Source organism: Falco rusticolus, chromosome 6, assembly GCF_015220075.1.
Source record: "Falco rusticolus isolate bFalRus1 chromosome 6, bFalRus1.pri, whole genome shotgun sequence".
Taxonomy (NCBI): Eukaryota; Metazoa; Chordata; class Aves; order Falconiformes; family Falconidae; genus Falco; species Falco rusticolus.
In genome coordinates, this window is record NC_051192.1 from 61,694,832 (window position 1) to 61,983,189 (window position 288,358).

General features: G+C 40.5%; 4 protein-coding genes across 11 annotated transcripts; 2 read left to right on the forward strand and 2 right to left on the reverse strand.

The window, feature by feature from the left end:
• The first annotated feature begins 3,475 nt into the window (after window positions 1-3,475).
• Window positions 3,476-14,329, forward strand: E2F6 (E2F transcription factor 6). Of its 6 annotated transcripts, none has more exons than XM_037392147.1 (7): window positions 3,476-3,845; window positions 6,893-6,941; window positions 8,358-8,568; window positions 8,886-9,044; window positions 10,068-10,182; window positions 11,735-11,882; window positions 12,625-14,329. In XM_037392147.1, exons 1-7 carry the CDS (start codon window positions 3,780-3,782, stop codon window positions 12,669-12,671), a joined length of 795 nt encoding a protein of 264 aa, XP_037248044.1. In that variant the 5' UTR covers window positions 3,476-3,779; the 3' UTR covers window positions 12,672-14,329. The 6 variants fall into 6 exon arrangements, with proteins under 6 accessions (XP_037248044.1, XP_037248046.1, XP_037248042.1 ...); XM_037392149.1 differs by having other exon boundaries at window positions 3,477-3,836; window positions 8,358-8,574; XM_037392145.1 differs by having other exon boundaries at window positions 3,478-3,845; window positions 8,358-8,574.
• A 13,555-nt stretch (window positions 14,330-27,884) lies between these two features.
• On the forward strand, window positions 27,885-128,792 carry ROCK2 (Rho associated coiled-coil containing protein kinase 2). 3 transcript variants are annotated; one of them, XM_037391422.1, is made up of 33 exons: window positions 27,885-28,574; window positions 70,760-70,841; window positions 81,401-81,501; window positions 88,061-88,198; window positions 90,665-90,925; window positions 96,599-96,743; window positions 98,689-98,827; window positions 100,499-100,590; window positions 101,414-101,573; window positions 102,172-102,235; window positions 102,392-102,403; window positions 104,020-104,099; window positions 104,448-104,496; window positions 105,217-105,352; window positions 105,482-105,573; window positions 105,823-106,069; window positions 106,387-106,493; window positions 107,163-107,322; window positions 108,395-108,555; window positions 108,972-109,156; window positions 111,041-111,110; window positions 112,458-112,561; window positions 112,681-112,867; window positions 113,210-113,303; window positions 113,419-113,513; window positions 114,184-114,363; window positions 114,599-114,767; window positions 117,825-117,895; window positions 118,861-118,949; window positions 119,686-119,764; window positions 119,968-120,229; window positions 120,708-120,921; window positions 125,403-126,266. In XM_037391422.1, exons 1-33 carry the CDS (start codon window positions 28,425-28,427, stop codon window positions 125,494-125,496), a joined length of 4,269 nt encoding a protein of 1,422 aa, XP_037247319.1. In that variant the 5' UTR covers window positions 27,885-28,424; the 3' UTR covers window positions 125,497-126,266. The 3 variants fall into 3 exon arrangements, with proteins under 3 accessions (XP_037247319.1, XP_037247316.1, XP_037247318.1); XM_037391419.1 differs by lacking the exon at window positions 125,403-126,266 and adding an exon at window positions 126,765-128,792 and having other exon boundaries at window positions 27,886-28,574; XM_037391421.1 differs by lacking the exons at window positions 102,392-102,403; window positions 125,403-126,266 and adding an exon at window positions 126,765-128,792 and having other exon boundaries at window positions 27,886-28,574.
• Window positions 128,793-136,065: 7,273 nt separating this feature from the next.
• On the reverse strand, window positions 136,066-146,144 carry SLC66A3 (solute carrier family 66 member 3). Its single transcript, XM_037392408.1, has 7 exons — window positions 145,979-146,144; window positions 143,544-143,626; window positions 142,994-143,071; window positions 142,341-142,393; window positions 140,974-141,094; window positions 139,750-139,791; window positions 136,066-137,840 (listed from the first exon to the last, which is right to left on the reverse strand). Exons 1-7 carry the CDS (start codon window positions 146,119-146,121, stop codon window positions 137,752-137,754), a joined length of 609 nt encoding a protein of 202 aa, XP_037248305.1. The 5' UTR covers window positions 146,122-146,144; the 3' UTR covers window positions 136,066-137,751.
• An 8,504-nt stretch (window positions 146,145-154,648) lies between these two features.
• On the reverse strand, window positions 154,649-170,073 carry C6H2orf50 (chromosome 6 C2orf50 homolog). Its single transcript, XM_037392962.1, has 4 exons — window positions 170,015-170,073; window positions 160,452-160,802; window positions 158,127-158,166; window positions 154,649-157,520 (listed from the first exon to the last, which is right to left on the reverse strand). The coding sequence occupies exons 1-4, from the start codon at window positions 170,071-170,073 to the stop codon at window positions 157,329-157,331; spliced, it is 642 nt and encodes a 213-aa protein (XP_037248859.1). The 3' UTR covers window positions 154,649-157,328.
• Window positions 170,074-288,358: the final 118,285 nt, after the last annotated feature.

The window sequence follows — 288,358 nt, forward strand, 5'->3', positions numbered from 1 at the left end:
ATTAACTGACTTGATCTTCCCCATACTCATACAACAAAGTAAAAAAATCATGGATTTTCCTTCTTAAATTAAAGGATGACTATTCACCATGTATGCAGGAACAAATTTTTTCAGTCCTATTAAGCTGAGCACATCAAGAAAGACTGTACTGTTACCAGAAACAAATTTCAATCATTACATTTTGCAGCATAAAAAATTATATAGTAATATTCCACAACCTTTATACCTAATTGTTAGGCAGTGGTGAGGACCTTAGTAGGACCTTAGGGAGGCTAGGAAGTTTATACAGACAGACATCAATATACAAATATATGCATGATTTTATGTAGCTTAAACAGATACTTACTCATTTTTCTGTCTTTCATGATTTCACCTTTGCAGGAAGATACTTCCTCTGGCTCATCTTTTCAGCAATACATACACACCTAATGGAAGATCCAGTTACAAGATTAAAGAGAATCATTAAAGAGAAGATTGCATTTCATACAATTTGTACAGATTTTTACATCTGTAAGGTGGCCTTGGCTTTAACTGCAGGATGTTACAACTACTATGTACATAAATAAAATAAATGGATATTATAAAAGAATATAAAGTTACCTGTCAGGTGATATAATTCCCAAATTTAGGATTACATATACATAGACTAATAAATATTAATAGGCTATTAGCATAACATAAAAATAAAAGAATAGGAAAGTAATGACATTTCGTTAAAAACAAGTTTTTCATTATTACAATGGCAATGTAAAAAACACAAAAATTCCTATTTTGCATGAAATCCAAACCTTACACCATTACAGTGCTGCACGAGGTTCACCAGTAAAAACTTTTACATAGCAGTCTAACTCACGCTGCTCAAAGTAAAACCTACATGCCTAAGTAGTGCAGAGTAAAATATTAAATTACACAACCGAAGCATTTTTAAGAAAATTATGTTTTGACTTTCACACACAGTCCCTCAAAAATGCTAAGGAAACCACTGTTCTAGGATGTATTGTTAAAAGATCAGATTTAGAAAATGGAATTATTGCCCCCTTGTGGCAGATTAATAACCAATGCAATAGAAGAAAACTGGCTAAATGAGCAAATCCTTCATTTTAAGAATCATGTCTTGTACAATTACCACGCAGAGATATTAAAAAGAGTCCACAACCATTTTCATATGTATTAAGACAACAGTAAATAGGGTATAATTTACATTTTAATCTACAAGAGTAATAAAAAATGTGGGATAAATTTAATTACCAGCTTTATAAAATGCAAATAATAAACACTACAATCAAACTCTTAGATCCACAGCATGTCGCAGCCAAAACTCCTGATAGTCCAAAATCTAGTTTTCATTTAAAAGAATAATTAGGCTTCATAATTTTTGTGTAAATATAGAAAAATCTTCCTGAAACTGAATCCATGGGGACTTTTCTTCACTCAGTCAGAAGCAAAGGACAGAGAAGCACAAGAACAACAGAACTTGATCTTATGACCAGCTAGGACAACAGCATAATTACATCTTCATGCAATGTTTTCCATATGAGTTAATATATTCACACATCCTTGATCCTCAAATTATGAGCTGATAGCCTGCCTCCTAATATCTGACTACCCAACAATCATCAAAATCCTATTCAATGGCTTTTATGCTGCATAGCACAGTACCCCAAACTAAAGCAGCCCAAGACATCTATTCCAAAGCATTTTGCAGTTCCAGTTGGAAAAAACCTGCTTTATCACAGTGGGTTTATACAATCTGTGATTACAACGCTGATATGTCTTCCAGTTAAGAGTATAACAAAGGGGAAGAAACATTCATTCCTTATGGGACTACATTTATCACCACAGAATAGTTAGCAAGGATCATATTGCCCACACAGAAATGAGTGTTTTCACATTTCGGTGATGAAGCTGCTTTCACATTTCAGTGATGAGCTGCTTTCATGATAGGAAAACCTTTTGCACCTGCAGCAGTCTAAGCTCTCCCTAGAATACTGACAAGCAACATTTGCCCGAGGTCTTTAAATGAACAACTCAAGGCTTCATCTCTCCTGAAACAGACACCATGCCTTTGAGGAGCTGTAACATATTTCCCCCACTTTTTTTCTGATAAATTGATTAGACCATGAGAACAACCCCCCTTAGTTCTACACATGACTACAAGGACAATTACTACCGTGCAAGTAATTGATTGAAAATTGGTTACTATGAAGAAAACTGCATCCTCCTTCAAGGCATCTGATGTCTCAGTGGTGACATAAGCTACTCCAAAGGAATGTCTAACCTGAAGGGATATGAAACAGCTAATTTGGTAATTTTTAAAGAAAATAGACTATTAGAGCTGTGCAGCCTGGCATATTAGAAAAGGGATTAAGTTCTTCAAGGCTTTGAATTCCTTATACTAGACCGGCAGTTTTACACAACGTCCAATGAAATTCACTTTTCTCCAGAGCACCTGCCCTGAGGATGAGAAAGTGACAGGAAATTTCACCAACGGTTTAGGTGGGGGAAGCAAAAAAGTTCACACATTCTTTAGGAAAAAGAATTCCACCACAGACTTCTTTGTCATACGATACAGTAAAGGACAGTTAATTACCATGAAGAGCAATCATTCAACAGGTCAGCTATCTAACAAGGAGCTGTGTTTTAAGCAAGTGGGTTTTTTTCCTGACAAACAGAAGTTTCCTACCAAATCAAAAATTTTGAGGTTACTGCTGATGCTGACAAACGAGCAAGGCAACAGTCAGTGCTTGTAAAAGGATATCAGAAGTGTGAAAGAAAGGGTAGGAGCAATGGAGTTGGGATTTGGGAAAGGATCTGGGACCCCTTGCTGGGAGGTAAATGGACAGGCCTAGCTCAGCCAGGCCACATTGGCTGGCTGCTCTGGCCCTACAGGCACCTACCCAGCCCTTTACAAACAACCCCCTCATAATTAATTTATTCATGACACGGGCATGCCATCCTTCTCTCCCCAGTAAGTGACACACACAGCTTCGGCCCTCTTCTACTAGCAAGTCGTGACAGAAGGAAGCAATACTAATTATTCTCACACCTATTTACACGACGGTGCTTAGGCAGGGCGCTCTCTCCTTGCCGATGCTGTACACGGAGGGAAGAAAAGCCTCCCTCCTCGGTCACCGAAGGGATGAGAACTTCCCCGGTTTAACCCACTTTCGCGCTTAAGGCGCTCCCCACGCCGGCTGCACCCCGCCAGGAAGACAAGGACGAAGGGGGCGAGCAAATCCTTTCTTCCTCTGCTCTGGGAGGGTGCTGAGGGGAGGAAACGCCAGCCTGGGCGATAAGCGGGGGTCTCCTTCCCCCCGGCGCTCAGAAGAGAGGACTCCCCCGAGCAGCCGCCCGCCCGCCGCGCTGAGGGGACGGCAGGGACCCGGCGGCGGGAGGAGCCACCTCCGCTCGCGCCCCGGCTCTGGCGGGAAGGAGGCGCGCGCCTGCGCACGGGGCGGGGGTTCCGCTTTCCCGCCCGCCCGTCCGGTTTGCGGGGGGGCCGGGGAGGAGAGAGGCGGCCATAACGGAGCTGCGGCGAGGGCGGGAGGGCCCCCTGCCGCCCCCTCCTCCCGGAGGTGGGGTGGGGATGGCGGCGCCTTCTTTCGACACAGACTCGCAGGCTCGTCGTGAAGGCCTCTGAGCGCCCGGCCTCCGCCGCCTCGCCTCAGGGCGGAGAGTCCTCCCGGCGCGCCAAGTCTACGGCCGGCCGGAGGGGGGGGGGGAGGAGGAGGAGGAGGAGGAGGAGGAGGAGGAGGAGGAGGGGCCAGGGCCGGGCGAACATGGCCAGCCCTGCCAAGTGGGAGCGTCTGAGACCGCTGCGGCCGGACACGCTGCGTGTGAGTGAGGTAACGGAGGGCGGGGAAGGGGGGTGGACGGGGAGAGGGCGGGGCGGCACTGCAGCGCTTCGCTCCCGCCGCGGGAGGTTCTGAGGAGATCCCCCAGAGTCCTTCCTCTCGCCTGTCCGGCCCGAGGTCCGCGGGCTGGAGAGATGTGGTAGGCCTAGCAGGATTGGTGCGCGAAAGGGGTGTTGTGGTGCTTCCCTCCCTGCTTGCGTGTGTAGCAGGCTACCCGGGAAGAAGAGCGTAGTGGGTGGTGTAGCGCAAAGGGATCATACTGGTTTAGCTGTGTTACCCTAGCCTCGTAATCGAGTTAGATACGTTGTAGCTATGTTCGAGAAAAACGAATCCAGCTATGCATTCCGTTCTTCTTCGATCATCTGTGATGTTCAGGTAATCTTAGGTGCAACTTCCACTGCTACTTTTTAGTGATGTTATGAGGTAGCTAGCAAAAAACCAGGCCTACTTTCAATTCTGTGGAACTTCTTAAAAATGCTTATTTTTGTTAACCTTGACTGTTGGGTTCAATGTTACTTGGTAGTAGTATCTTAGAGCCATGAAAAAGTTTACATGAGTTTTTACAGTGGTAACTGAAAATTTCTTATTATTGGAGGTCACGATTGTAAGACACAGAGGGTGTTCGGCACAGCTTCTTTATGTAGGTCTTTAGATGCGTCAGCCAGGGGTGATGCTTTCCTGAATCTGCTTCTCATAAACAAGGAAGTCAAGGGTATGGTAATCATTAGCAGCTTCGGCTGTAATGACCATGGAATAGTGGAGTTCAAGACCCTGAGCGTAGTGAGGAAGGCTAGTAGCAGAGTACAGAACCTGGATTCTAGCTTATTCAGGTAACAGGTAGTTGAGATTTTAGGGGAGACAACTTTGAAAGTTGGAGAAGCGGCCTGTAAGGACAGGGGTGTTCCATCCTGATACTCATGAAAACAAGTAAATGTGTGGAGGAATGGGCATAGCTATGCCTGCACTCTGGGGAGGTCAAGAGGAACATATACAGCAGGTGGGAGCAAGGACAGGCGGTAAAGAAGGATAAAAAGCATTGTGTGGGCATGTAAGTATGATGCTAGGAAAGCCAAAGTCTAAAAATTTAAGACTAGCAAGGAATGTCAAGGGTGACAACGTTTTACTGTTACATTAGCAGTAAAGGGGCAGGGGGAGAATGCGAACCTGTTGCTAGATGGGGCATCTGATTCAGGAAAAGCAGAGACAGGTAAGGCTAAAGTTAATCAGCCTTGTTGCAGTGGGTCTTCAGAACTGATGTCCCCTAGGCTTTGCGTCTAAGAGATGGGATTCAAGGAGAAGAATAGCAAGCAATGGAAAAGTGTCAAATTAGGAATGTCCTGAGAAATCCCAGCCCAGACAAGACTATAGGACCCACTTGGGGTACATCCTGAGAGAGTTGTCTGATTTCATTGTGAGGTTGCTGTCATGGTCTTTGAGGTGTTGTGGAGGTCAGCTACAGCTTAGTCAGCCTCACTTCAGTCTCTTGGAAAATCATGAAGCAAGCGGTCTTGGAAGCTGTTTCTAGGCACATGGCAGAGGAGGCAAATGGGAATAGCCAACAAGACTATGCTTCCAATTTGATTACCTTTGGTGATGGAATTATTAGATCTGTAGATCCAAAGCCTGGAATGTCATCTGCATTTGCTTTAGCAGGACTTCTGAAATAGTCTCTTGCAGCAGCATCCTTTTTGAGTTGGGATGTCACAGATTGTAAGCTACTAGATGAGTAAAAAAAGCCTGGCTGGATTGTCAGGCTCAAAGAGGACTGGCTAGTGGTTCACACTTTATGCAGAAGTGGATTACAAGTGGCATTCCTCAGGGGTCTTTTCCTGGGACCTGTCCTGTTAGGATGAGGATGTGAGGTGCACCCTCATGTTTGAGTGGGGAAGCTGCCTCAGCTGGAGGAATAGGTCATCAGACACCTCATAAACTTAAATCAAGGAAGCTGAAAATTCAAGTGTGAAGTCCTGTACCTGGGCCTGTACGCTGAAGCAGTACAGGCTGGGGGAGTACCTTGCTGAAAGGACCTGGGGGTCCTGATGGACTGTGGGTTAAACATGCACCAGTGCTGTGCCCTGGCATTGAGGCCTATGAGGCTGTATTAGCAGAAGCATAGCCAGCAAATCGAGGGAAATGATTCTCCTTCTTTACTTGGCATGTACTGGGCTACTGCTGGAATGCTGTGTCCATTTTAGACCCACCAGTACAGGAAGGCTGTTGATAAACTGCTGTGGGAGCCTGTTAAGCCACAGCAGCCCTTCAGTACTTGCAAGAAAGTTAACAAGAAGTGGGTGCCAGCACTTCATAGCCATGCATGATGGCAGCTGAAAGGAAATCGCCATGAATTGAATAGAAGAAGCAAGAGGAGTTGCAACTTGATGTAAGGTGAAACTTTTTTTCACTGCAAGGACATGCAAGCAGTGGAATGGGATGCCCAGAGAGGTGTATCCTCCATCCCTTGATATTTTCCCAGTTGGATAAAGCCTTGAGTAAACAGCTGTGATCTAATGGCTGTTCCTATTTGGACCTGGAGGTTGGACCAGAGACCTTCTTGGGTCTCTCCTAAGTGGAATGAGTCTGAATTTGAAAATACAGCTTTTAAATTGGGGTGAGGGGTGGAAAGAAGTTCCTACTTGGGTTCATCATACCAGTTTCTTGACCAGAGCAGACTGCTGCCAGTCTTGTAATATATAATTGTAATGCTCTGTAATAGCAGTGTATCTTCTGTATGTGGACTAGCTGAAGCTTGTATTTGTAGAGTTTATACAGGTATCTGTGTTGTGACTGTTGCCTGAGCATTAGGGAGTTCAGTGGTTTCCAAGACAAGCTGAGACTAAGGGCTGAAAATTCTGATGGGAATTAATGAGCATATATCCCTTCTATCCTCTGATGTTCCTTCACAGTAGTATCTGTTGAATTGTCAGCACTCTGCTGGCTGTAGCATGTAGAGTTGATCTGGTGATTTCTTATGGAGAAGCTTCCTTTGTAGACAGCGTTTTATGTCAGTCAGTTTCTTTCTTTGTTTGCTTTTTCCCCAGCCACCAATGATCAACCTGAATGTGGACAATGACGTACAGTTTGTGAGAAGTAAGTTGCAGTCTTCCATGTGTGACAATTATTCCTTTAAGTATTTCATGCTTTTTTCATGTTAAATGAAGTAACGGCTATGAAGCAATACATTCTTCATAGTTTTCCTCTTTAAATTTGCTGCAAGTATACTTTCCCACTGCTATAAAGAAAATAATGTACAGGAAAAATGAGTTAGAGAGAACTTGAACATCATGCTGGCAAACATTGGTTTTCAACTGGTATTAACAAATGTAAGTACAAGCTTAAGTGAATTTGCATTGTGGTTTTTGTGTTTTTTTCCTCACCAATTGAATAGTGTCACAAATCTCACTGTAACACAATCCAAAACAGTTGTTGAACCTGTCACCGTTAAGAGTGCACAATCTTGCAGCCATGGAATGGGTGTAATATACTGTGAGTAAAAGTGGATGTCTCATTCATCCTGGGAAAAATAATGAAGTTTGAAGCGCGCGCACACACACCACATTCCCTTGAAACATTAGACTGGAATATTACTCAGTGGCACAGTTTGGTCAGAGATGAAATACCTGGTTTGCTTTCCAGGAGAAAAGACAAGTAACAGCAAAATTTGAGAGTCTTTCATTGACTCTAGCATCAGATGAGTGCATGTGTACCACATCTTTTTTTTTTTTTGTGCCTCAAAAATAGATGCTTTTTTATGTTTTATGCATCTGAAGTTAAACAAGCTATTCATCAGTACCTTTCCTGCTGTTTCTGTGAATATGCTGGTAATGGATACATATAGCACAAGGATCTCTCTTACACCTGTAGTATCTTGGTATCTGCAGATCTTTGTTGCATTAGTATATCAAACAATGGCAGGACAAATTCTTTTGCCCTGAGGCCAAACAGTACAACCAGAGTTTGTCCATATACTAAGTTTTTGTACTGCAGAACAGTTTGGTCATGTCCAGGCTGAAACAGTCCCTGAAAGCGTGCCTGAATGTTATTTGGGAGGTCTGCAGGTTAATCTGGGCCAAAGATTGTGAAGGAAAAAAGTAATAAATTTTTAACAGTGTCATGGAGCAGATGATAGAGCTGCTGTTCTCTGGCAGTGCCTTGACACTATCTATAGTTAACCAAAGGTTTCATTGGTATTCATTCAGTAGTCTGACCTCATGTCCTACAGAACATAGTTACACAACTATTAATTTCCATGCTAGCAGTCTGAAGTCATGAATGTTGAAAGTGTGAAGATGCATGCTTGCTATTTAGATACAATCATTGCAAACAAATGAAAGTATATGTAGCTAATAGACTTTATATGATGCCATTGCAATGTCAGCATTAATAATTGCTGTGCTTCCAGACTTTTATCTTCATTGTTACTTCATCACTATTGTTTGGGTTTTTTAAGGAACACTTCATACTTGCATGGTAATTTACCCTAAATATTCTATCAAAACTTTACAGAAACTCTGAAAGTCAAAAAGCCTCGATTTGATGCATCCTTGGTTTATTTGACCCGAAAATTCATGGATCTTGTCAAAACAGCTCCAGATGGTGTCCTTGATTTAAATGAAGTAGCAACAACACTTGGAGTACGAAAACGAAGGGTGTATGACATCACGAATGTGTTGGATGGAATCCACTTAATTCAGAAAAGATCTAAGAATCTTATCCAGTGGGTGTGAGTTGACTTTAAAACTTCTAATTTCTGAAACAATAAAACCCAACAATGTCAAGTAATGTTTATAACTTTTGAGAGTATTTTTAAGCATATTGATTTACCTTTAATAGATACAAATATTTAAGTTCTGTATCCTTGTGCTGTCTGAATTACTTGATACATTAACAAGTATCGAGTGCAAAAGCATAATAAAGTGTGTTACAGCAGAGTAAAGGATTTCAGAGTTCCTGGTTGTCTGTTAGTATACTTTGTGCTCAATAAACAGGCTCTTATTTATACAAGCATACTAGACAACTTTTATATCCTTGTAGAGGTTCTAATCTTGACCAAGTTGTTGGAAAAGCACCAGAACAGCAAAACCTTAAAGATGAACTCTCTGACTTGTCAGCAATGGAAGAAGCTCTGGATGAATTAATCAAGGATTGTGCTCATCAGTTATTTGAACTAACAGATGACAAAGAAAATGCAAAATATCCTTTTAACTCTTGCATTACTTTAACGTGTGGTTTTGGTTGCAAGTACTCGGGTATCTCATAGTAAGTGTAGGCTGATACAACAGGTATGCAGTAATACTTGATAATGAGTTGTAGAATAGGAAACATTGATTTCATATTCGTGTGTACTAGTCATGTGCCCTGCTTTGCAGTAGCATGTACAATCTAGCATGTTCTCAGGGGAGCACTAGTTGTGTGACCTTCCCACTGCAGAAGAATGGAAGTAGGGCAATAGTCTTGGTACTCTGACCATCACCTTGTTCTCTCCATTATAAAGTTAACTCAGAGGCAAGTCTTGACCTACCAGTGAGACCGAGTTGCTTAGTGAGATGAGAAAGGGAACCCAAAACAGAGCCCCAGTGGCCTGTTGCCAAGAAGATATGATGGTACGTTTCTTGTGTCCTTAATACTGTTATGTCTCTTGAGAGAGGTTCCAATTCAATCTTGTCTTTCAATGGGTTTTGATAATAGAAAAGAGGTTTATTTTAATATGACATAAACATGTGATTTTGGCTTTGGGTTACAATGAAATATTCCTTAGCTCCCTTGCGTGGCAGAATGTTAAGGTTCGTGCTCAATGAAATGTGCCCATTTTCTGTATGATAACAGCAAAACTTTTCATTACACCTGACATGTTCTGTTCTGGTTAAGAAAAGAATTCTGTAGTTTTCCAGGAGATTATTTATGTGTGTCGTAGTAGTTTCTCAGGGGCAGTATTCCCTTTGCTTTGTAGACTTAGGACAGCATCTGTGGAAATGGTTCGTCAGTTGTGTGTGTTTTCTTAATACTGAGTACCTCTGTTTTATAAAAAACTCTCTTTCCTAGCAATAAAGTCTTTCCACTTGTTAACTTATACTTACTTTAATACTAGCTTTGTAAAATTAACCTCATATGAACTATTTACCACTTAAGTTGGTGTTCTGCTTCAACGTATCTGTACATCATACTTGCTTCTGCTTGTTACCAAATTGCTTTACAGAATCCTTGACCAATGTATACACTAGCTTATGTGACGTATCAAGACATCCGTAGCATTCAGGCGTTTCAAGAACAGATTGTGATTGCAATCAAAGCTCCAGAGGAAACCAAATTGGAAATACCAGTTCCTAAAGAAGTAAGATTTATACATTTCTCTCTTAAGGGAGCAGAATTTCTCAAATTTTATATTTGCAGCAGCAATCAGTAATTGATTTCTAGTTTTGTTATCATGTATAGCAAATATTGGTACTTCATTGTTCTTTTATTTTGTATTCTTGTATCCTTACAGCACTAAACAATGCTGCAGGAATAATAGTGTAATAAACTTACTTTCAGTATTTTTCTGTTTACCTAAATTATTAAACAATAAACAGGTCTGAGCTTTAGTTATTTGCTAGACAGAATGGAACAACTGTAGTAAGTGTTACTTATTCCCACTATCAGTTTGTTCAAGAATTACTAGGATAATGAAACTTTCAAAGAGCTGTTAATGTTTGAATACTAAAATCTACAAAAATTGTAAATCTAACCAAACAGCCATTGGCATGATTTTATAATGTTCTTAACAGCATGTAAATGCTGTCTTACTGCTTAATGAGTAGACAGTTTTGTTACTGTAATATTAAAGTGTGAAATGCAGTGTGGTTGACAAAAGAAAACATTTTGGCACTCTAGTAGATCATGTCAGGATGGATTTTTTGCATGGAGGTGGGGAGGTTCTGTCCTGTCCTCACCTTGTGGCACAACACACATCCTCATCCTTCTGTTTGTGTCATACAGAGGAGCTGTAACGGCTTTGCCCTCTGCACCCAGTCATGCTGCAGCTGCGTCAGGGCCTCTATACTGGGAATCCAGTGTTTAAAGTAGTACTGTGAAAGAGGGGAAATAATGGAAGTAAGCTTAAGATAAACAAATGGAACTTTAATTTGTTTTCCTTCTGTATGTGTGTTTTGTTTATAAGGCTTTTAATTGTATAATCATCAAATTTGTCTTGCTGTGTGCACAGATGGGGAGGTGATACAATAGGAAAAGGAGATATATGAATCAGTAGAACCAGAAGATTTAGATCCTCTGCATTGATCTCCAGTGGTTTCACTGGTAGAAGGAGCTGGCTCTCATGCAGTGGAGATGAAAAAGATAAGATTTCAGAGGCTTCCTGAAGCAAAAGAAGGCAGGATTTAAAAAGATGTATTTTAGACAGAACAGAATTTTCTCTCTGTTGTCCGTTAAATTTGATTTGCTCTGTGCCTTGCAGTGTGATGTCTGCTGAAGGAAAGCAGTAAAAGTAATGTAGTTTAGTTGTTTTGTGATATTATTAAAGTTGCTACATGCTCTGATTTATTTTCTGATCCATGGCATTGACTTGTCAAGTTTTAAATTGTTACTCTTCCTAAATGTATAGTAAATCCTGGTCATACATCTAAAGGTCAGTAAAAAAGACTAAACAAAGATTTAAGTGCACATTCATCAAAATTGAAACCTTTTTAGCTTAGTGGTGCTTAATAATTGCCCTACAAATCTATGTAATAGTTATAATTCCTGTAGAACTAATAACACAATTTTAAATAGTTATGCTATTTCTGTATTTGTTCTGTTCTTCATCTACTGGCTGTAAAATATGTGCAAAAATAGATAACCTGATGTGAAAGATTTGTGCTTTGGTTTATATGCAAGTCACTGTTTTATAGGATTGCATAGAAGTACATGTGAAGAGCACAAAAGGACCCATTGATGTGTATCTGTGTGAGGTGGAAAAAGAGAAGCCAGGTGCTAAAACTTTTGAAGATACAGTTACTGTCACTTCTGAAACTGAGCCATCAGTTCCTCCTGATGAAGGTGGTGTCTTCCATTTACATTTTATCCCCATGTAATGTTTTTTTCAAGAGGGTCATACCATTCTGATACAGTTGAAAACTATATTGTGCAAGTATAATTTTTCTGGGCATAGTTTGTGGGCCAAGATGTGTGGGAGTATAGGAAACGCCCGAAAGAGGAGCTTGTGCTGTTGTGCTACCTGACAGCAGCAGGAGGTCAGTCAGGCACGTGCACATGTAGCAAGGCACTCTTGTTCCCTGACCCTTTCCTTCCTTTGCTCTCACTGGTTTCCTGTCAGAGCTGCACTCTGCAGGTGGAACAATGTGTGTTAGTTCTCGGCTGCCTCATTGCAGAGCCCAGCAGCTCACCTGAAATGAGAGTTATGATGCTCTTTCAAATGACAGTATGCTGCCCTTGTTCATTACTGCCCAGTCTAAGGGAGGGCAGACAGGAGAGGGGATGTAGTGTTTTCACTCCTAAAACAAGATTGGCTGATAACAAGATTTGGCTGGCTCAAAATCCCCAGTGCTACAGGATGTTGTGGTTTAGAAATAAGTGTGGCAGGAATTGCAGTAGTTCAGGACACAAAAGATAATTTATTTTTAGCAGTGCTCCTTTATAGTTGAGGGGAAGGGATGACTTCTTAATCTTAGGTAGTTTTTAACTTTATTTTGCTTGCAAAATGACTCAGAATTGTATTTCCTACAATGACAGTAATTGTATTCTTTTTCTTTTTTTTTTTTTACTTTCCTTTAAAAGCGAGATCTCCAGGCGAAGGAAAAAACCAAACCACCTGAGATGCCAGATTAATTACAACTCAAAAATCTAACAGCGAATGTAAATATATGTGTTACAGAGCTTTTCCAAAGCCACTTGGATCTGCAACCTTACTAACCTGAAACGTTCCAAAGTGTTTTAAATTTAAAACAGCAGTGGGTTGTTTGAGTGCTTTCACAGGATTGCTTATCTTCCCAAGATGAAAGATGACAGTTATTGCTTTTAGGACCTTTGTACTACAGAACTTTGGGAAAATGGTATTTTTAGCTGATGAAATAATTGTAATTGACAGAAAACACAATTACTTCTAAAAATGAAGATTTGAAAACTATCTCTGGGATGATCCACAATCCTTACTCTGGGATGATCCACAATCCTTACTCTGGGATGATCCACAATCCTTACTCTGGGATGATCCACAATCCTTATGGGAATGTATATAATAAAGAAATGCACTTTTCAGTTCTGAGGCTGCACTACTACTAAGCAGGATTGGCAAGTACAAGTGTAACAAAGAACTGGTTTATCAGAAGCCTTCACTATAAGGAACAAGATGTAGATATCCTGAGAGTTATGCCTTACGCTGTGTAGGTGCTGTTTGCATCATTTGCATCCAGCTCTGTATGAACTATGGTATCAACACTGAAGTTAAATAATTGGGCTTTTTGTATATATCTGTATCATGTCTAGGTAGTTACTGATGTAGATTTTTTGAGATGGTTTGCACTTCTGCCTTTGTACAGCAAAGAAATAAAATAAGCTTATAAAAATATTAAGTAGCCTAATCAGTCAGTCTAACGGAACACTTTGAGTTATCTTTGTCAGATTGCTTGGGTAAGCACAGACATTAAAACGGATATGAAAATTTTAAATCTGTTATATGTGATGCTGGCAACTAGCAGTTAGAGCTGATTCTTGTGATGCCACAATACAGTAGCAATTTTCAGAATAAACTTCATGATCAGTAACTACTTAAAATTGGTCCCTTCAGTTTCTGGAGTTTGCATACAGCATAGCTTTAGCCTAGTACCATGATCTCTTTGTGGCTTTAGCTTGCAAAAATATGTAAAATAGTTTAGGACTACTTCTGGTTGTCCCTCTGTGGTATCTGTAAAATGAAGCTTTAGTACTTGGGTGCTGGGTTTCTAAGTGAATTAACTGTCACCGTACAAATGCCTTGCTTAGGCTCATTCTACTCCAGTAGTGAAAAGCATACTTCTGTGTGGGGTGGGTGGGTTGGTTTGTTTTTAAATTGGAGCTCCAGGTCTTTGTTTTCCCAGTCACGCAGTATCAACAACTATCCATCCACTCACAAGTGAGAACAACAAAGCAAATAAACTTTTCAGTGTTTTAACCAGCAACTCTACAGCTGTTTTAGATGCTGTGAAATTAAATTCCCTATATTCTGCCGTACAAATAAAGTAGAAAAAGAGCTTAAATAAATATATCTAAATGCATATGTTAATGCAGTTTTCTACAAGGTTAACAACTTCTGCAAAATCTGTAGTATTACCCTATGCAAACTGAAATACACAAAGTGCAAGCTTGTATCAGAAAGTAATCTTGACTTCTTGTGTGTGTGCGCTTCCAGAATATAGGACTTGTGTTTGATACTATTTTTCTGCATCTATACATCAACACAAACTATAGGCTGAGCTGTTACAGTAATTAATAAAAGCAAAGTGAAAGCATGTTTTGTATGTAGATGCAGTAAAAATGGGGAAGGTGCTCCTCTAGTAAAGCTGGGGGCTGGAGTTAAAATTAAGAAATCATCTTTCTGAACAAGAAGGGTCCTTTTCCTTCGGTGGCTTGCATCTTTCCATATGGCAAACTTGCTATTTGATTTCTTTTTTTTTTTTTTTTTTTTTTACATCACTCTTCTGTTTTTGTGGGGAGAGAGATCTGTGCCCAAGTATTGATTCCCCCTACACTGGTTCAGCAACTTGGGATAATCTTTGCTGTGAAACATAAAAATTTCCAGCACCACCAACTGATCCTGAGTGCTGTGCATCAGGGTGGGACTTTCTTACATGATGATACTGTGTTTTGAACTGTAGAGTAAGGAAGCATACTTCTACAAAATAACCAGCTTCTAAACGTTAAGGAACTCTGTCTTCAAAAGCAGAACATACTTTATTTAATTGAAACATTAGGATTTTTTTTTTATTTTGAAATCTCTGATTATTCTCTTTTTTTCCTTTGCGCGGGTTTTTCTAGCTGTAGAAATCATTTTTTAACTTTAAGCTACACTATTATCACAGTGAAATGGGAGAAGCTGTAATATGGCAGCTATGCTATAATTGTTTTCTTAAATACGTTGATTGTTTTAATATTGCATCTTTAGTGGAACAAACAAACTTTTGAAGATTAAACCACTTCGTTGTTGCTACTAGAATACTTACAGTATTATCCACTTGTGATAATGGAGAACAACGTACTGCATTAGCTCAGTAAGCCAGCTAGCTGGAAAGATTAGACTTGGACTTGAGGAGAGGTTCCTGAGTAAATATGAACTTATGTGCAAGTTACAAGCTCACTTAAAAAGTAAATCTGATAGGACCTTATTCTGAACTTTATAATAATGTTTGATTTCTTCTGAAAGGTTGTTAAGATTAAATTATTTTGGTTGAGTCCATATCTGTCCATTGCAAACGTATTTATATGTGTAAGCACTTCTCTCGGCTATTTGAGGACTCTGCCTGTAATAAAGTAAAAAGCTCTAATAATATTTTTGTCTTTCCTTCAATAAGAATGGCTGAACATCTAAATGCATTAATCAGCAATAGCAACAGACAGAATCTGTAATTATAGAACGACCTGGTTTTGCTGACTCTGTAACAGGAACAAATGCTACAAGTTGCCAGTTCAGCCCTTATTTGTTATGGGAAATCACTCATCAGTTTTCAGTGATTCGCAGTTTTTAAATAATGTGATCTGTAAAGAAGAGAGGCTTGCTTTAAATTACTGTATTTTGGAAAGCACTTAAAAGACAACAAATTCCTTCATTTTGAATAATCCTTTGTTGTGTGTGAAAAGCCTCATTTAGAAGTATAATTAATTTCAGATTAATTATATACATTGATTTCAGAAGTCACTTCAGCTCTTGTAATTTTCGGTGATGAGGTGAGCCTGGTTGCTAGACAATGGGCTGCTCCTGAGTAGCTGGAGTTCGCTGCAAGCTTTACACCCTTGTGTGTGCCGCGATCTTAGTGAACAGGCTGGCTCTGGCACTGTGCTGGCGCGTAAGTAACTGCTGAAGTGTTTATCCAGAGCAGGAATCTGCTATTTTTGGTTCCACTTCTGATCTGTCAACAGTCATTTGTGAGAAGTGTGTTGAAGCTAACATCACATGAACTATACTTGGTTGTGTGTGGTTTATAGAAATCTACATGAGGCTTCTCTCATAGATGTTTACTGAAGTGTTCAGATACTCATTTGTAAAAAACCATGGTATATGATTGGAAGGAAATCTTAATGATGCTCGGAGAGAAAGAGAAGCCTGGCTCCCTCCGTGCATCTCATATGGTTCCTTCCCTTCGTTTCATCCCGCTGCAGCCTGGCAGTGGGCTATCAGGGTCTGCAGCTGTGCTGCCTGGGCACCCACCGCATCCGTGTGCGCTTACAGTAGCTTCTCACAGTGTGAACTGTGAATGAGGTAGTGTGTGTAATCGTCCCTGCGTTAAGTGGTGGGGCTATAGGAGACGATCCTAGAAGTTGTAACAGCAAATTCAAAAGACACAAGCTCAGGACATCATTAGCCTTTTGTTGACTTTTATTAGGCCTCTAATATTTCATAGCATCCTTCTTCAAAAGGAAAACTTAGCACTTCAAATGAAAACTTCAGGAATCTAAAAATTTTCAAGAAGACAGTTTTGCTTTCAGTCTTTTGTAGATTATAATTCAAGTCCTGCACAGAACTGCTTTTAGGTAATGCAATATTCTTTGCCAGACAGACAAGCAATTTTGGTATTTCAGCTGTCATTTTCTAAGGAACTCTTTCTCTCTTTCTGTTCGTTTCTTTTTTGTTTGGGTTTTTTTTGTTTGTTTGTTTTCTTTTCTTTTTTTCCCCATCTATAACCACAGAAATGTCACAAGCAGGTTATGGCAGTAGTTGTTGCTTCTCTAACTTGCAGCCAAAGCCCATGTCATGAAAAATGACACAAAAATTCATCAAAGTTTTTCTAGCACATTAGGAAGGTGTTGAATCAGATATAAAGTTTCAGCAAGTGCAGAAAGGGAAAACCTGTTTTTTTATATATTTTATTCACAAGGCACACAATTTCTTAAGAGACTTGCTGGCTCCTAAATCTAGGATAACATTTGTGTTCACTGACTGTGACCTCAGCATTAAGAGTTCACTTCCAAATGTGAAAATAAAAGTTATTTGTCAGACAAAATTTTTTGAAGTCCAGTAAAAACATTTCAGAACTTATTTGGATAATAAAGTTTTAAAGGGGATTGTAAATTAGAGATGAGCCTGACCTTTAAGCACAACCTAAGAGCAAATACCTGCGAACCTGAAGAGTAAAACAAGGTCAATAGACCCCATGTTTATTATACCAGTCATTAATGTTGAAAGTTGAAGCTAGATACCTACTTCTCTAAAGACTGAGATTTCTGGCTGAGATTTAGCATGATTGAAATATTTGAGAGACAGCTGGGATTCCAACAGAAATGTTCTGGATCTAGAAACGTCAGCAAAGAGGGAAATTACCCTCTCCGTTATTTGCGGCAGTAGCTGTTAGTAGGGAGTTACCCACTTTATTTTTTTTACAAGCACACAAAAAGTAGTTCCTGAACATGAGTACCTGTAGGAAATATATCCTACTAAATATTGCAGTGGCAACATTTGAGCATGGCCTCTGGAACAAGGGAAGGCATTAATGCAATTTTGAAAAGGAGGACACACAGTATCTCATGCTCTGATTGGTGTGATCCATCTTTCTGCAAACTGTGATGAGACTGCCTTCTGGCATTCTCATCTGCTAGGTTGCACTCTGCCTGTGCTCCTGTTCAGAAGCGTCCAGAAAATAAATTGTATGTACAATACTGTTCCTTTATACATGGAGAAAATATAGACTGCTATAATCTGGACAGAAGGGGTTGGAAGGCTGTCCAGATACTGTCTGTATGCTATGTATGCATCTCTGAGGATCTGTTGCCTAGAAATGAAAACAAGACAACAATAATTGTTTACATAGATGTTGCCTGAAAACTTCTCAGGCATTTATGCTCTCTCTGCCGGCTTTATGCCAATGGACCATTTCTTATATTGACAAGTGGGAGCTATTTTTGGGGAGTAAGGAGGGAAGTCTGCAAAATGGCGTTTATGGTTTGGAGAGAAAATAATACAGCTGTAAAGGGAAAATAAATCCTCCCGATGCCACATAAAAAGTTTTTTATCACCTTTGAAATCAAAACCTGATCAGGACAGGGTCTGTTCGTTCAATTGAATCACTTCTGATGAGTTTAACAAAATCGAGGTTTGACTAGAAACAGTCATTCAGCCATGTGCCTTATTGACAGCAAACGGTGGCTCTGAAATGGGCTTGAGTAAGCTGAATAAATTATACTTGCAGCTGAATTGTTCTGTATTTTGTATTGGTAATTCTGTTTAAAAGTGATAATGGATTCACAGTGGTAATAATGGTAGTACCGAGGAATTACTGAGATATAGAACTATGATTATCAGAAGGATGAGATTTGGGATTTCTGTCTCCATACAGTGAGAATCTTAGTGTGGGCTGTCCTCTAAGGAGTTTTAACATATAAACCCATAGATGCTTTCAACAACACATCACACTGTTATCAGGGAGCTTGCTGCCTCTGGACAAATCATTCCTCTGTTCTGTGCCTATTTGCAAAAAGGGGGGCACTGCCTTGATCTCCTTTGCAAACTCCTGTCAGTTCTGCTCCGCAGTGACTCCTATGAGCATACCAGCTCCCCCAGCACTTCCATAGTCCGGCCCTGGACTTGCTGTTCTTCATGAAGCAATCACGGTGGCTGCCAGGACCTCCCAGGTGCCCTAGAAGAGCATCCTCTCTGAAGACAGAACCAGAACACTCTCTGCTATCTTGAAAGATGTTGCCCCCAGGGCTTCCTGACGCTCTCAGTCATTACTGCATGTCCTTTAACAAATTAAATGGCAAAATAAATGTTCCAGGCACATAATCAAAATAAGCATTTTATTGTGAATTACAGTTGAGAAGCCAAAGTGTACAAATGTACAAATAAATGTTCCTTATGCTTATTTTACATATACTGGGATTTTTCTTTTCCTTTGGGATCTTCCCAGTCCTGTATTATGAGACAGGAAAATCTGAAACATCTGATTAAACTTCAGTATAACTTGCCTTTTTTTTTTTTATAACGATAACAGAATTGTTGCCTCTCTAGGTTAAATAATCTGACATTTAAAAAAGCTTAGAGATAGGATTAACCCTTTCCTCACCCCTTTTCCATCTGCCAGTACATCTTTTTTACAGTGGCCAGAGAGGAACTGAAATGGGTACCGCCTTCCAGCATCGACACTTGCATGAAATAAACACTCTAAACAGCCTGATGTGGAGTTTCAAGGGGAACTTTGGTGAAAGGGAAATAAGGGAGAAATTACCCGCCAGTTCTTACCCATTTACCCCAGACAAGCCCCGAGCCCCACGCTGACTGCAAAGAGCTCGTCGAGGGCCGGAGCTGCTCGCTGGCTTCCGGAGGCTGCGGGGCCACTAGAGGGATGTCTACAACCATCCTTCCATCGGGTCCGACTCGCCAACCACCACTCCACATTTCTGGCCAGCTGCAAATCACACTCAGCATCGAACTACCTGAAAATGCTGTAAAGACTATATCAGAGGGCTGCTCACCGTGGCCTACAGAAAGTGTTTGGAAACCCCCAGTCCGGAAAGATGCGGTGCGCTAGTCTGCCACAAGGTCCGAGTGAGCTGGTCAGAAATTTTCTGGTCGAACAGTTTTCTACCATCAAATTCCAATTCAGTGGAAAGCAAACTGCTTCCCTCCAGATCCCTAGCTGCTGCTTTCCTTCCAGCACATCAGATGTGGTCCACCCAAGTCTTTTTGACAGCCCAAGTTCAAGGGCTTGGAAGACCAGGAGGGCTGGGCTGTGGTGCTACCAGCCAACTGGCTCTGTGGGCTATGCAGCTGCCTGCCTGTCCGCGATACGGGTTGTGGGGGAATCTGAGAAATGCTGAGAAAACTCTGAAAAACCCGAATTCCGTTCTCTTCTGTAATGAAATCTCTCTTCATGCTGCCATTCTGTAGGCAGCATCACATCCAGCACTTGGTTTGGAGCTTTTCTACACTTTTAACAACTGCAGCTACACATATCCTTTTTTTCTTTGTTTGTTTCCTATGATTTAGCTTGTATTTTGTGGCACGGCATAATCTATTTAAACTATCAACAAGCTAGCAGTATGCTTAGTGACAAAAGTACTTCTATTTTGTTATTCATTTTAAATTAGTTGACTAGAAAAGGATGAAAACTTAATAGTGAAGAGTCCCCCTCCTACAGGGACTGACTGTTGGAACTGATGGGGTGAAAGGGGCTGCAAAGAAAGTATCGATAAGCTGAGGAAATAAGCACTAGATGTGTTATAAAAGGTCTCGTGCACCCCAGGACAGCATCATTAATGAGCCCTAATTTATTACTATGTCTGGGTAGATGGGTCAAACTCTTATACTTAAAAAAAGATTAAAATGTGTTGTAATGTAGGTGGAAAAGAAGCAGCATAGATTTTATAAGTGGTAATAGTTAGAGTTGGGTGATTTATTTATTTATTTATTTTCATAGTTAATTCCCCGGAAAATGTGGTTTCAGTCATGTCTAAACTATTTGCTTCAAATTTGCTGAATAGTTTTGGCTGGAAAAAAAACAAAGGAGGGGATAAACTCTGTTGGAGGAAAGTCCCCAGTTACCCAGCAGCTCGATGATCAGAGCATTTCCTTAGGTAGCAGAGACCCCTGAGCAGAGGCTGTTTTGAGGGAGGCTATGCTCAATCCTTCCCATTACCACTTTGATTTTGTCCAGATGGAGAGGCATGGGGACACACCTCCCACGGGAGCACAGTGGTTCCCAGGGTGGGAAGCCATGATTCTCATGCTCCTCCTCACTGACCCAATGAACTTGGTGCCTTTGTGCAGGCAACAGCTTCAACACAAGGAAGAATCTCCCCTTTCTCCCACTTCAGGGATGCCCAATACTTTGACAGCTTCCTAGGAAGCAGAATTCTGCTTCAAACTCCCTTGGACAAAAATAAGATTCCCTTATCCTAAGTATATCCATGCTATGAAACTAAAAAAGAGACCCCTCTCTGTTCTTTCAAGTATCCAGAGCAAATACTCCACATTGGATCAGTGCAAAGAAATACCGTCAGGTTATTTTCTTTCAGCAAGGAAAAACAGCCAGTTTGGTTACGTCCGAACTGTGCTGGTTTTTATTATAAGTTCCCTTAGTAATTCCCATTAACACCACCCTTACCGTATCAAATTACTTAATGAAGACAAGGTAAATGAGATCGACTTTGTTTTGCCATTATTTTATAACTGTGGTTAGTCCAGTATGATGTACATGTAGACTGTTTTCTATTTTCTTCCATATCTTTGTTATATGCTAGAAATGTGCTTTTAAACATTGTATGCTACTCAGGTCACAGAAGGAGATTGACAACTGTCATGTTTGTCTCCTTTGAAGATACAGATCTATACTTACTGTTTTCAATCATATAGCATCACCCTGGCAATAGTAATTCATTTGAGAATCACTTGTTATAGAAATTAAGATGTAGTTTTAGTAATTTCAGAATTCTGATGCTTATCTGAAACCAAACTTACTAAAATCATCTAAGTTTTTCTTGCAATTTGCTTGTAATTACCACTTCTATGGCAATTTTCATTTTCATACCTTATTTCTGCTTATCCATATACTGTTTTGTTTTAACATCATCAGCCATCACCAAAGCCTAGATGAAATATTCGTTTGGACTGGGGCAAAACTGAGATCATCTCTACGCTAATTTCTTCATAGAGCTGTCCCATTTACTACTTGAGAGTCAAATCTAGTAATAACAGTTGTTTAAACAAGACTGTCCTTCTTGCTGGACAAAATGAGAAATAGGAAAATCATACTTTTTCCAAACAGGAAGAAAAAAAAAAAGTTGCGTTCCTGGTTATTCTTTCTTTCTCTCTCTCTTTCTTTTGTTCTTTCTTTTTTTTTCTCTTTCCTTCCTTCCTTTCATCTCCTTCTTTCTTTCCCTACCTCTCTGTGATGTGTTCATGTTGCTGCTCAACTCTGATATTGTTTACATACAAAATGATGTAATTTCACCAAGATTGTAAACCCTTATCTGCAAAGCTATGTCTTCACTAGTGCACTCACGATTGTTCTTATTCCTATGTAGAGTCTCTGCAAGTTCCCCAAGAGTAGGCACAGCAACTGCAGTTGTTTATACTCCAGTATCAGCTAGACTGGCTTGTTTTCCCCACAATTAACAGTAGCTAAGTCTTGATGAGAAGCAGATCACAGGAATGACAGTGCTAATATGGAGACACATAATGTGGGTATTCAGAGATGCACACAGAACTCCAGCACCAGTCATCTTTATTTAGCCTTTCTATACAAGCCATCTTCTACTGGCATTTCCCCCTAACTGCAGGGAGTGTTTGGTGCTCAGGGTTTTACCATCATTTTCCAAGCCAGTTCCTGCATACTTATGGCTAAAAGCCAAATCAAAAGAAGGATTTATTAGTTGCCTACTATGACTGTCATACCAAAATCCAAGATTGCAATCCAGAAATACTCTTCTCAATACCTGTCTAAATGTGAAGGTCACTAAGTTTGCTATCTACCTCTCAGCCTCCATCCTGCTGAGCACTCTCATTGACAGGCTAGAAAGCTTTTCTTCCTGGCCTCTTATTAATGCGTTTTTACTGCATAAAGACTGCTTCAGCAGAATGTGTCCTTAAAGAGGCACACCCACACACCTGCAAGATAGTGGCTAGGAATTTTATTTGGAGGTGGAATATGCAGCATGAATTGCCACAGGGTGGGGAAAAAGAGAATATTTATGGGGGTTCTCACTCTCCTAAAGAATTCTGGATCAGATCAGGATGGCCATGCTGGTTGATACTACATACCATCTGGGAAAATGACGGGCTTTGGGCACATTTCTTGTAACAAGTTCTGTTCAGTACGCAGCTGGGCCCTCCTTTCTAATGTGTCTGATTCTCCTCAGGTTTTCTGTTAAGGAGCCTGTTTGCCCAGTTCTGGACTTTGGGTTCCATTTTGGGAAGCAGTTGCTTAAATGTTTGTTCTTAAATCCAGAATAAATTATCACAAATGCTTGTGTTCACATGGGTACGTGTTCACTGGAAGAGGTATTACAGACACACGAGTGCTGGGACTGGATCAATCCTTATTCCCCTTGTCAGAATTAAAAGGGGGCAGAAACAGCTTTGAGAAGCTATGGCCAGCACTTCCACAGGACCAACAACTTTGTACCCTGCACACTTCCAATTTTGCAACTTTTACCACGTGTCATGGAAAGGAAGTGCTGGAGATACTGCTCACAGCAGAAGGAAGAATGGCAAAACCCCTCCAACATCCTGTGAGGTATAAGCAGTCTACTGACAACACGATGGGGAGGATTTCATAGATCAGCCCCTTGAACTGCTGTAACTTATGCCTATGGGCCACAGAACTTGGCCTAAATGCAGAAAGCAGCAAAGGAAAACTTGAGGTCACTTCGTCCTTACTCTCCAAGCTATGCTTACTGCACATTTCCTCCTGAGACTTACAGAAGAGAATCTGGCACATCAACATCACGTAAGCATTTCAATTAACCTAGATTCACAGTTTCACTTCTGTCTTCCCAATGCATCCAAGAAACTACAAAACTACCTTATTAACAAAAGCAATGTTACGTTAGCTGGGGAGAATTATGTAACCCATCAAAAGCCAGGCAGAGTCTGTCTTTTGTCACAGTCCTGCCTTATCACGACACACCCCAGCATTGTGCAGCCACCTCTGTTTCACACCTCCTTTTCTTGACCCTCTGGTATTTGTATTTAAGATAGGGAATTCAGCACAGCACAGACAGTACCAACTAGTATTTCTGCATTTATCAGCTGTAAATGCTATTTGAAAGGGTGGGAAGCAATGATACCTGGCATACCTACTGGGGACGAAGATATATTCCTTTCTGAGTAGAAAAAGCAGATGTAGGCTTTTACCTATGAAGTCTACCATATGAAGATATTTTCTTTAACATTTCCATGATTACTTTGGTTTGCATTTAATTACACAGATGGCTGAGTGGTTTTGTAATTTTATAGCTGGCCTGTGCTAGTGATTGATGTGGTAGTGTCATTCTCACTGAGGACTAGTTTGGAAATACATGGGGTTTGAAAAGCTGCTTGTATTTAAAGCCGCTAGTTGCAATGCAACAGATGCTGTGCTATGAATTAAATGAAGGAATGTTAAACAATGTTTTTTTGTGGACTTTACTTAACTATAGTATTTGCACCAAGACAACGCTGGAATCGGACAATCAACAATGATGATGATTGTGGCTGACTTTGCAACTCCTTTAAAAAACATGTGCTTTTGTGTCTCCTGCATACAGAAGTCATGTACCTGTCTTCCCATCTCTTTCATTAACCTAAAATGAAGAAAAAGGGTTTTATTTTTAATCCAGAAAAAATAATTAACCCTTAGACTGAATAAACACTAGCATGTGAGAAAGGAAAATGAAGAAAAAAACCACAACAAAACCCCACCACAATAAACTTAAAATTCCCTTCCATCCCTATTTCATATTTATGCATCTAAAAATAAAGAAACCCTTATGCTAGTGAAGTAAATACAAATTATTTTCTGGAGGCAGAATGACAATCTTCAGCTACAACCTCCAAAATCGTGAGACCTCATTACCTAAAAACCACCTTTTGTCCTACTTCTATCACAACAACAACTGACTGTGACGTTCATACTGTCAGTCTGGTGGCCTGGACACCCCAGTGGTGAGGTATGATAGTTATGCACCTTTGCCCGTAACAGTCTGACATGTCTTAATTTTGGCAGCTTTCAAAGACTTGGACTATTATTTATTTTTTTTGCCCTTCTTACTCATCTATCAAAATTTGGTTCTCATTCAGATGACAGTCAATTCATGTCTCTAGGCAGAGATGAGATGACTGGCAACTCACTTAACTTTTCTGTGTCTGTTTTCCCATATGCAAAACGCAAAAATGGACTAGATCCACGTGAGATGCTAAAGCTAAATTTTAGGGACCCTCCCAATCAGTAGAATCAACTCCACCATCAGTAGTGCTCTTATGCTTTCTGTACAATATCTGCAGAGACTAATAAAAGGATTTGCAAAAGCCGTAACAGGCCAGCAGCAAGTGCTAAAACCATAGCAGCCCCTTTCCTGAAACAGATGCACAGATGGGTAGTTTGTCATCTTTTTCTTCCTTTGCAACAGATAGTTGTGAAAGCATGCCTGAGGTCCAGGGCCAAATCCCTCTTCTCCCTGAGAAGGCTGGATCCCTACGGAATATCCTAACGGAATGACCTGAAGCTGATGACTTTTAACCAATAAATCCAGTTTACCAACTTCTTACAAATCTGCTCATAAAAATGTAGCCAGTTCTGAAAATGGTCAACAGCAAATTCCCAGCTGCCTTGGGACACCTAAGACCTATTTGGGCTGTAGACACTTAAAGAGTTAAATAGCATTTCAGGGGGAAGAGAGAGAGGTGTAGGATCCAACTGTGGACTCAGGTTTAAAGCTGCAGCATGCACACTGGAAGGTTTGGACTTTGCCTTTCAAATTGTGGTAAATAACATTTGAGAACTCACTGCATTGGGCTTCACAACTACCGTACACGGACCAAGCAAAACCAGTTCTTCCTTAGATGGTCACTGTTACGGGTAGGTGGTATCCTAAGAGATATATGCCACTATAGGCAGAAAAGGTAGAACTGTAAAAAGACCGCAGAAGGTGGTGTTACTTTCCCTTTAGGACATGTTAAAACAGCATTTTTTGCAAATACCGAGGGAAGGATCTGACTCTCTGGGTACTTGTTTTGCCACCTAATTACTTATAACCAGCAATAAAGCTTCTGCTGGTAATTTTGTTGAGGATTTGTGTCATACAAAGGAATTCAGCTGATTGCCGTTGTCAATTTGTCCCTGGAACAAAGCAAAACTTGTTTCGTCAGTAAACAGATATGTCCTGAAGGCTGGAGGAACAGATCTATTGGGCAAGAATTTCAAGAAGGTACTGTTTCTACACACTTGCTTTTGAAGTCACAATCACACTTTTCTTGTACACAAAATCAGCTGTTATGCTCATTTAAGAATTTGTTACCTTTGTTTAAATAGTGCCCTGAACAATGTCACTAAATCATATAACCTAGATAAAGATTAGTTTTTACAAAGCTTATTTTATAGATAAGAAAAATGAGGAAAAGCGAAGCAGCTCACCTATAGCCAAGGGGAAACTGAAAGCTTAGATCTTCACATCACCTGCTACCCCACTCAAAGCTCATTGAAATCACCCCCAAAACTGCTGTGGATATTAGCAAAACCCAGCACAGGCTCATTATTGGTTACTGGAGACACATTTGGTCGCTTGTCCAAACCTATTTTAAACCCATTCTTAAAACAAACATTTCTGCTGTGCCACTTGGAAGAAATTAGCCAGTGAGTAGGCTGCACGTGAAGAAACCATGTTTCTTTTGGGTAATTTAGAGCTTTTAACGGTTGACGTGCTAGGCCATGTGCCCATGCCCTCATCTGAGTAGCAACCCTACTAATTGTTGTACCTACTTCTGTTAGCCTGTAAAGTAAACTGCTGGGGCAAATTATGTGATCTTTTTGGTGGCATTGCAGTAAAGCTGATCCTAATCTGTTTTGGGGGTGAAGTACTCCTGTGATATAAATAAACACTGCCTCTCCCAATACAGATTTTTACCAATTCCTTCAGAAAGCTCATGAACTCAATGTGGTTCACTGGAAGAAGCACGAGTCACAACGCCCAATCTGACTTTTCAAAATGTTTACGTGTGTGTGTGTTTCTGTCAGGTTCGGGGATTTTGATTCAGCTGACTTGTTAAGCAGAGTTCAGTTATGGGGTTTGGGTTGATACTCACACCTCACCTTCCCTGGAGTTGGGGGCTGTTCAGCGCCAGGGCCCTGACTCAGAATATCACCGAGTGATCTCACCCAAAACCATGCAAGTGACTCATTTACTTCTGACTCCCCCTCCTCTTCAAGTTAAAATATTGGCCCATTTTTCTGACATCAGCTCACTGACATCCAGCTATCAGCTGCAAGTCAACACAATAAAACTGCTAACCTTTTCTCCCTGAGGTCCCTCCACCTCTGTGGGTGGCACTGCTGTCGTCTCTGTCATCCTGCCCAGTAAGGCCAGCCACGTCTCCAGGCTGCTGGAACCACACCTCGGCCAGAGCTCACCACGCATCCCACCGAGCATCCCCGGATCCAGCTCGCCTCCACCATCCCCACAGCCACTACTCAGACCACCAACAGCACCCTCCCCGCTGCAGCCTGTTCTTGCCTGGGTCTCATAAATAGCATCCAGCCTCCTCACGACGCCCACCGACTGTGCCAAGGTGGCCGTAACCACGGCTGGCGGGCGCTGTGTGGGGGTTCATCCTCCTCAGGGTGAACGGGGGATGTCTGCATCGCCCCTGGCACAGCTCCTCACTTTCCAGCCTCCCTCCTGTACGTGCCCCGAGCACCGCTGCTCTCCCTGAAACGCTGCTCACCCACTTTCTCAACCCTTTATTTCTGTTTCGTGCGCGTCCTTCATGCTAGGCGGGCAGGATGAGGTCCCGGCCCCAACCCACCCAGCCACAAGCACGCTGCCCTTCCTCTCTGCGGCTGCTGCGCCCAGGCCGGGCCCCTCCGCTGGGCCTCGCCCGCAGCGGCTGTCTCGGGGGCCGACAAGGCGAGAGGTCACCTTGGTGCCGCGGCCGGGCTGAACACGGTGGCCACCGCGTCCCCGGCCGCTGGCCTCCCGTCCAGGCCGCGGGGCGCTGAGCTCAGGGTTATAGATAGGCGGTGACTGAGCGCCGAGCTATGCGCCGCCGCTCGCAGCGGGGCCTGCTGGGTAAGGGAGGCCGCCTCCGCGGCGCGGGGCCGGAGGAGGCCGGGCCGGGGGCGGGCGCAGCGGCGGCAGCAGCCGCACCATGCAGTGAGCGGCGAGGGAGGGCCGGCGGGGGAGCCGGCGAGGCGAGGCCGGCGGGGATCGAGCTCCCGCCTGAGCAGCAGACGAGAGGAGAGCCGGCGTTTGGAGCCCGACTCCGCGGCGGCCGCTTCCCCTTTCCCTCCCCGCCTCCCTCCGCCCTCGGAGCGGACGCTCGGCCGGTGCGATGGCCCGGCCGGCGGCGGGGAGTGGGCGGTGAGCCGGCGCCCGCCGAGGGACGCCCCGAGCAAGGGGAGAGGCGGGGGCACGGCGGGAAGCGCTCCCTCCCTCCCACCTCTCCCCTCCCTCTGCCCGCTCCCGGGCGGAGCTGCGGCCGCTTCCCCGCGCCCTTCATGTCCGGGCGGCCGCGAGGCGGCCAACGGCGGCGCGCTGCCCTCTGCTCCCGCCTCGCTGCCCAGGCCCGGCCCGCCGCGGCCCCCGCGCTTCCCCCGGCCTCTCCGCCGCGCTAGGCCCCGAGCCGGCCCGCCGGCCGACCCCGCTCAGTCCCCTCCTCCCCGGCAGCGGGGGACGGTCTCCCGCCGCCGCTAGGCGGGCCAGAGGATGAGCCAGCAGCCGGCGGTGAAGATGTCGGCGGCTCCCCTCACGGCGGAGGCGCTGGAGTCGGCGGCGGGGATGCTCGAGGGCCGTCAGAGGAAGCTGGAGTCCATGATCCGCGACCCGCGCTCCCCGGTCAACGTGGAGAGCCTGCTGGTGAGGGGGACGGCCGCGCCGCGCCGCGCGGGGAAGCGCTTGGCGGGGTAACAAAGGGAGCGCTGCCCTCGCCTCGGGCGGGCGGGGGAAGGAAGGGAGGAAGGAAGGAAAGGGCTCCCGCGTCCTGGAGGAGCTTTCCTGGGGGAGGACGGAGGCTCCTTGCCCGGGGGTGGTGGGGCGGCGCTTCTCCACGCCCCCGGTCGGGCCGCCGGCGAGGGGAGCGAGCGGCGCCGGGCCACCTGAGGGGAGGGCCGGGCCCGGTGGGGAGCGGGCCCGCGGCCCCCGGGGGCGCTTGTGGGGGAACGGGCAGGCAGGGCGCGGGGAGCCGAGAGCGAGCGCTTCCCCTTCAGGGACAGCGTGTGTTGGGGAAAGTGGGAAGCGTCTCTGGGAAGCTCGGACCTGGGGAGGAAAGCGCCTTTTTTTGCCTCTCCCGGCATCGTTTACAGCGTTTACTTTCGCGCCTCGTAGTCGCAGCGTGCCCGTTCCCAAAGTACCTGCCTTTGTGCGCGCTGCGCCCGCTGCCCATCCTCGCACCCCTCTGCAAAACCGGCCTCCGGTACAGTGGAGGTTTGTTGTGCGATGTGGAAATAAATCAGGAAAAGGACACGCCTAAGGGAGAAATGTAACTGGGGGGTCCTGTGGGGTCACGTTTGTTTTCCATTGGGGCAAATTGATTCGTCTGTCTCCTATTTCAAATAGCATTTTTCTGTGTGAGTGTATGAAATATAATTTCCTTTAGTAGGAAATCCATGCCCTCAGGAAGGAGTGGGAAGGGAGTTATATTTCCCCATTTAAAACATCTAAACTCTGGAAAGGCAGTGAGAGGCAGTCTTGATTATGATTATTTTTATTATTACTGAACTTCAGGGTCTTTAAATCTTATATTTCCAGTCTGTCCCAAGATTTCCAGTGTGGCCCAGTTATGAGGAACAGAAAAAGAGGGAAAAAAAAATCCCAGTCCTTCCAAGGGTTGCTCAAGGCACTTATACCGAGTCTTTTTTTTTTTTTTTTTTTTCTTTCTGCTTTCAAATGACTCAGTTCTGTTTGGCCAAAATACAGGAACTGACTGAGCAGTATGTATGCCTGTGCTGTGTGGAGAATATAAGCATTTCCTATAACATCTGAAAAACGCTCTTCTCGAGGCTTCAGTACTGTATTAACTCCTCTCATAGATGTTCAGAGGCATAATGACAGCCATAGTAGTCAATGGAGGGGAATGGGAAACAGTGTTACATACCTAACTGGATTCAGATAAGTTTTCGCCTAGGCCAAAGCAGAGCTGCCTCTGGGCTTTGCTCCCAGCATTTTCACTTTGGTATTTTGCTAGGAAAACTTTGACCTGTGGCCAAAAAAAAGCAGTTAAAAATAGTACAGTCGTTCTGAAAAATGCATCAGGTTAATACTTAACCCCAGTAGACTTTTTCACACTCTCTCCCTTTATACTCAACAGTGTGTTTCTTTTATTCTCTCACCTCCCCTGCCTTGGATGTAGATTAGATACACTAAAAACTGTTTATGTTTCTGAAGAGCGGTTCTAATTGCAAAATTGAGACTGGGCTTCTTAGCACTTGATTTTTGTTTTGTTTCTTATGCTTACAATGTAGACTGCTTCATGTAATACATTGGACAAATTAGCAGACCATAGGAGGGCATTAGCTAGATTGTAAATGCATATTTTCCATGGTAAAAGACATCACTTTGCTCTCTGCACTTGCTCTGTATGTACTGTTTAAAAAATCAGCAGCATGTAAAATATAATGCTAATCAATCAACTTTCCTAGCTTATGCACTCTGTATGTCTGTGTACAAAATAATGAACGACTTCAGGTTTATTTATTATTCTCACATAGGAAATTTGCAACATAATCCTTGAAAAGTTTTTTTTTCTTTTGGTCTTTGGTATTGTTGCTTTATGCTATTTGACATTAATTTTGTATTGGCATTCTGCTAGGCAGTTGAAAATACCATATGAGTATGAAAATATCATTCAAATTGCAAAATTTACTTGTTTACTAACCAGCTCACTTTCAGTGTAAATTCTCATAAGTTGAAATGTGTTTTCAGTTAAAAGTAGAAATACAGCAACAGAAACTAATAGTCAGGGAAAACATCTTAAAAAGACTAGCTGGAATGCCACTATTTCATCCTCCAAAAATAACATAACCAAAACTAAAAATGTGGAATGGAATTCAAAATGGAATTCATTTCCTTACACCGTAAAAAGTCATAAACAGCTGCTATTCTGCATTTTGTGTGCATGCTTTATTTTTGGGAAGCCGTAAAAAGCAAAAAAGTAACTGTTAATCTGCAACACATGGTGCAAATTTGAAAGATGTGAAAAGCTGAGGTAATCTGTCTTTCTCTATATACCAATTCCACTGCCTATCAAGAGATATTTTATTCATTTAGATGTGAAGAGACTTTTTTTGTGTACCTTCCCGACTACAGGATGGTTGACCACATCCATCTGTTTATTCAGCAAGAGAATCTATGAAGGAAATATATTGATTATTTTCCTTCCACCCCCCTTTGGGGCTCAAGAGAGAGTGCTAGACTTTTCTGATGTGATTTTTGCTATATTGCGTGTCTTAACACTTGTTTGTTTATGCCTGTGTTGAGCATAATCATTTGCGTTTGATTAAAATATCTTTGGAAAACACATGCAGTCTCAATTCAGAGGCATTAAGAGATAGAGAACTTGCTATTTAGTTTCTCCTGGTAGTTAGTTATGAAGGCAAAATTTAAAAAAATGCAGTTGAAATGTGACATGGTTATCACTGTCTTCTTTTTTTTCTGCTAAATTAAAAAAAATCATAGAGAACTTGCTACTCATTAGCATGGGTCAAATGCATATCCTGCATTTGGTGGGTTTCTTCTCCTTTTGGTCTGATAAAGAGATGAAAGTGCGAATGCTAGAACTGTATACAGTGTTCTACGATAGGTTTCAGCAAAAACATCTACAAAGAGAAGTGGTTTTTGCAACCTCCTTTAGACATCTACTGAGTGCGCTTCTTCTCATTGTATCATGTCAAAAGCCTGTGTTAGCTTGCCAATGCTAAGAAAAACAACTTTCTTATTGTTGCAGCTTTCTATGATATGGTCTCTTGCTCTTTTTGGTCATGTAACATTGCAGTAGTGGTTATGAAAACCTGTTTTGTGTATTAAGTTTTGATTGTGCAGATCACTTCGTAAAATTACTGCATTCTTATTATTTGTTCTTCTGCCAATTTGTATTATCCACTAATCTAATGAAGTGACATTTTTATGTGTACTGCATGTACACATTGATGATAGCACTTAATGGTATTTGACCTTGGGTGATCTATAAGAAACCCTTCTATAAATACATTCCTACCGAATAGTTCCTAGTTGACAGCTACATTTTAAGAAGAGCTTAATGGTTCTCAAATATATTTGTGGGCTTATGCTTTTGCATATATGCTCTATCTACAGTATTGACTGAGTTATTGTATTAAATACACATTATTTAGGGGGGTGTTGGTAAGCATTAGCTCAATACTTACTGTGTTCTAAAACTAGAGCAGATAGGTCAGTGTAGGCTGTGTAAAACTAATCCAGACCTTCACTTCCTTGCCATGGGTAATTGTATCACTTCAGCACATGCTGAACTCAACTTTAGAGTTTTATGGTGGTGACGAACTGCTTTGATAAATCTTACCCTCCTCCCTGCAGTTGTCTGCCTGGTCTTTTTGCTGGAGCCACAGCTGCATGCAGTTGCCTAGAGAAAGGAACTGGTGTCTGCCCTTGGTTTTGTTCAGTGCAAGCCTTAGGGTTTTATCATTAAGCTTAAAACTTGACATTACACTAAAGATGTAGAGTGATGAGTATCTTCTGCCTGTACTGCTATGGTTGTGTCAGCCTTTGAAAGAAGGAGTTCTGAAAGCTGTTAAGTAGGCAGTGCAGCAGTGAAATCATTAGCACGGTGCTGGGCTACGCTGGGAATGCATTCATGGTGGACTAAGAAATGGAGAGATGATTAGCAGGAGAGTGATTAAGTTTCTCAGAATATCAGTGCCTTAAAACTGAAAAAAAACCCCACACCAAACCACCAAACCCAAAACAAACCAGAAATTAACTAATTTGCTATTTATTTCTCTGTTAAAATAAAGCTGACAGGTAAACCGTGTATTTATGCTAGTTTGAACATGAATAGATGTTCATCTAAGTTGATCCTTGCCATTGAGACCCTAGAATTTTACTCCTAATAAAAAGTGGGTTGCAGATACAGCTGTGACTCTAATCCTTTCAATAGGTGCATCTGTCCATAGCAATCTCATCAACTGGATAGATACCAGCTTTATACGAGTGTTAATCACTAGACTGAGCTCTGTTAATACAGTGTCTGTAGATCATCATGGCTGACATGCATGTATCCCTTTGCAGGAGTTTGGCCTTAAGATCTTTCAAAGTGTATCATATTTAATATGAAAGTTGTCTTAGTTTCCTGAATTTATTGCCACATAATTTGGAAGCAGTAAAAGCAATCTGTGCGTTAATTTCAGCCAGCAAACACAGGGAAGAGCTGAAAATGCAGCAGTTAGCAGGATCTGATCTGAAATTCATTGTCCAGTAAGTAGTCAAAAGGCCAAATAATTCTCTGTTCTTGGATAAATCTTTTTTTTCTTCTTGTTTGTTACAGTTCTCATGGTGTTATTTCTCTTAGTTTCTGACTCTACAAATTTTCTATTTTTGGTCTGTAATTTCAGAACATCTACTGCAGAGTTGTGAAAGATGAGCTTTAAAGAAGCAGAATTGTCTTTTGTTCATTGTTCATGTGTGATGGATTTATATATAGCAATGTAGTTAGCTAGAAAAGGACAGTTCTATTTTCTGACAGTTTTACGTGTTCTTATATTCTGTTGTATTCTTTGCTAGGATTAAGGACTTTCCCTTTTAGTTTAAGAGAGCAAAAAAGCCAGTTTGCTCAGCTTTGATACTTTTAATTCCATATGAGATGTGTGCAGGTTTTGCGTGTGCATTCACAAGAGGAATGTTCACTCCCAGTATTACACCTGTATTGATCAGATTGCAGAGTGGGTCATTAATATCCTTTAGTTGTTCAGCCTCTGTAACAGTTTAAGGGGAGGGGGGAAAAAAAAAACCAAAACAGCCATGTCATCAGATTAGCAGAGTTCTCTTCTGCTTTGTATGTGATGGAATAAAAATTCAGGAACTCTTTGCTTTTCCAGATATTAGTCTCAGTATCAGCTGAGTAGTCTGTGCGAAAGCTGATTAAAACTATTTTTTTAAGTACATTTTCAGTTTTCAATTAATGGCAGAGCCATGCCAAAGCATTTGGCTGTTTGTCTAGTAATGCAATCCATAACAAAAGCTGCCTGATTTAAAAAGAAAAAAAGCTACTGCAGTAACCAGTCTCCACAGCTATCAGTTGATGATTTCTTGCCAATGTTTGATCTACAGAAGTATGACTGGAATTGTATCACTGCCACAGAGGAACTGACATTGGATTTTAAAGATGAAGATGTTTGAAACTTGGTAGTAGAGTTTTACATAATGAAATAATATATTTTAAAAAAAATATTTATGTTTTTATAGCCCGTAATAATGGAGTTTTTTTGGGGGTGCATGCTGTAGTGTGTCCAAGGTTGTTCTAAACTGTTATACTAAAAAGCACCAACTGTTTCTGGTAACAAATTTATTTAAAATACTTCTTGGTACATCCCATTGGTTAAGAGCAAGAATACTATGTTTATATTGGCAGCCTTTGCTAGTAATAAACTTATTTTAATGAGTCTTTCGCTATGTAAACAGAACATTGAATGTAATGCTCAGTTCCGAAGCCATACCCACTGTGTGTGAAGCTTTTGCTGCTACAGTAGTGAAATGTCAGAACACTCCCTGTATTGCCAGCGGCAGTGCATCTGCACAGCCAGTGACATTTAAGCTTCTTTAGTGCAGGTGAAGCATCACTTCTGTCCTTATTTTGAAACATTATATTAATTACCTGCTAACAAATTTTAAAGACCCTATTCTTAAAACCATGATTGGCCACCTGCTAATGTGCAGAGGCACTCTCTGTATTTGGAAGATTGTGATTCTGTGACTGTTGTCCAAATTTCACTAGGTTGGATAGTCTCTGTCAGTAACAGCTCCTTATGTGGTGTAGACTTAGCTTTTTGGGTTTTTTTCTGTATACATCTGCTACAGTTACAGCTATTGAGAGAGGGGCCTTTTTTTTCTTTTATGAAATGTCATGGAGTTCAGTTGTTTTGTTTCACAAGGAGGGATGGACGCAAATTTCTTGATTGGCTTGTGAAGCATCCCTCCTGTTCAGTCTCTGCTTCAGTTGTTGTAGGATCTGGAAGGTGATAGACATGAGAAGAAAAACAGTCTGGGTGCCACATACAAGTGATTTTTCATTATGCCTGTCTTTCATTAATTTTATTTTCTGTAGAATTGCTTACATAAGTCAAATCTTTTGCAAAAATGGTAACCAGTCACATATTCTTTGTTTTTTATGTGCCCAGATGGAGACTACTGGGTTTTGATGTTAGTGTGCAGCATTGCTACTTTAATGCCATAGTCAAATTATCATTCGTTTTTTTTAGAAGGAAGGTGTTGTTCAGATGATACAGGCAGAGGGATTAAAAAAAAGGATGTCATGCGGGAGGGTCTGAAACCTAATGTAGTGCTTTATTCGGTTCCAACTATATGAAATAGAGATGATGAAGCTTTTTTTTAAAAAACTGTACTGGAGAAGAATTTAATTATTAGAATGAATTTATGTGATCACAAGGCAACCTTATGTGAAAGTGTTTAATTCTGAATCTTGAGGATTCAGATAACTGAGTGGTTGCTTTATTGCCTCTTGATTGTCCTAAATCATGGGTACTGATTTTAGTGGTCTGTATATAAAGTACAGAATAACAGGATCCTGCATAAAGCAGGATGAAGTTTGGGTGACTCATCGAAACACAAGAATTTTTTTATACTCCAGGAGGATATAAAGAGGAGGTCACATACAGATGTGAAAGAATGTTTGAACCACGATGAAAGAAGAAAAGCTAATCTTTACCAAACATTCTTTTTATTCTTTTTTTTTTTTTTTGATCTCAGAACAAATAATGTTGACTGTTACTATTACCAAGTAAATAAATAACTAGAAGGAAGACAAATGCTAAAGTTCCACACTTTCTTTCGAGTGGTATTTAAAGTTTAACAAAAATCTTGATTACTATGTAAAGACTGTAATACATCATTGTTCTTTGACCGTGTCTGTCACTGCTGTTACAGGTAGTTGTCCAAACTCCGTAGGTAGTAGTTGATTAAATATCAAACATTGCTCTCTTAAGAACATAATTTACCCTACTGTGGTGTAGATATATATGGGGAAATAAATACCTCTGGGTGTTGCTTGGAAGTTACTTTTTATTGAATGAGCTGTGAATTTGGAAAAATTAGTGTACTCGTGTTTGTTCTTGCTGTACAACTTGATTGAGACCCTCTTTTTTTTTTCTTGTTCAAAATGGAGTGCTGCATCAATAAATTCACTGTAGTGTGTATGTGCACATCTTCAAAGAGACTATGCTCTAAAAATTGTAAAGCACTGGTTTTGGTAGAGGGGTATACAGTCATTTGGCTTGCTTATGCTGTGAAAATCTATTTCATATGGAAAATAGTTTTAAACTGGTTTTCCCTGTGGTTTCTGAAACTGGTTTGTTCTGGTGTCAATTTTCAGTTTAGTGACGATTATTTTGAGTGCAAGATTAGGGAGACAAGCCTTGTCGTTTGTTGCTTGTATAGGACACAGGTTTTTATTTGTAAATGACTTTTAGCACCATCTGGTATACAGGGAAGTGCATGTTGTGGTAGACTTCTAACATGTGCAGCTAAAGTCACAGAAGATGTTATGGGGTTACTTAATATTGCTTCCACCCCATCTAACACAATTTTATAACCATGCTTGACTTCTGAATGCTCTTTTTTGTGGATTTTTTAAACTTTTGTGATAGAATAATCATGAAGTCTCTCACTATAGGAACAGAATTATTCCTTCTAATAGTGCAAGAAAGTAGAGGAGAGCAGGAAATAATACCATGTTGGAAACTGTTGGTTTAGTGAATAATGAAAACCCTTCTAATGCCAGCTGTACACGTGCATGATCTGGTTTCATTAGTGAACATTTCAGGACCTCTTCCACCAACAGTAAAAGTCAGCCCACTTAGGCATTAAGCCATACTTTTTATTTCTTGGCCTATGCAATTTAATGACCTCTTTGGGGTGTATAAGCCTGGACTGTAAAGTACACCTCCCACACCCCACATCTTTATTTTATTCTTTCATATCAAAAGTGACTTAAAACAACTACTTGAATTACTCATGTGGCAAGGAGGTAGTGACAGTTTATGACTGTACTGCAGCTACTGCTATTAATTTAAACATTATTCTATGTTTATTTTTTTCCCTGTGAGTACAAAGTAGTTAGTAATTGTGTTAAACTTAAGAGTAAGCACCTGAACTAAGCTACAGATCTGATAGGGAAAGCTTAAAAATAACTGTGATTTCAAAATAAAAGTGTTCCTATTACTAAATCATGAAGTTTTGTATTGCCTTGGGTTTTTTAATTGCTGTCAAGTTCACTGTTCAGTATTACTATGAATGAATTAATTCAATTATATGGCATGTGCCTCTTTTATTTTATTTTTTATTTATTTTTCTTAATCCTCATCCCTATGGGTTTCCTCACTGTTCATCTCCCCAGAACTGAAGGACTTGTCTTGACTCTGGAAATGGTGGCATTTATGTCAGTGAAAGTGGAGAGCAGCAGAACTCTGGTTGTCAAAATTCTGGTGGCAAAATCTGAATGCAGCAGCAAATAAGGTAGCAGAAACACTGCTTTGTATGTGCATAGTGTTTCTTCTGTTTCAGGAATATTTTAAGCTTGAATTAAAAGATAAATATATAAGAAATAATAAATACACTAACACAAGCTGCATCTCCTGATAAATGCTATCCTGGCAAATTGTTTTAATTTTAGCTATCCAGCTAGTTCTCTGTTTTGAAAATAATTTGTTAGGATTATGAAGAAAACTTCTAAATATGGACAGTATGATGAAGAACGGTTGGTACATGTAGAAGCTTGAAACAGTAGCACCATGAGGTGTGAATCACTTCATTTATTTTAATGGTTGGCTGCCTCTGAAGAAAGGCAATTTAATTGTTAAAATAAACTGTTTCAGTGCTCTTCATTTTTTAAGAAGAAATACCAGTATTTTTTCTGATGTGTGCCCTGCAGTGTTTCCTAAGTGCCAGAAGTCCCCTCTTTACCTGTGAGAAAATCTTTGCCAAAATTCAGTAACATTGAAGGGTAACTTTAAAACCAATTCTGTAACATATGACACTGTTAAACCTCCTAGATCTTTTTTATATGAGACTACTTCAGGAGTGACTTCACTGAACCAGAAAGCTGGAGACAGCATTGAGCCTGACTGTAGAGTTTAAGTTGTCTATGCAGTATGGTATGGCTGAAAGGATGTGTGGTAATACAATATTCATGTTTTGAAATCACACTGTCTAAATTTATGAGGGAGGATGCACAGCATATCTTTCAGACTTAGATATAAATTGGTGAAGTTTCAGTATATTTGAAATCCAAGTATTTTTTAATTAAATGAAAACCAAGCAATATACAATGAAGTTATATCAGTTTATCAACATGTTACATCAAATGGATGCTGAATGTAAGGTGTGAGTGGAATGGCATTGTGTAAGCTGTTTTGAGGTTTTGTAGTATGTAGAAAACGGGATTGAGGAAAACTCTTATACACGTTTTAGTCCAAGGTAAAAAAAAATTAGTTATATTTTGATTTCAAGCTTTATTTGTAGTGCATAAACATCAGAAGAGCATAGCATGTGATTGGACTCCTTTCTTGGCATATGAGAATTGTTCTTGGTTTTATACACAAAGTAGTTTTCTGAATTGTTTTATTTTCTAATGTCTGAAAACTAACCCCTGTTGGGTTAGTTGTCCTCTAAAACAGAAGGAGGGGTAGGGGAAAGATGCAAACATGCTTAATGCTGTAGTATCTTACAGTCACTGATGCTGAAAGTACATATGGATCATGAGAGCATCATAACATTTTTGTCTTTGTTTTGATTGCATGCAAAATAATCATGAAAGTAAATAAAGCAGCATGGTAGTCTGTAAGTCTCTATAACAGTAAACCAGACAGCGTCAGGGTTCTGCCATGTTCTAGCTGGCATGGTATTGCTGTGTCCCTAGTGTTAAGTTCTTAGCCTGTGGCTATCCAAAATCATGCTGTGGTTGGCATGGGGAATGGAGGTCTCGCACAGGGGCTCAGGTGCTGCTGTTGTTTCACTTGCTACAGATGCAGTCTTGGAAACCGTCGTTCACCCTGAGCACTGTCAAAATTCATTTTAAGCATAAATTGCTGGTGGTTCTGCTGGTTTTGGACTTAATTGCTAGATTAGACACAGTGTGACAGAACAGGCTAAGAAATACTGTGGTGAAATGTGGTATTGCCATTCTTGCAGCACAGCAAGAGATAGTAAAGTAGAAACAGGAGATCTTTTAATCTAAAATAATACAACTCCAGTTATCTGGTCTTATTCCTATGTTCACTTTCTGAAAATGCTGCTGTGTGAGTAAAGGGATGTAGCCCTGTTCTTTAATAAATTGTTTTTATATGTTTGAACTCCCTTGGACAGTAAGCTGTGTATAGCTAGTTGTGTGCAGATTTTACATGAAGGGTAGTAAGGAATAAAAAAAGAAACCCAAGTCAGTTACAGACCAACTTTTGTCTGGAATGGCCTGAAACATTAGGGTCATGCTTTTACCTAAATGTTGTGAGGTGAAGCTGATAAACTGTTTTTTGTTTATGTAAGGACTTTGTTTCCCCAGATATAAGTGCTCCTTTAGTAGACAGCTAGTAATAGTCTCTACTTGCTGTAGGGTAGTGCTTCACTGGTGTGACTGTTTTGTTTCTATTTAGCTCATGGGTGTTGTGCTCTGTACTTGAGTGTGTATATATATAGGACGTGTGCTGCAATGCTGTTACTAAAGGTATAGGTAAATTTTCTTCTTCCCTGCAACATTTAGCTGAGTGCATACACCTCTTTTTACCCTAGTGATCTTGAAGGGAGTTTTTCCTTCAAGTGTAAAAAACGGGATTCCTTGAGAAAGCAACTGATTCAGATGACTCTTGTGGGAATTGTTCTGCTCAGGTCTAATGGAAAGGCAAGATAGTATTTGCCTATCGGAACTGCTTGTTGCCAAAGCTTAAGGAAATTTTAGGAAACAAGTTACTGTCTATGGGAAAACTATTTTCTGCTTATAAAACCATGATGAGCTTGAAATCTATTTTCTATTTCACTTTGTTTTCCCAAGTAATTTGGGATATTCACTTAGCCCTGGATTTTTGGCTGTATTTTTATTTCACAATCATGTTTTTTTGATTCTGTGCAGATTTGTCTCTGGAATACAAAGAATGGGGAAACTGATCATGTTGGAATAAACACGAGCTAAATAAACTGAAAAATATTCTTCCATTTAAAAATTTTTTAGCTACCAGGAGCACAGCAGGTATTTTTAATACCAGTATGTAAAACTCTGATAGAATTGTAATTTAACTGTCTCATTAAAGACAGACATGCATTGCATGTCTTCTGTTAAATGACATGGTGATTAAGGCAATGTTTCATTGCTCAAATGTATGAAGATAATGCCACTACCTTGTAAAGTTATTATCTATTGGAAGAAAATTCTTATACCTGGTTTAAATTTTACAGTGCCTAGGAATCTTTCCTTGTAGTAGCTTTATCTTGAAAAGGCTGTGAAATAGTCCCACAATTCTGAAGATACAAGGTACTTAATTTTCAGTTTGAGACCAACGGTTCCTGAGGATGTGGGTTCCTTTGTGAAGATCTCTATCAGTCATAGACAAAGACCTTTAGAATGTCTTTCTGTCTTTTCAGATAAGCTCTGTCGTCATCCGTTCAATAGCCATGAGTACTCAGGGGATTAGGGAAACCCTAAAATGCTGTAGGATGTAGTATCTGTCTCTGAAAGACTTATAGAAGCAGAAAGAGATGAGATTTTGCAGATGCAAGCTTACTAAATAGGCAGTTATGGTCCCTGGGTTACACAACTTTGGGCTGCAATGTGGAGGTAAATACAGCAGTAATTAAGACTAGTCTAGCTATTCTCAGGTAGTCTATAAGGCTTTGAAGGAAGGAAGAGACTACAGAGAAGGTGACCCTTTTACTCCTAAAAAAGTGGGTGCAGCCAAGGACAGTCATGTGATATGTATGTGCAAAAAATTATTAATGGAGCCAACTTAGCTTTTCTGTCATAGGAATAGCACATTTAGAAGAGGAATAGACATTATGGTCTTGATAATTGAAATAAGGTTTTCTGGATTTTTTTTTTTTTAATAGTCTAGATTTTTTTAAGTTGTGTATATTTTTGTATTTATTTAAGGGCTTTAGTCATTAAGAGTAGTAAAATTTTTTTGTGTATTTAACAAAAATATATTTATTTTCTGGGAGTTTGTAAATGAACCAATAAAATTGTATGCAGTTGGAGGGAGATACCAAGCAGCTTTTAATATTAGAAAAATAAATGTTCAGAAATCTGAAGAAGACAGGAGTTTTTTGGTTTGGGAAACTGAAGCTGAGTGATCTCAGAAACTTTTTAACCCGTGTCTTTCTCCCTTTGTTAGCCATTTGTTTTTAAATGGATCCATATAACTGAGTTCCACAAATAGTTTATCAGTTAAAGAAGTAGCTCCACCTGCTTTGATGGGGCACCTCCCTAATGATGACACAAATATTTGTGCCGATGTGTTGTGAATTGATTTGAGTTACTAATCTGGATTAAAACTAACCTGAATCATTTTTCCAGTTAATCCTGGCAGATTTGCAAAACACAGTGGTAACTACCACTGTGACATTTAAAAAAAACCTAACAACCCACAATCCTACACCTGTCCAAAACAAACTAAAAAATCCACAGTGTATCTCCTTTCCTCAAAGAACTAGGTTTCAAATGAATGGTGTGTTTATTAATTAAAATATGCAGCCTACTTTTTTTGAGTGCAGGCCATAAGCTTTGTGTCCTACCAGTGTCTGTAATGAAACTTTGAAGGGAGCACGGGGACAAGACCAAAGCTCTGTACACTGCTGTGCAAATACTGTAGCTACTTTCAAAATTGCAGAGAACTTAAATTAAGCTCAAATCTGCTAATACAAACTTAAGAAGAAAAGAGAAATAGAATAAAAGAGTGAAGTAAGTTTTGATATCGCATTCAGACCTATATAAGAAAGTAATGGGGTAATAGCACACCATCTTACTAGCCTATCTACAGAGAAAACTGTAGAAACTGGAAAGGTTTATTTTAGAAAAGAAACTTGTAAAAGGCCAGTTCCTATTAGTACTTTTCTACGTTTGCATTCAAGTAACATAAACTTATTTTTTGCACTGTATACTGTTGATTTAATCGGTTGTTTCTTCCCCTCTGTTTTAGGAAAAAAACAGGATTCTGTGTGTAAACAAGCTTGTTTTAAAAATTAGTAATGGCTCATGTTTTCTTCTGAAAAGAGCAGGCATTAATGGAATCCATCAACATACAAAATGCCAAAATGACTAATTTGAGGTCTTAGCTGTCAGTTGTTCTTAGTGCCATGTTACGATTGCTCCATCTCTGATATGTATGTTGTGTTACAGTGGCGCAAAGCAGGCTGAAACCAGTGCAGCCTGCTTTGATACCTGACTGGATTAAATTATACAAATACTAATTTGTCCTTACACTTACTCATTGTCTTCTGATTTCATATTCTCCCATCACAGAATGGTTGCGGTTGAAAGGGACTTCTGGAGATCATCATCACATCAGGGCAACATCAACTACATCAGTAGTGTTATATTGAGTCAAGATTGTTTAAGTGTAAAGGAAAAAATGCGTTACTTCTAGGTTGTTAATGGAGATATGGGTATGTTTATCACAGATAAAACTCTTCTGAAGGTTCCACAGAAAACAAATGCTTAATGTTACAGCTGGTAAAAGAAAAAGGTATTTTTAATGATGGATGACATTTACAAATTATTAAGAAAATAGCTGAGTATTGATGTAGACTGTCTTTTCCAGTACTGATGACAGAAGTCTTTCAGAATCGCAAAATGGTTTGGCTTAGAAGGGACCTTTAAAACCATATAGTCCAACCCCCCTCCCACAGGCGGTAGGACATTGTCCACTGGATCGTGTTGCTCAAAGGCCCACCTAACCTGGCCTTGAACTTTTCCAGGGATGGAGCATCCACAGTTTCTCTGGGCAGTCTGTTCCAGTGTCTTGCCACCCTCACTGTAAAAGATTTCCCCTTATGTCCAATCTAAACCTTCTGTCTCTCGGTTTAAAAATGTTGCCTCTTGTTGCTACAGGCAACAAGTTAAAAAAAAAGTCTGTTAAAAACTCTCTGTCTTTCTTGTAAGACTCCTTTAAATATTAAAAGCTTGCAGTAAGGTCTCCCCGCAGCCTTCTCTTCTCCAGGCCGAACAGCCCCAACTCCCTCAGCCTGTGCTCACAGGAGAGCTGCTCCAGCCCCCTGACCATGTCTGTGGCCTCCTCCGGACCCGCTCCGACAGGTCCATGTCTCCCCTGTGCCGAGGGCCCCAGAGCTGGACCCGGCGCTGCAGGGGGGTCTCGCCGGAGCGGAGTGGAGGGGCGGAATGCCCTCCCTCGCCCTGCTGCCCACGCTGCTTCTTGTGCAGCCCACAACAACTGGCTTCCTGGGCTGTGAGTGCACATTGCCAGGTCACGTCCAGCTTCTCATCCACCAGTACTCCCAAGTCCTTCTCAATCCATTCATCTCCCAGTCTGTTTTGATACTGGGGGACTGCCCTGACCCAGATGCAGGACCTTGGCTTTGTTGGACTTCACGAGGTTCACATAAGGAATAGACTCATAGTTTACTGGAGTTAAAACTGGAATTAGAATTCTTGATTCTTTGTCTGAAAATCTTACAAAACTGTCAAATAGGATTTGTGGAGGGAACAGACACTTACTGTGTCACCACAGTCAGTTTTATGTTCAGTTTATTTCCTGTTTGTAGCCTGATATTAAGCAATTCAGAGTCCTGTTTTGGTAACAAAACAGATTGTGGGTGGTACAAAAAATATTTTCTTTACCTTAGAGTGCAGGAACTGTGACAGGATCACTTTCTGTATATACTGAATCTCCTGATCAGACATGCTACAGGAAATTTTCTTTCAGAGAAGTATGTATACCAGGGGATAGTATTAGTTTTTTTCATAGAGTTCCTTTTTTGACAACACTAATGTGAAACATGAAGTACAGCGAATCCAAAATCTGTATTGTTATACTGTGCAGCTGTTCCCAAAATGTTAATTTATCATCTCTTTACAAAAGAGGTGAAATGAGTTTCTCTGTCACAGTGGAGAGTTTCTTTGGGTGTTTGTACATTCTATCATCTCTCCCTTTTATTATACATTCCTTTCCCCAAGATAAACAGATTAGATAGCTAGACTAAGATATTTTATTTTATTATTTAACAAATCATGAAAGTGAAATGGATCCTAGAGAGATGGATTCCTGAAAGTCTTTTGAAAGGCACTTTGGGGCAGGGGAAATGCTTTTCAGAAACATTATTATGGTGCAGTTTTACAAGCACTTACTATGCATGTTTAGCTTAAAACGTTTTAGTAAATACAAGTTAGTGGGTAGGACTACTTATGGGCCCAGAATTAGACATGAGGTTGTTCTAGTCCAGAGGACCATGGATTTGGTAATTGATGCCAGTGACTGTATTTTGTTTTTTATAATCTCTCTGATGTGCAAGATACTTGTTGTACCCACTTAATTTTAATCTTTCTTCTCATCTTAGAGCAACATGGAGCCATTTCAGTTAACAAATGAAGTCTGTTTCCTAATAAAAGTATGTTTCGTTTAAGTGGATTCCTGACATATTAGACCTAATGTTTGAATGTGTATTTTGTTAGCATAGTCATTACTGCTTTGAAGCTGAACAGTTTACCTTATGTGAAATTTAATAATAAATTCAGTAATCTAGTAATATATTCAACTTCTGTGGAATTCCACCCCTTCTTTCCCAGGTATTTCACTGTATTTTTGGAGTGAGTTTTGTATGCCTTATGAAGAAATAATTGGAGGAAGAGGAAAGGGCAGACATCCTGGGCTCACTGATGATTTTATTTTTTTCAGACTCCAGATGTTTTGTTCTGTTATCCATGTGAAACTTGAATTGGAATAGCTGGAATGTTTGTAACTGTGCCACTGTGATGAAAATCACAGGATTAAAATTACTGATTTATCACATCCTTAAATCGGAACAGTGATAAAACCTTTTTTTTTTTTTTTTTTTTTCCCCTTAAAAGATTGTATTCTAAAGACATTGAATGTTTTACATGGTACTGTCTGCTTTTCTCTGAGATCACTAATAAGGACTACCATGTGCCTTGGTATGCATATGTGTGTGTACCTGGAAGTTATTTTTTCTTTATGTTACTGAAAGTGAATTTTGACAAGAGATTTGTTTCATGTGCATGACTTGAGTAATTGCAAAAATGTGTTGCTCTTCATATCCCCTATGATTACTTAAGTAACTTTATTTTCTGAGTTATTAATCCCCTTTGACAAATATGAATACGTAACACTGGAAATAATAATGAAAACTGTTCTTCAATGTTTTGAGTGAGGAAATACGTACATTACCTGTGCTTTCTTTCCTCTGAGCTTTACAGTACATTTAATTGGGTCATATTGGCTGACAGGTGTTCTGTCCCCTTAATCTCCTTTTGCCAAGCATTTAGTGAAAAATACTTCAGTTTTATGTAGTTTGCTCTACCTTGGTGCTAGCTGCACTACTTTCATTATGCTAGTCTTTGAAAAGCATTTTCAACCCAAACTGTCAAATAAGAACCAGCTATTATCTCTTTTTCTCTCCTTTCTGTTTATGTGCACACAGTACATCTTTAAATATATTTCATAAATTTGAGATAAATTGTAGTATTTCCTAATCACTTGTTTTATAAGTAATTGTGGTAACTGCTAATCTCTATTGTACATAGAAGAAACTTTCTGCCACAAATTTAAAATGTTGTCGAAAGAACACACTTCAGGGTTATGAAATGCATTTTAAAAATGAGCTTGACATAAGTGAAGAAAGCTACAGTCTTGTCTCAGACTTGTAAGGCTGGCTGCCTTCAGAGCTCCTGTAAGCTTTCTTTGTCTTTAGAGTTTGGGAAATTGTATTCACTTTTCCATAATCTATTATGCTGTCTTCCTCAATGATGATATTTGGAGACAAATCCTGTAGCAAGTAAGCACCATCTGACTAGGAAACGGAGCTTGTACTGGAGAAGTTGATGAGCTTTTCTGTGATCCTTAATTTGTGTGGAATTTCATTCTCTGTTTTTGGACTGGTCTCTCAAACACTTAGGCTTCTAGATACAGATGATAAAACTCATCTCTGCTGCAGAAAGCCTCTTTGCTTGAGGAACGTAATTATAGACCAGGATCTTCAGGTGGGAGGTTCACACTGATGTCTTGATACTGCAAGGTGCAGTTCGTGAACACAGTGTTTCTCAAGGAGTGCGACAATCTTCAAAGTCTAAATCAACCACAGGAGCCAAATGTATTGAGACAGCTGCTCTGGCTGTGGAGGAATACTGCAGTGTTTTGTACAGCAGGACTAGGCTCCAGAAGTCTTCATGTCCATAAAATTGTATGGCAGTACTCCAGCCAAGATCTAAGATAAGCCTTAGTCATTCGCTTATCTGCAGAATGGGATAGGAAGTTGAGGAGGAAAAGTGTAGTTTGGATTTTTGCAGGGTGGATTTTTTTTGAAGGGTAGGGAGGGTGGAGGTTTTCAAGTTGACAGTGCAGATACATGAAACTCAGGATAAACATTCTTTCGAACTACTTAATATAAATCCAAACAACACTTTTATGAGAGGGGTTATGACCTTTATCTTAAATAGAATGAGAAGGAAAAGCTATTTGAAGAGGTGATGTAACCATTTGTCTACAGAGGATGGATCAATTTAAAATAGAATTATTTAAATGACAATAGTTTATGATTAATCCTTGCCCAAAAATATATACGTATTGATATAGCTGCATGTGTATTAATTTACAGCTGAATGTGACCCATGTAAATATGACTTTCCTACAAATTACCTTTCTCTTTTTCATTCTCTCTATATTTCCTGCTCTGTTTCCTAAGCAAAGGGAGGTACTATATTCATGTTTGAACAGTTTTATGTTTAGTTATATATTCACTATTTTCACATTTTGTTTTTTTGTTTTGTTTGTTTGTGAGGAAATAAATGATGAATTTGGTGGATGACTTAAAAATACGTAGGGAGTGTTTTGTTCTTGAGACAGCTATCTGTCCTGTTGTTTGTGAACCATAACTCAGCAAAATGCAGAATATTTTCTGTGGATAAACTAATAGCTATTGATAGTATGCTTAGCATATTTTTCTTACAGTTACGAAAATTCTCTGTTCTTAAAATAGACTGATTAGTGTGACCAGAAACACTCGATACATCTTCTTTTGAATTTAAGTTGCACTGGTAGAATAAAAGAAACAACTTCTTTACAGTTTTGTGGTCCAGTGTCTGTGTTGTTTCCCCTCCCCCGCTTCCACCCCCACCCCCACCCCATTTTTTTCAAGTTGGAATGACATGACATTTTCTCAGGAGTAATTTCCCATGTATCTAACTGATCTGTCTTGGTTGCTGTGTTCTTTCTGCTGGCTTTCATTTTACTTATCTGGCCCTGCAGTTAGCAGGTTTAGGAAGCTAAATGGCCAGAACTGAAAACTGCAAAAGACCTGGCCAGTTTAGCTCCCTAAGCTGGCTTGCTCAAGATGAGAAAGGCATCACTGCTGAGTCAAAGGAGGGGTGGGGATTTTTGTTTAGGGGTGGGGAGACTGGTTTAGACTGTCCTGGAACTTCATCCTCAGACCTTGAATAGATCATTGCTGTATGCAAACATATGCTGCTTGACTGGTAAATCTGCAGCCCTGAAAATTACTGTGGGTTGCTATAATTGATTTACTCATTGTTAGATGCCTGCAACATACACAGCTTTGGAAGCAAATGATAACGTTAACCGGCTTTCAAAGTTTGTTTTGAGAAGAGTGAGGTGGAGTAAGTTCTTGAGACATCCATCTTAACTGTTGTGTATATCACATTTCACTTAACTATAGCATAGGCTTGAGCTTCCAATTTCTCTGCAGTTTTTATTCAAATGCTTCTTGATAGCATCAACAATGTGATGGCTGTTTACTACAGTTTGGGGCAAATGGAAAAAAATTAGCTTCAATGGTTCTTTTACGCTGGTCCTTGATGCAACATGTATATTAGAATGCCCTATAATGGTCATTACTTCATGTGAAAATTATATGAATTGGTCAGTTTTAATAAAAAGTACAAGCTGTTCACTAAATTCCATGTCAGAAGCCCTCCTACAGAACTACTTTTGATCCTTTTTCCTCAGTGAATTTAAAAGAAGCAATTACCGACATATTTTACAATTTCAACATTTTCACGTTTGTTATTTGTGGAAGTCCTTCAGGCTTTGTTAAAAGATGCAGCAAATGGATTACTTCATCATGTATTCCAGGAGCCACTTACTACAACTTCTAGGCTTTTTTTTTATTTTACCTTTAGTGCAATCCTATTAAAATTATTTTAATAGACTATAATATGTTTAGACATAAGTTTCAAATTTATTAACTTTATTTTTTAAAACTTGCATTTTAAAATAACATTTTTACATTCTGTATGGCTAATGTGTGCAATACCTATTATGATTTCTTTTGTATAAGCCAGATAGTGAGATGCTGAGACCTGGAGATAGGAGATGTAGGAGGGATAGACTGCATAGATTTTATTTATAAGTCTCTTAGGTGCATTGTTGTTAATGTCATGTTAGGGAAGGAATGTATAAGAGGGGAGAGCTTGTATTAATGGTCTCATTAACATAACCTTTTTAATGAAGGGCTTAATTGGTCAAAAGCTGTGTCTAGGTAAAGAGGTGAAATGACATCACACAGCTAAAATCTAAATATTGGGAAAAATTCTGTGTTTAACTATGAACTGTGTTCCAAGAAATTATGGAAAATAAATACTATGAATGTAAAACTGCAGCTTCCTATGGCCACCCAGGCACTCAGTTGATGTTGGTGTTCTAAAATCCCAGTAGTTTATGCAGTGATATATCGCCTTAGGAGATGGTGCCAGGCTAGACCCTCTTTTGCTCCCCACTCAGGTTTTTGAAGTGCTACTAAATAACGTTTCTATCCAGCATTTGCTAATTTACTGGCAGCATTTTTCAGTTACATTAGGTACTTTTGTTGCATTTCACTGTGTAGTCTTGCTCGCTCAAAAATTTGCTTTGAAGCCTGTGGAAGTTAAAGTGCTTATAATAAAGCTACAGCTTAATTAAAAATGTGTGGTAAATGTAATATTTTATCAGAAAATGCTGAGTTAGTTATCGTTTCATGCAACAGACCACGAACCTCTTTCTAAATGGTTATTAACAGTAGTTATGTAGAATTTCTCTGCTTTTGTGAAGTTGGTGGAGTGCTATTATTTAGCTGTGAAGTAGGCTTGAGTATTGCTTTTCCCATCAACTAGACTGAAAAAATGGAAAACCTTCAGAGAGCATTCTAAAGAAAGGAACTAAGCTGATGGAAAAACTGGTGTCCTTCACAGGTCTGTGTGTGCATCTAGGGGAAGACAGAACAGCTGAACTGTTGTAATATAAAGAGAAGAATTCTGAAAGTTGTTGTTTAAAAGCTTTACTTCCTTAAAAAAATCTCCAGTCTTCAGAAGTTTGTGGTCTTCTCAAGCTGAAGATTTTGAAAGATCTTTTACTGCCTGGTCTGATGAGAAGAGCAGCATGCATTGTTAATACAGCAGACCTCTTCACATGCAATGAAGAAAAAAAAATAGTTCTAGGGAAAAAATGGCATGGCAACTTGGACTGTGTAGTTGAGTTTAAAAACCTGTAAATGTACTGACTAAGACATCGCAACTCTGAAGAAGACATAAGACCGTGGTGAAACATTTCATATTAAAATCAGTTAATGACATATTATGGACATAATGCAAGATCAGCTTTGAGAGAATTAAATCTTGTCTGGGAACTGAGCTGAGATGGAGCTATACAAGGAAAGAAACCCCAAGAAGAAAAAAGCAGGAAATGAGGAAGGAGGTGGGCCCGTGCAAACCTCATGAAGTTCAAGGCCAAGTGCAAGGTCTTGCACATGGGTCAGGGCAATCCCAAGCACAAATGCAGGCCAGCTGGAGAATGGATTGAGAGCAGCCCTGAAGAGAAGGATTTGGGGATTTTGGTTGATGAGAAGCTCAGCATGACTCAGCAATGTGTGCTCACAGCCCCAAAAGCCAACCATATCCTGGGTTGCATCAAAAGAAGCATCCCTCTTTGTGCTGGTGAGACCCCACCTGGACTTCTATGTTCAGATCTGGAGCTCCCAAAATAAGGAGGACATAAACCTGTTGGAGGGAGTCCAGAGGAGGGCCATTAAGGCGATCAGAGGGCTGGAGCACATCTCCTATGAAGACAGGCTGAGAGAGTTGGGGTTGCTCAGCCTGGAGAAGAGAAGGCTTCAGGGAGACCTTTCACTATTTAAAGGGGCTTATAAGAAAGACAGGCTTTTTAGTAGGGTCTATAGCAGCAGGACAAAGGGGTATGGCTTTAAACTGAAAGAGGGTAGATTTAGATTTGGTATTAGGAAGAAATTCTTCACTATGAGAGTGGTGAGACACGGGAACAGGTTGCCCAGAGAAGCTGTGGTTGCCCCATCCCTGGAAGTGCTTGGGGCCAGCTTGGATGTGGTTTTGAGCAACCTGGTTTAGTGGAAGGTGTCCGTGCCAAAGAACTAGATGATCTTTAAGGTCCTTCCGACCCAAACCATTCTATGATTCTATGATGATGAGCACAGGAACATGGCTTTGTTAAATAACTACTTCTGGTGTTGTATTACTGATACAGTTAAAGCACCACTTTTGAAAAAGCCTTACATATTAAACTTCTTCATGCTTCAGTAGAAATAAGGCAATTCAGTCAAGATTCACTTATTGTAGTGCAAAGTCATAAGAAACTTTTAGGTTTTCTTCACTTCTGTAGCATGAAGAGCTGGTGCAACTTGGTTTGCAAGTGGAAGTTGCAAAAGCAGTTACCTCATTTTCATGCCTGCTGCACAGAATAGCTTACATCTGCATTTGCAGGGACAGTACTTAGTGTTCCTCTGAGTTCCCAAGAAATCACAGCATAAATTTCCATTGATCTTCATGCTTCTGTCTTACTTTAATACGTGCATTCAGTCCATTTCTGTCCAAGGAAGGACTTGGATCTCTTAGTGAAACATGAGGTGTCAGCAGGAAGGTTGTGCAGCTGGGAGGTGACTGTGTCATCAGGCTTTCGGAGGGGTGCTTGGAAGTCTCTGAATACCTCCTTATTTTTGACTTGGTGAGAAAACTTAAAAGGAGGGAGTTGGTTTACTAAGATCATCACTACTTGGAAGAGTATGCTTAATTACAGTGTGCCATAATTATGTAGTCAGTCAGAAAGTGAGTTTGCATAGAGCGTTGTGATTCACACTGTCACAACTACATTGTAGCTTCATTTTTTTTCTGTTGCTAATGTCAGAGTTTAACAAATGTAAGATACCACACTTTGAGTTGCAAGTTTGACGTGCATAGTTTGGATAAATTACAAGTGTCTGTAATATTGTTAAAAATGCCTGCTTTTCACACAAACATTCGCACAGTAGCACATACAGATGGCTATGTGTTATGTAGCACCTGCTTAAATTTGAGGCTGATCAGAAAATTAAATAATTTTCCCATTTAATCATGTACTTACTAGAGGATAGTACTTGAGCAGCTGTTTGTAGGGCTGGGCAGGTGCCCTGTTCTGCTTTTGTTCAACTATTTCCTGTAGCGAGTGGAAGATTTTTAAAATGAGGCAAAGTATGGTTATAATTTCCTAAACATTTTAGAAGATTAAAGCATCATACTGTTAACTTTGCACATACAGTCTTAATTGCAACAACTGAGCGGGTAGGAATCGATACATAGCAAGGCACGGTTGTAGGTTTCCATGTATATTACAAAGTAAGATTGGATTGCAAATTTACCGGTAGCTTCAGAACTTGGGAGACTTGTAGAAATGTTGTCTTAATATGATTTCTGCATACTTATTGCTAATTTTCCCATGGTAGATTTTTTTCCTAGGGCTTTTTTTAATACAAAGAAATCTAAAATTGTGCTAGTAAGAGGCTTCATTATTAAAATGTTTCTTCAGGACAAAGGGAGTGAGTTAATGTCTTCATGAGCATTCTTGTTAATTGAATAGCGCAACTGTAAATGTAAAATTGATACGCAGAACAGCATGTCCTAGCAAACAATCCTGATTGCTGGTAAACTGTTCTGGTAAAGAAGGGTAGTGTTCATTCAGCTAGAATAGAATTTCATGTCAGAAATAAGGATAAGGCTTCTGCTCAGAGGGCAGCGTTGGCTTTCACATGTAGCTGAAGAACAGTCTCCTAGTTTTGAAAATACTTCTCTGTGGGAGGGATGGGCTTTTTTTCTTCCTCTTTGCAGTTTTCAGAGACAGGTGTTGCCATGAGGTAGAAGGGAAGAGCTGGCAAATTACAGGCAGGGAAGCAGCTCTGAAGGCTTCTTAGTACAGGGGGGAGTTCTGGTTCTTGTTCCTGAATACATAAAGGGACATAAAGCCTGTGCACCTGACCATGGGCAAATGGGACCAGAGTGACTGTCCCCTGTCTGTGGCCATGATTCCTGCTCGCCTCTCAGCAGTGCACCATGCAGTGCACAGCCCTGGATGGCTGCAGGGGAACAGGCAGCTATTTCTCAAGTGCTGCTGCTGCGAGATAGGCTTCTTCACAGCCTCAGCTGATGGACATAAGAATTGCTGTTGGTTTTGCTAGGAGTGCTCAATAACGGTAAAGCAGTTGAACCCTTTTAAGCATGTGTTTGGATGTAGTATATTTTGCAAACTTGTTTCGAGTTGTTTTGATGTTTTTAAGCCAAATGAAAACCTGTAAAAATTCAATAAGCAGATGAATTACTTAGTAAGAGGGTCAACTTTAATGCACAGTTCTGAATGATGGTGGTTCATGAAGATTTTTCCAACTTTAAAATGAATTCCAGCTCTTACTACTTTGAAAGAGCTCTTATTACTTTGAAAGATAGTTCATAAATACTTACATATACAGCACTTAATACTTTTAACAAATGCGGTTGTACAACTATAGACAGGAGATTTCAAGTAAGTACAAGGTTTCTAAGTGTTGTGTAACTCCTGAACTGTAGAATCTCATGCCGAAGTGGGAATAAGCAGGTGATGTAACAGAAGATGATGCTACTAAGCTGTTATAGTTGCTTTCATTGCATAGGTAGATGTTTTCTCACTAATGGATGCTATTGGTAAACATTTGCTTATTATAATTTATGGCACCTCACAATGATCTTGAGGCCATTTGCCTCATTTAGATTTTACATTCTCCTGTTTTTGACTAATAAAGGGGTGGAAATGCAGCATCTTGGTTAATCTGATCTTGTTTCCCAACAAAATAAGTTAGGTGCTGCCTGAGTGTTGAGTTTGCAGCATGGATGAGATATGAGCTGTGACATTGGTAGAGTGAAAATTGGTAAGAGGGGAGGAGAAAGGATGCGCATCAGCAATCTTGTGGGGTTGTGCACCTACTCCAGGCAGAAGTGTCTGTCTAGGAGTCTGCCTGTGTTTCAAGTCACAATGGGAAGTGCAAGTAACAGCTGTTGATATTGTTTACCTTTTCATTTGCAGAGCAGCAGTAAGGCTGTGCTGGACGCTGGACATAATATTTGCTGCTGCTGTTACTCTGAAACATAGTCATTGGCATAGAATACAGCTATACAATCTGCATGGGGACTGAGTCACTGCGTTGGGTATTTTCACTGGGGAAGACTTCATTGGATTGTTGTTAAGTACCTTTCTCTGGGAACTTGGGGCATTTGTGATTCTGACATCAGGGCTGTCTTCTTCGCAGAAGACAGGACCACTGAAGTTGGTTTTTTTTTATTTCACCTGTACCCTACACAGAGTGTGCGGTCTATCAGAAGGGCATCCCATTTGTCGTCTTCACCTGTCCTTTGTAGAAGGGGTACTATGTTGCTGCTAGTAGGCAAATACAGTTATATGTACTTTTCAAACAAGCACTCCATGGTCAGTTTATTAGTCGGATGTTTTTAAGCCACTGTAGGATCAGACAGAATGGCAGGGATTAGTTGTACATTAGTGAAGTCTCACGAATAGTTGCTATTGTAGTGAAAATAGTAACTGTAATTTAGTGTTTCTGAAAAGTATGCTTAAACATGGGTGATTTGAGCACATAAGGAAGTTAGGTATATGCTTTCGAAGAACCGAAGTTATATTTTCAGAGAAATGAGTCAGCATAAAGGATTACTGCTTCTAGGAGTTCTATTTTGGTATCTAACTGAAGTATTTCCACTGAGAGCGATGGCATTCTGAGTGAGAAGATGTCTTAAATATAGAATTGCATAGTGTGTAGTACAGGGTGATATAAAATTTGGAAATAAGTATTAGAAAGTAAGCTGCATTGTGGGTTATTGCACATTTGCTTTAAGTGATTAAAATCAACACACTTCATTTTTATAATGCCAGGTTTGTGCATTAGTATCAAAACGTTTTCTTGGACTTGAAAGTAAAAAGGGGATCCGTTTTATCTCTCACCCGCATACTTTCATCTTCCTAATTTGTGTACAGGAACTTAGGGACCAGGAACTCCATTAAAGAGTAACAGAAGGTAAAAATGCATGTACTTCAAAACGTAGTGGGTTTGGATGGGATTTTTTCTTGAGAGGTTGAAAACTTCTATGTCCATCTGAAAATCACATTACAGATCTCGTGACTAAAAGCATGAATGTGCATATGTGCAGCATGAACTTTTAATTTTACTTCATTTGTAATGAACAGAAGAGCTAGTGTACAGTAGCTCAGGAACATCTTCGTTACTGTGAAGAAAATATATTTACTCTAATACTTGTAATTTTAGAACAGTTTCACAGCACTGCTTGTGTTAGTCAAGATAAGTCTTCTTTTGAATTGGATTTTAAAGTAGTCATTTCCTAGGTTGGTGAAATTGTGCAACTAACACTAAATTGGAAAGTGAGATAGTCATTCTGTCTTAAAGACAGAGTTATCTAAGATAAAGCTAACATTTAAAATACTGCTACAACGTGAAACTATTTTCTCTCTTAGCAGTGAAAGACTAAGGAACTGCATTATGATTTGAGTCTCTTCTAAAAAGACGACAGTTTTCTTTGCTAATTTGGTATGATTCCTTTTCAGAAATGCAAACAAAAAGAGCTTGTATACATAAGCACACCCAACTGTTTGATTTGCACCTACGGCTGGAACATTGGGAAGACAAATGTTCTGGAAACTCGTTATGCAAATGCCAGACCAAGTGTCCCACTTTTTTTCAGAGTTACCATCTAGAGTATTATCACAACAAATAGCCTTTTTTAACTAGAATGAGGTTTAACCAGCTATAAATTGATGATCAGCCATGGTATTTCAGCAACTGCAGTGTGAGTGGTTTTTGCATTGTCTGTGGAGTAATGAAAATCAAGTTCCTAAAACACTGAATATTCCTAAAATGTTGTTTGTAAACTACATGAGAAAAATTTTATACCCTGAGTTCCATTGATTTTGTTTTCACTGAGCAAGAGATGAAGTTGCATCTGGGAAAGAAGACACAAAGCAGTGTTGCACAGCCACCATGCTGGATTATCGTGATGTGGAAGTGAAGTAAGATTGGGCGCTCAACCTTTATTATATTATATCCAAAGCTGTAATTTTTTTCCCTAATACAGCTGTGTGTATGTAGTTTTAATGCCACTCTCAAGATTTACAAGTTAGCTTAAAGTAGATGCAGTATATCTTTAAAACATCACTAAATGGTAAATAGCTTTCTTGTTCTGTGTTTTGTTAAGATTAGAAAACTTGGTTTATTCCACATAGGGCTGGTTTATTCCACATAGGGCTGGTACTAAATCCTTTCAAATGTTTTCTGCGCGCTCATTGCCTGCTTTATAGCAGTGTGCTTGGTTTGGCTGGTGCTAGTGCTGACCTTTGAATCTAGCCTCTATTTTCTCATGTTTGAGGCAAGATACAGTGTACTGCTGGTTTCAGAATAGTTTCTCTTAGTCTCTGTTGAAACTTTTCTTTTATTCCTTGTGTATTTTTGAGTTTGACACCAGATGTTCTCTGTTGTCCAGAGCATGTAATACTGAAGCTGAAAGAAAGTCTCTGTCTTAACTTCCTTGTAATTACTTATAGGGACTGAACCAACATGTGTAGGAATAAAGAGACAGTTGCCCAAAGTAATAACATGGAAGTGGATGACCAGGTTGAATCAGGAGTTTGTGTTGCCTAACTACCCTGTTTCCAGCAATAGCTAGTAGCTCAGAAGTGTGTGGGACAGAGTGCAGAAGGATTCTTCCTATTTCATTGCATTTTCCCAGCCTGTGGAGGCGAGACAGCTCAGGGACTCTACAAGGTAGATGTGGTGTTCTTTTGTCTTGTAGTTCTTGACAGCTTTATCTCCCTTGAATTCAATAGCCTTCAGCCCAAAGTAAACTTCTTGGCAGCAGAAACATCCCATGGCAATAAGTTCTAGTTTAACTCTATGATGTAAAAAACCCCTTTCCTTCTGTTTTGAGTCTCTTGCACGCTAGCTTCAGTTGCCTTCCATCTTTCTATTAATGGAGATCCAGCTAGCCAGTGAGTCTGAGTCACCACGTACATGGGAGACCAGGTTCCAGCTGATTGCCTGTGATACTGTCTGATGTTGTCTTTGCTCATTTCAATCTGTGTTTATCCATCAGGCATCTCTTATCTACAATAAACAAAGTCATGATCTTTGACAGACAGGCCACGGTCCGTGATCGATGACACTGTGATAACACAATACATGATGAAATACTGTTTCACAAAATATCCTGTCAGGTCTTCTAACAGCAGTGTCTAGCCATATTATTTTTGGTATTTCTGGAGATTTACACGGCACCCTGTGAGTAACTGAGCTCTGGTTGAAGCTATTTTCAGAATTGCATAATACCCATCATAGGGAAATTTAGGAAGCAGGGGACCTGTGGAGGTCTTCTGATCCAAGCTGCCGACGTACTCTTAAGCAGGTTCAATTAGATGATGTTTCATAATTAAGTTTTGAAAATCTCCAAGTACAGAGATGCCACATCCTTTCTGGGCAGCTTGTTCCAGTGTTTGACCACGGTAGCAAAAATGCTTCCCTATAGCCAATTGCAACTTACCAAGTAGCAACTTGTGTCTGTTGCCTCTTGTCATGTCCCTCTGCCACAGGGCCTATTGTTGATCCACAGGCAGCGTCTTGTTCACCAGGACCCTTGGATCTGTTTCTTCAAAGCCACTGTCTAGCCAGCAAGTGCCAGCCTCTCCTGGTGTGTGGTGGTATTCCATCCCACATGTGGGAGTCTGCATGTATCCTTGAACTGCATGAGGCTTATCTTAGCCCATCTTCTCAGCATTTCCAGGTCCCTCTGTATAGCAACTCTGCCCTCCAGCATATCAGCTACTGCCCCTGGTTGTTGTTGTCCATAAAGCTGCTGAAGGTACGCTGTGTCCTAGCTTTCTGGTCATTAGTAAAAACATTAAACAATATTGGTCCCATTATCAGTCCATAGGGAATGTCAGTGGTCACCAGCTGCCAAGTTGGACTTGATAGTCCTGATCATAGTGATTCTTTGAGTATGATGGTCCAGCCAGCTTTCCACCCAACTGATCATTCGCTTACCCAATTGGCCTGTAAGATTACTGTAGGAATCCATGTTGAATACCTTGCTGAAGTCCAGATAAACAACATACACTGCTCTCTCCTTGGGCACTGAAACAGTCATCTCATTATAGAAGACAGTGAGATTGCTTAGACACAATTTGCTTGTGTTCAGTTTGTTGTTGTCTTTTTCTTCATGTATTTGAAAACAGTGTCCAAGGACCTGAAGTTAACTGGAATTCTGCCTTTTTGTTCTGCAGATCCCCCTTGTTGCTTTTGTTGAAAATGGGCATGACACTTGCCCTTTTCCATTTAACAGGATCTTCCCCCAGTTGCCCTGACCTTTCAGAGGTGGTAGAGAGCAGCCTGGTAATGGTTTTGACTAGCCCCATCACCCCCCTCAGATGGATTCTGGCAGGTCCCTGGAATGGAGCTGTGTATGTCCCAGAGGACAGCAGCAAAAAAGGCATCGTGTCTGTCTTCTGTCCCTAGGTCTCCTACCCCACTGAGAAACTGTGCCCACATTTACTTTTTTTTGTTGATGACCTATTCATAGAAGCTTTCCTTCTTACCCTTCATACTCTTTCATTGCCAGGATTTGAACCTGTCTTTGTGCGAGGATGTGCATGTATGTGTATATATTCTGGTTTTCTAGGGGCAGTGTAACTCTAAATGCTTCCCAGTTTCAGAGAAAATGGTTTAATCACAGTCATTCAGATATTTAGCTGCTCTCTTATGCTTGTCACAGGATGTTTTACAGTAACTGAAGTGACATAATATGCTTATTTTATTATGGTCTTGTATGGCATTTGAATATCTCACAATGATAATGTAGTGGGTTTTGCCCGCTGAAGCAAAACTGAGGTGCTGTGTATTAACACAAAAAGCATTTTTTGATTATGGTTTGTCTGTTCAAGCTGCAGTAGTTTGGAGTTTTTTCTTGGGTGTCTAGTATTATGTAACATTTAGCTTATTTTTAAAAACAGTTCCTTCTGATATAACTTGCAATTAGCATTAAAAGCTTCTGCAAATTGATTCATAAAGCAGAGCATATAACAACATCCACTGACTGGAATTTGTGGCTAGATAAACAGATCAGAAGTCAAGAGCTGTTATTTTCCCCACTTTGTGGTCAACTGTGGTAGAAATGATAAATTTTGTAATTCTTCCGCTAGCAACTTCTAAAGCAAGGTTCTGCACTTACCTTGATGTCTTTTAAACCTTACCTGAAGTGGATTTTGGTGACTAAACGAGGTAACAGTTCTTCCATGATTAAATCTTCCATGACTTCAGACTAAATTTTCTGCTCTCTTCTGTGGCCCTTTGCATTCATCTTCTCTTCAAAGAAGGCCAAAGATCTTTATAAAGCCTACCGCAACTTTGGAGAGCCATTGTTTGAAATCTCAAAGCCCTGCCTATTCTTGTAGCTGAAATAGCTAATTAATATAGATTTGTGCACAGAACAAACTTGTTGCTTAGTGGGTTGAAAAATGAGTAATTCCAGCAGCAGATCGCAACAGGCACTCGTTTCCTCAGACTTTCTGAAGTCAATCTCTCAAAATCTGCAGAGAGGAAGTTCCTGTAAGCCACACTTCATTGCTACTGCTTTACTTCATACACTTTTATAGTAAAGAGATTCCTTATTTAAGGAATTTATTTTCTACTGGATGAGCATTTTTTGGACTCACTGATAGAAAAGCTGATTTTAATGGTGCTGACCTGCATATACGTAGGTCAAAGGTAACTGTAGCATCACAGAAAAATTCAGCTTTGAAGACCTCAGGAGGTCATCTAGGTTCAACTGCTTGAAGCAGCTGCTTAATGTCTGTCCCCAGTGTGAATCCAGTCTCTGCATAGCCAGTTGTGTGGGTCTGATAGGTGGGGAGGTTTGGGTTTTTCCTATTTATTTTGTCTTTTTCTTTTTTGGCATGTATGTCAGAAATGAGAAGTTTCTCCAAATTATTTCAGATGACAAAGACAATCTTACTATCTCAGTCACCCAGAAAAACATGGGAGATGAAACACTTCTAGTTGGATTTGTCAGAAAATTCAGCATGTTCCTTTCCAGTCCTAGAGGCTGAGGCTAATGACCTCTTAAATACCTTTTTATTATTGAAGTTGGTGAGAAGCCTCAATTCTTTGATAATACCTCATCATCATGGGGTTTATATGTGATGGAATTATTACTGTAGTCAGTCCCTAGAAGTATATGTACTGAGTTTCAGCAGAAATCAACCAGAAAAGTTCCTGTTCTGCTTTGAAACCTAGAATGTTGCATTGGTAGTCCTGACACAGGAATTGGGATGGAATTATTTCTGTTGTTTTACATATTTAAACATTTTTAATATTTACATATTTTAACATATTTACATGTAGGCTTATTTTATGGGAAGATGCATTACCTGTTTGAGAGACAGTAATAGTGAATTTGACTGCAGTCTGGTGTCATCAGAGAAGTTTGATTCTAGGGTGTTTGCTGGACTGTCAAACACTGTATTGCAATGTGTTTATTTGAAACTCCAAATGAATCTAATATTTCCATGAAATGGGAAATACATTATGTGAACACACTGTTCTACTAAAAAAAACAAACCAAAACAAAACCAAAACCTAAAAAGCATTTCTTCAAACGTATTCCATAAACACTTGGGTTTTTTTCCAAGTTGTATTCCCTTTTTATCAATAATAGGATCTGTATTAACCAAGATTGTGAACAGGTATAACTACTTTCAAGAATGTTAGTTGGAGTTAAAAATAAGGCACTCATATCAAGAAAATACTGTATATTTAGTAATTATTAATAACCATTGTAGTTTATTTAATTTCCTTTATTGTCAAATCCATTTCTGTGAGAAGGCCATTTTTTAGGGCTAAGTCCTTAGCTTTTTTTAAAAAAATTAAAAAATAATCTCCTTACCAATCAACAATGCATATATAATACTGCAAAAATTAAAACTTGTTTGCCCGATGTTGGTACTATTTGTCCCATATATTTCTGATACTGGTGATTGGTATAAATAGATACACATATTAATTTTGTTAAAATTCCATTCCTTCTCCTCCAGTGTTATTAGATAGCTACTCATGCAAAGATAATCTTAAAATAATTGTTTTATCCATATAACTAGACAATAGACCAAAAGTAGTTTAAGATTGAACATGGTCTTTTTGACTCATCATTATTTAAAATCCATTTTTACCCCTTTTGGTTTTTTTGCATGTCTATTTAATCTTTTCTACTGTCTCTTACCTGCAAGCTCCCTTTCTTCCAACAATCATTTTTGCAACTGCTGACATTTCCAGAAATCATCCACAAAACTTGTCCATGTGTTAATATGCTAACAGCAGCTCAATGGTAGGACTTCTCTCTGTTGTGACTATTTCTATTTGACTTGAGTGGTTTCTCCCCTGAAGTAGAAACAGTGCATTTTTCTGATAGCATATGGATCAGTGCATCCTGATGCCTGTTGGATTAGTCTTGATATCTTGACCTTAACAAAAAATAATCCATCTGCAGCAGTAAGTGTTCTGTGTTTCTCCATACTGCATACAAATTCTGTACTCCAAAGTCCAAAGCAGATGTGATTTTTGAATGCTTCAGTTTTATCTATGACTTTAACTGGAAGTCTGGGCTCATGGAATCATGGTGGAATACAGCACTTATATTTTAATAAATGTATGGTGCAGCTGGTTAGAATATACTGCTGACATAAAAGCTGAAGTGAGGCAGGAGATAGCATGATAAGCAGGTGGTTGCTTATATTTAGAAATGTTCTAAAGAGTGATTTGAAACAGTTGCTGATATTTTTAGTAAAGGGAAATTTTGTAATAATTTGTTCTGAATCAGTGATTAGGAAAAAAACAAGTCCTTTTATTACTTCTAGTCAATCATGCATTTAGGGGAAGAGGAAGCTAGGTGAGGAGGACCTTGATTTTCCTTTCAAGCCTTGTTGTTTGCAATTCCAGTTACTGTAAAACGGACTGATAAAATTTTTATTATTTACTCTCATAAGTATCTTTTTTAGTTGTTAGGTTATGTTCTTGCATCTTATTTATCCAAGACTCCTAAGCAGATTAGTAAAAATACACAAAATATACTGCAGCTATTTGCATTATATGAAGGAATATATAAGAAATGTATATACAAAAAAATAAGCTTACAGTGTAATCGCAGGGTAAATTATTTTGATGGTATAACGTACAATGACTAGTTGCTGAAACTAACTTCACAGACTGAACTGTTTGAGGGTACAAAAAGATAAATAGGATAATTTTCATGATGGAGAAGCAGCACTCTTCATTTAGTATGAACCAAGGATGGCCTTGTGGTCAAAACATGATTTTAAGAATAGACTGTACATCTGTTTCCCACCTCAACTGTAGATGAGCTCCATAGCCTTTTGTCTGTTTTGCTGGCATTACCTCTGATTCCTGCACCTGTAGTCTTTGAAAGCCCCGATTAGGAAAAGAGAAAGGAGTAAGCTTTGTTTTGCATTTGGATGCTTATGAAACAGGAGGTAATTCCACTTTTTCAGGATATCAGAGAAACAGTTGCAGGCATGGGTTTGTTTTCTGTGCATTTCATCTTTTTGCAGGTCTAGTGCTTGTACTATTCTGCTTGATTGCTTGAGAAATCTTCATCTGAACTGATGCAGAAATGGCTTGCTGCGGGACAGTAAAGTCAAAATTACCAGAATGCTTTTGCTCTCTTTTTTAAGAAGCTAAACTTGCTATTAAAGGCCTTGGAGATTTCCAATGAATAGGAAATTATCTCTAGTGTTATTTTAACGGGTTTGCAATTCTGAGCTTTGGTGCACATTGATTTTTTGAAAGCAGTACGAATTCAAATATCAAAGGTAACTAAAGAACTGGAAATGCACAGTGACTTCAGATGAAAGCACATGATGCTGAGCTATTGAATTTTCCATGGCTACAGTGATAAGCAGCAAGACATACAAGACCAGTTTTATTGTCTTACAGAGAAAATAAAATAACTGATTTAGAGGAGAATATATGCATTTTTGTAATGGTTAAGTGTTACTACATTGGGTTTTTTTAAGTGAGCAATATTTTAAGAGATCAAGTTGTATATTCACAGCTGCTGACTTACTCCTCTTTCTTAGTCCTCTCTCTTTGCGTTAATTTACTGGGTTTGCGTGTTTCTTCAACTAACTTCGTAAGAATTTCTATGTAGGCTTGGAAGGATCATTGGTAAAGTCCTTTTCACAGAGGTAGGTTCCACAGCTGGATCTATTATAATAAATATTTCTCTTACTTGTGAATCTCTTGTGAAGGCAATTTCTGAGCTTCATTGGGTAGGTATATTACATCAGTTCTTCACTAGTGCTATCGAGAATTTTTTTCCTAATCTGTAACCTAAATCTTCACTCCTAATTGAGCTAATTTTTTATGCTGTTTCTGGGGATGTGAGGAAATGTCCGTTGTCATAATCATCATTGCTTTTAACAGGTTTTTATGTTCTGAAAGGAGTTGTCCTGTCTTCTCTTAGGCAAACCTTTTTTAAGGCTGAAGTCTTTGGTCTCCACAGTCTTCCCAAACACATATTGCTTATCACTTCCTTGCTCTTGTTAACTTCCCTTCAGTTCTTTTCCATCTTATCTTTTGCAATCCTTTGTATAGGGATTCACAAAGCTGGACGCCATATTCTGAATTGGGCTGTAACAATACCAGCAAATTATTTCTGATCTGTATTTACAAAAGAATCTTAGTTCTCTGTGAGGTCTTATACAATGTACCTCCTGTTTATGCATCCTAGACTGGATTTCTAGTCTGCTGTAATACCCTGTGTGTTTTTCTGTTATCTTCCTGTTTATTTATTATTTGCATTTTCATGTTCTGTTCATTTAATTTCTTTCAAAAGCGTATGTTGGTGGGGATTTTTCTGCTCTTTTTGTGCTTATCCTTTGAATTGGATCTGACTATTTTTTCCAGATTTTTTCCTTCATTTTGAGATAATTTTAAATGCGATAAACAGCATGTGCTCAGAACTCTGAGCTTGGCGTTGTTTGCTGAGTTTTATTTGTTCTTAATAGATTAGTTTCGTATTCTGTTGCTTTATTGTAGTAATGAAAATATTCTGTAGGACTGGAACAGGACAAACCCAGGGGAATTTCTTTTTGACACGCTTTTGCAAATCCTGATAATTACCAAACTCCTGATAATTACCTTTTGGACGTTTTCTCTATGATTTTTTTTTCTCTATGTATTTTTTTTTATTTTGCTAGTGAGAAAGATGAGTCTTGTCTGTTATTCCGATGTTAAGATGTTTTGTTTTATTGATGAGATATATATATATATATATATATATTCTGATGGAATATCATGACACAATTTTATTCTTAGAGGAACACTTAAACCCTGGATCTTATGTTAACGTATAAGAACTTCTAGGTGTTTACAGATTAATTAATGTCTTATTCTAACTCCCTCTCCCCAAGTATTCTGATCTGTAGTTTGGGAAGCCCCGTGCCCTTTTAGCAGTAGTGCTTTGATTTGCCCTTTTCAGTCCTGTTCTGCTGAGTTCTCAAAGTAGTTTGATTAAGACAGTCTCCTTAAATATTTTAGAGTGAATTTGGGTTGATCTTACTGTCCTCAGCACATTTCTTCATGTATAGTGATTTTCTTTAGGATTTTTTCCCGTTCTTATCCCTTGTAAATGTGTCCAGATATGTAACAATAACAAACCACAGTTTAAGAAAGCATGGAAAACTTAAGCCTTCTGTGCATTCTTTGCCTTTCTTAACTCCTGATGGAGTTTTATTTAATCATTCTTATATAAAGTATCTTCCATTATTTCCGCTTGTTCCTTGTAAACTACAACGCATTATATACCTTTGTCTTTCTGATCTTTATTTACATGCTTTTGCTGTTCCACACTGTTGTTCCTTCCTTAACAATTTTGTGATTATTCTTTTTCTTAGTATTTAAGGATGAAGTTATTTTTGGTCTATTATCATCCTGTCATTCCAGTGGAACAGTTTGACACTGTGCCTTTCAAATAACAAGGTAAATTGTATAAATCATTAAAATATGCGTGTAGGATGTTGCGCATGAAATGATGGTCCTTGGGGAGTAGTGCTGGTACAATGAAGAAAAATTTGCATTATTCAACAGCAGGCAACATTAAAACCATTTCAGTCATTTAAATAATTTCAGTGTTTGTTTACCTTCATATACAGAAATCAGATTGTAAGTAAAACCTGTTATAAAGTATTTACATACTTATTTGAGGACAGCAGCCACTTTCAGGTTTCTAATCTGTACATACTCAATACTGTTAAAACTTAAATCTGTTAATGTAGAACTCTTAAAGAACTTTTAGAATAGCAAGACCTCCCAGTAGTAAATGTTGGCTGCATTATCGTGCCCTGAATTATTCCTTCACATACTAGTTATGCTTAAGAAAGAGAAAAATGAATTGCAACATATCCTAATCATCACTGAGTAGGATAAGCTTGGGAAAATGGTGTATTTGCCTTGCATATGACCTTTCAGTTGTTTTTCATATTATATGCTCCTACAGAGCTGTTATCGTTGTATCCAAAGGTAGATTCTATGATATGGAAAGAAGTAATCGCACAGGAAAGACCAGAATGATTTAAGGGTCCATTTGGCATATGGAAGAATATAGTGGGGGTTTAATCCTGGTGAAGAGTCATTAGGTGGACAATTCCTGTGTGCACAGATTTAGGAAGTTTGGCCTTAAAAAGCATGTAGGTCAAGTTAGAGAAAAGTAATCGGAAGTTACAGACTTTTTCTATCCTTTCTGCTGCAGCATATTTTATTAAATTTGATTTGAGGACTTGGAAGGGGGGAAAAGAATAGTGTTTTGGTTTTCTAACGTATTTTAACTAGCATGTTCAGTGAAGTTTTCATAGAATCACATGGGTTTGGGTTGGAAAGGACCTTTAAAGATTGTCTAGTCCAACCCCTCTGCCGTGGGCAGGGACATCTTTCACTAGGTTAGTCGTCTTCGGTTTTCTGGTTATTGCAGGATTATGAATCATATCCCCAAAGAACTTATCCCTCTTCTGTTCAGTCATCTTATTTCTGGGCTTGAGTTTTACTTTTTTTCTCATGATGAAATTGAGGAATAAATCCAAGAAGCGAAAGCTGTTGTAACACCCTGTGGAATTTACCTGTCTATATCAATGTTGGACAGGTTCAAATAGGTATTTCAGTTTCAGAAATTTTATCAGCACAGCATGGTATAATTTGGTGAGGGCTTCAGTGGGATTGCTGGAATTGAGTTTGTTATTTAGAAGCTACCATTATTTTTCCCTATTACTGCACCTTTTGTCAGAGAAAAACATGAACATTTTGTTCCTGTATCTCCTGAACTTTTCTTGCCTGTTTTTTCTTCAGTTCATTGATGTCTGTAACAGTTGCAAGCTGCTTGCTGGGAAAGCCAGGCTCCATGTTGTCCCTAGAGGTAGTGGCTGCTGACATAGTGGCCAGGAACCGTTCCTCTGGTGTAGGAGGATGTTGCAAAAATAGGAAGTTTGGACTTTTCTCTTGGAAAACAGTCTGTGGAGATCATTTTAGCCTGTTTGCCATGAGCGAAAGGCTTTTGATGGGAGCAGAGCTGTCTTTGCCAACAGTGCATTTGTTTGGAAGCTGCTATTTTTGGCCTGTTAGTTTCTGAGCCTTCTGTAATAGCAGAAAGAGGAAGCTAACAGTGAAATCCCTTTAATAACATATTTCCTGGTTGAAGTGACTTTATCTGTGAGGCCTAGACAGAGGAGATGTCATTTCCTGGATTACTTCTCTTCAGTCTGAACAGTCTGTTTTACTGTGTAATCTTTTGACCCAGCTTCTTAATTGCAGTGTAATTTTTGTCATGTAAACCATGTTTTTTAAATGAAAATTTAGGCTTTAAGGAAACACCTTTTGACGAAGTGCTAATGTGCAAGACAAGTCTTTCGTAAACTACACGTTGATATGAACTCGAAATCCCTTACCTTAAAATTATGTTCAAGAGCTTAAAATCCTGTCTGCAGAAGAGTATGATAATGAAGTTTGTTCATAGGGATAAAAAAAAAAGTCGCTCTTTCTGTTCCTCATGATGCTGATACTAATCACTTCTCTTTGATGCCAGCTGTAGCTGACTGTCCTCAAGAGTTAGGACACTTCCAAATAGTTAAGATAGGTGGTTGTGCTGTTCTGAAATTTCTGTTCATTAATAGCTACTTGTGAAAATTGTTACCAGAAGTCCATGAAAAGGAGGCTGAAAGACCTATTAGAACCATTTTTGCAGCTGATTTTTTGTTTTTATAGACCACAAAAAGGCTGTGGAGTCAGAATGACACAGGAGAAAAAAACAGTGACACCTGAAACGATAATATACAGCTCCATTTAAATTGGAAGTTATGGTTGTTCTGGACCTCTAATCAAACTTTCCTAAAATGTCTCTTGGGGATAGTAACTTCATTCTGTTCCCTGACTTTGTGCACAGGGTAGAAGAAAACACTATAAATATTTTGCTTGGTCAACCTCTGAAATATCTTTGTATAAAAAGCATTAAAATATTAGGTGACCTTGCTCCTTCCCCCCCCTCCCCCCCCAAATATGAAGAACAAAATATGCCTTATTGGTTTGTGTTAGCAGAGACTGCTTTTACACCTCTCTTAAAATGTCTACCCAGCTGTCAGTGATGGTTAAAGTATTGTTTCAGTAGTGATTAAAGATGAATGTAAAATGAGTGACAAAAAAGGTGTTAGGCTGTGAAGAGCAAAATAGATTAAGAAGGTGCTCAGAGATCTAGAAAACTAGTTTTTATGTTTGAGACTGTGCACTAGAAATGAGAAGTGTAATTCATCAGAAAAAATATGTTCAGGACCAATTGTGAAACTCTTAATTGCATAAAGGAATTCTAAAGAATAGGAAAAACTCTTTTAGTTTGATGCTGTAAACTGATACTGTAAACTACAGTAATATATTAATGCAGTTATATTGCAAATATGTTAATGAAAGCATGCCTTCAAGTCGTATTTGATGTTAAAAGTTAGGCATTGTGTGTAGACTACCAGCTAACTGGAACTGAGACTTCACTGTGCTAGGTAAAATATAAAAGTTGGCCCAGCTGTTCTCCATCAGAACATTCAGTACGGTCCTTTTCTACATGTTACAAGGTAAAGATCTGTATTCTATAGAATGAGATATCCTTTTTTTTTTACTTTTTGCTAAATAAAGAGTTTGGTATTACAGATTCTGTCACATTATTTTGCAGGAAGTCACCTCAAGGCAGTACTTTGTTGGATTTGTCCAGGTTATTGTGCAGTTCCCATGCAATTCATGCAGTGACTAATCCATAAGTATTTAACAGCTTTGTTACTTTGATTTGGTTTTATTGTCTCTTTTTGTAAAAATGTCATCAAATTTAAGAATAGGTAGTAAGTCATCTGTCCCTCAGAAAGACGAGTATGATGTTCTCATCCATCAGTCCTTTATCTATAATGGGTCTTGCAGGAACAGTTGCAGTCAAGGCTGAAATAACGCCTATAAATATTGTTCTTAATGTAACTAAGATTGATACTGTGTCTTCTTCACTGGCTTCCCTTTTTGCTCATTAACAGTTTTATGGTTTTTTTTGTAAGGAAATTCTAAACAGCGATGTGTAAGACACAGTTCATGTTACACAGATTCAAGAGTAAAATTCCACGTTTTCTCTGTGTAGCATTGGAAATACTGTATTACATCACAAAATGGTTGAGGTTGGCAAAGTCCTCTTGAGATCTAGTCCAACATCCCTGCTTGATGCAGGGTCAGCTGGAGTAGGTTGCTCAGGGTCACGTCCAGTCTGGTTTTGAGTATTTCCGTTGATGGAGATTCCACAACCTCTCTGGGAAACCTGTTCCAGTGGTTGACCACACTTGCAGGAAAAAAAGCGTTGTGTTCAGATAGAATTTCATGCGGTTTACCTTGTGCCCATTGTCTCTTGTCTTGTCAGTGAGCACTACCTTTTCTTCACTCCATCTCATCAGATACTTACACACATTGATGAGATCCTCTGCCTGGAGTCTTCTCCAGCTGAAGTGTCCCAGCTATCCAAGCCTTTCTTCTTACAAGAAGTGCTTTAGTACCTTAATCTTCATGGCCCTTTACTGGACTTACTCTAGTAAGTCCCTGCCTTGGTTTGAGGAGCCCAGGAGTGGATACTGTGCTCCAGGTGTGGCTTCACCAGTGCTGAGTAGAGCAGAAGAATCACCTACATTTACCTGTGGACAATGCTTTCCCTAATGCAGCCCAAATGTTGTTGGTCTTTTTACCCTGCGAGGGTGCATTGGTGGGTCATGGTCAGCTTGTGGTCCACCAGGACCCTCAGGTCATTCTTTGCAAAGCTGCTTGCCAGCTTGTCAGGCCCCAGCTGTACCTGGTGCCTAGAGTTATTCCTCCACAGATGCAGATCTTGGCATTTCTCCTTGTTGAACTTTGTAATATTCTCCTCTGTCCAGTTCTCCAGCCTTTCGAGGTCCGTTTGAATGGCAACATGATCCTCTAGTGGATCAACCACTCCCCCTGGTTTTGTATTGCCTGCAGGGTGCAGCAAGTGTAATGAGAGTACTGAAGATGTGAAATAGCCCCAGTGCTGAATGCTGGGGTGTGCTACTAGTGACTGGCCTTCAACTGCACTTTTGTGCCCCTGATCACAATCTTCTGGGCCTGATCTTTCAGCCAGTTTTTAATGCACTTCATTTTTCTAAGCCGTATTTTGTCAGCTTGTCTATGACACTTCCTAAGACATTTTCATTTGTTAGGAGGTTAAAATAAATAAGTTAATCACAATTTCATCTCCTTATTTTGAAAGCGTGCTTAATCGTTCAGGTTTTTTGTGGTGAGTAGTGACACCTCCACAGATGAGATAGTCTTATTCAGGGGTCCTCAAACTTTTTAACCAGGGGGCCGGCACGCGGATGCAGTGGCAGGCAGTCATCTGCGGCTGCTTGGTTTCCCCCCCAGCCCCTGGCAGAGGGGGGTCTGTAAATACCGGGGGCCGGATTGAGGACCCTGGGGGGGCGTATCCAGCCCGCAGGCCGTAGTTTGAGGACCCCTGGTCTTATTTATGCATGTGCATATTTAGGACAGTCTGGCATTCAAAATGTATTTTGTAATCTTGAGCCTTGCCTTTAAGTCTATCCAGGTGATACATTATTAGAATGAGTATAATTTTAGTGATGTTTACAACAAATGATCCCTTCCCAGATACATTAAGAAAAACAATATAAAATCAACAGGTTGTTAGCTATAGCCTCAGTTATGGAGAAGACTGAAAAGCTGCCTAGTTCTGTTGCCTGCCTGTTAATAAAAGTGATGTGGTCTCCGAATTGAATTGCTATGATGTCCTGTCAAGGCTCAAAAACCTGAAGAAACAGTCTTAGGATTTTGTTCTTAGAGCAACGAACAAAGTTCAGGAAGAACACTGGAGATGCTGAATATGAATGGACCCTCTTCTTACTTTCTGAAACTAATTTTTATTTGTCCCTGTGTTAACTGGAAAGGGCTTTGTGTTTTGAAGAGTAATTTTTTTAAGTCTTTCTAGGTTGCTGAAAAGTGGAATTGAGTTAAGTCTTCTAACAGGCGTTTCAAATACAATTTTTAGTTTAGATTTTGTTGATCTCATCCCTTGCCATTTTAAGAGGTCTCAGTTGTTTTCTGTGGAGGCATTGAGAATTGGTAGCAGAGCGACATGTAGAGTTCTGGCTTGTCTTCTGTTGAGTCACTTAAAAAAAGTAATCTAGCCTTGTGAACTTCAATTATGTAGTAAATTGTTGTCTTAAGTTAGGTTATGTCTTTCTTACAAGAAGAAAAATGTGCAGTTTTTTGAATATCCAGAATGAGAAGGTAAAGAGACTGTGGTCAAAGCAATAATGTGGACAATACAAACAAAGTTTTTCAATATGCAGGAAAAATGTAATGGAAATAATAAACCCAGATTGACTGAACTGGGTATCTTAAATCAGTGTTAAATGAGTAAGATTACTTACTGGTTAAGATTAAAACCACTACTGCAGTTTAAGTCTCAGTGCCACTAGTCAGTGGTAATGTATCTGTACTCTTCATAGACCAGCTTAGAGCCAGTCAGTGTGTGTTAGCTCCTTTGGTGATGTATAACCATACTTCAGAGATTGTTTGATTTGACTACTAGGAATGTAATGCATACTTGAATAATACACAGTCAGTCTCAGTGTAGTAGTTTTAATAAAGTTATTAATACTTAGAACTCAATTAACTTTTTTTTTTCCCCCCCTCCCCAGGATGGCTTGAATTCTTTGGTCCTTGATCTGGATTATCCAGCGCTGAGGAAGAACAAGAACATCGATAATTTCTTAAATAGATGTAAGTTGCAAGTGGCCCTTAAACAATGATGTTGTGATCTCAGTCATAGGAAGCTAAGTGGCCAGAAATGTGTTGCTGATTTTCATTTTACTAATTTTTATAACTCTGAGCTTCTATATTCAGAAGGCTTTGGAGGACCATGTATTACAGAGAAGTTTCATTTTGGGGAGTCTGAAAATACGTTGGAAAATACCAGCTGTAGATCGTATTTTTTCCAACTACAATTGGAAAAATCCTTTAAAGTTATATTTTATCTTAAGTACATGCAGCAACATAATTTGCAAAGCATATCCCAGTTATTATTCGTTAAGAATTAATTACTCAGAATGTCAAAATTGTATATACAGTCTTATTTAACCTAACAAAGAAGCTTTCTGTTGATTTTTAAAACTAAATTATTGTACCTTGAAGTCTGTTGGAGCATTTTTGAACCTTTCTGTAAATGTTTGTGATTCTCCCCAAAGTAATTGTAGACAGAATCTTGGAGTTTACCGAGCATGTAAAAATTGAAGACTGTTGTTACCTCAGAGTAGCTGTATATTGTCTTTTTTAAGTGTTTTCTAGCTATGTATGTAAACAATACGGTTTTTCTTGTAAATAGTGGATTATTTGCTTTAAAATGTAAGTTGCAGTGAGTAAGTCTTCTTGTAACAGCTATGTTTTGTAGTGAGCTAATTTTGAGATACTTTTTTTAAAAACAAAAACACCACCTTTTCTATTTCATATCTTGAGGTTACTACAGATGTAGTCTTATCAGCAGCTCCTCTTTTGATTCTTTACTGGTAAGAGCTATGTGTGTCTGCCCTCTGTGTTGTTCTGTGACTCCTTTGAATATCCACTCATGCTCCTCAGTTAAATGGTGGCTGGTGTAGTCATTTTGGTGAGTTTTTGTGTTTTATATTCAGTGCTTTTCCATGAGGTTTAGCAGAGCCCTGTAGCTAGACATACAGTTTTATAGTCACCAGTAAAGTCTCATTTGGAGAAGTCACTGGAAACAATATAAGCAAGAAACAGCAGACTAGGAAGGAGAGGAATGCCTTGGGATTTTTCTCAGTTTGAGTTCAAAGAAATTCAAGCAAATATTTATGAAAGAAAGGATCAGGAACAGCATTTTAATTTTGTTGCCTGCAACTGTGCATTGTGTGTGTGATGTGAGGGGCAAAGCCCTATCTACAGTAAATATGAAAATGATATAAACTACTGTAACTTTTATGAGCTGTTCAGATTTGTCTTTACATTACAGTACTATTTTTGCAGTAGGACAAAATTAGAAACCACCTTCTAATCAGAAGATCAGTATCTTCTGCCTGTTGAAAGTAGCAACTATAAGAAAACAATTTAACCTTGGCAACAGGTTTTTGTGTTGGGTGGTTTGGTGTGTTGTTTTTTTTTTTTTTTTTCTGCAGCCCCTGAGCATTCTTGCTGTTTGTCTTCTCTTTTCTGAAGGTTTGGTCCTTCTCCTACTCTAGATTCTCTTCTGTTGTCATAATAAATATTATCGAGCATCTGATGTGGCCTGCAGGCTACCAGCAATGGCAGAAACCCAAACAGACTTTCATTCACAATTTTTTTACTGCTTTTTTAAAATTGACCATCAGTTTACAGTTGAAATAGCTTGATACTAGTTAAAGAAAATTCTGAAATGTGTTACAAAAAAATTCACAGTAGATAATTAAGAGTTTTCAGTGGTGCATTTCATCATTACCTGTTGAACTTTAAGAAAAGCGTGTAAGAGCTAACTATTTTGGCTTACGTATTGTGATGCTGTACATCTCTCTTAGGAATCACCCATGTAACTTCTGTCCTGTTTCCGTACTGCCTGAGATAGAATGAAAAATAGTGCTGCATATCTTCTGTGATTTACACTATTTTAAAAACAAAAATTTCTGAAATGAGTAAATATTTGAGGCTGGTAATATTTTGGCATTGCAACTGAAAGAATCAGTCCTGGCACACCAATGTGTTTCAGAGGCCTTTCCAACACAAATGTTTGTGTGGTTTGTTACGAACCTGACTGGGGAACTGAGCAGAATTAATGCAAAGAGCTGGGTGGTTGATTTGTTTGGTTTTTTTTTTTTGTTGAAACTAGTCAGGCACAAGAAGAGCAAAGACCCGCTTATGATTTTCATTTCACTTCACTGATACTTGTGCTAGCACATAAGGAGCTGCTCGGGTGCAGGAAAAAAAAAACCACAGGAGAACTGAGCTCTTAGTGGCATTACCATTTTATGTAACTTAAAGTTGCTGAACCCATAGCTCATATCTTTTTGGAAACTCTTCTGAGGGTAGCAAGGATCAGTGGAAAGGAAGAGCATACATGTGCTTGCTGAAGCCTCTTGCTACCTTGGACTTGAAAGAAGAGTTGGGAATCGTATTAAGAATTTATGGAACACTAAGTTGTTGCTCTTAGGTTAGGGAACAGTGAGTTCTTGTCTCTTCTGATTTTTCTCAGCATCTGAAGAGCTGTAGCAAATGCCTAGCTGGGAATTATTGTCAAAAGGTTCTGACAGACTCTGGCGAGCTGTCTGTGCCAGGGACGTGGAGCCTGCATCCTTCCTCAAGGTTTTCTGAGGCAACTGCGGAGAGGTGGTGGGGCCATCTTGTGAGTTTGCAGTCTGTAGTGAGAAGTGAAACAGCTGAGGCGGAGTTATTGCTTATGATTGTTTTAATCCATATTACACAAATCTTCAAAAATTGTGGAGAACACTGCAATAATCATCACGCTTAGTCAATTTAATCACTTAATTCTTCCACAGTAACACTTTCAGAAGGAAATTTTTTTGTCTACCATATTCCCAGGGGTTTCAATATATCCTACTCCAGACCTGCTGCAGTCATTGCTAATCAGGTTAATGTTTTATTAATAGCTTATTTTAATTTAAAAATGAAGTCATTTGAATCTCAGCTGAAATATTAGTTGATTTTCAGCTCAGCTCATAGTTTCAAGCTGAAACTCAAAATGTTTTAACTTATTTTACAAAGCTACAATTTATTAATTGCCCATACTATAGAAGTTCAGTATATCCTGTTTCTGTGACCACTTTGCAGAAGCAGCCTCTTCACATGTTTAATATGCAAGAAACACTTTCATTGCCTGCTTTCCCTGACTATTCTGATTTCTTACCACTTCCTCTAAGGCACTGAACCAAAGTAGAGCATGTATTTATTATATGAGATACTTAGGTGCCTCTTAATAATACAACTATTCCCTATTAAACTGTTAGGTTTCTGGTTAATTTGTTGGTTTTTTTGGAGTATTCATAGTGCAGGAAAGCATAATGTAATACTCAATTCCTAAAACAATAAGAGGAATCTCATGGTCCTCTGAGAGCAAAAACTAGCTTGCTTATTTTAGAAAAGAAGCTTGAGCTTTCCAGCATGGGTTTAGTGTAACAAATCTTTCTGGTCTCTTCCTCTTCTGTCATCTAGGCTATGACAACAGGTTGAATAAATTCTTCCAAGTCACTTTTTCTGCCATCTGAGACTTGCCAAGTGTTGGATCATGTCTTAGTAGATTGTGCCTTTTTGGTGGTCTCCATGCAGGTATTATGTAGCCTGTTAGCTGCTTTAACTTCTGGGAGCAGAAAGTTAAATAATTAAGCAACAGTTTAAAATATTTAATAATTCATAATCTTATAATCAGAAATAGAAGGGCATGAAGAATGGATTTTGAGTAAGTCCAAACAGTAGCACAGGAGGTGGTGCCATCAACAGGCCTGGTATAATCCATAAGCCTCGGCTCCCAAAATGGATCAGTGACTTCCTATGCATTACCTAGCATCACTAAAAAATCGGAAACCTCCATTATTAAAATGATTTGCTTATATTGTGGAGGTTGGCAAACTTCTAGAGTGTAATGGTAGTGGTTGTATTTACAGTAGAAGGAACTTTCAGTGCAGGTGTGTTACTTGTGCAGCAGCTTTGCTAATCCCCTGAGTAAACTTCCTGGAAAGTTGCTCTTGCCATTATCCTCTTCAAGCAGACACTGCTTACTTAGAAGATTTGTCTGTTAAGATTAACTTCTTGCAGAAGTAACAGTTCTGGTTCCTTCCCTTACATTTTCTTATGTTGCTTGAAGTTGCTGAATCATATGCCAGCCATATGGTTACCAACAGAAATGTGTTATCTGGTATGATATTAATGCCTATCATGACTGTAATTCTCTGTGCTCTATACTTACTGTCAGTGACAGATGAAATGTCAGATGCCAAGAAGAATCTTAGAAGTTTAGTGCATTGTAGAACTTACACTGAGTTAAGGAGCTGACTGCCTCTCTGGTTTCTTTTTGGCTTCCTCAAGGCTACTCCTTCCTAGGTCTTTGCAGTTGCCTTGGCAGTTTGGGCTCTAGTTCCATTCTTAAATGATACTGTTCTGGTAAGAGTAGTGATAGGAGAGGTATCAAATAAGCAACTTTTCCCAAGCTCCCATGAATTAGAGCCACAGTGTTTAAGACAGACTGTCTTAGATATATAAACAAGTTATATGTCAGTGTTATTAACCAGTTTTCCATTTGGGTGCTTGGTAGATGCAGAGCATTTCAGTTCTGCCATCAGGCTTAGTTTCATTAAGTCAGGTATGTCCCCTCTGCAAGTCAGAGGACTGCTGTTTTCTGTTTTCCTATCTTGCGCTCCTTTCATCTATGTAAGACAAAATACTTCGTGTCCCCCTTTCTTCCCTCTGGAGGGGGAAACGCTAGCCTGTCCGAAGCTATGCCTTCTAGTTTCTGCTGCTCCTGCAAAGTCTCCAGTTTCTTGTTCCTCGGACACCTTTGACCAGATATTACGTATGCACCCCTAATTACTTTAGCCTTTCTGTTGTGCTTTTTGTTTGGTTTTGGGCGGGTGTGGGATTGCAGCACTTCCTGGCCATACTTCATTTTAACTCCTGGCTAGACTTTTGCCTAGGGCAGCAACTTTTGACTTAATGTACTCCATAGCAGCACTCATTGACTGACTGTGTCTGGTCTGTGGGGATAAAATTGCACTCCCTTGCATTTTTATTCCTCGTTTATACACACCCCAGAACTACCTAATACACTTCCCTTTTAACTTTTAAGAAAATAATCTGGTTGTGAACATTTTTTTTTCCCCCTTAAAGAGCAGAAAAGCTTGGTTTTCTGCACCCCACTTTTCTATTCAGGTATTTATTCCATTTTCACAAGCACTTGTAACCTTCAGCCACATTCTTGCTGCCAGCTGTCAGTGACTGATCCAAACACTCTGCCCTTTCAGAAAGTGAAGCTTCATTTGTTTAAAGGTTATAGTGCCATTTTCAAGCAGTAAATCAAAAACTGTCTTTAAATACTTGCTATCCAGCATTCCTGGTCCTTCCCATGTTAAAGAAGAAACTTGAGTCGTAGGTGACAACATCTTGCGTTTTAGGACTTTTACTCAAATGTCACAATATTTTTATAAGATTCCATTATATTCTGGGGCTGGGAAATCCACTCTAATGTCTTCCTTTAAATCTGACATTTTCCTTCTGCTGGGCTTTGTGCTGTTGCAAATTTATGAGGCTGTAAGATACAATCTGTGGTTTCTGTGCATGCAGATACCACAAATGTACAAACTCATCTGTGTGAAACCTTGTGAAAATTCAGTCCTCTGCTAAAAGGGTAGTGTGGAAATGTCTCCTGCACCTTGAATTAGATTGTTATGTGATACATGAACTAAACCGTATGATCCACCATGTTGCAATTACGGCATTGCTTAAGGATTTCTCTGAGCTTGCCACCTTGCAGCCTGTTTTTTGATTCAGGTTAGTTCCAATGCTTTGATTATTTGTTCCATATCTGTCTAAATGTTATGACAAAACAGAAAATCCATCTGTATAACTGATAGCTCCACAACACCTGCATTGCTAGATGATGATTATTATTTTTAACTGAGATTATTAAATGTTAGTTAAAGGAGTTAGGAGGTGTGACATCATGGCTCTCTACAGCTTCCTGAGGTGGGGAAGTGGAGAGGGAGGTGCTGATCTCTTTTCCCTGAAATCCAGTGAGAGGACATGTGGAATGGTTCAAAACTGCACCAGGGGAGGTTTAGACTGGATATTAAGAAACATTCTTTACCAAGAAGGTGGTCCAATGCTGGAATGGGCTTCCTAGAGAAGCGGTCAATGCTCCAAGCTTGTCAGTGTTTAAGAGGCATTTGGACAATGCCCTTAATAACTTGCTTTAACTTTTGGTCAGCCCTGAATTGGTCAGGCAGTTAACACCAGATAATTGTTGTAGGGCCCTTCCAGCAGAAATAGTCCATTCTCTCTTCTATTAATCTTTTACTAGAGCAAGTAGGATTTCTCTATCCTCAGCATTTCACGGGGATGATAAAACTGGTAACTCCTCTCAGTTGGTATCTCATTTGCTTACTTCACATATTGTTGGGTATTTCATTGCTTAACTGCAATGTTTAATGCTTAAACAGTTTCACTGGAGCTATATTAACATTGTTTATAATTTCGGTATTGTATTTCGAACACAGAAGTATTCCTGTGAGTTCCTGACCAATAATGGAGCTATGTAAAACTACACCCTGCTCTTACTTTCAGCATGTATAAATCCCTGCCATCTCATTTCACACATTTGAAACATCCCAGAAACATCTGAAATCAATGTGATTCCCCTCCCTCATGAGAATTAAAATTGTCTTCAAACACGTAATTGCGCATTCTCTCCGACTTGAAACTTGCTGATACTCCTGTACTGCTGCTTCCTGTGAATTTGCATTTGTCCTCCTCATCTTGTGCCAAAGCTTCTGACCTGCAATTAAGCTTCCAAGCACAGTCGTCCCTTCCCAAACTGCAAAATTAAGTTCACATCATGAACAAAATAATAAACTTGGTGTGGGTGAAGCACTGTTGCTGTTCTAAGCTTCCTGTCTAAGCTTTTGTGATTCAATATAGAAAACGGCCTCAGAATTATCATGACTCCTTTTCCTGTTCACACTCTGGATTATTTCAGTCTTATTGGTACACTGAATGTAGCAAATTTGTCTGCTTTTGAGGTTTTTTACTTGCCTCTGTCCTTACAACTTTACTAGCAGACTCTTTTTCCCTCATTAACTTTTTTTTTCATTAAATCTCTCCGCTTCCCCTTCACACCTAATCTTTTCCTCAGAAGAATAAATTTTCAGTTGCATTTTTGCATTCCACAGGTTAGGAAGGACTTCTGGAGATCCACTGGTGCAACTCTGCTCAAAGCTAAACCAGTTTTGGTGTTAATCAGGTTGTTCAGGTCCTTGTGCAGTTAAATTTTGAAAATTTCAAAAGAGGGAGGTTTTGTAGCTGCACTGGAAAGTCTGCTCTATTCCCCAGGTCTAAGGATTCTTTTCTTAAAAAATCGGATTTCTGATGTTTCAACTTGTCTGTTGCCTCTTGTCCTTTCACTTTTCACCTCTTAGAAGTAAAACCGCCTTTCAACTTCTGTTAAGGCCAGCCATTTAGACTTCCCTAAGCTGAACAATTCCTGTTCTTTTGGTTTCTCTATGAGCATCAAGCGGTCCCACTCCCTAAGCATCTTGGTGGCCATCCATTAAGCTAGGGGAAGTTTTGTTATTTTTCTTGCACAGAGGAGCCCAAGGCTTGACATAGCATTCCAGATGTGGACTCAAAGTGACAAACAAGAGGGGGAAAAATCACTTCCCTCAGCCTACTGGTTAAGTATTAACCAACACAGCCTCGTATGAAGTCAGAGCAAAGGCTTGCTGCTCTTTCCTCTTTGTTCATTTTGTCCACCAGGGCTCTCAGGTCCTTTCTCAAGGTGTCTTCTGGCTGGTACATGCCATCCTATACTGTTGTGTGGTGTTGTTTCATCCCAGCTACCAGACTTGCATTTGTCTTTGTTGGAACTTTGCGAGGATCCTGTCTGTGCATTGACCCATCCTGTCTGGGTGCCCTCCAGTGTAACTTTGAACCACTGACCATGACTCCATGACTGCAGCAAGTTTTCCACCCACCTTGTAATTTCTTTGTGCAATCCATCTCAGCCTGGTTTGGCTACAAAGATACTTTGAGATGCTGCATTGAAAGTTGTGCTACAGTCGAGGAAAGGAAATGTGTACTGCTCTCCCCTTGTCCACCAAGACAGACATCTCATCATGGAAGGCAATCAGGTTAATCAAACACAGTTTGTCCTTTTTAGATCCATATTGGCTGTTCCCATCCTTTCTTATCCATCAGGTGCTTGGAAGTGGATTCCAAAAGGATTTGCTCTATGGTCATCATGGGCAGTGAGGTTAGGCTGCTGTTTCAGCCTGTAGCTTTCTAGATCCTCCTTGTTGCCTTTCTAGAACACTGACATGACATTTGCCCTTCACCAGTCATCAGGAGCCTCCCTGAGTTGCCATGACCTTTTGTGATGACAGATAACAGCCTTGTAATGGTGTTAACTGGCTCCTTCAGCACACTTGGATGAATCTTGTGTCGTCTCAGAGTGTATGTCAAGTTTGCTTTACTGGTCCTTAACTCTGACTTCCTCTACTGCCATACTTCACCATCCCACCGACACTGCTAATAGTTTCAGGAAGCTGGGAGACCTGTGAGCAGAGTTCGCCAGTGAAGTATGAGGCAAAAAAGGCATAGAGTACCTTGATCCTTCTGCATGTCCTTCAGCACTAGATCGATCCCCTACCCCACTGAGAGCAGCAAGCCCGCATTTACCTTATTCTTTCTTTTATTGCCAGTGTATTTATAAAGGCTCTTGTTTTCCTTCATAACACTTGCTAGTTTCAATTCCAGCTGAACTTGGCTTTCCCAGTTTCATCCTTGCGTGCTTGGTTGATTCCTGCTGGGTAGCCCATCCCCGCTTCCATGTTACAAACCTTCACATTTTGTGCTTGAGTTGAGGCTGAGGTTGCCCATTCACCCAGACTGGCACTCTGCCATGCCTGCTCAATTTCTAGCAAACTTGAACAGACTGTTTTTGTGCCATGAACATGTCATCTTTGAAGATCAACCCACTCTTCTACCCTCTGCAGCAGCTTCCCACAGGATCCTGCCTGTGAGTTTCCTCAACAAACCATAGTCTGTTCTCCTGAAGTCCAAGTTCTACTATTTTTCTTCCTTAGCTCTCTCAGGGTCTTAATTTCCATGTTCACATGGTTGCTTCAGCCAAGGCTGCTACAAACTTTGTCATCCCTGGCTACTTCTTTCTTGTTTGTGAGTAACAGATCAGAGTGCCTCCCTGATTGGGCTTGTTGCTCACTTGGGTCAAAAGAAATGTTCTTGATGGTCAGGCATCTCCTGGATTGCTTGTGGCCTGCCAGATTGCTTTTCATGAATAGGCAGGAATGGTTAAACTATTTACTAGATGTTAGTTATTATTAACTCACTGCTGACAATGTAATCTTTAATGTCATACTGAATTAACCATACCTCTGATCCTTTTTTCCCTAAATTCAGATCTGAGATCCCCTTTAATGCCTTTCTTGGGATCGAATTCCACAGTCTTTGACCCTAAACAGGAATCTGGTGCAATATATACCTCTACTCCTCTCTGAATATGAGCATCCACAGTTTTTGATACAATTACGTGCTTTTCCCAGGTCTTGTTCCAGCCAGCCTGTTTTGCTTTTTTGTTCTTCCTCTTGAGTGTGTGTGTGGGCAGCATCAAAGCTTGTAACTCTTAAGAAAGATTACCTTGAGTATTATGGATTCCATTCATTGCTCCCATTATTTTTTGTCCTTGTAATAAGAATCAATTTTTAAAATGCATTTAGTCAGGAATGCATGCACTGGCATGCTACATTGACAAAATCAAAGAGTCTAGGACCTTGTATGTTTTTAGAATTTGTCAGAGGTCAGAATCTCACTGGTTTCCCTTACAGATTCCCACAGCTGCCAACAAGAAAAATGCTGAAAGACAGAGCTTATCTACAGAATATTGCACCAGAGGATACTTGAACAGCGCATTGTACACCTACTTTTAAAAAGTGTAGAACTACACATGCAGTGAACACTAAAAAGTACTTTGAGATGGTCAGCATTTACACAGATATATGTCAACTTGAATTAATATTTCATATGGATTGAATGAGTAGATCTGAAGTCATATCCTTGAATGATCTGAAGTTGTACATGAAGGTTACTGAGTTATATCCCGCCCTGTTTTACTGCTGTTGAACCCTCTGGGTGTGTAGGAACAGGTTGCACCTGCAGTGCTTTTGTGTGTACCAGGTACTTTACACTCCTGCATTATCAGTGGAGTGTCTGGATCCTGGCAGCACAGTGGGTGGCAACGAATAATTGTCTGAAAATTCAAGATAGGCATCTCTGGTTCTTTTCATTACCAGAGTCTCTCTGTAAGCTTGTGAATGGTTATTAAAGGTGTGAAATGAGAGTCAGCAAAATCTAATTTGGTTGTTACAGCTAAAGGTAGAGGGTTAATAGTTTCCAAACAGTAATGAAAGGGGACATTAATAGTGACTGCAGATTTCAAGAATTACCAAGGCAGCTCTAAACATTTAAATAAAACCATATTATTTTGACTATAAATGAAAAATGTTAGAGAAAAGTCTTGATTTTGTTAATACATGTATTATCAAAACTTTTATTTGTTTTAGATGAGAAGATTGTGGAAAAAATCCGAGCTTTACAAATGAAAGCTGAAGACTATGATGTTGTTAAGGTGATTGGAAGAGGGGCTTTTGGAGAAGTGCAGCTGGTAAGAATGCAGTGTTTTAATGATTAGACAGATTTACAGCTTTAGCCAAAACCTTCCCCAGTCTTGCATGCTTTATATCTAAAAATGCATTGTTATAAGGAATAAGTGTTACATTCATTTTATCGTGAGGTAATTTCTGTGCATAGTAAACAGTGCATCCACGTATAAAACATGATTGATTGGAAGGGAAGGATTTGGGAAACCATTTTTATCCTTTGGTCAAAATGAAAAAGGCAGTTCATGGCAATTCTAATTTATTTTTTTTTTTCGCCATAAGTATCACTGTATAACAATACCTGAAACCTTCCTCTCAAAGAGCAAGCAACAAAAAAATTTGTTTTGCTCTTATAATTGTGATGCTTGCATTGTGTTTAACTGATATACGACTCATTTGAGTTTGGTTTCTTTAAAGACACTTAACATTGTCTACTCAACATATTACCCTATATAATATCTAATATAAGAATGGGATTACTTTAGAATTTCTCTGCAATATAAATTTAAATTTTAAAGAAAAAAGCAATCAAAATACAAAAAGTAACTTAGTGTGTCATGCATAGCCTGCTTTTCATTTAATTTTGATTTTTCCTAGACTTCTATGTCATACATACTGTGTGATAAATAGCACAAAAATGTGAGCATATGTAAAAGATGGATTGACATGTCAGTTTTGAAATAAGCTGTGGATGTAAGCACCAAACAGAATCTGAGAATACAAACACCAGAGACAAGTTATAATGAGCTAACAGATAACTGCACCAGCAGATGCATGATAATTTTCTGTGTAAGCATTTTTAGAGGAAGAGAGATGTAAAACAACTCAATGGAAAGGGGAGCAACTGATCTGCAGCAATTGAAGCTTATTATCTTGTTGCCACAAAGTAACAAAAATTACCCTGTTGCTTGTGCCTTTTGACATGGAACTGCCATTTTAGTGTTCTGTGCTAATTTTGCACTAGGAAGGTGGGAAAGTCGTATTGTCTTGTAAAGCAGTTTTGGAAAATACAAAGATGTTCTGGAGTTCTGTTGAAGAATTTGGCGAGATCTTAGCTTTGAAGTGCTTGTAGGAGGTACACAGTATGTAATAGCAATAAATTCATTATCCATTTATAAAATTTTTTGTATTTTCCATCTTCGTATTGGTGAAATTTGTTGGAACTGGGAAGAAAGCCCTGCAAGTAGCCTAATGCTGTTTGCATGACTCATGAGTAATTTGCAAGTTTAGATGTTATTCATGTGACAGTTAACAATTTAATCAACAATTTTTATTCATTTAGGTTGTTTTTTAAAGCAACTTCATCCAAGCGTGGCAACATGTGAATGTAGCTTCCTCTTCTCTATTACATAAAAGCATGGCTCCCTCTTCCTTACACTGAGAAGGGGCTGCCGCAGGGAGCTTTGTAAGAAAGCACTCTACTCTCTGTCATTTCATTGACAGTCACGTCAAATGGTTTGTTTTAAAATCTTCTCTTAAACATTTTTATCATCATATATATCCACTTACAGTAGCTAACAGAGATACTCCTTTTTCATGAACTTGCATGGGAAGTCAGTGAAGAATCAAGTTGTAAAGAGCAGTGCCTTGTGCATTTGGGGGCGGGGGGGCGCAGAAGATGAAAAAGGAGATCCCAATAACAGAAGTCATGTGCGTTTTTTGGGTATCACACTGATATATTTGCTGGAAGCATCCAAGAGAACTGTATTTTTAATGTGCTTCAAAAATCAAAATACATTGGTTTTATGTGTATTTCTAAGAACTTAATAGTTTTTCAAAATATTGTTTTCTTTTTAACGTTCCATTTCAAAAATAATTTATTAATTTGTCCTGGCTTAGAATGGAGGTTTTTTTCTTAATTCACTGTGTCATGCACAATTTAAATTCTAAACTAGAGATGATTTTTGATGATTTTTCACAGTGTATGTGCTGCAGTTAGGTAGTTTGAGGGATATGAAGACAAACTTCTCATTTGTCTCAGCATTATAGTGTGATGGTAAAATGCATTGTCACTTGGTCATATAATGATGGGGTTTGGGGTTTTTTAATTCTTTAAATAAGCCCTTCAAGCCCCAAAATAATAAAAAAAAAATACAACTAAGAATACTTGGTACTGGAAGGGAGCTTCTGTATGTCATATGGACCTCTTCTGTACTTAATGCCAATTTAAAAGAACACTTTTTGTGGAATGCATAACATTAGGATTTCCACAGTCTTACAGCTGAAAAACAGTGGGTTAAAAAATACAGCTGTAAAACTGAACTAATATTAGCTGGTGATCAGGGCATACATACCTAGATTTTTTGCCTCACAAGGTATGATACAAGTTTAAACTATTGAGCTAAGCTATATCTATTTCTACTCCATTCAAAATGTTAACACCACAGTTGCAGGTGACGGATTTGTGGCAATCAAAATATTTTGCAATACATTCTGTGATCAAAATAGAAATTTGCTTCAGTGGGGGCTTAATGCAGAAAGAACCATAAATAAAACATGATTAAGTACATGAGTTAAATTTATGAATGTCGTGTTATCAGTGTATGCTGTTATGCATAAACACTTGTAGTACAAATATTTGTAATAGTTAAATGTAACAAGCCAAAAACGAGTATGTTAATATACAGCATAAAATAGTCTGCTATGATGTCCTTCATTTAATTTTGTTTCCCCCAAGCTTTCCGCCCCAGTAGAGCATATTCTTGTGAAGGAAGTGGTGTGGAGACATCAGCTTTCCAGACTCTAGCAAGAAGGAAAACACTCTACTGTTGTATCTTATAGCTAGATTTTTTAGAAAAGCCTCATTTCCCCACCCCCCCTTCTTCTCCCCAGAAAACTAAAAAATACTCTCCAGTAAAGAGAGATCAGATGCCTCTGATATGAGCATCTGGCTTGGGTGGAAAAACAATTTCCTTGTAGCTCCAGAAGTATTAAGCTTTACTCTTGAGTTCTGGCCTCTGGCTTTGCTGGGTCTGTGGTGGGAAAGCTAAGAAGGTAATTACCAGCTGCAGATCACTCCTTTTCTTATGCAGTGCCTTGAATAAAAGTGACTGGTGTCTAGGGCAGACAGAAAAATTGAATTATGGTGCTTAATATGTTATTTTTGGTTTATGCAGAAACAGTAATTTATGAAAGCACATCTTGAGTACCTGTTGTTTGTTTTCACTTGAGGAAAAATCTTCTTGATTTGAAATTGAAACATACCCTTAGATCCTTCTCCCAGTTCTAATCACAAAGTAAACATTGCAGTGATGTAGCGGACTGACTTATTTATGCACTGAAATAGAAAACTAAAGCAAGGCTAAGTCTTCCTTGTATTTGGGTAGTAAAGGATGGTCTGGCTGATTGTCTTTACTATATGATTTTTTAGCATTGCAAGCCAGTGGTTGTCATGGCCCATGTAAACAGGTGCTGGTTTAACTTTTTCCATTAAGTGCTTTATTAGGTTTAGTTCCACAGCCACTGCTGATGTACACTTCCTTAGTAATACAAAAAAAAAGCAGTCACGGTCTGCTACCTGAAAATTTGTCTGAACATGAATTTTGGTACCCTATCTGTAGTAATTTCTTATGGCTGTATTAAGTATTTTAGGATATTTGTGATTATTTCAAACCTTAGAGCTCATTTCAGAGCTCCACTCCAAGATCTTAATTTTCTTTTATGATAAAAGAGATGGTACCATTATCAATATTACATGCTCAAACTGATAACTTCAAGTGGATATGTTATTTTCTTTGCCTACAGACTGTCTTCCAACATGAAATTATGGATGCATTTTGTGTGCACTTGTTTCTTGAAAGTCTTAGACAGATGAAGCAGAGTAGAGGGAAATTCTTATTTCTTAATGCATTTTCCTAAGTTAAACGAGGCCGTGTTACTCAGTGCTGAAGGCACGAAGGGATTTTCCTGCCTATTTTGAGAGTTACTGTGGTGAGCTGCAGTTTAAATTTGGCAGTTCATTTAAATGGTTGGAAGAAATTGAAACATCGTGACAGTTTAATACATGAATAATCTGCTATATGAGTCTCTATATATATGTACAGATACAGCTCTGGGTAAAGAGCACAGTGGTTAACAGCTAAATAGGCTGTCTCCAGCGGCCCGGCCATGGTGGTGATAAAAGGGGCAATAGCACCAGTAGGTCTCTTCACCTGTAAGGTATGCCAAGACACACTCGGTCTTTGGATGTGCCAGTAAGCTAGTTGTTGCTTTATTTCCTTGATTTTTGTAAAGAGAATGAAGCTATCTTGAAATTTTTTCAAGAAATAATTTAGCCAACTAGTGACCTGTTGGCACTACCTCAGAAAGGTTCACAGACTATGATTTCCGGTCCCTCTGGTTTACTTCGCTTCTCCTATGCATGAGCTTGCTTCAGGCTGTGCTGACTTTCCGAGAATTTCCCCTCCCCCCACCCCCCCCACCCCCCCCCAAGTAGTGGGAGACAATTATTCTTGTAAATGAAGGTAGCTATGCAAACCACACCCGGGCAAGAGTACACAATGATTTTAGGAACTGTAAACGAATAAATACATCGCAGAGCTTTACACGAACTTTCACAGAAAATGCATCTTCAATTAAACAATATCTTTTTGAGGTTGCTGGTCTTTATGCATCTTCTAGTTTTAAGAACAATTACAAAAGCTCTACTTTTTGGAGTATACCATAAATATGGGTATATGGAGTGGTGTACCAAGTCTTTGTAAATAATCCCATGTGAGATTAGTAAATGGGAAGGAGATTAGTTTCCAGAATCCTTTCTTAGGACATCTTCACTAGCTGGTAGATTGTTAACATCTTAGAATATACATGCTTGGAGAATTGTTAATGCGTGTAGAGAACATGTTCTGATTTGGTGTTTGGTTGGAGGTTTTTTGATCTACCTATACAGAAGGTCGTTGGTTAGTGTTAAACTATCCAAGGTACTAATCCTAAAACTTTTGTACCTGTATCTTGAGAGCAAAAAGCCCCAATTTCAAGAACAGCAATTTCATAAATAATCCTGTTTATGTTCGTGTTCTCACCCTTTCCAAGATTTACACATGCACCTGATGCTTCATCTGTTTCTGGAGATCATTCCTGTTGCCTTCACCAACATTAATGTGTTCAGCTTCTCAGGAGCAGCAGGCTGATGCTCCCAGATTTATAGATCAAATAGGTGCCTCTGAGGCTTTGTACTGCAGATGTAATGGACCTGAAACATTTACAGGTATTCAGGAAAAGAGGCTATTAAACATTCTTTCAAGTAGCATAATTAAACGAGGTTGCGAGATACGGGTTTTTTACTAAATGCGAGGGTTTTAAATGCTCCAGAAAATTGTAACCATTTAGGTCTGATTTCACAAATTAGTCCACTGAATTTTTTATTTTAATGTGAAGAAAAAAATGCGGAAACTTAAGATGCAGTTAATTTCTTTTTTTCTGCTGATTCAGACATAGCTGAATACTTCTGACTTTGATTTCTGCAAGGAACACTCAAGAATGGTAAAAGCTGATCCTTTCGTAGTTGTTTCATAAAGTGTCATAAATCTAACATTTCATTAACAGAATAATGAATTTACAGTCTGTACTTTAAGGATTTTGTTTCGTGCCCATATTCAGATAAAGTTTTCAAAAATATTTCAAGATTTTGTCATAAAAGTTTTAAATTCAGTTTCTCAACAACTTTTATGTTATTAATTTTACACCATTTTTTTTTAAAGGGAGTTTAAGAACTACTTAAGAAATAGCAGTCTTTTTTTGTGACAAATAAAAATTGGTAGAAGCTGAAGTGAACTGCTTGCAGAATTTCTAATGTGAATGAATGCAACAGATAGATGGTGTTCAGAATAAAAAAATACAAGCAGAGTTGCATTTTATTTCTCCTTACACATCAGAACTTTTGAAGGGGGAATAGGCAAGCATTTCTTTTCTCTTCTGTAAACAGAATTATTTATTTATTTATTTAAAGTGTTCAGGGTGATTTGAAATAGATGCATTCACTCAGAAATTTTTAAGAGCAACACTCCAGTTCTGTAGAGAAGGATGGTACTTCTGTCATTCTGAGGTTTGGGTTTGGCTGGTTTTGTTCGGGGTTTTTTTGAGTTTGGTTTTTCATTTTTTTTTTAATCAGTTTCAATTTGAGTAATCAGACTACTCCACTCAGCTCTCAGTTTTATGCTCATAGCCATAGTTAGGAAGAACATAATGCTTTTATCCATGCTTCTTCAATAAAACAGCTACCTCCTAAGAGGTCCCACAGCCCTGAGGCATGGCCCCCTCTTGGCCCTGCAGCTCTTCATCTGGGGTTGTAGCAGCAGCTGCAGCAGTTGGCCAGTCTCTAGCATACCTTCCTTCATTTGGCATTCTTGTTGCACCCCTGCTATGTTTTTTTGGAGCAGCTGTTAGATTTTTCTTTCCAGGTTTGGAAGTTATCAAATCTTTACTGTGCAGAAAGCTTGGTAGGTGAAGACCTATAGGCATTGCATAACAGAAAGCAGTTAGTACAGGAGAAGTACACTATGCCAATATTCAATTTTTTTAGAAGGCATTTAAAAAAAGTTATTTTTCTTCTTTCTCAATCAATAGGTTCGCCATAAAATGACACAGAAGGTTTATGCAATGAAGCTACTTAGTAAATTTGAAATGATCAAGAGATCAGATTCAGCCTTTTTCTGGGAAGAAAGAGATATCATGGCCTTCGCCAACAGTCCATGGGTGGTTCAGGTAATGAAGATGTGTAAAATAATAATAATAAACCTGGTTTTGAATTTACATCTAAACTCAAATAATGGTTTACGTTCATATTTAATTTCTTAAAAATACATATTTGCAGTAATTTCACTGAGTTTTGTGGATTTGGCTGTATTAGAAAGTAGATTAATTTACATGTTAGTCACTACAAATGCATCATAAACCAGAATTAAACAGATATTTTTTTTAATAATAGGGAGGTTATTTTTCCAACTAAGAAAAATGCTGTATGGAAATACAAAAACAAATGTCAACATTATTTCCAGTCTTTCCTTTATGATATAGTCAGTTGATCAGTGCTTTAAGTAGTTACTGTCTTTTCAGCTGTGATTTGGTAGGTGGATGAGTGTATACTTCTGGTCTCCTGCAAGACAGGAGGTTGTAGCGGTCATTTGCTTGAAACCATCTTCTGTTTAGTGCTCAGTTATCACGTCACAGCTCAGAAGTAATATCCAAGTAATGCAGAGTTGCCTTCTTCAGCTGGTTGTGAACACAGTTGCTTGCAGCTGTCTCACAACATGTATTATCATCACATTTGTAATATGAATTATGCCTTTGGGAAAAATTAGTACTCAATATTTTAATTTGTTATAACTGGTAAATTACACGAATTAATGAGTAGTGAAAGCATATGCTTGGAGAAATAGTACTTGATTTTGTTTAATAATTAATACATTTAAATGCTTTCACGTATGTTGACATGCTTCTGTATATTTAAATAAGTAAAGACTGACCTTAAGCTTTCCATGTATTCTTCATAATGCTTTACCTCATACATGCAAAAAATGTTTTACAAGGGGTTTTTGTTTAATGTTTTGCTTTTCTGAACGTATTCTGTGTTCTTGCCTATATTCAGCAGAAACAACCAAATAGATGAATTTTTATTTAGTTCTTTGTTTTTGTTGTAATGACAGTAGTTGTCTGGAGTTATTTTTATTTTTCACATGCAGTTGGAAGTAATAAGAAATGTATGACACTCAATTTTTAAAGGAAAGTGTAGCAAGCATGATATAAACGTGTGTGTGCATTTGTAAATAGCAAATTAGTCAAAGTGTAGTTGCAATTGTGCCTTCTATGATGGAATGTATTAATGTGATGTATTTAGAGAATGTAGTCCAGTGGGATAGAATATTGAAGTGATTTTAAGAAAATGTATGTCCTGTTCTGAGCTAGAAACTGGGACAGATCGCACTGCTGCTCTGTGCCTTCTTTTTTATGTGGAAAAACAAGTGAAACCATAGCCCTAGATAATTTTTAAAAGAAAAATTAAATCCCTTGGAGGCAATAACAAAAGTAGTGTATAATGGCATAGTATTGTTATTTATTATGTTGCTGTATTAATAGCTTTACATGTAAGAATACAGAGACTATTTTGAATTTTAATTTAGATTTTAATGACTAAATGCATTATATTGTATACTGTATATACTACTATGCATTTGTGAAAAAAAAACATCAAAACAAACAAAAAAACAGTGCTATATATATGTATTAAAATCTGTATTTATAATACAGGTCTTCTGACACCAGTATACAATTAATTTTAGTCTAAAGTTCGTATCTCCTTAATAACATTCTGGTCTTTCATGGTTCCTCATCCTTCACAAACTCACTGTTTTTGATGTCTTCCCTTCACACATCCTTTTTCTCAGTTGCCTTTAAATTTTGTCTGGGTAGCTTAAAGATTTGAATCATTTTAGTGTTTAATGTAAAGGAGCAGTATTCCCAGAGCAGTAAGGTGTGAGACCTGAAAATACATTTTAAATGTATTTTAATGCATTCTGAAATACATTTTAAAGAAACTAAACTTAGTTTCACTATCATGCCTGTAGGAAACATACTAGCTGCAACCTATACCAGACTGTTACTTTATTGTAAAAAAAAAAAAAAAGTTCCTGAAGGCAACTATAATACAATACAAAGAAATTATTCTTTTCTTTCTTGTTTCAATATACGTGTTCATTTAGCACAAAATTAGTGGTGATAAGTGTTTTTGTAAATATGTGCAGAAATAGGGAGATTTATAATATACAAAATTAGGAACAGTCTAAGGTGCTCTTCACAATCAAGCTATTTTCAAATGAATGCATGATGCTCCCTTTCTCAGATTTGGAATGTTGCATTTTGACTCAGTGATACTTTTTAATGCCAAGAAACACGGGTACACAGAAGCTTATACAACTGAAGTAATCAGGAAATATTTTTTGCTTGCTTAATGGAAATGAGATTTTAAAGTTCAGTAAATTTCAAGGTACTGTCATAATCAATAGAAAATGTAGGTTATCTGAATATAAAAAATGAAGTTACTTTACATCAGTCTTGAAAACATGCTCAGGTCTCAAGTTTAATGAAGGTTCAAGATAAAGGGCTTTATTCTTTTTCCTAGTTGTCTCTGAAAAGTAATTGCACTTTTTCTTTTCCTTTCTTTTAATCTTGCAGCTATTTTGTGCCTTTCAAGATGACAAATACTTGTACATGGTAATGGAATACATGCCAGGTGGAGATCTTGTAAACCTTATGAGCAATTACGATGTGCCTGAGAAATGGGCCAAGTTCTATACAGCCGAAGTTGTTCTTGCACTTGATGCAATTCACTCCATGGGCTTGATACACAGAGATGTGAAGCCTGACAATATGCTTTTAGATAAATATGGGCATCTGAAGCTGGCAGATTTTGGCACTTGCATGAAAATGGATGAAGTAAGTATGCAGCTGAATAATTTATCATCTATGAAACTGTAATTCTAAGGTTATTTTCTTACGAATTATAATACCCAAAGGAATATTCATCAAATGGCCCACTTGGTTAGAAAGCTGTTCCTTGTTTCCTAATTTTAAATAAAAGGGCACTTGAAATAGAGTAACATTTTCTATAAGAAACTGTTCTAGCACACGGAAGAAGGTTGTAAACTTACTTTCTGTTATTTTTGAAAGCATACGTGTTTATGAATTTCTGAGATTCATCTTTTTGCCAAATGTCTGAAAAGCTTATGAGACAACTCCTAGTTTCAACATTAGTAACCTTGGAACAGTTCATAAACTGAAATTTTTCAGTAAATGAAATTATTTTGTAGGCAAGATACAGTCCCTTTATTTTTTTTATTTTTTTTTTTTCCACTGTGTCTAATCGTTCTCATAGCATCCTCTAGTGGTCGTTAAAATGAGGTCACAGTAACGCAGCGGTGGCATGTGATATATTGATTAAAATTTGTCAGGTATTTGTCAAGGTGTCACACATTTTAATTGTCCAGATTTTATGATGTACAGCCAAATATAGTTTTCTAATGAGATTGTATAAGAGTATTTTTAAGAGATGTAATACTTTATATTATTAAAGGAGACTTAAAAATGAAGCTACCATTTGTAGTATGCAGTTCTAAAATCTTTCATGACAAAGTTATGCTGTAATTTACACAATATATTCTTCCTGTAAAAAATTACAACAGGTTCTTAAAAAACTGTGTATGAATCTGTGTTATGATTTGCTTGGCCTTTGAAAGGTTTCTGTATTAACGTTGTCAAGGATGATCTTTCTAAGCTTATTTGCTTTAATGTGCAATTTTTTTTTTCCTCCCCTCTGTATTGTTTAGGCAGTGCTTGGTATGGTCTCGGCAGTCTACTTAATTTGCATTTGCATAATTAATTTAATGTCTCCTCAGCTGTATCTAGAAGTACTGTCTCTGGTTAGGGTTTGTTTGAGTTTTTTGGTTTTTTTCTTTCCTGTGACAATATATTAACTTCATTGAACAACTACTGCTGTTTACTGAGCTTCAGTAGTTTAGTATTGCTGAAAAAGTAGTTGTTCTAAAGGCAGTTTACCTTTACTTTGATTTACTTGCCTGTATTTTAGGGGACAGCATTTACTTTAACTGAAAAAATCAAAAGTATTAGTTGATCTTTTAATTTAGTCCTTAAAAAATTAACCTTGGTTTTACACAAATGGATTGTAGGCCTTAAAGGAGTCTGTTGTTCATCATAAAAGACAATAAAAAGGCATCAAAAAGTTCATAATACAAATCTACCAAAAAAGTGATCCTTTACCCTATTTTAGGGAACCCAGAAATGGTGAACCTAAGCCTTTTTTTTTCTTTTTCATTGTTGTTGTTAAAAGAATGGAATGCTAAGCAGTGATTGATCATATTATCAGTGTGAGAAGTGCATGCATGTTTCTTATGGAGAGTTACAGTGAGTTCCAGCTTGGACTGGGCATCATCAATGAACTAGTGATCTCCTGAAGAAGTTAATTTTTTAACAGATTACATGTTAGGTTCTTCATGTTCCTCAGACTCAGTGGAATGGCAAATATTTTTAATACAGGAAGCTTTAGAAGTTGAGAGGTTCTGGATTCTCTCCAAATCTCATGCTATTTCTTACAAAACATGAACACATCCCAGCTGTGTAAATATAATATTGGTGCTGGCAGGATGATTTCTAGAAAATATATGCTTGCCCAATACTTATTTATTTTTTCTGGTTTGAATTCTTGTAGCAGTTGTGCACATTAGCATCTTCCTTGTGTTTGTTGAGAGCCCAGGAAAAATTATGCTGCAATTTGCTGAGTGACTTTCTTGATCTTGCTATGAAGTTGAATTCAGTCTCCTCTTAAGCCTTGCAGGCCAGTCCAGACACTTGCAGCACAATTCCTCTTTACCAGTATGTGAAAAGAATTGTTAAGTGCTTGAGTGGTCTTTTCCAACGTAAAAGGAACTGACCTGTTTATATAACTCAGTTGTGATAGTTTTGGGGTTTGTGTTTGGTGTTTTTTATTATTATTATTTTTTGCTTTTTTTAAAAATCTGCAACAAGGTGAATATTTCTATAATTGAATAAAGAATGGAGCAGGCCTTAAAGGTTTGGTAGGAATTGTGGTTCCCATTTGGTATTTAGGTATGATAAGGTAGCCCAGGGCAGGTTTTACCAGACCGTAACCTTCAGGTTTGCTGCAAGAAGCTAGACTGTAGTTAGCTTCAGTAGATATTGTATCAGCAACTCCTAGTGTTGCCCGGCTGAGCACATAATGCTGTCTTGTGCTAACTGAGCCTTTAGAAGAGCACAGGTTTAGAGGTTACCTGTTGAAAAAAGACAGGACTAAAAGAAGAGGTGTTTACCATTTGGGATTATTACCTCAGCTCAGGCAGCTCAGCTGGGAGAAAGAGCGTGTTCCTCTTTTTAGAACTCAGCTTCTCATTGAAGCTTGTCCAAGACACTGCTGGATCCTTCTTGCATCAGTTCATTGTCTGCAGCATGCTGCGCAAGCCTGGGTGCAGTGTTGACACCTGTCTGAGCTATCGTGATGTTCCTACACAAGCAGTCTCCAGCTCTTGTTTACTGAAGAGAACTTAATGAGGGAGTGAAAGCCTGATTCTCAGCCTTGGTTCAAGACAGCAAGTGATTCAGGTCTGATGGAAATCCTGAGGATGAAAACTGAACTGTTTTGTGTTCAGCAATATAGTAATTCTCTAGGACACACTACAGCCTCACCACCAGGTTGTCATAAGCTGTAGAGAACATGCTGTGTCTCCTGCACAGCCTTTTTTAAAATTCTTCACTGCACATCTCTCACATAGATGCAGGAGATGAGTTCCAAGATCCACCTTGATCTTTTGAGGTGATGAGAAAATTCTCAGATAAAAAACACTGGCCTGAGATCCCCAAAAGGAGGCTTTGCCTGAGAACTGCTATAGTAAATATGCTACTCGGGCATAAAAGAGAGGCTTAGTGTTTGAAACACAGGAGCAACACTTTGTCCAAACAGCACCCTTTAGATCTCTTCAAATGCTGAAGTACAGAAGGCAGAAGTCATCGTGCAGAATGTAGGGACTGTCAAGATTCCACGTACTGCACCGAGAGGGCTTCCCTGGTTACTTGGTTTTCATGCCAGTGATCATGGAAGCTAGGTCCGCCTGTGGTATGAAGAGTATCCGGTGCTTAAAAAATATGTGCAGAGCAACGCCCAAGTTCTTTGAAAGAAAAAGGGTATGAATGAGAGGAACAGAAATCTGGGAATATTGTATTCAGGTGAAAATGAACCAACCTTCCCCAGGGACATGGTAGAATCCCTGCTACTGGAGGTTTTCAAGATGCAGTTGGACGGGGTGATAGTAGGCTACCTTTCCCGTGACCGGTTGGGCCAGATGATCTTTTATGGTCCCTTCCAACCCAGGCTGTTCTGTGAGTGCATTTTTGGTTTTGTTCCTGAGATGGAAGGTAGAGAGTTCTATGGGCAGTAATTACAACCAAATCCATGTGCTTCAGAGAGATACAGCCCATTGAAAACTGATGTTAGCATGCAGGGCCTTTTTAACTGTAGAAATATTTTTTTGTTTTACTGCTCAATTCTTTGACATCTTGTCTGAAAACTTAAGGTGTTGTTACCTGGAGTTCTTTAGCATCTGTAATGTCAATGGAAAGAACTTTTTTTGTTGCTACATACCAGCCATCAGACTTGGGTAGGGCTGGATTTTTTTTTGGCACAACCTCTGCTTTGTTTGCATAAGACTTCAGCAAATGTCAACATGTATAACCTATTAAAAAGTGTTCTTGTTTTGTTGTATTAATTATAGAGGAATGGGAGATGGAGTGCTATTAAGTGGTTAGGTGTCAAGGTGATGAGACTGTGACTGAAGCTGCAATCTTCAAAGAAATCCTTCAGAACTGTTTCAGTGACTTGTTTTTAAAGAAGCTTCTTTCCCAGGGAGGGATTCAGGTGCTTTCAGCCCGTCTTCACTGAGTGAAGAATTGGACTTTCCCTTGTTGTGATTTTGCATTTGGATAGGAAGAGATAGACATGCACCGGCGTTGGAGGCCACCAAGATGCCACAGTCCTATGAGATCAGCAGAATCACATGAGCCTAGAGCAATTCCTTCTGTGTTCAAAGTAAAGGAGAGGCTTAAGTTTCAGAGAAGACCTGTAGGTTTGTACACAGAGTGCTGTTACAAGCAGAATATTCAAATAATGATTCCTGCCATGTGCCAGATCCATTTTTGAACGTTCTCAGCTTCAGATTTCTGGAGCCTTTGGGTCTTAGTTTATTTCCCAGTGTTAAAATGTGTTCATCTGTATTCTTCTTTGTCCAAGGAATGCACTCTTCTGAAAAGAGTTAACTTCATTTTCTTATTCCAGGATGATAAAGCTGCGTACTGTCTGGTTAATAGTATAGAAAGCAGAAGTTAACCTCCTCTTCATTCTGGAACTGAGAAGTTAAATCTTCTTTTAGGTTTCAGCTTCAGCGTGGAGTTGTAGAAGATGATAGGCATTTGCCAGGAGGACGTTTGAAGTACTCCTTAGGTCTCTGCAGTATTTAGTCATCACTTTAGTTTTTGCTTGCCAGTTTCATGACTTTCCAGGATTCTGGTGTAATACATAAATAAAAGCTTTTGGCAGTTCATATTATGTGTGAAAAGAAATATTGTAATTTGGTGTCTAATTTTTACATGTCAATACAATTCCCAAAGCAGAATGTTTCTCTTCTTTTCTTTAAATATGAATTTTGACTTTAGTTATTTCTACTAATATTCTGTGTTAATACTCAGAATTGGTATCTATTGCCATTCATTCCGATGGCAAAATGCACAAAGAATTGTCAGATGACTTAAAGATTTCAGGTTGAGAGGCAGAATAAAGATGAGTGTATTTTTGGTACTTCTCTGACTTCATCCAGGATTTCATCTCATTCATCCATCTGGTCTCCCTGGAACAAATGCAGTGAATTTGATTAAAGGAAACAAGGCTTCTAAGTCTGAACCAGCATGCTGGCAGATCTGACGATGCTTCTGCGTCATTTAGCCCCTGCATTTTTAGTCTCTGTGTGAAGCAAAGAGGATGAAGCATTCTATTAATAAAACCGTGTTAATATGTTAATAAAAATTACTTTTTTTTAAAAAAAAGCTTTGCTATTCTTTTAAAAAAACCTTTTTTCCCCCCATATCTTCTAATAAAAACAAAGGTGTGACTATAAAAATTACCTATAACTTGATTTATTCTCTGAATTAAATTAAAAATGTTATGTATCTGCTATGTAGGGCCTAGAACCCATAGCTTATAAAAATTATTTGGAAGTTTGTCCCTGAATTCAGTGAGATAAGGAGCAGTCTGATATGGTGTGTAGCTTCATATTGAAACCACTACTGAAAATAATAAAATTGGTCAATTTTTGAAAGACGTGATCAAGAAAACCTGCGATAGAGTAGGCAGAGGGAGAGCACATTACCAGGAATTGTCATTTCAATCCATATTGCTTCTGGAGTGAAAATACAGTCTTTCAAACACCAAAGAATATTTTTGGCTATATTTTTTATGTTTTTCTGGTCTGCTAAGAGACAAATAATTTAAAGACTCAGAGGTATTTTAATTGAATTCTTACTGTTGCACAGACAGGTATGGTGCGCTGTGATACAGCTGTGGGAACCCCCGACTACATATCGCCCGAAGTTCTGAAATCTCAAGGGGGTGATGGTTATTATGGACGGGAATGTGACTGGTGGTCTGTAGGAGTTTTCCTTTTTGAGATGCTAGTTGGTAAGTAGCGATTTCTTCTGCTAATGAGATTATTGTTGAGTCTTTATTGTGCCTTTAGCTGTACTTTGCTGTAAGGGGACTGGTCGTACCTCACTATCTAACAGCTTCTGACTTTTGTCTGATGCTGTTGCTTCATTCTTGTTCTCTTTGCTCTCTGTCACTCTTACACCGCAACAGCTGTTTGCGTGCTTGTTCAGTGATTAGTTCCCTGACTCAGTTCAGCTTAAAACTAATTCTTAGAATAGTTTTAACCAGGGTCAGCTACCAGCTACCTCACCATCTCATGAACATTTGTGCCACCTCAGGAGCAGTACTGAGTTTTCACAGATGCAGAGATGGGAAAGGAATGGGAAGGGCAGGACTGGCCTTTTTCTTTTTCTCTTCCTTTTTTTCTTCTTTCTTCCTTTTGTGTGTCTGTCCGTCATCCTCCCCCCCCCCCCCCTTTTTTTTTTTTTTTATTTTCTGCCCAGCACTAGCAATGACTTCTGTTAGGTCAGAATGACTATGGAAGTATGGCCTGATTCTTTCTTTTATGTTTGAGTCAGGATTTTCCAGTAAAATATACTGGACTGCTATGGCAACGAACATAGAATATAATCTGTTAAGAAGATGAATCATCTGCGTCTTAAACTACAGTAAGGATCAGTGTTATAGTCTGGTAGAAGGATGGAATTGAGCATATAATTATTAAAAATCCAATTCAGCATGTTCTGGGAATACTGCAGATGTGATGTTTCTGGTATCCTGAGCCAGGAAAGATATTTGGATATATGATGATATTACAATCACTGTGTCTTTCAGAATTAAGGAATTTTGACTTAGAAAAAACATGGTTCATAATAAAGTCTCTCATAAACAAATTTAGCAGTAAATAAAATTCTTCAGTGACTAAAATATTGGACATCACTGTACAGAATGTTTTCTCTGAACCTCCTCCCCCTGCCCTCCTTGTATCTGGCGGAGGATTCTCCCCTTTTTATGCTTCTAATGAGAACATTTTTTAAAGTGAAATCTTATTTAGTTTCTCCACTTCCCACATGTTGGGAAAAAAACACACCGTATCTGTTTTTGTTTGTGTTTACATATCAGGTTCTGCCTGTTGTCCTCTAAAGCATTATACTTCAAAGAAAGCATGGAAAGCGTTCTGTTGTTCTGATTTCAGTAAAGATGCAGTGAAAACAATACTGCTTTTTGTTGTGTGCTAAACTAAAAGCTAAAATGTTTGTCACAGGATGAATCCTAACATTGGTTCAGTGACTTAGGTTAGTTTTGAGGTGGTGTCTAACTCAAAGCTATTTTTGAGACTGAAGACAATTGAGAAGGGGAAGGTGTGGAAGGAGAGAAGCAGCACCTAATATCAGTGCTCCCCCCCTCAAAGGTACCGGCATGGTAACCTAATGAATCTACTAAAATTCTAGAAGTTTTAATTCAAGCTTGTGTGTACTAATTTCTTATTTTGCCATGAAATGACAGAAAGAGGCTAAAGGTAGGATTGTTGCATTTATATTCTATTTGAAAGCTGAAAGGGTTTTGTCTGTTGTTCTGTTCATACATTTTTTCATGTACCGAGCTTTTCAAATTTTCAGTATCTTTTTGGAAGCATGCGATCAGCATGCTGACTGCCCTGCCAGTGATCCCCACCTGCATGCAGCACACCAGGATGGAGGAAAGAGCACCTTCTCTATTAAACCTGTGAATTAGTTGTGAGAAAAGATTTATGTAAAAGATGCACCATTCTGATTACTGAGCTGAACCATTTGTAACATGCATTATTTTGAACACTGCATTCCAATTTTACTGTTTGGGGGGGGGGTGGTGTGTGTTAAATAAAAGGCTACTTTAGGTAAAACTGCTTGTAGACTTTTCTTTATACCTTTTGTCTTTTTCAACTCACGTGACTTGAACATGACTCAAAATTACAGCTAATTTACTATTTTATTTTCAGGTGATACTCCTTTTTATGCAGACTCACTAGTAGGAACATACAGTAAAATTATGGATCATAAGAACTCATTACATTTCCCGGATGACGTGGAAATCTCTAAGCATGCAAAGAACCTTATCTGTGCCTTTTTAACTGATAGGTAAATGCATGTATTATTCTGGTACTGTTTTTATTTTGGGGTGGTATTAGCACATGCACATTGTAAAAATTAATTCCTTCCATTAGTTCTCTTAATCTCTGTTCAAATCTCTCCTGCAAAATGTCTTGCTCTCTAGTTTTTCTTTTGGGGTGTTTTTTCCAGGTATTGTATTTTATTTCTATGCGCAATTCTGACAGCTCTTGTTAACAACACAGTTTGTGCCAGACAGATCCTTCCAATTGCAGTATATAATACAGTAACAAATCTCTGAGACTGAAAGTAATTTGTAAGCTCTGAGGCAGGGACCGAATTGTGCTCAAGTGTCTAAACAGGTGTTACTTAAAACAATGAAAGCAAATACTTTTATGACAATAAACATGTATTTACTGAGTTTGTTTAAGCTTTCTTAGAATGTTAGAACTGTTTTTCATTTACTTTGTTGGATTAATTGACAAATACAGCTAACAAACCAGCAAGGATATTGTTTTGGCTATAAATAGATCCTAGAGGTCTCCCTTTGTGGAACTGAGCCTTAACCTAAACACATTTTCTTTAGTTCCCAAAAGCAGAGGCCATCCTCAATTGCTTTGATTTAAAAGAAGAATGCTGTAGGTGCATAGTTAACTCTAGATCGATGATGCCTTCTTAGCTTTCCTGTGGTCACCTGAATTTGGCTACAACAGAACATCTAGCTTTTATAGAATGAGGGATTAGGGGAAAAAAATTGCCTTATTATGGTTTTTGCATTCAAAGAGAGATTGTTTGCTCTGTTGCGCAAGATTGTGGTGACACAGGAAGGATGTGCTTTAACAGTGTTTTTCACTTATAGTAGCTGAAGGGTAGAGAGAAAATGTGAGTAGAATTTAATAATCTAAATGCAGTGAGGTGTACTTCCACTACGTGTGTCCGTCTTCCTGTTTATGTTTAATATAGTGCTCGAGCAATTCAATTGAAACAGATCCCTTCTTTCCATAGGCATCATCACTGCTGAAGCACTTAAAGAACAAGTATCGACCCTATGATTTATTAGTACTTTTACATGCATTGTTTTTATATCCTGTTCTTGTAGATAGTTTTAAAGAGAGATTTTTCTAGTCAAACTAAAGGTTTCTTGTTTCACTTAAGATGTACTTTACTGCAAATATCAGCAGAAGATGTGTCAGGGTTAGTTATGGGGCAGAGGATGGAATTCTTAAAATATTTGTTTCAGTCCAGCTTTGAATAGCTGTTCTGTGCAGTAAGTTAGACCTTCCTTCACTTGCGTCTTAAGGTTTGTCATGTGGTTTGGCAGACACGGAACTTTTGCAGGATTTTTTCCCCCAAGGATGTTGGGGTTTTGTTGTTTTGGTGGTTGGTTTTTTTTTTTTTAGTTTTTTATTAGTTTTTGCCTCAGTGCTCTCTTGCTTTACTCCCCACGTGGCAGACTCCAAATTCTGAACATTTTAGCAGTCGCAGAGAGAGTTTGTGCTAAGAAGCAGAGTACATTTTGCGTAAGAAACTAGAACAGAGGCTGGTGGGTTTTAATTTTTTTGTTGTTTGACCATTAATGTGGGTAACACAGACAATCTCTACTGAAAGTTTATTTGCTGCTTATGAGCAAGTCAGAATTTAAATAACAAAAAACAAGTGCTGTTTTACCTAATGTGAATTTGGCTTAATTGCTCTGTTTAGGGATGTGCGACTTGGGAGAAAAGGGGTAGAAGAAATAAAGCATCACCCTTTCTTCAAGAGTGATCAGTGGAACTGGGACAACATTCGAGAGAGTAAGTAAATTAGCTTGAAAGTTGTTTTTCCGAAAAAATCTATTCATTCATATTTGCAGTAGTGGTCATGAAAGAAACTTTAAGCTATATAAATGAAGCATTGTCTATCTGTCAAGAATTTTGCTCAAACTTCCATATTTATCACTTGTATTATAAAAACTGAATCGATAAGCGTTAGTAAATATACATTTCCTACTGGAATTACCCTTGCCTTTATTATGCTATTAATGTATCGATGTCCGTCTTGAACAACAGAACTGGGTCTTTCAGAATTCAAACTAAAAAGAATGCATGTTAGGTTCTGTTTCTCTGTGGCTTTTGTTGTTTTGTTTTGGTCTGGGGTGGGTTTTTTGTTGTTTGGTTGGTTGGGGTTTTTTTACATTCTGGTAGTTAAGACAGTGGTTTGACTGCGGTCTTGTAAGTTTTACTGCGTTTCATTTAAGGCATTGTGAACTTGATAGCTTTAGGTAAAAAGCTGAAGTATGTCAGTTCAGATCATGAGCTTGCTGGTAACTTCTAAAGTCATATATTTACTGAAGTTTCTTAAAATGATGATTGAATTTAGAGTTCTATTCTCAAATGTGGTTACCTTAGTAAATACGTTTTGCACGTTAGATACTCTATGCATTAGGCAACTAATGTAAAAATAGATTTCTCAAGGAAAAAAATGTTCACAGTAGTATTTACAGATCTGCTGCATGGTTGATACATGTTTAACTAGCAGGGCAGCTTATATTACAGTCTTTTAACACTATAGAGATACCAGTATATAGCAAGTGGCTGAATCTTGGAGTGAAGCTGATCTTTTTCCCCCTTTTTATAGCTGCTGCTCCTGTTGTTCCTGAGCTTAGCAGTGATATAGATAGCAGTAATTTTGATGACATTGAGGACGACAAGGGAGACGTGGAAACCTTTCCAATCCCCAAAGCCTTCGTGGGAAACCAGCTGCCTTTTATAGGATTTACCTACTATAGAGACAATTTGTATGTGATACTTTAATGTGCATTTTTAGAAAGATACCTGCAGATTTTTCTTTTATCCTATCCTTTTTTCACTCTAGGTACATAATTTATTCATTGCATTATATTCATGTATGTCTAATTGTGAAGATAAAACCACAAAGTTTAAGTAGAATTTATCATTTGCTGCTATTCTGGTTATTTCAATAACTGACTAAACAGTATTTTTATATGCACAAAATTACATAGCCTCTTAAATCTTTAAGGGTTAAAATACTGATAGATTTGTAATTTATTTCAAAACCAGCTTTTTATTAGTAGCCTTAGAAAAAAGTTTACACAAGATAATAGCTTGTTAGGACTCAGCTTGAATAGTTGAGAAGTAATTGTTTTAATTAAAAAATTATAAGCTGCCATGGATTTGAAAACATAGGTTATACTTAAGAAAAGATTCAAATCGGAAAGACGCACTCATACTGAAATAAAACAGGCTTCATTCTGAGACTAGTGTAAGACAAATTAAGACTTGAGAGAATTGATTAAAACAAGTTGATTGGCAAGGTTGCCAGAGTTTTTGAAAACTTGAATAAGAGCTGGAGGGATTTGTTTTTGTTTTTGACAGGTTGCTAAGTGACTCCTCACAGTCTTGCAGAGAAAATGAATCTGTGCAATCTAGTAAAAATGAGGTTAGTGTTTTTTTCGTAAGTATTAATGGTATGATTAACTAATTTTAAGTCTGTTAAGAAAAGGCAAAGTCTGAAGTAAGTTTGCAAGAAATTTGGGGGGGGGGGGCTTTTTGTCTTTTAATGATCCTCAATAAAAATGATATTTTCTATTTACAGGACAGTAAGGAGGTAAGTATGTTTTATTTGAATTATGAAAGGAATAAAAAAATTACTACGTAATTTATGTAAATGTGAAATATCCTAAATGTTTATTCACCAAATTGTTAACAGTAAACCAGTTGTATTTTGAAACAGTTGTACTCAGGCATTGTGGTACTGTAGTATAAAGATGAATGAATACAGAGTTTTCTTGAATTCTTTTGGCATCTAGAATTTGTTTGGAAAATGAATGTGTAAGGCTCTGTTTGCCACAAACAGCATCACTTTCTGGAAAGTTGTGAATTCTGGCTCCACACTTGTCTGATTTATTCAGAGTTCAGAAAACTAAATTGCCATCTGCAGTGCTAATGGAATGTTTAAATCATATTCTCAGTTGAATTGAGTGTATGGAGCATGTTTATCCAGTTTTGAAGATTGACAATTGAATGGAAATTTGCAGATGTCAGGAGAATGCTATGGAATTTTTATGTACTTACTTCATTATGTTACTTAAACATTTGTATTATTCAAGTGTGGATAGTATACTGCTAACATTTCTTAAAAACTTACAACTCCTTTTCAAAGTTTAAAAAAATAAGTAAAGGAAGTGCATTATGTAATGGCTAGCATAAATTTAAATGCAAATGTTTATAAGATTCTACTTCATTCCTTCCTGTCATTGCTGAGTAGATTCCTAGTTTTAGAGTTTCCTTTTAAAAAGAAATGCTACTGCTGTTTAAAACACAGTGTCACATTTGTGATACTTGCTTACTTGCTTTATGTTGTGATAGTAAATGTAGTTGGTAAAATTTTGCATTTCACTTCTGATAACTTTTTTTATTTGTATTTTCTTAAGCAATGAATCTCCAGTTTTGATGTCCTTTTCAGTGTCCCTGTTATGAGAATCTTCTAATTGTAACAATTATAAAGTGTTTTAGAAAACCACAGTTTTACATTTCATGTTTGCGGGGTAGAGGAAGAGGGGAAAGGGAGGAAAATAAATGTATTTGAAAGCTTGAAGACAGGACACAAATCCAAAATTTCTTATTTATAATTTATTTCATAACTATTTGGATCCTTGACTCACTCTCTTTTTAGTATTTTAGTAAGCAAAACAAAGCATTCCCAGACCTGGAGAGTGTTTGTTAGCTTCTGTATGATTTGGACTAAGAAATTCTTCTTTATTTGAGGTTATTGAACATGCTTAGTAATAGTCTCTGAATATTGTCCAATTTGGTCATGTCCTCGCCTTTTTATTTTTAAATTTCATTTAGAAAAGACTATTCAAAAAATTCTGCTACAGTGGAAAGTGTCTGCCTACAGAGAAAAGTACAGCAAAGGGCCAGTAAAAATATTCTGTGGCCATAGAAATGTTATGACTCACAATCTGTAGCACATAATTCTGTGATGGTTAGATTTGATATAGCATGCAGCTAATTTTGTTGCTATGCATTTGTATCTTTAAAATCATCAGGATTAATATTTTGTAAAGATGTAACCTTCTAGTGATAGTTTTAAAATAATACAGTGGATGATAGAATTAATTTCCCTCACTTTCCCTTTTCTTGTTATTTAATTGACTTGCACTTGTTTCATGTGATAGCATTTTTATATGTGGGCCATGCTTTTTTTGACATTTTACACAGTTTCAGAAAAAACTAAGCAAGCTAGAAGAACAGCTCAGTAACGAATTACAAGCCAAAGATGAATTAGAACAGAAGTACAGGTGAGACTGTTTTGACATGTTTGGTATGTTTATAAAGAAATTTTATTACACCTGGTTTTTTGAATGCTTAAAAGCATTTTAATACACTCTGGGGATTCCTGACCCTGCAAGCAGACCTCACTGTAAAGTGTTAGCTTAATTCTTGCTGCTCCTGTTTTTTTATTTCTTTTTTCTTATTTTGCCTTAACTCTCCATAAGAATCTCTGTATTGAGTGATTTCCCCAGTCCTTGAAGTTTCATGGGATTGTTGAAAATAGAGTACCTTACATAAAATCAGTGAGACACATTCAAACATTCTAATTTCTGTATAATAAGCAGGCTTTAAAAATGTTTTTCAAATTTCTTCAGGTCTACTAATACTCGTTTAGAGAAGATAGTGAAAGAGCTAGATGAAGAGGTATGTCCGTAGGTATTTGTTATTGGAATTAGAACTTTAATGTTTGTGTGTCTTTTTTCCTTAAGAAACAGCAAATTACTTTTGAGTAGCTGTGCATTTATAGCAAGTAATACCAGTTGATTTCTTGATATTCACAAGCATGAAATTGTTGTCACTGGTAAAATATTTTAATTATGATTTCCCTACTACAACTACACATTTGTTTACAGAATGTGTTTTTTACTGTGTTTTTGATTTGGAGGACAGCATGATATCAATATCCCATATGTGATTTTGAAAATCAAACACGTGAGAGTAATGTTACTAGAAGAGGAAGGCCATTCTTTGCATTGTTCAAACAGTGTCAGTAAAAGGACCTTATTTCTTGTCCAGCTTACACCTAAGTGCTACTACAAATTTGCCTTGTCTTTAGTGGATGTGTACAGCTTCAATGTATTGCTCATGCAGGAGCATGTCAAGACCTTACATTACATGTATATTTTTGTGCTTCCAGAGTGGCTGTTAGGCGGGTTTGCCTGGTTCATCAGATCAATTCAGTCTTTAAAATGTAAAAGCTCCTGGTGATAGTTGTCCGGGGCTGGATTTGACACTGTGTTTGTGGCAGGCAAACAGACTGGGTCTTTCTTCATTGCAAACTGAACTGAGGGTGCGAGCTGACCTTTTATTGTTTAAAGAATACCACACTTCTCTATGTAATTAGTGGTGTTTTTTGAAATCTAGATAAATTCGAGGAAGAATGTAGAGTCTGCAGTCAGACAGTTAGAAAGAGAGAAGGCTCTTCTTCAGCATAAGAATACAGAATACCAGAGAAAAGCAGAACATGAAGCGGATAAGAAACGCAATTTGGAAAATGAGGGTATGTTGAACCATGCTTGAAGGGTTCCATTTTGATGTGGGTTTTTAAAAGAGAAAATAAATGAATTAAAGTTCAAATTGAAGCATTTTCATGACAGTGATTAACAATGTTGAATTGTTTTTGTTACAGTTAACAGTTTGAAAGATCAACTTGAAGATTTAAAAAAGAGGAATCAGAACTCTCAAATATCCAATGAGAAAATCAATCAACTACAAAGACAGGCATGCCAACTTTATATATATATATATATTTTACAACAATAGCTGTTTGAAGTACTGATTTGATTTGTAGCAGGAAGATTGAAATGTGTAATAGAGTTCTAAAAAGCAGTTCTTGTGTGTTGGTGTGCAAAAGTAATCTTAAAGTGTACTCCTCCTTATGTCTTTAATCCATAAAATGTAGAATTCTGTAGTAGAAATGGTGATAGTTTTATTTTATTGTTCTGAAGTATGTTTTTTATCAATCTTCAGTTGGATGAAGCCAATTCTTTGCTGCGGTCAGAGTCTGATACTGCAGCCAGGTTAAGGAAGAACCAGACAGAAAGCACGAAGCAAATCCAGCAGCTGGAAACTAATAATAGAGAACTACAAGATAAGAACTGCCTGCTAGAGAATGCAAAACTTAAACTGGAGAAGGATTTTCTCAATCTTCAGTCAGCTCTAGAATCAGAAAGGAGAGATCGAAGTCATGGATCGGAGATTATCAGTGATTTACAAGGTATTCCTGCAAACCTTCTGAAGTTAAGCTTCCTTCTTGTTTCAGAAATAAAAATAGCTTTTAGTGATAGTTAAGCTTCAGATTGTGGCTAGATTAGTGTGCTGTTCTGTATGCAAGTGTGGACACACATTTAAGAGAAAATGTGTGATAACATTTACGAAATGTTATTAATAACTTTTAGAATCACCCCAAAGGGCGATGCTCTTAATAGTCAGAATTAGGAACTGTTACATTTGAAAAATTGTATCTCTAAGTAGATAAAATACAATCTTTTTTCATGCACTGCCCAACCTCATTGATGTTTTGGTCATTTTTAGGTCGAATATCTAGCCTTGAAGAAGAAGTGAAAAATGGAAAGAGTGCATTAGCCAAACTGGAAGTGGAGAAGAGACAATTGCAGGAAAAACTTACAGATTTAGAAAAGGTAACAGCACTTCTAAGTGAACGTTGGTGTTGAATTCTTAGGGAATTTTTAAATTTACCCTTTCATTACTTGAGGCGTGGAGACAAAATATATGCAAAAAATAAGCCTTGTTTTCAGTGTTTATTATTTTTTCTTAATTTTTCTTTATTGTTTTTGCAATTTGACAAGTGCGGAAACAAAGATACTGTTTCTTTTATGAACATAAAACATTATGCGTCTAAAGTACATAATAATATACTCCAGCGTGTAGCTTAACAGTGCAGTAGTAAGATTTCATTTCGTCTGGGTTTGTTGGGTTTTTTTTAAACGCAATATTGCCAAAAATCAAAAAGCTTCTGCTAATACTGTTTGACAGATCTGTCATTGAAACAAAAGTATTGAAAAAAAAATCAATAAACTTAATGTTTGAGCCACTTTTACTACGGAATGTTGGTTGTTAAGGCAGTGATTCTGTAATTGTTTGCAACTAGGGATGTCCTTGTATATTTTCAGAGCACTTTGCCATCCATAGAAAAACATTTGTAGAATTGAGCTCTCAGGTAGCTCCTTACAGTTTGAGCTCTTGTTTCCACTCTTAGCATACTTCCAAGCAGCATGTTACTGTTCAAAATTTTGTCTTTAACCTGATGTGTTTAATGTTTTATTTCAATGTAATTTTTTCTTTAACAGGAAAAAAGCAACATGGAAATAGATATGACATATAAATTCAAAGTTATGCAGCAGAACCTTGAACAAGAAGAAGCTGAGCATAAAGCCACAAAAGCACGATTAGCAGACAAAAATAAGATCTATGAATCTATAGAGGAAGCAAAATCTGAAGCGATGAAAGGTATGTATCTGACATCACAGTTGGACTTCATGTAAATTATACAAAGCAGATCGTATAATCTTTTGATGCTAGTGAAAGCCTTAGTGTAGGCTTTTTTCCTTGATTCCACTGCTCTTTTAAAACATAATTAGTGTCATAAAAATCAGTTGTAGTCTCTTTATTCTTGCTTTGCTAGCTTAAAGACACACTGGTTTAGTCTCAAAGTAGAACAGGTTCTCCATTGCACACAACACTAATTAATTTTCTGTGCTAATGTATTCTGAATTAATTTTACTTACATTTATGTTACTAAAACTGCTTGAAGCATTTTTGTTAAGAGCTTGTCTTGCGTTCTTACTCAGTGTACTGATACTTTTTTGTGTTGTCCTAGATAAAATATGTCAGCAGCTTAATGATTTAAATATGTAGACCAGGTAGAGTTAGAAATGGCAAAGCCCTTGCTACACTTCTGCAGTCACTGTGCATATTCTGGTGCATCTCATGACAATGGAAATCTCTTGGAGGGAGGGATAATTACCAAACAGTTCCAGAAGGTAGCTTTTACTTTTGAATTAAATGTTTTGTTTATTGCAGCTATTTAAAAAGCTACCTACAGATCCTGTGCTTCCAATTGCAGAGCATTCACAAAAATTTTGAGCATGCAGATGTTCAAAAGAAGCAGAAACAATTCAGTAATAATGGCTGAATCACTTGGCATATCAGGTTCCTGAACAGCTTCAACTCTTTAAACGATTTCTAGTTATCATAGTCAAAGTAACACTTCAGTAGATTTAGATGGATTGTTTTTTAAAATCCACCTTTTTTATCTGTTTCAGATGTGTTGCAGATAAACTGAAAGTTATCTTGAAACTGAAAAGTAGGAAATAGCTGTCAGTCAGGAATGCTTGCAAAAGCATCCTCTGGGTGTGGGTTTACTGTGAAAATTTTAATGAATCATTTGTCAGCAATCTTTCTCTTCAGTGTTAAAAGGATAAACATGTTACTTATTGTTAATATGGAATAGGTGTCTTCCCTTGCCCTCCAGAATCTCCTGGTTTACACAGACTGACATCTTAAATTTCTTACTTAACAGAAATGGAGAAGAAACTTTTGGAAGAGAGAGCTTTAAAGCAAAAAGTAGAAAATCGGCTGTTAGAAGCTGAAAAGCAGCGCTCCATGTTGGACTGTGATCTCAAGCAATCACAACAGAAAATCAATGAGCTCCTCAGGCAAAAGGATATACTGAATGAAGATGTAAGGAATACTGACAAAAGGAGTCTTGAGTGGAATTTTGGTTTTCAATGTCCAAATATTTTCCCTGTTATAGCTATATTTAGGAATGTTTGTGAATGAATATGGCAGCAACTTTTTCCTTCTCTGTATGTGGAGCTTTAAAAAGTCTACTTTAAAAAATGTAGTTTCATTTTTCTGAAATATTCCAGTGTTACTGATAATAAAAAGTTTTTCTTCTGAAATGTAAAATGCTGTGAGATTGACATGGAAAAGCTAGCTTATTTATTGTGTGCTGATGCCTTTTCAGGAGACAGCTTTGAGTCACCAAAAGATGTGAGCATGTACAGAAATGTAGAGGAAGTCAATAAGAGACACTGTTTAAATGTTGCTTTCCTGTGTAGGTCTGTAAAAATCACAGGTTTCTCTTTATTTTTTAGGTAAAAAACCTGACATTAAAAATAGAGCAAGAAACACAAAAGCGCTGTCTCACTCAAAATGACCTCAAGATGCAAACGCAGCAGGTCAACACCTTGAAAATGTCAGAGAAGCAGTTAAAACAGGAGAATAACCATCTTCAAGAAATCAAATTAAGTCTGGAGAAACAGAATAATGAACTCCGCAAGTACGCAGAATTGCTCTGTGTTTTTTAGTAACGTTACTGATTTGTAATTGGTTTTGGGCGAAAGCAGAGAGCAATATTAAATTTAAAAATTAGCTGTGCAGAATATGCTGTTCCACATTGGGGTTTTTTTTTGTATTGCAAAATGTAATTGTTGTTAAAAATAATTTCCAGTGACTCTAGTTGAGAATTGCCCTTCAGCAGTGTATAGTTTTGTACTAAAAGATGTTGTCCATTAAATCTTGGGCGGGGGGGGGGGAAGCCAGATTAAACATAAGCATGTGAGGACTTCAGATAAACACTTATTTAACAGACAGTCTAGATACTTTTGTTTTTTTAAATGAGATACGACTTCAGCGAAGAGGACAGTTACTGGCATTATTAGTCCAGGAGAGCTTATTGGAGTTGGAAATGAATACTAATACAGAGCTGTGAAGCGTAACCATTGGAAATATCTCGTGCTAAAGATGTTTAAACACATCTGTTGTACCTTCAAATAGGAGTTGTGTTAAATCCCAGCAGCTCTTCAAGGTCTTACAAGCAATATAATAACTGATTTTTTTTTTACATGAACATTCTGGTGAACGAAAATGCAATTTTAGCACATCTATCAGATTAATCTGATTTTTAGCTCTTTTATGACTTCTGAATGGTTTAGCTCCTTGTCTTTTTTCTGTCAGCAAGATGCAGTTACTCACATAGAAGGTGGAACATCTGATGGTTGCTGTAATGTAAAACACTGGCAGAATTTTTTTCTGTTACATTACTGCCTTTGTTATGGGACTGACTGTTTTAGTAACAGATGAATTCAAGAAATGTTGCATGTCAAAGAATACAGACACGTTTTCACAAACTGAGCTCTAGCAAACAAGAGACCCAAAACAATCTGTCAGATCCGTGATGTTTTACATGGAAATAAGATTCTTTTGCTTTATCAGTGTCTCTTACTGGTTAAACTATGTGACACTGTTGTTACAGATTTGCTAATAAGTTAAGATTGATAGACTTTATTTGATTTTATAAAATCATTTTTAATAGAAATATAGAGGGATAAGAAATATATTTTAATGAAACTTATAGTTGCACAGTAAAAGCTGTTATGAAATCCTTTGTACAGTCCCGTACCAAGGCCAGAAGAATGGGCTAGAATCATTGTTTAAAACTTAGGTAATAAATCTAGGGTTTGAAAGGTTTCTTTGTAGTTAACTAGTCTTCCGTATGTAGAAAGTGTATTGAAATGTCAGAATATGAGATTAACGGAAACTGGGGAGAGTCGACTGGAACAGCTTGTAGTTACCTGCCAAGAAACCGTGAACTTTAGTAAAAGGAAATTCCGGCAGGGGGAGATCGCGACCACCGACTCATATACCACCTACCCAAATCGTACCCCACACCCATTTCTGGACCCTTCTAACCTTTACTGTGCAGAATCGGATATGGGAGGAGAATATGTTAATGATTTTCGGAAAATATCATGATTATGCATGATACTTAATGAGTATGCATGAATAAGTTCTATATATATGGTGTCTGATTTTGAGACTTGGTGTGCGTTGGTTGTGAGAGGACTCGCTCACGCACCCGGCCGTTAATAAAGAAGTGTCTGCTTATCTACATCACACTGGTGTCGATAAGTTCTTCATCCGAGATTTCGGTAACACTGTTGCAGTTAGTTTGTTAACAGTATTAAACTGACTTCTTGTTAGTGGGTTGTTCTCGGCTGTGCAAGTGAAACTGAGAGCTGGTACCCAGAGGAAGCCTCAGGTTTAATTGCCAACCATACTTTGGTCAGGAAATGACTGAAGATCTTTAGAGTGTGAATGCTGTCTTTTCTATTTACTGGCTTGGAATGTCTTCATATCTTTTCTTTCTGTTATTTCTTTCTAGGGAACGTCAAGATGCAGATGGACAAATGAAAGAGCTTCAAGACCAGCTTGAAGCTGAACAGTATTTCTCGGTATGTTTTATGCTGCTTTATTTTTATACTAATCTGTTTACAAAGTACAATGTTAGCTTTCCTTCTTCCTCCTCAGCCATCGGGTGTTTCACATCTATAAGCTAAAGCTTATTCTTATGCCTGTCTTCAGTCTTGTCTGCAGCCTTGTCATCACTCCTTGTTCTTGATCACTGAGCAGTGTGAAGAACTCATGTTAAGAAATGTCCCAGCTTTGGAAGGGAGTCCCAAACACAGTTCAGAGGGGGCGAGGAATCAAACAGCTTATTTTTCCACAGTGTGAATAATTTTCTGCATGTCTTAAGCCTTTTGCATCTAGCACCTCTTCCATGCTACATGGAAGAGAACAACTCTATTCTCAGAATCATGAAGTGTAACAAAATTTGAGTTTAAGGCTTGCAAGGAAGTTTTTGCATTACAGCCAAACTTGGTGGAGATATGTTGGGAGTTTTTGCTTTATTGCAAAATAGGTAATGTACTTAAAAATCATCACTAGCATGTGGTTAATTTATATTAACAGTGCACAGGCAGTCACACTGCAGGTAGAGGCCAAAAGGCCTGTTTCAGAATTAGAGGAAACTCAAGATTTTACTGTGGTCTTTAGGTCAGGGAGGAGGACTACTGATGTTCTAGTAGATCAAAAAGTTGTACACACGAAAGGAGAGAAAGGGAGACTTGAGATCAGTTGGCTGCTGTGGATGGGCCAGAGAAAGACAGTCTATCCTGAAAACTCTGCAGAAAATCCACTTGCGGTTACCTGTCACTTTACCTGTATTCAGTCGTTTGAGTGTACAGAGCAATATGATTTCTCTTTCATTTTCTCTAGAACTCTAGATTACTATCGGATTCACAAAACTTTGAATTTTAAATGCTTTTCTAATCTTTTTTCCCTTCCTCCTATGCTGCTTTTTGCTCTTTAACTTTTGTGTTGATTTCATGGATTTGTATGGTTAAAGCCTAAATTCTACATACCTACCTACACCAAAGATTTAAAATAGTAGAGAAAAATAAATTATTTTCCTTGCTGCTGATACTTCTGATTTACCATCTAATTGTGTTCTTCGCATTTAGAGTCTCTTTAACAGTATGTTTACAGACATATAACATGTCTATTATGCACCTACCCGTTCACAAATATACAAGTAAAAAACAAAACAAAAAAAATTAAAATAATGAAAACACATCTGTGAATGATGGTGACGTTTAGTTGAATTTGGAGAAGTCATGCACAATTATATTCAAATTGTGTGATTAAAGAATTGCATACAATGTCATCTTGGATCATTTTTTGTGTATCTTCAAGCTAGTATATGCAAGTCACGTGCTTTTCTTTCCAACTTTAACTTCTAGACTCTCTATAAGACGCAAGTTCGAGAACTTAAAGAAGAATGTGAGGAAAAGACCAAACTTTGTAAAGAAATGCAGCAAAAGATACAAGAGTTACAGGATGAGAGGTAGGTTTTACTACTTGTAGTACTAATACATAAAAAATTAGGATGGATTTTTGCTGTTTCCTTCTCTCCCCCCAGCCCCCTCCATTTTTTGAGTTAATATATACATAAATAATTTGCAGAGATTCCTTGGCTGCTCAGCTAGAGATTACTTTGACAAAAGCGGATTCAGAACAACTTGCACGTTCCATTGCTGAAGAGCAGTACTCTGATTTGGAAAAAGAGAAGATTATGAAAGAGCTGGAAATTAAAGAGATGATGGCTAGGCATAAACAGGAACTTACTGAGAAAGATGCCACCATAGCCTCTGTGAGTAATATGAATAGTAATTTTGGTAGAAGTTTACAGGAGCTTGAGTTTCTATTTTCAGTTTGAGTTATCCATTGCTATTAGCATGCTTAGAGGTGAGTGATATACAAGTATATCTGACATTTTAAAAATATTTATTTTCTGTGAATGAAATTTCAAAAAATATCGTGTTTCTTCCATGCATCAATCTGATCATTCTTTCTTCTGTGCCCCTACTCCTCTTACAGCCAGTCCTCTTATCCTTATCCTGATTTCACTCTGAAGCATTTCCTTCTGTCCTGTAATGCTTTGGTAGGCCAAATGAGTTTTGTTACATGGTCACTTGTACTTTTTGTTTTGTAGTTGGAGGAAGCAAATAGGACGCTAACTAGTGATGTGGCTAACCTTGCTAATGAGAAAGAAGAACTAAACAATAAACTGAAGGAAGTACAAGAACGTAGGTATTCTCTAAACTAAATGTAATTTAATTTGAAACCATTTTTTTTTCTTTAATAGTACTATTTTCTTTTGTAATGAGCTTTCATAGATTATTTTTTTTTATCTTGCTACAGAAGTTACAAAGCTAAAAGAAGAAGAAGCAAACGTGGGAAATATTAAAGCACAATTTGAGAAACAGTTACTGAATGAAAGAACATTGAAAACCCAGGTAAGCAAATGCACCTAAATTAATGAAGAGAGAGCGTTCAGGAATCAAATAATTTTTAATAGAAAACTTTCCATGGTAAACTATCTATATATGTACCATTAATGCTTTTTTCTTTGTTGCCCCTGAAACAGAGTATATTGATCTTTTGTTTGTTTGTTTCTACTAAGTAGGCTTTCAGTGTAGTGAAACTGCATCCCCATGATTTATCATAGAGGAACTCCCAGTCCAGATGCAGTCCACCAGCAAAAACCTTCATATCAGTCAAATGGATTAATATTTTACTGTTTTCCATCTTGATTTATAGTCCTCTGTATGTTCCATAAAACAGTATATTTCTGATTTTAATCCAGATTGGTTTTTAGAACAAGCGGCATGTTAATCCAAAAATGTATTTTGGGGCTACCTCATGAAAATGGAAGGTTTTATTTATACGAGCAAAAGTGTTCATAGCTAATCTTGCTTAAAATGAAAATGGCATCATTACCTTCTTTTCATTTTTGAGTAGCACATTGAATTAAATCAACTTTATAGGACTGGATTGCAGAGGTTTTAGTTTACAGTTAGATTAAAAGTGTCTGGTTGTGGATAGGAGACAACACTTCATCTCTTCATGATATAACTCCGTATTTATTGGTGTGTTTTTTGTAATTTTTTTCTTTCCCATGGGAAGGCTGTGAATAAATTGGCTGAGATCATGAATCGGAAGGGTCCAGTCAAACGTGGCGCTGACACTGATGTACGGCGGAAAGAAAAGGAAAATAGGAAACTGCATATGGAACTGAAGTCTGAACGAGAAAAGTTAACCCAAATGATGATCAAGTACCAGAAGGAAATCAATGAAATGCAGGCAGTAAGATCCTTTTGCAAATACAAACATTGATAGCCTTTTCTGTAATTCTCATTGAATTGATACAGACTTTAAGGTAGTGTATAGAGTCTCTATTCCCGAATTTCCCATGACCAAAAGAAACACTCAGTGTGTATATATATATTGTAATGGGCTGCAAAGTCTGCATAATTTTCTACTTGTATTTTCTTTGACTGAGTTTTGTGATAATAGGAAATCTTCTAATTTATCCTAACAGCAAATAGCAGAAGAGAGTCAGATACGGATTGAACTCCAGATGACTCTGGACAGCAAAGACAGTGACATTGAACAGCTTCGTTCACAGCTGCAGTCATTGCACATCGGTCTAGACAACAGTAGCATAGGCAGTGGACCTGGAGATGCTGAGGCAGATGATGGATTCCCTGGTATGTTAATTTTACTAATATTTCTGTATTAATTGGGTTTATATCAATATTTTACCATAGAAGCTAAAGTATCGAATTAATGCTCTGATGATTCTGTGGCTTTTCATCTTCCTGTGTTTCTACCATTTTATCAATGCTTTGATAGTGGTCACTATCCACCTCCCAACTAAATCTGTCTGTAATAATACTTCATCTTACATGAATTTTAAAAAAATTATTTTAAAAATTCTATTTTACTACATTAAAATAAATAATTTTTTCCACTTTATTGTAGTGGTCACTTTGCAATGACTATGTTATGTGATGAAATGTAAAACTAATCCTCTCTTCTTAGAGATTCTATTTTGACTTCTTTTCTACCTTTTTCCTCCTTTATGCTTTATGTTTAGTCCATATCACTCAGTCTCACACTATGGAATCCATGTCCTTTACCTACCAGCACTCTTCTACCTCTGTCAGTATTGCCACTAAGCCTTCCAGTTCTCGCATGCTTCTCGACTCTGATTCTGACTCAGAGGAAGAACCTTTGTCTTGTTCCCACAGTCCTACAGAAGTTGATAGCACAGGTGACATCCCTGAGAACTGTTTGGTTTTGTTCTTACTGTGTCCTTTTCTCTATTTGAAAACTAACGCTATTAATACATGATTATAAAACCCCCAAAAACCAAGTCTGGCAGTAAACACACTGCGGTGGTAGTGAACATGACATGAAAAAATTTGCATGAAAAAGTAACCGGCCTGTTTTCTCTAAATGCTTGCTGTGATTTGTAAAACCACCATCTTTATTAAAGCATTGAATAGATGAGCCTGATGGATTTGTTTTCAAAGTAGCCTCTATCCAGTATCTGCAGTCTCTGTATGACCCTAGAGATACTAGATATCAAAAAGTCGAATCCTTGTGTTGAAGTGTGGAAACATCTAACTCCGCACTATCTGAATTTACATTATTTGCTTGTAGAAATTCAGTCTTCTGAGTATTACATTGTTTTGCCTTAATTTGAATCTATATATTTGATTCTTGTATGTTACGGCAAGCAAAATGTATTCATTTTTCCAGCTACATAAAGCATATAATGAAATTACATGGCCCTGGTAAAATAGGAGTTTGTTTTCCTAATTCTTTATTCATTTGATATGACTACACATACACCATACTGAACAAAACTTCTGTTCAGTGTTAATGTCAGAGGTGGGTGTTCTTTAATTACTTTCAAATTTCTGTATTTCACTTGAGGTTCCTTTAAAGTGTGAATACCTTTCCACTGAAGCCAAAACTTGTTTTGGGACATTGACATTACTTCATCAAACTAGAGTAAAGAACAATGCATTTCCTCTATTTTCCTCATTCTCTGGTGTTTGCTATGAGGCTTCTAATAAAGTAATTGTTAAGTACATACATAATTTTTTCCTTGTTAGCTGCTGTTGTTACCAGCATGGTTTTGTTTTGTTCTAAAGTAAAAATCGCATCCAAACTAGGACTTTTCGCTAACATAATTACAACAGATTTGAGGTATGATGGTTGTGATTTGTTGGTATTTTCCATCCTGGAGTTTATAAGCATGTACTGTGAAATTTTGGAATATTCTGCCTTTTCTATGACCTTTTAGTGTAGGACAGAGACCAGAAATGAAGAAGTGTAATCAGAAACTCTCATTTTGTCCAATTTCATGCAATAGCATTGAAGATTACAGAGAAAAACAGGAAAAATGTTAACGCGTAGGTTTTTTACGCCATTAACCAACTACACATGCTTACTGGACGTGGGGAAGGATTTTTTGCACCAGCATGCATTTGTATCAGGTGTAGTTGAAAGGAACAATGGAAAGTGGCAGGTATGAGGCAAAATATATGTTATAGAACTACTACAGGTACTTGGTATATACTTCAAAATGTGTCAACAGCAATGTTTATAGGCCAATAAACTTTGAAGTCAGTACATATCTGAATAAATAACCTGTTTCAAGTATCTCTAGACAAGATGAGACTCCTATGAATATTTAATAACTATTTGTTACGCTATGTTAAACATAGGCAGGCTGCAGATGCCCTCTAATGAGAAAGAAAACAGATTTTGCCATAGTGAAGCACGGTAGTGCTCTTTTCATAGTTTTGTGTTTGTTAATACTTAAGGCTTCAGTATTTTTGACTTGGAGGCTCCTCAGCATCAGTAGAGGTTATCTGCTAGTGGAACTCATTAGAAGAATATTAACTGCAGTTGAGTAGTTCTTCTTAATGAAACATAGGGAAAAGAAATGCTTGTATTAAGTGCAGCTATGGAAATAGGGTCAAAGGCTGTGTGATACTACGTATCACCCAGCACTAGGAAAGTGGAATCCGTGTGAGTTTTTGGTTATGACTGAAATGTGTATGTCAAACAACAGCTGAGCTGTTAATACTGTTGATAAATCCAATCTGACTAATGTGCCAGTGTAATATAAAATACTGCAAGTGTGCGAAAGGGCAGTTGAATTTAGGCAAAGCCTAAGGATTAGCCAGAAGTTACTTTGGATTAGAAAGCCTAGGAGATACAGGCAGAATCAGGAAAAAAAGAAAAACTGAAAGAGTAAAAAATATGAATTGGAATACTAAACTTCTGAAATTTGACCTGGTGTGTAGAAAATACAGGTTATTTGTGGTGGCAGTTTGCCTTTTTTTTGTCTTGAACTGGATGTTGTGTGGTCTCTACTAATACCTTCAGATGCTGTGTTTAAAAGGTAAAGGCTGATAGACATAAGGATTTTAAGTCTTGAAAAAATTACTAAAGGGAATGTGTGTGCTGTAATTGCAAGTTCGCTCTTCCTCTTCTTCCTCATGCCTACTGCTTTTTTGTAATTGCATTGTTGGTTATTGGCTGTGTTCAGGAATACACAATTTAATATTCCTGAACGTTTACTGTGATAAACTTTGCAAGACCTTACGGTTTTAAATAATCCATGTTCTCATGTTTGCTCTGTTGCTTTATTATTGATCTTCGATAACTGTTCCAGAATTCACAGTAATCTCAAAAATAATGTTTTGTGAATATTTATGTTCTTTAATGTATATGGTTTTTTTCAGAATCAAGATTGGAAGGCTGGCTATCGCTGCCTGTTAGAAATAACACTAAAAAATTTGGATGGGTTAAAAAGGTAAGAAAACCAGATTTATGATCTTGTTTCATGTGTAGTCTGTATATTAAACTTATGCAGGTTTTTACCGCTTTAATTTTTCTTCGATACATTTTTCCATCACTTAAAAGTATAAAATATGTTAGCTGGTATAGCTACCTTTAAGAGGAGCAGGTTAAGACAATTGTAATAGGCTAAGACACTTCTTTGTCCAGTCAGAGGTGAGAACAGCCATTCATGATCTTTAAATGTGTGTGCATTCAGCTGTAAGCATTCCCAGCAGTATTATATAGCTGAAATTCAGCACAGTCTGGAAGCAGATGCCCTTGACAGATTCTTTATTTAGGAGATAAAACTAACAACTACTCATCTGCCTTGTGTAGCCTTCACTCATTTACACTTTTTCAGTGACCTTTGTGATGTGTCTTTGCCCAAAGAGTAACATACGTATTTTCATACCAGTTCACTTACTGCTCAGTCAAACTGTTCATTCTGGATAAAATTCTGGAAATAGGAGGTCTTCTAGGTAACTAGCTTTTTAATGAAAATTGCTAGCAGTGCTGGTAAGTATAACAGTGATCTCAGTGAGTATGATCCCTATTAGTTGTGAACTGCAGTTGTAGAATAGGCATCATAAGATGACAATTACTCTCACTACCAGTCTAAGTGAAAATTAAATCATTAAATTGGAAAAGCGTTTATCTTACTTTCTTCCAGACTTTCATTTTTATTTCTTTATAGATACTTAAATCTGTTTAAATATCAATTAATCTGGTAATATAAATTGATTTATCCAGAATTTTGTTTGTTGTGCAGTGAATGTATTAGCAAATCATGGATTTAGCATGCTGTACTACTATTGTCCATTTAGCTACCATTTAACAAAATTGTAGAAAAATATTGCTGTGACATCTGTGGTAATTGCTGTGACATCTTTGATGAGCTGGATTAAAATGTGTATTTTACTCTTATCTGTATCCCAACAGTATGTAATTGTAAGCAGTAAGAAGATCCTGTTCTATGACAGCGAACAAGATAAAGAGCAATCTAATCCCTATATGGTATTAGACATAGAGTAAGTATTATCATGTGAGATTCCGTCTTCAGATTTGTCGGTGAACTTTGGTGGAAAGACTTTGATAAAAGGCCTTTTGAGGTCCAGTCTGGAAGCACAATGTCAAATGGGGTCTGCTTTTGTAATTTGAACTACAGAGCTGGGACCTTGTGATGAAGAATTGGGTTTTCTGTAAGCAGTAGTGTGGTGCTCAGTCTGAAACAGTGTGTCCCATCGAGCTGTGATGTAACTGAACTGCTTCTGCTAACTCAGCCAGACCTACCTCACATGCACATTGTGGCAAAAAACATTAAGAAAACTGTAGCAAAGAGGCTATAATTTTCAGTGTTTGTACATTTTCATTTACAACATGTCCTTACAAGTGGGTTGTATAGTTAATTGATTTACTTTCTTAATAAATGCAGAATGTGGATATTCAGAGGCTGGAGCATGGGGAGAGGACTGTGTAGAAAGCTACTGGCAATGGTTACAGTCACATGATGTTGAATTTTCAGTGCTGTCATGTTTTTTTCACAAATGTTGCTGGATACCTGTGACATTTTTATTTAGGGTTTTTGGACGTTCATGTGCAGGATTGAAAGACAGGACTTTAACCAAGTGATTAGAAATCTGTACTGACAAATCTTTAATAGCTCTGAGTCTTAATGTGTTATGTTGCATCCTAACTTAATCTGTCAATTTAAATTTATCATTTTGGTAACATTAATTTTGTCCTTATTGAAAAAATTTCCTATAGCAAACTCTTCCATGTTCGACCAGTCACTCAGACTGATGTGTACAGAGCAGATTCCAAGGAAATTCCTAGGATATTCCAGGTATTCAGTAATAAATTAATGTTTCTAGTGTAACAAGCATGATATTTCACACATCGTCAAAAAAATACTCATAACTTTGTCTAATGAAGTATTTACTAAAAAATTCTTGAAAAAATCAATTCTTCAATCTTTCTACTTAGATAATGACTCTAAATTTACATTTTTCATCTAGGAGTGCTAAGATTATTTTGCTTTGATTATAGATTCTATATGCTAATGAAGGAGAGAGCAAAAAAGAACAGGAATTTCCTGTGGAGCCCATGGGAGAGAAGTCAAATTACATCTGTCACAAAGGACACGAGTTTATACCTACTCTTTATCACTTTCCAACCAATTGTGAAGCTTGTATGAAGCCTCTGTGGCATATGTTTAAACCTCCTCCTGCTCTGGAATGTCGCCGTTGCCATATCAAATGCCACAAAGATCACATGGACAAAAAAGAAGAGATTATAGCACCTTGCAAAGGTAAATAGCAAGTATTTGAATGTGCATGTAGTCATTGGAGTCACAAGGTGTTCTAATCGATCAGGATTCTAGTAATGGTCCGACACCAGCTAAACATAAACAGGTAGGTTTTTCTTTTATTAGTGTGTAGCAGTCAGAACCTTTCTAAGGGTGTCTACCCGAGGAGCTCGCTGCTGTCAGTTAATGGCATGTGGCCAGTATACATACATACCTATTGTGCTGTCAGCCTCATGCAGTAAAGCATGGTAGTTGTAAGACTGCTCACACTGTAGCAGCTGTAAGTTGCTACCCTCTAAATGTAAGGAGGCAGCACTGGCAGCAGCCAGGAAAGTTAAAGTTTTGCAAAATCTGGTTCACTTTGCTGCTGATTTCTCTTTGCACTGACTGTGAGAGTATGGTAATCTGATGACTAATTTTTGATGTGGGGACACGTTCAGAATAACAGTATTCATTTTTATTTTAAAAATTCTTACTACAGTGTACTATGATATTTCAACGGCAAAGAATCTACTACTGTTAGCTAATTCTACAGAAGAACAGCAAAAATGGGTGAGCCGACTGGTGAAAAAAATACCCAAGAAGCCTCCAGCACCAGACCCCTTTGCTCGATCTTCTCCCAGAACTTCCATGAAGGTACAGCCAAACCAGTCCATCAGACGACCAAGTCGACAGCTTCCTCCAAACAAACCAAGGTGACACAAGAACTGCTATTTAATTTATTGTTTTAAAGATTTTACTACAATTAATGTCATATATGTTGATAAGGATAATTGATCACAAATGTTGTTGTCTATTGACATGTGAGCTAGCCTGTCATCTTTTATAAATCTTAGTTAAGTTATAAGAAGAGTCACTATGTCTGTGCCCTTGATTAAAGGACCATGCTTTACCTGTTAGTTAAGGTTACCGTACTGATTATGTATCCTATCGCTCTTACATGTCATAGGCAGAACTTGTAGCATTATCTTCAGCCTAATGGTTCCTGTGAACTGGCAACTGGTAGGGAAAATGGGGTTTGACAAGGCAAAGAGTCAGTGAAAGGGGTGTAAAGATTTAAGAAGAGAAAAGAAAAAAAGGTTTAACAATTTCCAAGATGGCCAGTACTGCACCTGATTTGAAGTTGAGCAATGAAATTAGGTGCTTGTGGTTCTAATGAACCTTGGAGTGAATTAGTTGCCTTCAAAAAGCAGTCTAGAAGGCCTTACATGTAGTAAAGGACTACATGTCTTTTGTTTCTTATTGCTTGGTGTTGAGGTATGTGTTTGAATTCCTGCCCTGCTGTAAGGTTAGACACCTGATTGTGGATTTGTATATTAATGTGTGTTTCATCTGACCAAATTTATATTTTTCTCTGTCTGATACCATTTACAGTTGATATGCAAAAGTGTCTTTTTCAGGACTTCTGTCCTCCTAGTGTAGAAAAGGAGCTTTGAGCATGCTCTTGGACATCTACAGTGAGAAGCTAGTTCAGATGAATCTCACTTTTGTGTCTCTGCCCACGCAGGTTCCACAGCATGGAGCCCATTGCCACAGTGGTAGGCACCTGTCTGAGCATCACTTGTGCTTTTTGAAAGAGAGCAGGGAGGTGGGAAGTCGGGGGGTCACCATCTGGTCAAGTAGCTGGAGCACTTACTAAAGGGTGGAAGAATTGGTTTCAGTTCCCTCCTTATTCAGCCTAGAAGGACTCATGCTCATGTCTCATGATTTCGTGAAAGATTAGTCTGATTTGGGGAAAAAAAGTCCATACGCAAACCACTAAACTATTACTGGATCAGTTTTAAGGAGCAAAATCTTATACTGTATTATGGAAGGGATAACATTCTGCAGGTAGCGCTTACATGCTTGCATAGAATTTCTGGGTTTTTTTCAGTTTGCTTTTTTCTCACCTAAAGTACTAGTTGACACTTGATTTATATCTGTACCCAGTTGTTGACAGCCTGTGAAAAGTTTGGTCTGACTTGTTTGTTGCAGTATTCCAGCAGCAATGGACAGTTCAGTAAAGTCATTGAAAAAAACAAACCCAAAACCAACCAACCAAACAACCCCCTCATTTTTCCCCGTAGAGATAATTTGCAGTGGCAAATTAGACAGTATTGCTTGCCTTGTTTCTGTGACCAGACTGCCACCAGTATCTAAGCTGGCTGGTTGAAAAATGGGTTGGGTGAGTTGCCAGTGTTACAGTGGGGAATGCAGCATAAGCGTGCTCTTACTGTGATGATGCTGTTACCACAAAACAGCCTTATGCTATGAAGAATTTGGTCTTAAAAAAAATACTGGTATTTTAATGTATGGAAAGGCATAGTGAAAGGCCTAAAAGTAACTTCATTTCGCTTCCCTCCTAATTTCCATACAGTCTAATTTTTGGTGTTATACACTTCGCATGTTTAAAAGAAAGTCAGACATCATAATTTGGATTTAAAATCATTTTTATTATTATAACTTTGAAGGTAAAACATTTTTTAATCACTGCTTTTTAGGGACCAATTATTGAAGAGTTTCTTTGTGCAAAACTAATGAGAACATCAACAATCGGATTGAAGCGTGAATCAAGGAAGCATTCCTGACAAATTGAGGGACAAGTAGAATGCTTTTCTTCTGCATAGTGTTTACAGCCTAATTCAGTATTGTTATTCTGTTTCTTACTATTGACTTATAAAAGGTGTATTACACATTCTGATTCTTTTTCCACAGCTATTCTTAGGTGTTCTGAAAACAGTTTTTTTTTCCTTCTAACACTCTTCTTTTAATCTTTGTGACCTTTTTTTACAAAATGCTTTCATAACACCTTATTTACTCTTACCATCCTTTTTAGTTATGGTCCTCTTCCATTATGAATCAGTCTTGCATGGTTTTTTTTCCTCTGTGTATATTTTTCTATCTGTATATTTTGTAATGCTGGGAAAAGGAGGAGGATGAAGATTTTTGTGTGTGAACCATTTTATTTTTGCAGTTAAACTTTGCAAATGTACCTAATGGATGGAAATGTGTAGTCTGGTGAGGTCATGTCACCTGTCACCTTAATAATGCAGGTCTGTCAAACCAGCGGAAATTTATATTGATTTAAACACTTCTTATTAGAAACCACATACTTAAAAATTACTGTAATTGCTATGGCCAGTTTATATCTGACTGGTACTTCTGTGAGGCATTTGTGCAAAGTCTTACTGTATGGAATAATTAATTTTCTATTACAAACTTTACTAAGAATGAAGATGTAGTTGCCAGTTAAATCTGGGGACTGAGTGGCTGGGGACAAGCTGGAGGTGAGCCAGCAGTGGGCTCTGGCAGCAAAGCAGGCTCTGGGACTGCACCGAGGGGAGTGCAGCCAGATGACTGAGAGAAGAGATTATCCCCCTCTGTTCACTTCTTGGTCTGCAGCGAGATACTGCCTCTATGTTTGGGCCCCCATATTCAAGCCAGAGTTTGGCAAACCGGGGAAAGTCCAGCAGAAGCCACCAGGATGGTCAGAGCAGAGGCTTGAGGGAGCTGGACTTGTTCGGCCTGGGTGAAGGACATATCCAGGAGGGTACCATGGCAGCCTGCCCCTGGTACCCTCCTGTGGTGGGGAGAGTATCGGGGAGATGTAGCCAGGCTCTTAAGACAGTGCTGCATAGTGGGAGGGTGAGAGGCAAGGGGCTCAGTTGAGCCAAGAGAGATTCCAGCTGGACAGAAGGAAAATCCAATGCAGACAGCCAGGCAGGGAGGCAGGCTGGTGAGCCTGGACAGGCTCCATCCCTGCAGGCTTTCAAGACCTGACAGGGCAAAGCCTTGAGCAGCCTGGGCCGGCCTTGTAGCTGACTCTGCTTTGAGCGGGAGGTTGGGCTAGAGACCTCCTGAGGTCCCGTCCAACCTGCGTAGCCCTATAATTGCTGCCCCTGCTAGGGATCTCACACAGTGAGTGTTTCTTGAAGGTTTTCACAGCTGTTGTTCTTCATGATGATTTAAGAAGGGGCCAGGCGGTTTTTCATACAGAACATACAATTTCTGCTTGTCCATTCAGTTGGATCGTGCCAGAAGTATAATTCCAAATTGAAAAAAAAGCAACTTTAATATATTTTAATGCCTAATAAATTCTTTAAGTGTTTTAAAATTACCATAGCCATAGTTCATACAATAAATGAATATTGAGCCTTTTCAGGGATAGATCACATTTAAAAGTGTAAAAACTTTAAATATGAAACCCAACCCCCCCCCCCCCCCCCCCGAAATCCATTTTGTTTAATAGTTAATCACATGCTTTAAACACTGTAGCATGTTTTAGTTAAAACATGCTGAATGCCATGTTAGGGTAAGGTTTCCATCTCTGCCTCCTATGGTTGGCATATAATCCTGATATAAAATCCATTAAGCTCACTGGAGAGATGACTAGACTGGGTTTTATTGCTTGTGGCTATAGCAATTGAGAAGTTAATACTTAAGATGTTTGTCCAAGATCCTTTGATAACAACAGAAAGAGACGAATGCTTCTAGACAATGATTCATCCCATCCCAAAATAAATGCCTAAATTAGGTAAAGTGACTCATTTGCTGACAAGGTTTGCCTCACTTGCTTTCTTTTTTTTATAGTGACCATAGAAGGAGCACAGGCAGCAATGCCTAGAGGACAAGTTGATATATCCTCTTTTTGGCATTGCTGAGCTTTGAATTATGAGCTACAGGATTGCCGTATAGTGTAATCCCACTGTATCTGGGATATAGTAAAATCCTACTGTGTTCATTTGTAAATTCAGATAACGCTATTTTATTTTATGTTCCGTTCAACAATCAAAATCACTTGATTTTACTGGAAAAATTGTTAGCCTTGCATTATAGTCTGGAAAGGGATAGCAGGAGAGCATAAAACCACCTCAGTCAACAAGAACAGCAGCAAAACAGAAAGCAGCTAATTTTATGAAATATATGTGTTGCTGCTTTCTACTGAAATTTTGGGGTAAAAACTTGGTATGGTAAGTATTCTACAGAACTGAATTATTTTCGTGATATATTTCCAATGAATACAATATTCCTGGCTTACGTGAATGCTAACTGAGTCTCCACAATCTATGACAGGGGAAGGAAGGAGCCCACCTACCTTAACACGGTCTTTCTACTTGAACAGGTTTAGCGATAACAGAATTTTGAAGTGTTTTATAGAAGCATGGCACACATTAAACATGAAACCCTCCTGTTGCAGATTACTTGATCTGGCATTTAAGGACTGGGATTGGTCATTTGATGATGTTGATGATGTTGATGGTGATGATGATGACGATGTTTTTGATTTCTGAAGAAGTATAAGGGGTAAATCTAAATAGAGAGGAATGGGTTTGTTTGCCTTTGAATACAGCATGCTATGTTGGATTTTGTTTCTCAAACCAGAGAAAATACAAGATCTCATTTTAATATTTTAAACTGTAAAAATGAGATTGTGTTCACAATGTCAATGAATTTTTAGAGGAGTCATTTTCATTAAAACAATGTTGTTGCCTTTGCCAGTGTTTTTATTTTTCTAATTTTAGATCTTTTTTCAAAATTCATGTCTGCCTGCCTAAAAAAAAATAAATATCTGCTGTTGTCAGAGCAGTTGTTCATCTGTAGCGCTAATACTGCCAAGCTCTGCAGGTAATTTTTGAAGGCTAAAAGGGAGATTGTAGCAGTTGGATGTTTAGCTGAAATAGAATTGGTATTTAAAAATACTTTTCATTTTTAAGCCTTTAATATATAAACAGACTGGTCTGTGGCTAGCAGACATGAAATGACCGGAGTTCTGCATTTTGCTTTTCTACCTGTGTTATGAAGTGATTTTGACTTGGCTTTCCTTTGCAGTGCTGTGCTTTTTGGGTACCTAACCATGCATTTGAAAACTACGTAAACAAATGGGCCTTTGCAGCTTCTGTGATAAGGTTTCCCTGACTGCTTTAGAAAAGATACAGCTGTTTTATTTGATCTAATTTGTCCCATGGCTTACTTAAATATGGAGTGTGAATGTACTGGACATAGTGATAACTATTTTATAGTTCTCAATGTTTCCTCATTTTACATGTTGATGCAGTGTTATGTTTACATAGAAAAAAACCCTAAATGTTAAATTCCTAAGAATTCTTTTAAAAAGTACGTAAGGTTGTCTCAGCCTTATAAAAGAATGGGCAGTGACAGCAGCACTAGGGCTGTATCTCAGCTGTGTACTCAGTTAACTGAGATACCAGCGCGTGTTGAATTTTAACTGCTTTAGTGTTTATAGTAACAAGCATTACATTAATCAAATATGCTGCACCTTTATGTATTAAAAGCTTACAAATTACTAATCTGTTAAAGCGACTATTACGTTGTGCATATTGTACTTTGCCCTCATATATTACAAGGGAGTTTAACTGATGTGGGATCATAATGCGTAAGAATGTACTATACTTAAGTAACAATGCTGTTGGATGCAGAGAATGACGTTTCTCCCAAGTATGCTGATGAGCCCATCTTAAATGAAGACTTTGAGGAAGTATATTTTTGTCAGATTTACATCTGTTGCATGTACTGACCAAACTTCCTGCTTCTTTTTCAGCTAACTGCTTTCCGTGAATGCAGACACAATTCAAGGTGATAATTTCTTCCCGATACAGCAAGACTGAAACATATCCCAAAATATATTAAAAATATATATTTTCCTGAGAGATTGTGCTATATATATCAGAGGTTTACATTTTTGCTGCAATATAAATTACTAATCTCTGACGGTTTTCCTGTATTCTCCTGAGTGACTGATCAAATGAGAAGTGGTTGGTAAATAGTAAAAGGATATGTTAGGTAACCTTTTAAACTCTGTTCCACAAAAGCTTTCTTGGCAAGACACATACACTACATTTCATAAAAGGATCGAGAGGAATGAATATTAAAATGGAAGAAACTGACTTTTCAGCTTTTGTAAAGATGCCACCAGCAGGTCTGCAAGAACAGGAGGAAGATCCATCATAGTGATATAGACTGCATCTGTAAGAAGTGACCATTATACTGTGTATATATATTGTACTGTAATACTGCAAGAGGGTTTTAAAAATCTTTCCACTTTATTTTTTTATGCTTATTAATCAGATACCGTTACTTATTGCAGTTGCAACTATGCACTTGTATAAAGCCATAATGTTGAAGTTTATATCATTCATTACACGTCTATCAAAAGCTGCATGTCAGTGTTGAGCAGCTAGTGTAAGTTTGAAGTATATACTAGTTTCAGCTATGTCATCATGGGCAGTCCTGTTTTACCTGTCTAATTGCCTTAATTTAATTTTTTTTCAAGTGTTTTTGCCCATTCTCTCTATTTAAGGAAAAAAGAAGGTTTACCAGCTCTTAGGATGCAATTTTGCTTTGTGGCAGAAAAAAATAGTGCACTATTTTTACACCTAGTAAGTATATCAATGTCAGCCTATTTTGAATGTATACCGACTGGTTTTAAGGGTGGAGAAGCATTCATTACAAAAACAATGTCTGATACCATTGGAATTACTAGACCATTTGCTTGTACATGTAACTGCTCATCCAGCCCTTTTTACAAACCTCAATATTAGTTATTGACTTATATTAACCCTCATTAAGTGCTATGAAACTTCATTTTGCCTTGTTTTTGCATACTCTCCTAGATGTGTTTTTTATTTCTGGAAAAAAAAGAAGAATCTGTGACTGTTTTTACATTTCACAACATGATCTCCGAGGACTGTCACAAACTTTAAGAAAAGTAAAACATACTGTAGATGTACTTTAAAATTTTAATTCTGGTTCTCTAGCACATAGCTGTAGGCATAGATAAATATTTCAGTAGTGTTTTGAGAACTGATAACTGGGAAGAAAGGGCCTCAGAGGCACTTAATCTGACTTTTTGGGTTTTTTAACTTCGAGTTGTACAAAAAATAATTTATGTGGGCTCATTCATGATGTGTTCATAACTATCCCAGAAAATGCATGTTTTATACAACTACAGTATGCGATGTTAAACATATTGATGGTAAAAAATGTAGTCTCCTATTTGGTCTCTTTATATATAAATATATATATATATTTTAAATATATATATATATAAAAATATTGTGTGGGAGTGCAGTAATTTAAAATATGATCTAACACTTCAATGAAGGAGGACATTTCACTTTAAAATTTTGTTTGTTTGTTTTTGTTTTTTAAAGAGTGTTGAAATGTTTGGAAGGATAGGACCATGATTTATTTAACACTATCATGAAAGGTGGACTTGGAAACACTGAAATACTGAAAATTAATAAATATATTTACATTTTGTAACTTCTACTGCAGTTCAGCTTAACAGAGCCAGAATGTATTCAGTCTTCTATTTATGCGCTCGCAAAGTAAGGTGTTGTTTGTGAGTTCTTAAATTCAAAACTAAAACTTTCATATCATTTCTGTTAGGTATTATAACCCAGCACACAGCTACAGTGGTTTTTTCCCTGCTTGTTTTGATTTACAGAAGTACGGTATATTTTTAGGTAATACAGATTTGCATAGAGTACAACATTAAAAATGTATACAGTAAAACTGTTTCCATTCACTGAATGCATAAATATTTTATATATATATATATAAAAATGTTACATTGTGGGAAGTTCTATCCTTTTCTGAATTGGAGAATATTATATATATATATTTTTAAATAAACTATCTGAGTAAGGTAAAATAGTTCCTGAACTTGAGAAGCTGGTAATTAATTGAAATATTTAAATATATCGGCAGCTACTGTGGCAGATACGGAGAAGGCAAGGGTTGCTCAAAAGGAAGCCAAGCAAAGACTGTGCGGAGGAAGCGCAGGCTCCTCGGGAGCTGTTTTGGTAGGCCACCAGGTGTGCTGGGGCTGGATCTGCTGCACTGCCTCTCCTTGGCTCGCCCTCATTTACTGCGAATTCCTGGGGCGCTGTTAAGCCTGACGTTTTAGGAAATGTACTGTGTTGTAGTATTTACTAGCCGCATTTTATACATTCTGTACTTGTACGAATAGCGATTAGCTATGCATACAGCAGGGTGTATTGAGAGGGCATCATAGAACAATATGGGCTGATGGAGCGCTGGGGGTCCTCTGGTCTGACCTCTGCCTCAAAGCAGGGCTAACTTAGCATAGGTTCCTCAAGGCTTTTGAGTTTTCAGTGCCTCTAGGGGTGGAAGTATCGTAGGACTCCTCAGCTTCCCTTCCTTCATGCAGTTTTTCCCAAAACAAAGGGACAGCGTGGGCTGTGTTGAGCGGTAATGCAGAGATTATTTGGCCAATGGTATAATACCACGCGGTCCTTGTTTGGTACCCAGGACACAAAAGGCAAAGCTGCTCTTCTTTTCACTTGTCCTGCTCGAGACAGAGCTTCCATCTGCTCATCTATGGAATGCAAAGAGCTCTTAAACATTCGTTCCTGGAGATCGTGGTGTTTCCTTCTTGTCTCGTGGTAACCTTTTAAAATTTTTGAGAGAAGAGCATATTCCTGAACCAAGGAATACTTTTCTTCAAAGTCACTGAAGTTCTAACATGTTCTTTTTGTAACAGCTGTCCCAGCAAAAAGGACATTTTTATGGCCTGGGTGACTTCTCTCTATACAAATTATCTCACTGCAAGTCCTTCTGTTTCACCAGAGTAAACATATTAGCATAACCAAGCTGCAAATTAACCTGAAAAAATCAAGGGTCAAACTTGGAGCCAGAAGCTCAAGACACTTGTAGGGAGGTTGATCTTTGGTTCCCATCCAAGAGCTCACCAGGACAGAAGCTGGACAGGAAGACCCCATCGGAGTTAACATGTCAGTTGTCACAAAGACCTTTCTGCAAGGAGGTTTCCAATTCTGTCCTGAGTTCTGTACTACAGTTTCCTACTTCTCGTCGTTCCTGCCAAAGCTGAACCCCTCAGCACTGCCAGCAGTCCAGCACCAAATCTGTATACTGAAGGAAACGTCGTTCTTGTGCTTCTTAGCATGGTTGATGCTGTAACCGAAACATGACATGGCCCATAGTACCACACAGGACCTGGAAACGTGCAAGAGACTCAAGTATCTTGGCAGTCAGTGACAGTGGCCAAATTTAAAACGTTGCTGAATCGCTGAAGTTTTACTGCAAGTGTCTAAATCTCTTGCTACCACAAGTCACCAAGGCCAGGAAAGCTGCCACTGGAAATTATGTGCTTTCTCTCAGGTTTCTCAGGCAGTGGCAGATGATGATTAGCAATTTGGGCTTTTCTGTTTATAATCTTACAATTTATTGGTTTCCCATCTAGCTTTGAGAGAATCATCCTTGGAAGAGGATTTCTATGTCTTGGTCTGCACTGCCTTCACCCATCCTGTGCTTGTGAGGTCCTGTTTGGGATGCTGCTGTGAAAAGGGGGAACTTGTATGAAAACAAACTTCTTGCCTGCATGACTCTTACAAACCCTTACCACCTCCTCACTCTTTTTCTAAGGCAGGAGGACGTAATAGTCCTTGGTCCAGTTCAGGGAACTGGAGTATTTCAGTGTCCCTCACAGTCCTGGATAGCTTGCCTTGGCATTTGCGTTAAAGTAGTGTTTCATTAACTTTCTCATAGAATCACAGAATATCTGGAGTTGGAAGGGACCCATGAGGATCACTGAATCCAACTCCCTGCTCTGCACAGGACTACCTAAAACTAAACCAGGGGTCCTCAAACTACGCCCCCCCCAGGGTCCTCAGTCCGGCCCCCGGTATTTACAGACACCCCCCGCCGGGGGTTGGGGAGGAAAACAAACAGCCGCAGATGACTGCCTGCCACTGCATCTGCGCGCCGGCCCCCTGGTTAAAAAGTTTGAGGACCCCTGGACCAAACCATGTAACTAACAGCATCATCCAGATGCTCTTTGAACTCTGACAGGCTTGGTGCCTTTTCATTGCCTTACAGTTGATCTTCAGAATATTTTGTGGACCATCTTCTCTGCATATACTACAGTTTAAATTAAAAACACTCTACGTTATTTTTTAAGACGACCCTATAAACCTCTTAAGGGATTATCAGCATCCCGTGGATCATGGGGTTTTGCCTGCTGCTTTGAAGTATCCCTCCTGAGAGTGGGAAGGCGTTTTCTTTTGGACCTCTTTAAAATATATCGATGGAGTGGTTCTGAACTAATTTGTGTTCTTTGTTGAAATTACCTATGAAGTGGGCAATGATGTACTCAGACATGCTCATCTGATGAGCCTACTAGATACATGTGGCAGAAAAGAACACTGCGTTTAAACACATTGAATCTCGTTCTCCCCAGAAACTACTGCCATGGATGGAAAAGCGTACTGTAAAAACTGTAGCTCCAAGGAGTGGGGACTCAAAGGATCTGTAGGTTATTATCACAGGGATGCTGATTACCAGGCTTTATTATGGAGATTGAAGTTTTGAGTCTTTGCCCCTTTTTAGGCAGAAAGCGTAAGGGTAAGAAAGTCAAGTTAGTGCTAGATAGGCACTGTTGCAAGTGCGGAGCTAGATTTGACACTGATACTTTTGCTCCAGTAATCTCACAGAAGCTTCAGAATTAACGTGGTCTTTCAAAATGAAAGTCACAGTGCAAGGCAGCAAAATTACAAAGTTATTTCTTCCTACATACCTTAAAGAAATCTGGAAAGGCACATCTTCACCCTGAAAAGAACGGTCAGAGAGTGCAGCAATTTCATGTCCCCAGAGCCCTTTTTAGGTTGCTTGGAGGAGCTTCGCAGAAATGCTTTCACAGCCAAGGCAACTGCATGTGATGCTTCAGTTGTGTCACCCAGTTTTGAGGTCTAGGCTTCCAACGTTTGTTTGCAGGTGTGAGCCTACTTGTATGTAGCCTTACATTGTCACGTGCCGGTGTGCCTCTTGGGTCATCTGGTTCTTGTCATTAGTCGTCGCCCTTAGCTCTTCAGGATTCTTTTTGCCTGGGATGCTGTGGCACCACTTGGTAAACATGGCCACCCAGCAAGTACATCAGGCTGGTGGGATCGCTGCCAATCCTCTCTTCTTTTGGCTTGCTGACTGCTTAGACTTCAAGCACTGAATTGCCGTGTTAGCAATGTGTCTCGGATTTGTGCTGCTTTTTATTTACAAGTGACTTGGTGGAAACATTTTTGGGAGGTATCTGAGATACTTAATAGCCTGCAAACAGTTAAGGAAGGAGCCAGGATCCCCACCATCTGAATCATTTTTCATACCTGCTGGCCCTAGTCTTGTCTCTTACCTCAGCTGTGTTCTGTTTTCCAAGCAGGCTCTCTAAGCTGACCTTGCAGCTAGGCGCAGGTCTGGCTGCAGCTTTGGGACTTGCACCTACTTGCTGGATCTCATGGCCTCACCCATCTGCATGATGTTGTCCAGCATATTGCGACCCCTTCAGCAGGATCTGTGTGGCTACTTGTCTGCTCTGGAGCAATGGAAGAGCTTGATAAATATGTTAAGGAAGCTCCCCTGCATGCTTCATGTATCACAGAGCTGCAGCAATGGGGGGGTTGTTACTGGGACGGCGGGCATACATGTAAGCTTAAAACAAACAGACACTAAGAGACAAAAATATCCTTGAGCTCAGAGAGACCGTGAAGACTTTTAAGTCTTGATGTGCATTTCAGGGAAAACAATTTTAAATCTCTCAAGTCACTGTGCTGGAAGTCAGCTCAGTAGAATCTGTATGTAGTCAATTGCTCAAAGGTGAAGGAATTTCTTTACAGTAAATAGAATTTCTTTACAGTAACTTAAAATACTCTTTACAGAAGCTGGGTTTGTGCTTCATTATAGAGTCCTGAGTTACATGGCAGAGGGGACACGGAGGCATAGGAAGTGTGTTCTTCCATTTACGCTTTTCATATAATATGAGACAGGTCAGCATCTTGTTACTACTGGCCAAGGCCTCCAAATCAAAAGCCAAAACACTGTACATCCCAGAGCAGGCGTATGCAGAAGTGACTTGCAATTACAGCATGGTGGTGAGTAGAATTTATGTTCAGCATGTAGCGATGTTGCCATTCAATTTGAATCGTAATCACTGTCAGCTAACTTTTCTTGCTACATTCCAGGCTGATGCAGGTTCTGTCCTTTAAATTAGTTCTCAGAATACTTGACAAATAAAGCAAGATATATGCCCTCTTAAAGCTCCCCTCCTGTGAGTCAATACACATAATATATATAGAAGTACTTGTTTAGGCTGCTGGCAATTTAAGAACATCATGAGCTGAAATAATGAAACAAAGCAGGCTATGAAAAAAATTATGACAATTATTTAAATTGTCCTTTAGGTATCCCAAATTAAACTTCATCAAAAGTATCATGTGAAGAACTTCTTATTTTATCCCTGATTCAAAGACTGTATTTTTTTCCAAGACAGAGATGAAACTTGCCCCAAACCACCTCCAAGGCAGAATGGAATACTTGATGTCTTTTAACTTGAAGATGTGTATGTGTTTGTCTTGCCATCAGGCAGGAAACATCTGAGGTCCATCAGGACTCGGTCTGTGAGACTGCCAAGGACTCGCAATGGGAACCAGCACAAGTGATGAGCTGGTAGGTTCCTGTGGTGATGTTTATTGTGGCTCCCAGGCACCTGTTTGACCCCAACAACCATGTCCTCTGAGAACTCATCAGTATCTTGGAGAGCTGTCTCAAAATCGAGCAAATAAAAATCAGTACAAACCAAGAATGTAATAAAATCCCATTTTAAGGTGGTTTTTTTTCCAGCTTCCTCAAATCCCTAACTGGAATATCCTTAAGACTATTATTAGTGATGAAGGCAGCATTTCATGTTTTGCTTCATACATAAATACGAATATCAAGTACCGAAGAATCTGGAAGGGAATGGAACAAACCAACCTGAGGAGAATTAGCAGGGAAGTAATTACTACCTATCATCATAGAAAATACATGGCTGGGAAACTACGTCATTTGAGTTGATCTTCACATCTGTGTAGCTTTTCACTTGTAGTAGTTCTTCCTGTGGGCTCTGAGATGTTACCTCCTTTTTTGTCCCCGTGTGTCGTGTCGTCGTCGTCCCCCCCCATATTACATATGTCCTTAAAGGGATAAAGATTATTTGGTGAAGGAAGAGTAATTTTATCTCTTTAAAGGAGTGAATGAAGGCTTTCTGCAAGTTGTAAGCAGTTTGGAACTTTATAGCTAATTGTGAATGACTTTCTCCAAAGAGTCAAACTGCTCTAAAATCCAGCTTCTGAGCTCCAGCGGCTGAGCTGTGTGTCCCTCTCCACCCCATTCCCTCTCCTGTTCCATTAGCTCGGATTAGCAGGGAGCAGCTACGTGCACTTAAGCCAGCAGAAGCTGCTCAGGGGTCAGGCAGGGACAGGGACTTCTGAGCAGTCCAAAAAATAACATCTTTTGGTGGATCGGAGTGACACAAAAGAAACATTTGTCTACCTAGTTCTGCTCTGCAAAATTACAGGTGTTAGGAGGCCCATAGGGTGAGGGAGAGATGATGGGTTTACATTTGTATACGTTTCTTTTCACTGAGGACAGGGAAAAGTAAATGACACACGTTTTCCACTGTCTACATCCTCAATTCCAGGCCTGACTGTCTACATCCTCAATTCCAGGCCTGACTGTCTACATCCGCAAATCCAGGCCTGCAGCCTGTTGTCTCTGGAATCGCCCTCATCCTTTTTTTTGTGGATAACAAATCTCATGATAAACATTTTCTCTTTCATACTGTTAAACTGAGCTTTGTGGCTAAGCGCAGCCGTAGTTAGTCATATCTGTAGCTGGAGGTATGTGGGGTTATTCAGTGGGCTGTACTAGAATTCAGATCTTGTCTTTTCACGGGCAAGAAAGCTACTTTTGGAAAGCCCCGACAGGACTCTCACTCCACCAGCCAGGACAGGACAGGCTGCGTTACCTTGTGAGCATGTTGTGAACCGGTGCAATTAGACACCGACTGTGTAATTCAGCACTTCTACAGGGTGTGTGAATGGAGATGTGTTCCCTCCTGCCCTGTGGGTAAAAGCTGCTTACCGGCTTACACACACTGCAATAAATCCACCGTGCTTTCCCTGCCTGCCTTTGGGCCGCTGCTGCATTACACAGCAAACAACTCGCTTGTGTCCGCCCCGGTACTGTTGAATTACAAGTTTAACAAGATTTATTCTCCCTGTCTACCTTGTCTAAAGCTATTGCCTGTAATCCGGCTGCTGAGAGGATCATGGTTTATGTACTGGAAAAGCACAGGCTCTGCGCTTTCACGGGGCTTGCCCAGGACTTGAGCATACACCCACCTTACGAAAGTGAAAGAAATCACTCTCTCGGCAGGGGGGGTGGGATGTGTAAAACTATTTACTGCTACCTTCTGATTTGTACCGTGTCTCTTGCAGCTTGAATGAGAACTCATGATCCAGCTTTCCAAGTCAACAAAACTACTTTACCTTAAGCTTGTGAATTGCCCAGCTTGATTTCTTTTCCTCTGTCTCTTTTCCCCCCACAGGTTTCCAAGATGATTTATTTGAAATATGTCAAGTAACCTGTAAAGAACTTTATTTAAATGCATTTTCAGAGTTTTATGGCGTAAAAAACCCAACTTTAAAGTGCTGATCCTCAAACCGAAAATGAAGTGTCCTCATTTCGCTGCAGCATCGCTCAGGAGTATGAAAGATGTCAGTAGCAGAGAGGGCTTGGACTCTGCACAAATCTTTCTCTATCAAGATGAAGCTTTAGTTAAAAAAATGAGATGAGAAGTGTGGTTTTTTCCTTTTAAGATGCTGCGGCTCTTTAGCATTTTACAGGTGGATAATTTACAGGCTTGACATTTCAAACATCAAGGTGCAAGCTGCCCATTAATGACCTGTAATGAATATTTCATTTTCTCTCCATATATGGAAACAGAATAAAAAATTAAAGGTAATAAAAATTAACTGTAAGCATGCCATTAATCCGTCATGAAGAATAGCATTTATTAATACGGCCTGGAAAAGGTACCACATGCCACCTGCCACCATTTAGACCGCTTCATCTATGTTACACAGCTTTAGAAAAATCAGTATCAGGATGTTTACAGTTACTGTCTCAACTAACACAGAAGCATTTATGCATTTTATTGGAGCAGTAAAAAAGCTCATCTTTGAACTTGCTCTCAGTAATGTGAGATACATTAAATGGTATGTCCACAGACATAGCTCTTCCCACCCCTTCCTGCTGTAAATGAGAGTTTACAAAGCAGCGATGTTTTCTGATGGTGAAGGTCCCCGTCTGCTGAGTGTACACTGGTGGAAACATCCGCTTTTGCAGATCCCGCTCTTGCGTGAGTCCATTTATTTAGCATGTCGCAAGGAAAACCTGCCTCGACTGTGGGCAGTGCAGTCTTCCCGTAGTAGTCAGGAGTGTCAGGATCAAGGGTGCCTTGGTTTTAACATGCTGATCAACAGTAATACTGTAAAAACTCTTTTGAAAGGCCTATCTTTTCATTTTGGAGAACACAGTGGGTAATGAAGGCAAGCTATGTGATTACTTCGGTAACTTCTGGTTGGAATAGCATTACTTTCAAAAGCAAAATCCCCCGTTAATAGTTCTCAGCAATATCCTTTTCCTTTTTTTCGTATACCTATTACAAATAGATCAGAATCTCCAAAGTAAAAATGTAAACGTCCGACAGCACGCTTAGCACAAGACAGGCTAAAAACTAACAAAGCACAGAGCAGTATCGTCAAAACCTGACACCACTGGAGATGAGTTTGTGATGCGTCAAGGTGCACGTGTAAACGGGTCACGGTCTGTGTGGCTTGTGTCTGCGGGCTCTGGGTATCGGTTCAGGAACTTCTGCTTGAACACAATTTTTAACTGTTGGTCAAAGTGTCATTAATTCCTAGACATTCTAGTCACTGCTGTTCCTAAACCAGTATGTTCAGTGAATAAAGAGCTCAGGCTGAAAAAGAATTCATAGCTGATTTTTTGCTCTTACCCTAATAAAACCTGGGTATATTGAAGAAAGCGACCATGGGTACCCTGTATCAGCTGTATAAACTGTACTATTTAAGTGTTGCATGTAAGCGCTACGATCCCAGCTGGAATTTGTGACTTCGTCAAACACATTTAGAACCTTATTTTGGATTGGACCTTGATTCAGATTTTCTTCATCCTAAAAATAGTTATGTTGAACTTAATTAACAACAGATAGTTAATTGAGTTGCTTGCAAGAAGACAACAAACATCTGCTGTTTTTCAAACTTGCAGCAGACGCAGAGAGATGAGTTGATATGTTGGTGCAAAACTGCTCTTGTATAATCGGAAAAAATTGCTTATATGTAACCAGAAAGTACTGAAGTGATACAAGAATATATAAACATCTAAATATGAAATACCTTGTTCGCTTAGTAAAAAACATCCAGAGAAAATGTGATAGCAGTGAAATCTGTCTTAAATTACCAATAAAAATATGCTGCTTAAATTAAGTATCTTATCAGAATTGTTTCTAAGAGAAAATAAGCATGACTGTACTAAGCACGCTTAGGGATAAATACTAGGCTTAAGAAAGAGAGAGCTTCCTCAACCTTTTTTCTGTTGTTTAAACATAATTGTATCAGGGTTTTTTGATAACTGTGGTGCGTGCTGATGGATGTCTTCTAATCAGTCTTTTTAGTCTTCCTGTAGTGCAGGACTGTGGCTGTGACCCAAATATTGAGAATGAGCATGGTTATGAAACGGATGAGAACTAAAAGGGAAAAAAAATCATGTAAGCATAAAGGAAACAAGAAAAATCCTGCTGTAATTTTCAGAACATATGTTTTATAAACCTTCATTGCTGTACGAATAGGCTGGTTGCCACTCGGCAACTCTTTTCAGTCAATTAGTTTAAATTACCATGTTCAGGAACCCAGAAGTTCTCAGTAATATAGCAGAGAAGAGCATTTACCACTTACAAGTGATATCTGAAAATAATACGCTACAGTAGCTTTAATTCTTTTGTGAAAAAACCCCAGCAGAATAGTACAAGCCTCATATATATTTATATTTACACCAAAAATTAAACTGGGAGTCGCAGGTCACATGTCTTTATTAGTTGCATGTGGTGTTTATAAAAACAGGATTATTCTCTACCGCCATCTGTTACGTTTAGACTTCAGGGAGACAGGAAATACTTGTATCTGTCAGACCTTAATGAGAGGAAATCTGACAACTGAGAAAAAAACAGTTTTTCAGTATCCTGATTAACTTTCAGATGTTTTTAAAACCAAAGTAAGCATAGTATCTCTGCCTTGAGACCACAATTTGAGGTGTATCTGATACGCACTCGGTAAGTGGAATATTCACAGAAATGTACACAATGTACATGTGTATGAAACTAAGATGAATGTGCTGAAGTGTTCAGTGTTAGAAGTTAGCTGGAAACATTTTCCGTTAGAGCAGCACAGTATCAGTGTTTGCTGCCATCTCTCCCATGTTCCGAAGTGTATTGTGTATGTGTTAAGAAGCAGCTTTAACCCGAGCCAGCTTTACTTGGAAAAGCCAGCTTTTTACTTTGATGGTGTTCCTCTCCCTTCCTTTCTCCCCTCAATATACCTCTCTTGCTTCTCATCAGTGTAAGTGTGTAGCTGTGGGTGAACTGACTCAGTAACTGACCCGGATTAAATTTCTGCACGTGCATTAAGCCAGTTTTGTGGTGATGCAGTTAACTGCATGGCCCCACAAACCCTTAACTCTGGCAAAGAGAAAGCAGCGAGCACAAGGATGGAAATAAGCAACTGAAACAGGGACTTCCTTTGCCAGTGAAAGAGCCACTTGAACCACATGTAAAACCAGAGCCTTGTGCTGCAGAGGGCTGCTTAAAGGAAAAAAAAAAATCCATTTAAATCATGTTTCTGGTGAAATATCAGTTTTGACTAGAACAAGGAGCCACCGAATAAAGTGTGATCCTGTTACTGTTCTTAAATCCACCGAGTACTGATTTCGAACCATTTATTGAAAAATCTGCTTCACTCCTTAGCTTTTTCAGTTTTGTCAGGATGGTAAGAAGCTGTTAAATAAATTTGCTTTATAGTGAAATCAGCTGCAAATCATATACCTGAAACCAGTTTTTTGTGAGTTTCATACCAGCCTACCATTTAATTTTCAACCTGTCATAAACATTCTGAATGTTGTGCCTAAAACTATTCATATACTAGCTGAACTCTGAATAGTTTTCTAGAACTTCTTCATGCACAAACCCCACAATAAGGAAACACTTACTATTTGAAAAGCTATCACTCAATTATTACAGATTTTTAAAAGTTGTATTTTACTATTATTTATTTATTTAAATATTAAGGATTTTTAATGCTTTATCTGGCTATTTTCATAATTAAGTTAATTTTGTAGTGCTTTTTGCCTTTTGAAAAAAATAATGGGTTTTGGACCACTTGGCACTATCTGATAAAGCATAAGCATATTTTTCTCCCGGTGTTTGACTGATTTGTAATCCTGTGCTACTTTTTTAGCAGTATCTCCTTCCCTCACTGTGCTAACTCACCGGACAAACTCATGGTTTGTTCTTCTGTGACCAGATCACTGCTTTTACAAAACAGCTAAAAACTACCATGGCAGCTGTTTTGTTGGAGAGGCGGGCGATTCCGTACTTTACTCACCTGCGAGATCATTCGTAGTCATTACAGTTGTAACTATTCTTGCTGTAAATTGAATGAATTCTGATTAGCGGACTAGATATGACAAGTTTATACCTTCAAAAATGATGAACTATCTATTTTTCAACAGAGGATACGCTCGCATGGAAGTATACATTGTATAGACATTCCCACCTTTAGTGCATTCACTCTTCACTATTTTCGCATCAGAGATCAAGCTCTCGAACCTGAGTGACACTGTATTAAGGGTCTTTTTTAATGAGAAAATCAGTGATGTAATTAGAAATTTTAGGTATCTATCACACTAGATTGGATGGGGTCAGAGTTCACTGCTTCTTTTTCTGTTCAGCACCCTCCTTCAATAGTTGATACTGAGTTACACCCACAATTAAGTTACACCCACAATTAAGTTAGCGTGACTTAACCATTGTCAATGTTCACATGCATGCTTTTAGGCTTCTGCAAATATGAGGAAATTGCAATCCTTCCCACAACAAATCTAAACATTAATTATTTCACATTTGCAGCAGAATAAAACCATTTACAAAGTTTATTGGCATTGTTCAGCAAACTTACCACAACTTCTAATGACTTAAAAACATTTGTTTCACTGGGAAATAGAGCCAGCACCGCTATGTTTTAGAGGAAGACTATTTTAAACAAGCTTTGTGAATATGACTTCGGACAAAGAGCTGCAGAAGAACTGCTCATGCAGACCACTAGGTAATTAATCCATGAACTGCACAAAACACTGTTCTTGGTACGCTCCTAAATCCTCCTCCATTGAGAAATGCATTTACGTATAGTCATAGAGTTAAAGGTATTTAGCATTAAGTGTGTATTTATTTGTAGGTGACTTTTCAGAATTAGCGTTGTCTGGTTGTCTAACTCAAAACTGAGCACCTTTTCATGCTACGTCACTAGTAATTTTATTAAATCCTAGAACACTGAAATCTGCTCGTTTTAAAGACACTCTTTCAGTTATTTCAACTGTATTAGGTTCCCTTGACCATATCTGCAAGTCTTCTAAGTCAAAGTGCCGTTGGTGCCAATAATAAAACTTGGTTTCAGGAGGCAGTGGTATCTGAAACTCAGAAGTTGGAACTAAGGGAAGCTACACTGGGCAAGCAAGATTTTTACCTACTGTCATAAAGACCTACTGAAAGAGGAGATACGGCTTTAAAAAAGGAAAACTCCACCATTCACACCAAGTTGCCCATAGCTTACTTGCACAGGTATATGCAGACATACTCCAGGTCAAGGCGCTCACTTGTCCAGAATCTTTTGTCTGCCAGAGACACAACAGCTGTGCCAGCTTACTGGCCGCACTGATGAATGTGCACAAATTCTGAAAAGCAGGTAAAAAAAGAGAACAAACCTCTGCCTCTGCCATTTTATTATCTGAGTGCTTAGCTTATGGCTGTTAGTATGTAACTTACTAAGAACCAGGACTAGCTTTCTATTTTTTTAATTCTAAATGAGATACTTTTTCAGTATTTGGCAACCAAAGCATTCTTACTAAGGAACCGTGAAGCAAAAAATTGAAGCTGCCAGAAGGAAGGGACTGATTCCTGAGGTACTGCTCCGAAAGAAGCGACAACAGCATGACAACTGCTAGTGCTGTTGGCAAATGCTTCATAGAGGCAAATACAGCAAGAAGCAAAGAACTGGAAAAGCCTCTCGACCTGCTACATAAAACTGTTTAAGAAAGTTAGCTAAAAAGAGGCTGATCTAGTCTAAACAGCAAGGTTGATTCAGACCATCTGTTACCATTATGTCTGGCAAAGTAAACCATAAAAGAATGCAAAAACTGACAAGAATGTGTGGAAAATTAGTCCAATTGGTGGGAAAAAACAATGAAGGGAATGGACTATTCACTCTACCATCCTCTTAAGGGGGATTTTGCAAAGGCAGTGGGTAGAGGGGACCTCCGCATGGTCTTTGTGCCACGCACAGATTTCCCTTGCAAGTAAATTGGCGTTGGGTCTCAGAAGCTTTCCTCCTCATTTTTATCATCTTTTGCATTAGCAACTCCAGTTCTTCTCAATTACATTTTATCTTTCTCTCTTCTGATAAAAAGGACAAAGACCATCTTTAACCTATGTAGGGCATTATCAGATGATATTTTTCTTGCAAAATTCCAGGACTAAAGGGGAAAAAGATCTTGTGAAATACTCAACATTCCCTGTTTCAACTGCTTTGACTGCTGCTCTGTTCTTTTCTTCATGTTAAACGTTTATTAATTAGGATTATGACATTATGACTAGAGGGGAAATATTTTTGCAACATCTTCATATTTTCGCAACATCTTAAACCTTTGGCAGTTTTAATTAAGGCAGCACAATTGACAACTTTACCTCAGAACATACTTCTTTCTCCCCCCATAGAGTCTCTATTGCCAGTCCTATGTTTTCCAGCTACTCACAGAAGTGAGAACCAGCTGTATTTGAAAACTGGTTGGTTGTTCTGAAAGCTAACCTAAAAGATTAACCCTTTAAAGGACAAATATAAAGAGAGATTTTACTGATAAAGATTTCCAGAAAAAAAGTCATTTCATATGAGGACCTAATTTCAAATAATCATGCAGCACTTACCATGGCCAGATCTATTATCCACTTCCGCAGTATTAGCATGTACCAGCCCCCCCCCAAATCTTACATTATGTTAAGTTTCATAGCACTGAAAAGTCTAGGATACCAGAGCTCTCAAAACTCCTGGGGAATTCGATTTTTTTAAACATCTGGAAGTAATCTTATTGAAACTTTATAACAGACTATACAATCTAGATAAAGCATATTAAGAACTGGTTGAAACACTAAGTATTCCTATTTTCCACAGTCTTTGGTGAGGCAGCGCCTGGAGTTTCTGAAGACCTGTCCCAAAGCATAAGACTCGAGATTTAAGCCCAAGTCCTATTAAAAAAGCCCCACAAACACTGCTGTACCATCTGCATGGGTAGGAATCAAAGAAAAAAGATTCACCATTTCCACCCTGCATCTCTAGCAAATATGTAATTAAGAATTGGTCTTACTCCATATCATTTGTGGGCCTTCTAAAGGACAGCTACATGTAAAGCTTGCTTCTTTTAGAGATTTTACTGTGGTCCCAGAATTCAGCATGTGAATGTGGGATGCATGTTGAGGGGTGGCTGAAAATGATTTACAATAGTAGCACAAACAAATGATGACATAGCTGCTATGCAAAGAACTACCAAACAAGCTACATAAACCAAAATTCCCAGATTTCAAAGGATACATGACTGCATAGAACAAAGCTCGTTTCATGTTTCCGCTGAAACGCAGAATAAACAAAAGGAGAATGACATCTGAAATAAACACAAGATTGCTTGTCACAGAATGGAGAGAAGGGGCCCAAATGCAATCTTTGGCGGTTCCACTGGGCACCATGTCTACAGACACTAATTTCTTAGAGGTTTTATCTCTCAGATTTGATTGATTTCCAAAACACTGCAAGCTCAAAAATGAAGCTTTTCTTAGAGTCTGGAGTGTTTATAATGTTTCTTTCCCATGTGGAGTAACTGGATAAAGGATGAGCTTACACTGCAATTGTGTGTGTGTATTAATTTCTCTCTTAATCAGATCCACCTGAGCAGCATTTTCATAAAATCTATAAAAATTCAATTCTATTTTAGATGTTCATTCCCTCTTCCCCCCCAGCTCCAACTAGAATTGCTCAATGGATTCACATCACTGCAGTGGAGTACTGTACCCACATGCAGAGCCTTGGAGTGCTGAATGAGCCCTGTTCCATTTCCAAAACACAGCTTAAAAAATTACCTTGTGCAATGATGATGGGATATTCCAGGTATGTCTGCAGAGGGTAACCATAATAGATCTGGTACCTCAGAAACACAAGGAAGCTGAACAGAAAGACACAAAACAGCATGACTGCACAAAGGGACGGGACAGCTCCTTCACAACTTCTTTTTTACTGTTTTGGTTGTGCCAAAAGGCTCCAGATAGGTGCAGCCCCTGCTGTCAAATTGGTCAAACAAGTATGAAGACAAAGTGCAAGCCTGATGTTCTGCAGTATGTTTCTGTTACCTTCAAATAGAGTAAGATGTAGAGAGCTGCCCACACCATTTGTCAAGGTCTTTGTGTCACAGTGTGTAAGGCATAATTTTATTAATTACAACTGATGAGAATAAAATAAAGGCTTCCAGATGTAGAAGATACCTTCTCTTTGCAATTGCCTTGGCATCTCTGGGGTAACTGGTTTATTAATGTCTGTAGTTCAATCTATACCTTAAGCAAGTTTTACAGGAGTAGAAAACACCTTCCAAGCTGTCTAGAATACATACTGGTACAAGATTGCCCAGTGTAGCTGTACTGGTCAGACTGACAGCCTGCTCTTAAGTGCACCAAACAATGGCAGTTCTCCTTCCTGGTATTCCATGATCTAGTACCTAAAAGGAATTGAACTTTTATCATATTTACTTTCTTCAACCTTCGTGCAAGTCCATGGGGTTACACAGAAACCTCAAGGCTGCAGAGAAGATAGAAAGGGCTCTTAGGATATAGTTTTCTGTAAGGAAAAGTTGATGGCATATATGCATCAGCATATAAAAATGGCATAAGGAACTGCCTGCCTTGCAGGAAACTGGTTTTTACAGTATTCAGAATTTAAATATCTGAACTTCCTAGAAGTCTTAATTCTTTTAGGGTCAAATTAGATTCCTTGCCATCAGCACCATGCTTCTGTGTCACTCCTCTGCCAGGTCACTGCATGCTGACTCTGCAGCACCATCTCAGTTTATACCAGTGGCCCCAAAGCTCCCTGCAGCTGGACTCAAAGTCTTTACAGGTTGCAGGATAAACAGCTTACAAAATAAACAACCAGTCCAAATAAATGTTTCAAAAAAGCCTTGTTGCAACCCTTTCAAAATAGTTTTGCCCAGAGCAGGTGCAGAACCTGCAGTGCTGTGGGTACCGTGGTTATCACACAGGTGCTCGAAGAGCCATTTATGGCTTCTCCATGCTCATCTGAAGCACTACTTAGAAAGCCTCTTTAATGCACATCAATGCACACGAATGATTTGAAAATGCTACCACCACTTTTTGGCTAGGGCTGTGGCGTAAGTTATCTCTGCTGGAACTAGAATTCAGCTGGCTTACTCTGAGGTGTATTAAGGGCAAACAGCAACAACAGGGGTTCAGCACCACGGAGAAACAGCCACAGCAGAGCCCATGGGGATCCTGCACAGCTCCCTGCAGAAAGCCATCTGCACGCCTGAGCCTCCACAGCCAGACCAGGGGCAGCACCTCTGCCCCTCGCTGAAGACGAAGCACAGGAGCATTCAGAAATGACATGCCATTTTTGTGCGGTGATTTTTCTAACTAAAAAGCCCTTTTTTAGCTTGGTGCAGAGAACTAGCAGCCATCTATCCAGCTGGATGTTCTGGCCACCTCCATCCCTCAGTCTGGTAAATGCACGGCTCTTCAAGGTATTTTCTCGCACGTACTTTGTACACATTTGAAGCTACGTGCATGCAGTCTATTTTTCATTCCATACAATCGTCTTTAAGCAAGATTCAATAAGCCTAGCCCATATAAGTTTACTACAGACGGACAAAATCCTTGGGGTTTGACATGGTTATGATTTTCTTAAAGACTGATGCTGTTTCATTTGTGTGAAGAAGCCCTGTCGACCTGTACAATTACCTGCACAACAGGGCACACGGACCATTTCATAACCCTTTAATAAACATACGGCTTAAACCCGACAGTCGGTGTTGTCTCCAGCTACATGGGTGGCCTGGGCTGGTTCTGGGCAAGTTAAAAAAGCCGAGTTTCCCTTAACACTTTAGAAGAGGAGGTTCCCGCCGCCGCCCGGTGAGGGCAAGGGCGACCGGCGGGAGGGGGTGACCACCATGCATCGGAGCGCGGGTTTATAACCGAAGGGAGCAACAAGCTGCGCGCTGCTCCCTGCAAGCAGCCGCTCGACACGTTCTCCCGCCCTACCGGAGCCGTCTGGGAAGGAACGGAACTATTACCCGCCGCAGCGACACCTCCCAGCGCCCTCCCCGGCCGCCGCTGAGGGAAGCCCCGCTGAGGCGAGGCGGCCCCGCCCCGCCCCGCCCCGCCCCGCCGGCTCCTCCCGCCGTGGGCCCCCTGCCTGCGCGCGCAGCCACCGCGCCCCGGCGGGGGGCGCCATGTTGTGCTGCCCCCACCCCGTCCTTTGTCTGCGCGTGTCCCCCCCCGCCGCCGCCTACCCGGCCAGCTCCAGCAGCAGGCTGCCCGCGCTGACCCCCCGCGCCGACCGGGCCGCCAGCACCGCCGCCAGCTGCGGCACCTTGATCACCGCGCACACCGCCCAGGTGCTCCAGTGGGCCAGGTCCAGCAGCGTCGGCGCCATCGCGCCGCGCCGTGCAGCCCCGGCGGCCCGCGATGGGGCACCGGCGGTGCGGCGTGGCGGGGTGTGGCGGGGAGCTCGGCCCGGCCCCGCTGGCACGGCGGCAGCCGTCGCGGAGCGCTCACGGCGCCCGCGCTGCCCGGGGCGTGGGGCGTGGAGGCGGCTCCGCCCCGCGGGGAGAGGAGAGCTGGGCCCGGCCGCGGGGCGCTGCTGGGCCGCTTCCTCGGTGAGTGGGGCGCTGCCTGGCACCCGCCCGGGCGGTGTGTGTGGGGGCGGTCGCCCCCCGGTGCCGGCGCTGCCGCACGCCGCGGCGGACGGGGGGAGCGGGGCGGGGGAGCCGGGCCCGCGGGTGGCCGTCCTGCACGCCGGCTGGGGCCTGCCCGCCGCTGGCGCTCCTCGGCGTCAGGGCTGGGGAAACGCTAAGCGCCCCCAGCCGCGAGCGATCGGGCCTGCAGTGACGCGTGGCTGCAAAACACAGCCCAGAAACCCGCCGTTGGTCAGGGCTGTGCTTGCGTGGGGGGTGGCCGTGGGTTTGTGGTGCGCTCGGAGGGGCATAGGCCGGCTCCTGGCTTGGAACTGTCGGCTGGATTTCGGGTTTCTCCCCCGAAGTGGAGTCTGCAGTGCTTTGGCTGGCGTGGTTCTTGGGTTCTACTCCGGATCGCCACGAATTCCTGCGGTAGGGATGGCCTAGCTTTGCCAGCAGCACTTTGGGTTGCGCAGAAAGGAGGTTCAGCAACATTTAAACGTGTCTGAGTGCTCCCCTGGAACGTACACCTACCCGCGGCACACAGTTACACACAAAAACAGTAAACCGTGGTTTTTAATGCTTTTGTACTTACTGGCTTGTCAGAACTAAGTAAGAGCAATTACGCAAAGAATATACCTTTGTACCGATCACGTGCATGCGGAACCCTGGCTCTCACATGCCTGTGTATGGTCAGGACTACTCAAGAGAGGCAAAGACACAGCATTAATTCGGATTTTTACCTACAGCGTAGTTGCTTTAACACAAGGGGTTATTTACAGGCATAAAATCTCTTCTTCGTTGTAATGGGAGTTGTATTTCTATATGACTAAAACTCCTTAACACGGTTTAGTTCCAGCTCATTTGCATTTCTCACATATTGTTTTCTGTGGTTTTGATAATACGATTTGACAAATAAATTTATTGCATTCATTCCATGTACCTTTAAGTTGTGTTTTTAAAACAGTGTTACTAACGCTTAATTTGTAAACCGTGTTGCCCTATGTGTAATTCCGTCATTAAAAGAAAAAAAAAGCAGGTATGTAGGAGTACATAAATCCCCAACCTCTGATTGAAATGATGCCCCTTCCAAATACCGAATTTATTTAAAAACTGTTTCAAATTAATCAAGCTTTCAAAGACAATAAATTCTAAAAGAAGCAAAGAAAATTTGAAGTTACCTGTAAAATACTAACTGTTCCAAGATTTTCGTGATAAACTGAGTTCAGCCTTGTGGGAGTATCCTGTATTTGAAAGAGAGTGAGTAATCCATCCACAAAGATGAAGTTATCACATTTAAAATTATGTCTGAAGTGTAGATGTGTCTGCCATTTCAGATAATCTGAGAGTAATAGAGAAAAGAGGTAAGGTAGAAGTTGGTATCTGTATTAGTGTGGATGCTAACCCATAAAATGCTGTAAAAATACCAATAACGTGCACTGCCTGTGTCGTTACTAGAGTGATTAAGAAGCTGAATGGACCTCAAACTGTTAGGCAGATTCATGAGCTATTTTTTATTCAACTGCATCTATATTAAAAATGACATGAACGTTCACCTTCAGTCAACATTTCAGCTTTTTAAAAAATATATCCTGCCTTGAATTGCAAGCAGTCAGTGAAGCAAAATGGTTTACTGTTCTTCCCCTGTCCTGTCGGGGTAGTGATGCTGTTCTGTGTCTGTTTGCTAGGCACTTTTGCTTCAGTAGCACCTTAGGAATGGAACAGACAATCGGAGTGGCTGGACAAAAAAAAATTAATCTAGGAAGAGCACAAGAATTCTTCCTACTCTGTTTAAATTACTTAGTTGTATATCAGATTTCAGACTTACACTTGGTAAGTTGCAGCAGAATACTTTACAGTTCAGTGAATAAATTCATTACATTCGGATGTACTGTGCAACTTGCCTGTTTCACAGCAGATGGGCAGTGGTTTGATGCTGCTGCACCTTAAATAGGAATGCAAATGATGATTCCTGTTGAAAAAAATAGAGAAGGAAAATAATCTTTCTGTAGTGACCAAAGACAAAAAGCCAAAGCAGAATTTTTTTCCCCGCTAATGATGTTGGCTTGCCATAGTTGAGGTTTTAAGCAAAATAATGCCTTGAATTTTGTGGTGTTGCAAGGAATGCAGAGTGCTCCCTTGCTCATTATTTCTACAACCTACCATGCTAACAGAATAGTTCATTTTATGGCTAACTGGCATTTTAAGCTCTAGGTTAAAATAAAGGAAGTTCCACAACTGAAGAACCTGTGGGGATGGAGGCAACCCGTGGGAGATGTGTGGAGGAAGGCTGCTGTGGACAGAGTTGGCCAGGGAGAGCAGGCTGCAGGAAGCTTGCTTGCCTGCCCTGGGGAGTGTGAACACATCGTGTATGCACACACAGCCTGGGAAAGAAACCAGAGAAACTGGACGTATCATCACAGGTGCAGGAGCTGTGACCTCTTTGGGACCGCAGGGGCAGGGTGGGCATAGCTCATGATGAGTGCTGTGGTGGAAGTATACAAGCTTTTCTGAAAAGCAGGTAAGGAAAGGAGTGGAAGTTGTGTTTTACACAAACAAGTGTCTCTGCCTGGAGCTTTCCTCTGCTTTGGAGCAAGCTGCAAGCCAACTGAGATCTGAGGGGTCGGGATCGGTGGGGAGACCAGCTTGGGGAATGTTGTGGGGATACCTGCTGTAAATTGCCTGATCAGGAAGAGGAAGCCTTAAACCACTAGGAGAAAGCTCATGATTGTAGCCCAGTCTCTTTGGGAATGTAAAATTGCTCTGACATCTGGAGGAGCCACCCCGTTGGGGTAAAAGCAGTCTAGTTTTGGTGGGGCATCAAGAACATTTTTTTGACCCAGACGCTGGATCTGTTACTCAGAAATGAGGAGGAACTAGTAGGCAGCGTACAGGTCAAGGGCAGCCTTGGCAGCAGTGACTCCAGCACCTTGGAATTAAGATCCCAAGAAAAGCAAGTAGCAGAATAAAGATTCTGGGCTTCAGAAGAACAGAATTTGGCTTGTGCAGGGTCTGGTCTGTCAGGATTGCTCAGGAAACTTCCATGGGGGGGCAATGGGGGGCTAGAGAGTGCAGTTGATGCTCAAAGATAACGTGCTCATAGCACAAAAATAGGCTTGCCCAGTGAGGTGAAATGTGAGCAGGCATGGCAGAGGAACAGCTTGGCTGAATGGCTAACGCTTGGCTGAACCGACACCAGGGGGGGGCTTGGGGAGATGGAAGCAGGCAGGCACGAGCCATGCAGCCGGCACAAGAGCATTGCTCAGGCATGAGGGGATGGAGTTCAGAAACCAAAGTCTCTGTTGGAGCTGAAATTGGCAAAGAGTGTGAACGACACCAAGAAAGCTTCCCTAATTTGACAGCAAAGAAAGGTGAAGGAAAATAGGCACGCACCATTCGGCGGGTCAGGGGACATACTAATAACGAGGTGGGGAAAAGCCAAGGTGCTCAGTGCCTTTTTGGTCTCAGTTCTTACTATCAAGGTCTGCTCACAGGCTGCTCAGGTTCCCTGAGCCTAGTAGCGCAGTCAGAGGGAGTGAAATACCAACTATGATAGAGGAAGGTGGAGCTGGGGACCACAGGAGCAAACTGGACTGCTCTGTGGGACCAGGTGGGATGCATCTGAGGGTGCTGACAGAACTGGTCGTAACTACTGCAAGGCGACTGACCATTTTTCATCTGTGGAAAGTTGTGGTTGAAGTTCTGATGAAGTGTAATAAAACTAGCAGCCTGTGACAGAGTAACCCCACGCATCAGTAAAGGCTGGAGGCCAACAGGATCAAAAGTTTTTTTAAGGAAAAGGACATGGGGGGTCCTAAGGGACAACAATTGGAATGAGTCAGCGTTGTGGTCTGCCAGCAAAGATGGACAACTTCATCTGGGGCTGTGTTAGCAAGAGCGTATCCTGCAGGTTTATGGAAGTGATCCTTCCTCTCTATTTGGTACTTGTGAGACCACACCTGGAGTGCTGCTGAACACTGGAACAGGGCCCCAGAGGGACTCTTGGAGTTGCTGTCTCGGAGGGTTTTCACAACTCAGCAGGACCAGGGTCCAGAGCAACCTGATCTAACATCAGCGTGGCCTTGCTTTGAGCAGGGAATTGGCCTGGAGGCCTCCAGAGGTCCCCTCTGGCCAACGTAACTGTGATTTCAGCTACTTCAGGTCCTTATAGAAGATGCACATTTGAGGCCAGTTCTGTCGCTGGAGGCGTCAAGGTGAAAAGGTAAAAATGACCAAGACCTTTAAAAAAAAGGATGACTTTTTTTTAAATACTCTTTGTGTTCGGCTGTACTTGCCGAACCTTTTCTGGTGCCCGATGACTGGGAGTTTTACTGTTGATTTGAGTAGTAAGACCTGATGCAGAGTTGTCACTCAGCTTACCATAAGGCAGGCGGGAGGTTATCTCTGGGGTGAGAGATGCCTCGGTGGCAGAATGACGGTGTTTCAGCTCTGCTTTGAAGAACTTCCTTGTACTGAAGTCCAATGGATCCCTGTGTACTTCACGTTTGAGGTTATGTTGTACAAGTGTGCGTGACAGGAGTATAAAACAAAGGCTGGAGGTTGCATGCAGTTCATTGGTTTTGCGTGCAGTATGTTATATATATTTGTGGCAAACTGAAAAACATGGCTGTATTTATGTAAGGTTTACTTGAGTTGGGCTGAACAAAAACATCACAAATTGAATGAAAGTACTGTAAGCAAAAAAAAAGAAAACCACCCCAAAGCCTGTTGGCTCAGTGTTTGCTCCGTGGAATGGCTTATTCAGTTGACTGAAGGCCATTCTGGGTAATGGCATGTTATCTAAAGTAATATGGATAGCTAAAAACTATTACTGACAGAGCCTAGAATACCAAACACAGACCTAAAAACCTAACCCAAAACCTAAGAAAGCCACAGAACTAGGAAGAGCAAAAGAGAAGGAAAATATATTAACTAGTTTGTACTGGGACTCCTTCAATTGATTTTTATATTACATTTGGAATTGCCCTTTTTATGTAGAAAATCTGCATTGAGCTTGTAGCCCAGAGAGGAGGTTGAGCTGTAGCATTTGGGTCTGGAACTGATGTTGTTCTAGATCCAAGCTTACATCTGTTCCACTAAGCGTCGAGAGTGTGAGTACATTATGGCAGCGCTTACTAAGGTCCTGCTATATGATGCTTCCTGCATTCTTGCTAGAGGTCTTACAGTCCTCCCAGAGCATGCAAATGGATCTGCCAGTGCTGAGGAGCAGCTACAGTATAATCATGCGTGTTCCAGCAAAGAAGATAGTTGGCTCATCATATCTGAAACACTGCCGTGTACTGGTTTCACCCTCTGGCTTTTATGTTTTCCAGTAAAAAGCAATTGAGTAGCCCTGTGGTAATACACTACTAGCAGTGTGTCAGCATTCTGTTAAGTTTTGCTGTAGAAGGGTTGATATAAACGTTGTGTTTTCAGTCCATTTGGCTTTTAAGAAACATAATCATATAACTGCTAGTAAGCATTGTGATAGTTGCAGATGGTTCTGTGCTACATCATTGATCTGTTTTGTTTCTCAGCAGTACCTGTAGTTGAAGTAAGTTATTGCATGAATGTGTTTGTTAATTCACAGTGTGAAATACATCCAGTGATGACAATTGGTCATTAGTAAATGGAGAAAATAGAGTTTGAAGTGATCATGTCAAAGTCACAGAGGGAAGCCAGATCTCATAATTTGTATAGCTGTTGTGCCTGTAGATTTTCAGATTACTTCTTGCTGCAATTTATCAAGTAGTATGTGCCAGCTGAGACTTTCCTCTGGGCATTCCCCAGGTTAAGAGACAGTTAAGAGCCATTTGTGGTGGTTTTGCTGCGTCAACCTGGCATAAAAGTCTTGTGCTGAGGTGAGGCTCTAACCCCCAATAATTGGAAAATATTTAAGTGCTGGTGGTTTTGTGGTTACAGACAGCTTCTGAGAGAGGCTTTGAGAAGGTTACAAGCTGCAGTCAGTCTCCTTTGACAGAAGAGGGCTGTGAGTGACAGAACTCTGCAAGCACCTCTCCAGCCTTTGGCAGAATTTCTGAGTTTCTTGGAGAAGCATCTGTGTTTCAAGGAATTCATCCAATCAAACGCAAAGTTTTCTGAAGAGGGAAAAACATACCTGACATGGATTCAGAGTAGCAAGTAGAGTTTTAAAGAGAGACATCCTTCTTTAGGAAAAGTTTACTGGTTTCTGTCAGGGCAGAATTTAGAAAAAGCAGCTTGAGGCCCTAGCAAATTATTGTTTATTTCTAAAACTAACAAACCAAAAAATTCCTCACTTCAGAAGACTATTGTCTGCTTTAAGGTGAACTTCAGTTCAGAAATTTTGTTCTATACAGTGTTCTTCATAGAAAACAAGCAGTGTGAACATGTAGATACAAACATGATGCCTGAATTGGCAATATTGTACGTGCAGTGTTCATACAGTTATCCTCTCCATTCCCTGTTCGAGGAATCTTACTCTTTATGCAGTAATTTTCACAGCATGATGAGACCTTCTTTGTAAGAAAACCCATTTAGTTATTTTGTTTACTTAAGAGTACTTTAAAGGTCAATAAAGAGTTTAAATACATTTTCAAAGAAACATTTGGATTTACAGTCATCACAGATCTTCTAAACAAAAACTTTACAGCTAGGATGCCAACAGGGAACTGTATGCAAAGACAGTTCTAATATGAGAAAACCAGATTTATATGGTTACATATGTTTTCTTAAAAAAATGTATTTCACTTATAATAAAAGTGGAACTCAAAATGAGAACACACAAGATTTGGAGGCACTGGAAACATCTATGCACCAAGTTACAATTAATATTAACAACCCTCAAAGTCTACCAGAGAAAGCAGTGTATCTAACTGAAGAATAAAATTAATATAGCTACCCACTTATGCTCTTTAGCTGGAAGCAATACAGAAAATTAATTGTCTAAACATGCATAATCTCTTGTTTGAGATCTGGCAGCAAAAGGGAGAAAAACTTACAACACCTAATGAGAACTCTTCACAAGAAGCTTACAACACAGTTTAATATCTGCACAATCTCTTTAGTAAATGAAATTTCCACTAATTATTTACAGATTTCAATGTTGTTATCATCTCATCCATTCTTTCTAAAGGACTCTGCTTATGTAAATAAGGATTAGTTGGCAAAGTTAATTATGGTAAAAAAAACTTGTTAAACGTGGGATGAAAACAGAGTAACTTGTTTGCTGCCTTCTGCTTGCAGATGTTAAGGCAGTTTTGATTAAGATCTTGGTTATTCCCAAAAGGTCTTTTCTGGAGATTGCTGTACATGGTGGAGAGATCCAGAATAACTTTGGAAACAAAATACTGGGTACCAGAGGAGGGCTAACTGCAGCAGCATGAAATAATTAGCATTTCTAAGGAAAGTAAGGTGTCCAGTTTGACACAATGTTCCCGTATCACATGGATTATCAGATCCGTTCCACACAGGAAAATTTTGTTCTCCAGTCATTTTCCCTTAGAGATAATCATTAAGATGTCAAGTGCTTAAGAGTTGCTATTGATTTCAAAAGGAAATGAACAGGAATGAGCTGGTGTTTTGGGGGTGAACAGAGCTACTCCTATCCACTTGTTGCCCACTGGTATTTTAGAGTCATTTCAATTAGCTGGATCAGAATGTCAGGAATAAATGACTTTATTCCACGTCAAAAGAGGCAGTATAGCTATGGGTAGCTCTGATCTTGCAACAAGGCACAGAGCTACGTTTTCCAAGGTTGTGCACTTGGATGATTAAGCCAAAAATCCTTGCATATTTTGGCTCCACTTCAGCTGTACCTGAAAGGTACAGGAAAGTCTGTTGTGATTTATTGGACTGAAGTGACCTGTGCAAAGAAGTACAGCTGAGAAGGAGTGTGAGGTTGTATGAGGGTCTTGCTGCTGTATACATGTAATCAGTGCAAGTACCCACTGCAGGAACTGCCTGGCATCTCAGCGGGTGTTTGGTCTGGTTAAGGACACAGTCAGGACTACATTAATAAAGGCTTCCTGAAATTGTTCAAAGAAAATTAGTTATTGCCATTCACACATGTGACATAATGACATGAATGTGCTCTTTGAGGAGTGTTCTTGTGTGGCTGTCAGGAGGGCACTAGTCGAGCCTCTTAGATGTGTGCAATTAAAAGAGGCATGTCTAGACCTTCTGAAAAGCATTGTCTATGAGTAGTTAGAAGAATAAGAAATATATTTTCTATCAAAATAAATAGGTGATTAATCTGTATTTTAGAGGTGTAATCTATTTAAACCCAGTGTAACTGAAATAGGGTGGGGTTTTATTCTTTTTGAATGTGTTTGAAAAACCACGTTTGCAAAGCATGTTGTGAACCCAGCACCCCTGGTGTAGTCAGGGGATTGGTGAAAGGCTTTTCAGATGGTCATTCAATTTATATACTAACAGTCCAACTCTATTAAATACACCACTTTTGATGGATGTGTGTGTTTAACCTTCATAGGTGAAGATTCCTTAGGGAATCTATTCCAGTGCTGTATTAGCCTTACCTTTAGCTTCCCAAAAAGTTAACATGATTCTTCCTTGCTGTAATTTAAGCCTGTTATTTTTACTATTGTCCACCATTCACATGAAGTGCAAATGATTCCTTTTCTCATTCCAGAGATATACGTGTATCTAAACACTGCTATCCTCTTCCCAGACAGCTTTTTCTTCTTCAGGTTAAACTTTAACAGTCTTTTTAATTTTCCCTCATAGGACATATCTTCCCATGCTCCAGGTACCATCACTGCTTCTCTAGACTGCTTAGTGGCCCACCTTTTTAGGGTAAGACATGGAAGGTCTTGGCCAAAACTGGGAGAAGTGCTTCAGCTGAAACAATGCCAGTGCTAAGTGAAGTGAAAGGATTAAATCATGGACTGCTAAGACCATCCTCTTCCCCATACCCTCCAGTTTGCAGGAACTCTCTGGGAGATGGATTCTCTGGATTCACACACAGCAAACAGAGCCAAGAATCTGGAATTACTGGAAGTCCCTTGAAATTAAACAGAAATTGTGTAACACTGCGTTGCCATAACTTAGTGTGGAGTGAGTGCCATCTGGAGGTTAGGAAACATGGATGGAGCTCTGTATGCCTTCATGCTCAAATACATGCCTTGTAAATGAAATGTTCTTGCATGAGTAGGAGCTTGAGCTTGACAGGTACCGGACATCTGCCACTCAGTACATGATTTGTGACCCACAGCAAGGCTTGAGGCTTCTCAGTGCATCTCAGTGTGTCTCAGAGTAAGGTGTGCAAGTGTAGTGACTTTCAGTATTATGCAGTCACCAATAACTGTGTAACCTCCGAGTGGCCTGTGCAGTGTTTAGAAGCAGCTCTGGACAACACAGGGAGAAGGAAAGGCTTGATCTACTCTCTCCCTCTTTCAGAGGTTGGAGGACAAACTGGTTCCTGCTGCAGTTTTCTGCTCACAGGAAAGAGCAGAAAGCTCTTTAGCTGAATGAGAAAATGTCTTTTTTAAAGGGTAGGTTCCCATTTGATGCGTCTGAGCACAGTTGTGTATCACAATTCATGTCTGCACAGAGTGGAATCAGCCCTTCTCACCTGGGCTGATTGCATGATGCAGTCGTCCTTCTTTCAGTAGTTTAGCTGTCATCTTGAAAGCCTTAATCCTGCAGTTCTCGCTGTATTGAGGAAGCCGGGAGAACTTCTTGCTGCCGTGACTTCCGTGAGTAGGATTTGGCTCTTCTTTCTACAGTATCTCCCCACCCCTGCTCCTTGCCACCACCTCCCCGAGACTGCTTGGATGTTGACAGTGATCGCACTGTTCCATACCACCTCTTGTTCTTTTTGTCTGCTGCTACTGAAGTCTCATCATAAAAACAAATAGCCTTAGTTGCAGAACATAACTGTGCACATCTCCACCTCAGCCTGGTGAGAGGTTGCAGCCTGTTGTATCAAGGCAATGCTAATGGCTTCTGTGTTGATCTCCACCTAGGACTGAGCATGATCCTACAAAAGCTACATACAGTTCAAAAGGCAGATATTGTATGTACACTCTCCATGCTCTGCTGATTACTGCTTTTTCCTTACAGAACAAGTCATAAAGTTTGCACCTATGAAATGAAGATGCAGTAGTGAACAGGCTTTAGGTATTGTGTTGATTTAGCTTGATGATGGTTTCCCTGGGCAACCACAGATTTTAGGAACATGAATCTGTTAAATTCAAGGTTGATGATCCTAAGAGTGTAAGACAGGTTGCTGAGCCGACATGCCTTCAGAGCAAAATGTGAAAGCCTGCTTCCTTGTCAATGACTTTCCATCAGCTAAACCAGAAAAAAAAAAGAAAAAGAAAAAAAAAAGAAAAAGAGTAATAAAAGGGAATTAGAGAGCAGAAAATCTAAAGAAACAAAGTTAAAACTTGTGTGAAAAAAACTTGGTCTCCATCCCTCAGGAGGGAGGAGTGAAAAAGCACAGAACACATTTCATGTGCCCTAGATTTTATTCTTCAGAGCAAGCTTAAACATGCAGATGACAGAGGCTGATGAATCCTTGGCTAACCTCATGAAATGCAACAAGCTGCTGTGTCTTAATGTGCTGACTTTCAGAACTGGAAGTATTTTGTTTATGTTGGGACTCATCTGAGTGGGTGTCCATTAACTGTTTATTTTCAAGAGATAACTGAGGAAGAAACTGCCTTTTGGCTGTAATCTTGTTCTTTCTGATGTTAGTGGCATCCTTACTTGTAGACTTGCCTGGGAAGATGGATGAGATCTGTCGTGCTAACTCTCTGTATATGGCCGAGTCACCCCAAATACAAAGAGGATTGTCTCCTGTGGCATTGTGGGACGACATCCACCCTTGCCCTTGGAAGAAAATCCATGCTAGACAGTAGTATTGGTTTCTCTGAGAAAAAGATTGAGGAATTTTTTACATGCTGTCGGGTCTGTTGGCTAGAACCATTCAATTTGCTTTGTTAGTTACATGTTTACTGAAGCACTAGGAAGGCTGGAGCTCATCCTCAAGTTTCCTTTTCTGTGCTCCACTGCTGAAGAAGTAATCCATGTTTACCAGAGCCCTGCCAAGTTCAGTGTTCATTCGACTGCCAATAGTGTGGTTGGTCGAGTTAGGTACTTTGCTTGAGAACACAGGCATATGGTTTGGCAGTGGCTTCTGCTCCTTTTTCTTACCCTGGATAAAACAAAGATCATTAGTAAGTTTCCAGAACTACATCCACTGTGTGTTACAAAAATACAAGTTACTGAGATTATTTAGAATTGTCAACATTTTTGCTTTTTAAATTAGAATTTGAATGTACTTTAAAATGTCATAAGGAATGTACGTGAAACTGTTGAAGAAATAAAATAAAATGATTGATTTTTCCTGTTGTCTTACGTGGGAATAGGTTAACACAGGGAAAAGAATAATTTTTAATTCTGTTGCATAAAATGTCAGCTGAGACAGGAGTTAGCTTGCTGTAGAATGGTTGTGATGAGGGAGGTTTTTTGTTTCATTTTTAGTAAGTGGCTTGCAGTTCACCATGATGACATTGTCTTACAAATTTTCTCCTAGGAAGTTGTCTTTCTATGGAGTTGTTAATAATGAAACAAGCACATATTGTATTTCTTTGTGGCATAGGTAGCTGATGAAAGGCACCTCAGTTCTCATATTTTTCCTAAAGATTTTAGTCTTAAAGCATTTACTGATTATGCCTAAGTGTGCTCCAATTTGAAGTATCCTAGCTCAAACTGATGAAGACTAAAAAGAGCCTGGATTACAGTTGAATGTAAAACTTACCATTTGGTCATAGTCCTTTAGGAAACTCCAGTTCTGGTACCTTTGAATAGAAGTAAAAAATGCAGTGTAAAATTTTCTGTCTTTAAATAAAATAGTTATGTTGGTTGTATTTGAATACCAATTTAACTGCTCAGTTTGATACAGACCATTTCTGTACAAACTCTTTATACTGTAAGAAACCTGCAAACTCTTTAGACTGAAACCTATCTTTTCTGTTGTGAAGCCCAGGGTTTTCTGTATTCCCATATAGATCCCATACTATGTGAGGAGTGGGTTGGTTTTTTTTTGCTGAAGGAGGATGACGATAGCATGTCCACAATGTATACCTAGTGCAAATGAAAATACATTGGCAAAGTCCTGAGGCACTCTAGCAAACTTTTGTGCCATGCCTTGAGCAAGACACAGCTTCTTATTTTTTAAATCACTGGTACTCCCTGGCAAAAGTCCCTGGTAGGAATTCCCAGAGCCATATTTGTTGCAGGCAAACACCCACAGGAGTATTTTGTGCAGATAGACAGCTGTGCTAGGAGCAAATTCAGTCAGAAGACCCGAGTTTTGCTCTTCAGCTGTGTTCTATACCTGATGTGGGACTACAGGGCAAGTTGTTTATTTTTCTGTCCTTTGCTTTCCCTGGCCTGAAAAGGAGAAAATGAAAGTTCACCCGCTATTGTCAAAGTACTGTGAGGTCAAGAGAGGAAACAGTTATCTACAGCTGTATTGGCACCAGGGCTCAGGGGACGCCGGGGTTGACTCTCTGAGCCGGCTGCCTGTGTCTATACAGTGCTGCGTCTAAGTGCATCGATCTAGTGCTGAAGTTGTACATCCCTCCGAGCTGAGCTCATCTGCCCACGTGAAGCTAGGAGTATTGGATTTCTGTGCTCCACTCCTCTGTCCAGTGCAAATATGCCCTGAGTGCAAGTAACAGCTACTTTGTGATTGTTGTGTTTATCAATCTATGTCTTGGTACACCAGCACAACACAGAGGTCCTAAAATTTTTATCTTGCTATGCCAGCCACTATTTGAACATATCAGATCTGGGTGTTACTGGATAGTGCTAATTATTGAGGAGTGCTTGGGTCTCAAGACATTTACCTGTATCCACTTCAAGTCAGACCATCAACACACAGCAGCCTTCATCATTTTTTTGGGGATGGGGATCTGGGGCTGAAGGACACTTCTCTGCAGGCTGTAGCACACGTAGTCTGATGAATCCAGCTTTAGGCATCTGTCTTTCACATGTCTGTCCTACCCATTTACAAGAGTTTCTGTCTTCTTAGCTAAGACTGGAGAGCGGGACATGCGTCAGATGCATTATGTGTTATCTTACCCATGACCATGAACCCCAGGAGGCAGGCACAGGGTCCCTGCGCCGCCTTAGCTGGGGAAGGAGCGTGCTGGGCCCCTTTGGCGAGAGCGTGAGTGCACAACTGGGAGAGAGTCGTCACCACGGCCCTGGGTTTGCGTGGGTCAGAGTCCTGGCTTCAGCCGTTCCTTCAGGTAGAAGGAGCCAGACAAGAGTGCAAATTGGTCTCGGGGGAAATCAGAGCTGTGCTTTGTATCTCCTCCAGAAGGCGGAAGAGGACAGGGGTTTTCAGATGGTTTCTTTTCCCATTCTAAAAAATCCTGAAAGTGATGTTGTTTTTCCTCCCTTTCCTTTGGCTTGGCTAGTGCGCGGCCAGAACTGGATCTGATTTTACTTTTACTGAGGATATTCTTCTCATAGACATGCTCATGAAGTGTACTGAAGTACGAACATAAACACGCAAGGCATGTGGCAGAGACAAGAGAGTATCTTAATTTTTAGTTCCTTCAGGTCACTGGTGTATACACAGTCAGAGCTTAGGTTGCATGTGTGCAATTCAGTCTGCTGAAACACTGTAACGATGGGGCATGTTCAGTAGACATACAGATTGGGAACACGGTATCATATCTTGGCAGAACACTGTTCACCTTCCATTTCAGCTATTTCCAAGAATATGAGAAGAGGTGATAATATCAGTGTGTCTGCAATAAATTACAGAGGTCGGCACATTTATATCTTCATTGTGGCAATCTCTATAAAGCTGAAAGATACTCAGCATGCAATTCTTTGCATCTCTTTTCACCCAGCATGCGAGGGGATATTGGCATAAATTTTTCCAGTGAAGAAACACGTAGATAATATAACCTTAGAAAGAAATGTGTGAGGGCCTGATCCAAAGTCCCTGCAGAAGAAAATTTCCTTTGATAGTGTAGGCTTTGGATCAAGGCTTAGGACCGTCAGGAAGCATCAGTACCATTCTCAAGATGAGTAAAAGAGGCATGAACTGGAACAAGTGACTTACCAGATTTTCCTTCCTCTCTGTTCAGCCTCCACAGACTCTCTCCAGATCTTATCCTGTTGAACCTGGTCCGGCTGCAGCGCTGCCTGCTCGTCTGCCCAAGCCTGAGTAGCTGGTGGTGCAGTGACAGGTCTTCTGGGCTGGGTGCTGCTGAGAGACGCAGAAGGAGCAGAGTCTGGTTGCCCCCGAGGTGTAGCTGCTAGTTGAGACCTAACCAAGGTATTTCTCCTGATTCCAGAACCCTTTCCCATTCCCAACTTGTCCATTTTCAGACTCACTGTATCCCCAGTATCATTAGATATATCGTGACTGTTAGGCAAATTAAACCTGCTATTGTTTGCGCTTTCAAAGCTCCTTCTTTCCTAACATACTCCTTTAGCTGCTGATTTGGAGTGCTTTCAGAAAGCGAGCGTGCACGGCAGTAGGGACAAGCAAAGCTCAGCGTTTTACTTCCCTGTGATGCTCATTTCCTACTGCTTTATGCTGCTTCCTTGCTTGAATGCTGAGGGAGTTTTCATGCTAATAGCAATTTTGTAAGAAAGGACTGTTCCTGAAAGCCATCGGATCTCCAGCTGTAACCAGCAGACTCTCAGCTAACAAGGTGATTACTGCTGCTTGCAGCTGAGACCACACTCTATTTAAAATCCTCGGAACAATAAAATCTGCTTTAGTAGCAAAGGGTGCTGTGGAGATTGCTGCTGTGTATGTCAGGAGGGCTTTTGTTGTCGTTATGTAGCAGAAGCAAGAGCTCCTGAAAGTTGTTGCATTTCCCTGGTGTGTTTACTGTCTCTATTGGAAACAAGTCTGACTTGTGAGTATTCACCAGAAAAGGAGCAGAGAGACCCAGTGGGAAGGCTGCTGGGGCCTTGCAACCTATTTGGGGCAGAGGTTGTTTGTTTAAACTAAGGTGTTTCAATGAATCTGTGCTGAAAGCTACCAATTTTCAGATTTTAAAAAAAGAGCGGCCAGAGACCAAGTCCTTTGTAAGTACTTAGGGATTTCTGCCAAAAGTATTAAGCAGCTATGAGAAGCAGTTTTAAAGTAACTTTAAGGGATATTAGTATACAGAGTGAGAATTTTCAAAAGTGTCCAAAAAGTGTTTGTCTTTACAGTCAGCTTGTTGGGCTTTTGTGGCATGAAGTCACTTCCTCAAGCATTTGTGACCTTGCAGGAAAACAGAGTATTTTAAGTATAAATTTCCTCTGACATTCTTGAGTGACTTGTTTTTTAGTACTGTGAATTAGCTCCAGATGAATTCTAGCCTCTTGCTTCATCTTTCTGGTAAATGCTAATGAACTTTGAACCTACTTCTTTAGGTTGGTTTTTTTTTGGCAAACTTATTTGCTTGTAGTATTGGGAAATACACGCTGAATTTGGAAAATAATTTCTTCTAAAATAGGCTATACAACAATTCAAACATCTAATGTAGACATAGTTGAGCAAGAAACACTTCTATATTTGGAAAAAAATTATTCTGACTTTGAAGACTGGAGTAACATAACTTAAGAAGAGGTAAACTTCACCTCAAACCACAATGTTTGCTTTGGGTTTGAATAGCATTTTAGTAGACTTTTGTTTGTTTGCTTGTTTTTCTGTGATAATTGAAACCTAAACAGTGTTTTTCGTCTCTTTCTGCCAAAAAGCAAAAAAAAAACCCCACAAAAACAAACAAAAACCCCCACATATATCCGCACAGCATTATGATGAACTAAAGAAACGGACTGTTTGCCAACCTGGCCTGATAGTTGTCTCTGTTCCTCTTGTGGAATCTGCTTATCCTGCTGCGTTTGTTCCAGGGTCCTCTCCAAGTTGGAGTGCGTGCAGCTGTCTGCAGAATGGGGTTTTAGCAGCATCTATCTGCTTTAAAAGGAAGCCAAGGCATGTTTGGAAGGCCTAGTACGTTAATTGGTGCATGTGGGGTTTTAGCTCCTGATCAGGTCAGGAGAGGATCCTGATGGGAAGTCTGTTCCTGTGCATGGAATGCTTTTTTTATTGTTTTTTACAAAGTTTTTGTGTTGTTTTAATTTTAATCCTTCCTTCAAGTCAATTTCTGCAAATTAAACATGATAATAAACTAAAAATGGTTATTGAGCTGAGTACATAGCTTCCGAATGACTACTTGTAGCCACTGAATAAACTGGATGGAAAGATGACAAGCTGGTGTTTGAACTCTGTGCCATTGAGTGGTGTCTGCAAAGGTGCAGGAGTTGTAACTACCTTGGTTTTGATGCAGGTGTAGAACTACAAAGTGGCTCACAGAATATCATACTGGAAGTGAACGCATAGGTTAAAGCCAGATCTGTTGGCCTGAGACTACACAACCTCAGAAAAGAAGGAAGTCTTAACTATTTAGGACTTCTTTAGGCTTTAAACAAAACTAAGCTGTGAGTCTGCCTGCAGGTATTGGATGCTTCATAGTGTCCGAGCCATTTCTTAGGAAATAATATATGGGAATGGGATCATGGCTGTTTGAATAAGTTGAGTTTTTAAAAAAATATTGTAATAATATGACTTTAAAATGTAGCTGCTGTTCCAAAAATGGATCACTAGGAGCTGATATTTTGAAAATGATCCCATTTTCTGTTGGGACCAGAAGTCATTAAGGGAATGGTTATGCACCATGAAAGCACATCAAAGTGAGTGCAAAGATGATGTTTCTGGGTGTTACTCTAGATTCCTTCCTGGTTATACTAGTGGCCCATTTAGGTAATTTACTAGATGCAGAATTGCTGCAGATACTGAACTGTTTCGTTTCATATTACCATCTGCCAGTTGAGCATTTTATTTGTTGGTTATAACAACTTAGGGCATTTAAGCAGTGAGCTTATTTAAATTGGTACAACTGATTTACTGTGTACTTCTTTTCATCCTGTAGCAGAATAGGTTGATGTTTATTGTGGCTTCATCTTGTATGTATCTATGTAAATTGATTATAGCGTCTTTATTTTTTCTGGTTGTGGACATGAAACTTGAAAAAACGTCCCAAGTGTCACTGTAGGAGATGGTGCCTTTGCTTAGGAGTTTGTTTTCACATTAGTTTATCTGAGAAGCCGTGTCAGTGCCCATCATTCTGAGTAAGAAATTGACTGAGGTTAATCTTTTGTTGTTGCCAGACGAGTGATGATACGCACTACAAATTCATCTGTGAAAAACATGTGAGTTATTTCCCCCTGTCAAAGGAAAAGATGTCTAGAGAGGCTTCTTCATGGAGGAAAAATTTCAGGTGTTTAGAGAAAACATATTTATTTGACCACAAGAGGGTACTGCGGTATCAGTTATGCAAGACTTGAGCTAATGTTTGCCTTTATATGCATTGCCTTATTTTTAAAATACACATTTCTTGAAATTGGTCATTTACATTAGGCAGTAGTTAAGAAAACCATGTTTTGTATGCCAGTATTTGATGACTTTGTCCAGAGGCAATTTCTGAGCTGTTTTTTCTAAAAATTGTTTTGTGTTTTATTGCAGCAAGTTTCTTGATGCTCAGGTTCTCATAGGTTTCACTGGGAGACAGGGACTTCAGCGGCTTATTCCAAAACACTGAAAAACTTAATGGAAATTTCTTGGTTGAATGCAAGAATACATCAGTTACAGGAGGGAAATAACAACAGGAGATGAATGTGTTGCTGCTGTGGTTGGAACTGCGTGTTGGCCCAGGATGGGCACTGTCAAAGTCAGACTCTGGTGTGATTTTTCCCATGTGGTCTTACTTGCAGGTATAGGGTCTGAAATCTTTTTTAGTTCATTTGTGCTTCCAAGATTTCTCCTTTACATCCAAGCCTTCTACAGTATGCATCCAGTGTTGGTTTGCCCTGTTTTCATAGGTCAATGTTGTTGGGATACTTCCAACAAAAGTTATATTTTCTAAACTTTAAGGACTGTGCTGCCAAATGTTTGTGCCATGTTTTGTGCAGTTCTGACCATGGAAGAGAGAGCTAGAAGGGTTTCTGGATTCTCCCACTTCTAGATCTGCTGCTGAATTTAGGAGAATTGGTATACCTGCCTGTCTCCAAACAAGCCCACCTGTAAAAGAAGAAAGATCTCAGCTATATCACATTATCTGTGAAGAACAAATTTCCAAGGGGTGTGATAGTAATTTGATGGACCACAAAGCAGTTTTCATAGTAGAAAGTTTGTGTTTGTGAGGTATTGCAGAGATTTAAGAAACACACATACATTTTAAAAACCAGGTGCAGTGTATATATCATGTGTGAACAAGAGGAGGAGAGGGCAGCTCTCTAGAGACCAGGTTTTCAGAGGAGATCACCATTTGGAAGATTTCTGTCACTTCATGAACAGGATGGAGACAGAAATCTTTCAGTATGAGCAGTGTTGCATGCCTCAATTAACGACATTTGCATTGTCATCATCATCTTCCTCAAATGAATCAAGGTCAGTCACGATTGCAGGCTGGAAGATGCGTCGTGTCAGTGGTTAGCAGAGCAGGGTGTTCGATGATCGGTCAGAGGATGCTGAGCACCAGGCAGGGAGGTGATGTATGGCAGAGCATTACGGTGGTGCTTTCTCACCAGCCCTGGGTGTTAACTACCAAGGGCCCTAGAAAGCCCAAAGGTGACAGCTCCTGCTGACGAGCTGTGTCATGGTCTGGCAGGAGCAGAGTGCCTTAGGTCGCCGTATGCAGCCAAAATGAAAACAAATCCTGCAAACTATCAGTTTGGAGTAAAACACCTTTTAAACAATTATGTAGCTGCTTGATTAAAGGCCTCATGCATTAAGTTTTACTGTAGCTTTCATAAAAAAATATAAACTTCTTTCTTGTCTTAATGGAGTTCTTCTGAGAGAGCCTGGCAAGTTGAGCATCTGTTGCGTCGGCAGCGAACAAATACCACCAAGGGAATGTCTGCTTCCAGTGACACAGTCTGACACTTCAGAATAAAATCAAAGCTGTAATGCAGACTGTAAGAAATCTGTTGTGATTTTTATCATTCTCTTCTTATAATATAAATTCTAGTGTTACAAGGTATCTTAGCTACTGATATGCAGTTTGCTTTATTTGAAACAAAAATGATTTATTTGAAAAAATATTTACTTGAAAAAAAGTGTTAAACGGCAGCTATTCCATAGAATACGCAGGCCTGTTACATTAGAGCTGTCTGCTTAAACTTGCCACTTGAGCAAGATGATGGGATTTCAGGGAGGGAGCGCTGCAGGGCTGCTGTGCGGGGAGGGATGTTTGGAAGTATCTGGTTTAAGGAGAAAGAACTATGAATATAAGAAGTGTTCCTCACTGGCTGAATGCTTTCAGTTGCTGTTTCACATGATGTTGGTCTTGGAGGCTAGATCCTGTGAAGAAGTGCAGTATTGCTTTGACAGCCGGAGTTGTGTTCGTTAATCAGGGAGTCAAGTCACATCCTCGCCGCAGCAGGGAGCTCTGGTAACTCCGGAGTGCAGCTTGGCTTTATTCTATCAATCCTCGCTGTTCTTGCACACTTCATTAACAGGTCTAAGAGAATTTCAGTGTATAGAGTTATTCAGTACTTTGGAAAAGGCTGTGCTTCGTACTGAAGCACTTAAGGCAGCAGTGTGACCTCTGAAGCACGGCATAGCCCTGCTTTCTGTGCCCCAGGGGTATGCATTTGTTAACTGTTAACTTCTGGTGCACAGGTCAGCTTGTAACAGGGGAGAAGAAGCCACTTCACAGATACTGCAGCGCTTCGGTTTTCTCCGTCTGCTACCTGGGATACTGTGGTACTTATAAAACTATTTTATCCCATGAATTACAATATTCCAGGTTTGTATCACTATATATTTCAATGCTCAAGGTGCCGTTCAGTTTTTTTTTTTATTATTCTTTCTCAGCTTTCTCCTCCAGCAGCTGTCTATTTGTTGATCTGCACTTTGATACGCTAAATGTTTCATTTACCATCTGCTCACAGTATTCAGAAAGGACATTAATTTTATGTTTTGATGTGAAATACCAACAGTTCTCTACTGCAAGTTAGGTAAAGTTTTCAAATCAGAGTACCTAAAATTTGTTTTAAATTGTATTTCTGGATATTTAATATAATGGACTTTTTTTTTCCAAACTTTCTTAACCTTTGCAAGTTCTGTTGGCTGAGAATTGAGATACTGCCTTTTAGGGTTTTTTTTCAAGATAACTGTCATAGTCTAAAATTGTGAAGATGTCAATCACAATCTTTATCTGGTTTTCAACAAAGCTTATACCATCTTCTTTGTGGCTATCAGTGTAGGTTTGCTTATGAACTGTAGAAGCTAGTGTTAAATCGCACTTCAGACTGAGGTTTGGCCAACTGGACTACTGGGGATCAGGAGGAAGTTCTTCCTAAAGGCAGGATGTTCCCATAACTGGATGTAGAGGGTTTTGTGTCTAGCCTTTGCTTTGATACACTAGAATCTGGTGGCAAGTTCCCTGAGATGATAGGAGAGTTTGGGTCTGAAGGGATCTCAGGAGGTCTCTAGCTCTATCTGCTCCTCAGAGCAGGGTCAGCCGTGAGATCAGACCAGCTGGTCAGGGCTTTGAAAGGCTCCAAGAATGGAGACTGCACCACCTTTTTAGGTGATGTGTCTCACCACTTGGCTGTCCTCATGATGAAGTTTTCCCTTACATACAGTCAGAACCTCTCTTGTTTCAACTTGTACCCATTTTATTTCGTCCTGCCACTGGGCACCACTGCAAGCAGCCTGGCTGTGTCTTCCCAGTAACCTTGCAGGTACTGGGAGACTGCTCTTGCATCTCCCCACAGCCTTTTCTGGTCCAGGCTGAGCAGGATTTGATCACTGGTCGCATTGCTTGTGTTACACAGATCTGTCAGACCTTTACCTAACTCACTCCATTCCCTATCCCTGCCTGATTTGACACGTACACTGCTCATGCCCAGTGGGGCAGATGCTCCATGAGACCTAGAAAGGAAAGTAACAGAGTGTACAGGGAAAGTACAGTCCGTTTTGCCATTCTTTTCTTGGATCACCTGCTCTGTAGTTTGGTTCAGCCTTTTTCCTTCTATGGTTGTAGAGGACTTCTTTGTTTTGCTATGGAGCTGGAAACTTTTGCTCCCTGAAGAAATAGACGACCTGAACAATGTGAAGTCTTCCTGGATCTGTTTGGAGCTTTGTATTTTTAGCTCAGTTGTGCAAGAGTTCACATGCGAATACTCAAATAGCAAGGCAAAAACAAAAGGAAAATGTCTGCGTCCCTAGACCTGAGGGCCAAAGCAGCCAAACAGACTTTGTACAGCTTTCAGACAGGACTTTAATTATACCAGATGCTTCACTAAAGATCCTGTTACAGTTTAATGGAGAGAATGGGTGCCTGGCTCTTAAGGTGGGCTACATTCCTCTTTTCAGGACAGGTCCGGGTTTTTAGGAAACCTTTTGCTTAGGTTACTGGTTAAGTTTAGAAAGCTTCCAAAGCACTAGACAGCTATGCAATCAAAAACACAGTTGCAGAATTAGGATAAAATCATAACTTTCTTACAACTGACCACTTAATGAGAAAAGGGCAAGACCTTACCCTACTTCTTGTGTGAATTATCCATATAATCTACACACACAGAGTATGAGGATTATATGCCTCTTTAAAAAACCAGCTCTGATCACATGACTGACACAAGTGCACCTACCAGCCTCTTCCATGTAGACATCGTAAAAAACTTCTTAGCAAAACTGACATTGTGGAAAATTGCTGACCTGTTCAACTTGAAATACTTCATCTTGAAATACAAGACCAACGAATCTTTGATGAATGGGAAGCAGGATTTCCAAAATGCTTCTAGGACCTGAAGCCCCAGAACAGAGAGCAGAGTAAAGCCAGCAGCCTTACAGCATGGAGAACCCCATGTCAGGTGAGGTCTCCTACAGTTTCCAGCATTCCTGCTGCTGAACAGCAGGGATCTCAAAGCTCTGGGATATTGGGCTACCCCCATCCTTGGTTACTGGGCAGACTACTCAAGGCTTTTTAATGGAAAACAACCAAAATGGGGTTATTCAGATGTGCTTTTTCGTTCTTGATGATCTGCTGGAGCATTCCAGGTCATTGGTAGTTTAAATCATGAAAAGAGCATTCTGCAAATCTTGGTTCTTGTCTGCTGTGCATGCTCAAGATCCTTTAAAAGTAGTATAAATCGTTTAAGATTGACTAACCTGTGCAAAATTAGGTGGGTCAGTTGAGTTAGTCACACACAGAGGCATCTGCTGCCATTCAGAAAGTCTTAGGATACTTCAGAAATCCATGCAGGGCCAGCAGATCCATAGCAAACCTGCAAGAGACCTATGTCTTTCTATGATAGCAGGAGGGAAAGGCAGGAACACCTGGCTGTCGGATTGCGCTAGATGACCATGAGTGCATAAATATTCACATCTGATGCCCAGTTAAGGATGGTTTTCAGGCAAATTCCCCAGCCACCCCCACTTACTGTATTTTGGGTTGTGCCACAGGGTGGCCTTGGCACGTGCAGGCTGTGAGGACTCCTGGGTGGCTGCTGGGGAAGGCGAGCTGCACCCGCTTCCCAGCTGCTCATGGCAGTTAACGCTGTGGATCAGGGAAGAGCAGGCAGCCCCTGGCCCACAGGGTGGGTTAAATGTCCTTTTGAGTCCTTAACAGCAGTTGGTTTCACTCCACAGATCACACTACCTGCTGTTGCAGACATTCCCTAGACCTCCATTACCTGTAAGGTCAGCAGAGATACCCTGATGGAGTCCTACATGTAGGTGTCAAAAATGAGATTTCTTAACATGAAGGAAAGGTGTAACTACTCCTACACTAGGAAAATAGCGCTGGGGCCCAGGCTCTGGGTGGAAATCAGAAGCATCCCCCACCTTAGTGGAAGAAGTCTATTATTCATTGCGTTATAATTGCATAATGCTTTCTGTTACTTATTTGCTGTTTAAAAGGGGACTTGCCCAGGAGTAAAGGGAGAAGTTGGGTGGGGGACTTCATAGAAAAATAACATCGATTTCCAGTGTTGTGTTAGTGGAAAGTATGTGTTTCTTCTCTATTTGATATAGTTTATATTCCCAGTTCCATCCATTCCTCTTTCATAAGAGTTCTGTTGATATACTTGAACCTGACAATTGGAGGATTAAGGATGTGTTTGGACTGCCTTTTTTGCAAGTCTGATTATGAAAACCACCTATGCCATTAGCATAAAATAAAAAGCAGGAACTTTCTTATACTTGCCGTTCCAGTAGGAGAGAAATTCACAGGAGCCAAACGTTTTACTGGTGAATGAGAATATCCATTTTGGAAATAGCCTGCATTATCTCCATAGTTAAGGTGGTACCGTACCATTAGCAAAAGGTTAATTTAGGGATTTTGCAAGAAGCATATCTGTGCTGCATCTGCTCTTTGCTCTTTGCCTGTTCCCATTCCTCCCAGGTCTCATTACCTTGCTGTAATGTGAATATTCACCTGGCTGCATACCTTAACTTGCACAAACCTACAGTTTTGCAAGAGGACTAGAAAACAGCAACAATCAAAGGAGACTTTTCAAACTGCTGCTTCTTTTTGAAGCTTTTATCACAAAATACAGGTTAAAATACAATTTTTAACAACAACAACAAAGTTTTATCCTCCTTTTTCTACATACCTTTGTTTATGGCGAGCGTTCACATTCGTTTCCGTCAAATAAGGACTTCTCAGTGCCATGGTGCTTTATACTTTCTGTTTTATGGGCTCCACTGTTGGTACTGTTGTTAGCCAGGAGAAGTAAACAGACTTTGAGGAAAAGATCACACCATAGCAACCCTCAGCTTCTGTTTACAGTTCAAATAAATGTCTGTGCCATGGAAATGTATGTCCTGAGGAATTTTCTAAACCAGTACGCTAATTTGTTTAATAACAAAAGGATTAATGCAGATAAGTTGAATGCAGATTTACACTCAATATTTAAATGGTGAATAATTTTATTTTTCAAAAGCTGCCAGTAAATAGTACATCACAACCGCTCAGTAGGGAGAAGGTATTTTTTAACTTTCATACTAGAAAGTACTGACGGTTCTGAAGGAGAGGCTCATGTAAGCACTTGGCAGAATGAGTTCCCCAATTAAAAGCAATATTAAAACTCCCTTTATTTAATGGGGGTAACTCTGTGTACGCTTTGAAAACCCAAACTTGTGTGTTTGTAGTTTCCTCACCTTTTGGTTAAAGAAGTAGCTTTTACTCAAGCAAAACTTCTATTAACTGAGCTGGACATTTTGCTCAAGAAAATAATAGAGGAATGAACCTGGGTTAATTAGCATTGATAATGTACAACTGTGGGCTGGCTTCAGGGGCGGTGGGTTGGCTGGTGTAGACAAGGTGCAGCTGTGGCTGGTTCTGGTAAGGGGTTGGGCAGACAATGGAGGGAGGGCAGCTGAGGAAGAGAGAGGAGGAAGATGCAGAGAGAAGAGAGAGAGTGCGGGTGCCCTGGATGAGGAGAGATGAGGAGAAGGTGGCAGAGGGACTGGCATGAATGCGTTGGTATGAGTTGGTAAAAGACCTTGTTGCAGCTGGCTAGTTTGGAGAGTGCTGCGACAATTGGTGCCCCGTGTGAGGGCCTTCAGATTATGAGACCAAGCGTAATGAGCGGTGACAGCGATAATGGCTGTGCCAGGGGACATTTGAAGTTTTGAACAGTGATGGTGGTGCCCAACATAGCGGAGACAGGCGGGCATAACCTGTGATCCAGATCACGCTGAGATAGGCAGGAAGAGCCTGGGGATCTGGATCAGGTGCCAGTAAAGGTGAGCTGTTGGGAACAAAGAGAAGGAAGCCTGACTGCCGTGGAGTTAAGAGACAGGGGGTAACAGGCAATAGCGGCGGAGTACACAGCCAGACATGGCAGCAGCCCGCAGCAGCAGTGGGTCCAGAGTGGGTCCGGCCAGACAGGGGTGATGGCTGTGCCGGGGGAAGGTGCGGGAGCAGCATGGTGCCGTGGGTGGCTCCTGCCGTTGCTGCTGCTGCTCGGCCTGGTGGTATTCTTGCCGATGTTTATGTGCTCGTTGAAGGTGCCTCCACTTGTAGAAGAAATGGGTGACCACAAGGATGTTAAGAAGTTTTTCAAACCACATAATGATGTGTTAGCGCTGTATTCTAGATCTGGTGCTGCTGAAAGCTCGCTCTGGTTACTGTCCGGTGTAACCCAAGAGGTGAAAGGACAAGGCACTATAAGTTCATCAGAGCTGCCCTCTGAAGAAATCAAAATCCCAGATGCTAAGAAAGCAGATAAGAAAGGTGATCAACTTGCAGAAGCTGAAAAGCCCAAGATAAAAGTGAGGAAGGAATTCAGGGACAAGTTGTGCGGACCGTATGAAAAGTTTATTTGTAAAAAGGTTATGATGACTTTAAATACCTAAGGTATGAAATGTTAAAAAGGAAAAGAAAGAAAAAAAGGGAGAATTGTGGAGGAATTATAGAGGACTGTATGAAAAATTTATTTGTAAAAAAGTTGTAATAATTGTTAAAAACATAAGGTATGAAATTAAAAAAAAAAGTGGGGGGAATTGTAGAGGAATGAAGCTGGGTTAATTAGCATTGATAATATACAGCTGTGGGCTGGCTTCAGGGGCGGTGGCATGGCCGAGGTAGATAAGGTGCAGCTGTGGCTGGTTCTGGTAAGGGGTTGGGCAGTCAATGAAGGGAGGGCAGCCGAGGAAGAAGAGGAGAGAGGAAGAAGCAAGAGAAGAGATAACACATGCCCTGGATGAGGTGAGATGAGGAGAAGGCAGCAGAGGGACTGGCATGAAGAGTGTGCTGGTATGAGGTGGTGAACAACCTTGTTGCAGCTTGATAGTTTGGAGAGTGCTGTGACAAAAAATCTAGTAGAGTAAGTTTTGTGCCTCTGAAAATCTTGGCAGCAGGGGGCTTTAGGCCTTTAAAGGTTATGCCAGGAAAGGACACTTTTTCCTTTCTGCTACTGATACTAAGATACTGTTGCTAGCAGTGCTTCGGGCTTCTTCTTTTTTTTTTTTAATATGCAAATAGGCAAGATTTTATTCCAAAGTGTAAGCATTCCTTATTCCTTAGAAATTTCACTCATACGTGATGGCCCTTCGGTTGGCTTGCCTTTATGTTTGGTCGGTGGTGCAGAAAGCATGGTTAGGGGAAGTGTCGGTCTGGGATGGAGTCGCTGTTTTGGAGGAGCTTGTGTCTGGTGAGGCCCTTGTGGTGTTGGCATGCAGTGTGGCTGGAGAAACTGGTTAGGAAGCAGGGCAGGGTTGGGTACATGAGGATGTGCTTCTGATCTGATTCCTGCTCATGTTTGTATGTACTGTGTTTTAATTAAAACATGCATTAAATTAAATACACGTTTTAATTTAATGCATGTTTTAATTTAAATAAAAATGTAGTATCTGGCTAGCTGATGGTGTAGCTTCTGATTATAACACTGGACAAATGAAGCATGCGTAATCCCAACCCAAACTGGGCAAACCAAGTCCAGTGGTTGTGGGCTGGGTTCACTGTTCAAAAAGTGGTTGCTTTAGCACAAAGAGCTGCGTTGTGGTGCTGTTTAGTTTTTTTAAGCAACATGCTAAATGTAGCAATGTGTCATTGCATGGTCAGACTTTAAAAAGAACATGTAAGTAGCAAATCTGACATCTGTGATCATCAAATGAACCACATGAAATGTATCTTATATCTGTAATCTTATATTTTATCTCTTCGGTACCAAGGTGAAGAATTGAGGGCCAAGTGCAACCCTTGAATTCATTCTGGACAGCATGTAGAGCAGAGGGACTATGTATATAGGGACCAGATGTAGGATACCCTCTATCTGCACACCCTAATGACCTCAGCAGAGTGGGGTCACTTTCTAGGGTGGGGGTGGTGGGTGCAGTGTATCTCTGCATGGTGTTGGCACAGAGCAGGTGTTGGCTGGCTGGTGCTGGAGAGGTGGGAAGCCTATGGGGCAGTCCTGGGGAGGGCTGGAGAGCTTGGGGGGAGCCGTGGGTGGAGATACGGTGCGGGTGGTGGGAGGCAGGTGTGGAGGTGTTTGGGTAGTATTGCAGCAGGAGTGGTACTGATGAATATTTTGGGGGATGTGGTATGTGGCACCAGGGGGGGGGCCATGCTTGTGAGCATGAGCACCGGCAACAGCGCCCATCAGCACAGGGAGATGAGGAGCAGAGGTGTTTTTATTATGAAGCAGCGGTGAAATTTGAGAAATCTTCAGGATGCCTCCTCCCTGGCACAAATGATCAGAAGAAATAATAGCTACAGAACATGCCTTGAAATCCCGGGGTAGCTGATCCCCAAAGAGCCTCCAGTGTGATGCTTGCTCAGAGCCTGCCTGCAACACGCACAGATGGAGGTTTGTGCCTCTTCTTTCCAAACTTCCTTACATCACGTAAAGATTACCTAGGTGAGGGAAAAGTCAAACTTTTTGTATAGTCCTTGCTGCTATAGAAACCACTAGCTCTGTGACAGCATGCCGGGCTATGGAGGTACAGCTGGCAGCAGCTCCAAACTAGGGGATGCCATAACGTGCACTGTAGTTTTTGTTATTTTCAGCCAAAGCCCAGCTGCCTTCTGAACTGCTGTGTGTCCTTCACTTCTGCAACATGCAGCTTTTTAACGCTGGAAATAAGGATGACAAATGTCTGGAGTTGTTTATGCTAAAAAAAGTAATCCATGGCTTTGTAGTATAAAGGTTTATCTGCTATTTTAAGTCTGTTGCAATGTGTGGATGACATTAAGTCTCTGCTGGTTTGAATTATGGCTGTAACTTTCCCCAGAGAGTCACTTTCAGCAATCTCTGTCTCTCTCTAACGGGAAAGAAAAGGCAGCATTAAAAGTGGTGATATATGAAAAGTATTCTGTGTCTGCGAAGCCTTTCGTGATAGTGTGAAGATAAAAAGTCTGTAAAATGACTGTAACTCTGATGAATATTTCTGAAGTCAGAGGAGAATGAAGCTGTCAGCTGTGAGGGGAGAAGAGCAATCTGGTATTGATCCTCAGTCAATAGAGCAATCCTGCTAATGCTTGTAATTCTTAATTTCTGTCACTAGAAAACAAACAGAACAAGAAGAGAGAAAACAAACATGGAACATCCCAAAGACATCTGAAGTGCTCCCTGCTACAATTGAAAAGGAGATTGGATTCATGAAATGTAGTAAAGCAATAGATGTGCTTGCTTCTTTTTAAGGTTTGTGTAACCTAGAGGTTATGAGATCTCTAGGTGAGGAAAAGGAGAGTTGCTTTATTAAAATCCAAATTCTGCATCTTATGGCTGAGGCAGTATCTCAAAAGCATTTGCCTGAGAAATGGATCTACAAATAAATACTCTGAGAACAAAAGCAACATGGAAAGCTCTCTTGTCAATGACCAGGTTAGCTTGTCTTGAGTGCAGTCATGTGGTATGTGTCCTCACTGAAAACAGATGTCCAGAAAACCTGAAACGGAGCTTTCTGCAAAGGAGAAGATGAGGTTAGGCAACAAGGACAGGGTCTGAAAACAGTTGGTTGCTTCAATCACCGCTGCAGCCTCCCATTCTGCAGAGTGGGCAAAGCAAGGTAGAGGCCAGTCCTTCCCCTCCCCCCTCGCCCCCCCCTCCCCCCCCTTTTTCCAATGGCCGCACTCCATGTAACTCATGCAAAACAGCATCCCAGAGTATGGACAGGGAAACTGTAGGCAGATGGTGTCAGTGAGATACTTTGCTGACAGAGCAGGTCCATCTGTGTTTGCCTCATTCTGTGATCCAGCTGAATGCATTAACCCAGCCAGGGTCTGGCTGCTCCTGAGGGCTTCCAGCAGGAGACAGCCCTGCCCCAGCCTTGTGCCGGGACCCTCCCCAGAAATGCATGCGGAAGCTTGTTGCAGAGCACTAGGGTTTGTTTGGCTCCTGGTGTTAAGTAATTAATGGAACACCTTTTGGCACTGGAGGAAAAAAGCCCGAAAGGTTTTTGCAAGTATCTTGTGGTACCCAGAGCTGTCACTTGCCTCTCTTCCCATCATTTCCTGTTCCATGGAGATACACTCATCTCCAGAGGATCTTTACTTTCTACAGAGGTGATCTGCTTACAGCATGTTTATCTTCATTTTGCTGTTACCTACTTCTTTCTTCTTCAGATGTCCTAAACTAATATCCAGAGGTAAGTGGCTAAAGTTCAGCTCTTGATGCAAGCACCACTGGCCTCAACAAGACTTTGCATTTTACTTCTATAACCCTGAGCAACGGCAGTTTTTCTGGGGTTGTCACATTCTTTGGGTCACAGAGAGCCTTGTAAGGAGTTTAAGATATTCAGCTGCTTATTTTGACAGAGATTTGTTTGCAGGTTTAGGAGCTGAACATATTTTGGCTTCCAAAAGTTATCTCAGAGGAACTCCAGTGTCCCGCTGGCAAAGTACTGAGTGGGGCAGAGGCAAAGCAGGGACTGTGTGTGGAGACTGAGGAGCTGCTGTGGAGGAGAAGGGTGAGAGCTTCGAATCCTGACCTCTTCTGCAAGTTAGAAGCCAATTCTGCAAGCTTTTACATTGTTTTATCCAGCTCCTCTCCTTTCAAACATTAGGACAGACTATGTCCAGCAGCCTTCCCTCTGGGGAAGAAATGTCACAGGGGCAGAAATATCCCAGCAAAGTGTTGATGCTTCTCCAGGTACTCCTGAGTACCTTCTGCAAACCCAGGGTGTTCCTGAATTGTGAGACCAGTACAATGCAACACACAGACAGGCAGACACATGGGGTTGAAAAACTGCTGCACGCAAGCTATTGGAAAGTGCCTGCTGAAAGAAAAGATGCTGGTCCACCACCTCTTCTTTGAAATCAGTAGCCAGTCAGGTGTTTTCAGGAGTAAAGATGCTCTAGAAGTATTGAAGTTCATCCTCTAGTAGGATGAGGATTCTGGCAAACTGCAAAACTAAGTCTCTCTAGAAAGACTACATGATTTATACACCCACTTCTTCTTAGTTTTGAATAATCTAGGATTATTGCTGCCAGACAAACTAAATTAGTCCTGTCGTAAACTCTCAAAGCCAGGCAATAGCAAAACCAGCTCAAGGGGTTTTGTTTTCTTTAATTTTTCAGGGCTTTGCAAGCTGTGAAAAAGATGAAACACCTAAAACGGTGCAAAAGAAAAGATTGTATAGGATTATACTAAGTAAGCTTTCTGGTGGGAAGCATGCAATTATATATTATGTACTGTCAGCACATGGAGCGTGATGGGACTATTATTTTACCTATGTTGTTTCCCCTGGTTTCCAGAGAAACCATAATAAGAAAAGTCAGAGTGCTCCCATCCTTATTGATCTTAACAAGCTCTCACAAACAGCATCAGATGTTATAATTATTTTTTCTTCACTAAGTTAATATCTGATGTCACACATAACACTGTCAAAATCAGCTGGTTTACTGGTGCAGAAATCTAGGCATAAAATTATATAAAAAAAGGCTACACTGAAGGAAATGGAACAAGCACATTAAATAAAAATAGTCATGCATATAAATACTTTCCTCTGCCTTTTCTTGAAAAGCCATATTGATGCAGATAGAAATGAGAGAAAAGGGATGCCAAGCCCAAGAAAGTTAATCCTGGTCAATTTTAAGGTGAGTGAGATGGTGGTGAAGGTCTTGTTGATGGCAGGTAGTGTGCATGTTGTGAGGAGCAGAAGCTCTTTGGAGACCTTTGTTTCTAACCACAGGTCAGAGAAGGTTTGCTTGGCAGCCTTGGGAAATAACGATGGTGTCTCTTGGATGGACTTTAGGAGATGTGGGACGGCAAGGACAGTGGCAGGGACCTGCTGGAGGACAAACAGCTCTGGGGCAGCAGTAGCAATTTGGAAGAAGGAAGCCAGAAGGGCTCTTCACTCTCTCTGCCTGTGGAACCAGTGGCTGAGCCGGTGGCTGAAGGCATCCTCCTCCTTCTCCCTCTTAGAGTCCCACAGGGAGTGAGGTCTTTGGGGTTCTGTGGAGGAGCAGAGTAATGGGACCACACCAGGGGAATGAGAGAAAGCTGCCCATCTGGCAGGTCTTGGAGATAAAATTTTAATATGATTATTTCCCACCACCTGTTCCTTTTCTGTCCTTTAAGAAGGAGTGTTCTGGGCCTGAAGCATAAGTATGACCATGATTGATGGGCCTGAAGCATAAGTATGACCATGATTGATGCAATCATATGTTTTCATCCAGAAAATTGAGGGTACAAATAAACAAGGAGTGGTGGCTAAAATGAATTTAAACTAGAGTGGCTGCAAACACATCCCATTCCTGCAGCCTCTCATAGCAGTGGCCTGTGGCTCCAGACCTGAGAGCCTCTACCAAGTTGTAGATACAGAGAAAGAGAGTTTTGAGTCTTATTATTACTATATAAATAAAATACAGGAAGACCAGAGAGAAGAAGTTTTATTTAGTAGGGAAAACTGAGCAAAATATCAGAATTTGGCTTCAGTTGTAGAACTAGAGAGGGTTTTGGTCTTTTGGAGCATGCAGCCCATGGACGTTCCCTCCCTCAGATTCTCATGTTCGCCCACAAAGTCTGTGTGTCCGATGTTGCCCTCAGATGTTGAGCAATTGCCGTGTCCCTAGGGGAAATATGGCTGTCCTGGGAGGCTGGGATGGGAAAGGCAAATCTCCCGCGTCAGGAGAATGCATGACATTGACAAGTGTAGCATACCCCTGGCTGGTGTGCAACTTTTGTGGGGAATTGCAAAATAAAAATGCTAGTTCAGATTTATTCAGGGTGGTGATTGCTAAGCAAGTCCAAGCACTTGGGAGCCTCTGGTGAAAGCTGAGCGGTGGTCACGCAAGCAGAAATGTTAAAGTTGGAGGGGTGTGCATGTCTGTTTACCCTTTCTTAAAGCTAATGGAAAGCACAGGTTTTCTTCTTGTTTTTGGAAGAATTTTCTCAAGTGAGTTTGGTAGTATGTGAAGAAGAAATTACACCGCCTCCCTGCCTGATTGGTAGCCTGCAGCTACTAATTTATAATGAGTTTTTCTTAATAATGTTTCAATTATTCTTTCTACTGAGGGTGAGTGCAAGATACAACTTAAGTAAAATTATTGTAGCCCTATTTTTTAATGTCTATCTGCAGAGTAACAGTTGGGGTGTTGAGTGGCTCTGGTGTTTGGAAATTATGTCTGATAGCTGCAGGAAAGCAGGAGAGAGAGCTGTCCTCTGGAAGCCTGTGAATAGTCATCCCTGTAACAAGAACATGAAAAGCCCAGGTTTGTGTCCAAGAAAGCTTTTGGGTCTCTTGTCCTAACAGAGATTTGGTGAAACTGAAAAGAAACCATTTTGAAGTAGGTATTTGGAAGAACAGAGAACATTTTTCTTACTGTGTCATATAATTAGAAGAAATGAGGTGGCTGCCGCTGGCCACCCTCCCTGCTGTAAAACCTCCACAAATGAAATTTCATCAGATCTTCAAAAACATCTTGAGTTATCTTTCACCGCTGAAGGGAAGTCCCTAAAGACAGCCAGGTGGTTTTCACATTACCACAGTGGCTCCTAGTTCTGGGAGCCACTTAGTGGGGTGGAAGTGGTTTTCAATTTATTTCAGCCTTTCCTCCTCCCCTACTGGTTTAAATCTCTTCACGAGGTGTCCCTACCTGCTGCTAAGCATGCACGGGAGGGTGGTACTACACGCTTCCTGCAAATGGACTTTTGCATCATGTAACATGTTAAGCCATGTGTTAAATCATCAGCCATGAGACTGCGAGCAGTGGCTAGTGAAATTGGATCTGAAGTTATTGCAAGATCTATTATTAGAGGCAGCTATTGCAGTATATAGACTATTTTCTGCGTATGCCATTTCCCCATTATTTTCTATTTATGTAAAGTGTCTCTTTGTTGAAATATACCATCTTATCAATCAGCAACGCTGTGTGTTATGGCCATACAGTATATTTTGCCTGTAATTGGTAACAGGATCATAATTGTGCGACTGATGCAGCAAGCAAAGTGGCCAGCCATTTATCATTGCATTTCTGTGTGATTTTATGTTGGTGCTTGATTTGTAGCTTAGTTACAAATTTACATAAACCTGATCATTTTAATGCAAACTTGATTCAAACAACCACCCCTGCATTTTGTACTATTTTTGTTTTCTTTCCTTGTTTCCTTGTACATAATATTGGCCCTATTTTGTGTTCAGACAAGGGGTGAAATTGAAGTTCTTTACAATTTCAATATAATAAGTCTCTCTCTACTTGACAAAACACTAAGGATTTTTTTGAAAAGGCCATTTATTCTGTTTATGTAATTGAGCACATACATGTTCTATGTATACATCTGGACACATGAATTATGCATAAATGCTTCCATATTACACAAAAAATGTTGAAATACACCAGGTTTTGACCAAAATCCAAGGAGACTCCAGGAGTAAGAGAGCTTTTATTCTTGCTTCCCTCTATGCCTGCATATGCTTTCTGATGTAGGTTCGGGCTCCCACTGAGAAGATGCTCACTGGGTGTCGGGGAAACCTTGCAAGCAGAGCCCACCACCTAGTTCAGGTGCAAGAAGGAGATCACAGGTCTGTTCCTGGGCCGCAAAGCTCTGCCAAAGGGGCAGCATCTGGTCCCCCAGGTAGACAGCTGCTCTGAGACCCTGTTCCTGGTACGTGGGATAGCTTTTTGGTTATTTCTATTTTCTAAGTTGACATGTTATGCTGGACAAACACACTTGTAGCTCAGGACTGTGTCTGTGTGTCTCTGAAGACACCCTTATCCCCGGTGTTTAAAAGTTTTAAGAGTCTATTATTCAGGGCATACATAATTTAATATAAATAACAGTAATAATACGAAGAATGGTAAACAGCTTCCTTCCTTGGCATTGAGCCAGGTAAGTGAGACTTCTTTAACATTGTGGTATGAGAATTGATTCAAACCAGACCTCCTGTACTTAGAAATGCCCTTCATATGCAGCCGGGTTTAAGCACTTTGCTTATTAAAAAGTCCTGCCCTGTTCTCTTGAAGTCAGTAGCAAAATTCCCATGATCAGAAAAAAAAAATATCATCCCCCTAACCAGATAATGTAAAAGCAAAGCATGCTTGGGTTATAGTTGCTGCTTAAGGATACGGTCAAGCTTTGAACGTGCTGCCCTGTTTTCAGGATACAGCCTGAGAGCAGTCCTGGGCTCCCTGCCTGGGCAGTGCCCGCCGATGGCACCTGGAGCTTTGCTGGCTGGGAGGGTTCTTGCCATCTATTCTCCCAGCCGATCTGTTGAGTTGCTGTCGTCAGTAGGAAGGGTGTTACTAGCTCATTTCGGGCAGTGTTTTGACAAGATGCTGGATGTGCAATCTCACAGAAGGGCTAAAAACAGCAGTGTACTTTCAGCACAGACAGGCTCTTTGGAGAGGTTTGTTGCCAAAGTCTCTGGCTGCTCATGGGCGGAGAGGCATTTTTCGGTTCTGAGTTTTATAACTTGGCTACGTACTTGTTAGCTGCTGGTATAAAGCAGTTCCCGAACACACGCTGCCAAATCTCAAGTTTCTGCTGGAAAATATAAAAAACCCCAAACCAATGAGCAAATAATATGAAAGGAAAAAAAATATTCTGCTCCTCCCTAAATTAATTTTCAGAAATTGCTGAGCTGTTTTGGTAGAAAGTCAAAAATCGGTCAGAGGTAGAGATCTGACAGGGAAATTTTCAGTCATAATGATTAAAGTTCATAATGACAGAATTTATAATCACAGAAATTTATAATCACAGTATTTATCATCACAGAAAACCCAGTGTTTACAATGAGAAGGTCAAGGCACCCTGACCCCAGGCAGTACAGCCAGTCCCCCTGCAATAAATTGCCAGTCTCTGCATAAAGAAATTGTGAAAATTGCTTTCACGTGCACTTGCCCTTGCACAGAGTCAGGCAAGTGCTGATCAGCTGCCTGGAAAAAAAACTCATTTCATGATTATGAGCAGTTTGGGCCCTCGTTGCTTTTCAGTTGGCAGATAGCAGCCCTCGTGGGGGTCTGTGGCAGCTCGGTGCCGGGGTGCCAGCCAGCAGAGGGGAGCTGACAGCCGTGCATCCACGAGGAGTGAATGGATGGCTTCCTTCGCCTTTCCAGCCTCTCTGGCTTGGTTTTCTGCTGTGTTGTGGAGGTGCTGGAAGCGGGCTTTCTAGTGAATTAGGAGATTTAAAGGTGATGTGTTGACGACATAAATATACATGAACGGTACACGTTTATGCCCTGAACATTTTATACTAGAAAACACATGACATGAAACTATCTCAGAGCCTCTAAATGAGTCTTTAATAAAACAGCAGGTTAATGAACCAGCATTACAGACAAGAGATTGTGAGAGAACTGCATGTCTGATAATCCTGCTGATTTTATGCTACTGGAATATTCCAAGTGTCTCTCTTCATCACAAACCATAAAGGTCCAGACATAAATGGATTGGAAAATATAATTTAGCGGGATGATTCTGTCCCTTGCTTATGTCATGAGTCTTGCTTCCTCTTCAGCTGGTTGAGGGAGTTGCTGATTTGTTTTGCCAGAAGATTCAGCCTGCGCAGAGCCGGCATCACCCGCTGGGTTTAAGGGGTAGCAGAAGGGCCCTGCTCTGCTCACATACCACTCACCTTTTCCCAGCGGGAGCAGAGGGCAGAAGGGCAGCAGCAGGAGAAGCTCCAGCAGTATAAGTGGGATCAATGGAGAGAAGAGCACTGATCAGGGATGAAGAGGGAGCAGGGCCAGCGGTTGCCGTGCAGCATCAAAGGAGAAAGGGATAATGCACTTTTCGCAGCGGCGCTTTCACAAAAGCAATTACTGGACAGAGAGAGGCAATGTGGGAGAAGGATATAACACTTAGAAATGTCGGTGAGAGCGGCTTTTGGTGTGGATGGCACCTGAAGGTAGAGAATATGTATTGGTGAAGTTAAAAGAGTGGAAGGCTGAAAGGAAGTAGGTCAAAAAGTGAGAGGGAGGAGGGTGAGAAATGACTGAAACAGGAGGAAGATGAGCACAGCCAGCATAGGTTTCTGGTGCTGCCCCGATGCCTGAGGGCAGAGAGTTTTCTCAGGTTTCACTGTTGCTCAGCTTAACTTTTACAAAATGATGGTGGCTTGGCTTTATGGGATCACAGGAGTATCCACATTGGATGGAGTCTGATGAGATCATCTAATCTCTGGCATCATCTTCCATTCCTCCTCTCTGCCTTGTCTGACTAAGGCTTTTCTGTCCCTTATATGTAGTATTACCACAATGGTTTTGTTTAGATAAAACAGCTTTATTACAAATAATTAAAAAACCACTGTTGCTCAGAGAGCTCAGGGCTTGCAGATGCACAAAATCTTAGCATCTGTGCAAGGGAAAAAGAAAGATGAAAATAAGTGAAGAGGAAGTGTAACATTTCTTCTGACTTTAATGCGGTTGCATCCATGTTTGCATTGCCTGAATTCCCGCTGTGACAGGAAGCTGCTGTGTTACCTACTTGAAGCACACTTCCTTGTTGTTCTGTACTTCCTTGCAGGTGTAGTGCAAATGAGAGGTGAAATAATATACATTCATACAATCATAGAACCATTTAGGTTGGAAAAGGCCTTTAAGATCATCAAGTACAACTGTTAACCCAGGACTGGCAAGTCCACCACTAAACCGTGCCCCGAAGTCTTGCATCTACATGTTTTTTGAACAGTTCCAGGGGTGGTGATTCCCCCACCTCCATGGGCAGCCTGTTCCAATGCTTGACAGCCCTTTCAGTGAAGAAATCTTTCCTAATATCCAATCTAAACCTCCCCTGGTGCAACTTGAGGACATTTGCTCTTGTCCTGTCTCTAGTTATTAGCGAGAAGTGACTGACCCCCACCTGCCCACAGCCTCCTTTCAGGCAGCTGTAGAGAGCGATAAGGTCCCCCCTGAGCCTCCTCCTCTCCAGGCTAAACCTCCCCAGTCCCTCAGCTGCTCCTCACAAGACTTGTGCTCCAGACCCTTCACCAGCTCTGTTGCCCATCTGTGGACACTCTCCAGCACCTCTACGTCCTTCTTGAAGTGAAGGGCCCAAAACTGAACACAATACTTGAAGTCCAGTCTTACCAGTGTTGAGTACAGGGGGACAGTCACTTCCCTAGGCCTGCTGGCCATGCTATTTCAGATACAAGCCGGGATGCTGTTGGCCTTCTTGGCCACCTGGGCACACTGCTGGCTCGTGTTCAGCCAGCTGTCAACCAGCACCACAAGCTGTCTACCAGCACCACTGCACAGCTTTCCAGCCACTGTGCCCCAGCCTGTAGCGCTGCCTGGGGTTGTTGTGACCCAAGGGCAGGACCCGGCACTTCTTGTTGAATTTCATAGAACTGGTCTTGGGCCATCAGTCCAACCTGTCCAGATCTCTTTGCAGAGCCTTCCTGCCCTCCAGTCCAACACTCCCACCCAACTTAGTGTCATCTGCAGACTTACTGAGGATGCATTCAGTCCCCACATCCAGATCATGGATAAAGATACTAAACAGGACTGGCCCCAACACTGAGCCCTGGGGAACACCATGTGTGCCTGGCTCCCAGCTGGATGTAACTCCATCCACCACCCCCTTTGGGCCCGGTCATCCAGCCAACTTGTAACCCAGTGCAGAGCACAGCTGTCCAAGCTGTGAGCAGCCGGTTTCTACAGAATGCTGTGGGAGATGGTGTCAAAGGCTTTACTAAAGTCCAGAGAGACAACATCCACCGCTTTTCCCACATCTGCTAGGTGGGTCATCTTGTTGTAGAAGGAGATCAGGTTCATAAACCCATGCTGGCTGGGCCTGAGCCCCAAGTTGTCTTGCATGTGCTGTGTGATGGCACTCAGGATGGTCTTCTCCATAACCTTCCCTGACACCAAGGTCAGGCTGATAGGCCTTATAGTTCCCTGGGTCCTCCTTCATGTCCTTTTTGTAGATGGGGTCACCTGGCTAACCTCCAGCCATCTGGGAGCTCCCTGGTCAGCCAAGACTGCTGATAAGTGATGGAGAGTGGCTTGGTGAACTCCTCCACCAGCTCCCTCCGTTCCCTCGGGTGGATCCCATCCAGCCCCACAGACCTGTGTGTGTCCAAGCAGAGCAGCGGGTCACTGACTGTTGCCTCCTGGACTGTGGGGACTGCATTCTGCTCCTCGTCCCTGTCTTCCAGCTCAGGGGGCTGAGTACCCAGAGGAGAGCTGGTCTGATTATTAGGCTGAGGCAAAGAAGCCATTAAGTGCCTCAGCCTTTTCCTCATCCTTTGTAGAAATGTTCCTTGCTGCATCCAATAAAGGATGGCTATTAACCATGGACCTCCTTTTGTTTCTAATGTATCTTGCAGCATGGAAGAGCTCTGCATCACAGCCTCTTCTCAGACCCAGATAAATGTGGTTTCTGGAATGTAGCACTCGCTTTACAAGAGCAGGCACTCAGCTTCCCTAAATTACCTGTTAGCTCCAGGAAAGCTGTGTTCCCTTTGTGTTTTGTATTATTCTTCTCACTGTCGTCATTATTATTTTCAGACTTGCCCTTGCTTTCTGAGATTTTGTAAGATACTCCTACTAAAGACCACAATTATTGCTTTAAAAACACGCTGCCCTGCTGTAGCCAGCAGGACTGATGGACTTTGAAGAAACCAGCTGTGCCTAGAAGGTGGAAAAACTGCTTCTCTGGAAGGAAGAGGAAAGTATTTCAGAAGGAATAGTGTGTGCTTCATCCTAAAATACCAGGGTCATCAATATGGAGAGTAAGATGAGGCACTGATTCTCCTCTTGGATCGGGGTGGGGGCAGCAGGAATGATTGCGCAGCCCGTCTCTTTTCCCTCGCCAGCCCCGCAGGGAGGCTGGCAGACCTGCTCTCGCCAGGAGCCACAGTTCCAGCTAACTTTGCTGGACGATTACAGCATTCCTTGGAGGGCTGCTGGGGTTGTCTCGGCAGCCCGTGGCGCAGTTCCCAGCCCCACAGCCACTCAGGTCAAGGACAAGAGCCAAAGTGTTGACCATCCTGCTTCTGATTTGCCTGGGTTGTGGCACGTTTTGCCCTCATCAGTGGGGGTCCATGATTGCTGTTGGAGGGGTTTTCTTCCTGCAGACAAGTGTTTCTAACTCTTCTTTTATTCAGGGGAATCACACTCCAGAAAGACAAAGCGTATGTGCTGAATTAGGAGGAAGACATTGATCTTCTGCTTTCTGTCATTCTTTATTAAATTCCCTCTTTCTCCTCCAAGAGAGCTCTGCTTAAGGGTGTCCAGGAACCAGACAGATACACACACATGTATGTATATAGAAACAGTACCAGTGCTCATACCCATCCTTCCTTCTGAAAAGTTATTTTAGCTCCTCTCTCCATCCACTGCGTATAATTTTTAAAAGGCAAATGTCATTTGATCAAGGCAGATTTAAAAGGCCTTTCTCTGCAGGTAGACTAAGCCTTACAAGTGCCTTTGGTGGGCCACAATTAATGGAGCACAAAAGAATAATCATCTGGTTATTTAGAGAAAATGAAATTATAGGCTGGTACGAGCCAAAGTGCTATGGTTTCCCCAATGTCTCCTTCCACTTGATCCAAAAGAAAATTCTTAGCAGAAAAAAAAAGCTTGCACTTGAATGTTTAGCTGCTACAAGTGGTTAAGACTGAATGTAATATGCTCACACTTTTTCCATATTAGAAATATACATTGCTTTCTGCCTCCTTTTCCTGTGTTTTCTGCAAAGTGAAATGGGAATGAAGTCAGCATTAAGTGAAATTTTGAATTGTAAACCTTCATCTCTAAGGATTATTAAAATTTGGCAAGGTGGGTTCATCTACCCTGAGCATTTTTGGCTCAAATAAGCCAGGAAACACTGGAAAAATCAGGAAAAAACTACTGGGTTTATTTTTCACAAATGATTCAGTGGGGGTAGAAGAGTAGCTTGTGGGGGTAGCTTGGCAGCAGTCTGGCTCTGATGGCTCCAGTACTGTAAGTCAACCCCTCTGCTTACATGTCTTCTTGCGCATGGGATACCTGTGCCCAGTGTGCAGGGTGCCCCAATGATGCTGGAAACACTGAGCTTATTGTGGGCATCCTGCACATGCAAAGTGAGCGCGGCATTTCTGGGGGTGATGGACTTGGTACACGTGCATCCGTTCGGCTACATCCTCCAGCATTTGCTTTCTCTCAGTTCTTTCCCTGCTAGACTAACAAGACCTTTAGTGCCTGCAACTTTTTCCTCAGGGAACTCCTTAAATACTGTAATCAAGACAGCAATCTGCAAGTGGGATCAGGCTGATTATGTGTTTCTCCGGCTGTTTTCCTCCTTCTAGTCCTTATATTGCATTGCCCAGAAAAGGGAACTGGGGTATTAACAGATCACAGCCTACCAGAAACGTGCTGAAACAGTTTTAGCCACTTAGAAACACCCACAAAATGTTCCTGGCTCCTGTTATTTTTTGCATTTTGTGACCCACAGAAGACTAAATCTAAACGTGAAATACTAAATTAATGCAGAAGCCTTTTATAAAAAGTTTTTGTGCGCCCTTAACATGCAAATATTGATGATAAATGGATCTGTAAAGCATTTGGATCATTCAGGGTGGTTTCTAATAGATTTCTTTAGCACTATAGAGGCTCATATTTGTATCAACATCCTCAGTGTCAGACCAATATAATCTCACAAATAATGTAGTCTTTCATTTCCTAAAAATCAAAATACTCTTCTGACCCTCCAGATTTATTACAATACGACAAATTAACACATCTCAGTACTTTTTCTTTTGCTGAGTTAACAAGTGCTGAGGTTTGGTTTTGTGGCAAAGGCAAATCATTCCTCCTCCCACTGTGATAATTAATAGTGCCTTCCACCAGTACAGGCTCATGGGGGTCCTGTCACTTTCTACAATTAGTACAATTATAATCAACATTATTGAATACACTTCTGTTTAATTTTCTTAATAATGAGCACCAGTTCTTCTATTGTGACTGCTGAGGCTGAATGGGTGCTTTTTAAAACAATAATGGATGTGTACGGTACTATTTGTTCATCGGCATCTTTTGAATGCTTACTCTTAAATATGGGATGGTTGGTGATACTTTAAATTCTGCCTTGGACATTTAGATAACATGCTACTGTCTTTCTGAAAGCCTGAAGAGGCATGTTATCCAGAAGCTGAAGAAAGTCAGACTTTATTTGAACTATTTAATAGGTAGTTTGGGATTTCACTGGTGTAGCTTCACCAGGGTCCTGGGGAATCAGGCTTGTTTTGCAAGTGGCTGCCTTCTGCTTTAACAGCTTTAAAGTTATGATTTTGGAGGTACTACGCCTTCCTTTGGAGGGTCTCAAAGGCCTTCCCATCTTTACTGGATGCAATACGGTTAGCAGCCATGGCAGAGCAAGACAGTCATGTCTCTGGATGAAGTTACAGCTATTAGGGTAGGGATTCCTTGTGCTATTAAAACAGAAATTTGTGCTTTTCTGTGTAAGCATCTATAGAGATACTAAGGTTTCTAAACTCCAGGTTCCCAATAAGCTCCCAGTAGAAGCTGGTAGCTGGAGGCTGCAGCAAGCTTTGCATTTCTGGGCTGCCCACAAAGGATCTGGGATCATCTTGCATGTCTCTTTGAAAGTTCCCTGAGGCAGCATCTGACTGCAGGCTGGAGCAGTCTGCCCACGGCATCTTCTCTGGGCCCCAGGGTGAGGTGTGGGGTGGAAGAAGGGTCCTTATCCAAGTACAGCCATCACCAGTGGTGAAGAGGTGCACCTGAGATAGCAGCAAGTACAGGCAGAAAATGCTCAGCAAAGAGTTCAGAGAAAAACAGCACAGACACTGCTGGTGGGGCTGTGAGGCTGGCAAAGGATTTACCGGGGTTTATCATTACTGTACAGAAGAGTATTAGAAAAGGCTTATTTTCTGAAGCTGTGATTAGAGGGAGAATTCTCAGTGTTGGGTTGATGGTCCCGTGGGTCTGTAATGATTCTCAGGTTTTGAAAAGCAAAGGGGAGATTTCAAAGAGAGAGCCCCAGTGAAAACCTTGTCAAATTGTTCAGCATGTGGTCCCTGACCTCCAGGAAAGACTGAGGACAAGGAACAAGCACTGGCCAAGAAAATGATTGCAAGGGGAAAACAAGAGGAGAAAAAGCCCCCGCAGCTCATTGCAGTAAGAGTCATCACAGACACAGAGCCATGTTCCCCAGGGCTGCACATCACTCAGTCCTGCGCTCACAGGCGGCACAAAGCTCTTCCTATACCTTATCCCGTGGCTCTGAGCTGTCTGAATAGTTGCAGCACTACAACACTAGATCTGTCTGTAGCTAGCTGAAAGTTTAGAGTTAATATTTGAGACCTGGCCCCCTTCTTTCTTTTCTTAGAGAAAATGGTTTCATAAGGAAGAGGTTGCAGAGAGCTCACATTTTTTGAGAAACTGTCTTGACAGCCATTCCAAATACATTTTGAGTTAAGTTTATTTCAAGTAGCGGATATGATCTAAGGTCTTGTTCAAGACCAAAACCAGCCAGAATGAATGGCCAGGGAGAGGAACTGATAAAGCATGTCTGAAGGTATGCACAGAAATGGTGAGGATGTGATAATCCTGAGAAGGCTCTTGAGATGTACCTGTTTCCATAGGTGGTGGTGATAAGGTGTATTACTGTCCTGCTCATATCATTGATTCCAGATGGATTCTTTCCAGCCTTTCTACTGGAAAAAATAACTTGATGTGGCACAACTGACTGCTTTCAAGTCCCTAAAAGGCAACATGGCATGGTCCATGAGGGTAGCATGCATGAGACCTGGCCTGACTATTTACCTCTGCTTCCAGCTCACCACATGTCTGTGAATGAATCCCTCATCCTGCTGTGCCCCTGACTGTCTTTGTGTATTTGGTTGGGTTTTTTTTCTGGGCTAGCCACATAAGCTTCTTAGGATTCACAGCCTTGGGCTTACAAGCCTTGTGTCTTTGCAGCACCCAACGGGCCCTGGTCTCATTCACGGTCTGCAGGGTAATGGTGATGGCGCAATAACGACAAAGTGATCAGGGAGAGAGGGGCCACTGCTGTTTTCCAAAAGTGAAATCTGTGCGTTGGGGTCTCCTGCATCTCCTTTACTTTGAACTGAATACTTTGCTGCCTATGAGTCATCCCCCTGGTCTCTCTACTATGAACAAAAATACATCAAGTAAATGGGAAAGAGAAAGATTTTAAAGCATCCCAATCCTGTCAGATCTCATCTTCCCAAGCTCGGTCACCTTGAGGGTACCAAACCTATGATTTATTCAGGTTCAGACCCTACTGAAAGTGAGATTTTTCAAGTTTGGGAGCAGAACAAATACTGGGTGACTTAGGTGCCTACTCACTGAATTCACATATCCACTTCTTACCATGAACAACTGCTTATTCATCCACAAGATGAAATGCAATAATTTAAAAATGCTAAAACAATTGCAAAGAGCAAAAAGCAAAAATTATAGCTAGATGATTAACAAATGGAAATAAATAAATACACAACATAAATTATGCATTGCAGTCATTTGTTCAGCTACAGTAATAATGTGTTTGTGGGCAGGGGTAGTTACTCTTACAACATGTACAAAAGGAAAAAATTGTACCTTAACAAAAGATTTCCCAGGAAATTAATATTTACTCAGATTATTACTAACCATTTTGTGGAAACCTGGAAAACTGCAAAAAATGTATTCAGTAACATATTTCTTTTAGGAATTAGCAATGCAATTTTATTGCACTCCGAAGGTATGTGGGGTCTCTTTAAAACCAACGCCAACATTACACTCCACCCCAACTCCAAATGGGGTCTCTTTCCTGGAGGCAGTCCACTAACAATGTAAAAATGTCTCGTGTAAAAGCTGCATGTCTTTCTGACCCTGTCAGCTCAATCAGATGCTTTAGCATCAGATTTAAGTGTGACTCGCCAGATTCTGTACTACCTTGTCATCACCATCTCCGAAATAATTCATTTCATTTATAATTACAGCTCCAGGTCTCTGAAACCATCAGCAGCTTTGCTTCATGTCATGCTCAGTTATCTCTGCCAGTGCTGTGCTGGGAGGAAAGGGTTTTAGCACCAGCAAGTCAAGGACAGTCTTCAAACAGGAAAAATTTGGAATTGGTTTAAAAGAAGAACCTCTGAAAATGAATCGTCCTTGAAAATGTGGCTTGGCAGAGCCCTGCTGTGTAAAAATGGTGGGTGCTTCACAAGCTGCCTCTAAACTGCCTGGGACTATTAATCCTCGCAACACCACAGCAGCTTGCAGGAGGATGACCCTTGCTCTTACATGCCAGCTCACCTGTGCTGTAGAGGAAAGGATTCAGCTTCAAAAAACAGGATTAAACCTCATGCAAAACCATCACAGGGCTGTGCACGCATAGCTCTCCTGCAGCCCATACTGTCTCACGAAACCATGGTCCTTCGCTGTTGTAGCAGACAGAATATCCTTATTAACACATTTTTTTTTTCAGTAGCAATAGGTTTTATTTTGTTCAGGGAAAATCAGGGTAAAAACAACATCCATTAATGAAAACACATAGGAGTAAATTTCAAAAACTGCTTCTGGGCAATTTTTTTCTTGGTTTTGTTGTTTTGAAAGAAAAAATGAAAGATGTCAAAGAAAATATTTGACAATAATGGGAAAATATTTATTTCTGCCACCATTCTTTCTGTAGGCAAAACCCAGTAATTTCCCTGGTGTATTGTCCGTAATATGTACTTTTCTGGAGCTGGGTGAAAGAATGGCTCTCCGGAGTTTGCCGGGACACTTCTGGTGGGGCAGGCATGAGGCGCTTCCATCAGCGTGGCCATGGATGGCAGTGCGGGATGTGGGCTGGGACCCTTACTGCAAGCACAGATGCTGTCCTGATGGTGATGATGTCTTCCCCAGCAGTTCCCATCACACTCAGCATCACCCGACTCAGCTTGTGGACTTATATTCAGCTAGTTCCTCCATTGTAACCACAGTGTTTCCAGTTTCCAGTGTTGATAAGAAAATATTTCCCTCTCATTGTAACAGGATAAAGGGCCTTAGTGTGTCCAAACAGGGAGTAAGCACGTTAGGAAATTAAGACTGGCAATAACTGAAGCCCTAAAATTTTGCAGGAAGGAATTAAATGCCATAACTACTGTTATGCTGGGATCACATTTGCTACATCTCGTATCTGAGAAGCTAAATGGTGCCAGGACCAGCCCTCCGGGCAAAACTGGTGCAACTAGCCCTGTGTTTGGAGGGGAGGAGAGCCAGTTTTGGAGCATGGGAGTGCAATAGCACAGCGTGACCTGGACATGTCAGTAACGTCATGCTCTCTTCTGCTTCAAAACAGGACTGCACTGAAAAAGAAGCTGCACTGAAATCACCTGCTGGAAGTAACTCCTGGGCATCTCTCAGTGCTGACCCCTGAACCCTTCTTAGGAATTGCTTGGGGTGATAGTAGGTGGCCTGGGGGAAACTGACCCTCCTACCCAAAGTGACATTCCTAACATTCTGTTCAATTTACTGTGATTCAGTTTAATGTGAATGTGGCTGCTTTTGCTTGAGGAAAAGAAGAGAAGAATAGCTGACAAAGGAGACAAGCACTAGGGCTGAAAATGCATGAGGCAGCAGCAGTGGGAAAGAGGGAGAGGCTGCAGAAACACCAGGTGAAAGGAACACAGTGACAGGCTTTGCAAGGGGCTTTGGAGATAGTACAGGCTGCTGTTGACAAATGTGATGGATGTCAAGGAAAACAGGAGATTTGTCATGCAGATGTCCTTGGGATCCAGAGGCAAAGTTTTTTGGAGTAGACGTCAGCCAGCAGTCCTTCCCTTTTGCTTCCATTGCTGCCTCTTCCAGTTACACCAGTGATTTAGATCAATTGCAAACAACACATGATGGATTAACTCCTAACATCAGTGTGACAGTGAGAGCTCCTTTGCTAACCTTCAGCTGCTGCTGAGCAGCTGCTGTGAAAAACTAAGCTCCCTCTGAGCCACACAAGTTATGCCCATACCAGTAAACTAAAGAGAAGGACATGGGGCAGTGCTGGCACGTGGCTGTCCATACTGTGGGATTGCTGGATGTCCTTGACACAGCCTTGGGGCAGCTCCAGCTCCGCCACGCACCACCTGGGCAGGGTGCCTTGGTGAGCAGGATCCATCCCTTTAGGCGGTGTGGGTGCTGGGGATAGCACAGTTCAGCTGTACGGGTGCAAGCCAAACCATGCTGTTCACCCTTCAAACTAGACAATGTTCTAAGCACGGAATGGGTTGTTCACTAGTGTGTGTGTAGCATATTTGGGCAAAAAAACTTTAATTCACATTTCCATGTATCGGGACAGCAGTGGAAAGGCTAACTCTGTTTACGGAATGGTTCATTACTGCCTAGGAAAGCCGTGATACAGAAAGCTAGTTGAAGTATAATATGAAAATAAGACTTGCTCTCTTTGGTTGTTTTGTGTGGCTTTCACCTAGGTGAAAAGATTCCTTAAAAAGCTGGCCTTTTTTTTGTTTGTTTGTTTGGGGTTTTTTTTGCCTTAGTTTCATGTAATTAATAAAAATCCCCATAGAAGTGCCATCATCCACTGTAGATGGGATCTCAGTCAAATCTCTTCCTTGCGGGGGAAAAAAAAGCCAACAACCTATAAACAGGAAAAAATTAACTGTATTTCTTTGAAAACTATTGTATACACACAAATTGTTATATCCTAGTTTGTGCACTTACTCTTCTCCAAGAGGCAATAACATTTTCCAATATGGTTAACTTAAAAGAAACTATATTTACCTATCCTTCTTGTGACATGAAAATTAGTAAAATGTTTTTATTTTTCCCCGCAGTTCAGTGTTCACAATTTTCACAATGCTCATGATACTATTATGTTACAAAGGGGTTTTTTATTCCCAGAACTTTGATTAGAAAAGCTGCTGCTTCATACATAAAGTTACAAGAACTTTATGTGCTTTTGGTGCTATCTTGCCAATGGAACATGTTACAAGATTTTGTATTATATGATTTTCCATGAAAAATGTATTGCAATTCACTGTACCTAAAGGAACATTAATACCAAAATTAAACCCGATTATTATAATAAAATTTGGTATCCATTTCACAATGAGGAATTTCATGACAAACAACTAATTCTAAGCAGGATATGAGGACATGCAAATAAACACTGATGTGACTGGGATGCAGTACTTGAGGCAGCACATCACCTAGTCATGGCATTTGAAATTTCTATTGCAGCCCTAATCTCATGGACTTAAATCCACATGTAGAATAAAAGATAGGGTAACAGAACTTGAAATTAGGGGTATTTTCCAGCTAGGAATTAAAGGGATGCTCCTGTACTTTTGTGGTTGTTACTATTCTCCAGACAATATTAATGGGCTCATCAACATGGTAACTTCAACACGCTCAATGGGAATGAAATGGGGATACTAACACCAACGTGCTGTCCACAGGCATTCAGTGACATGTACAAAGTTTCACAGAAGAAGTGCAAACATATGAACGTCAATAGGTCATTTACAGATTATCAGCAATGCACCAAGATCCTTTCTAGATCAGAATGCAAACCACCTCAACAACTTACTTCAGTTAAGCTAAGGTATGCACTGAAACTGGTTGCTACACAAGGAGAAGCGTTGGTCCTCTTTGGCTGGTCATCTATCGTTTGTTTTTTGCTGATTTGTGACTGAGAACCCAAGCACCCTGCCTTCACATGAGCCAAGTAACAGTGATCAGGAAACTATTCCTAATTTTTACGTTCTCCTGCTAATGGAGTAAGTGCTTTGTGAACATAGGGAAGGGAAGGGCTACAGCTGGTGTGAAACAAAGGTTTTTGTGCTGTAAGTTTTTCCTTTATTCTTGATGTTTATTGTGTGCAGGAGGAAAATGCTCCCCAGCAAGTTGGAATGATCCTGACATAAATCATCAGATCATTTTTTCAAGTCATTTGTTACAGCCAGTTCTCATTAGAAGGATGTTAATTAGTTGACAAGATATAATGATCTGCAGTTGTTTCTTTCATAGTTTACAAATTGCCACCTTGTAAGACTCTCACTTTAGAGACTGGATCGGCTCTTTTCCTGGTGAATTCTTACCCTGCTGAGAAGTGACTGGGAGGTGTTCCCCACCTGACTCCAGGGAAGTTCTCACTGTCCTCGGCTGTACCTACAGGAATGACTGCTTGGGTAGGACTTCACAAACAGGCCCTGTTACATCAAGGAGAAAGTACACAAGGTGGGTAAAATACCACTTACTGTGAAGAAGGATGCTGATGATACCCATTGCTATCGCCTGTTATTGCTCTTGAGGATGCAGCGTCTACGGGTTCAGCTGGGATTTGTTTGAAACCCCCACCTGCCTGTTTCTTAGACTGTCATGTTATTCTGTTCTACAAAATAGAATTAATAAGCACCCCTTGTTTTCTTCTTCCCCACCTGGTTTCTAGAGCTCCTGGCATAGCTGCCCTCAGTCGTGCCTTTTTCAGGCTGGAGAATCCAAGTCTATTTAATAATCTCTCTTATGGAGCCATTTTGTACTTCATGTCCTGGTCCCTGGCACAGCTGCTCTGTGCCCACAGTGGGAGGTGAAGCACAGAGCAGCATGTGCCCTTGTTTTAGGCATTTGTGTAGCTGCACGGCAGAACTGCTGTTATTTTGGTCATCCCCCTCTATACAGAGGTGGCTTTGGTGGCATCCCCTGTGCACCTGGGGCGGGACACTGTAGGCACCAGCCTGAGGGGTCACTGAATAACACTTGAATGAAATGAACTCCCCTCTCTGCACTTGTTCCCAATCATATCAAGCTCTATTCTGCATTTAAGCACAAAAAAGACAAAGAAAAAAGTGTGAACTGCTCTATATACAGTCAGAGAGGGACAATATTCACATTTTTTAACCATCAGAAAGCTACCTGTGGCTGATCCGGTTAAGCCAAGTTTCCATTTACATCTCTGTTAGGCAGGGTTTTGGCACTGATATGAGTGAATGCAGGATCAAATGTCATCGTTATTTTAGCTATTTATGAAGCATTCAAATAACAAATTTAGTAAGCTTAAAGTATCAATAACAGAACGAGAAGAAAGAGAGGGCAGACGCTGAGCTGGTATAAACTTTCGTGTCTCAACTCATCTCAGGGGAGCCTTTAGCCAGGTGTGAGGTGGTCCGTATGGCCTCTGCTCCAAAAAGTTTCCAGTTCTGCTGTACATACCATATATTTTGCACAAAGACTGTAAGTTAAAGTGTAAACAGGAGCAAGTGTTAAAGCCTCTGGCCATACTCTTTCTTTGCAAAGGGCTCATCCACCACGCACGTTTGAGCTGTGTCTGTTTATAAGAAATGTAGAAAAGACCTCATGGAGAAAGGCCATCCAGAGAAGCAGAAGACTGTGACATACTTAGTTTAGAAGACTGGAAGAGGATAAATGTATAAAGAGGCAGCTGTCATTAAGCCCTCACGTGCACTAGAGGAGATTTCACATGCTACTTTAAGTCACACCTCTGTTGACCGTGATGCTGCCGAGTTAAAACATCTTTCCTTGATTTGGATCATCCAACACAGTAATTTATATTCTTGTCTCACTTCTGGATGCTGTGCAAGAAGTTAATTGTGATTTTGAACTATAATAGTAACGTATCAGTGTTAACAATGTTGGGCAAGTTAAAGTTATTTCAATCTCTCTCTAAAGGCCATTTTATTAAAAAGTGGTTTGGAGTGTGTAGTGTGTTAAATGGTGTAAGCAGGTGGCAGTAAAACTGTATTCACCTACTCTGGGTCTGAAACTGAACATTTAAAGTCTGCTGGTTTACAGTGGAAGATTGCAGTGTCATTGTTTCTGCTTTAATTTGGCCATTTCTGTCAATGTTTGTCACTGTTTCCGTGTAAGTTTGGGAATCTTGCCTAGTTTGACACTTGTGGACAATCCTGTAGCTTTGCCAGTGGCAGTACCTGATGACAGGAGAAAAGATTTCCTCATCAAGCCAGGCATCTAGGAGCAAATCTGTAGTGAAGAGTTTGCAGTAGTGTGTAAGATCTACATGAGAAGTCTGTACGATCAGAGTAATGACTTGCTCCTATCTAAGCATTACAAGATCAGAAGATGAAGATGCGTTTGTACAGCCGTAGTGCAGGACTGGCAAATAGTCAAACGCCACACAAGAGAGGAAATAATTTTAAGAAACTCTTCCACGTTGTCTTAGATGTTGTAAGGTATGAGAAGTTTTGCTTTTTAACAGAGTATGATGCAAAAAATTATTTGTTTTTGGCAGAAAGTCAGTCTTACATTGCAGCAGCAGCAGAGACAGATGGCCAGACACAGGCATCACCTGTTCTCCTTAATTACCACCATTAGCCTTTTTCTTGGAGTCAGGTGGGCAAGGAAAAGCCAGGAGGGGCTGAGTGTGTTTAGCCATCACCCATGCTGGTGCTGGCAGCCTGGGAACCTGCTGGGAGGCGAGGGGCTGGCTGGAAAAGCTGGGGATAAGCCCATGTCTCTCTGTACTTTGCATTTCTACATGTTTCCCTGTATGTGCCTTTGGAAAAGGCTCAGAGGAGCAGACCAGGGTGCTCCAGAAGTGTAACACAAGCTTATACAGAGCTTGCTGAGCATGGCTGTGTGCTTCCCTCCCACTGGGACCCCTCACCTCAGCACAGAGACCACCCCAGCACGGAGCCCAAGCCCTTCCTTGCCTGCCCGCTGAAGCACTAGGGCAGGCTGAACTGCCGTACGTGGAGAAAAAAGCCACGTTCATTTGTGGGAGGTCTAGCAGTCACTATCCATTTCTGTTGCCATGGATACAGCAACGAAGCAATAACTTTATTCAGGATTAGCTATTTTTACTTTAATTACACAACAGGAAATCATTAGACTATTCTTCCCTCCTCCACCCCCTTTATTTATGTGATGCTTCAGGTGCCTGTACCAAGATCCCAAGTATTCAACCACCTGTGCTTCCTAATCTTTCTCCAGCCACGGTGGCGCATGGCTGGAGTAGTTCAGGTCAGTGGTAGGTGGCAAAAACTAGGACTTAACCTTGATTTTTTTATTACTGTGATTCTGCAGGGTCCTCAGTCTAAGATCCCTATGAGACAAGTCCTATAAAATTTAACAGAAAGTAAAATATCTATAGATTTCTGTAGATTTGTAATAAACCTGTAAAATTCAGCTATGGAATTGTACAGAAGAGCAAAGGGATCGTTAAAAGATAACGCCTGTTTGTTTGCTTCTGTTAAGCTTTAGAGATGTTTTGGTTGGCACCACTGCCTTCATTTTTCCAGCAGTTGTGTAGCCGGTGGATGCAGCAGCTTGTGTCCGTCTCTTCTTGCAGCGCACACAGTGGAACAGGATTGCTAGCAGTTCTGTGTGAGACAGTTCTACGAAAGCAGAGTGGAGGGGAAAACCTGTCAGGCAGTTAGCATTAGGAAGTGTGACTTTGCCAGCGATGATGGACAGGCAAGTGAACACACTGCATGATAACCAACTGCTGATGAGATGCTCCGGGAGAGGAGCAAAGCAGCATGCAGGCACCCGCAGCTGGAGTTGTATCGAGCCCAGCTCTGGAAAAGTGCATCAGGAAAGCCAAGCCCAGACACTCCAAGCCTCTTGATCTCTCCGGAGGACACCAGCAATGGGTTAATCCATACGCCATCCTGCATGAAATGTAGAAGGAAAGTGTTAGAGTGTAAACCACAAGCAAGTATCGTCTCACAGAATGTGTCTCCTGTGACACAGGCAGCTCTGTGCTGGACTCCACATCTACCTTAAAATTCCAGAAGGGAAAAAATCCTTTAAAAATGACATTTAAAGTTTGGTGGGTTTTTTTTAAAAAAGAGCATGAAACCCCCCATCACTGGACATGAGGAAGTTTTGTCATTGCACCTACTGCTGCTGTGGTTTAGAAGTGATGTTTTTCAACTTCTGCAACACTGATTCTTTTTGACCATTTTTTGGCCTTTAGCTACATTGGTCTGTTAGAGAGATGATGTTGAGCCAGGATTTGAGAGACATGGATTAAATTTCTGACTTTTTCCCAGCCTCTACGGGGCTGCATCTGACTCTGTTTCCGCACCCTGTGCCAATCCACCTCCTTGCACCGGCCACGCTCGGCTGCACAACTGGGGAGTCCCAGTCTGGAGCTCCCAGAATTTCCTTTCCTTTCACCTATGTGTTGGATTTGGTCATGGTTCAGGGAGAACACTCTATGCTCAGGGAGTGTGGTGGCTGCTTTCACTGGTAAATAATAAAAAATATTTTTTAAATTGCCCCAAGGAGAGTGGCTTAAAAAGACATTTGAACTGATGAAAATTTCGGAGAATAGAGCGCTTTATTTGATTCTTTTTACTGATGAAATTTCTGGTCTCAATGCTGTTTTTGTAACTTTTCAATTTACAAAAGGTGATTGAACTTAATTTATCTGAACTTTCATCCATCTTAAACACTTCAAGATTGCATTTTTCATAGCTGATGAGAAGTAGTCAATACAAAAAGAAAACAGGATGAACGATTCAAAGCAGAGCACTAGAAGCAATTCCAATTCCTGAAAAACAGGTATTTTGAAAGAAAAAACAGGTAATCGTCCTGTATGAGAGCCCTGCTCCAGCACTGTTGCTACCTCATAGGGAAAATTTCAGAGAATTTGTGATTACTTATAAAGAAATGCCACTAAAAATGTGAAAAGTGTTGCATTGAAAATATGTTTTAAATTGTTTCTTCACATATTGCTAAGAATTTCCATGTACCAATGAAAAACATAAGAAAGTGATTAAAAAAATAATAGAGGCAACTGCTACATTATCGCCTTTGCCCACTGAGGTGGGCAAACCGCCTCCAGTTATGGAAAACAGAGAATAGGGTCTGTTGCCTCTACTCTGACTTTTTTTTGTTGCCATGAAATAGACCTGACCCAAATCTTAAATTTCATTCTTTAATATTAGAAACTGACTCCATATTCAGCCATGTGAGTAAGTGTGACCCGCTCTTCTGATTTTGTGAGGACCAGTTCGCTAAGCAGAACAGATTCAATTTAGGCACCTTATATTTGGCATTTAGGTTTCATTTGATCAGGATTGTTTCAGAGGATGTGCTGCCTTTCTCTACTAAGGCACATGCCAGCATTCACTTTACTTCCATTAATATATCACTCTTAATCAAAGTCAGTGTTCAGACTTCTCTACAACCTGTCATCTTGCCAGTCACTAATGCTTTTCTTGGGAGTATATTTTTGTCCTGCATAGTATGCCAGATAATTTTGCCAGGGTCCTTCAAGACCCTAGTGGGACACATCCCGGCTTTCTATCTACTTTCTGTGCTCTCTGCCAGACCAAGCACTAGCAGGGGTCTTATATTTAAGAAAAAAGACTTTTCATGGCATTAGCAGTAAGACTGAGAAATTAAAAATCTAGTTATGAAAGGCCAAGGTTGACAGTGCCCTTAATCCAATTAAAACTATGTCTGAAAGACTGTTGTTATTTTGGCCCAAGTAATTAAGCAGTGCTTGGAGTCCTGCATTAGGACAATCAAGAAATAAATATCGATTAGGATGTGGCAGAAAGATCTTGGGTTTATTATCAGTGAAGGCCTACAATCGATTAAGACCTATAAAACCAATTATCTCCAAGACCGGAATTCTTCATTTTCAAAAGACCAGTCCTGTGGTTTAAGTCTTATCGCTTTGTAGCAGTGGATGTTAGCCGAGTGATATGAAGATTTTAATTAACACCAGAAGCTTATACATGAAGAGATTAAAATAAAAAGGCAAAAATGGGCTGCTTAATATATTTAATCAGTTTTAAGGATTCTCTTAAAGCACTTGATCCCTCTTCCCTCAGGTCAGTGTTTACAGATTTTCAAAATTGTCTCTTCATTTCTCATTTTGGGAGCTAATTAATTTTTTTTTAGAGATGCTCTTTTGATTTATATTTGTCAATGCACAAAGCCACAGACTCATTGCTGACAACATTTTCCCAAGTTGAAGGTACATTTTAATAACCGAGCTCTACATACCCGATGGCATGGAAGTTTGTGCAAATTCAGTTTTACTTGACAAGCTTAACAAGATTATAACTATGTGAAAATTACTTTAATGGACACAGATTCGGTGGTTTTAAACAGAAAGCTAATCTGGGGGAAATCTTTGTGGAGTTTGGTGGTGATAAGAAAATTATATTGTGAAGCACAAGAATATCTGTTTGCAGTTCCCCGTCTTCAACTCTTTAGAATTTGCTCCATGTGAATTAGCAGGATTAAGCCTTTTTGTATTATTGATTCGCCAAGGAGTTCCTTTCATTCTCTGTTCCACATAGCGCTCTCCCTACCTTGCAGATGCCGTGGTATGTAGAGCTTTCAGGTCTTCAGATCTAACTCTTCAGGTTGAACTCAGAAAGACTACCTTCCATCTCATCTCCCCAAACTTATCATCAGGACCCCTTGCCTAATGATTAGACTCACTTTTCATGTAGACTGAAGAATGGTCCCATGCTCAGGGCTCTGTGGCAGTGCAATTATCTCTTGGGCTGTGGAAGAGCCGTTGCAGGAAAACCCTCTGCCTGTGTTAGGGTGCAGTTACCCTGCTCTTGAGCAGGTCTGGCTGAGAGCTATATGGTCCACATAGAGCCAGCTGTTGGCTTGGATTGGTCTGGTGGTGGTCTCATTTTCCCTTCTCACAGAATTGATTTTGGTCACATTTGCCCGTATAAAAATGGTTACAACCATTGGTTGCCATCAGTGGTTGCTAAAAAAACTGTAAGTTCTTGTGCAGAATACTGCAGATGGGAATGTAAGGTGTGGGAGGAAGGTATGGAAAACCAGAAGAGGACAGTGGCAGAGCTGGAAAATGTGAGATAAGGAAAAGGGTTTGGGAGGGCAAAAGGATGTTGGGACAGTGAGCAGCTGGGAAAAACTGTGTGGAGTAAGGCCAGGGAAGAAGGTAATGGGAAACTGGAGGGACCCCTAGCAGGAACAGGAGGAAATACCATGAGAAGAGCAGAAAGTCTTGTGGATGCAATAAGAAGCAGATGTGGTTTCCTTTTCATGAAGGAAAATGTGTACATGTGACTCACTGAAGGCGGATTTACAGGTAAATGTGTTTCAGATCTGCAATCAAGTGAGTTAATTTTCCCCAAGCTGAAGTTCTGCCAGCTTGCAGCATCCAATAATCTCTGGTTGTGTTTCTCAAGTATTTCAGAGGTATTTCTGAGGCTAACTGCATTTACCTGCATTGTATCAGGCCAGTGATATGCAGTGCCTAAGACCTCTGAGTGAATCCAGCCTGTTCTTGTGATCACCTTCTGTGAGGATGTTGGGTGGATCATGACACTGGGTGCCCACAGCCTGATCACTGGTTTTGTTTTTTTTTTTTCTGCAGCAGGTGATATTCACAACAATCTGTTTTTGGCTCAGTTTGGATATACAGGTCAGTGGAGACCATGTCAGGCTTCACACTTCTCCCAGGACTGGCCAGGTCATGTACAGCACAGACAGAGATCCTTCCTTTCCCTATGCAGACCAGGTGGTGACGTGATCTCATGGCATTTCCTCATGGCGTACACAGGTCTGAATTTCAGACCTGTTGTTACATTCTTCTGCTAGGGAGCCACCTTAAGGGATTTTGCAAGATTCCTTCCCCTGGGACATTCCCCCACCATGCAATGTAAAGTGAAGTTCAACCCAGATCTCCTCACTGGGGCAAATGAAATAAATTTGGCCTAGGTTTCATCTGGAGTCACTGCAGAAAAACAGGGACCTTTTGGTAGTGCTTTGGTAGTGTTGTGGACAGCTAGGACAGGTAGGGTGCTCCCAGGCTGGACTTTGGGGATGATCTACATCTGCTGAGGTCATATAGAAAGAGGTGAGAAAGACTGACCTCAAACTGGCTGCCTGATGCAGACTGGATGTCCAACTATATGGTTAAAATTTAGTGAGATAAAGCTCAGTGTATAATATGCATAAACATTTATAAATTAGAGAGTTTATTTCAGTTTGTGGTAGCAACTGTATCGGGGAAAGGTGTGTTTTTTGTTGCCCATTGTGGCATCAGAAACAGGTAGTCTAACATTTTAATGGAAATGGGTATTACATTTAAATTTGTGGAAGATTAGATTGGATCTTTTCCAGAGGTACAGTCATTCCTTTAAATCTACTTGGTACCTGAGTTATCACTGTTGAAGATCCAAACAGCCACCTTCCTCCCTCACTTCTATACTTCCTGAATATTTGGGAGATGTGTTTGTATTGTTTGTATCAGATTGTTTGTGAGTAGTAAGTAATTTTTCTGCAAAAAGATGAATTACTTATGGACCAGACTTCTGTATGAGCCTGGGTTTCTTTATTCTTATTAGGAGTTCTATCAATAAGAAATGCTGCTTAGTATTGTTATCTGTTGTACCAAACACAGGCCTCTTCTGAAAGCATTTCTTCCAGCTAAGTATTAATTCAACAGACATTCCTGTCCTTCTCTTTTCAGCAGCTTTTTAAAGGTTTGTGAAGGCAAACAGCTAGTCCTTTTAGGCTCCCTTAACAGTTAATGGAGAAAACCAGGTGCTTTCACAATGCAATTGCCCTATTGTGGACTTTCAGTTGAAAATGAGATAAATCACACGCTGTCAGCGACTGTCTCTTCTCCAAGGGACTATGTGCTACTAGATCATTGTCATTTGGTTATGAGTCCACCCTTGTTTTAAAGATGTCTTGTATATACATACAACTATCTATGTATCCCATGTGTGTATATACATATTAATGCACACACCATATATGCAAGTTGTCTCTTAGTTTGAGTATATGAATTTTGTAGTCTTACTTCTTGGTGTAACTTCTTGGCCACCTCCCAGACTTTTGATTCTTTTTTCTATGCAACAATATTATCGGGCTTAAATCCTTTCTTTTCTTGGTGAGATGAAGAGCTCTCCTTTCATATGTCTCTGTGCAGGACCAGAAATCACTCCAGCCTCAGGGCAGGGAGGATGGAAAGAATTGCAAGGAGGCTGGATAGCTATGAAGCTGTGACCACATTGACTAGTAGGAGAGCTTGAGGGCTTTACTCAAGGCTTCCCATAGGCAGATGGGAGGGAAAAGCCCCTCAGGATCAGGAAACTGAGTTGAATCAAACATTTGGATTTTTCTTATATTTAGAAAGGAACTTCCATCGGAAAGCTCCTGTTGTGCATTTGGTAGGACATAGCAGCTCAAAGACGTTAAGTGAGCTTTGACATCAATGATAAAGGTTTTGTCTTCTATCCTCAGTTTCTGAGGCAAGATTTGAAGCACCACAGGCTGATGCTAGCTTTTTCTGAATTGCTTTCAGACTTTTAGGACTGGTATTGGATTTGGAATATTAGCTGTTTACAAGTCAACAAATATTCAGGACATTTCTCTTGGCATTTATTTTGTGTCTGTAGGTAAAGGGCCAGTGTCCAAGGACACAACATCTCTCTCTCTCTCTCTCAGGCTAGTTCATCCAGACCTGCAGGGAGAAGGGAAGCCAGCCTAGGCATTTGTTTTCTTTATAGAGAAATCTGTTACCCAGGTAATTAAATTAAATGCATTGGCATGCTAATGAGTCTTCCCCCTCCTCCCCCATTTTCTTAAGATGTTCCTGTTCTTTGTCTTTTTCTCATATGTCCAAATGGACAAATAATTAGTCACCTCTGTGTCCTCTGCTGAGGTTCATTAACCATTGCTGGGCTGTAAATTGAGATTCAGCACCATGGTTTCCTGAAGTCAGAGCAGGCTGGGTCATTAAAAAATGACAGAATGCACAGTGCTGCGGGATGTAACTTTCTGATCCTGTCACAGATAGACTCCTTCACCATTAATGACTCATGCAGTATCTCTAATATCTGGAGAGTTTGCGGCCACATTGGCTACAGTTCTAAATATTATCAGTTGTGAGTGTTTACTTCCTTAACGTTTAGCATCTTGCCTGAGATGTCCTATTTTTCTGGAAAAGAGAAGAGCCCAGAGGACTGGAGTCTCTTCTCAGTTGTTAAAAGCAGCTCATCCAGCAAAGTTCTGGTGTTGCTCTTTCATTGCATCAGGAGCAGAAACTCTGCAATGAGTTTGATCCTTCCAGCAAGCACAAAACCAGCAGAAAGGCCTGCCACATCTCCTGGATGCTTTTACAGCACCCAAGCAGTCACTGGCTGGTGCTGTCTGCTTTTGCATTGCAATTAGTGCTTGTCCTCAGCAATGATTTTACAGATCCACCAAGTTCCATGCATTATACATGAGACTAAGTTCTCTGGCCCTCCCCACTCCCCCCCTCTGCCATATTTCTGTCTGACCTACTATTAATGATGTCTTGCAATGTCTCGCTCTTCCCATTTGCCACATGGATCAGATCAGCATGTGTGTGATCTCCTGATCACTTGTGTCCAGCAAGTGACATCTCGGAGCCAGAGAGGCAATGATATAGCAAAGCCTGGAAGGAGCTTGTCTGGAAAAACATCCTGAAGTTATGGAAAAGTTAATTATACTTTTAAGCTCATTTCTACAAATCAGGTACTTCAGAGAAGGAAATTGCTGTTATAGAAATTTTCTTTGGGTTTTGCAAATAACACGTTAGTGTCTGAAACACCATTTTTTCTTTTTGTATTATACTCTATTCTTTACACATATGTTTCCCTACCATCTGGAGTGCCAAGCCCTCCTCCTTCACCTTCCCTTTACCTATAAGCAGGCAGGTAATCAAAAAAAGGCACTGAAACCACAGAGAAATGGAAACTGTCCAGAAGAGAGAAAACTGTTGGGTTAGCTAAGGGAGCTGAAGAGAGCAGAGAAGCCAAAATCTTCTACATCCACCTACCAAGTCCCTGAATCCTTAGTTCCTCATTTGAGATATGGAAGGTAGGTAGCCTTTATGCAACCCTACTGCTAGCAAGAAGTAAAAAGGACAAGAAGACATCTCTGTGTACCTATTCAAGCCTCTAAGGTGAAAGAGTGCATTGAAGACTGGATGAAAAACCCATAAATTTCTGAGAGGAAAAAAAAATAAAAATATCCAATAACTCTTGACCCTCCCAGCTAACCAAAACAAGAGAAGGGACCTGAAAGGGGATTGAATCTGCTTCTGAAGAAACCGAAACGGTCAGCAGCTCCTCAGATACCACTCAGCACTCCTTCCAACAGCACTGCAGCCATCCCAGCCCCATTCATGCTGCATATTTTTTGCCCATTGCACACCAACTTTTTCCTTGGGGGTTGGAAGATGCCATGTGACACCATGCTAAGGTCTGAAGGCAGAAACCTTCTGCACAGAAGCCTGAGGGATACAGAAACTTTGAGTCAAGGAGCTGGTCTGACACATGGAGAAAAATTTGGAGGAGTTAACAGCAAGCATAGTTTTGGGGAAAAGTTCCATCTTAGAAGTGCTCAGCAAGCTGTGAGATGGACAAGGGAACGTCCCCCAAACCCACAGTGCTGGTCCCTTGCTCATCCAGCTGCTTGTGCTCATCCCTGTGCTGAGCTTGAGACATGAGTTTAGGTTTCCCCTGCCCTCACGGCTTCTTGGAGCTGCAGGGGCTGGGAGAAAAGAAATCATCCTCCAAAATGAGCCTCACAAAAAAAGCAGCTATTTTCAAGGTGGTGTTCTGATGTCACTCAGTTGCTGTCATGAAGTCATCGCTTAATGCTTGTTGCTATAACAACCTGTTAGTCTTTTTCACTATTACTCATGCAACACAAATGCCTACAGGTGTGTCGCTGTTGTGAAGTTCACCTTTAAAAAAGTGCGTTTCAAAATCTCTCGCCTGAGCAATATCTGACTGGGACAAAGCACACAGCTTCACAGAAATACTGTTTTTGAAGAAAAGCCAGCTCTAACTCATCTTGTGCTATCTGAAGAAAAAACCCAAGTAAACTAGAGAAAGAGCATTCTTTGAGTGGACCAGCATTTTAGCTGGATACTTTTGTCTTTCATGTTCAATATTTCCAAAAGCTTTTTCAAGAGCTTGTTTTAACCTTTCTTTCTGTTTTTAAAAGTCTCATTCTGTGTAGAGGAGTTCAAACAAAGCACCTTCAACTGCTGTACTCAAGCCTGCAGCTTCTGTATCTGTATTTTTTTTAGCAGTGGTGACAAACAGAGAAAGTGCCCTAAGGAACAGGGTTGGGTTTTTTTCTGGGCATTAAGCTTATATGAAATACCTGTCTCTTTAGTTACAGTAGTTACTAGCAGGAAAGATACCAATGTAACAGGTTGTATTATGGATGGGAAATGCCTTTTGGAGATGTTTGAAATGCCAGTGCTGGTTCTGGACTAACAATTAACTCCACAGAAGAGATAAATGACAGTAAGCCAGACAGATTTTACCATCTTCTTGGAAATATCTTCTAAGCATTCTAGGGTGTAAATAAGCTCAGTGAAATATTTATGGTCCTGCTTTGCCTGTTACTGCAGTGGGGTATAACAGGTGAGGGGATGCCATGACCGTGAGCAGCCTCAACACCTGGCACTCCTGCTCCTTTCCCAGTCACACAGTCTGACAGCAAATGCTATACAGATTGGTAACAAAAATCTAAAAGAAATAGTGCCGGCAAGCAGGGACTGGCCCCTCAGACATGCCTCTCCTCTGACTACAGGAGAAGCCTATGGTGACAAGTTTCTGATTTTTGGGGCCAGATGGAAGTGTGCAAAGCTAGATTAGTTCATCCTGGCCTTGGGGGCTTATAGCTGTGGTGTGGGAGCAGCTACAGCTGTGCTGCCTTTTGGGGCATTATCCTTTAATTGATGCAAGGTATTGCCAGAGTGTCAGAAGTCTGAGGGATGAGCTCTGTAAAGTAACTGCTTTCATGAAATATACACAAGCTTTCAGAGGCAGTATTTTTCAAGGGTTCATTTTTTATTTTGACTTGAAGCTTTTTCTTTTTTTCCAAATTTTAACATGTATTTTACAGTTGTCAAAGCTTTTAGAGCTCAAGCTCGCTCCTCTGTAAAGGGGAGCTGTGCAGTACTGGTAACGGGGCATCGTTTGTCCCAGTGAAGCTGGGCACGTATTGCACTGACTGGTATTACATTGGGACTCCATCCCTCCCTTGCATCCCAGGGATTGCAGATCATTGCTCTGGTGACCGGCATACCTGGCAGGGGGTGGCTGACCCACAAGCAGCCCCTGTGTCCCAGCATACAGCACAGGGGTCAGCCTGGAGCTTTTTATGGGGTGATATTCAGATAAGCCCTGCCTCTAGCATCACTCACTATTATGTCTCCAGCAATAGATTTGGCTCATGTCTTGCCAAATAGAAATGGCCTAAACTCTCAAGAGGAGGTTCTGGGGAACATAATGGATGTTAAAGCCTAATTCTTTTGTCTTTCAAAAAAAAAAAAAATCCTCATCTCCAGAATTCATGGAGGCAGCTTATGAATTGGTAGCCAGATTTCTACTGTGTGATGTTCATGCTTGGAAAATAAGTAAAAAGAGGTACTTAAAGACAAATCTTATTTCAGAGGGGTAAAACTACCATTAATGGCTTAATTCTTCCATTTTTTGCTCAGATGAACTTACTCTACACTTTCAAGATGATGCTCCAGTCAGGGACTTGTAAACTATGAATCCTTTCCTTTTCTGTTATAGACAGGTATTTCAGAAAAAAATACCGTGGAATTAATCCAATAAAACATATTAAATAGATGGAAATATCAAACAAGTGCACAAAACAGTCTTATGCCTCAACAAAAATACAGAGCTTAGCTTATGTCCCTGTGCAGTCGTATCCATGTAACACTAGTTTAGCTACAGGATCCGTGAGTCAGTGTTTCTACTGTCAGGTTTCTGAAATGTGGGCTGACAGCACTTAGCTTGGCCAGTACAATATCACAACATCCAGAGTGAGTGACTGCTGAAATTTTTTTCACTCCTAGCTCAACATCAGGGAAAGAAGCTGTGGGAGAGCTGGTATTGCCTGATTGCTGCATCTCAGATTAAGACTTTTTAAATTCTTGTTTCCATGTCACTATTGCTTGAGCTCACTGTTCTTGCTCTCCTCCATTTTTCTTCAGTTACACAATCTGACCTCAGTATTTTGTGATTAACATTGTTAGCACCGTAACTTGCCTGGGAACCAGGGAGGGTGGTGAGATTTGAACGGCAAGGGAAGAAAAGCAAACTACTCAGGAACCCACACATCAATGATCTGAGCACAAACCAAATGATTATCTGAGCTGGGCACATCTGGGTACACATTTTAGCCAAATCCTTTCCCCAAGTTGTACACTGCACCCCAAAAATGGCCTCTCCACCTCTGGCTTTGATTGACTTACTGAACAGCCAGGGATCTGCAGCACTTCTTTACTGGTACCTTAGGAGGCAGCAGGAGGATGCAAAATGCTGCAGCAGTCCTGCTGCATCTTTGATGCATTTTACATCATTCTGGACTTGAGACTGCACAGAGATATTAGGAGACTTTATGAATAGGGATTGTATTAAGTTAGGGGAGAGGAGGAAGGAGAGTGATGCCCAGCTGAGGGCACAGCCTTGGCCTTGGTGGCTCTGTGGGGTGGGCAGGAGGGGCAGTACAGAGAAATCAGGAGCTTTGCTGACTGAAGGACATGACAGGGAGGAAAAGAGCTGGTAAATGGGGATGCTGAGCAACTTCAAGCATGATGTCAGTCTCTGTTGTGGAGCTAAGACAGGCTTACTACATTTTCAGTACACTTCAGCTCTAAAAATGAGGCAGATCCCTGGGGCATTAAAAAGGGTGATGGTCTATCTCTTTCTGTGGTCCAAAGTGTATTCTCTATTAGGTGCATAAGAAGCCTGTCAGAAGAGCCCTTAATTTACAGGTCAGTGTTAAAAGCTGTACATGGAGGAGTGTCTGGGGATCAGTGTCCATGGGTGATTCCTCTGCATGTACCAAGCAGGCACAGGTCCAGGGGCTGGCTGCAGCAGTCAGCTTTGTTGCTTAGGGCATCTCGTCAGCCTTCTCTGAATTACCAGGCAGCTTCTCCTTCTACAACAGATGTCAAATTATGCCCAAATCAGCTATGCATTACCTGAAACCCTGGTAATGGCAGCACTGTGAAAATCTTTGGGGCTTATTTCTGTGTCGTTGGGGTACCAGAGCCTCTGAAACCTGAGCGTCCCTATTTGGGAACAAACCCCACAAACACTGCCTCCTTTTCTGCTTGTAGCACAGTCCTCACCAATTCGTGTCGCTCATAGTCATTGAAAAGAAACACTGAAATAAGAATGTTGCCTCATCTCCAGGTATGTGCCTGTTAGACTATGAGCATACTACTGCTCTCTCTCTCTCCCTGTATTTACAAGTATTGCTCCTTGTTTGATGAATTTCTCCATTTGCTGTTCTCAGATTGTCAAAACAGATTGTGACTCTCACAAATGTATCGCAAGTAATTGCCAGATATTTTGTATGTGCTGTACGTGAGCTGCAGCTTAATCATTGAAGATGCTCGTGAAATTTTGATTAAACTTTATTTCCTAATTTTAAAAGAACCCTGCTTAGACTGGAAGCAGAAATCATGTGGTAGGTTATAGTTTACATTCATGTCCGCATTCATATTAACAGGTACACTCAATACTATGTAAGATTAAAGTCATAGAATCATTTAGGTTAGAAAAGACCTTCAAGATCATAGAGTTCAACCATTAACGCAGCACTGCCAAGTCCACCACTAAGCCATGTCCCTAAGTGCCATGTCTACACGTTTTTTAAATACCTCCAGGGATGGTGACTCAACCACTTCCCTGGGCAACCTGGTCCAGTGCTTGACAAGCCTCCCCTGGCATAACTTATAAAAGATTAAAAAATATAAAATATATTTATGATAATCGGTGTCATATTGCTACAATGTGCTATAAGGTGATTTGATAAACCTTTAACAGGCCTCTAACATAGATATTATTTTTCCTGGACAGTGTATGTTGTGAATGAATATTTCATCAGAAGAGGGTGTTGTGATTAAATATGCAATCATGCATTTGTGGGTTTGTTTGGTGATTTTCTCTGTGGTAAAACTGACAAAAAGTAGTCAGATTTGTATTGCTTGCAGTGAAAGATCTTGTCATAGTTCTGATTTACCTGTGAAGGGTGGTTTGGGTTTTTTTGGTTGTGGGTTTGTTTTTTTTTTTTTTCCACAGTAAATGTTAGGTAACTAGGAACAAATGCATCATAGCTAGTCTTGAAAATTAGAGGCAAAATTTGGTGCTCTCAAACCAGTGAGGATTCAGCCCCAGATGTCACCAGCATGCTGCTAGGGATTTTGGGGGCAAAACTGAAAGGGGCTGATACTTCAAGTAGAGGACCAGAAGCCTAGGTTGTCCCATTTCTTCACTTGCACACAACTGTCTGGTTTCTTCCAGGCTGGGTGACCCTGAGAGTCAAGGAGGACTTGTTGCTGTTTTACAAAATGTGTTTGAAATTAATCTCTGTAAATTTTCTCTTCCTAAGATCAAAACATTGCTCATTTCCCTACCCACAAAAGTTCTTTCTTTATCACTTATTAACTTTCTTCAGTCCATGATACCATGCTGCTAGTATTCACTAAATATTCAAATATTCTACCACATGGCGATGTCCCCGAGGCAGGCAGCCTGTGGGGATATTGCCCAGTGCCTGACTGGGACACGAGAAGTTCCCTTTCACAGGATCCTGCTTTCTGGCAGGCTGGTATCATTTCAGGTCATTGACTATACTCAGAAAGTATTTAAATAGATGTGTTCTGACCAGTTTCAAATTACTTATAGACAGTTATTGTGAAATAATTTATGCAGCGATTGAAGAATATCTATAGAATATAGACATTTTTGCACACTGATTACTGTCTCCATCATAAAGCTTTCTTTTCTATAGATGCCTATACTGTATAATAGAAAATGATACCTTTCTACAGCTGCTTTTTTTTTTTTTTTTTTAAGTTTTAATAATTATGCTCCAGCCTAAGAATTTAAAATAATTTGAAAATCTGTAAACTGGGATCCTAGGAATTTTTTCAAGAGGTAACATTCATTTCCGTGGGCTGCTGCAACTGTATGTTGTTCCACAGTCTGTATAACGTTTTTCTTTTCTCTAAGGGAAAGGTATTCCTGTTTTCCTCCTACACAGCAAGGTTCCTTTTTCCACAATTATGGGGCTACTCTGTTTGAGGGATTGTCTCTAGCCCCTGAGATATATTAATCTACAGGTGTATTTCTCTGTGTGCTGGTAGCCAACATTACTGGCCTCTAAGACAATCCTGGCTCATTGATAAAAAATCACGCTCTAATCCCTGAATTTTGAGGGAAATTGCAGATAATCAAAGAATGTATCTGCCAAACATGTAACATGCTGCTTGTGTGGTCTGTCACATTATCAAATTCCCCTAAGATTAATCAGCTGCCTTTACAAGAAGTCCTACTGTATTATGAGAAAGGGTTACGTATCCAATTAACACAACTCTGAATGAAATAACTAAAGAAAAATAACAAAACATAGTATGTTTTTGCTTTGTTTTTTGAGTGTTTCAGGTGGTTGGGAGCAACTAACAACTTTCAGTCTCTGAGGCTTGATGTCCCTGGTGAGTTTTTAAAGTTACCTGTCTGTGCTTTTGTTTTTCTGGAATTGCCCTGCCTTGCCAAGCTCTCCTCCAGAACCTTCTCCAGTGGAATTCAGTCTTATGAAGGGAAATGGGAGAGCTTTTTTCAACTTGTCATCTTATATGCTTACCCATGCCTGAAAGCCTCTGAATTGGGTTTCTTCCTTTCTCCCTGGTTCTTTGCACTGGAGTGCTGTCATCTCCTTTTTTAAAGCCTCAATGATCTGAGACAAGAGCCCATTGGGTGCTATGAATGAAGGATTCTGGGTTTTTCTGGAGGTGGAAATATCACAACAGATGCAAGACTTCTTTCAAACTATCTAAATTATGCACTGAAAGCAGTATTCACTGTATGAAATATTCATTATACATGGATCTTGCTAAACTCATATTTTCTAGTTTATTATATCCTTTTCTTAGAGATAGCATGTGACATAGCAACAATTTAAAATTTGACACTTAGACCATTTTCTAAGGTACTTTCTCCCTTTCTGTTTCTTTCCTTTATATCCAAAGGAAGAGACAAGAAGCCTTGAAATAGGTAGCCTAAGATAAGCAGTTTCTAGGGAAGACTCCAGTAGAGACTAAGCCCTGAAGCTTTCAGACGAGGCTAAATCACAGAAAGGTAAAAACAGCCCATGAGCCACAGGTCCAAAAGCTCATCAGCTCTTTCTTTCTAAGAATCCGTACGTTACATCTCTCAAGCAATACAAGTGCATTTGCCTAACTTACAGCATCCTCACATCTTTATTAAAAGCATGAAGATACTAAATAAGTTCTCAGATGTCATAAATATGTCATCTGAGCACTAAGTAGCCTTTAGATGTTATGAAGGACAGTGATAAAAACATTATTTATATTCTTTTTATAAGCCTTTCCTTCTCTTTTCTTCCTGCTTTTCCTTTGTGCTCTGTACAATTGGCATCTGGATTGCTTCCAGAATGTGAAAATCAAGTAAATGGATGACATGAATATATCGGGGAAAAAAATGTTTCACCACAAGGTTTGTGGTGAGGAGGAGGAGGAGGAAATTATCTGATGCCTCCAAAAGTAAATATCCATTAAGGATCTGCCTTGCACAGTGGATCCACCTTCTTTTGGATTTGGGAAAGATTAACTTTCATTGAATCATAGGATCATTCAAGTTGGAGAGGACGTCAGGAGGTCTCTAGTCCAGGCTCCTGCTGAAAGCGAGATCACCTACAAGATTAGACCAGGTTGCTCAGGGCTTTATTCAGTTAGGACTTTCTGAGAGTTTATTTCTTCATGTAGTGGTGATGTTCTTCCAAAATATTGTATTCTAGATGCCTGGAATAGAATACTCTGCAGTTTCTTACAGATTTCCTTTACAACTCTCATGTTAAGAAGGGGGGTTGCCTTAAACTCTTTATATTTGATCAGTCTGTCTGTTTCCCAAGAAAGACGAGACCCTTGTGTCCGACCAGCCTGTCCGCTACCTGCGTTTTGGCAACCCACTGTATCGGGGTGTGATTTAACTAACCTATTCAGGGACCCCCTGAACAGTGACGGTGTCACTGAGACAAACCCCTTACCACAACTACTCAAATCCCTTATAACAACTACGCTAGGCTCCAGAGACTTCTACAAAATGAACTTCAGCTGAAGATTTTTGTTATACAAAATGCAAGTTGGTGATAGAATAAGGTTCAAAGACTGACTGCAAAGCAAGCTTGAAATGACACATTTAATGACAGTGTGAGTTAGGCACAGAATAGAGTTCTTGCCCAATAGGCGTCCCAATGGAGGAGGACAGGTTCAGCTCATCGACTGATCCCAGAAGTCATGATGGAGTCTTCCCTAACTTTTCCTCTCCTTTGCTTACTTTTTATACTTTATAGTACGTTGCATATTCATTATCATACACAGGACTGGTTAGAAGTTTCTAGTTTCTAATGCAGATTAGTACACATCCTCAGACAGCACTACTGAAGGTTTTCACTAACCACACAGGCTCTCCAAGTGGGGGGTTTTCCCTCTTTTAGGGGGGGCTATTTGAGGGAGGTTGTGATCTCCCACTACCACAATTATCTTTATCCTACTTTCACCTTATCAGCTTGGCCAAAGCTTTCTCACTTGTAGGCTTCTTTATGCATAATTTAGATAACTGTTCTTTCCCCCCACCTGTTCTTTGTCACCCAGGGTTGACTCCCTTGATGAGAAGTCCTTTTGTTCATCAATTTGGACAGCTTTAGAGGGTGGGTCAGCTTGACCTAAACTTTGTGCACAGAAATGTTTGACATGTAAATACTAAATGGGAGTTTAGTGATTTGGGAGCGTAGACAGTTCTCCCCCTTTTTGGACTTATTTCTGGACTTATTATTTAACTGGTCCAAGACCAGTTCATTTTCTTTACATTTAGGTAGAGCTTGAGTGACTCTAGTCATACATATTTTTGTTAGTGATTGGTATCGTGCCCAGTGAGGAGTGGCAGTACCTTGGAGGCAGGTAACTGGGAAGGATGTGTTAGTATTACAATGAGATCATCTCATCTGAGAAAAGCAATTTTGCACAATTATTGGCTCAGCAGTGGACATTTTATCAGCTGTGTGGTACCATCACGTTCCCATTCCTGCAGGGAGTACAACAGAGCCTGGCCATGGTGTTTTCATTCTGCTCCACCCTCCGTTACTCCTAACTAATCATACTAATACATACTAATCAGCATGTGCTAATGGCAGGGTGTCACTTAAGGAGCCATGGTAAAGTAGCTTCCATGTATGTCAGCCATCCTGAAAGTGATAACTGTATTTTACCCTAAAAAAGCTTGCCTTAATGTTACCGAAATCTCGGAATGAAAAACTTATCGACACCAATGCAATGTAGATAAGCAGACACTTCTTTATTAACGGCCGGGTGCGTGAGCGAGTCCTCTCACAATCAACGCACATCAGGTCTCAAAATCAAACTCCATATATAGAACTTATTCATACATATTCATTAAATATCCATGCATAATCATAATATTTCCCGTAAGTCATTAACATATTCTCCTCCTATATCCGATTCTGCGCAGTAAAGCTTAGAAAGGTCCAGAAATGGGTCTGGGGTACGATTTGGGTAGGTGGTATATGAGTCGGTGGTCGCGATCTCCCCCTGCCGGAATTTCCTTTTACTAAAGTTCACGATTTCTTGGCAGGCAACTACAAGCTGTTCCAGTCGACTCTCCCCAGTTTCCGTTAATCTCATATTCTGACATTTCAATACACCTCTACATACAGAAGACTGGTCAAATACAAAGAAACCTTTCAAACCCTAAAGTTATTACTTAAGTTTTAACAATGGTTCTAGCCCCTTCTTCTAGCCTTGGTACAGGATGTACAGAAGATCTCATAACAGCTTTTACTGTGCAGCTATAAGTTTCATTAAAAATATTTCTTATCCTTCTATTTTTCAATTTTATAAAATGATTTTATAAAATCAATTAAATAAAGTCAACCAATCTTAACTTATTAACAAATCGATAACATTAATACTAGGCTTCTATTAGGTCCAGTTTTCTGAAAGCCGCCCCCCCCCCCCCCCCCCCCGCCACGTAATTTTCCCACAAAAACATACATATCAGCTTTTGAAAATGCCCTGGGCATTGTTGGCTGTCAGGGGTGGCAGCCTGAAAGTTCAAGCAGAAGACCTCGGTTAATGTTAAGGAATAATAGTATTATCATTGTAATGGTCAGTGGATGCAGGGGGCAACACTTCTAGGTACAAGTAACACCTACATTTAATGTCTTATTAGACCAAGTGTCACAGTTCAATAAAAGCATCAGACTTTCTGGTTGAGTCCCTTTGTCATCTTCACTTGAGGAGCTCAAATGAAACAAACTTTTAAACCAGCAATAATATTTGGTGAATGGAAGGGTGTGGACTGAATGAGAAAGGAAAGCATAATTTCCATTGTCAATGGAAAATTGCTTTGAAATTCTACATGTAAGATGCTGGAGAATGTAGACTCCCTGCAGGATTTCTCAAGCATCTTTGACCTTTTAAACACCTTTAACTCTGGGTAGCCCCACTGATTCTTCTGTAGAAAGACAAATACTAAAGCACAGTGAAGTCAACGAGACATTGGGAAACCGCGAATCTTAGAGGACTGGAAACAGCAAAGTGACGCCAGAGGAGAAACACAATTGGGTTGATCTGTGTTTCCCATTTTGCATTTACATTGTTTAAGAAATGTAGGCTGTGTCAGCTGGGGGAAAAAAACATTAAATGAGATCAAATTATACAGTCAGATCAAACATATGTAAATATAAGAAGCTTCAAGTTGCAGTAACCCTACTTTTTTCAGGATACACAGATCTACTACCTTCAAGTTGAAACCAAAGGTAGAACTATGGGAATGGTGACCATTTTTAGCACAGAAGGTGGCCATTGTAAGCTGCTAGCAAAGAACGTTGAATTATTCAGTCTTTGATTTAGAAGAACATCCCTCTTGCATATATGTTATAGAGCAACAACAAGTTTGAGTGTGTGAAGGGATTATTGGGTAAAGTTCTGCTTTAATCTAGGACCATTCTAGCCTAGTAACTATCACACAGGGCCATGACAATAGTAGTTTCCGATCAAAGACTCATTCAAGCTTAACATCCACTCAAACAACACTCAAGTAGACCTGTTGTGAAAATGCCAGCATTACCCATTATTACTGACCGTATTAACAGGGATGTGTTGCCTTGGGGGCAGCAAGAGCTGGCTGCTCCATCAGGAGAGACAAGCTGGGAGCTGAGCATGAGCCAGTGCAAGCCCTGTCCTCACCCACAATCCCAGTTCCACAGGAGCTGATAATGGCGTCCAGGAGCCTCTGATGTGGCAAGCAACGAACCAAGGCCAGGATCCATCCAAGTGCTCCAGCCAGAAGCAGAAGAGAACAGGGACAGGGACAGGCTGGAAAGAAGCTGCAACATGGCTCCAAAGTCCATAGGTGTGGGTACATCTACAGCACCATTCAGGCAGGGACTGACAGATGAAATGGGGTTAATCAGGTGTAAAAATAATAAGAAATTTTTTAGAGTTGAGCAAAGAAGGATAAATACATCTTCAAACTACAACAGTAAAGCGCTCTTTTTTTTGTCAAGTATTCCAGTATCAAACAGCCTTCATAAATAATCCACTAATATTGGGCTTTCATCACAAGGTCACTTGCTTAATCCCATGTAGGTAGTGACAAATGGCAAGCTGTGTCTGACTCAACCGTTTCTCTCGCACCCTCTCATTATATGCATTTGGAATAAAACTGCTCTATACCCCACTGAGTAACCTTTACAAAGCGTGCTTCTTGTCGGGTAGAGTTCAAGGAAAGACAGAGCAACTCAGACTTTGTGTGAACAGAAGCCAACTTTTAAGTGGATTGAAATTCCACAGTAAGGATAGTAATTTTATTACTAAAATGCAAATAATTACTGTTGCAATTGTTTTCCTGCATCCACAGGTGTGTTGGCCACCTCTTAACCTGAATGAAAGGACTGGGACTCCTGGTTTAAAAGGGTCACAACGTTCCTACTTCTGCAAAGTTCACTGAAAGCCAGTGGGAATAATTTTCATAAGTGTATGAATCTTCTTGTGAAAGGCCACAAACTACCTTCATGCAAGTGTCTGAGAAAATTTATTCAAGGTTAAGATTAGATTACAAGGCAAAGAACATACCTGGTCTCTGTGAATGAGCTGGAATTTAATGCAGCCCTCCTGTGTCCTGTAAGAACATGAAAATGGACATAGTGATTCAGAGCAAATTTCTGCCTCGCCCAAAACTGCCTGCAAGCGGATACCTAGGAAAGCATAAAACCAGAATTGTGTGGTATTTCTTCCTGTTACCTCTTCTCTACCTCCACCAATTTCAGCTCAATGGATTTCCTCAGCCCGTCCTGGTTTGTCTGTTCAGTAACCTCCAAGGGATCTGCCTTTTATGGAATTCCCCATTTTCTGATTTTTTTCCTGAGATTTCCTTTCGTTTCCTTTGCTTTTTGACTTCTACCAAACACAGAGCTGATGGTTTTAGGCGAATAGCTGCTGTTTCCCAGGGCCTCACTCCTGAGTGGTAATGCTTTGCTCAGAAGCCAGCAGTTTGTGTGTGAATTGTTTGCCATCGTGCATCTTCTTACATTCATCTGTATTGCACTTCATCTAGCATCTTACCCCTTGCCACTCATTTTCCTAATGTCCTTCCTAATGCTGCTCTGTCTACTTTTGTCCTTACCACTATGAGTAGCTCCGCATCACCAGAAAGCCTTTCCAGCACTCAGACCTTACTGACCTTATGAATATGCAATGGAATTGTTCTGGGGGCTTCAGGGCTGGTAACTTCTTAGGTGTGCTGCTTTTATCACTCATTCAGGTTCTTCCTGCACACAGAATTATTTTCTTTCAAGCATACTCCCTGCATAAAACATATGCACGTTTTAAAAAATGAAATTTCTTTTAAATATCTTTTGGTTTCTTTTTTCCCCAAATGGATTGGTATCTTGGCTTCTCCATGTTTATTTATAAATATGGAATTTCCTTTGCCCAGAAGGCAAATGGTATTACCTGCAGAAACAATTTTTTTTGTATCTTCATCATGTGTACATTTCTGTGTGCTCCCAAATAAGTATGTATGGAAATACTGAAATTAGTATTTAATTTGAATGCATTTGTCTCCAGTCTCAGAAGGCAGTGGTCTTTCAATAATTGCTATACTTTCAGATGTGGCCAATATCAGAAATTTAAGAGAAGAACTAAACTACCAATTCAACGTTTTGCTTTTCCCATGATATCTTGTTTATTTTCACTTCATAGATGAAAGTCACTACAGGGAATAAACGTACCGGAGACATAGACTTTCCCTTCGTGAAGCTGCAGCATAGTGGACAGATAAAGCATTAATTTGCTTCTCTTGTATTAACTACAGTTTCAATTTTTAGAAAAGCGAGCAGATTGAAGGTTAAATTAAATGATCATTTACCAGTGTATGATTAGATTCAAAACGTGTCCATCCTGCTCAAAAATGCAATACTCTGTGTATTCCACTCTGTGACCGTTGCTCAGCTGCATGCAGAAGTTTTTCTCCAGGCAGATAAACACCAAACCAAATTAACTTTCTTAAAAGCTCAATAAATCCTAAAGCCTGGCAAAACTTATTGATCTCCGTATGCTCAGCAGTGCTGCTTAAGAAGGGAGATACCATTATAACGTGGTTTGTTTTTTTTTGAGGAAAGACTTCAGTTCAACAAAAATAAACCAAGATTGGATTAATAAGCTGCAGTCACACTAATAAATATTAAGTCTGTTGTCACGAGCCATTATAAATTATGTCTTATTATACAACACATCCACATTTCATGCAAAGACTATAAACTCTATTAATAAATTCATTTTTACTCATTACCTGACAGAGATGAAAATATTCCTTCTTAGACCTTCTGCGTTAAGATTTGAAGTACAGTAGCAGCCACCATGTCTAGCCTGCAAATGCTCTCCTAATGTCTCTGACTTCTGAAATCAGGAACTTCTACCGTGTTCTGGCTAACCCTAATTTAGTAGTTTTAAAGAACATATAAGTTAAAACCTTGGAAGCTGTCACACTTCATCAGACAACAAGGAGAAAGTATTTCGAAATGAACAGGGCAGTGGTCCAGCTTGAAGACTGGAAACACACAAGATGAAGATGAAGATTTAAATGTGACCAGACATCTGATGTCCTACGACTGCTAATGCCAGTATTGCAAAAGCATGATAAGCATGGTTTCCTCACAGTGTATGTCAATGTTTTCACTTGGGAATGACACTGAACATCATCTCTACTAAAATATGAGACCCTGCCTCAGAAACATCACTGCAAATCTTTGAAGGAAGAAACCTGGTGAGAGTGTTATATTTACATTGTATAATGGGTAAGTTTTATTCTCTCAATACACTGTTAACTGCTACTGCCTTTATTCTACTTAGCTACCTAAATACATATTTTATCTTAAAGTCATGCTTTGCACTTAGCTAGATGTTTAGTAATGATGAAATAAAATACACATGTAATTACATACCTTATGCAGGACCTTAGTTTTTTAACTCTTCGAGTTTCCTCAGATGCTCATGTCTACTCACAAGAAGATCATCTGTCTTCAACCACCACGTCTTTACTCCCTCTGTTAGACAGGCTGAGGGCACCTGCCTGTAGTGAGAGCACCTCCTGTGCAACCAGGGCAGCACATCTGGGGAAACACAGCAGCAGCATGTCCCTCCACATCTGCTCAGTCACCCGAGAAAGATGATGCTACATTGTTTGGCATCCAATATCAGTGTTGCCAACAACAATGAATAGGTGTCAAGCTTTTTTCACATGAATTGTGTTAGATTTGGAGATTTCATTCAGTAAATATGCAAGTACAAACGTATGAAAGACCAAAGAGGGTTCTGCATGCTAGGCTAAATTCTTCCATGGCAGTGAGTTAGAGGGAAGCATATGGATGAGAAGTTGTGGTTGAAGGAATATCTGATGTGATAAGAAAAAATAAATTTAGATGTTATAACATAAATTATATGATACAATATAAATTAAAATGATATAAGATAGAATTAAGCACGGAGCTCTCCTGCATTTATAACTATAGATAATGCACGATTAGGCTATTGCAACATTGTCCTATTCTACCCTTTTAGCTGTTTTATATGGGTTATCCTCTTGTGCTTTGGGCTGATGTGGCCTTTTGTCCTTTTGGGTAGCTCTCCAGCTTCTGGGTGGAAGAGGCAGCTTCAGGCATGGGCAACACGTTAGCACTATCTCTTGGGAGAGGAACAGGGAAGGTAGTGGGCAGCAGGCTGGCAGGACAAAAGCACACGCCATCTATTTCTCACCATGGCAGCATGTCTCCAGAGTAGGCAGAAAGGACACTGAAGAAGGAATTGAGCAGGCAAAGGGAGAAGCGAGGGTAAGTTCAAGCTATGGGACTGAACAGCCTCTAGATACTCTGAACTCACCTCCACTTGGAAACACTACTGAATCCTTCTCATTTCTGTGCTGATCCTCCAGGGCCAGATGAATCTGCCTTGGGGAGCATTTGCATTCACGGTTCTGGTGTAAAATGGCATTCTGAGACTAAGCAGGGACTGAAAAAAAGACTATCAACCTCTTAATCATGGCACTAAGCCTTCCCTGCAGGAATGTGAGACCCCAGCTGGCCCAGGTGCTATTTGGGATTGGCAGCTCTCTCACACACCTCATGCTTTCTTTCCAAGAGATCATTCTCTGTAGGGGTAGGGCAAGGGGGCTTTTATGGGCTGGTGCATGGCTGGGCTTGCAGTGCTGTTCAGGTGAAACCTGTCTCCGCACTCCCCCAAGCTCCGCAGACAGCAGATGGAGGATGAGCATCTCCTGCTGAGCTGACAGACTGGATCCTCACTGCGTGAGCCAGGCAGAAGGAGCAGGCTGCAGGTGAAACCTTGGCTGGGGTGAGGAGGTGCAGCTGTACTGGGCCATGTTTGCATCCCAGATTGCTCCAGGAGTGCAACCCATTCACCAGGCTAGACTTGCTGGTCTATGGGGCTTAGCAGAGAAATTGGAAGGATTCAGTGGCATTTCTGTATTGAGGTGAGTTTAGGGTATCTAGACTGCTCAGCCTATAGTGTGAAACACTGCAGTTTGCTCTAATTCCCTTGTCTTCATGGTTGGAGTTCATAATTCCCCCCGTATGGTGACAGAGTCTAATATAGTCCAGAAAATAATTAAATGCATCAGAAGTCCTTCAGTTCCCTCTTGTATTAGCTTGCCCTTCCATAAACTGGCTGTTTAAAACCTCCCTTTTGTGTCTTTCTTTAGTAAATATTAGAGAAGAACATTGCATTGTCCCATCTTGGGTCCTCCCAGCTGGAAGTACCATAGTCTGCAAGGAGGCAGCATAGATGGCAAGGAGGAACGCTGGAGGTAGATCAGAGAGTCAACTCAAACTGATAAGCTAAAAGTAATTGCCAATTTACATTGCAAAGTGATTATTCCTTTTGAAGTTATTTTGCCCATAAATGCTATAAGTAACTTCTGTCTAATATAAGTGAAACAACCACAAAAGACTAAACTTTTTTTTGGCTTTATCATGTTACAGATTTGTATGTGGTCACTGCAATGCTGTGGTCAGTTTCCCCCATTCCTTCATTTACTTTAAAGTATTTTTATAGACGATACAGAGAAATCAAACATAACCAGCTGGGGAACTGCTTAGTATTATTTGTTGCTTGCAGTCTGGCTCAGGGGTCCCGCTTGGAGCTTTGGGCTCCTGTGATGCTAATTGTCATAGGTGCATGCGAAGAGCAATTAATTGGTTTCTGCCCTGAGAAGCTTAGAGCCTGCTAAAAAAGAAAAGAGGCTGTCTCCTCATTGTGCATTTACATGTCACTGATCTGTCGAGTCTCTTATGTTGGGGAGGGCTTTCCACAACTGGCTCTTGTCCCACGCTGCCCCCGTGGCACCGTATCGTCCGTCTGCAGAGATTTGGGACCTGCCCACCACCCATCAGTAGCGTAAGGCACATGAGGTGCAGGAATGAAAGAAATGCCACAGAGCTGTGTGATGATCCGCTGCCTGATGGAGACCTGCCCTCAAAGGAAGATGGAGTTCGGGGTGCTGCTCTGCAGGCCCAGCCCCACCACCATGCTGCTGCCTGTGCCGCTGCCCGTGCTGCCGTGGTGTGATCTGATGCAGAGGGCTGTATGCAGTGGGAAAGGAATAAATCAAGAGAACTCTGCACAAGAGGATAGGGTAGAAGAAGTCTTAAAAGATACAAAAGCCCACAAAGGTTGTTAGACCTTGAGGACACTTCATGTGAAAGCGTGTTTATTTGTTTTAAAAAGTTACCAGGGCTAAACTGAAACTGTAGGGACTGCACATTAAAACCCAGTATATCACAAGCGGCTTTTTGCTGCTTAGCATTGCTTGCTTCACTAATGGTTACAAACTCCTTTGAAATTCCCAGATGCCTCCTGAGGAATAAGCAAGCAGACATTGTTCTGTATTGCAAAAACCTTTAGGTTTTAAGATATGAGGTGTTTGCTACTTACCTGCAGCTGAACTTCAGGCAAAGCTACCTGGGGCAATCTGCAGATTGTCAGGGTGGCTCTGTAGCCTGGCAGACCTTTTCTTTGGTTTAGTTTGACCTATTTGTACTTTTTTCCTGCAAATGTCTATTTCAAGTGGCTCAGACTTGTGTCTGGACTTGCAAAGGCCAGGCAGGTGGTCACCTATACTTGCCTGAACTATACTTGAAGGAAAATCTCTCCGACCTTAAAGGAGAAAGAGTGCAAGGAGATAACCCTCTTGAGGCCATTGCATTAATGGATTTCAAAAGCTGGTCTAGGGGAAACTGGGAAAAAATGAGGAACAGCATTCAGCAAACAGGTGTGATAAACTGATTCCTAAATTTGGTAAAAATTTTCTCTTCTCTGTTTCTGGCTGTTAGGGATCAGCAAAGGCAGACTGCCCTGCAAGGGAGGGGAGCCAGGAACCTGTCTGTGGCCATGCAGGGCTGGCAGGGCAGCAGCCTCACCAACCACAGCACGGGAGCAAGGTGAGCAGACTGGGTCAGGTGAGAGTCCAGAGCACCCAGCAAGTCCTCAGCGGGGGAGCGGGTCCCCGTCAGGCCAGGGAGCCAAGTTCACAGGTCCAGGTCAGAGAAGTATGAGGCTGGGTACAGACATACCTGTGATGGAGGTGTGGCATAGCTCTGTCAAGGACAAAGTGCAAGACCTTCAGTTTAAAAGGCGGGGAGAACCTCTGCAGACACTTTCATTCAAGCCTACCGGGTGCCCTCTCTCATCTATCCTGAGCCCAGGCAACCAAACCCCTGGGATGGCCCTCAGATTAACAGCCCAAACACAAATGACTGTCCTGGGGTCAGGGTTTTGCCGAGGAACAGCAGAAATGTCTGAGGGAGCATCATGCCACTGCTGCCAAAGCTTTGTGGCAAACCCAGGCACACCATAGATTAGATGCAAGCTGAAAGGGAGGCAGATGATGGTAATCACCTCACAAGTTCCTATGTTGACATTGCTTCAATTACAATTCAAATGCATGAGTTGTGTAAAATATGCACAGTTTCAGTCTACTGATCAAATTTTTCATTGGTGCAAATTATCACTTCTCTCTGTTCACTGGAACCACAACAGGTGATGGAGGTCTGGTTTATATACGGGCTGCAGGCTCTACTGCAGCTGCAGACAGGACTTCATGGTAAAGGCTGATCTTTAAATAATGAAGAGATATCATCCCTGTGAAAAAATCCACTAGCACTTAAAAAAAAATAATAATTAAGTAAAACTTGCTTAATCTGTAGATTAAAAAGAAATAAATAAAAATTACTGAAGAAAATGAGATGTCAGGAAAGTCAGGAAAAGGTTTTATCCCAAATGATTTGATGGCATTTTGTATTGACTGAATTGTGCCCTCTGGAGCCTTAATTCTAAAATATAATATAGACACTCTTTGAAGTCAGACAGTTTTAGAAGTCTGGGTAGAGACAATCCAGAGCTTTATAGATTACAGCACAGCATCTCCCCCAATCAGCCCAATCAGTGCCGCTGATCCTGACATTTACTGTATTGCTTTTATCTGAAATAAACAGCATCTTGCAGCAACTGCAAATAGGTTTAGTGAAATGCAGAAAATAACACTTCTAAGGTGCAGAATTAATGCTTTGATGTGCACTTTTTAAACCATTACTTTGGGCAGACCTCTGCTTTCAGACTGAGAGTCCATGCATCACTCCTGATGACAATCCTCTGCCCTATCTGTGTATCTTTCTAGGCAGCTTTCACAACACTATTTATGGAGCGCATACATCACTTGGGACCTCATAAATAGTAAAGAATCTGACTACATGAGCTGAAAATGTGAGATTTTTTTCCATTTTATGTGCAATGAGACAGACAGTCCTGCACTGTAAAGGGCATGAGTGAAACCTGACTGTTGCTAAAGGCTATGAAAACCGGAATTGAGGGAGAGGTGTTGTTGCTCTGCCCCAGGACCTCATTGAGTTGCAGTGGGAAGGCGCGGGGCTGGAAGGCACCAGGCTGGGGTGTAAAAGTCTGGAGTGTAAAAGTCTGGAGTAAGAAACCATGGCGTTTACCCTCAGCCCTTCTGATTTCACCGTTTCTCTCAGGACAACTGAGGGAAGTGAAAAAAGTCATCAAGAGAGAAGCCTGAAGATAAGACTTCTAAACTGTACATACAACTTCCCCACTCACACAAACACATTCCTTGCAGGAGGCAGTGAAATAAATTTTGTTGAGTTATAAATGGAGACTGAAAATTTCCTTACTCAAGTCAGAGAAGGAAACAGCCCTACCTGGAACCCTTGGAGAAGGTTGGCTGCAGGAGGAAAAAGTCCCACTGTGGATGGATGGTCCAACAGGCACATGCCTACAGTGGTGCTATTTTCTGCACGAGTAGCTAATCCCTGGCTCCCTAAAAGCTCCTTTGCCATTTACTTTCCATGGAACTTCCAGAGATAAGTAGCTGAAGGGTTTCTTGTGCCACCACCATTGCACATGTATGCAGCAGCTGCAATGCACCTGCAGGTGTTTTAGGGTTCCTTGTAGGTGCTTCAGTGCTTGCACGTTAGTGGGGGCTGAGCCACCAGTGCTCCTGTGAGCAGCCAGGGCACCGTCAGGGGTGGGTGCTGTCTTCCACCCCTTGCCAAGCAGGTGCCTGGGACCTCAGCTGAGCGTCTGCTGTGCAAGCAATGATGGGCTCTGAGCTAGAGAAGGCTTTCGTGGAGGAGGACTGTGGATACTGGCACTTCTTGGTATGTCCCCTGTGTACAATTTCTCTTTCTGCAACTTCTTTGGGTCTCTACGTGACACCTAGACCTGGACGTTTCATGGACTTGAGCTCCACCTATTCTTCAAGCTAAATCACCACATCCCCTCTAATTTTGTGTCCTTAATGGGGTGAGCAGCTTGAGCTATGCCTTACCCGCGACGCTGCATCCCAGCTTTCTGAGGAGGTTCCGTGGACTGCACGGGTTCAGTTTGCCGCTGTACAGGGGTATACAGCTCTTGCAGCTGGTGTTAGCCATGTGCAGGACTTCAACCCTTAGTTCTTTCTACCCCTTCCCCCTTTTCACTTCCTTTGTGAGTGAGCATGGTTCCCCTTGTGTGCTTTGCAGCTGTACTAATGGAATAATTGGTTGGTGAAGAGGTGATGAAACCATAAAACATCGTTATTATATTTAATGGAGCTGCAAAGATAAAACTATATGGGTCTTATTATCTGGTATTGTATGCACAGAATATACAAGCGTAAATGAGGTGGACTATGGTTATTTCACGGAAAGGTTTCAGTGGAAATTTAATGGACTGAACAGTATAATCCAAAAGAGGGATGGAAATGTCATAACATTCAAAATGAATACTTATTTTTTTTAAGAGAAATTCATCTGAGCCTGATTTTGGAAACATTTTAATTAAGACCAGCAAGTTTTAATACCCACCCTTTATTTCACCCCTTTCAGACAACACAAGGAGAGTTGTAATTACTGACAGCTTTTAAGTCTAAAAGATTAAAAATGTGACACTTCTTATGGCAAATATCATGAAAAAAGATCATTTGGAGGAATATCTATATATATTCCTCTGATATGTGATTCTAGGAATTCTGTTTTCTTTTAGGTAAATCTCCTTCTGGGAATGAATGGAGTGACTCTTGGGGAATGTATTATACACCAGAAATTTGTGATTCTATTGTCCCTGTATTGTGCTCATTCCAACCAATGAGCCAGTGAGGGACCTTAAAATATTCCAGTGAATTATTAGATGAAAAAACATTTTTCAGTTTTCCTTTTTTTTTCCTACTTTTCACCCCTTCTGTGTTTTTAAAGATAGGAATTTATGATTACATTTTAAAATGAAATTTGCAAGCTTAGAAAAATTATTCTTAAAACAAATTCTGCTTCTTGCTTGTCCCTTCCCCAGAGGTCACTGTTTATCTGCAAGAGCGGGTCACACTGCTTGGCTGGATAAGTCTCCCGCTATTCATGCCTTGACCCTTTTAATCACGTGTGGTCATCAACAAGCTTCTGCAGAGGTAAATTACGCCTCTTCATTCTTCCTGCTGGAATATACATGATCTTTCTTTCTTTCTTCTTTCCTAGCCCTGGCTATGCCCCAGCCGAACCTCCAGACAAATTGCTGTGAGTTGTAATGCCTATATTCAAATATGTGGTGGGTTACCACTGACAAGACTGGTGATTTATGTAGGAACTCATAAATACTTGACTTTCTAACAGAGCCTCGTATCCAATTACAGTGAGTACACTTCTGTCTGGCATTTACAGGTCTCAGAAATGTTAATTGTGTCACATTTATAGATTTTGGATTACATCTGCCTAGGAATTTGCAAGTCCACCTACAGTTTCAATGCAATGCTCTAATTTTTGATTTGCATTATTTTCTTCCTGTGATGCAATTACTGCTGAAATGACATAATGGCATTTTTTGAATGCATACTTTGCAAACTGGTATTGTATCTGTGCCATCACTGGCACCAATATAATAAAAGCTGTGTTTGGAATTAAGTGATGAGTCAGAGCACACCAATGGTTTTCAATTTGCTAACTAATGAGTTGCTTAGTTACATAACTGTACCTGACATACATTCTAGATCTGAGATACCTCTGTGCTTTCTAGACAAAACTAAAATTTTAAATGGTGCTTTTCAATGATGAAACAATAAACTTCTCTTATGAAAACAGCAGCATAGATTCAGTAAAGTGCCAAGTGTTGTCCACAGCCTGTGGATGTCTTTGGCTTTACAGAAGGTGTCTGGGGCAGGTTCTCTCCCTTGTGCTCTCCCATGGTCTGTGAATAGCGATAGGAATCATCTGTCACAGTGATAGAAGAGGAATTCCTGTGATATAGGTAATAAACAAATGCTGTATTGAACTTAAAATAGCATTCACCAATTAAGAAGCAAGGTTAGATAAAGAAATAACACCAAGACTGAGAGGGGCATAGACAAAACATATCTTTGATGTTCTGCTAGGCAGACTTTGGGGATAATAACCTGATTTTGTGTGATGGCGAATACCTACTGTTATTTTCTCTCTGAGGCTTGATTATAAGCATGAATGAGAAAATTTATTTTAAGGGCTTTTGATTGATTGGGCTGGAGGTGGGAGGAGGTGCAACCTGTTTTAGAGAGTGAGATGCAGAATTGATACAGTTATTAATAAGCATTTGTGGTTGCATAAGCTCGGAGCGGTAGCTGCTGGCATGAAGACCACTCTGTGCAAGGTGCCGTACAAATATACATGGACTGACAGTCCCTGCTTTGAAGAGCTGACCTCAGAAACTACGTGTCCACTTCTGTTTCTCTACTATGAGCTTAAGTTGCACAGTTGGGCAGCTAGGTGCCTTCCCTATGATCACAGGGGTCTAACTCTGCTGTGGCCAGCTTACAGGACCCTACACTTAAGAACTCATATAGCTGTAAGGTCTCTTAATATTTCATGCAGTAGCAGAACCTGCCCACACTGTGCACGGGAGCCCTGCCAAAGCAGGGACTGTGCTTTTGTTGTTGCTTGCCCCAAGTTAGTTTCAGGCCAGCCAGTTGTGTTGTCCTGGCTTTGGGCATTGAGGTTGATTTGTGTAAGACGAGAGAGAGAGATGCTCTCTCCTGCTGCACAGGTCCTCCCAGTGTGTGGAGGACCGGCACTCCCTAACAGACCCTCCACACCACCTTTTGCAGAGGACAGTGTGCTCTGGTTCCTTAGGAGGGGATATGGAAAGCAGAGGACTTCTGCTCCCACCCTGGGCATCACAGCTTGCCTGCGGCCTGGCCGTGCCTAAGGCATGCCAACAGCTGGGAATGATTTTTAAGGTTGGGCTCCTGTGAATATGCTGGGAAAATGAGCTGTTTAACCTTTTGACACACTCCATGGTAGCCTTACATCTGTGAAAATAAGTCCTAGGGATACAAGTACATCATGATATAGAAACTCACCCTCTTAGCTCAGTAAGTCTATTCTTCCACTGCAGTGCAGCACAGTGAAGTCAGAGAATATATTTCTTATCCTCAAAGCAACACTCTTCTGCACTGAAGCACCTTCTTCTACTTCCCAGCGCTCTCTCTTCTTTCCTTGCTTTTGTTTTTAAGTGACTGTCTTTTGACAGTCAGAAACAAATTGATCCAATTTAAGTAAGAAAAAAATAAACAAAACCACCCCCCCCACACACTGATCTGCAGCTGGTTGAGGTGAGATACTTGCCACCCACAAAAACCACTTTCTATTTTTCCTGAGACTTTGTGATAAAATACACTCTGAGATTGTGCTCTAGATATTTTTATTATTTTTTAGCCTAACATGTCTTGAGAAGATTCAACAGAGGAGTATCTGAAAGTGAAAAATCTAATGTCAGTTACAGATAGAACATGATTTGTCCCCAGGTAATGCCCTTAATCCTCGATGGGTTTATTCCTACAGGTAAGTTTTTCTCATTTCCATTTAGGATGCTGAAACAGAAGCTGATATTATCTTAGCCACTATCTTTCTTTATCTCAGTCACAGTGCACTTTTAAGTTAAAAATGTGGAAAAATGTTGGAAAATGAATGAGAAGTGGCAAACTGGCATCCTTGAAAGTCAGATGAGGGGCTCCTGCTGCTGCTCTTGGCCAGGACTGACCCCCATGCCCAGCTGAAAGCGTGGCTGTGCCAGGCTGTGTCTGTGGGAGGCTGAGCCGGGTGAGCCTGGCTGTGGGTGCCAGGAGCGAAATGAGATGCAGCCACCACTTCTTCCCCTGAAGGTGGACATCTGACACCTGTTTTGACTTCAGAGAGGAGGAGGATGGCTTAAAGAGGAATTTTTCTTCATGCCTGTCTGTAGGTAAAGATGGTGTTTCATTTTCTCATCTTGGATTCTTGTTTTGAAATCACTTTTATCTTTTTCTGATTTCAATTTCACTACCACTTCCCTGTCTCGCAGTCTTTCCCCAGATATTCTTACTTTTTCCCTTTTAATTTTACTTCCTCCCATCCATCTTGAGATTTCCTCTAACTCCCTCTGTCTTTTGTACATCAGTCTTTCCATGTTCCCTCCTCTAGTTTCTATGTTATTCTCTTTCCCAAGCTCTCTTCCCTCTACATCTTGGTCTATGTCTCCTTACTGAAGTCTGGGTACGGTGCTCCTTGCATGCATGGTTGCTACCACATCTCTGTACAGCCTCCACCTCCATGGGGTGCCTTTGCTGTCTTCACAGCTCTTCGAGTTAATGGTAGGTCAAACAGCTGAGGGACTTTCTATCTATCACATAATTTACCTCTTTAAACCAAGCTTAGCCTCTAAAAGGCAGGAACAGAAGAAATATGTTGAGCTGCACAACAGAATTGCAGAAATTCCCTGAATCAAATGCTAATTTCTCTGACAATGCTCTAAAGCAGATCTGTAGAAAAAAAATGAAAAAAGAAAAAAAAAATAGGAATAGGACAATCACGTGTTATGTGTCCTCTGAGAATTTCTAGCTTCCATCCTGCATTGTCAGAAACTTTTTGAGCCTGCATTGCCTTTATGTGTTTCTCCTCAATGCACAGTATATGCTGGTGACATAAGGCTGAGGAGGAAATGTTATCTCCTAAATGAATCTCTGCACAGCTTAGCTCAGGCATCAGGTCTTCCTGTATCTTTCCACAGCAGCTCATGGAAAGTGGCAAGGGCAGCGATCAATGCCTCAGCCATTTTGCAAACAAGGAGAGAGAATGCAATCTGAATCACTTGCACGATGCTTTTATTTCTGTGAAGTTAATGTAAGCCTTTCAGTGCTAAATATGGAAGGTAAATTGTTGCTACCTCTAATCTCTGATATTGCTTGGGTTGCCATTGCAAGAATTGGATAACCTTTTCTTTTAACAACAGAGTTGTGAATGATTCGCCAGTCCCCACCTTTTAAAATCACAGCACAGCCGTGTGCCAGAATGCAGGAATTAGGCATTCAGCCCCTAATGCCTTTCATTTCTTCTCTGTCATCAATCTAGATCCAGTCTGGGCTGGCATTTTACCAGTGGTAGCAGAAAAGTATCAGAATTCGGGTTTTAAGTGGTTCGTTCTAAACTCCATGTATTTTTTTCACTGAACTTTTTTGCTAAGAAGAAATACGTATTTGTTCACCTCAGGTCTATGCATGAATTTAATGAATTGTTTTGGCTGGAAAAATGTTTTTTAGCAATTAGATTGTTAACATTGGAGCCTTGTACTTGTGACCTTGGTTCTACCCATATATTTACTCCTGTACTCACTAAACACAGAATGACTAGTCACCCAAAATGTACCAGAAGTGGATTCAGTTTTTTTCTTTGCCTCAGAGGATGCCTTCCTGGAGGGGGGCAAATGTTGGCTTTCCCTCAAATACTGCTTCTGTGAATCAGAGATGTCAGTTTATAGGTGACTGAGTAAATCCCTGGATCCCTGCCTCTCCCTGGGTGAAGCATTTAGATCATCTGCATGGCCCCATGCTCCAAAGCCTGGGTACATTAGACCACTTTGCTTGCTGGACACCTTGTCCTCTGCAGTTGTTGGCATAGCTTTCACAAACGGATCACTATTGCATCTAACGCCCACGAAGACTTTGTCCTTGATAATCCTAATGGACCTTTTTTCCAGAGACTCCTTCCTCGATGGTGGGAGAGTGTCCCAACTGCCAAACCCACACATGACTTGTGTGTGCCCACCCTTTGCACCTGTGCATACATGTGTTTTCTGTTAGCTCTTCTCTGTTCATCCTCCAGCTAAATACCTTGTTCCAGCCCTCAATCATGCTTGGTTAAATAAGCCAAACTTAACAGTTTCATCTATAAAAAAAGTTCCTCTTTAACCTAGTCACCTCAATTATTCTTTGTTCATCTCTTTGAATATACCCAACTGGAATACTACATGGTCTTCAGGATAAGGTACGGTTCCATTGCAGCAATCATGTTGCATTGTTTGACCCTAAACAAAACCTCTTAGCTTTTATTTCACTTCAAAAAACTTTTTGCTATTGTTTTTTGGTTTCTTTTTTTTTTTTTTTTTTTTTTTTAGTTGGGTAGGCCTCTCCAGAAACTGCATTTAAGTATTTTGTTTTGGCACCTGAACTGATAAAACTATTATTATCCTGCTAGGTGCTTTCAGATGTTGTTTGCTCAGTCAATGCATTTACAAGTATTTTTAAAGCCTTGAAATGCTTCTGCTTTCTGCTGATCTAGCCTTCCCAGGGTGCTAAAATTAGGCAATTAGGCTAGAATCCATGACCTATCAACTTAAATGGGAGGGGCACATCCATACCCATGAAGATCTAGGCCCTTGTCATGACGCCAGTTTTATAAACTCCTTGGAGTTTATATGGAGTCTAAATGCAGTCAGCCCCGCAAACCTTACACTGGGCTAGCAGATGCCATTTAAAGTCTTAATCCTCAGACTGTTCTGCTGCAGCTTTTAAAGACAGAAATGGGGCAGGAGAGCTCTGTTCTGTTGCACCCTGGATTCAAGAAGCTCTTCGGCTTTTATGCATTAGCACCTGTTGCAGATGTCAAAGTCACAGTTCTGAGAGCTATCCCCACCACTGTAGAAGTAATTTGGGATAATGCCGCTAAGCAGGAAACACCACAAGGAAGAGAGATTTTCAAGACATGCTCTTTTAAAAGTCCAGAATTCGTTAAGATTTTGGTCACAGTATATTTGACATTGCAGGTGCTTGCAGGTTTATACACAGGAATGCTTCCTCTTTCATGCTCTTCTCTCTCCCTGCAAGTGCTAGTAGTGTGAATACAAACAATCATTTTCATGGACACTGAAAAACAAGCAATTATGGAATAAAAGCCCTTCTGCTGGCAATGGATGAAGTGACAGGAACCTTAATTATGCTCGAATTCAGAGTAATATAATATTCAGGAAGTGAGAAAATCATCAGGGCATGAAAAAATGGGTTTTTTTTGCTTCTTTATTGTATTGTGAAATTGCTCTGGACATGGGCCAAATCCACTTCTCAGTGATGCTGATGTAAATTAACAGAAGCAATGTTTATTTACAGTGAAACCTTAGTTTGCATCATCGTAACAGGAAGCCAAGTTTGCCACATAGCCCTATAGGATGCTAATTTTGACCAGCTGTCTAATTGCAAGTAAAATAATTGGACAAATTGTCCTCGCTATCTATGAAATTTGAATTCAGGACCAGAGCAGAACTGTCATCTTAACTTACCACTGAGAGAGTCTGCACAATGCCATGGAGAGATGCAGACTCCAAATATCTTTGAATTGCCTGGATTGAGGTCTGTAATCAAATGACTCGAGTCTCCCTTCGCGGGAGTGAGAGGGAACTCTGCAGTACAACTAGAAAAACAGCATGAAACTCAAATACAGCCAAGTGGCCAACAACTATATCAAAGTGACTTAGGGAGATGCTGATCAGAGACCTTTGTCTAGAAAGCATACTTCAAACAACTATTCATTTTTGTCTGATCTACATATCTGTAGTTGCTTTCTAAATCATCATAGTTTATAAAAAAGAAAATAATAAATGAACACTTACTTTTCAGTTCACACTTCAAAAAGATGAGGTAAAATATTCAGCAATGAGTGGCCTGCAAAGTTTGCAATTGTATCTATCATCATGTTTTTACTGGATGGCTTTTAAAAGTGCAAATAATTGACCCCTGAACTGAAAAGGAAAACAAAAAACAGCAAAAATGAAAAATGATCGGATGGTCAGAGCTGGTGTCAGTTCCTGGGTGACATAAGCAAATCACTTTAGTTTGGTGCAAGTACTGGAGTTTTTGTGGGTGGTAAGTGCATGAGATCAATTAATAAGAAATTATATATTATTCTAAAGTATTATTATCAGCGCTTTTGTAAAGTGAAATGGTCTGTGGAAGGCTAACCTATATAAAATGTTCCTTACAACATTATTTAATTAGCGCTTTACATTGCATTCCTGAACTTGTCGGCTGAACGTTTCACTGAATCACTTTGGAATTACTAAAGAGCCAGTTGTTTCAGCAATTGACTGATGCTGGAAAAATGTAAATTTTCAATATATCCAATGCTGGTTTGTAATAGGCATAATGTTAATCAGAACTGATCGTAATTTCCTAGCTCACAAGCAGGGATCCTGAAGCCAACTGGAGAAATTTAAGTTATTTCGATAAGAAAAAGACCAGACCTTTAAGATAAACATAAAAATCATGTCTCATTAATTTAAAGCATGCTTTTTCTATTTCATTTTGTCCCAGTCTTATCTTTTTTGCTTTCTTTGGGATTATAATTCGACTGAAAATGAAACTAATTGGAATTGTTTGTTCAAGATGTTGGGAGTGCCTAGCTGACTGACCCACCCACTTATTTACAAATGAAAACAAAAGGAACAGAAGATATTTTTGACTTTAAAAAGTTACCACTCTTTAAATATTAAATGATTTCTCTGTGCAATGATATTGTCTCTGTTTTCAAACAGTTTTCTGAAAAAGCTCTTTCAAATGCTCTATAAGAACAGGATAATGCAAGCCTATAGTAACAAAGCTGTTGACTCTGGCTGGGCAAAAAAATGCTTTAAAAAGTTTTCTAAAAATGTTTGTATCACATGACTTTTGAAGAAGAGACAAAAATAAACCAGATATAAACAATCCAAAGGGAGAATTGAAGATGAGAAAGAAAGCCAAAAAGTCACTTGTCTACTTTGTTATAGTGTCTTTGCTGAAATGCATAAATAATCTGTCACTAATAAAATTTTATTTTTAATTTTTTTTCCCCAAGATGTATATTTGAGTAAAGTAACGCAGAAGTACTGAATGGTATAGAAGTGAACCTGTGCTTGGGTACCTGGCAAGGTGAATGGACCTCACTCTTTATGCTTTCCAAATGACTTTTCTTTTTTACATTATTTATTATGTGGAATAACCCTCTCAAAACCTTGAACGAGGCAGTGTTTCAATCACGCACTGGCTTGTCTGCCGAAAGGTCAGTCTCTCTAAATGTCAGCCAGCTCTTCCTTTTGTATTTATATTGAATTCAGTGATTTATCCGGTATGTTTCCCAGCAGATCTATCATTAGACAACTGCGTTTAAAAAGGCAGTGAGCTGAAAAGAAGCTTAGTAAGTGGTAGATCGGGGTAGGAGACGATCTGGAAAAACAGTGCAGTTTTCTGAAGATTGAAATGATGTATTTTAGGTACTTCATTACTGCAGTTTCTATATACCTCAGGTCACTAAGTCCCAAGAGCACTGTGTCAAACAGAGAGGTGCTGCTTCCTTCAACTGGCATATGCTTAATGAAGCGTAGCCAAAGAGAACCCAAACCCACTAGAATCAGAGAAGTCTTAAGGAAGGAGTTGTCTCCTTGAGAAAAGTGTGCCTTTAGAACGCATCTCCACCTGAGATTGCACCTATGGCTCCCTTTGCGGTCAGTGAGAGCACAGGCACTTCTGGGCCATGAGTCCTCTCTGCGTAAATGTCTACCTTAAGATGAGAGGAACTAGATCTCAGATGCATCCTGTTCTTCTAAAAACAACTATAGAAAGAAGTTAGGTGACTCACTGAGATGTAGATGTTGACATCGGAGAACTCAGGGGGACATGCATCATGTCAGAAGTGACCTGTCCGGACACAGCAGGGGCCTGGCACCCTTGGTTACCAAGTCCCAACGCACAGTCTGTCTGCAGGACTCTCCTTCCTTTCCTAACAGATAAACAAACAAAAAAGTCTCCAGAGAAGGGTGGGAATTTGTGCTTTTGGGTCAGTGCAGCACCACGGTTTTGAAACGCAACAGCAATTCTGAGTATCCAGCATACTGAGAGCGTTCAATGCTGAAGATACATTGAAAACTGAGCTGCACAATTCTATTGCCCACACTGGGGATATGACTAAGGATCACTTTTCTTAGAAATACTCAAATCACATACATTATTGAATCACTTTAAAAACCAGGTGCATGAATTAAGATCCCATCCATTTAGGTACATGAATTATGCTCAGCTCTTGGCATCTAATGGAGCATCCTTCCAAAAGTGAGTGCCAAAATTCACTTTATAACTAACAGGGAAAAGTGAGTGCCTTTGAGGAACCCAGAGGGAAATCCAGTCTGCTGAAACGAAGGAAGTAAATTAGATGCCTGGTTCCCAATCCATGTCAATAGCTGCTATATACCTTTATTGCAGTAATATATCAAACAAATAGTAAAAGGCAATGACACTGACTCAGTTAGGTTGTCTTCACATATACATCTAGTGTAACTATACTATAGACACTCTAATGTGTCCTGTCTAGTCTTCAGTTGCTGCTGGAGAATAGCATGGGTCTCCCATAGACCCAACAACTTATCTGCACTATCACAAGGACATCTCCAGTACCCTCTCCAATGGCACTGCATACCTGTGTGTGGGAAATTGAGTCATGCCCTAAGAATGATTCATCTTGACTAAACTGAGATTCCTGCACAGTAGAGGTCTGCATCAGCACTAGTTATCCTCGATTGTCTTTATAGTCCCTGAGAGAAACTGGCATGTCGAGAGCACAATTCATCAACCTATTTCAGAGGTCTGCAAAAGGAGGCAATAAATTGCACTCTACAAGTGTCCTTTCTGTCCATCGAGTATAAAGGGAGTCTAAAGTTATCATCTCAAATGTATATAATTTAAGTAAATGAATCCTATGCTGGGTTACTGATTCAAAAGCAAATCAATAATACAACCACAACAACAACAACTGTTTTTCTGATCATTAATACCTTGGGTTAAAAGAGAAAAATGTCAAGACAGATTAAGGAAATTGTGTATTGAAAAATCAATAAAATACGAGTGTGGTTTAAATAATCCCATGCCTTTCTGGAGTCACTTTGTCCTACTTAGCTGTAAGAAAATAGTTACAAATATGTTCCCATACTCCCACTTATTCCTTTTATGTGCAATTGAAGTTTATTATTCTATTTTTTTCTCCCTTTTATCTTTCAGCATATATTTTCTTTGTAAGTATTAGAAATTCTAGGCTGGTGGGAGGGAATGAATTTAAAAGGCTGATCTGAAAGTTTTACATTCTCTTTGTTTGCCATTCCAAAGACTTTTTTTGTTTGGTTTTAGTAATTTGTACTAAACAATTTTAAATCTCTTTTGATTTTAATTTGGGTGAAGTGTCTTGTTGAATATTTATCATTCCCCATTAAATACATGATTACAGAGCAGTTGTGTTCTCAGTCCTAAACAAGTCATCCCGTGAGTTTTTAAGATAAAGTGTAAAGCATGGTGAAATTACATTTAAACGGAAAAAGAAATATTGGTTTGCAGGTAAGTTTAACATCACAGTTGCAGATCTGGTCAAAGGAGAGTTCCCATTTAACTCCTTCAATATAGCACACAAGGGTACTTGTGCAGTCCTTCACTGTCAGAATTCATAGACTGCAGTCGATGAGTTCAGCTAATTAAAGACTGCTCTGGGTCTGTATGGCTCTTCTCTTGTCTCTTTAATTCTTTAACAGGTTTACTCACCCACCCAGCTCAAAAAACATGCTTTAGCTATACAGAATTTTTCCTGATGTATTAAGATGAGAAGGCTTGATATGTACCCAATTCAACCTCAAAATAGTTTGCTTTTTTCCCCTCCCACTATCCCCATGGGAAGATTGTTCCACAGCCTTACTGTTTTAAGGAGTGGGAAGTCTTTTCTGATATCTACCTTCAGTTTATTAAAAGATGATTGAACTCAGGTGTTGGATGCTCTGGTACCTGTGGAATGAAATTGGTATCCTGTTCAGTTATGGTTTTGTCCATATTACCTGTGCTAATCTCAATCATCAGCTGTTGCTGTCCTAAGAAGACTTTTCCATGTCTGACGCTCTGTACCAGTGCTTCTCCAAATTGAAATAAAAACATCCTGGTTTGCAAGTATTTTCTTTTGTAAATGCATTTGTTGTGTATGAAATGAAATTTCAAAGCATTGCAAATTCTTTTAAAGCGGAAATCCCAAGCTCTGTTCAGCATTGTTCAACAGCTCAACACCAATTATGATGCAGACTAAGACTGAGCCAGCGAATTTGCTTTGACCATGCCTGTGCTGTGTGTAAACGCAGGTCTTTCTGTGCCCAGAGTTAGCAAACTAGCAGTTTCATGCATACTAAAGAAAGATTCACTTAAAGAGATAATGTTACAGAATAATGAATTGTTCCCACAAACCATCTGTTCTTCTCCTACGCTAAAAAAAAATATCTGAATCCAATCCCTTTGTTTTGATTAAAAGCTTCTCTGCAAATTATTGTTTCTGAACTTCAAGAAACAGAGAATGCCTTAATGGAACCCTGGATTGGAAGAAAAATTTAGTTCTTTCCTATATACTGTTAATAAATGGATGTTAGTTATCTGTGGGTTGTTAACAATTTTAGAATCCAAACCTCTGTATTTTTGCTGTAAAAGAGCGAAACTTTTGTTTATATCCATCCTGACAGGGAGTTCAAGAGAAAGGGAGTAATAAAATCCCAGGGTACAAGATCTGCCATTCGTGAGAAGCTTCAGCACTACTCACAAAAAGATGCTTCTCTGAGCTAGGAAAGGAACATATTTTTAAAAGACGTTTTGTGTCACACTTCACAAGCTGTCTTAAAAAGCCTATCTAATTTTCTCATCTGGGAAATGCTCTGTGCAAGCCTCAAAGTTCATAAAATGCAGGGCCTAATCCTTCCTTGATCTTCTGGCCTGCCCCTCTCTCTGCGCTCCCTCCTCAGTCAAGCTCCCCTGCCACCAAAGGCCCTCCAGTCTGTCATCAAAACATCCCCCATCCTGGTACCAGGGGATGTAAGAAGAAGGGTACCCCCACAGTGACAACATTCCTGACACCAGCCATGCCAAAATGATGCTGAGTCTATTACAAGATAACCCCAGCACAGGTCTCTCTGATGGCCAGGGTCTGATTTTTAAGACCCAGCCTGAGCCAGGCAACAAATGTAGGAACCATTTTTCCTTAGTACCTGTCTTCTGTAGCCCCACCTTTAACACCTCAAAATCAAAAGTCTTAGTATATATAATAAATATAGTACTCCTTGATTTTCCTGTGACTCGGGGCCCTAAAAGCAGTGCATCTCAAGGGGCTGAGGATGGCTAGCAGGAGAACTGCTAAGCCAACACTTCTTGCTATGGCAGGTAAATTTCTGTACCCCTCCCAGATTTCTCTTTCCTCCTGGCTGCCCCTTCACATCTTCATTGTGTTGAGACACAGGTAGGAAGGACAGCTTGCCTCCCCTGCAGCATCCTCATTCTTGCTGACGCATTATTCCTTTATCATGTGCACAGCAGAAACTGGACATACCACAGGAGAAGGTACAAGAGAAATACCACGAGGTCCTGGGTATCTTGCATCTTGGCCTGTCTGATAAGACCTACACTGTAGATAACTGCAAAGCCTGCTCATGACCTGTGAAGGAGAGGTGTACTTTGATTTCTAACCTGTGTTACAACTGGTTATAGCTACTCATGTCCAAAATCCAGCTGAAACAGCTGATGTCCATTAAGCCCATTATGTGAAAAGTTTGTTCATCTGCTAGTTTGTAGGTGAGTACATCAGATTAGTATTACTGCTTGTGCTGATCTGAATTAAGAAAGAGGGTTTCAGAATCATCAAAATAAAACCTTTCATGAATGAAGAAGAGCTGATAGTTTCTACTTCCCTACAGTTACGATCTGGATGCATTCAGTGCAGTAGACTGTATTTTCCACCTCTGTCACAATGAGAATCTTTGCCTGGATCCAGTTCTCAGGGATTCTCTGGGATTCCCAGTGGCCCAAACCACAAGGGAAGATATCCCTCTTGAGAGCAAGGGAGGTTTGCAGTTATCAAATGGATGAGGGTTTCTGTATGCTTGTAGGTATCTTGTAACACTTATCACACAATGTAGATTACTTATCACACTCTGTGGGCCTTCCTTAGGGTCTCAAAAGTGACAAGATCCTAGACTTTCTGTAGGGAACACTTATCTGTCTGGTACCATTAGCACTCTCAGAGCATTACAGGGTGCAGGCAAGTTATCAGTGTCAGGAGCAAGACAGAATCTCATTCAATGTCCTGATTCCTTTCAGGCTTTCTCCTCTGGCTAAAGTTTTTCAGGAAACGCGAACTCCAACACGTCTTTGGAGTGCTAGCAAGTATGTTGTTACTCCTTTCCTAATATCTGTTACTAGAACTAGCTTCCATAACACTGTCTTCCAGCCTCTCTTTGAGGCTGGCTCATGTATCTTAAAATGGCCATTAACCTGGAATTATTTCTAATCACAGGAAACCATGCTAGTAGGGCTTCTTACCTTTTTTTTTCCTTCCACAGTGCCAAGGAAATCCTGTGACGGTCACCTCAACAAGTGGCCATCTTTGGTGCCATGGTCTCACAGCTTTTTCCCAGGTTGGCCTTCAAAATCAAAAGAAGAAAATATACAGTTTATCCAAGAAAAAGCATCCTGGGCATAGCAATTATTTTGGATTCCGGGCCACAGGGAGCTTCTGCCTAATGAGACAGGTAAAACCCTATCATGGATCTGTTCTGAACCCTACAAGCTCAACAGCTCCAGAAGTCCCATTTTTAGGAAAATGGGTTAGTGTAGAGGAAGTCTGACAGACTTCATCTACAACTTAATCTGTACCATGGACAACAGATTAAACAGCAGTACTGTACCTGCCTCAGCAAGACTTTCTTCCCCTGTGAAACCAGTAGGAATAGTCAGTCCAGCTGTGCAATGGAGTGCTCCTGGTCCGCACTCCAAGTTACTGACCATGAACACTTCTACTCTGAATAACATCTGAGCATGTTTGGGCCACTAATGCCATGGAGCTCTGGATCACTTTCTTGGCATGCAAAGTCTGTGTGTAGCTCAGGGGTCCTAACCCCAGCAGCACTGCAGGTTGTTCTTCATGCACTAAATAAAAGCAAGATTTGTATTGGGTGAGAAGTTGTGTTGTGCAAGTCCCCTATGATGCACAAGTTTTAAAAACTGACCACACAAACTAAACAGAGAGAGACTGGAACATATCCACATTTCTTGTCAAGTTAATGACATTCTTTCCAGCTTCCAAAAATATACTACTGGTTACATACTTTAGTGTCAATAACCTAGTTCTGTATTTTTTTGTCTCCATGCTAGATCATAAAGCTGTTCATCCTTAGCTCCTTCTACATCATCCAGATCCCTAGCTCTTTCTACATCACCCAATGCACATAAAGAACATAACAGGTTATTCCCTTAACAAAGCGGTCTTCTGAGTCCCGGGAACATACATTAGCATAATCTCCACTGAAGTTGGCAGTAATATATGAGTGAAACCAGTGCTGTGAAGATAAGTTCAGAGGAGAGACAAACAATAGAGGCTGAACCAAAACAAAGTCTGACCATCGATGAGAGCTAAATACCAACATTTCATAAACATCTCCTTTTTGTAAAAGGCTGGATATAAGGGCTGGGGAAATTGGGGTTGGAATGAAATTTCTGGCAGTGTCTGTGCTATTAAGAGAGACAAGACTGTGCTAATGAGGCAGATGAGGAGTCTGTTCTTCAGCAGTGAGAGACTTGTCTTGTCAGACGCAGACTTTGTGACTTGTCAGTCACAAAACTCCTTGCCACCATAACAATAAACTCCCTCCTGTCCCAAATGTGACCTCATCTATACTGCATAAGGGGGTACGTATGTCCAATATTATTGAGAAGTCTTATCTAGGAGTGTGCTCTGGGCACTGGAATAAACTGTTCTAGCATGAGCAATATCAATTAAACAATGTGAACAATCTTTAAAAAGTGCAGGTTCTTATACCCTTGTTGCAGCACAATTTAGTTTACAAGCCCAGCTGCAACTTCATAAAGCCCCCTAGTCAATCCCCTGCCCCAGAGCAGCATCAGCTCTACCACCTGTGATGTTCCTGAAAAACGCTGTTCAACCTTTCCTTTTAAAAAAAGGTTGTATTGGAAACTCTACATCTGCTCTAGGAAACCAAATCCAGTGCTCCATATGCACATCAAAAGAAATTCTTTCCTATGGTCCTACCTAAGTCTCCTGCTCCCGTAGTTTATGCTCCTTGTTATTCCTGTCCACCAAAAGTGCAGATCCAAATATAGATCATTTGCAGCACACATATCCCATGATTCTGGCCCACCACTTGCTTACATTTAAGTGCAGAAATACAATGAAGTAATTCAAATACCATCATGAACACACATTCTTTTACATGCTAGAAGAAGCGAACAAGTACTATGCCATTTAATAAAGTCTAGCTCAAAATATCATAATTTAAACAATTCATCCTAAGATAAATAAACTGTGAATGCAAACTCTCTGCAATTCCACCTAGAAGAAAAGACCCAGCATTAGAGTGCAGGAATGGTCTTCACTTCTGTGAAGCTCAGATGAAACTGGAAAAATTTCTTTTTGCCACTTCATTAATTTATAAAGTGCTGTTGCTATAGCAGTTATATGCTAGTTACAAACATGGATAAACAGACACTCTTGTTATCAAAAGTGTGTTGTAATAGTTAATGGCTGATTTTATTCTTATTTCCCAACTAAATGCACATGCCATGATCTGACACATGAAAGCATTGGCTGTTGGGATTGAGAAGGCCATATATAGGGACATCTCAATTTTACTCCTGTCATTCGCCTGCATTGATGTATATAATCCTGTGGAAGTTTCCACTGCCATTTAGCACTGTAATAGAATTAAGAATGTTTTGGAAATTTCTTATCTGGCTGTATAAAGCACTCAGCTCTTGGGATGAAGGACTACATACACTGTCAGTGCAGAGTGACTACAGTCATGGCCTAATTTGGAAGTGGCATGTTAAGGAATATAAAAGCATACACCAGTGATCTAGAAGATCTTCGAGCTAGCATGAGCTTAGGCAAGCAAAATGTCCCAGAAATATGTTTCCTATCAAAAGCCCTTGCGATGCCAGTCCTCTGTACCCAAAAGGCACAGTGGACAGAATCCATTGCAGGCAGTGTCCTCCACCCTTGACCTCTGTGTGCATCAAGCCACCCTCCGAACTCCTTCCCAGGGCCACCTCTTTCTGCCAGACCCAGACCTGTCCCGCTGCAGCAGTGGGAGCACAACTCTGCATAGAAATGACTTCCCAGGCGAGCCGCTCATGAGTGCAGACAATTCTGGAAAGACAAGCAAACAGCATTTGAGAACAAGAAATGGTAACAAACACATCATTAAGGGTGCTGTACACCTGACTGACCTCTTTGTTTGACCATTATTTTTTTTTTCCTCATGTGTTTGGGACACATTTCTCCAAAGCAAAGGCTTTGCAGACCTCCTATAGCAGCTTTTTCAGGAAACCAGTATCAGCTTCTGACAAAATCAACGTGGAAAAACATTTCATCTGTTCAGAAACGGGATGCATAGCTAGAATTGAGCACAGGGCTGAAAGGCAACACAGGCAAGGAATGCAGCAAGGCAGCAGAGCCCAGAAGGGGCCAGGGATATGAATGAGTGTCTGACAGCATTTTCTCTGTAAAATAGGTGGTAAAAAGACTATTGTCTTTTTTTGGCTGTGATGGAAACTTAACACTCAGAGCAGCCTGGATCAGCCAGGTTGCTTACACAGCTGCGGGGTACCAGCTTGCAGCAGTCAGGTGCTTCTCTCCTTGTCAGGGTCTTTCCACCAATGCACACTGGCTTAGGCAAGGCTCCCCTCAGCCCTACAGCGTGACACAGGCTTCACAGTGCCGGCACCTGAGGATGCAGGAGGCAACCTGAAGCAAAGCCTGAACTCTAAGCCTGTATTCTCAGCTGTGCCTCACAACCCAAGAGCCAAAGCATCCTACAAAGCACTCTGCTGCTGGGCTTAAAGCCCATCTGTGGGTGGCAAAGGGCTCACCTGGGCACAGAGTAGGTTTGTAGTGACAACACCCAGATTTGCTCATCAGTGGGATTACAAGGCAGCTAGTGGGTCTTCTGCTGAGCCTAGTGGCACAGCTGTGCCCAAGAGGGATTCAGCTGCTCAGCAGTGTAACTACAGCCTTCCTGGGGGACTGCCAAGGAAACACTCCTGGTAAGGTGAGAAGTCTCCTGCTGGCCCTGGCACCACTCCTCTGGCTGCTACTTTCCATATCATTAATTTGCTCAAGCAACTTCAAATCAGATAGTAGGTGTGTGTTGATTTTTACGCTATTATGCATTATTTTGCATTATGATGCTCCAGGCAGGCTACACCACAGGAACATGAATCCTCAGCTTCTGGAGGTGCATCAAAGAGCCAGTAGAGCATGTACCTGGATTAACATATATACCCTTACAGACTGTGGTGGGTTCACCCTGGCTGGCAGCTAAGCCCCCACCCAGTTGCTTGCTTACTCCCCCCTGGCAGAATGGGGGAGAGAACAGAAAGAGCAAAACCTGAAAACTTCAGGTTTGACATACTAGGTGAGAGTCAATAGTTTAATAGGTGAAACAAAACTGCATGCAGAAGTAAAGCAAAATACGTGTAAAGCACTTGTAAGTGTAAGCACTGTTCAGCAATAACTAAAACATCCCTGTGTTATCAACACTGTTTTAGTCACAAACCCAAAACACAGCACCATATGGGCTGCTGTGAAGAAAATTCACTGCATCCCAGCCAGACCCAGTACATATCCTGATATATGTTTCTAGCATAAATCACTGTGCTTAGTCTCTCTTACTGCTTCTTAAGGCACGTTTCTTTGGGGTTTTTTTGTGGTTTTTTTTTTTTTTTTTTTTAAACACAGTGATGGTGCTAGTAATGTTAGCTATGAGTTGTTAATTCAGCATTTAGTGTAGAATAGCTAATAGTTTTTCATCAAAAATGCAGAGCTTTTTTTTCTTACAGAAAGCTAAGCAAGGGGCTGTCATTCTTCACAATATCCCAGCTGAAGATTATCCACTTACGACATTTTCCTTTACTAGCTGGAATTACACCCTATAGAAACCTGTGTTTAGGAAGGGCAATGTCTGCAATAGCATCATGTATCAGCTGGGACAATTGGAGTAAGGTGCACATTATAACAGTTAGAGACTTATCACTTAATTTGACCAGATGCACATTGTTTACTTCCAAGTGGAAGTGCAAATGAATTAGGTTTGACTCTGATTACTCTGACAGTAGTTTGAAAGAGGAATGTTTGCTGACTCATGAAACAATGATGTTACTCGGTCTGAACGTTTCCTAGACATGCATCAATAACACATTCCAAGAATAAACAGTTTTAAATACCTAAATTCAGAACCCAGACTTAGAAGCAGGCAGCAATGGGTAAGGCTGATAGGTTTTTAATACTTCTATATACAATATTTTAATACTTTTATCTACAAAAGGGAGAACCTCATTTATTGGTTTTGCCATCTCTGTAGTGACCCCAAATTCCTTTAGTAAGACTTTGGTATATGCAATTGCATTTCAAGAAAGAAAATGCCTGCTGATGGGGAGCATCAGTTAGTGCAGTGCTGGAGGAGTACAGTGGTGACAACAGTGCCAAAATTCTCTGCTGCAAGAAGGAAACAACCAGTGGAAAGAATAAAAAAACCCTTGAAGACTACAGAACATAGAGATGAATTTTTTACTAGTTTTGTAGGTCATAGCAGATTTTCTGTTATGGGAAAATATCCAAGCATTTTGTCATGTTATCAATAGAATTTACTGGAACAATCTGCTCCAAAATACCTTTCATTGTGATAAGTTTAGTTCCTCAGCTGGGAGATACATCTGTAAATGAAGCAGGGTCCCAGCACAGACCTGAGCTCTCAAAGTGGCCACATAGTCTCTGGTAGCATTTGGGCTTGCCGCAGGAATCAGCCCCACTGGGTGGTCTGGGTGACTGCGCTGATGAGAGACATTGGTCAGCCACTCTGTGCCAGCTGGCCCAAGGGCCAAAATGGTTTGTTTCCAAGTTGAGCTGTAGCCAGAGAGGAGCACTCAGAATGGAGCTGCCCTTCTCCGTGGTGGAAACTTGAGTTCATCTCCCTTCACCACTGGTGGCCACCTGGCCTGGACTCCTCTTTGGATGTGTTTGCCTCCCACCTATGGTGGGGCTTTACTGTGCCAGGGGATACCAGACAGCACACAGCTTGCAGCATTTCCTGCATTGCAACCTCATGTGCTATCACCCCTAAGAAAATATCACTTTTACTGCACTTTCTTATCTGTAAACAGGACTAAGGTCCTTGTTAAGTAACAAGAAACCTCCCACTTCCCTCTGCTGTGTGAAGCTTAAAATATCGAGCTGGGGGTGGTACCCGAGCCGGGGCATGGGGGGGTGTCTCTGTTTTGCTGTCCTTCCCTGAGCAGAGGTGCCCCACACCACTGCTTCATCCCCAGGGCTGGGGACTGCTATGCACTCGCTCCCCTTCCCACAGCAGCCATCTTCTGCCACCTCTCCCCTGAGAGCAAACCTGAGGCTTCGGCCCTCCCTGGCTTGTGTGCACAGAGAGCACTGTCATGCTGCCTGGCCTCGCTGTTCTCTGCCTGGCGTTTCCCAATATAAACCTAGTAAGTCCACAGTGCTGAACCAAAGCAAATGCTGCTGAGCTGCTGCCACCTTGGAGCACCCACAGATAGCACAAAAGCCCCCAGCATGGACCTTTACTATCTGTATCCAAGCAGGTAAACTCCAGGAATTAGCAAAAGAGTCTGGGAGTCACTGTGGGAGAGCTGAGCAAGGAGCTCAGGGAGCAAACTGGAGTTTTGCAAAATCCAGTTTTACGAGTTCACAGGTTGTGTCCTTTAACAATGAGCTCAAAAGGGGAATTTCAGCCTGTAAATCAGAGTTGTTGTTTCTGTGTCAGTATTCTATAAATGTTTGAGAAAATGGGGAACATCTTCCTAGAGGAGTTCATTTCAAAGCCTACAGGGGGGGGAAAAAAAAGAACTGTTCAAACCAAGAGCAGAGAAGATTAAGGTAGCAGTTTCTGGAAAGGAAAGAAGTAGTTGTGAATGAGCATTTCTAGAGGAAAGGATGCAACAGACCATATGAAAATCCACAGTGCTGGAAAACCCTTCTTTTCAGTAATTAATCAGATGTCCAGCTTCAGTCTTTTAATTGGATATTTGCCCCTTTTGCACACCTGTGAAGAGGTCTGAAGGATTTTGAATAGTGTATATTGGCTCTATTTTCTCCTTTCTTTCCTTTTGTGTATACCCCCCTTTTTCTTTCAGGAGCTACGAATATGAAGCCTGGTTGTTCCTGGGGATGACTGGGGTACTCTGAAATCCCAATTGCAAGTTTCACACTTGGGAAGCTGAGGATGCTGAATTCATAGCTCATGCTTCTTTTGCTCTTCATTAATTACAAACAACCAAGTAGGCAAACACAAAGATTGAAATTAAGATCCTATTTTCACTCTTATTTTCAGTGATTTTGCATGTGTCAGGAACCAAATTATTTCCAGAACAGAGAAGACTCACAATCCTGATGTGAAAAACAAGTAGGAGATATTTTGGACAAATCTTTGGGCTGCAATTTGTTCAATTAAAGGTGAACATGGACACCTCCACGCCACTCCAAGCTACTTTCCTTTACTTTTGCAATCGACAGCATCGTCCATGCAGCTAAACATAAAGGGTATAATCTTTTAACAATTGCAGGTAAGAAGTTTAAATTAAAGCAAGGCGAGATTTGATTATCCTGTTTTCCCCTGACCTTTGAATTGGGAAATGTTCTGATACTTCAGTCATTTAGCCTATGGTGAAGTGGTAAAGCAAGTCCTTAATCTGGACTCATGAGGAATTTATATATACAGAGGGGTAAATAACTAAACAAAAGAGAACAATAATGAATGACATCAGTGTGAGAAGGGAGTGCTGTATTACTTCCAGAGGTTTTACTCTCCATCTCCAGAGGCTGTCTGGCTGCCCTGATATTTACACCAGCTAATTTCTGTTCTTATTTGATGCTTATATCATTCATCATGATGTTTTCTGGAGATGCGATTTTTGGGAAAGAGCTGTAAAGTTTATGAGAGATCCTGTGCTGACAGTTTAGGAAGCCTTCGTTATTTACTCCAAAACCCAGGACTGCAAAAACCATGGCATTGCAAAGCCAGACCTATCACTGGCCTTGGCCTTTGTTATTATTGTGGAGTGTTCAGCACAGGAAAGATGGATATTTAGTCCCTGAGCATGGGAATTGGACATTCTTTAGTCCTCAGGCTGCTAATACTAAAAAAGGGGCCAGTAAAATAGTTGGTTTTAACTTCCTTGGGAAGGTTATAGAGCAGATCATCCTGGAAACCATTCCTAAGCACATGAAGGGCAAGAAGGTTTTGGGAAGCTCACAAAGGCAAGCCATACCCAATCAGCCTGACCTTTCTGGCATGAGATGGATGCTTCAGCAGATGAGGGGCAGCAGCAAATTTTGTTTATCTTGACTTTAGCAAGGCATTTGACACACACCCACAGTATCCTTGTAGCCAAATTGGTGACATAGTGGCTGGATTAGTGGATGACGAGGTTAATAGAAAATTATCTGGACCATCTGCTGTTGTGATCACTTGGGTAAAATCTACCTGGAGTATTCTTCAGGGACCAAGGCTGGGCTTGAGAGCATCCAATGTCCTTATTTATGATCTGGAGAATGAGATGGAGCAAGTCTGTGCGTGATCAGAATTGGTTAGTGATTGGTATACTGGAGAGTAGTACTGACATTCAACAAGACCTGGACAAACTGGAGAAAGGAGCTGGCGGAAACCTCCTGAAGTTCAGCAATGGCAAATACGGAGTTAAGCACCAGGGCTGAAGTACATTATCAACCTGTGGTTCTGAGTGAAAGACATAAAAATAAATTTTAAAAAATCCCAAAAACAAACAAGCAAAAAAAGCCTTTCTCTGAAAGCTGTAAATCACAGCATAAGGACATCAATCATCTTGACTGAAATTTCTGCAAGCCCTTCATGCATCTGGTTAATTGTGAATTTCATTGCTTTGTTTTGTTTTGTTGTGAATTAGCTTCTTTTCTGGAAAACAACTAGGATGACCGGTCTAGTTTACAAGGGTTGCATGGAGGTTTTAGAGTAGGCATTACAGAATTATAGCCCTAGGGTGACCAGAGCATTTTTTTTAATAGGGGATATAACCTCTTCATCAGACTAAACAACACGTTTTTGCTTGTCTGCACTGAGTTAGAGATCTCACTACCAAAGCTGGGGGCAGTAATCCACTTCTATGCCACAATCTTGAAAGGATATCATGTCTTCGAGCAACACATAGGGAAAAATTCCATGTCCTGAAAAAACTGAAAACAGATGGATCACCCAAATTTTCCTTAGGTAACTGTGACAGCCATAATATTTTGGCATCACTTTTTTAGAAATACTGGCTATAGTATATCCCTTAAGTCATCTGATGCAACTCTGGCTGTGTGGTTATAGAAGGTCCTTTGAATAGTCCACTATTTATCATAAAGAATTCAGGCAGAGGCACTGGACAGAGGCAGGGCCACATTCTAAATCATGTCAGGTACTTCCAAGACTTTTTTGTTCAACTTTTGACAATCTCTGCATATGGCACAGCTGGCCTTGGTTACAGATTCTAAACATGAAGTCAGTTTGGGTCAGCAAAATCTGGTTCTCATTGGTTGTGCAGAAACAGAGAACCATATTGGCGCTCCAAGAACTGAACTTCTTGCAAATGCAACAATTTTGTATAAATTTCATTGTAGTTCAAATATAATAGAGATTTGTGGGATTTTTTAATGAACTCATATTGCCTCTGCCTGTTGTGCATTTTTTATCCTATTTAAAGAGTACTTGTCATCACATTTCTGAGAATTTCATTATGTGAAGCCTAGTAATGTTTTATTAGTTCTTTGCTAATATAGTTGTATGAAACTAGCTTGATTTCCTTTTTGGATCATTTTCTGCACTTTACTGTTATTACTGCTGATGTAGCACCTATCATGTGCACTGACACACTGACCCTAAGTTCTTGCAAGGAAAGGTATACAAGAAATAAACTGGTAGAGATTTTTCAGTGTCCTGCCCTTCCAGGTGGCTGATGGGCTGCAACACTTCAAAGCAGCAGTTCTTAGCCAGACTCAGCACAAGGTGGATGTTTGCACTGTTAATTCCAGTTGTGTACCTATAGTTGTGTACCTGTATTGTCCAGCAGTTCATATGACTCTTGCTGTGAAAGGACAAGGCTTTTTGTTGTACATTCACAAGTTGATGGAAGGGAAGATACTCCCTGCTCATGAGAAGTACTAGAGATAGTCGATAGTGAAGAGAAGTGGAAAACTTAGGTGGCTCACAGAACACCACATAGAGATGAGAAAATGCTGGACTGTGCCAGTAACCCACACAGTGCAGTTGTGTACAGAGATGCCAGCTCAGCCCCTTGGTTCAGGTTATTTGCCCAAGTGCCACCTCCTTTTCTGGACCTTGTTGGTCTCACTAGCTCTGATGTAGACCCAGACCAACCTTATGACATGAGATCAAATACTTCTAATTTCTCCCTAAACAGAAAAAAGTTCCCTACATGCACATAGGGTAACTAGGCATGCATACACCTATTGTATGTTTTGAGAATATATTTAAGTAGTCTGAAATGTATTTGTTTAAGCAAGTTGCACTGGTGTTAGGGGTATATATCGGCTGCTCCCTGGGTAGCTGTGGTGCTGTCAGGTGCTGGTCAGTGAGCTGCAGGGATCTGCAGATGGTGGCTCCATCTGCAAATGACGTGCAGGTCAGATTTCCATATTCTGCCTCAAAATGTGTCATTGCTGTCCGTCTGAGACATCACTGCAGAGCCATCACTAACACCACAGAGGGTGTCCAGCTGATCTGGGATGAGTGATAGCTCCCAGAGTGCCTCAGGGGGTGAGAGTACAATGTAGGATAACAGAAATAGAGGCATTAGTGTACCTCATCTTACCTGAACGTGGTTGAATTACACTGCAGAACCCTCCTAAGCCTCCTTGCAGGGTACTTTGCACACTACAGACTCAGTCAAGGAAAGGCAGCACTGCATTTGTCTTCTTGTGAGGTATCAAATGCAGAAGCTGCTGTCCTGCTACATTTAAGCACTAGTATTGACAAGGCTGCTGAAACAAGAAAACCACAACAAAATATTAATCTTCTCTATAGGGCTTTCCCAAGCAATTTCTGGTCCAGCCTGCTTAAGTGGGTCACCTCAGCTATGATTTTCCACATTCAAGCTGAGGACATTGTAACCAGTCACTGTACTGGACATCCCTGTAATGCCAGCTCTCCCCAGAGCCAGTTGCAGCTGATGGTTATTGCATTTCTCACTGATTTAGGTATCTCTTCTTACAATGAAGTATTTCTTTCACTTCTGGTGACAGACTCCAGCCTACCCTTGAGAGTAAGTAAGCAGCTGCTTCATGGCCTGAATAATACATCTTAGCTGAATGGCAGCAAAACCAGAATCAGGCATAAAGTGTACAGCCCTTTGGCACCTCTAAGTAGTGCAAAACACATTTCTTTACCTGTGAAACTACCAGGACACCACCAAACCTTTCCTCCCTCATCTGGATGAGTTCCTCACAGAAGGCTGAGGCAAGCTTATGTTTTCAGCCCTTACTGCTAAAGCACTTTATGGCTCAAGGTTAAGGATATGCAGAAAGCTGCTTACAAGCTTGTGCAGGCATGCATATAGCTGTTGCCAGCCTTCCTCCTTGGGTACACCACTTTTGTGATAAGGAGAAAGCTTGTCTGAGAAGAATACACTCAAAAAAATCACTCTGAGACCCTTGAAGAAACTCCCTAAGGGCCAGAAGTGCACCACAGACCTTATTGCCTTCAAATCTAATGGAAAAGTTCCATTTTTCAATTGCTTTTTCCTCCCCAATGAAAATCCCAAAAAGCTAAACCCCATATATGAGAAAATTAGTCATGTTAATTCATGCACTATGAGAAAACCTTTAGGTAACATAGTGGTAAGTAGAACAGAAACTTTGATATAGAATCAAACATAAACCTCTTGTAACCAAATACTTAATGTGCATTGAAAATATTGTATGTAATGCTTTTTTGAATATTCAGGTAATTTCATAAATAAAAGGTTTTAAGAAGCACATTTTGCTCTTACAGAAACTTCCTTACTTGGTTATCCATGTAAACAACAGCACATGGGTATATGTTATCTGTGTGTTTATTTTTATATCCAAAATTGTTCACTAAGCAGATTAATTTGCAAGTACATGAATACTGTTTTCTGAATGTTCTATGCCTGTCTTACCAAGAGGCTTATGCTTCCCTCTGATTTCTTGTGTAGCGGAAAGGCAACCTGCATCTTCCTCCCACTGCTTTGCTCCCTTTCATAAAACCAAAGAAATCAAATGCTGCCACATAAAAGTAGACCAATTGTATTTTGGACCTCTGGAAGAAAATCTTAGCAATATAGACATGCAGATATGTGTGGCTTTTATGGATTCGACTAATTAACCAGCTCACAGAAGAACTTATATTTCAGTGATCTTGTTACCAGATTTGCACAGGGGTGGGGGGTGCAAGTTCTGAATAGCAAAGTGTAATGCAGGTGAAACCACTGGTAAATCTGTCCTGCAAAATTCATACTCCTGGAGACGAGGTTTGGTTGCAGTGAACATTAGTTACTGGGAGAAGAGTTAGCTTCACCTTGCTTTGTTATTTTATTATGTATTTGTGGGTTCTACACCTGTGTTTCTGCAGAGCTTCAAAAAAGGGTGGAAAGGTGCTTTATCAAGTTTTATATCCCAAGAAAGAGTTGAGCTATAACAGATTATAAAACGCTGTCAGCTGCCTTGGAGTACTGAGCTGGATGGGCTCCAGCAAGCAGTACAGAGAAAGGCTCTCCCAGCCCCTGATGCTCACCAGGAAAGACTCACAGAGAAGGTAGCTCTTCTCTGCTGTTCTCTGGCTTTCTTCTTCTGTTGCTGTCTACTCATGTAGCTTGTGAATAAATCACTTTTTTCAATCTAAATGCATTACTTAAAAAAATTATCAAGTACCCCAGGAGGAGAAAGATACCGGATTTCCTCTTGTGGCTTCTAACTTTCTTTAAGAATGGATCAAAAATTCCTCACAGAAGATCCCTCAGAGTGGCCAGCCAACAGACTGGTTGGTTTACCCCAACAAACTGTCTTGAGTTACTCCATGTTTGCTCCTGAGGAGTGCTGAGCACCTGCAGATGAAACTGAAACTACAGGACCTTTATTTTAGTGCTTGTCCTTTCATTTACCAGCAGTCTGGTGCCTTGTACCCATCTAGTTTTGCTGAAGACAGGGAGCTGTGCTGGGGTGTCTGCATGGAGCACCCTTCCCCTGGGAGGCAGGGGTGGAAAGGGATGCTCCAGGCTGCGTCCTGCTTACAGCCATTGTCTGTGGAGGGGCCAGGAATAGCTCAGGCAGGTGGTGATGCTTTGCATGTCTCCAGAACTGTCAAGGTCAGTGAGGGTTTATTGCTTGCTGTGTGAATACCTCAGACAAGTGCTGGAAGTAGCTGTATCTTAAAAAAAAAAAAAAATCTAAAAAAAATGTATAGTTAATTCCTGGGTGGATGCTGTAACCTTGAATCTTCCTTTCTTCTTTTACTCTTTCATAAAATGTAGAAGTCAACAATGTCCCCTAGGAGGGATGTACAGCTGAGATGGAGTTCCCTCTGGCCCCTCTGAAACCCTAAGTGGTGAGGAGGTGAAGCAAGATTTGTGTTCACAGTAGAGCAATAAGAGGCTGATGTAACCTCTCTCCTGGGACCTAGGGAATCCTAAATGCTGGTCCTTGCTCTCTCAAATGGCTTCTGTATATGACCATTGCATTGATGTTTGCCCATAGGAGAGTGCCTTCTAGCATGCTAGGCTGAGAGCGCATAAAACCAGGCTCTGAGCAATTGGCTCTGTGATATTAGCATCCATGATGGGAGAAGCTCAAAGCTGGTGTCCCTCCTCCAGCCTATACAGTGTGCTGGGAGAGGAGACTGGTGTGTATGAGCTTCCCTGTGCAAGGAGAAAGCCGAGTCCCAAGTGGTCCTCATCCCTGCTTCTGCCCCTCGCTGAAAAGGAGGTGCTGTCCCCATCTGCTCTGTCTCTCATCTTTGAGCGTAAGCAGCTGTAACATACAGTGGGTCATCTGCAGCACATGAAACACCCCACAGCCTAAGCATGCCTATGGCATTGGCCACCAGGGAGTGTGGGGTTGAAACATTTCATTTGTGAGTCCCAAAGGGATGGGGTATGAATGGGTGCTGAGCTGGTGGGATCTGCCCAGGCAGTGCTGAGAGCTGCAGGAGCCTCCAAGGTCCCACCACATTCCATTGTGTAGGAAACTCCTCCAGGTGCTAATGGCTAGGGAATGGATATAGGGATGTCAGCAGCAATATAGCACCTCTTTGGATGTTGCAAGAATAAAAATATTGTAGCGTCTGAAGTACTTTGTTGTTCCTGAGTCAGTGGCTCACAAGGCAACACAAGGAAAACCAAGGGCACAGCTATATTTTTGCATGACTGTAAATATGCTGCCTTTCTATGCTGACATTGCTGAGTCATTCTCTGCATCCTACTTCATACTGCCTACTAGACCCTTGCCCTGGCCCACTGTGTGTCCTGGAGTAAAATATCATCCTTGAAGTTTTTCAGCAACTGGAAATACAAAATAGCTGATGGGTTAAAAAAGCTGAAGGTATCCAGGGTTTGGGTTTTTTTGTTGGTTTTTTTTTTAACTTCTAGATGAGTTGACAGAGCAAAATCCACTGCTGCTATGAGTTGCTGGCTTATGCAGTATGGAATACACTCCCCTACAAACTGTCAGTGTTTTTTGAGGGAACCTCAAGCAAACAGCTCCATTCAATGGTTGTGTATTAGTTCTGCAAATAAAAAAAATGAAGTGCAGAGAACCTCTGGGTAAAAAACCTTGAATTCAACAGTGGTTTAGTTATTCTTTAATTTATTTTTTTTTTAATCAACCTTAAATAAATTGGTGTGAAAGCAAACAAAATGTGCAAAGCATGCTCCTGGCTGACTTACCACTGAGGGTGTTATATAACTGTACAGTTGCATGTAAATCAAGAAGAACTAGAAAGACAGTCTAGCCTCAGGCTGAGAGCTGGTTTATAGGTACCCCTGAAGTTTAATGACTGTTGTTATTGCAGCATTTAAACCATTTATGAGATAAATGGCTAAGATAAAATCCAGATATCCCTGTTTCTTAGAGCTATGGGGATAGTTACATGCCTACACAGCAACCTCTTACAAATAGTTTGTGGAGGGTGTTTGCTTTTGAAAACTCACTTAGGGTGTCAGATCCTCTGCTTCTGATGCCATGCACCCAAAGAAGTTTGGTGCCCTGAATAAAACCCTACTCCTAATTCATGCCTTCTCCATCCTGCTAGTGACTTCTGAAAGGGCTATTTTTTAGGGTACCACGGAGAACACAATTCATCAAGCTTTTCCTCCCATCATACCCTCCTGTAATAGAGGGAAAATTCTGCAATGGAAAGTTTTCATTATGTTTCTTTTGGAAGAAATAGTATAATGAGATAACAGGAGAGTTTGCCTCTTGCAATCTCTCCTAGCTTGGCTAGGAGAGATACCACAATATTTGAACAGGCAACTGCTGTTGTGCAGTCTGCTTTCAAATCTATGAGATACAAACAGGGAAAAAAATCCTTTATGACTTTTATCAATGACTTTTCTACAGGAGAAAATCCATGTTCAAGGTCTATGAATCTCATAGGATTTTGCATGACAGAATTTGCCCAGGCATGATAGCTGAGGTGTGAAGGACTAGAACTGGGGTTAAGGGCTAAGTGCTGATCTGTGCTACTTAATTAAACTACACTCTGACCCCTGCCTTGAGTCTTGGCTGTTGATTCTGTTCACTTGTGAGTCTGGTCACTGCCATTGTTTCACCACACCAGCTAACTCCCTCCCAGAAATCTCCCAGTCATGGTCTCTAAAATAAAAAAAAATAATTTTACAAGTGCTACACAAATGGAGAGGGTGAGAAGACTTGGACTATGAGCCCATGAAAGTTGTCATTCAGTTTAGTTTCTGATGATAAGGGGAAGGCAAGACTAAGGGTTCATCTTCTCCATGGGAAGCTGTATATCAAAAACACATTAATGTGTATCATGGCGGTTTTCTACTTCTGTCTATCCAGCTGGGCATCATAGGAAAGACAAAACACTTTCTAAGAAACCATTCAAGAGGGACAGTTCTGTTTGAGGAAAATGAAAGAAAATCAAAAGGTGTGTCTGAGAATCAGCCTGATGCAGGGCTAGTTAGTGAGGCAGACATAGGCTGAAAGATGAGTAAAGCAGCCGTAAAAAAAATGCTCTAAAAGCCCAGAGGAACTCTTCTCCTAAGCATACAGCAGCAGAGCATGGTTTTATTGTGCGGTGATAGCAATGTCTGCAGAATGGACAGGGTGTTCCTAGCAATAATGTGCACTTAATGGGGAAATATCTTCCATCAACCTAAAAGATGGATAGGTGGTTTTGAAGAAGGAAGAAAGAGATTAGTGGTGATATAGCAAAGCTATAAAAGGTTATTGAGTGGTGCAAAGTTACAGCGTTTGGTCCATGTTGCTGAAAACTACTCTCTAGGGGGTTTTCTAAAGCAATGCACAGCAACCTGAATGCTGATGATGTGGCTGAGGGCAAGGAATGGTACTTTCAACAGTAGCTTGTCTTACTTTGATGAGACACATGACTCTAAGTGGCTTGGACACCTCTGAAAATAGTGTCTATTTAAATGCAGGCATGCTAGTGTATGGTACTCAGGATGAGCTAATACCCTGCAGTGTTTAAAATGTGATTCAGTTGGGCATCTGCACTGCTCCATCACTTGACAGGGCATCCTCTTCCCTAAAGTACTTTTGCAGCATGCCCAGAAGGCCAGTGGCTCAGGATGTGTTTGAACTGGCAGTGGTAGGAGTGGGGTTTTATAAAAATTATTATTTTTTCCAAATTCTTCCAAAATACTCTGCTAGAAACCCCATCTAGCTAGGACAAAATGTGCAGAGTTTCTCTAGTAGCTGCAACTGTAACAGTATTAAGTCTTCTATGTTGTACTGTACTGAAGAACTATTAGTTTAAAATGGAAATGGCTCATGTTCTCTGGCTCTTAAGTTGCACTTGATAAGGATCAAGAGGCTTTGGTGATGAAACTAAATAGGCCAGTTATTCAAAGGTAGCATTCCTGAAATAAAGTGTGCAAACGCTTTCTTGTATAACTGATGCATTTCAAATGCCACTTGCACAAGGCAGGAGTGTTAGCGTCAGATCCAGATTCTTGTCAGGATGATGCGGGACAAGTATCTTCAAAGAGCTCTGGTGCACTAGGATGGATGGGGTTTAAAACTCTTTCAACTTCTTTTCTTATTTGTCTCACCTTGGAGAAAGATTTCCTTCAGATAATAGACAAACAATAAGAGCTAATATAAACAGGTTCTGACTACAAAAAATTACCTGCTTCTGGTGGATTATGAGCATTGCAAATTACCCACGGGAATTCAGACGGGAAATAATCAGTTGACTATATAGTGACTGTTTCTGTAGCTGTTCCAAATAACCATAATTCCTGCATAGTTTCTTTCAGCCCAGGTTTTAGAGCATTTTGCAGGCATTAATTACTTCCACCTACCATGTGGCATGGGTGGAGACAATCTGCATGACTGTTAGAAGATGCCCTGGCTAGGCTGAGGTCTGTCCCTAATGCTTTGTGACCTACAGTAAAATGATGCCAACTTCAAATTATTTTCAGCTGGATTCCTCAGATGATATCCACTTCAATAGCACTTATTACATGGGTGAGACAAGTACAGGAAATAGAGAGTTCAAAAGAAACATAATTAAGAACAATTTTTCTCTTGGAAAATTTATCAACTCTGGGCCCACTTACAGCCAGTTACTTACTAAATGTTTAAGTGCTTTGGCTATATGGGAAGCGTAGGTCTGAGCAGCCCTCATTACTCTTCATTGCCCCTGCCCCTGATTATATAATTACCTTTTAACAGTCATTTATCTACTGAAGTGTCTTCTCACTTTAAAAAATCCCATGTATTAGTGACTGAAGGGAGAGAAGGGACTATCCCTCTTTACAAAGTAACCTTTCAGTACTGGAGGTCTGGGAGCCAAAATGACGTCAAATAAGGCTGTCAAGCATCACAGAAGCTGCTTTATCCTTTCTTCCCAAAGGCAGGGTAGCATCATGTGCCAGGAGCATTGTCCTTGTTCAGTTTCTTTCTAACCTCTAGTAACAGGGACTGTACAGACCCCCCTAGGCAACCTGCTCCCTTCCTGCAATAATTTCTCACTCCAGAAAGCTTTTAGCTATTGAAAGCCCCCTTGCTGTAGTTAAAGCCCATTAAACTTAAGTTTTCTACACTGACCACAGGGAAGAACATGTTCTTGTGTGTAAGTTGAGCACTAATATTTCTTCCCTTGGGCCGCAAGGTGACAGCAGGTTTTGTCGGATGGCAAAGTTAACTAAGAGCAGTTCTGCTCCCCTTATGTAGGGTAGTCCCCTCTTCCTTGCTCGTGCCAGTCCCTGCATGCCTGAGGCTCTGCAGGGAGTTCAGCACCCTGACTGAGAGATTCTTTTCTGCTTCTCTTACAGGGGGTTATCTAAAGATAACTTCACACCTGTAGACCAGCATAGTCCCCAGGTTGCTTATATCAAACTGCTGTGGAGAGGCCACTTTCCATAGCTTTACACCTGGAAAGCAGTACAGTGTTGATACTCCGTCTTCTCCAGCTTCAACAGCCCAGCTATGGACTCTTTGCAGCTGTGTACTTCTTGAAGCACAGAGCCCAAAGCAGTACACAATTTGTCATCTCCCATATCTCCTCACTGGAGTTCAGATTTTCCCCATGTGTGTTGAAACACAGCACACCTCTTCATATTTCCTACCACGCACCTAGAATATGTCTTTGTCTTCCACAAAAGTGGTATAGACTGATTCACATTCTGTTTGTGACCTACTGTGTTTACATATGAATATCTTGACTATGTCCTTTTGTTCACTCTAAGTACTCTGGAATATATGAAGTGTAGTTGTCTTTCTCATATCTCCCGTACAATGGGTTTGTTTCTGCTTGAAAAGAAACCTGTATACGATATCCCACTATAAGGAAAGAAATGCCCTAAAGAAAGCCTGTTTGCTTTTTAACTGTTTCTTAAATGTCAAGACCTCTGTGAATTCTCTACTGGAAACTGATGTGGGGGTTTTTTTCTGGTTTTGTTTGTTTCTTTGTTTTGTTTTGAAGATGGGGACAGAATTTGACTTGGCTTGTTAGATTGCTTAATTATCAGGCATGTAATCCATCAACATCATTCTACGAAGTAAGTGCAGTCTTATAAAGCCCGCTCCTGGAGCTGCGAGGAGCTATGCGGAGACAAGCTCAATTCTTCTGGCACAGATCTCCCCCCTCCTCTGTCCCCTGGGGCGAGCGCTGGCAATGGTGTGCTGTCATTGGCAGGAGACACTGCTGCCCCAGGGTGGACAGTGCTGTGTGAAAGTGGTCCCTCTAAAACCTTGCTGGCCTGTGGCTTACTGTGCTCTTGCATCTCACAGCAAAGCTTAAGAAGGGATCCTCATGTGCTTGGTGAAAAAGGAGCTACTGTAGTAACATCACCCTTGCCTTTTGGAGATATGAAAGAGGAAAAGAAAATCAAAAGCTCCTCTGACAGATATATCAACCTGCATTTTTTTTCCAGCAAGTTTTAGGAGATCCAAGAACTTCTTTGGTCTGATGATGACACTATACTTTTATTTGTTTCCCCTGAACTATATTTGACAGGAGCAGAACAATCAATAAATATAACTTTTTAAAGAAATGGAAAGATTCTATTCTGTTTCTTAGAAGAGATCTACTTGCTGCTTGTCAAGATGAAAATACTTCTAAGAATCCTGAATCTTCTATTGGGGAAAACTCAAAGCATGCGAGTACCTGTAATAGTCTGCCTTACCAAATAAAATAGGGGCTTGCTCATGTTCTCTGTTGTTGCAAATGCTCGAATCACTGAATTAAGATGTATTTCACTTGTGTGTATATTATTAACAAAGGGCTCATGTGTGCAGGCTGGAGTATGAGTAAACTTCAGCTTTTGATTCAGCCCTGTTTTTAAGTAGCATGTATATAAAGCCTACTTGCTTTGGAGTACCAGAAATCTGATGCTTCATTGTCTTGCTTTATATGCCCTTACACATGTACGAAGGTAAGCAAAAGACATCTTTTCAGTGGAAAGGGTGCTTTGCTTGTAAGCCTAAGTCTCACTTCTAACGGCCTGTATGCTCTGTGGTCTCTTCTACTGTTGCTTTATGCACAGGAATGAAGTCTTAAGTATTTTCAAAATAGTTGAATCATTATCCTTGACTCACTTAAGAGTCTGACAAAGATATTTATAATCATCTAAGATATTTTTCTTCTGAAACTTATGATCTTAGAGTACTTAGATGTATTTAAAGTAAGATGCTTTGAAACTATAGGGTACCAGTAACACTGGCTGTGAAGACCTAATTCTTTACAATTGTAACACAGATATGTATGTGTACACATGTATTTATATCACACTGGAGGTTTTGCTGTTTTAAGGACTTGAGTGGGGAGTTTCTATTTAAATAAGCTGGCTCATGTAAGGTGTGTATGGATTCCAGTGTATCAACTTTACTAAAGATGGGCTGAACTGCAAATATTCGATCCAAGGTTAGGGTGCACATTTAGACCTTGGGATCTCCCTTACTGTTTTAGTTTTAGTCATACAGATATGAGCAGAACAATTAATGCACCCTTCTCAATTCACGCTACAAAAGTAGCCAAGCATTTAAATGGATCTACTATTCTTTATACTCTTGTGTAAAGAACTCTCCTCAGTTCTTGGAAGATTAGAAATGAAACAAATGACCTAATTTCACAGTGGTGTTCCTTCTCTGGGTTCATTCAGCAATTTCTGATCTTTCACAGCTGACCTACAGCAGTCTTCCCTCTGTGTAAGTCCATGAAATGTTTTCTGATATATGTTGTTTGAGACCAGAGCTGACCTGGGCATATTTTGCATTATGTCAAAGAGCTGAAAGTGGGCAAGACTTTGACAGAAAAGGTGGCCTCATTAATTAGTGGAAAACAATCTGAATGAGCCTGGTATCTTCAATAATTATAACTGTGTACCTCTTCAGTGAGACACCTCATATTTTGATGGCTACTAATAACAAAATAAAGGCTCATAAAGAATTGTTGGCTATAAAACTGACACATTTCAAGGATGCATGTGAAACAAAGCAGAGGAAATGTTTCTTTTCCCCTTTGAGGAATAACAAGCTGATGGAAGATGGTGGCATAAGCAATGTTTTGCGGTCAGAATGGAGTATTTTATATAATATAAAACATAACAATTATATTCATTCAGGAAAGGTCTTAAACATGTCACTTAGGAGACTACTTTATGACCATATCAATTTTAAAACAGTGGAGAAAGTATTAGATTACATTTGATACCCATTCAAAGGCATAAACCAATGAAGATAATATTGACACCTATGGGAAGGATCAGTGCTAATATTATAATACTAAACACTAACCACTAATAACAAGGCAAAATAACACTTTTTGACCTGAAACTAGCAGCAGTGAAATAATAATTTATGACATGCCTGTCTTTGTACTGCTTGGCAAAATCTCCTTAAGCTGGTAGAAGAGACCGTGAGTATAGCCACTACTGGCTCTTTAGCAGTTCACTCCCATGTCCTTCCCTGCCTGTCCCTTCCCTTGTCCCACAAAGGAAATTATAGTAGATAAAATATCGCAGATTTCCCAGTCTCATGTGTGAGTGACCTTGGTCACGCAGTCAAATTAGGTCAGTTGTTGAAGTAGTTACCGTGATAGCAAGGAATGACAGAATGTGGGCTTACAACACACCTTTCTTGTTCTTACCCACCCTTTCTAAAATACCTTTCTCCAGGAACTCCTAGTTAGTTTGAAAGTCATTCTTCTACTTTATTTTTCTTAGCTCCCTCAATAAGGTCAACAAAACTAAAAAGTTCGTGTAAGTAAGAGCTGAGAGATCCATCCAGGCATCCCTTGTCACTAGAATCCTGGGTAGCCATAAGGAAAGCCAATTACTGGGTTTGATGATGAAGGTAAAATATCAAGTTCATGTCTGTGCTTCAAATTAGACATAGGATCCTGGAGTACCCCCTGAGCTGACAGTCCGGCTGTTTAGCACCCCTGCTGATCAACCACTCCAGCTCTTAAGCATTAGCTTTTTGGGGGCAGGATAGACCATCCTGAACTCTACTGAAGCAGGAGAATAAAAGCCATGTCTTGTGTGAGAATTGGAGCATTTTAGTACTGGAGGTCTGAGTTGCTCCAATGTGTTGAATCCCTCAACTGCTCTTACAGCAGCGCTGTGTGTGCCAAATTCCTTTCTAGTTCTCGCACTGAGAAATCAATTGAGTTTTTTTCAGGACTCAGGTTGCCAAGACCCTTGAGTCCTATGGATGTTACATGAAATAGGCTAAGAAATAAGTCACCTTCTTCTCCCTTTTGAAAAGAGTTGGAGTGTTGTTGACTTGTGAGTGAGATCGGGAGTGGTAGGTGTTAAGTACCTGGCAGAATTCAGACCATCAGTGAAATCTGACTGAAATAAGGGGTAAAAAAAGTGTTTGATATTTGGTCACAATGGCTGAATGCGCAGTGCAGGCCCTTAACATCCTACCTGGTCTGCTGTTGTTTCTCTTACATTTCTCTGACAGAACTGAACAATGTTTGATGGGAAAGTAGAGTTGACTTTTGGAGACTACCCAGACAATTCCTAGGTATTTACAAGACTGAAGTTTAATTCTTAACTGCAGTACTTGGTATTCTTTTCTGTAGCTACTGAATTTCTACGAAACAGTCATACTGAAAGTTTTTAGACCAGAAAGCAATACATGTATAGAATATTACACAAAAGACAACTGCCAGGCTTTCTGTAATGGTGCTGCTGCATGTGATGTACTGTGAAAGCTTAGTTTTGTGGGGGAAGAAGAAAGAAAACTCTCTTTAAAGGTTATTAGAAGTAGAGCAGTGTGAAACCCTATTTACAATTTGCTGTCATAATTACTTGAATTTAAATTGCAGAAACAACAAATCTTTGTTAATGTTTTTGAAAAACCTTTCAGATAGGAACTTTTGCTTTTTACCAGTTGATTTTGGACTGTCTTGCAACCTTCACATGAGATCAACAGCCTGAATGCAGCCAAGTTTTAAACTGTTGTATGTCTCCTGTGGCAAACTAGCACTTCTATGAATTTATTCATTTGTCTTGCAGAATCACAAACAGACTGTTAGGCTGTTCTGGTTATGAGCAGAACCATGCTTCTGTGAACTAGAAGCTACTAATGCATACATGTACCTTCTCAAAATCTGCAGTGTGGGAACATATACTTTTATTTTGTTAAGCTCAGGTGTCTGGTGGGAATGACTTAAATGCCTTTTAGCATCTAAATTTCTTAAGTGGGAATAAGATGATGTCTTTGCATGACTTGCCAGTGAAAAGTTATCATCAAACTGTTCTGTAGCAATCAGAAAACCTTTTGAAAATATTTAAATTTTGGTAATAACCTAACAGGAGTTTATTCTCCATTTGGATGCTTAAATAAAGCTTATTTTGAGTAAGTTCTTGGAAGCCTCTTTAACTTGTTCATTCCCTCAACCAAACTCCCCATTTTCTACTCCACTGTGAGCTGGACTTAATGCTCCCACGTACTCTGCTGCCCTGTTACCTGTGATCTCACAACCTTGAGGGCAAGTACTCTAAAAAAAGCTGAGGAGAGCTAATAAGTAGCAGCATGTTCAAATTCAAAGATGGGTGGTGCACACTCTGGGAAGTAAAAGATAATGAACAATGAGGAATTAAACTATAGCCAAGTCCCATTTCATCATGTTGATGGGACTTTTCGTGCCTTTTCATATATTGAGATGTCTTGAGAAAAAAGTGGTGCGGTGGGTTGACCCCACTACACTTTTATAAACGAAGGAGAGGGGAAAAAGAAAACAAGCGGTGCAAAAGCAATTATTCATCACCTCCTACAAGAAGACTGATGCACCAAGTAATGTCTACCTTGGAAGACAAAATTCCCTATCTTTTTATTGCTGAGCACAGTGTCATATGGCATGGAGCATCCCTATAGACAATTTGCGTCAGCTGTCCTGGCTGTGTTTCCTCTCAACTTCTTACCCAGTCCTAACCTATTCACTAGGGCAGGACAGAGTGAGAAACAGAAGTCCTTGACACTGTGGAAGTGTTCAGCAATAGTCAAAAACACCAGTGTGTTATCAATGCTGTTTTGGTCACAGATCCAGAGCACAGCACCATATGGGCTGCTATGAATAAAGTTAACTCCATCCCAGCCAGAGCCAGGACAACAGCAAATAGAGCTCTGCATACCTGGTAACATAAATGCGATGAGCAAGCGGTGGCAGGTGGATTTTTTTTTTTCCCCATTGTCATGATTTCCAGCAGGCAGCAGATTTCACATGAACTGAAGCAGGCTGTCTCAGAACTCATGCCTTGTAGAAGACAGCACGTACAGATTTCCTAGAAAAAAAAAGTCAAACTTCCATTTTTCTCTAGAACTCACCTTTCAAATTACTCTTGCCTTTTTCTGTTTGTTTTTTTTAATAAAAAATGCTGATTGATAGAATTTCTTACACATGTTAATCTAGATCTTTAATTTTTTAAATTTTTTTTTTAATTTAAACTCTATTCTACCTTATTTTACAAGCCTCAAAATTCCCATGTGCTCCATATAAAGTACTGATGGACTGGCAATGTAAATAGAGCCCGAGTTTTCAATCTGTTGGGGCAAACGTGAAGGGACCCGGTTCCCTTAGGAACAGGGATGAAGTCCCCATCTCCATGATAATTTGCATTCCTGTTGATTGCTCTTTGTGCGTTGCCTGTTTAGTGCAGTGATGTGGTAAAATGTGATTGTATTTAGCGAAATTACAGTGCTGGCCTCCAGCCCTTTCTGTAAACCATGGTGCAAGGAGACTTCCAATTATTGCTTCTTGCCAAGTAGTAATGAAATTAGTTCATAATGTGATGCTCTAAAGCAGTTGGCTTCACAAAGCCATTTGGCTAATCTCTCTAACGCAATAAAACCCCAAAGATTTTGTGTATTTAAAAGTGAATTTGGAAAACTATTTCCCTTGAGGTACTCGCCCAATGATTAGAGATGGGCTGAAGTGAAGAACCCGGGGGACAGGACATTCCTGGAGCACAGGAGGGTGTCACAGCACTCCCCAAACTATCAAGCTGCAACAAAGTCTTTTACTTTACCATCACATACCAACACACTCTTCACGCCAGTCCCTCTGCTGTGCTCTCCTTCTCTCTCCTCATCCAGGACACACACTCCCTCTCTTTCTCTCTGTTTCTTCCTCCTCTTTCTTCCTCAGCTGTCTCTCTTCATTGGCTGCCCAGCCTCTTAACAGAACCAGCCACAGCTGCACCTTATCTACATCGGCCAACCCACCGCCCCTGAAGCCCACATACAACCCACAGTTGTATATTATCAATGATAATTAACCCAGCTTCATTCCTCTACAGAAGGGCTCTCATTACTCCTAAAGGCCAAAGAGATTTCAATAGGTTTTAAAGGTCAGTGTAATATCCAGCCTCACTGTTAGCTCCAGTGCAAAGATACGCTTTGGACTGAAGCTGCAGGCCTAGAGAAACCTACCAAGTGACCAATGAGGTGGAAGTTTAATAAGTTAGTTTTGCACTGTCTTTGTTTCATGAATGAGGTCCTGGTACCTGGTGAAAGCTTGCCTCTTAAAACCCACAGTTTAAAATCCACGGCCAATACACAGGCTTACCCATAGCCTGAGTGAGGCTAAGCAGTTCATAAGGTCACTGTGGATGACTTTTCTTCCTCATTTTCACCTGGTGTTCCCTTCATTTGTATTGTTGTACCTCCTGCAGTGCTATGGACAACTGCATGAACCTTCTGCCCAAGCAAGGGCTTCTACTTGTGCTACATAAAGTCTGAGAAAAACCAAAGGTTGTAAAGGACTCACCCATAGTTCAGAAGCACTGGAATCCTCCCTTAACAGTGTATGCAAATAAAGGCAAATCAATTTTGACTCTGAGTACCTCAGTCTTTTTAATACCCCCAATGGAGTTGTCACTTCCTTCTAGACTTGCCTAAGTTCTGTGGTTGTTCAGCACCTCTGCAATTAAATTAAATTAATTTCTGAGTTGTGTAAAGGTCTAATTCAGAGCCCAACACAACCCACCTTCTGAAGCAGGGCCTTGAGGTATGTATACATGCTCTCTCTGTGAATATTGCATGGAATGACTGAAAGTGAAATTACTGACTTGTCAATCCTACATTAAGTAACTACAGAGAGTCCTTCCTGGGAAATGGAGGAAAAAGTATATTGAATCATTATGCCTGCCATCTTTGGAAGAGTGAACTACCATCTGAGTTACTGATTAAAGTAGTTATTTGCCAACAACTTTTCACTTTGTAGAGAGAGTTTGCATAAATCCTTTTAGTGTTGTCTTTCTAGCAATGGACATTACATGTCTTATGGATGAGGAAAGATTCAAGACAAGGCAATTGGCCCAGCATCCTGTCATAGCTGCTATTTGAGAGTGCCCATTGCTCAAATGCTGCGTAAGTACTTTCCTTGTGATAAGTATGGTATCCAAGGGTGCAGAGGAAAGCAGTGGGTTGATTAGCATTGATAACATGCAGCTGTGGCCTTGCCTGGAAGGCAGTGGGTTGATTGACATGGATGATGTGCAGTTGTAGCTCTTTCCTGCTAAGTGGTTAAATAGCACTGAGGATGGTGGGGGTTAGATGGTGGAGCAGCAGTGTGGTCTGACCTCTGGAGGAAGGAAGTACAGCACAGACAATAGAATCTGACCAATGGTAAAGCCTTGTTGCAGCACAAGGCTGACTTAGCACTAGACATGGTAATATCTGGGCTCCAGGTTGAGTGCTTGGCTCCTTGGCAGCACTATTGTTAGGCCAGTGCCCAACTGGCTATGTGGAACCTAGTCATCAGCTGTGTCAGTAGTCATGTTCCTCTAGCAAATGTCCTGGTCATCATTTTCTGCTGAACCATGCTTTGCACTTGCTTTTTCTTTTGTTTCAGTAGAAGTAAGTGGACCTGTAACTATAACAACTTTTCAGGAAGAAAATGCCTTTCTTATGTATATAACTTCTTTGAAGGTTCAAGTTCAGGGTAGTTCCTGGTTCTGCAAGAAATTTTTGGCTCTTTGTTATTCCAGGGATACTTTAAAGTGAGCTAGAAGTTGTCTGAGGTAGTGACTAGGGTTCATATGCCCTGGGTTAGTAAGTAGAAGTTTATCAGGTAGACCCCTAATACTTCTGATGGGAAATCAAATCTAGATTTAGTTCCCTAAATATAAGCAACTACATGTAAAATGTCAAGCTCTCATTACCATTAATGAAGATCTGGTGAAAGCAACCAATGAACGATTCAGCTGAGCAGCCACTTGGTACCTACTTTATGGTGAGCTGAATTGCTCTTCAGGCTCTAGTGGCTGCAATAAGAGCTTAGAAATCTAGCATACCCAAAAGTACCTAAATTTAGGTTCTTGTGTCAAACTGACTCGTGTACCCAATGTTCCCTAGTCAATGAAGAGTAACCAGCAATTTTAAAGAGTACTTCGTTTGACTCATTTTAGAAGTCTGCCTTAGGGAATGCATTAATTTCCTCTCATCTAACAGGAAAGTAAGGCTATACCATTCAGATAGCTATAATGTTAAGCAATCCTAAAAGTCTTCACTTGATTCAATCCCCATATTGTTATGATGAGAAGCTAAACTAAGCTATACTTCTTGATCTATACGTACAAGGGCATGTGGCCACAGGACAAGGGGTAATGGTTTTAAATTAAAAGAGAGTCTGTTTTGATCAACCTGTGCTAGTGGAAGGTGTCCCTGCCTATGGCAGGGAGGCTGGAACTAGATGATCTTTAAGGTCCCTTCCAGCCCAAACTGTTCTATGATTTGATGATATATGTTACCTATTTCTTCAAAAAAGACTTGGAAAAAAAGTACAGGTATATGTATAACTTCAGGCTCAATCAACAGCAGAAAAAGCTTTTTGTTTTTCTCCTATATCCATGTTTAAAATAGATAATTTTTTTTTTAATAAAATACACAATCAGTGTTGTGCTCATTCCTGTAATATGTTGTCCAAGCTAAAAGTTCAGCAGAACACAAATGGTTGGGTTTCTCTGTGTTCTGTACATGTAGAGTTAAAAATTTGTCTCACTTCTGTATTATTAATCAGAACTGCCTTGTTTCACTATAAAATCTCTTTAATTCCTAGCAGGAAGGCAAGTCATTACAAAAATTAAATATATGAGACCTGCATAGTACACTGAAGGGCAGCTGTTAGAAGGTGAAGGACTACAAGTTCTGTGGCAATTCACTCTAATTGAGAAATCCCTTCTTTTATGCATGGGCATGGAACGTTCTGAATTCCGCATTTTTTGTATACATTACTTTAACATCACTTTCATTATTTCTTTTGATACAAATAGTCTTCAGGATACTGTAAAATGCCAGGGTACTGGCCTCTTTTGTAACTCTAAAATGATCTTCATTCTTCTGAAATCATGAATGTTTGAGCAAAAGGTGTATGATCAACAAGACTTTTGTAACGCAGTCAATATAAAGAAAACATTTTTGTATTTAATGTAAAACCTGTGTCTGTAGCAAATGATGCAGTGGAAACCAAACACCCTAGAGAAGTGAAAACTCATCACGTTATATCTCTGGTGTTCACATAGGACTTCAGTCATTAATGAAATGATGCTGAACAATCCTTTTAAGCTCTAATTATCACATTCACTTGACATTAATTCCTCTTTATTATCTAGTAGATGCACAATTAATTTTACTGCTGGCATTTGCATGTCCTTATAGTTTAAATGTTTCTTCCGGAGTGCACATCAGAAAGAATCAGCCAGCACTGGAAAATCAACTAATGAGCTTTATATGAGCCTAGATTTAGGGGAGCAGAAGTTGGGTGGCTGTTTCCCACTGAAAGTGCAGAAGTTTGCCTGAACTGAGTAAAGTGCGTGTAAAAGTAAACTAAAAAGTAGAGATACACAATTATTTCTTTCAAGAAATTTCCTTTGTCTGGCAGAGCTCCCAAAACTGATCAGCTGCAGAAACGGTGCTGTCTAATCTCTACAGAAGACTGCATAAGGAAACAACCAAGCTCTATTCAAGAAGGAAAATAAGTATTGGCTACCTTCCAAAAACATTGAGTTTTACATTATGTTCTTCTGCAGGTCATCCTTCTGGTCACCTTGTGACTAGTGACGTGATGTGGACACCTAAATCTTGAAGGTATCAGGCACTCACCAAGAGCTGCGGTGGCACCACTTGTTGTGCCTTAATCTTCATCTTCTATAACACCCTCCTGAATATAAATTCTGACATTTTAAAATGACACCCTATCTCACCCTATCTGACTTTCCCACCTTTTAGGCCTTCTTAAAAATAATTATTTTAGCTTCACGTCAGGAATGGCAGACTTTGTTCTTAGAAAAAATACCTCAACAATTTCACCTATCCATTTTTTTCCTAATAAAAGGAAAGTGTTGGCACTTTGGTGCTTGGTGCTTTTTTTCTGTATTGATTCAATTTATCAAGACTTGAACATTTGTATGCTATGCAAGCACACACACAAATCTATTTTGGTATGAAAGCAAGTCCCCGATAAGCATTTTTAAACGCTTATTTTTAGATAAGATTCTATTTATATAGCAATGACAATGTGAAGATAAGCCTCGAAGATAAAATGAGACTTCCAACAGAATAATTAGTTTCCTTGGAACAGTAGGCAAACCACTCGGCAAGAGAGTGTAAAAGGGTTGTAAACCACAGGCCTGCAAAATAAAATAAAATAAAATAAAATACCTTCCTCCTGGCTAAACTGGTGAGGCAATGTACTCTGGTTCCGCTTGTAATTTGCATGACTCATTGGGACTTTGCAGTACCACTACATATTTTTCTACCATTACTTCATAGCTCTTCAATTATGCAGGACCTCTTGGATTCCAAAATCTGCTTTAGGAGGGATGTGATTGCAGGATCTTTTTATAGACCTGGGTTTGCAGTGAGCAATCTGTGTTATCAGATGGAGACATTCTCAGTGCTTGTGCTTCTCAGGTGGGTAGTGTCACCAGCACTGAGCTGCACAGTAGCTTGTTTTCAGAAGTGGAGAATTCTACCAAGACAAGGTTCCTACAGTGTGGGGCTGGCCGATTATGGGGAGCTCTGTGAGCATGTGTTTGTGTGTGCTTAAATTTGATTGAACAAATTCAGAGTCGGTGAATATGGAAAGAGTAAGTCTCTGCATAAGCTTGGATGTTGTAACGCTGTATGATGCTGTTGTACACATAGGTTAACTCCACTGGCTCATAGTGATTTTTAATTTGAAGCTAAGACTGGAAAACAGGAAGAAAGAACTCAGCTCTGTGCTTTGGCATCATTGCCTGTACGCTTCTGTCAGTGATTACTTAGATAATTGCTCAAGTGCAGCAAAATATTTTAGAATAACTCTGCTCTAATTGTTAATAATGATATTCTGTCTCAGCAAATGTGCCGAAGATCAGTGCCAAGATTTCAGATGTTAGTTTACAGTCAGTGAACAAGCACTGATTAAAGAAATCCTTTTATCTGCTTACTGAAAAGAATGCATGGATTTTTATGGTGTGGAAAGGCTAATATTTTATTTCTCTGATTATAATCTTACACCTACCCTAACTTATGGTTTTATGGGCTGGATTTAGAAAATCAGCTTTTGTTCATGAATAAAATGAACTTCTCACAAAAGACCAGCTGCCCCAGAATGGGACCTGATGCCTGGTCTCCTTTCATACTGCATCTTAACAGTCACACATGAAGCAGGAGAGCTGATTGTTGTGTTTCTTTATACCTGACGAGAGATTTGAGTCTGCCTAGAGTCACAGTGCTTCAGATACATAGTGGCTGGAAGTAATTCTTACTAATGAAACTGCTGAGAGCTCTGCAGCTAAACATCATCCTGAGTATTATTTCAGCAGCTTCATTTCAGGAATAAAAGGACATTTCTTTTGCAGAATGACCTTTTTCTTGCTGCAATGAGCTCTGTATCTAGTAATTATTCAGTCTTTTCATTTCTGAGGTGTGAAACTATGTGCACGCAAGTCTCTGTGCATTGAAGCCTAAGCTGAAGCCAGTTTTGCATATGTATAATTTGGAGTGATCCAGTGTGGAGAAAACAACCTGCAATTCCTGTTCGCACCAATAATGGAATTGAATTAAAAAACACCAGCTTGCTAAGCTTAGGGAGAACAGGAACCTAAATACCACCCAGCTGTAACTTCACTTGGCTGCAGCTCTTGCAGGATTATCACCCAGGCACCCTGGAAGGAGTGGGGCAGCACTCCCCATGTGCCATCTCCAAGGGTCCATGTGGCTTGCAGTGAACTGGGGTGGGAGGTGACCCTGTCCCCCTGGCACTGTATCATACATCAACATCTTGCTTTGGTTTGGTACCCAGCCAGCCAAACCTCTGCCAGCACTGCGCAATGAGCAGAGCTGGGCGTAAAAGGCCTGGGGAGGTGGGAGGTCACCAGCTGCTTTAGGAATGGGGGCAGTTCATGCTGTCTTAAAGCAAGTTTTTGAACAGCAGCCTGAGGCTCTGAGAACAGTATTTTTTGCCCTCTGGCTTCCTGAAGGCCACAATGTAAATGGGCAATGAGCAGGGGGGCAGGAGGTGTGTTTGCAAGTCTACAGGGGTCTGCAGCACAACTGGGCTGGCACAACTGGTGCATCTCCTGGGGATGGGAACAGATGGGACAAGAGCCCCGGTGTGCTGCTGCTGCTGCAGCAAAGAATGAAACATAGAGATAAACCTCAAGTTTTGGAAATGCATACCCGTGGGTTGTGTCCCTGGCTGAGCAGGAACTGCCTGTGGATAAAGAGGAGACATTTGGCAATACTGCTCCCTTCCACAGGCTCTGGAGAAAGGATAGTTTCGGAGAAGTAGCACCTTGGTGACCCCAGCCCTAGGAGCAGCACCTAAGGAGAAGCATCTCACCTGTGACCTCTGGGTTTCTGCAAAGTCTTGCCTGCTTTGCAGGAAAGCTACCCATCCGAAGTGCTGGAGCAACTTCTCGGCTGTGAGTTTGGGACTCCCTAGAGAAGCACGGTGAAGAAAGGCTGCATCTGTGACAACTGCTGGAGGTGGGCTCTGCCTGTGATGGGGTTTTTCTTTTTCCCTCTCAGACCATCCTCCGTCACAAGCATGGCACTGTGCCTGGCCATTGCTGCTGGTGTTGCCTGCAGCCCAAAGGGTGAAGCAGTGTGGAGCTGCTGCTGGCAATACACACTTTGCTAGGTCATGTTCTCTTGCCACAAAGCAGGGCAAGAGCCAGTGAACTATACTGAGAAGCACATTGCTGCAGCTTGTTTGGGATGGATCCAAAGCCCATTAAAGGCAATGGAAAGACTCCACTGTGTTTTAGAAACTATTATCCTTTATTTCTGTCAGGAGCCTTGTTTCACAGTAGATGGCACACACTGTCACAAATCACTCAGAAGAAGCAGCAAGCACTTTTACTTAATACAAGGTACCTAAAAGTACATATTCAAAGGTGTCTTATCTGGCCAAAGCACATAAAGCTATTTCTGGACAAAGTTTTCTGCAGACTACTGCTCTGTTTCTCTCAGCAGTTTACAGCCTTTCCTCCTGAAGTCAGAATCTCAGACTTAGGGCTTACTGGCACTCTGAAAAATATTCATTATGCTATATATATCTTCTAAGAAAATTACCAGTGTGCTGGAAATTAACTTTCATTTAAAGGTATTTCAAGCAGGTCACAAGTTAAACAAGACTGTCATCTGTGTGAGTTACTGCTTTAGTTACCTCTCAGCTAATGAAGAACACAGCTCTGTGGGTTTTTAAGTTGAATACAGCTGCCTGTTGCTACACGCCTGATCCCCAAAGAGAAGGATGAGACCAACCCTGTGCATACTAACCAGCTCCCTTCCAGCTGCCCCGTAAAATGTTCTGTGCTATAAAAGGTACAAGTAAAACCCATAAAGGTGCTTGTTCTTTTGAGTCTCTTCAGGCCACATTGTATATGTAATAGAAAATTCCAGCTACCTTAAATACCAACTTTTTCAGAACAGAAAGCTAAGATTAATCAATCCAACAGATGATACTTTTAGCTAGAAGAGAGTATATAAAACATGAGCATTAAGAGATTAAGCTGTCCCCACTGCACTGAGCTATGTGATCTCTGAGGCCCCATTCACCATGTGAATGGACGCAAGGTTCTTGTATCTTGGTGCAAATCCCCAAAATTGCCTATTTGCCCAGTCCTCCATCTGAGTATTAATATTCCTTCTTGCCAATTGCTCACTTGAAAGTCAACAAGACAGACCTTCTTCTTCAACCAAGTAGTGCTGCTGGTGCTCACTCAGGATTGTATCCCTCTCTCAGATTCTGTTACAGTTTGCCTCAGAAAAAATATCTCAGATCAAATGATAAACATGCTGGTTTTATTAGGAGAATAGGAAGGACAGCTCTTCTCTACCCCACAGGCGGTCACTTTTCTCCCAGTCAGGATGAAGATTAATCCAGAGGGACAGCTGAGGAAGCTCTGCCAACAGCAGAGGAAAAAAGGTACCTGTTGTTTCAGCCAGTGAGACCAATCTCCAGATTGGGATCACTTCAAGCCCAAAATCAACTTGGTGTTTGGGCTCCAGGTGCTGGCACCTACTGCTGGGTACCCACATTCCCTCTGGAGATGCAGTTTTCTGTCACTTCTGACAAGGGAAAAAATATTGCCACGAAATTGGACAGAGAAAGGGAGAATAACAAAACACAAAGGCTGCAAGGGAAGGAAGGACCACCTTGGGATTGACCAAAATCTTGCAAGGCCGGTGATCTTCCTGCTGCTTTTTGACAGTGGGCATGAGAGAGGGTTAAAACCACAACTTGCTCCTTAGGTCCATGCTGGGTTCCCTGTATGAGGGAAGGTGTTGTTGATCAAGTAAAAAGTAAGTCAGACTGCAGGATCAGACCTGAGACTGGCATGAAGTGATGTCCACTCAGGGTGTATGAAGTGACTAAAGTCTTCTGTGTATGTTTCTCTACACCTGTAACCTATATGTGATGTGTTCCTGCCTGTTGATCATAGGGGAGACACAAAGCCTTATTCATATAACAAATTCATATAATCCAGAAAGACAGTTTTGAATAATTGATTTTGTATTTTAGGCTAATAATCTCATTTTTGGGTTCCTACAATAAAAATGCAAAGAAGAGAGAAGACCTTTGTAACAGTCATTGTAATAAACGCAGGTTTTACTTTTTCCTCATGAAACATATTGTTTTGGGCTTCAGTTTTCTTCAGTGTCCCTCTGGCTTTCTTGCATGCACTAGGAACCCCTCCTCCTTATTATTCAAACATGAAACCAGAAGGTCTGCATGAGGTCAAGTATATTAGCTGAATAAATCAAGTTAGGAAATGAAGAATCATCACTTTTCAAAGCAGGCTTGTGACAGAAGAAAAGCATTTCTCTTCATTATTTGATTTTTATAATCAAATACACTCAAAATGTTAGTCTTGAGAAAAAAATAAATAATCTAGACGTCAGGCTAAGTTTCTGCTGCTGTTTTGTTAAATGTGTTTGTATGGGCAGAATACACGTGGCTTTGAGTCTTTACTTAACTGTATCAGTTGCCAGGATGATTAGAGGCTGCAGACACTCGCAGTGATAACAGGCGGGTCTCCAGGGAATGAAGAGCTGACACAGGTACTTGTGATACCTTCTGAAAGAGTGGTGTGCTGGCAGAGAGCTCTCTGTTTGAACCAGAGGCTGTTTCCACATGTCTCCATTCCTCTGAGAGACATAGCTGACACTTTTTGCAACTCCTGGATGCAAAACAAAAGTAAGCAATCACCTCTGCCATTCCGATGCAGGAGCCACAGAATATACCCAGCCTGGCTATTGCCTTTCTTTGTAAACTGTTGCTGGAGAACTACCCTGACTCAAAGAATCACAGTTTTAAATTGACAAGGCAAGATTGTCAGGAAACAGAATGCAAAATATTAGAAAATTCATTTTCTTTCATACCCTGGGCAAAGGTTTGGTTTCACTTTTCTCAGATATGTGACTGGTTATACAATTTTAATTATTTGGTAAGTCAGAGATACTTCTTGTACCAAGAAGCTTACAATTTAAATTGACAGAACAGAAAAATAATTAGAAAATAAGGCCCAGAGAAATTCACTGGTAAAGACCTACAGGACTTCACTTAGCTGAAACCTGATATCAAGAAGCTCCATTCACTGCCTTAAACTCAGCTCCTGTGTGCAGAAGGGAGCCTTGAAAAGGCTAGTGGAAAAAGAACTTGACCTTCACTTGCTTGCCTAGGTGTTCTATGTGCAGACATTTCGCAGGTGCAAGTAAAATGTTTCTGCTGTTGGATTTCGATATAATTACAGCATTTTCTCATCTGCTAAAACCCTTAGGGTTGGAAATGTCTTACTGTCTGGAAACTTGAGGTTTTGTGAACTGTATCATCATACTGGCACAAAATAAAACTGCTTTTGTGCTGTGAAATACAGAATACATGCAGAAAAATTATGCTTACTTGAAACAATTTATTTGTGTTTCATAAAATAATTTACAAGATATTTACTCTTAAGCATGGTATAAAGCTTTCTCAAATTTAAAAATGAGTAACTGGAACAAGTGACTCTGCTTCAAAAAGATCTGCTCATTTGCCCTCCTCCAAGCAGAAAACCTGAACAGAATAGGAAACATCTTCAAAATGCGAGGCCAAACAGTGAAGACTAACAGGGTAAATTTGCAAAGCTCTGGGCAGGAGAGAAAGGAAATTGGCAGTCCCCAGAAGAGGTGGGTTTGCAAGAACCAGTTACATGTGCAGCATTTCCTGACATATAAACCTTCAGTCCAGAGAGAGCCTGCATTGCAAGTGATGTTCGCTTAGTTGTCATCGGTACAGCTCTTCTGTATGCAAGTCAAAGCTGCTTTTGGTATTCACAACCTGGTTCTAAAGCTGCTTAATGAGGAAACCCATTGATCTGTAGCATTTTCTTTGAAGAGTTTAAAAGCAGAAGAGAACTCTGTGAATGAAGTGATTGCTCCCCTCTGCTTTAACATGACAGCTTTCTCATCTTCTCTCCCCTGCTTACCCTATTATTCTGCCGCTGCTGGTATAGTGCACTCTGGAGACTGCAAACATGAAGTGGGAGAAGGTCCACTTCTGTTCCCCCCAGATGAGAATATCTGCTTTCCCCTTTCTGAGTATGTGACTAGTTATGTGAAATTAATTATCTGATAAGTCTGGAATTTCCTATTATCTCCCAAAACTAAAATTTGATTTCTGTATTTCAATAGAAAGTTAAAAATCTTGCCTGTGGGATTCTGGCAAGCTGCAAACTACTTACAGAAGAATCTTTCTGTGAGCAGCAGTGATTCTCACTGCACTGCAATATTAATAATTTTGTTAGCTTTATTGCTAATCTTAGCAGGGCTAAAGGGAGAGCCTACCTCTGCACCAGCCTGGGCAGGAGGTAGTCCTCACTGCTGCTGGTGCTGCTGCACTGCTCTAGAACTGCCATTTGTGAAGGAATGAGTGGTAGCGAAGAGAGAAGCTGCTGCTGTTCAACAATCTAAATATATACTCTTTATAATTTGGGGATTTCAACTGAAAAATATTCATGACAGAAAGGAAGCATGAGAAATATTCACTTCATTAACCATTACATCAATAACGCTGATTTTCATTACAGTTACAGAAAATATATTGAGATATAGAAATGATTACTTATATTTGACCATTTTTGCATTTCTTAATTTTTATATTTACAAAACACAGAGGATAAATTTCTCAGTTGAAAGGCCACTGGAACACAAGTGTTTTGCTAGTTTAAGTGACAAGTTTGATTCATGGTTTTTATAAATGACATGACGATAAAGTGCATTGATCTGCACAGTAGAAGAAGAATTGACTACCAGATCTAGTTCCGCTCTCACTGTGAGCAGAAGTAGGTGGGACAAGAAACCCAAAAGTTTCTACATACTTCTTTTACTGCAGTGCATGCATGCAAGTGTCAGGGTAGAACAGGCTAGTCAAAATCCTCCAGATATATCCCTTGAATGGTAAGTAGACTTTTATTGGATACTTGGACAACAGATGGCTCAAAACTGTCATCCACAATCTGGAATAAGGGTGAATTTCCCTCTCCTCAAAGCATCAACACTTTGGAAACACTGTCTAAGTGTTGTTCCCACAGCAATCGATCCTGTTGTCATTGTATTTTTTGGAAGTAACTCCCAGTGACTTCAGGACAAGCAGGACAGGGCTTGGCACTGGCACTGACAACCTCTCTGTTGTGACCTTAAGGAAGCCTCCCTGACTTCCCTACCTCTTAAAAGCAGTCTATGGACCCTCAAGAGCTTGTGTGCTGTAGACTAGAAGTGCCTGCTCTTGGCTGTAGTTGGCAAGCAGTTCACAATGGTTCCTAAAGACCAGAAATGCAATGGGTTGGCATAGTACAGCCTATCCTGTTTGATGTATTATTATTATTAGGTATTATTTCAACAATGTAAAATGTTCTTTATTGTGTCAGTTGTATTATCAGTAATTTTACACCTGTCCTCATAGTTTCTTTTTGGTCTGCTGCTAAATGATGGGAGTTGGGGCATTTCATATGGACTTGACACTTTGTCATTATCAAATTAATGATCCATTCAGGTTTCATTGTGCAACTTCTTTAATATGTGAGTCCACTCCTGAAAGAACTCTCAGGTGGAGACCCTGAGCCCTGCTTTGTGTCTGTCACATGTGTCTGAATGTTCTCTTTCTCCAGGGAATCACACTTTCGAAGTATTGTGCATCTTACTGGGTGGCTGGAAGATGAAGTTCTTCAGCACTGCAGGAGCTCATCTAAAGCAATAATTTTTTTAATGCTAGGTATTAATTTAAATTTTTCCTCAGACTGCATTAAAGACAAAGGTTTTCTTGACTATTGTTTTTTTTTTTTGGTTACTGTTAGAAGTTGATCTTGAGCCTCTGTTCTGTTGATCTGATCTTCTTTAATCTCATTTCATTCTGAGTATTGAAATTTCAGGGGGTAAAATGTGAAAGTTTTCCCTTTCTCAAGTTCTCTGTGCCAACACTCATGGGTGATTTGGTGCCAGTAGCAAGAGGCTGCCAAACAACACAGAAAAGCCATATCCTCTTAAGCACCCTCAGACAGTGAAGCTTTGGTCTTGGTGATGACAAGTGACATATTGCTTATTAAAGATATTATCTTGCCAGTTCCCATCGCTCACTCACTTTTTCTTTCTGCATTTGCAGAGCTAGTGAAACCAGGCTTGTCTGTCAGCTGGTCAGTCTTTTTTTGTTGTTGGTGGTGGGGTTTTTGTTGGGGTTTTTTTTTTTCATCTGCTTAGTTGTATATCAGAAGTTTCAGGGTGCAGTTACTATGTATCAGGGTAGCAGCCAGTCAGTCCCACAGGCTGTGGCCACACTGGTAAAACTGCCTTTGTGGTTAAACTGCTGAAGCCGTCCCTGGCGTTTGGTACCATTCCTAAAATGTGGTTTGGATGCAGCCACCCTACTTCGAAGGCTAACCATGTTTAGTTGCCTGGAGATGGCCAGACCACAGTACCTAGCCACAGGGGAGTGCAGAACTAGCCTCTGAGCAGGCAGGGGTGACTGATCTCTTGCTCAGCCTGTGGAACTCCTTAGGACTGTGCACGAAGTTAGTTCAGCATGTGGGATCCTCTCAGAACTCCTTAGGACTGTGCACAAAGTTAGTTCAGCATGTGGGATCCTCTCAGAACTCCTTAGGACTGTGCACAAAGTTAGTTCAGCATGTGGGATCCTCTCAGAGATGAGGACTGCAGCTGAGCAGAACTCATTCCTTTAAAAACCTGTTCCGCAATAACGTCTGCATTTCCATTCTGGCATCCGGAAGTTGAAGACCTGGGTTCAGTTTCTACCTCTTTCTGAACTGGAGGAGATCTGCGTCTCCCTCCCCACTTCCAGCTGAGCACCCTGTCCACCAGGCACGTATGCCAGAAGCTACCTTCCTTGCTTTTGAAGCAAGGTGCCTATGCACAGATCACAGCAGGAGAATCTAATGAAATGGAGGTGATGCTACATTGTAGTGCTTCAGAGCACTTGATTGATGGTGTGGAGGGCACAGAGAGCTGAAAACTGCTTCCCAGACCCACCTTCCAGGGAAGAAAACACCTATAATGTCTGCATGCTCTTTGGGCTGGAGCTTAAGCCATCAGCATGCAGTGTCTGGCGGTTAGGCAAAGTTAAAGCAATTTGTTGCATTATTCCCAGATCACAACAGATTTCTGGCAAGAGCTGTTCTCTGGCTCCTTAACTTGTGCACTCTGGGTGGGATTCATATATCAACGCTAGGCTAGGTGGCCACTTCATTTTCCAGGTTATGCTGAAAATTGCACTCAATTCTGTTCAAAGCATCAAAGTGAATTTTCTGAATGTTACTAGGATGAAAATGGGAATTTTATGCGACTTGCTCAAAAAAACAAATGTGGAAATCATTGGGCACAGAGAAGCCCAAATAAGACATTAAATGTCAGCAAAGCAAACAGTCCTGGAACCCACCAAACCTCATTCTTATGCTATGCCAGTCTCTGACTGCTTCTAACATGAATATATTTGCAGTAAAATGTTAAGCTGCTTTTATACGCTTTTTTAAAAAACTTAGACTTGGAAAAGGTTTATTGGTAGCTACTTCTACACTGTATAGTTGACATTTTGAAATAGAGAAATCTATTATTAATTTAGGTAATTTTTATTAGTTCAGCAGCTTATTTATGAAAGACGCTACTGAGACTGTAAAACTGAGCTGCACAAAAGCCATTTGGGAATTAAGCCAGTAAACTAGAAGAGAACCTACCAAAACAAATTGAATAATACAGAGATGTTTGTCAAAGGCAAAAGTCAGGATTAATTAATATTACATGCTGCCAAAATTACTGTACATGTTTACACAGTTGTTTCATTGAGAAATACTAGGGAAGAGTGGAAAAGACAATCACAAATAACATATTTTGAATATTTTTTTCATAGACTCATAGACTCATTTAGGTTGGAAAAGACCTTTCAGATCATCAAGTCCATTAACCTAACACTGCCACAAGTCCACCACTAAATCAAGTCCCTAAGCACCACAACAGGCATTTTTTGAGCACTTTCAGGGATGGTGATTCCATCACCTCCCTGGGCAGCCTGGCCCAATGCTTAACCAACATTTCAGTGAAGAAATCTTCCTTAATATCAAATCTAAACCTTCCCTAGCGCAACTTGAGGCCGTTTCCCTTTGTCCTGTCACTTGTTTTATGGGAGAAGAGACTGACCTCCACCTGCCTACAGCCTCCTTTCTTGTGATTGTAGAGAGCGATAAGGTCCCTCCTGAGCCTCCTCCTCTCCAGGCTAAACAGCCCCAGTTCCCTCAGATGTTGCTCATAAGACTTGTGCTCCAGACCCTTCGTTGCCATTCTCTGGACATGCTCCAGCACTTCTATGTCCCTCTTGAACAGAGAAGCTCGAAACTGAACACAGTATTCAATGTGCAGCCTCACCAGTGCCAAGTACAGAGGGACAATCACTTCCCTTGTCCTGCTGGCCACACTGTTTCTGACACAAGCCAGGATGCTGTTGGCCGTCTTGGCCAACTGGGCACCCTGCTGGCTCAGATTCAGCTGGCTGTTGACCAACACTCCCAGGTTCTTTCCCACCAGGCAGCTTTCCAGACACTCTTCCCCAAGCCTGTAGCATTGTGTGGGGTTGCTTCTCCTCGTTGAACCTCATGCAATTGGCTAATTGATCCCACCACCATTTTAGGGGGAGAAGTCCTAATTCCTATGTGACCATTCTCAGTTGCTTCCATGGTTTCTAACACATCAAAAACGCTTGTGTCTTTGCTTCCACATAGATTTGCATCCCCTGCCTCCACTGAAACAGCAGACCAAAGGACCTCACCAGCACATCATCCTTCAAACACTGGCATGCTGCCCCTAGGCTTCTAGCAAGCCTGGATTTATCCCTTTCCCTTCAAATCTAGTTTAAAGCTCGTTCCATGAGCCCTGCTAACTCATGTGTGAAGATCCTTTTCCTTCTTTGAGACAGGTGTACCCTGTCCCTAGCCCCAGGCCTGGTGTAGCGTAAACCTCCCCATGATCAAAAACCCCCAAATTCTGCCAGTGACCCCAGGCTCAGAGCCAGGTATTGACCTGCTGGCTCATCATTCCCTGCAGGTGGAAGGACAGAGGAGAAGACTATTGGTGTTCCTGACCCCTCAACCAGTTGTCCCAAGGCCATGAAGTGTCTCTTCATTGCCCTCGGACTTCTTGTTTGAACTTCATCGCTGCTTACCTGAAAAATCATCAGTGGATAATAACCCTTGGGCCGTACAGGGTGGGCAGTGTTCTCTTCACACCTTCAGCCTGGGCCCCAGGCCCGCAGCAGGCTGCCCTGAGGAGTGGCTCCGGTGGGCACGTTGGGCCCCCAGTTCCTGGTTGTCTCTGTGGAAGCAGGTCTGACGCAGGGCATAGGCCGACATAGCCTCGGCGGCACTTCCAAGCTACGATCCATCGTCCTTGTCACTGTTGGGCTCCCCTTGCAGAGCCTCGTGCCTGCCATGCACGGGCAGTGGGTCGGAGGGGCAGGCGCAGAGGAGATGTGCCTGCTGCGCCGGGCGGCAACTTGTCGCCGTTGCCCCCATCCCTGAAGTCACTGTGTTCAGCCGGGCGGAGAGAGGGTCGGGAACCCTCCCTGTCGTGTGTCCTGCCCGCCAGCCCGGCCTGTCCCAGGGGAGGTGGGGCGCCATCACTTCCTGGTATTCCTCAGCCTCCTCACCCCCCAGGAGCCCTGTCCCTAAGCGGAGGAGTCCCTTTCCCCGGGCGCACTCCCACAGGTGTGCCCGCTAGTGCCGCCCCGTACTGGTGTAAGAGCAGGGCACGGCTGGCAGCCCGGCACCAGGGTGGCTGCATGTCCCACCAGAGCTCTGCCCGGGCAGCCGTGTCAGTCGTGGTGGGTGCAGGGCTCAGAGAAGCCATGGCTTCCAGCCAGGTGGCAACTGCCGCTCCCTGGTCAGGCTGGCTGGGCCTCAGTGCCCTTCCTGCACACCGTGCTGCACCAGCTGCTGCCCTGCATGCTGTTTGCCCGCCATGGTCATTAGCACTCCGCAGGGGTTTCTTTTATAGGTGTGGGGGGCCTGGCTGCCATAGCTGCTGGCCTGGCCCAGGTCCTGTCAGCTGCTGCGATGTGATCTGCCAGCTCCTGGCAGCTCCCTCAGCTCCCCCTGAGGTTCCCCCAGTTCAGGAACCCCGCTCCACACTGTGCTGGGCTCCACTGCTCACTGTGCCAGCACTGGGGGCGTCTGCCCCTCAAATACCAAAATACAAAGAGGCAAACCATGTAAGATTTAAGGCAGACATCAGGAACAGAGGTTAATTGTCATTTTCAGTTAATATATGGGCCAGAGTCACAATAAACACTAGATTATCAGATGGAAATCTTTTCGTGATGACGAAACAGTGAAACAGAGCAGCTATTTTTGCCTTGTATGCCTCCTGACCTAATAGGAGTGCAGCAGCACAAGGTACAGCTCCTTGTCAAAGGCTTTAGGGTACCTGACCACATTTCCAGTGTCAGGACAGGGAAACCCAAGGGCTGTGGCATGATAGCATCAAAGCACTGCAGGCAGTGGCCATGATGACAAATGTGCTCCGGGACTGAAGCTGCTCATTACACTCGAATCACTGAACATCTCAAACACTTCACATAGTAAATAAGCATTTTTCATAACTTTAAAAAATATTACTTTTTTTTACAGCAGAGGATATCCGACCTCGTATTTGTATCCTCCTAGTCAAGGTGAACAATGCATTTGTTTCCAAAAGGAAATGTCGCAGAGCTAGTGAGGGCTGGAGAGGTAGATTTGGCAGGGTGACAAGGATGGCACTGTATGTCAGCTTTGCACCTCCCGCTCCTAGGGTGCTCAAGAAGGGCTCAGGGGACACTTAAGAGCTCCTCAGGCTCCTTATGCCAAGAAGTGACTTCAAGGGGCAATAGGGCTGCCAGGATTTGTGTTTGCAGGGAAGTCCTGCCCATGTTCTCCTCCTTCCCAGAACACTTTCCTTAAAGCAGGTCCCAGAAGAAATGTGATATGACAGCTGTCCTTGTGGCTACACAGCATGTGAAGAGCTTCTCTAATATGTGAATCTTTTCAGGATGATATAACCAGCTCCCAGATAATTTTGATTAGGGAAAAGCCAGGCCTGGTGAGCCATGCTTGCCCAAGACAATGTGCAGTCCTGGAAGCAGGAGCACACCAGGCAGTAGAAATTAAATAATGTACCAGGTTCCTTTTGATATAATTTCTCATATTTGGTTTAAAAGGAATCAGCCTGTCTCCCTGCAATCAGCCCCAGTAGCATCAGTTAGCAAGAATCCAGTGAGCAGAGGGCAACACACTGTGCTTTCCTCACTATCCCCTTCCTTCCTCCTCCAGCCCTGGGAACTTAAATCATGGGAAACAATGCAAACAAAAGTTCTGGCCAGTTCTGAGTTCTGTCAAGGTTGGGTTTCGTTTTTGCAGAAATTTAAGCTCTGATACTGTCAACTTACCTCTTTCTGATGAAGATTGAAAGAAAAAAACTTGTGAAAGATGTTACATATTTTCCATTAAGGAAGAATGTTTTCAAAACACAAATGAAAAGAACACAGGGGGAAAAAGAAGGCAGTCTGTCACTAAGAATGAAGTCCAAAATGAACAGGGATTCCTATAGTCCCTGGGAAACTGAATTCTGATTTAAGAAACTAGCATAAGACTAACATATCTGATGAATGGTAGAGGGAAAAGGGAGACCTGCATATATGCAGCACAGCTTTTGTTCTAGGAGAAATTTTCAACAACACCTAGAAAATGCAGGAATATAGCTAGAGAAATTGTAGATACCAAAGCGCACTTCTAAATTTCACAGGGTATATAGAATACTTTTCCCTATGTTATCATTCCTTACCGTTTCAGAGCAATGAAAAGCTATTTCCTTTCATTGTGAAGAGTTACACTAGGGGTTGTAGGAAAATGCAGCAAGTCCAGTCTGTCAGTCTTGCAGTTTGACAGATCTCTTGGGGGGTGGGGTGGGGAATTAAAAAGATATTTTTCGAAAACTTTTTGAAAAAAAGACCCCATTGTCCTACAAAAATGTGCCTAATGTAAGAAATATTTAAGGAATCTTGTGCTTTCTTATTTTAATTTTTGAACATCTGCATTGACTTTGGAAAGATATAAACCTTTATGGGTATCATCTACCTATGTGCCAGCTGTCTACCACGAAGCTGCGTTAAACACTTGTGACTTGTTTTGATTTCCCTTCATAAGGGACACTTGGATGGCTTTTTAGAGGGCTGATAATTAAGAAAAATAGCTTCATATTTTCAGTCTGGAGACTGAGAAAGTAAACAACTGAAATGTTAAGTGCCTGTCTTCTTAACAGCTTTGTCACTTTGAAGGTGGTTCCCTAACTGGTTTGCATTTGAGGAAGCCCGGACATCTTTTATCTCTTCTGTAGTAAATGAGACTGCTCCTCCGTTTGCAAGGGTATTCACTGCTATCACTCTGTAGTGTTAACTTTAGTTATAATTACATATTTTATTTGGATGGAACCATTGCTCATCTAAGGTAAAAGAGAGACTCCCACTGACTCCAGTTAAGTGTTAGATTGGTCTCCTTACAGATCATAGTAAAGAAAATAAAAATTTGCTTCAGCCAGTTTGGACTGAAGTGATGGTACAATAGAAAACCTACTGTAGTCATAACTATCAGCAAAGCTTACTGGCTATCAGCAATGACATTCTCATTAGTTCTGTGAACACATTGTTTACATCATGTCACTTGAAATGCTAATTATAAAATTACAGTATAAAGATAAAAATAATTTCAACTAATTGAATTCTTAAATGGCTAATGGGACAACTGGGAAAAAATGAGAAATAGATCATGGTCTCATGGGAAAGGAAGGAACTCTACCATGCACCAAGTACAGGAAGCAATAAAATAGAGAAAAGGTCATTTTGCAGGCTAGTAGGATTAGCAGCAAATGTTGAGGTTGTTGCAGTGGGTTGCTCATTTAGATCCAGCTAGGATGGGCCTTAAGATGTTCTCTGAGGTCTTTCTGTGGGCTGAAAGAACAAGAAGGTAATGGCTTTGTGCCACTCCCAGTGAATGAGTTGCCACAAAGGGTCAGGTTGGAAAAAAAGACCTGTGCCACTGTGGCCTTTGTAGGAAGCTCAGCATCAGTCCCTTGTTGATGATGCACCATACTGTGACCACCTTAGCACCTCTCTGTGCTATGTGCATACATTGCGGATTAGGACTTGCCCCTGTGCAAGTATTGGGCCTTGTATTGGTTTCATCTAACATCTTGGTGTCCTGGAAAAAAGGGGACAGTTTGCAATTCATACCAAATAAGGAAACACTGCAATCCTCTTGAGAAAATAGCAATAAGGTAAGCAGATGGAGGTCAGTACTATGGGTAGAAAATTACTTAGCAATGTTGCACTTTGAAATGTAAGTAAGTATGTAGGGGAAATGTTTGTATTAAATAGGATAGCAAAACCTAGAAACAATAAATATTTATATATAAGTGTTGAAGCAAAAGCTGAGAATGCACTAATATCTGTCAGATTGGACATGATGGTAATGACAAAATTAATCTTGAATTGGCAATGTGGTAGTGCTGCAAAGGCAAAGCTATCTTGGGCTGCTTTGCTCTGGCAGGACAGGAGCAAACACTTCCCAGAGACCAGAGCTGCGCCCTGTGCTGGCATGAGTGACCCACTTCTCGATCTTTTCTGGAGCCAGACCCAGTAGAGGAGCACTGATGAGGCTGAGATGTCCCTATGTTGGTACAGCTATAATCCATGGGGCTGTACTGTTTCAGATGCTTAGCTGATATTGTTGCTGCAAGAACTGCACCCAGAGCAAGCCTTGTGAAATCTGCATTGTCTTCGATTCTGGTGTGGTGATGTGTTACAGTCACAGTCCACAGAAACTCAAGCCAAGAGTGCTTGGTTTTGTCTGTGTGGTGCTAGGATGTGGCTATTAATGATGTGGTGGTAGGATGTGGATGGTAATTGAAATGAGTTCGAAAGATAGGGGAGTAACAAAAATGAAACAAAATTATTAACTGAAAACTGAGCTGTGGTTATGTGGTGTGGAACAGATGAACTGGGGTTAAAGGACAATGGCAATCACCACATGATGGCAAACATTTGAGAACTGCAGCAATGGAAAGTCATGGTTTGTGTAGGACATTAGGATAGGGAAAGTCTTGAGGAATATTCTCCAGAAGAGTTGGTGAGAATCTCACTGCATCAGAAAAACTAGAGAGAACAAATGGCTTCAAAATATTTCTGAGGGAAAAATGCTGTCCAGATGGAAAGATGTACCTGGATACATGATATTTTTCTTCCATTTCTAAGTATAGCAACTATAACCTTCACAGCTGCAGAGAAACACATGGCACATCAGATTCTTGTCTTTTGGAAATGAAGTGATATAAGCTATAATGAAAGGATGTCAAGGGTACTTTTGACAATGGTATGTTTAGGGCTTGATTAAATAACTGATGTACAAAAACCAGTGAAGACTGATTAGAAAGGAAACTGCAATCATTCAATAGGTAAAAAAAGGTTTAGTCACATGTTTTTCAATCCACATATGATGATTTACTGCAAACCTGACCATAAGTGTGATTAGGAGTGGTGGCCTATAAGGTATTTTTTCAGACTGCTAAAGCAACTGTTTACAACCAAAAGAGAAAGAAAACTTCAAATGAAACTGGGAAAGACATTGCCTGGGTAGTGCGCATCGAGGAATTTGTTAGGCTGTACAGAAGCAGAAGTATGCCACTCCAATTGCACAGTCATCTCTTCTGGTCTGAATTAATTTAAAATATAAATAATAGAATTAGGGTTTGCAGCATGATATGCTATTTGTTAAGAAACTGTAAGATCCATGAAAGAAAATGAGATGCCCATAAAAGGTTGCTTCTGCAGGAACAGGACCAACAAGTCATGCCTTTCTAATCTTTCACTTTTTGCACACCATACTGGCATCTGATGAGGAACACTGTGAATGTCTACCCACCTTGTAGCTGTGCTTGTCCACTTACTGGATAGGACCGTGATGGGGATTTGGAAAGCTCTGCACAAGTTCCAGGTTCTGCTTGAGATTTTGTGTTAATCATTTACAGAATCACAGAATCATTAATATTTCTACAAATTAAGACAGTTCATTAACAGCTCAGTAGTGTAGTTTCCATCTGTACCCTAGGAAGTACAACGGATCCCAGGCTGGCTTAGTTTAAGACTGAGCCATCCACTTCAGTGTACATGTGTGAATGCTTGCAGGCACATGCCCCTCAGTTCAGGTGACCAAGGAAGGTGCCTGGATAAAGTGGATGGTTTGAGTACCTGATACTCTTTCAGATACTCTTGGGTACCTGAAACATCCACATGAGCTTCGTAGGTATGACACAGAAAATGTAGGGAGCCTGTGGGGTGTCTTAGGGCATCTCAAATGGCTCTAGATAATTACATTTAATGACTTGAATGACAGCCTGCATCTGTGTTGACTGTAACGGAAACTTGGAAGCACAACAGACACCTGCACGCTGACTCCTCAATTTAGGTGTCTTGAACCATAACCTGCCTAGTTTTTCCACACTTCTCTACCCCTCTGCAAAAGCTGAAAGCATCCAGTCTTACACATTTATGTGAACCACCCACCATGCTGCTTCTCCTGTGCCTGTCACTGTGGTATTGTCCTTGCTTGGACGCTCTCCTTTAAGTGATCCCCCAAAGCACTGGGACAGCCTGGAGCACACAGCCACTTGTCTCAGAAATATTAAGTAACCCTTGATGGGTAAGTCCACACAGCATAATCTGATAGAGAAAATCCCCTTCTTCAGAGGGAGAGAAATAGTTGCACAGACAGGAAGCAAATATTTGAAATGTTGATGTTTGGGCTGCTTCCAGGCCTGGATGAAAGTTTGGACCATTTCCTAGTGTGGCCAGCCTGGTTTACACAGTGCTTGTTACTTGTGTCAGGGAAGCTGATAAAAGAGAAGTGGGAAGAGATAAGTACAGAGGCCAATTTATGTCTTAGCCATCATATCACTGTAGAATTCTGAATGGCAAAAAATAATGGTGATTCTAATGCTCTTTCCCTGACAAGAGAGATGCAAAATCAGTTTATCTGAAGAAGCATACAGGACAAACAAGAAAATATATTCAGGGCAAGTCCCAGGAGATATCTAATTACTCCTGCAATTAAAGATGAGTATTGCAGGCTGCATAGCAAATTACTGAGACAGCTACAGTGTGACAAGTTCTCCCAAAAAGTACTTTCTTAATTATGCTGGAAAAATGTGTTGAAATGATCAGCCTATTAACGTGACTAGTGGATATTGGGAACACTTATTTGACATGATGAACACATGTAGCCAGTTAATCTGTTATTCCTAAAGACTCATATCCAAAATCCAGCCCTGCTCCTTTTCAAGGGATGAGGGAAGTCTCTGG

Coding starts and splice junctions, on each gene's coding strand:
- E2F6 (XM_037392145.1), top strand. CDS start 3,780: ATGGCCAGCCCTGCCAAGTGGGAGCGTCTGAGACCGCTGCGGCCGGAC. Junction 6,942..8,357: donor TGACGTACAGTTTGTGAGAA/GTAAGTTGCAGT, acceptor AAAACTTTACAG/AAACTCTGAAAGTCAAAAAG. Junction 11,883..12,624: donor ATCAGTTCCTCCTGATGAAG/GTGGTGTCTTCC, acceptor TTTAAAAGCGAG/ATCTCCAGGCGAAGGAAAAA.
- ROCK2 (XM_037391422.1), top strand. CDS start 28,425: ATGAGCCAGCAGCCGGCGGTGAAGATGTCGGCGGCTCCCCTCACGGCG. Junction 81,502..88,060: donor CTTTTGGAGAAGTGCAGCTG/GTAAGAATGCAG, acceptor CTCAATCAATAG/GTTCGCCATAAAATGACACA. Junction 104,497..105,216: donor TGAAAGAGCTAGATGAAGAG/GTATGTCCGTAG, acceptor TTTGAAATCTAG/ATAAATTCGAGGAAGAATGT.
- SLC66A3 (XM_037392408.1), bottom strand. CDS start 146,121: ATGGCGCCGACGCTGCTGGACCTGGCCCACTGGAGCACCTGGGCGGTG. Junction 143,627..145,978: donor CTGCTGCTGGAGCTGGCCGG/GTAGGCGGCGGC, acceptor CTTTCTGTTCAG/CTTCCTTGTGTTTCTGAGGT. Junction 137,841..139,749: donor GACTACGAATGATCTCGCAG/GTGAGTAAAGTA, acceptor TTTCCCTTTTAG/TTCTCATCCGTTTCATAACC.
- C6H2orf50 (XM_037392962.1), bottom strand. CDS start 170,073: ATGGCACTGAGAAGTCCTTATTTGACGGAAACGAATGTGAACGCTCGC. Junction 160,803..170,014: donor AACGCTCGCCATAAACAAAG/GTATGTAGAAAA, acceptor TTAGGAAAGAAG/GAGCTTTGAAAGCGCAAACA. Junction 157,521..158,126: donor TAAAGGACTATGACCAAATG/GTAAGTTTTACA, acceptor TGTTTTATCCAG/GGTAAGAAAAAGGAGCAGAA.